At 48.7% G+C, this 279,452-nt stretch overlaps 10 protein-coding genes, 1 long non-coding RNA gene and 1 other non-coding gene across 18 annotated transcripts; 5 read left to right on the top strand and 7 right to left on the bottom strand.

Moving 5' to 3' along the window:
• The first annotated feature begins 65,931 nt into the window (after positions 1-65,931).
• On the top strand, positions 65,932-79,106 carry LIG3 (DNA ligase 3). The gene is made up of 20 exons (XM_027726004.2): positions 65,932-65,989; positions 66,308-66,858; positions 67,325-67,453; positions 67,950-68,147; positions 68,585-68,736; positions 69,665-69,831; positions 70,477-70,554; positions 70,665-70,833; positions 71,470-71,625; positions 72,071-72,202; positions 72,943-73,022; positions 73,461-73,548; positions 74,083-74,160; positions 74,407-74,530; positions 74,874-75,016; positions 75,789-75,863; positions 76,413-76,559; positions 77,502-77,676; positions 78,370-78,461; positions 78,574-79,106. The coding sequence occupies exons 2-20, from the start codon at positions 66,327-66,329 to the stop codon at positions 78,808-78,810; spliced, it is 2,952 nt and encodes a 983-aa protein (XP_027581805.2). The 5' UTR covers positions 65,932-65,989; positions 66,308-66,326; the 3' UTR covers positions 78,811-79,106.
• Positions 79,107-79,753: 647 nt separating this feature from the next.
• On the bottom strand, positions 79,754-108,777 carry RFFL (ring finger and FYVE like domain containing E3 ubiquitin protein ligase). Of its 3 annotated transcripts, XM_027726008.2 has the most exons (9): positions 108,595-108,777; positions 104,713-104,790; positions 97,101-97,193; positions 90,142-90,329; positions 86,196-86,600; positions 84,548-84,634; positions 83,989-84,196; positions 82,798-82,821; positions 79,754-82,262 (listed from the first exon to the last, which is right to left on the bottom strand). In XM_027726008.2, the coding sequence occupies exons 3-9, from the start codon at positions 97,174-97,176 to the stop codon at positions 82,081-82,083; spliced, it is 1,170 nt and encodes a 389-aa protein (XP_027581809.1). In that variant the 5' UTR covers positions 97,177-97,193; positions 104,713-104,790; positions 108,595-108,777; the 3' UTR covers positions 79,754-82,080. The 3 variants fall into 3 exon arrangements, with proteins under 3 accessions (XP_027581809.1, XP_039245279.1, XP_027581810.1); XM_039389345.1 differs by lacking the exons at positions 104,713-104,790; positions 108,595-108,777 and adding an exon at positions 98,061-98,081; XM_027726009.2 differs by lacking the exon at positions 97,101-97,193 and having other exon boundaries at positions 81,729-82,262.
• A 2,830-nt stretch (positions 108,778-111,607) lies between these two features.
• On the bottom strand, positions 111,608-118,220 carry RAD51D (RAD51 paralog D). The gene is made up of 11 exons (XM_027726006.2): positions 117,856-118,220; positions 116,860-116,968; positions 116,224-116,285; positions 115,952-116,070; positions 115,623-115,704; positions 115,411-115,545; positions 114,890-114,985; positions 114,620-114,710; positions 113,818-113,888; positions 112,805-112,972; positions 111,608-112,145 (listed from the first exon to the last, which is right to left on the bottom strand). Exons 1-11 carry the CDS (start codon positions 118,012-118,014, stop codon positions 112,062-112,064), a joined length of 1,176 nt encoding a protein of 391 aa, XP_027581807.2. The 5' UTR covers positions 118,015-118,220; the 3' UTR covers positions 111,608-112,061.
• A 922-nt stretch (positions 118,221-119,142) lies between these two features.
• On the top strand, positions 119,143-130,223 carry UNC45B (unc-45 myosin chaperone B). Of its 2 annotated transcripts, XM_027726005.2 has the most exons (20): positions 119,143-119,381; positions 119,514-119,685; positions 120,406-120,442; positions 120,749-120,924; positions 121,474-121,563; positions 122,046-122,213; positions 122,434-122,602; positions 122,884-123,054; positions 123,853-124,024; positions 124,300-124,600; positions 124,975-125,069; positions 125,747-125,888; positions 126,337-126,477; positions 126,671-126,798; positions 127,260-127,326; positions 127,678-127,791; positions 127,910-128,025; positions 128,376-128,493; positions 128,595-128,750; positions 129,410-130,223. In XM_027726005.2, the coding sequence occupies exons 2-20, from the start codon at positions 119,524-119,526 to the stop codon at positions 129,674-129,676; spliced, it is 2,790 nt and encodes a 929-aa protein (XP_027581806.2). In that variant the 5' UTR covers positions 119,143-119,381; positions 119,514-119,523; the 3' UTR covers positions 129,677-130,223. The 2 variants fall into 2 exon arrangements, with proteins under 2 accessions (XP_027581806.2, XP_039245277.1); XM_039389343.1 differs by having other exon boundaries at positions 119,143-119,685.
• A 1,855-nt stretch (positions 130,224-132,078) lies between these two features.
• LOC113990507 lies at positions 132,079-132,176 on the top strand. The gene has a single exon (XR_003541641.1). It is a non-coding gene; the product is annotated as a Z30 small nucleolar RNA (small nucleolar RNA).
• Positions 132,177-134,079: 1,903 nt separating this feature from the next.
• On the bottom strand, positions 134,080-137,660 carry PEX12 (peroxisomal biogenesis factor 12). Its single transcript, XM_027725999.2, has 3 exons — positions 137,461-137,660; positions 136,550-137,094; positions 134,080-135,904 (listed from the first exon to the last, which is right to left on the bottom strand). The coding sequence occupies exons 1-3, from the start codon at positions 137,584-137,586 to the stop codon at positions 135,505-135,507; spliced, it is 1,071 nt and encodes a 356-aa protein (XP_027581800.1). The 5' UTR covers positions 137,587-137,660; the 3' UTR covers positions 134,080-135,504.
• An 80-nt stretch (positions 137,661-137,740) lies between these two features.
• On the top strand, positions 137,741-216,928 carry AP2B1 (adaptor related protein complex 2 subunit beta 1). Of its 3 annotated transcripts, none has more exons than XM_027725890.2 (22): positions 137,742-137,803; positions 142,222-142,279; positions 144,313-144,418; positions 146,379-146,514; positions 148,125-148,370; positions 160,934-161,124; positions 163,189-163,410; positions 164,462-164,582; positions 166,631-166,726; positions 171,240-171,355; positions 172,451-172,616; positions 173,106-173,204; positions 176,125-176,384; positions 180,433-180,625; positions 190,375-190,416; positions 192,169-192,315; positions 193,583-193,728; positions 196,159-196,288; positions 204,711-204,795; positions 205,546-205,632; positions 213,475-213,629; positions 214,659-216,928. In XM_027725890.2, the coding sequence occupies exons 2-22, from the start codon at positions 142,243-142,245 to the stop codon at positions 214,731-214,733; spliced, it is 2,856 nt and encodes a 951-aa protein (XP_027581691.1). In that variant the 5' UTR covers positions 137,742-137,803; positions 142,222-142,242; the 3' UTR covers positions 214,734-216,928. The 3 variants fall into 3 exon arrangements, with proteins under 3 accessions (XP_027581693.1, XP_027581691.1, XP_027581692.1); XM_027725891.2 differs by lacking the exon at positions 137,742-137,803 and adding an exon at positions 141,796-141,904 and having other exon boundaries at positions 214,659-214,905; XM_027725892.2 differs by lacking the exon at positions 190,375-190,416 and having other exon boundaries at positions 137,741-137,803; positions 214,659-214,905.
• A 3,221-nt stretch (positions 216,929-220,149) lies between these two features.
• On the top strand, positions 220,150-228,625 carry RASL10B (RAS like family 10 member B). Its single transcript, XM_027725993.2, has 4 exons — positions 220,150-220,193; positions 222,230-222,562; positions 225,057-225,181; positions 225,625-228,625. Exons 2-4 carry the CDS (start codon positions 222,347-222,349, stop codon positions 225,893-225,895), a joined length of 612 nt encoding a protein of 203 aa, XP_027581794.1. The 5' UTR covers positions 220,150-220,193; positions 222,230-222,346; the 3' UTR covers positions 225,896-228,625.
• On the bottom strand, positions 223,493-225,087 carry LOC120324824. Its single transcript, XR_005566472.1, has 2 exons — positions 224,820-225,087; positions 223,493-223,679 (listed from the first exon to the last, which is right to left on the bottom strand). It is a non-coding gene; the product is annotated as an uncharacterized LOC120324824 (long non-coding RNA).
• On the bottom strand, positions 228,221-233,838 carry GAS2L2 (growth arrest specific 2 like 2). Its single transcript, XM_039389304.1, has 7 exons — positions 233,775-233,838; positions 233,300-233,669; positions 232,410-232,648; positions 232,176-232,283; positions 231,520-231,616; positions 230,879-231,152; positions 228,221-230,723 (listed from the first exon to the last, which is right to left on the bottom strand). The coding sequence occupies exons 2-7, from the start codon at positions 233,655-233,657 to the stop codon at positions 229,511-229,513; spliced, it is 2,289 nt and encodes a 762-aa protein (XP_039245238.1). The 5' UTR covers positions 233,658-233,669; positions 233,775-233,838; the 3' UTR covers positions 228,221-229,510.
• Positions 233,839-235,745: 1,907 nt separating this feature from the next.
• MMP28 (matrix metallopeptidase 28) lies at positions 235,746-251,772 on the bottom strand. Its single transcript, XM_027725895.2, has 8 exons — positions 251,668-251,772; positions 243,924-244,003; positions 243,088-243,251; positions 240,722-240,943; positions 240,121-240,366; positions 239,641-239,790; positions 238,973-239,140; positions 235,746-237,840 (listed from the first exon to the last, which is right to left on the bottom strand). The coding sequence occupies exons 1-8, from the start codon at positions 251,770-251,772 to the stop codon at positions 237,446-237,448; spliced, it is 1,530 nt and encodes a 509-aa protein (XP_027581696.2). The 3' UTR covers positions 235,746-237,445.
• A 5,358-nt stretch (positions 251,773-257,130) lies between these two features.
• TAF15 (TATA-box binding protein associated factor 15) lies at positions 257,131-278,007 on the bottom strand. Of its 2 annotated transcripts, XM_027725899.2 has the most exons (16): positions 277,924-277,996; positions 274,002-274,038; positions 272,946-272,994; positions 272,671-272,761; positions 272,475-272,592; positions 269,535-269,818; positions 268,611-268,725; positions 262,539-262,573; positions 261,915-261,947; positions 261,226-261,335; positions 260,571-260,700; positions 259,242-259,331; positions 258,168-258,252; positions 257,992-258,077; positions 257,788-257,890; positions 257,131-257,489 (listed from the first exon to the last, which is right to left on the bottom strand). In XM_027725899.2, the coding sequence occupies exons 1-16, from the start codon at positions 277,931-277,933 to the stop codon at positions 257,450-257,452; spliced, it is 1,416 nt and encodes a 471-aa protein (XP_027581700.1). In that variant the 5' UTR covers positions 277,934-277,996; the 3' UTR covers positions 257,131-257,449. The 2 variants fall into 2 exon arrangements, with proteins under 2 accessions (XP_027581700.1, XP_027581701.1); XM_027725900.2 differs by lacking the exon at positions 262,539-262,573 and having other exon boundaries at positions 272,475-272,761; positions 277,924-278,007.
• Positions 278,008-279,452: the final 1,445 nt, after the last annotated feature.

Genomic DNA, 279,452 nt, shown 5'->3' with positions numbered 1-279,452 from the left:
CCTCCCCACTTCCCACACAACCACAGGCAAATCACAGCATCTCACTGAACTCCAGTTACCCAGCTGTGAAATGAGGTAAGAAGAGCTTTGTTCCTCCAGGACTTTGTTTGACAAAGCCTGTGGGGCGCAGACTCTTGCTCTTCCCTTGTACATACCCACAGCTTTATTTTATAAATAACCACCAAATGCACTGCACGATTCCACGATCCCAAAGACTTAAGAGAGGTACCCAGAAAGACAACAGAGCAAGTGTGTTGCTCTCCTGCCTTGCCCAGAGCCTTTGGATGCAGACTCAACTTCCAGGCTTCCCAACACTGCAAGCAACTGCCCCGGCAGCCACAAAGCTCAGGAGCCCCAGGCAGGCTGCAGCTAAATTTAGATCCTCCCTTCTGTGCTTCAGCTGGAATTTCAGATTGATTTTGTTTCTCCAGCACAGTCAGAGCTGCTCAGAGGGATCCCTTGTTTCCCTGGTTAGTTATTACCCTCCTGCAGGGAGAAAGGGCCCTGTTTGCGCTGGGAACACCTGACAAGCTGCTCTGAGCAAAACAGTGAATGCCAAGTCCCTCCATCAGAGCTACAAGGCCAAACCCCCCCCGTGTGCCAGCGACCGTGAGGAACCCCGTGAACCCACCACTGTGCTGAGCCTCTGCAGAGCAGGGGAAGGGCCTGGGAGAGCAGAAATCCTGACCCAGCACCGGGAGAGCTCCTCAGGTGTGTCCAGGTGCTTTGTGCCAAGTCCAGCTGTCCCTCTTCCCAGGTCACACAAGCCATTCAGAACCCACACACACGTGTAACCCCATCCACTGCTCCAGGTTTGCCTGCAGCAGCATTTCCTGCAGGACTCAGAATTATCAATCCGAAGACTCGTCCCTTGCCAGATCAAAGAAAGCTCAATGAAACTGAAACATCTTTGCCCTGAGGCCACTTGATGCTTGCTGTAACTGCATCACTCCATTAAGGATGATACAATTTAAGTGTGAATGTCTGGTTTGCATTAAGATTGATAGCAGTTAGTTAGCCATATTCCTTGGATATTAACAGCAGAGCTTTATCCTGGTGATTTCTTATTGCTCCTAACAAGATGAAGGACTCCACTCTCAGCAAGCAGGAAAACAAGTTTGGCTATTATCAGCAATTAAATAGTCAAAAAGAAGATAACTCTGCATCAGTGTTAAGCAGCCTGACACCCATTAGATGCATTGCTTTTCAGGATCCCATGCACACTTTACCCAGGTTTCAACCTAAGCTGTGAAACGTTACAAAGACAATTAAAACACCATAAGCAATCATGTGTGAATATTCCTGAGTGCAGCTACTAATAAGAAACAATGACAGATCAGCAAAGGAGGAAATCATAGTTTAATCTAACCTTTAGTGGGTGTTTATTAACTGATTACCCCAATCTAGAACAAGTCATTTGTTACAGACTGGTCTATATCCCAGCTTTTGCCATGTTGCATCCAAGGCTCAGTGGAGACAGCATTCAACAGGTTTATAGGAAGTGAAAATGAGATACACAGACAGACTGAACACCCCTGATCCTGCTGGAACATCCTGTGTCGACTAAATGATCTGGACAGAGGCCACTGGCACTTACAGAGTGGGACAGCAAACCAAGGAGGTGGTGTAAAAATGTGGGTAATATAAGAGCACAGAAGAAGGGGAAAAAATTCATCCAGCCCCATGATTGCTACAGAACAGTCAGAAACATTTACAAAAGCATTCCCTGGAGGAAGAAGAGTGGCTGTCTCTGAGAAAAGACTAAGGAAGCCAAGGTCTTAAGCCTGGCTGCTCAGGCTGAGAAGGCAGAGTAGGGCAGGAACTAGTGGGTGGGATCTGGGCACGTTCACTGCGAGAAACAGTGGAAAATGTTACCTGGTCAAGGTGACCATCAGCACGAGCTGTTCCCTGCAGCCATTAAATCAAGGCTGGACACCCTTGTGAAAGAGAGAGACCAGCTCAGCAGCCCCCCAGGTCTCCCCATGCTGTGACACTGCCAGCTGGACAGGGAAGCCTCCCCCTGCCCACCGAACTCCCGGCTGGAAGACCTGCAAGCCCACTTTAAACAGGAGCAGTCAAACACCTCTGACCCTGCTCTTTCCACTCCTGAGACAACCAGGATGGCCTTTTTCCTCAAAACTATAATCCCAATCTCCTACTCAATGACGCAGTTGATCAGCTTCAGTTTATCTGCAACAAAGCCACAGCAGCTCTGGGTCCTGCTCTCTACCTGTGGCCATGAGCACAGGCCTGGGAGAGGATGGATGGCTGTGCTTAACTGCACATTAGAGCGGGAAAGGGTCTAATCTTACATCCAAACACCACAGGGACAGGGGAGGAATTTAACTGAAGAGAAAGAGCAGGGTTCACCCACCTTTCACCCTCCTCTAATACGCTCTGCCTTCCCAGACAACTACTTCTGTTCTCTCAGGGCTAAGTCAACATCTTGCTCAGTTATTTTTAATCCTCAGCCGCCCGGGTGGACAACTGTATTTGTGGATAGTTCCCCAGGCAGGCTGAAACACACTCAATTACTGAATCCTTAGGTCTCAGGCTCCGCTGCTGCTTCTCCAGAGGTAACCCTGTCACTGCTGCCTCGGGCCTGACACACATTTCTTCTCACCAGAGCTCACTTCATTAACCAGGCAGTACCTACCTCTCCCTTCATTGCTTCCCTCTGTGCCTCCCTGGGTTTAAGGTTTTATCAGAGCAGATTGCCCACAGCTGACATGGTGCTGCCTCAAAACGGGCACTAATTGCACGGCCATCTGGAATTAAGCTCTTGGTCTCAGACCTGTCCAACAGTGTCTCTGCACAAGGCAAAGTCAGTTCCTTTGTGTCATTGCCTTGACACTGGCCTGCAGTCTGAGATGGGGGCTCAGCCCTGTCCTCTGTCGATGGAAAAAACGTAGAAGGGAGACAAATCTCATTTGCATGAGTAACTACCCAGCATGCCAGGCCAAATATTGTCATTGTTTTCATTAGAAGATTAATTTGTGCTTGGAAAGAAAAGATTAAAGTGAGTTGTCTTTACTGCACAGATGGAGGAGGAAGAAAATTGCTTTTGCTGTGTCTTTAGCAGTGGATTCACCCTCCCCACATCCCAGTGCTATACCACTAACTCATGGTACTTGGACACAAACAGGACACCCTGGGATAACAAACAGTCCCAGATGGCTTGTGTCTGCAATATAGCTCATGTCACACCTCGATGGATTGTCTTCCACTCAGATTTGTATCCCAAAAGGAAAATGGTTAAAAGGTAATATTCTGGGGTATTTTTTCATTTAAAGAAAAAGAAAAATAGGTGATTTATATTAGGGAGGAAAGTCTGGAAGGGCAGCAGTCTACTTCTGCAGTTGTTCAGCCAGGGTCCTGGTCAAGCACTGGTGTTGGTTGAGGCATTGTGGCAGCTCTAGAGACATCAGCCCTGTAGTAGGGCAGGTACCCAGGCCACTCCCAGGCCCATCAGCACGAGGGAGTCACTCTGGGGTTCATGTACCCTCCCTTTGTCCTGTCAAGCACGTGAGCTGTGCACATAGTTAACAAAGTCCCTGTCCCCATCACCCACTAAAGAAAGTTAAAATACAGACACATGGAGGAACAGAATGAGCTTCCTTGTGCTTCTCTCTAATCATCAGCGAGGGCAACCCAGGGATGTTTTCCCTTCATCTCCACTCTTTTGTCAGTGCAGAGTCCCAGCAGCCACCTGCTACCAACAAGGATGCTCCAAACCACAAGCTGATCTCATCCACCATTACAAAAGTTAAGCCTCTGCTTCTTTTCCTAGTGAGAAAAAATAAGTGATCTGTGGACAAGATCCAAGAGACATTCCCACCACTCAGCCCAGAAGGTGGAGAGGTTTGCATCAATCTTTTTGAAAGGGGGGAGTTCATCATAAATCCCAGCTCATGACAGGAGCTACAAGAAGCCTCATCCCAAGGCCAGCGCTGCGTGTGATCCTGTGACCCTGGGCCTTAATGTGCATATTAACACATCCCACATGTCTTGGTAAAAGGCTTCTAAGCAGCAAAGGACATTTGAAACTGCTGTACAGCAAGAAACAGGCATTTGCTAGTATGTGACTTGCAATGCATTCTAATAATCACACAATTACAGCTGCAATCCACTCACCCTGCCAGAGAGAAGAGAGGAAATTAAGAGAACTCTCTCTGATGATCCTCACAGATACCATAAAGTGACACCACTTAAGCCAGCATAGAATGTGGGGTATTCAGGAATAGCTGTTTGTGTTCACCAACAACCAACAAATCACCCAGTGAAGGCATGGACAGAACTCCAGGGATGAGACCATCTCCAATGGCCCTGTGCTGCCAGGGGATCACTCCCTGAACTGAGTCCTCAACTGAGACATCTCTTAGGAAAACAGAAAGAAAATCAGAGGCCCATATGAGCTTCCAGGAAATAGATTTATTGCCAGTTGCTTTTCTCAGTCTTATGTTTTCCCTCGTGCTGCAGTGCCAGTGTATCAGAGAGGAATGTAACCCTTTGCTTTACTGCACAAGGATGCTTTGTCCTTTTCCCAGTGACCACGTCAAGCACAGGGAAATGCAAAGCCCAAACCAACCTGCTGGGCAGCCTCAACCCAAGGCCAGTTTGGGATGTTCAAGAGTCAGAAGAAGTTTTCCATGAAGGGAGTAACATCAGTGTGGGGAAAGGCAGGATCCAGTGGCAGGACACAGGGAGAAGCAACATACTTTTGAAAGTACAGCAAGTCACACACTGTATTGGCTGAGCAGACAGACAGACAGACAGACAGACATCTGCACTGCAGTGGGAAATGGAAAAGATGGATGTTAACACATACACCATTTGGACACTGAGGGGACATCCTGTCTCATCAGGAGGTTTTTAAAAGCTAAAACCTGCTTTGCCTGAGTACAAACTCTAGACAGAGTGCCACTATTGCACAGACTCCTCTGGTGCCAAAGGACCACAGCCATTTCTCAGACACTCCTGAAGGTGTTAGATGTGTCCCAGATACACCAGATGTTAGCTCAGACCACAGCAAGAAGACTGGGACTGATGTGAACGTGATTGAAATCGCATGGGAAGTCAGCCTGGAAAGGAGAGGGAGAGAAAGCTGCAGAGCTGATGAACTTTGAGTAGCCTGTGTTGCTAAGGAGACACATTACAGCATCCTTTAGCTGGAATTTCCTAAGTGATGAAGGGCTCCGTGCCCAGGAACGTCACTTCACTCCAGCTCAGCCCAAAGGGAATGAAGCCACCATTAACCAAGGTCAGGGCATCGCCTGGCAGGCAGGAGCAGATGATGTCCCAGCCAACCGGACCCAATGGAGCAGGTCCAGCAGGCACCAAACCCAGCCACTGCCATGAGTTGGTTACAGGCCCTCTGCCAGACAACTTCAGGGCAGGACTCAGTGGTATTACACCTTTCTCTCTGCTGAAGGCCACGAGTTCGCCCCTCAGCACCTCGGTTATCACACCTGGAGACAGGACAGAGATGGTGGAAGGAGAAGCCTCGTGAAAAAGGCAGCTTTGGGCAGATGGTGGGGTGGGTTTTTGTGACATTTCTCCTGGCACAGCAAACTGTGAGTCTGTAAGGCTTCTTCCACCTACTTAGTGGCTCTACATGGCTGGTTATTAATGCTGCTGCCAGATGGGCTTCTCACAGGATTTGCTTATCTGCTGCAGTGAATGCTTTGGGAACGGCTGACAGCTTCCAGGATTGCTACTGGAGACTTCCAGGAGGAAAATGAAAGGTAGAAGTAGGCTAAGCTGTCTCTCTGTCTATACAGCACCTTCAGTTCTCTGCCATCACAAGCAAGAGGCCATGGATTGATGGACAACACCCCTGCAATGTCCATGGAGCCCCACAGGACACCCCTCCCAGGGGCACATCACACAGTGACCAAAGCCTGGCTCAGCCTCTCAAGCTGCAGCCAGTGAGCTCTTGGCTGGGAGGAGAAGCACTGGGGGCAGTGCTCCTGCAGGGAAGAAGTCAACCTGGAGGAAATGTAGCTGAGCTGTCTCCTGCCTGTCCCTCGGGGTGCAGTGGGGTCTGGGCTCTCCCAGCTGAACCACCGCTGGCTGGGGCTGCAGGTTTGCAAGAGTGCCCAGCAGCCATGGGGGGGGGGGCTGGACCCTGGTGGAGCTCCACAAACACAACAAACAGGGAGCTGTTGGCTGCCAAAATCACACTTAGGACTTCCAGTAGGAAAACAGACTTCTGTCAGCCTTCCCTGAGCTTTGCTGGGATCGATGCTACAGATCCCACTCCCAGCTCACACTGAGATGATGCTGCAATGCACCCAGCACAAAGGCTTTGCCAGTCAAAAGGCACAGGGACTTCATCCAACCAGTTCTGTCCCTCTCCCATGTGCCTCATAATCACTGACTTGCACAAGCAAAGAAACTCAGCAAATCCTTGGGCCACAGGTGGCTGCAAAGTGCTCTGGAAATCTCCAGCTGCCGGGGTGGGGAGTTCCCCCATAAATGTCTTTTTAAATATTGTTTTAATGAGGGAAAGAACACTCAGCATTCACAAACACCAGCATTTTTGTGCTATTGGTTCCTATTTCATCTATTATTTACAGAAAAAGATCTATTCAGGGAAAAAAAATAAGCCTTCTCTTTTGAACTCTTTCCAGGACTGACTCAGCAACTTAATTTTTATGCTGGCTACTTTCTTGCTTCTCTTCTCTTTATTGCTAATATTTTTAATTTTCCACTTAAAATCCTTATTTGCATGATAGGTCTGTCCAGCCTTAAGGAGATTTTTCTTGTCTTTGACTTTTATCTCATTTTCTCTTCACTTTTTTTTTTTTTTAATTAAAACCCAGCTTTGAATTAGTTCACTGAAACATTCCCTTCCCCACCTTCCTCTCCCCCCAGAGAGCTCCTCCCACTCTAATCCTGCCGGTCCCTTCTGCGATCTCAGCACATTGCCATCACAAGAGCAAGGGAAAAGCTGATGCAGATCACCCCTGAATGTCAACTACTGACTGACTCCCAGGCAGATCCCAGCAGGACACTGGTGTCCTACACTAGTTGCTCCCAGACAAGCCCAGCTTTAGCTCTGAACCTGCCCCAGGCCCGTCCCAGGGGAGTGGTAGTTGTGCAGTTCAGCAAATCCCTTCAACATGCAACAAAACGAGCACTTTGTGCTTTAAAGGCATTTTCAGCTCTGCAGGATCAGACAGGATCAGTCCTTCTTTACAGAGGGAACAACTTAAACAGAGGACTGAGCCTTTTTGTTTCCACTCCCCACTCTGCTCTGGCACAGCCCTTGTCAGGAGGATGCTCACTTGGCATTTGCTACGATCCTAATGAGACCCAGTTTCACACCTCCTCTGACAGGGCCCCCAGCGTTGCTGCAGAGACTGTTTGCTGAAGGGACAGTGCAAATGCCTCACGAAAACACGTGCAAGCCAAGACGCCAGAAGCTACAAATCAAACTGGCACAAATCTGGGTAATGCTGATTTCAAGTGAGTTGCTCCCCGTTCACATTCACATTAGGATGAGTCAGCTCACAATATGACTTTTTAAATTGCCCAGGTAGTTACAGAAAGATGTGGAGAGCATCGACGTTGCTGATTGCTTTCCTTGCTAATTGTGGCCCCACTGGGTCGTGGGGATGGAGGGAACGAAGGGTTACTTGGCTCATTTGCCAGCTGAAGCATCAGTGGTGTTCCTTCACCCGTTCCCACTCTTGAAATAGCTACTGTTGAGCAGTAATACCAATATTTTTCAGCTCCATTTAATGCCAGCAGGATCATGCCTGCATTGAGGTCACAGAAATGACTGCAGTGCATTGGAGAGGGAGATCCATGTTGGCTCCTATTGTCTGTCAGGCATACCTGTATGATCCCAGCTGCTGCAGCAGAGAAAGCCACACAGACTAAAATTGATCTTGCTTTTCCAAAAGAGCTCTGTAATCCTACTGCTGCCACAGGGAGGCTATTACCACCAGAACACAGCAACAGGAAAACACACAAGGACAAGGAGCAGCTGGCTCAGCCCGGACATCTGGGTACCTATCTCTGACAGGGGCCAAAAAGAGATATCTGGGGAAAGTACAAGAATGAACAGCAAACATACCATTTTTCTTCAAACAATCTCTCAGATTCCAGTTTTTGTGTCTCAGAGTTAGACAGTGCTTCCATGTATTTAGTATCTCTAAGCAGATTTCTCTCCCATTAATCAGTCTGGCATTCCCTGATATTGTATAAACCACCCTGCAGTGAGGAGTTCCTCAGCTGAACTACCAGCACCAACCACTGCCAGCACCAACCTCCTTTTGTTGCTTCTGATCCTGCCACCTACAAGGGGAAGCTTCCCCTGGTGCTTTCTAGTTCTTGTGCTGGAAGGGCACATCCAATGCCTGCACACCCTCCACAGGCTCCTCATGACTCCACAGACCTTCCTCACACACACCTGCCATCAGTGCCCTCTCAGGTGGAGTCAGAGGCACCTACTCACCCCTTGCACAGAATTCTGAACCCCCCTCTGAATTTCTCTCTGTTTTCCTAGATCTTTTTTGAAATGGGAAGACCAGAACTGCACAGTGCAGGTGGACTGCCAAAAGGAGCTGACTTGGCAGGAGTTCCCACATCCCTGCTTTACACTGTGATAATTTCCAGGGCAGTGCTACAGCTCCTGACACGCCTTTGCTGAGACAAGAAGGGATCAAAGGGGAAGATGAACTTGGTATCTGCCAGTTGCTGCTATTCAGGAAGAGGGGCTGGACAAGCTCTTCCTAAACAAAGGCCAAAAAAATCAGTGTTCCAGACACAAAACAGCTCCCCACAATCCTGGGCCCATCCCCAGCCTCCATTATTTTGGGGCAGGAGAAAAGGAGAGAGACAGAAAAGGATTAGCCATGCTTCACTGACTAACTGGTGTGATCCAATTAGTGGCCTGTTCTAGGAACAAGGACACAGCTAAGAAGAGCTGAAGCTGTTGGGCACAGCTAAGAAGAGTTGAATCCTGTCGTTGCTCTCCTTTCATAATAGATGCCAAGCCTGGACTCCTCAGCACAGCTGCCCATCACTTAACTCCCCACTGGGCACAACCGAGCGTAAAATCCTGGCTGGAGGAACGGGAAGCACGATCGTTCACCGAGGCCACAACGAGGAAGAAACAGATGGACAAGCCAAACCTTTCCCTCCATCCCCTTTGCACAGGAGGAGGTTGCACAGATCCTGACAGGCAGCCAGGCAGTGCCAGCATGGAGCAGGCACTTTGTTACCCACCTCCTGCCCAGCCCATGGCCATCAGCTCCCCTGGGGTGCTTTGGGGGGAGCTGGTGTTTGGCCAAACACGGGAGGCTCTGTGAGAGGAATCAGCCACGTGGCGTTATCAGCTGGCACCCGCAGCCTTATCGAGTCTCTTTGGAAAGCTCCTCGGCTCAGGGCAGCCTCCACCTTTTTAATTTCTAAAAGGCTGATGCTAAGTAATTGTTTGATATCTCCACAGCATTTGCTCCCCTTTATCTCGGGATCCCTGCTGCAATTCATTGACAGAACTGTCTTTTCTCTTTCTCTATTCCACCGTGTATGTACTAGAAAATGCTTTCATTGTGGGCAGAGATACTTGCTGCTAATTGATGCTTATTATTCCTTTTAAGCCTGTAATTGCTTTTTCTTGTCTAAATTTACTTCTTTCTCCTCCCCCAACTCTTCCTCCAATTGCTTTGGTTTTCTCCTCTAATCAGCCCAAATCCCGGTGTTCGAAAGATTATCTGAACGTGTGCCAAAGGTTTTGCTGTTGCTTTGACATGCTGGCTTTTCACATCTGTGCAGTTTACTTCAGCTTCTTGAATATTTACAGGCAAATTGGGTGGCCTGCAACTGGTAATCTCTCAACTGCCTTAATGAGGGAAGATTTTAGGTGTCAGCTTCCACACAGACTTTTGATTACAAGGCTACAAAGGGTCCTTGGAATTATCTCTTACATAACATAGGATTTCTTAGTCAATTCTTTCAGTGGATAATGAAACAAATGGAACAAGTAGAACAAAATGCAATTTGGTTTTGTGACTGAAAGAGAACCTGTTCCTTCTGATTATGTCTTTTATTTTTCCCCAGACCTTTACTGATTAGCCCAAAGGAGTTTCCAGCCCATTGCTCCCTGGAGGACCATATTCCCCTTCACTGAGACCTTCCCAGAGCCTTCCTCTGGATTCTCACCATCACATCCACCTTCACCTGCAACAGGACCACAGTCTGTGGTCTTCCCCACAGGGAAGAAATCAAGTCAGAGAGCCTACACACCATGTCCTTTTCCATCTCAGACTTTGTGTTGTCCTGGCAGCTGATCCGAGGCACCTGAGAAACAAATGTCAACCCCTGCCAGCTGGAATTCACCTCCACCAGGGAATGCCTGTGCCATTGGCTTCACTCCCCACCAGGCAGCAAGGGCTCACTCCTACCTGGGACACACGGCCCTGCCATCACAAGGGTAACACTGACTTCCAGCTGCCTTGCTGAAAACTTGGGATCTTCTCACTTCTCAGCTGCCTCCTGCCCCGAGATGTCCTGAAATGCTGAGTGGCCTCGGGAAGCAGTGGCTGTAACACCAGCCTTAGTACTGACCACTTGTGCCATTTTTAGGAAGCACCTCTGCCTTTGTTTTCTTTTTGCTTTCTCTCGCTCTTCTGTTCAGCTGGGAGTGCTTCAGCCATGGCTATCCTCATTTATTTCTTTGAAGGTTTCCAAAGCCTATGGAGGTCTCCAGCTTTGTTCCTTAGTGTAGTTGTCATGCTGTATCTACCTGATATTTAGGGCTGACCTCAGTGGTTGTTTGAGCCACACAAGCCGTTCTTCCCAGGCTCCTCAGTTCCCCACAGCCAGCACAACAGCTGTCCAGGTTGCCTGGACTGGGCACGAAGCAGAGTTTTCCCTGCAGTGAGTCTCTGCTCCTCATCTGGGCTTGCCTCCAGAAGCTGAAATAGGAAGAGGGGATGCAGAAGGGCCAGAAGGAACGGTGGAGATGGTGATGAGCACAGGAAACCTTCCCACTGGGTTTACAGGAATGAGTAAGCTCTAAACATCCCTCCTCAGGAAGCAGGGACACGGCTGAACTCAGCCCCACTCAGCAGCACTCCCAGCTGCAGCAGAGGACTGGCTTTGCTCTCAGAGTGGCTTCTGGGAGCGCTGTGAAGACTTCCATCCTGAAAACATCATCCATCCTCCTGCTTATGTCTGCAGTCTGAGGGCCAGCACAGCACAGCCCACCCAGGGCTCCATGGGGGAGAACCAGGGGTAGCCACGGGCTCGTGAAGTAGCTGGTGAGCAGCTGACTGAGCCATGAGCAAAGACACCACATAAATATCCCCTGCAGCTCAAGGTACCAAGCCAGGACACGGAGGAACAAGAACAATTACTGCCATACAGGAACATTTACTGTTGGGAGTTTGCTGCATTTCATTTTAAACAAGTTTCTTTTGCAGCTCTAGTGACCCGAGGAGCCAGAAATATGAACATTAACAAAAGAAACAAATAAATAACGTATTCCAATTACAGCTTTAATAAGAAGCAATGTGCTAGAACTCCATGCGGATGCAACAGTAATTTCTAATTAAAAACATGCAATTAATTATTAACCTAAAAAAAATCCTAGTATTATTCCAGCGTGTTCAAATCAGAGTGTGCTCTCGGAGTGAATTCAGGATTATGATTTTTAATGCTTGGGGTGTTCTTCTGTTTGCTTGTTTCTAATCTTATCAGGGGAAAAGGTAATTTTCAGGCAGCAGAACTGCACAGCTGATAGGAGGCCATTAGGAGCTGCTCTGAGCTCCACCCTCACTCTGCTTTAAAGGACTACACCTCAGTTTCTTGAGTGAAATCTTCCTTAATCCCTCTCAGACACCTTTGAGAGCTGCAGCCAACAGGTCAAAGTCCTGCTGGTGGAGGAAGCCCCTCTAGAGCCTATAACACCACAGACTGAGTCCATGAGCAGGGCATGGAAAGGGAGATAGCTCAGGGCACTGTGGGTTTGCTGTGCATCTCCAGGAGGTTCTTTGCTTCAGGAATTAGTCAGGAAATTTGTGGTCACTCACCACCGGAGTGAACTGGGCCCACAACCAACATGATTCATGCCAAGTGAGAACTTGCTACCTAACAGCTGCCTTTTCATGGAACACAGCAGTGCCAACACATTTAAACCAGCCCAAATCCAGTAAGACACAAACACCAGAGGTAAGGAAGAGGATTGATCATGTAATTGGCAAATAAATCTCTGATTCAGACCCTTCCATGGAGCCCAACAGTAATTAAGATATTTGCCCTTGAAGCACGGATCTGAGAGCAGAGACTCTAATAGCTTCCTCTGACTGCTATAAAATGTGGGCAAAAAACATTAAAAACTAGTGGCTCTGGGCTGCTGGAATAGAAGCACCCTCAGGAGAGGCCTGAGGCACTGAAAGTTTGGAGTCAGACATCAAGAGCTTCCCATTTTATAGCAGGGGGGCAGATTCAGCCTTCGTGGAAGTGAGCAATTTCAAACTAACAGACAGCATAGCCTGATGGATCAAAGATTGGATTGAGGCTTAGGAAACCAAAGCTGATTTTTCAGCTCTCCCAAGTAATCTGGCTTCTCTCTGTGCTTTTGCTTCAAGCTCAATGGAACAATAGTCTCCCTCCCTATGCACAAAGCAGAGCACCTGGCAGCTTGGTCCTACCATAACACAGAGGATATTAATAGAGGAGCTGCTCTTCTGTATTTAGTTCCCTATTTTGGATGGAGATGAAAATGAGCTGAACTGTGAATCCAGCTAACAATGGCCAAAAGCTGCCCGGGTGGAACGCAGAGTGATGACAATCCTCAAAATGCCTGGAGAGATCTACTGCCAGCTTTTCTGCAAGACAAAGGACAGCTTAAGGGAAAAAAGAGGAGCCTGAACAGGAAGGATGGATGTAAAAGCTGGAGAAATAGCTGAGGGACTCTTTCCTCCCCTATGTGACCTGCTGGAGACAAGCACAGGGGCCTTTTAACAACACACAAACAGCAGCTGCTTGTCTGGGCAAGGTTAGTTGGCAGAATAATCCTTGGAAGCTCCCAAGAAGCCTGTCAGCACCACAGTGAGGAAAGCAGAGAGGAAGGAGATGGGTACTCGACGTCCCTCAAAACCACTGACTGTAATTCCGTTCCTCCTGCACCTCCATCTCTGGGGCCAAGTGGTCACACAGCCTGGAGAACTCTTGGAAATGCCTTATGCTGGCTGAGCATGTCTGGGCTTGTGAAGGCATTTCCCAGCATTTCCCAAGCCTCTGAGCTTTTTTTCCATGCCACATGGAGTCCCAACCTGGAGAAAGACTTGGAGAGTTGTACCTTTTTCACTTTCTCCAATGCAGACCTTCACCATTCCTTGGATTTCACCATCTTCTGCACAGGTTTATCAGCTTTTCAACTCTCTACTGTCTGTGTAGTTCGTGATGTGTTTTGCACTTCTATGGGATGGAACATTGTTATGGACTTGGGTTAAGTTGTTACAGACTTAGGAAGGCAAGTTTGAGTCCTGCTCCCAGTAATGGCTCTTGTTTACCTATCAGCTTGGGAATTTTGCTCTGAGTCATCCTATGCAGGACACAAAATATTTTTCCATACTCAGTGGAAAAATATACACTTCTAGAAGTAGAATCACACAAGAAAGCTGCCCTTTTGAGTATTTAAGAATGCATAGAAACTTCCCAGTTTCCACAAGACAAGCCAATAACCAGCAGAGCAGCCCAGAACTTTGCAGCATCCCTAGTGCAGATTCTCTCTCCACCCCAGCCCTTTTCATTATGACCCATTTTCTTGCCTTTTTTTCCTTCTCTTGTTTCGAGAGTCAAAGCATTTTGACACCCTGCCCTTTGTGAACGTGGCGTGTCAGAAGATCTACAAGGATGGCAAATCACGTTTTCTTCTGTCTAATCTCTGCAGGCAGCTGGGCCGCTGCCATCTCTAATTGGGTGCCTCTGGGACAGTGTCACTGTCACAGCAGGGCTGGGCACCCCTGTGCTGCAGCAGGACTCGTAGGCACATGCAGCCTATGATAGAGGAGCTGACCTGGACCTCAGTGTATTTATACCTAAAAATAGGGAGAGATCAACCTGCAGTTGAATTTAGGAGAGGGAAAAAAAAAAATTAAAAAAATATCACTTTTCTTTGAAACCAGCTAGCAAAAAAAGTCAGACTCTTGTCAAAGCTGATGCACAGAGAGCACAGGGGAGCAAAGGCAGATTTACACCAGGACACAGCTGGTGATGGAGTCTGCACCACAGTAATCTGTGTTTACAGCAGGGCTACCTTTGGCTTGGAAAAGGCACTTAAATAGCAACTGGTTTGTTTTGCTTGTTTGCTTTAAACCTGTATATAATCAACTTCACGTCTGCTGCCTGCCATTCTCATTTGGTAAATGAGACACATCCAGATGTTTCAGCTTGTAAAAAGGGAACACATAAAACAAACCACACACCAGCTTCAATAAATACTTCTCTTAGATGTTTCTACTCATTTTTTTGTTTGTTATTTTAAGATGTTTTTCTTATTTCCAAAACAAGGCTTCCTCCTCCCTATCTTCTCTTGCCACGTGTGGCAACTACTCAAAAAACATGAGGGGGGGAAAAAAAGCAGTTTTGTTTAACACAAAACAAACAAGCGTTTGCATTTGGCAGTTCCCTTTGTAGGAACTGTCTGTGTGGGATTTCAGAGGGAAGGGGGGATTTGCGAGGTAGGCAGGAGCTCAAAGCAGCACTAACGCGTTCTGACACTCTCGCTTCTGCTTCCCATATGACAGCCTTGTTCTACACTGAGATTTAAAACACTCAGGCCTCCCCCCTGCGTGAAGGGACACAACCATCCCCAGCTCCCGGGCTTTTCAAGGAGACCTGAGGTCGTGGGGAGAGGCAGCTCAGCACAACCGGGTCATTCGGGACCTCACCTGGGCCCGGGGCACATCCACACGTGCTGGGAGGGTGGTGCCAGCCAGGAGAGCTGAGCTGTGCTGGGAGTCCCCCTGCCTGGGGCATGAACAAGGAGAAAAGGATGGGAAGAAAGTCAGGAAGGGCAGATTTCCACCTGCCTTTTGCCCCTGTTATCTACTTGCTCTTCTTGGCTTTGCTCCTGAGTGAGACTGAAGGGCTTTGAAGGAAGCAGAAAGTGGCCACAGCCCACAGGCATTAGAGCACCAGTAACACCTAAGTCCAGGATAAGTTCTTTATAATAACCCATATCACATAGCAAGGTTTCTTACTGCCAAGTGCACAAATACACGAAATAAAACCTCTCTTCATACCTGCAGGCTTCACCATCCAAACAATCCCTCTTTTTCCGAGTACAGTGTTCTTAAGACAGTTTAAACCCTTGTTATTTGTTATGCACCATTATAATCCCCTTCTATCTCTGCATTATTGGCAGGGATTTGGAGTCTGAACACGCAGCACAGACTTCGATGCCTTGCTGAGACATCTTGCTGCTTATTATGGAAAGAGAGCAGAGGGGCTGGGCCCAGCCCTGCTTGAGAGGAGCTCAGTCTGGAGCCCAGGAGAGGACGTGGGAGAGCTGGGATCAGTGGTCCAAAGGAGCCAACCCTTCCCATGGCACCACGGTGTCACTGTTCCAGTGTGGGCCCAGCTCTTCAAAAAAACCCTGCTTGGTTATTTCTGAAGATGAGGAATGATTCCCAAGGAAAGGAAGAGAAGTCTCAGGGAGACAACTGCTGTTCTTTACAAAAATGAAATAAAATAACTTAGCTAAAGCCAAGAAAAATGGAGCAGTTTGAAAAAAACAGAATCAGAGTGTGAAATTCTAAAAATGTAGAGACAGATGTGGAAGGACAGGAATTCTTCAACAAGGATATTTTCACAGTGTAATCTGTGAGGCTCCTAAACATGAGAGCCTTTTCCTTCTCCTCATTCATCCAACACTGGAGCAAAAACCACCGAAGAGCTGCCCCACTTTTGGGGCAAAAGAGAAGCAGATGGGCCAGTTTCTCAGTGTAGTGATGAATGCAGGGAAAGGGAAGGAGGGGAGGGATCTGGTCTGTGCTCAGCAGGCCACAGCCCAAAGCACTGATAACTTTAAAGGCCCCTGAGATGGCCACTAAACCAAAAATTAAGGCGTGAGCTCTCAGGCGAGAGAAATTGTAGCCCTACTTCAGCCTCTTCCAGCTGCTGGGCAAGTCTGGGGATAAAAGTGGGACTCATCCCATGGGGAATGCTACTGCAGGAATCACCCTTAAAGCTGCAGAGGAACCTGGCTGTGCCTCAGCACCGACCCCCAGGGACACTGCGACAGAGAGGGGCTGCTGGCCAGGGCTCTCAGCTGCCTCACTTTTGTTCTGCAGAGAAAGGAGCAGGAACTGAGGGAAGGTTTTCAAAGGCCAAATGCTTGGAGCCCAAGCTCCTTCCCTGCCCACACAACTATTAATTTATTTCCATTTATTGAAGAGGGCAGAGCCCCAGCTGCAGAGCGTGACCAGGGAAGACGTGCAGCCCAGGGGAGCTGTGGCCATCACAGCCTTCTGCAGGGAAACCACAGAGAGAACCCTCAGGGGAAGAAGGATAGGAATAGAGGAGGGGTTGGGGGTTTCTCCAAAGGGCTTCTTTGGGCTCTCCCACTTTGTGTGCTCAGGAACAGGCCCCAGATTACTTTGGGCAAGATGTTTCTTTGTGATGGTCAGTGAACTGTATGTCCCTACAGGCTCTGACTGCAGAGATGATCAAAGAGAAAGGGCTGCAGGTTCCCTGGCCTCTCACTGCAGGTTCCCTGGCCCCTGTCACTGCAGGCTCCCTGTCTCCTGTCACTGAAGGCTCTCTGGCCCCTGTCACTGCAGGCTCCCAGTCCCCTGTCACTGCAGGCTCTGTGGCCCCTGTCACTGCAGGCTCCCTGTCTCCTGTCACTGCAGGTTCCATGTCCCCTGTCACTGCAGGTTCCCAGTCCCCTGTCACTGCAGGTTCCCTGGCTCCTGTCACTGCAGGTTCCCTGGCTCCTGTCACTGCAGGTTCTGTGGCCCCTGTCACTGCAGGTTCCCAGTCCCCTGTCACTGCAGGTTCCCTGTCCCCTGTCACTGCAGGTTCCCAGTCCCCTGTCACTGCAGGTTCCCTGGCTCCTGTCTCTGCAGGTTCCCAGTCCCCTGTCTCTGCAGGTTCCCAGTCCCCTGTCACTGCAGGTTCCCAGTCCCCTGTCTCTGCAGGTTCCATGTCCCCTGTCACTGCAGGTTCCATGTCTCCTGTCACTGCAGGTTCCATGTCTCCTGTCACTGCAGGTTCCCAGTCCCCTGTCTCTGCAGGTTCCATGTCCCCTGTCTCTGCAGGTTCCCAGTCCCCTGTCACTGCAGGTTCCATGTCTCCTGTCACTGCAGGTTCCCAGTCCCCTGTCACTGCAGCACTGCCTGGGCTGTAATGAAGCAGTAAATGGTCATCCAGCTCCCCTCAGCCAGCAGTCACCAGGGTTTGGCTGCCAGCATTTAGAGACACTCAGGTTTCAGAGGGTCTCATCAGGCAAAAGAGACTGGCAATGGACGTGCAGTGAGGTCATCCATTCACCCCCCATCCATCTCATTCCATCCCGAAGGAATTAGCAACATAATCACTGTCAAAATGGGTGTTACAGCCTGAAGATGGGTGCCAAACTAGCAGAGTCCTGACAAGATGTAGATCTCAACGAGGAATTTGCACCATGAATGGAACCATGCAGGAATCTGTGCTCAGGAGCAAGGCTGGAGCTCTCACAGCACTGCAGTGTCCATGCCACCCTGCTGAGCCTGAAGCTCAGAAGGAAGGAAGGGGAGACAAATGCAAAAGGCATCTTTGTGGATTCCTGTCCATCCTGATTTGATCTGGAAACGTATCAAAGCCATTAAGGGACAAACAGCAGCCCTGACTCTACCTGTGCAACCAGATAAGTACCTGCCAGAGCTAAGAAAACAATACATTGCTTCATTTTATTGGCTGCTTTTATTCTTTTAATGAAAGCAAATTTCCAGCACACGCAAGCCCAAAGTTTCCTTTGCAAACAAATGAAATGCTGGGCTCTCTGAGCCTTCAGAGACTTGTGTGTACAATTAGACTCACACTGTTGACAAAGATGTTGGAGGAGTAGTTTCCCAAAGAAGCTGCACATGCTGCAGTTGATTTTGTATGCATGAGCTCTACTCAGATTATCTCAATGCTTTGTCAGAAAGGAAGAACTCTACCAACATGCCACTGATCAGTCCTTGTTACCCCAGCACTGTGATATGAGTGGATCTGACTTTGTAATCTCAGCACTGTTAATACTGATTAAAACCAAATTATTACATATTTGGATCAACCCTGGCAGCAGAGTCTCCCTTGTCCTTCAGCATTAGCAAGCGAAGCTCTGAAGCAGCTGATGCCCAGAAAAGCAGATGATGTCCCTGGAGAATGGGAAGCAAAGCAGCCCCCTGAGAAGGGAGTCAGGACTGCCCCTGAAGTCTGTGCTGTGCCTGGACTTGTGCAGAGCCTGTTGCTCGCTCCTCTCCCGGGCTGCCTCACCCTTTGGATGCATCATGTTCCCGTAACGCCCCAGCATCAGGCACAGCAGATTACAGTAATTAAAATCCTGCCACACTCCTTGCTGGAGCAGGGAGCAAGGCCCAGGGACTCTGTCACACACAATTCAGTCTGGAGAGAAGTGATTGCTGTCTACAAAACTAATACAACAAGATGAAAGGTGCTCTGTACGGGCTGGGGATTATCTCCTACTACCCAAATCCAGCACAATTTCTTCAAATCCCCAGATCTTCTCTTCTTAGCATATCCTGGGCTATTTACATTATGTGTGGGAAAAGGAAACGTCCTTGGGAAAGCCAAATAAACCCCAAACTCTACTGTAATTCCAGGACGAGGTTAAAGACACAATAAGGAGTTTTATAGTAGCATCAGAGTGCCCTGGCCCTGATCACTGCCCTGTTGGGGTAGGTGCTATAAAAATGAGGAGTAAGACATCCCTTGCCTCGATGGCACAGCTGTCTCTTAGGTCTCTAATCCCTCTGTGATGAGACACGATGCAGCTCCACAGGAAACTTTAAAGTCCTGCAGAGGGACCAGCCAGAGGAGCACAAGCAAGGCCCAAATAGCTCCTATAAAGTACTATAAAAATACTGAACTGTTTCAATAAATTGTTTTGTTGAACTGGTTTAAGACATTTCAAGTTTACAAAGGGTAAAACTGCTGGGAAGTGATTTACTTATTGTTTTTCCAGCACAAAAGAGAAAGAGCCCAGTGAAACCTCCAGTCAAGTAGATTCCCACAGAAAAGGGTCTTATTTGCAAAGCTATCATTTTTCTCCATTGTGAAATTCAACATTTCTTGAGAAGTCACTACCACCAGTCAACTCTTCACCACTGAGATAAGACACAGAGTTAACTGAAAGGTAAGAACTGTGTTCCCAAAATAGTTCCCCGTTCTTTCACTGAAATTTTTGATTTTAAAAGATTTTACACATCTCAAAGGTGGAAACAGCTCTAATAAGTTTCCCCCTACTCTGTTTTGTTAAGTAGATAATTCTTCAGACCAGTGACTCTTACAGTCTGTGTACGGATGTCAACACAACAGAATCCCAATTTCTGACAGTGAATTAACGTGCTGGAAGTAACTAAGAAAAGTCTTGTTTTTTAAAACTCTGAATTAAGGTTGGATGGTGCTAGAGATGTTTGGACTCCATCAGGAACAAACTCTGCATCTTATTCCTCAAAAAAAAAAAAAAAGAATTCCTCGTTTCCAGTGGTGCTGGCAGGTTTCCCAGCAGGCAGCACTCGGAGCCAGTCACACCATCAGAAGCCAGAAGGAAGTGGAGCTCGAGAACAAGGAAAAGGGCAGGGAAATGTAGAGGTCTGAGGAGCTGCACCATTATTAACTCCCGTTGTTCCCACTGTAGACAGAACAGCCTTTGACATCTGATCTCTGGGCACCTCACCTGGTTCACTTGACAAATGGCTCTCTCCGATTCTTAGAAGGGAGGAAAAATAATAACCCCCCCCTACCTGCCCTTGGGTCATGCTACCCATCCAGCTTAGAGAAATCATTTATCATTGATCTGATAGCTTAAGCATATCTGCATAATAAGTTGCACACACCCAGAGAAGCTCTCTATATTTCACAAATCCTTAGCAATGCATTTTTTAATAGAAAACATCAATCCCAAGTAGCCCGAAGGAACGATCCCTCTTTAATCATCCACCACACTGAGGACTAATTTTAGACAAAGGCTCAACGCTCCAAGTCACCTCCACCAGGCAATAATACAGATGATTCCTAAATTCACAGGGAAAGGTTCAATCGCCCTTTCAAAGTTGGATTGCAGATCCCGCGTTAATTACTACGGGAAATTACATCGCCAGTAATACTCAGCAAGGCTTTTACAATAAATGCTGTCTGATCTATTCCTGCTCAGCCTTGAACTCTTTGTGGAATATTTGTAAATGTAATGGGTACTTCATTTTCACCACTGCTCCTGAATAATTCATTCGGTGGAAGATCCTTGCATGGTTCCGTGAATTGAGAGACTCGGGGTATTTTGTTCTCTATAGTTAATGGATTAAAACAGTTTTTTGCAGCTATGAAACCAGGTAATTTATCACCACAAAACAAAGCATGGTTCATACATCACTGGCTCAACCCAGAAACACATCTGTGAGTATGGATATCAGAATGGAATTACCAACGATTTTTAAATCATCCTACGTTGTCCGAAAAGCCAACAGAGTTGCAAAATGAAATGCTGAAAAACTGCCTTGCGTCAGTCAAAACATTTGATTTCCTTTTTTTCAAACATTTAATTCAGACTCAACCCTTCTTTTCCCACGAAACGGCACATTTTGAAACATCACTTTGAAAAGAGAAGGAGTAATAAATCAAAACTCCTTTCCATTCAGAAAATGTCATCACTGGGAGTTCCAGCACTTTCAGGATATTCTTCCCTAGCTCCCTTCCAAGTAGAATTGTCAAAATTGGTAAGATTTCTTCAGCAATTTCTGTGTCATCAAAACAACACTTTTCAAGACAAAACTGTCGTGACAAAAAAAAAAAAAACTCCAAACCAAAACTCAACAAACCTGAACATCTCTGATCCAATTGTCTTTGACAAAAAGAGATGTCTCAAAGATGCAAAACCTCTCTTTGGGTGAGTCCCAGAACATCGCTCTGACACATCCAGGTTGAACATGTAAGTTCCTCTTAGGTAACCACACAAGAGAAATGAAACAATCCAAACCTCAGGGGCCAGAGACACCTTCAAATATGATCCGAGCCAAGCAGGGACTTCCTGGAGTGCAATTCTTGTATCAGCTCCACTGTTTTAACTGAGGAAAATTCCTGGTTTTAACTGAGGAGGTTCCCCAGCCGTAAAATGTGGGGACAAGAACACGGGCACTTTGTCAGCGCCCACCCCTGGAGGTGAGCACTGACCTCTGGGTTCTGCACCGATGCAGGATTTGCCAGGAAAGCTCCTCCCGTGGGTTTTGATGCAATTTGCACTTCAATCCCTCTTCTCCTGCCTGCAGTTTCACCTCCACCAGGCACTGACTCTCCGTTCTCAGCCAACAGCCATGTTGGCCCTATCAGAGGAAGTTAATTCATCAGAGGAAAATTCAGGGTGTCACACATTCCTGGAGCTTGTAAAAGCTGTTTACAAAGCTCTGTTTTGGGGCACCACCTCCATTTTCTCAGTGTCAGCAACAAATCTGCTCAATTCACGTGTCAAAAGGACTCCTCGTGCCCCTCTGCCAAGTGAAAATGCCCATGAATGCACTTGAGGAGATCAAATAATTTTCTCTTTGGCTCAGTCATCATCACCAGCCAGAATAAGATTCCCAGGGCCACAAGCTGATCGGTTTGGACTCGTGCACAACCCCTTTGCTGTGGAAAGATTGCACGGAGGGAGCTCAAGGCATAGACACAAAGCCAAGCAGAGGAAAGTTCATAATTCCACGGATTCTCAAGGCAGAGAGGATGGCTGGGCTCTCCAGAGCCGATCCTGCAGGGTTAACAGTGGTGAAAACACTGGAAAATGCCTCGATTTTTTCTCCTCCAGCGAAGCAAATGTGACTCAGCTGGTTGTTGTTTGCTCTCAGGGAAGAGAGGGTTGTTCTCCACAGTCACCCTGCTGACCTTCATCTCTCCAACAGCATCAGCTGGGTTTGGGTTTTTAAGCTCTGTTGTGTGGGGGGCAGGACAGGTCCCGATGGGGATGTGAAATGGCACATCACAACACCCTGTCAAGGCAAAAGGTGCTGCAGAGAACAAATTTTCCATGTTGAGCAGAAGAGGTCACCGGTACTGCAGGTGCCTGTGATGGAGAAGGACGGCTGCCTGTTTTCCAAAATCCACAGGGCTGGGATTACTCTTTTAACCGAATTCCAAGTCCTTATCTTTGCCAGAAAAAAAAAAAAAAAAGGTCTTTTTGTGTTCCACATGGATTTGCAGCATTCAGGGGCAGAGAGGGCCTAATCTAGTGTCAAACCTCATTGCTTTGTATCACAGACACCACATTGTTCTTGCAAAGCCCTGCAAAAACCCTCCCTGAACTGTGCAGCACATCCTTAGCCCACAGCAGCCAGCCTGAGCAACCTTGGTGGGAGCAGCTCTCTGCCTAACAGAGGAAAATGTCCTTGTAAATCCCAAACCCCGTGGAAAAGTCACCAGGATAATGCCTGCCCAGCAGAAGTAAGAAACTTGCCAAGACTGATCTCTCAAGAAAATAGAGCATTCTGTTCCAATTTAATCTAAAAAACCCACAAGCCATTTTCAGCCTGAAGCAAGAAGAACAGGGGGAAATGCCCCTTCCAACCCTGGGGGCAGCAGGGCTACCAGGGAATCCCCTTGGAAGCCCAGGCTGAGTCGATGCCCTGCAAAGCAGAGCTGTTCAAGGCACAGGAGCACAGAAAAGGACTGGATTTTTCTGATCAAGCTCAGTCATGCTCTGCTCTTTGAGGGCAGCTCAGTTCAGTGTGTGACAGAACCATGATTTATTTACACAGTTTTGAAATTCTGGGGCCTAAACTGACTGAATGCAGAGAACAGGTTGCAAGAAACAAGCAGACGAGCAGCAGGGCATCCTTCCTCTGCCAGCCTCATGGGATGGCTCCAATTCCTGATTCTTCTACCTGGAGGACAGACATGTCAGCCCTGTCCCTGGAGCTCCCACCTGTTGGCAGTTCTGGCTGAACATCCATATCTGCTTTCCTCGTGAGCAAGACATTGAAAATCTCTGAATAGGAATGCCAAGAATTCACTTTGGAAGCATGTGGTTCCTCGTTTCTGATAATTATCCAAAAAAGCAAAGACATAAATAAAAATATGGTAAATGTGTTGTTTCCTTATCGCAACGTGAAGTAAAAATTATAAGTGTCTCACTCAAATCAAAATGAAAGCATTTGTTTTGACACATTCCAGTTTAAAATGATGCTGGAAGAGACATGTTTCCATTCAATGTTTTGATTTTGACAAAAATGTTTAAAAAAAAAAAAAAAGTTTTCCTATAGTTTTTTCTGCCAGCTCCCAGAGGGATCAGTCAAAGCTTCCTGAAGCTCAGAGTCATTAGCAAGCTGTCACAGAACTGAGACCCTAAAATGCATTTGACACATCAGATCACAGTTCTATCAGACCTGGCAAGCATGCCAGTGCTGTATCTTCCCATCTAACTCTTGGATCAGACTCCCTTAGGATTCACTTTCTTCTCTGATAGAGCAAGAGAAAGGAAATTAGCCTAGTTCATCCCCTGGGAATGAAACCATCCCCCAGCCAAAACCCTGGGTTCAACTGCTGTGCAGAAAGAGGAGCTCATGGAGCACCTCCTGACATTGCCACTGTCCAAAAAGCACAGTCACACAGAGACATTCAATCCTTCAAGGGGAGGGGAGAGCAGCAGCACCCAAGATCTCAAAAAAGGAGCAGTGGAAAGCACACCATGTTGTCACTGTAAACATGAGGCTTCTAAAGAGACAAGCCCTTGGGGGTCCAGTGGGCACACACCTGAGGGGCCTCTGCCTGGCAATGTCAGAGCCTGAAGATCCCGTGTAAAAACTGCAAAATGCTGGTCTTGGCAGAGCAAAGGGTTGGAATTGACCCATCTGGCAGCTGACCTTGCTTTTCCTACAGAGCTGAGCTATTTTGGCCGTTTAGCTCGCAAACCTCTCTGGCTGCTCTCTCTTTGAGCATCAAGATAATGGCTTTCTGGGAAAAAGATTGTTCCTGCTCCAGTAAGCAAACCCAGGGCCTCCACAGCGTGACCCCCCAGTCCGTTTCCCTGTTGCAGCTGAAGCAGACACGTGTTCCAGCAGCCCTGACGCCCGCCCGTGTCCAGGTGGCCGTGGAGCTGTCGGAGCAGGCAGATGTCCCCCGGCAGACACCGGCAGTGCCAGGGCACGGCTGCTTTGCCTCTTTCTGACAGGCAATCCCACCACTGCTCCGTGTGGATTTCTTGCTGGGAAGGGGCACAACTCCTATGGCACGACATTTGAAGTGCTCAGGAGCACTGGGTATCCAGCTGGATCCCAAGTGCAATCTCTTGTTGTTATCACTGTGATCCTCCCAAAAAAGAGATCGGGTTCTCCTCATAAGGGGAGTGTCAGAAGGGGCACAGTGCCCTGTACCTGGGACATCAGGCTGAGAGCTCAGAGCTGCAGCTCCTCACACTGAGCCTGCCCTCAGCAAACTGGAGAAGTCTTGGCTTTTTAGGGTGTAGGCTTCTGCATCCTCTCTGGGAACATCCCACATTCTTGCACCCCACACTCAACTGACTGAAGTTACATTAATACATAAAAGTATCTCATCCCAGATCTGGCTAAAGCTCTCTCTTTTCATGCAAGGACATTTACTGTTTCCTTTCCTCCTGCAGAAACTTGCTCTCTAGGAAGAAAGATCTGGAGTAAACCATAAATGAGGAATTGCCATTCATCAGCTTATCCAGGAATGCTAAAACATCCACTCGGATCACCCAGGCCCTCTGGATGATCATTAGCTATCAGGGTGTTTCAGTCAAGTCTGCAAGATGCTTTATATCAGTCAGGAGAGACTTTCTAATCAACTGACACAGTTTAAAGCATTTTGGATGGGGAAGCACGTACGTAGGAACGTGAGCCTGAGCACAGATGTATAAAATTGTAGGTGATCAAAGGTAGTGCATCCAAGGCAGGATTAAAAGACGTTTAATACAGCTTTTCCCAATAAGCCTAAGAGATGAAAGAACTGCCACAAGGCCTTGCTGGAGGCTTAGAAATTGCTCTGTGAAATCAGCTGCAATTGGTAATTAAATGGAAACCTTGGGGGTGTTCTGAAGACTTTTCTCATAGCCTGGCATAAAGGAACTCATCTTTAAATTACGTAGACTTTTACCTTCCGTGGAGGTGAAGGTAAAACACCATCCTGCTGTTCCTACACGTCCTGCCTCAGAGCTGCTGAGGTGGCTCCTCAAACCTCTCTGTGACAGGATCAGGGCACACAGTCCAACAGGCTGAGCCTCTCAGGACATTCCTGTTTTCCCAGTGCCTGCCCTCACCTGATCCAGCTGTAAACCAGGGAACACCATCCCCGCTGAGCCTGCAGGCGTGGCCAGGTCTGTCCTGCCTCCTGCAACACAGAACACTGGCTGGGCTACAACGTCTCCCAGCAGGGCCCAGAGGACATTCTCCTTCTTGGAAGTGCACACAGCTCCTCCACAACTGCTTCCAGCCTAGGTCATTGCTCTGCTACAGGGAGAGCCCCAGGCAGGCAGGAGATCCTTTGGTTGACTTGGATGCGGGGGAAGAAAAGGAAGATCCTGGTCCTGGTAAAAGACAGGAGAATGACTGTGGGTTTTTTAGCTGATTATGATGGATTGGAAATTCTGAGCGTGCACAGGAAGATTGGGAAGGGAAAGCAGACCACAGCAGAAAGCACAGCCTTGTGGGTAGAGCATCCAAATGGGCCTCAGGAGATTTTGGTCAGACTCTCTGCCACCGCTTTCCTCAGTACAGCTGAGGCAGAGCCTTTCACATGACCCATTTCCCTTCTCTATGCAAAAAAAAAGGAGTCGGTCCTTTTTTGATCTACTTGTAAGAATCTGTAACTCACTGTTTGCTTGAAGAGTTCCTGGGGTAACAAGGGCCATAAACAAAGCGAACCTGCTACCCTGGATTGCAGTTCAACAGTGTTTTAAAACGCCCGTTTGATGCAAAGTGCTTTGTTTCTTGTTGTAGCCTTTCATTTTGAGATGGCACGACACTCTCATTCTGAGCAGAGTACTCTTTCAGGCAAAGCTGAATCTGCTGAAAGTACATGGGGTATCCTTTCTTCAGCAGAACAAGCAGCAGGTGAGGACAACTCAACTCCAGACAGCTCAGCAGCTGCTGAAAAACAAACTAAGATAAAAAAATGTTTGAAAAAGAATTAAAAGCAGGTTCAATATTTTTTTTTAAAGAAAAAGGTGCTAAATCTTTGCTGAATACAAGGCAGGTAGCCAGAAATAGCTGCCACAGACAGAGATCGACAGCTGATATAAATAGTGGTGACTCATGGTGCATGGGGATCCAGTTCAGGGGAACAAATCCCTATCAGTTGCTCAGACAAAGCCTCCTACAGCAAATGCCTCTGAAGGTGCAGGCCTAAATACTTCTAGGGATTTGGGAATGCAGAGGTTGGGATAATGCCTATCAGGCAGAAAACCCTTCACGCCAGTTCCCTGCCCAGGAACCATCCACTGCTGTGAATGGCTTTGGTTTGTGGCCCGGGAGAGAAGGATTTCTGCAGAGCATGAGGATACTCTCTCAGACAGATGTCAGAAAAAATCTCCACCCGTCAACTGTGCTGCTGCTGAAACCTGTCTGCCAAGAGTCCCCCCTCGAGGGCTTTACACTCACACTTTCTTTTAGGTGAATGTGCCCCACAAAGGCCTACAGGGGGGGTGTGTGCTTTCATTTCCCAAGGACTGTGTGCTTTCCCAGCAGAGCACCGGGCCTTTCCACCCTTGGTTTGGAGAAGGTGCCTGCCTTACCCGGCCAGCAATGGCACACAACCACCATGCCACTGGCATGCAGCCACCACAAGGATTTTGCCAGCTCTCCTTGGCTCTGCAGACTCATGTAGACTGAAGTTCTCCAGCATGTCTTACAGAGCCACCAGTGTTCAAGTGCCAAACGTGCCCAGAGGACACGGCCACTCAGACCCAGGCCCGTGGGAAAAGCCAAACCAGCCAGAGAGGAAGGAGCCAGGAGGGAGAGATGGACTTTTTCATCATGAGCAGAAGTCTGTTCATGGCTGGAAGGCATGCTGGGATGCCAGGTGAAATGTTGACTCTCTGGTACTTGTAAATCCTTTAAATCCTTTTCCTTTCATGGTCCTGGTAACCAGCCCTTGAGCTGAAACCAGCTCTTTGCATCCAGCATTTCCAGCCTCTGAAATTGCTTCCTGCCCTGTGCTGCTGTGGAAGTCAATCCCAGAGGCAGAGCAAACCTGAGAAATAAAGAAGTATGACCCAGAACGGGCAGGCCAGCAGCTGGATGTTGTACAGAACTGGCAGTCTCTCCAACACACAGATGCTTTTCTTTCAACTGCTTTAATTTTTTTGCCCCTCCATATAATTCTCTAATAATCACCCTATTAACAGTGTTCCATTTGCCACACAACTTGGGATATTAATCCTATTAGTTGGTACTAATCCTCTGCAAAACAAAATGGAAATATTCACTCTCTCATTTTCTCGGGGTAAAAGAAAAGGAGAGAAAGAGGTGGGGAGAAGAGAAGACAAAGATCCTTTCAGAGGTTTGCTGTTTTGTAAGTTAATTGAATGGAACTGGGTCTCCTGTGGTCTCCATATAGAATTCCATTATCACGTAATGGGGTGTCACATACAGCCTGTTGATAAGAGACAGTCTGTCAGATTAAGCATTAACTATCATATTTGGAAACCATGCGGTTTTCTACCCATTGGGCCATCAAAACACAAAATCCCATTTCCCCTTCCTTCCCCCCACACCTTCCTCCTTTACTACACACTAATTAAAGAGAGGGAGGGGTAGACTGGTCTGTGCTGCCGAGCCCAAGATAAACTTTGCTGAGTAGGGAGAAAGAAATGAAGTGAGCATCCCAGAGAACAGAGGTCTTTCCTATAGGCTTTCATTTTTCCGCCCACCCCCTCTTGTGCAGTATTTTTTCATATTTCTGTGAAGAATTACTGGCAGTTTCCATCCTCCCCTGCTCCACAAGGTGAGACTGGCACCTACTGGAATGTTCCTGGAAAGGCTGAGACTGAGAACAAAAAAATAAACCTTTCCTCAGCTCTAGTTTCATCTCCAGTTTGGCATTATTTTTCCCCTTCATCAGGCAACCAAGCAGCTCAGCAGACACAGGGACAGCACACACTGGATTTGACACGACTCCATTTTTATAAAGGTGCTCAAGTTTTAAGCTGTTTTGTGGTAACTGGGGGCAACCATCACTAGTCCCTTCATATGGAGGGAACCACAGGCCCAGGCCCTGACAGAGCTCCCACAGTTACTCTGGGTCTGTGAGGCTCTTCTCTCTTCTCATGTGTCTCAATACCTGATGGACCCAAGAGCAAACATCCCTCCAGGTACATCAATCTTCATTAGTGTCATCTCCTCTTCCCCCACAGGCTCCAGGCTGGGACTGAGGATTTCCTTACGTGACCTGTTCATCCTCTGAGATTTAGATTCGGACCTCAAAATGCTGTTCTTCCATGTTTATCCCCTAGCCCTAGTCTTATTCTTTGATGTCCCACTCCAAAGTCCCACTGGCCAATCTCATTTGAGTGGCAGCTTGGCTTCCTTCTGCTTGTCTCCCTATTCCCATCTCTCCTTGCCAGGACAATTTCCCAGCCCTGTTCCCACTCCAGACCTCCAAGACAGCTTGTACAGACCTCCAGCAAAGCCCACCCACGCACTGCTGGTCTCCAAGCTACTGTGAGCCCTGGACAACACATCCTGAATCCATCACCATCTAGTCACCCAAGAGAGCTGCTCTTTCCCAGAGGTTCCCTCCTAGTTTTGCTCCATATCACACTGTGTATTTTATCATTAACTTTGGTACCTGGGGCAACAAACCTCCCAGTTCAGAGACTGTCACACCAAAAGTCACAAAATAGGCACCACAGGTTAAGCAAAGGCACATAGAACAGGGGAGCAGAAGGGCTGCATGCCAGAGCATGGTGTGAAAAGATCAAGGGAGACTCGGAGAAGAAAAGCTGGAGAACAGAGCAAATCCCACAGATTTCTAGCTGAACAAAGTGCAGCTGGAGGCTGAGAACATCTCCTGGGCTGGAGCTGCCTCTATTATAGGACTGAAGCTCTTATTAAGAGAAAGTCCTCTCTCTTTACACTCTGCTAACCTGAGCACCATGACTCACTGCTAGGAATAAAGCCATCCCAACCCAGGGCACCAGACACCTCCTGATTAGCAAGTCTAATCCTCCCTCTCCAAGCCTCTCCATCAGGGAGCTCTGGGCGCTTTTGTTTGAGAAGCAGCAGCTTGTCAGCACCAACAGCCAGGCCTGCCAGACCCAGCTGACCCCATTCCCAGCTGGGGAGGTTTCCAGCAGTTCTCTAACCTCGGGAGCAGCACGGCCCTGCCTCGAGAAACACCGAGTTCAGCTCGTCCTAATTGCTACAGGCTGCACAAACAAACAAACAGAGCTGTTGTTTGCACAACAGCTCTCCAGAGAGGCCTCACAGTTCAGCGTGCTCGAGGTGGGCTGAGATGTTCCTCTCCACCTCCCAGACTGATCCGCTCTCAGCGGGAAGGAACGAGAGGCACTCGGTGAGGAGCCGCTCAGCGGGCTGCCCTCGCTGTGCGTGTCTGGGGCCTGCACGGGGAAATAGAGATTCCTCCTTCCCACAGAGCTTCAGGATGTCCTGCTGCTTTCAGGAACGTATTGAATAATGACCAGGAATCAGAGAGAAGAAGGAGCTCCTTGCTTGAAAGGGCTGTTAGAGCTTCTGTGAAATTCCTCCGGGTTTGCACGGGGGTAAAACAGAGGCGATTCCCCGCTCAGCTGGACTGACTGATGGCACCACAGTCAGTGATGGGAACGGGGACAAGAGAGGAATTGGGTCCAGGGGAGTACGTAAGGGTTCGGCCACCAGCCAGCTCATTGCCTGGCAGCAACTCATAGCCTGGTTCTGAAATCAATACAGGCTGAGAGCACTGAGCAGCCAGACCAAGCCAGGCCTGTAATTTACTGTAATTCTGAGCTGCTAGATTACTTTCTTCAGGTTTTCCAAGAGGAACAGTTAGTCACAGTGGTGAGTTACTCCCCTTTGTAGGCTCTGTTTTCCATTTTTTCCCTTCCTGATTTTCACCCCAACTTCCTTTCCCTAGTGCTATTCCAGCCTCCCATCACAACCTCTGCTACTCAGTGCCGTCAGTCTGGGGGAAAAGAGAAAGCTCTGCTGGGTTTTACACTGTCACTCTCCAGCTTCATGGATGTCATTCCTTAACCCCTTTCCAGCAGCCACATGGATATCTGAGGAGGAGACAGCTCTACTGATGCTTCCAGAACAATTACATGCCAACCACCACTAGGTTTCTTGCGAGATCCGACAGCCTCTGGATTCAAAGAGGCTGAACAGAGGGGAGTATTCAGTGTCTTGGATTATCTCCTCACCTCTGTTTGCCAGCACACAATTAGGAGACTCTCCAATGGACAGCACATACAAATAAAAGCTGCTCTGGAGGGGCCCAAGACAGACTTGATGGGACAGTGGCATTCTCTTTCATGGTCCACATCTGGGATTTATTGCTCCAAATGCCAACATCTGCCACAGGTCTTCTCTTTTCCAAAACATGATGTTTTATTCTCCTGAGAATAGAAGACTTTTCAACCAGCTACCAGTCTGAGTTGTGACTCTCATTGCTCTGAAGATACCACTTTGTGTAGCTGGTTCTTTCAGGAAGGAGAATCACTCCCAGAATAGCTCCAGGTTTGCACTGCCAGAAAACTGTGGCTGGGAACGGCCTGGGGAAGAGAGATTTCGACCTCTTTTATCTTGACTGGGTCAAGGGAACACTGGCTCCAGTGATGGATGGCTGACTGTAATTCCTGCCCACTCATTTAATCAGTGTGAACAGGCAGAAGCACGAGCATGCTCACAGAGAAAGCAGCAGCAGTGCAGGAAATCCCAGCGGCTCCGCAGAGCAGGGAGGTGTGAAGGGGAGCCGCTGGCAGGGGAACGAGACGCTGGGGTAGAGCCCTGATACAGGGTGCCACAAGGAAGGAGCCTGGGGCTTTTCCTTGGATGAGCCATGAAACAAAATCCCCTCTGCTAGCTGTGCTACTGCAATTCCAGAGGCTGAAGCCACGCTGCAGTGAAAGAGCAGCCCCCAGAGCTGCATAAACCACAGCATGTGCTGCATCCCGCCTGCCTGCCGTGAGCAGCCGTAAATACATGGGGGCATCCAGGCATGGAAGGGAGAGGAGGGGCCCAGCCAGACCCAAAGCTACTTTTGCAGCCTCGCAACATGAAAGCCAAATAAATCTGCTCTTAAGGGAGCCTCCCATCCATCAACAGCTAGATATGCACAGAGTTCAAGGCCGGAATAGACCACATGGTCTGATCTCCTGCCTAAAGGAGGGTGGCCAGTAAAACGTTGCTGTTTCCTGACCCAAATAACATGCCATGAAAACAAGGGCACCCAAACTCCTCAGCTCAGCAGCAGTCCTTTTTCTGCAGCACCACGTAGCCCTTAGAGCATTTTCAAACAAAAATGTGTGGTGTAGGGGGTTCTCCACGTGCTCCCTGCAGCTGGCACCAACCTCAGGCCCCCAGCTCGACGGCCAGTGGGTCACACAAGTTCCCTCTGCTCACAGAGGAGCAGAGTGTTGTGTAGCCAACAAGGTGAGGACAGGAGAGGCCAAAATGGCACTACAGCATTTCTGGGCCCCTGCACAGCCAGCAACGAGGCAGCTCCGTGGCTGCTGAAGCAGGGAAGCAGCACGACTGAACACATCCAGGCTGTGCTGTCAACGAACAACCTGCTCCGAAAGCAGAGGGACGCAATGCGAACCACGTCCAGCCCGGAATGTCTATTGTTGGTGTAGCAGGACTACCCTCTAGTGGGAGAACAGCTTGGAGAAAGCCTCTAAAATCATTGCATACACACACACAAATGCAGGATTTTAGATCTGAAAAAAAAAAAAAAATGCAGTGAGAGTGAACGTAAAAATGGGTTTGAAAACAGAGGGAAACAGAATATCATGGGGAATAAAGTCATAAAGTCTGATTACCACTTGCAGCACTATTTTTCAGTTTTCCAAAAAAGCCATCTAAAAACAGTCAAGCCCGCTATTTCAAGTATTTCCGTGCAAGGAGAGCGCTGGGCTGGAAACCAGACAGGAGTCTGCTCATATTCCTGAAGCCAGGCCAAGATTGTTTAAATACCCAAAGGTCGCAGAAAAGCCCTAAGCTGTGTCTTAATCCTGCTTACTGCTTGAAAGCTTCTGGGTGTGGAAGTAGTCTCTGTACTCGTGGCAGAAGCCCAACACATTTCCCGAGGACATCAGAGCTGGTGAAGTCGTTTTGCTTTGGCTCATGGATGAAAGATTTTGCTGTTAGAGGAGGGGGGAACTGGGCAAGGAGTGATGGGTTGGACATAAAGGATACAGAAGATGCTGTACACTGGATACAGATGGGATCAATATGCTCTCCCCAGTGACCTGCTCTAATATCACACTGACACAGCCCTGACAGGTGCAGCATTAGAACCTCAATACAGTGGAATTATGTAGATCCTTTGGGGCCCTTCCCATGCAAAAGCCTATCTGACTTGAATGTTTTATATATATATATATACATGTATATATCCCTTCATCCACTATTGAAATGCACCTACCTCTAGGGAGACCTTTGAGGTGTCAAGGCTCCAACCCATCTGATTTGAGCAAAGATAAATACAGTAGGGGAGTCTGAGCTAGTTTGTTTTCAGATTAAAGATCTAAGCATTGTTTCCTGCAAAGCAGCAATTGTAAAGGAGTGAGAGGATTTAAAGAAACACGGTCCACTTTTACAGCCAGGGATAGGAAGGAAACTAAAAACATCCACACCAGACTCAAGGTGATCATTCCTACAGAGATGGAGCCCACTTAAATCCTGGTACTCACACAATCAGAGCGAAGCAGGAGCGAGAGTTGGGCATGGGAATGTTCACAGATCAGTTCAGGAATGGTGGGAGAGGGGACAGGCAGAGGAATGTGGTGGGTTAAGCCCAGCATCCCTCCTGGGAGATGGCACAGCAATCCCTCTGCATAATGTGTCATCTCAACCCACAGGTTTCCTACTTTCCTCAAGCTCCAGTTACTCCCAGGGAATTTGGCTAAGGACTCCAAGTGCTGATTCCTGGTTATAAGTATCAAACACCCCTTTGGTCAGCTCAAAGAGCCTCCTCCCAGAGAAGGGATGTCCCCTCAGCAGAGCTCATCTCCACCTTCCTGGGCCAGACTCAGGGCTGCTCCAGTTCCACAGGGACTTCCCAGCCAAGCACTGACCCAGCAAGGCACAGCAGGAAAAGTGGAGTAGCATAAAAAAAGATGCCATCCCCAGACACTGATTCCACCCTGGATCCTGCTTGTTTCACTGGGCAGCCTCCTGGAAAAGATATTTACTCACCATACAGAAGGGAGGAGCCTGGCCCAAGGTGACTGGGCTGCAGAACTGGCCCAGAGCCCAGACCTCTCCCAGAGGTTTTCCGAGAGGCAGAGGGAGGGAGAGAGGGAGGGAGGGAGGCTTTGGCTCTTTGGAGGGTTTCTCTGCCTTCCAGAGCAGAAGGCTGTGAATTCCCCATTTCCCACACTGCACGCTCAGTTAAAGTGACAGATGACTGTTTGTGTGCACGAGCCTCTGTCACTGCAGAAATGATAGGGGAGGGGATTTCTTGGAGAGAAAGGATAGGGGAAAAAAAAATAAAGAGGAGAGAAATTTGAAGTAAATGAGGAAAAAAAGAGGAAGAGATTCTCTCGACACAGAATGTGCCACTGCAGAACCAGGGACATGCCTAGGGAAATGTTTAAAAAGTTTTTAAAAAAACAGCAAAGCTAAAAAAGAAAAAGGATCCTATTAAGATTAATGCTTTCTGGCTTTCCATCTCCCTCCAGCATGGTTCTTCCATTTCCATAAACCCATTATCCTCACTGCTGTTTCACTTAATTGGAAAATGTCTACTGCAACTTAGCATGTTCCAAGACAAACCTTGGATGTATATATAACAGGCACTTAAAAGCTTTCAAATATTTCAAATTTGCTCAAAACAATTATGTCAACAAAAAACCCGTGGGACTTTTTTTTTTTTTTTTTTTTTTTTTTAGAAAACAAAACCCATGCAAAATAAAAACCCAAACCCCACAGTAGTCATAAAGCATGTGTTCACAGGGCTAGAAACACCATTACATTTATCCTGATTAGCATTCACTACGCTTTTATGTGCACACACAGTTATTGCCAGGGTAGGGAAGAGGGGAGAGGAGGAAATGACAGTAAATGATTTGGCTGGTGAAGGTCAGGGAACTGAAACAAGGATATTTGTTTCACTGCAGTGGCACCACGACAGCATGTGCCAAGTGCCCTTTGAGATGCATTCTCCTGGGAAATCCCTGAGCTGTGCTTGGGGAGGGCAGGAAGAAACCAGGAGCATTTGGGCTCCAAGGTGGAGCTAACTTTGAGAAATTGGGATTTTCTGGTGGTTCCTGACAGTTCCACAACTGTTAAGAAGCAGAGAAGCTCCTTTGCTTCCACTCTTCCTGCTGTCTTCCTTCCCTCTGTCCCCACCAGCCTCTCCCAGAGTGGCTGCTTTGGGAGGACCAAGGCATCAAGACAAGTTATGTGGATTGAGATGCTCGCTGTGGGAGCTTGCAGACTAGGACCTGGAATTTGCCACTAGCACTTGTGGGAAGCACAGCAAGAATCAGATAAAGTTTTCTCCCCTGGTAAGTGGTCTCAGCACTTGTGTGCACATGTGCATGTTACAAGTTCGCAGGCTCCTTTAGGAAATAATGGCTAATTTTTCCATTTTCACATATCCCAGCTGGTCTCATCTTGGTCGTGTTATCTTGATAAGACTAAACTTGAATTCCAGAGTACTCACGTCCTGGTAAGTGCCAGCTCTGGCCCTGAGGAGCTGTGTTAGGGAACAAATCTCTTAAATATTTGCTCTGCTCTCCTTTCCAGCACATCTCAGCTCTGTCCACACACATTATTCTCCTGCTGAACCTGCCCACTGTGTAATGACATCACACCTCTTGAAAGACGAGATTTCCTCTCACTATCCCTGCATCTGGCTCAGCCCAGCAATGCCTGGGAAGAGAATGCCTGAAACGTGTCCCATCTGCAAGAAATGCAGGAAATCGCCTTGGCAGTGCCCCTGAATGCATGAAGAGACCTGTCAGTGATGTTCCTGGCCCTGCACCTTCATCCTGCCTGTTATGTAGAGAGCTAAATATGCCAGGACTTCTATCAAGGGTATCACAGCGTCTTCCTCTCCAACCTTCTCCTTCCTCACCCACACCACAAACTCCTCAAATCTGCCTTTGCCTTCCTGGGGGAGTCCTGAGAGCAGCTGATCCCCAGCACAGGCTGAGGGCAGAGGCAAACCTTTATCTGGCAGCAGCACACAGGCAGCAGGAACCAGGCTGTGCCCTGCAGGATGGAATTGCCTGTGCCAGGGCTGGGCTCTGTGTCCTCAGTGAGACATTCAGTGGGCTGGAGGGCTGCTCCTCTTCCAGCACTGGTTAACAGGCACCAATCCTACCGGGAGAAAGTGCCTGTGTTGTGAGCTGAGCCTTGCTATCCATTGGGAATCTGAGAGCTCCTAAAGGCTTCCTGCAAGAAGAGTCATCAGGCCCAAAGAATGAAACAGCAGCAACAGTGATGGAGGTGGTGGTGGCTGGTGGTGGAAGCCTGGCATCCAAAGCAGCACCTAGACTGGGAAGATGGCTCCTGTTGGGTTTGTGAGAAAAACAACCACATCCCTAGGGCTTCTTCCATGGCAATTGAGTGAGAGGTCTGAGGTGGGGAGGTGGCACCCACAGCTGGGGTGTCCAGGGTAAACTGAGCATCCCCTGCTGTAAGGGAACAGAGAATGAGAAGGATCTCAGAGGTAACTGTTGCCTTGGACATTTCCAAGGCAGCAGAGCAGCTGAAGTCCAGCTTTATGTGGCACACCTGGCAGTGAGACCTTAAAAAACCAGTCTGTGCTGAAGTCAAAGTGTGAGGGGACATGCAGCCCCAGAGCAGGCCGTGGAGCATTAGCAAGATGTGAGCACTGAAGGGGGAGAGCCAGAGAGGAGGTAAAATGAGGATTCCTGCTGACCAGGCAAGAGAAAGCCAACTCTGAGAGCTCCTCACAAACCAACAAATTATGACACAGTGAGAGAGATATTTAGCTTGTTTTCCTGACAAGTACAATTTGACTCCAATGGTCTCACACCAGTTCTGTCTCTGTTGCTTCCTCCATAAAGACATTAAATCAAATGCAGAAGGTGCTTTTCGAAATAACAATATGATGCTGCTGTCCATGCTGCTGTCTGCCTTAGATGCAAGTGGTGCTGAAAGCCCTGATAACTTACCTGCAAAGGGAACAAGGCTCCTGAAAGACAGGAATAATTCCCTTCTGCTGTGGAATAAGAACAGAAGAGGCTGTGGAAATACCAAAACATTTTGCAAAAGCGACCACGGGCTGCAACCTGCAAATGAAGGATGTGTCCTTAGAGGACACAGGCTGAGTTGTACACTCTCAGCTTCCATTCAGCCACAACTGTATGATCTTTTATCTCCAGCTTTATTCTCAGCTAACACTAAGGTCTGACATGGCTGGTAGAAAGAACTGCTCAGTGCCCAGTTAAGAAAACACTCCTCCAACTTCTGCAGAGGCTGCAGAGCCCCACTGCATGTGGGAAACCCACAGTTAGTGAGCAGTCTGCTGTTCTGTGCCCATGGGAAGCACACAAGAGGTTGTGGAAGGTACACACCAAGTGCAGTATGAACACAGACTGAAGTATCATCACATTTTTCCCACTCTCAAGCATCAGATTCCGGCCACAGCCTCCCCCAGACAACCAGGACACAGGAAAAAATCACTCTTGGTTTATAGATAATGCACACAGGGAAGAAGAGGTTAAGTTCTCTCAGTGACTACCCAAAAGCCAGGCAGGGAGATGCAAAGAACAGCAAACCAGGAGAAAACCAACAGAAATATCTCCCCACAATTCACTGTTTCCTTCCCCCTATACTGAAGTCCTGCTTAACCAAGAGACAAATTTATTGTGCAGTACAGATGTCCAGACAGTGCAATTTATTGTTTCAAGACAGAGGCCAGGGATGACAGGTCACACTGCCAAGCAAAGGGGTATGACATGGTCATGCTGGGAGCATGAGGAATGAGCAGGAAGGAACTGAAATTTTGGAACCCAACCAGCAAAAGCAGCAGCTTAACCGACATCTGATTTTGTAGCATAAATGTTTTGCAGGGCTTTGGACTACATAAGCAACTAATTTCCTCATTTAGCTATCTCTTAGTCATATCTTCATTTCTGCTGGTTTCAAAATCACTGTTGGCCCATCAAACTGGCTTTCGAAGAGCTCCTCTTCCAGATGCAAACATAACTGATAGTTTTAAGGCCAGCACTGAGGTAGAGATCATGTCATGTCTCCAGAACAAACAGGGAGTTTTACAGACCTCTACAAGCACAGGAAATCAGGGGCTGATCTGCCTTGCTGCTGCACACTGTAGCATGCCTGGGGCATGTGGGTGACCAAAGGCTCTTGTGTTATCTCAGCACTTCTCTAAACCTGCTGGCCCATCACACTGACAGAACACACCACTGTCTGTTGCCTTAGGGCTCTTCTTCCCTTCCTGACCCTTCCCTGCATCCAAAAACAATTTCCCAACACGATTTTGTCCTTCCCTAGCAGAGGAAGAAAAAAAGGCTGCTTTGCTTTCTCCTCTGGTGGAAGCTGCACCCGAGGAGGCAGCCCCGTGATTAGGGGAATGAACTGGTAACAGCATTTGGGCATTTCTTAGTAATGAGGGCAGGGAGAGGGAAGGGGGAAGTAATCAAAGGACATGTAGCAGATGGGCCATTTCAGAGGCATTTTTCTCCCTTAGCACCTGTGAAGGGCATTGCCTTTCAGCAGGGACACTTTTTGTAATGAAGTTAAACCCACGGAGCCCAGTGGGACAATTTGTATGTGCTCACAGACAGGAGTATAATAATGGCCAGTCTTCGCGAGCAAAGATTTTTGGGAAAGGTCATTAACCCTTCCAGCCTGCGCAGTGGATTTTTTAGGTGAGACACAGCGTGCGCTGAACTGAGCCCACCCTTTAGTCCTGAGGTTCATCTGCCGGGGCCGAGGCAGGAGGAGGCAGGGAAAAGCCTTGTCCTCAGAGGAACTATCTGGCACTAACGGGATTCTGCCCTGGCTAAGCCCATGGAAGAGGACCCTCTACCTATTCCCATCTCAAGCAGAGGTTAATTCAGTCTCCACAAGTTTGTCAATGCTTTCTCAGTTACAGGATAACAATAAGGAGGACAGGGAACAGATGGAAAAGCTTGAGGCAGCTGCACTGACACAGAGTCACACTGTGTGTCAGGCTGAGAAGCCAAAACCTGTACACAGCCCTAACACCACGACATGAACTGCTGCACTCACTCAAATCTTACTGTTCCCTCAGACCCTGGAGGGGTGAAGCACACCCCCTGGACAGAAAAGAGGCTCAGAAGTGCCAAACACAGACCAGAGTGAAGTCCTTTCTGGGTCTCCAGGAAGCCCAGACACTCTGATAAAGCCATGGCTCCAGTCACTGGTAGGGAATTGCCTGCCCTGTGAAGGAGCTGCTTGAGGGAAGTTGCTTCAGATGGGGAGAAAGGATGTCAGGACAGCACTGGATGCCTCTGGATATGGAGAGGTTTTGCACAAAGACATTTACAAAAGGATTGAAAGGTAAGTTTTGGATGTGAGATGCTGGGCTGGGAGAGAGGTGTGTTTACCACTGAATTAGTGCCTCTCTGGGTAACCCAGACACCTCAGCCAGGGGTCACCCTATGAACCAGACCCTGCTAAAATATCAGGAGTATCTACATCAGTGCTGGGCACCACAGTCCTATGTCTGTCTGCTGCAGAGATGAGGAAACTTTGTGGGCAGCTTCAGTACAGCTCCCAGGACTGAGGCAAGAACTGCAACAAGCACTGCAATTTAGATTATTTTTCCCAGCCAACTTGCAAGTTTTTATACCCCAAGTTTGCAGCTTTTGAACTGAGAGCATGGTCAGCCCTGAAAAGGGAACAGCTCTGATTTCAGCTCCTGTTGCTGAGAGCAGAACACAATGAGGTGGCAGCCCTGCCATCCGTGCAGGGGCTGTATTTACCCAGCTGTCACCTGCAGGCAGGACAGGTCACCAGGGGACCCTGGGTGGAACATGCAGAGCTGTCCCGTTACCTTTAAAGCTGGCACAGCGAGGATGGAGCTGCAAACACTCCCCTCCCTCCAATCTGCTGGAAAACCACCTCGCAGAAAACAGGTGCTCTAAAGTAAAACAGCAAATCCCAGCTATCAATGTACTGTTTGTATGGATTAGGCAGCAGGAATGGGGGGTAAAACCTGCCTGAGGCATTTGGCTTTGTGGGGCAGCAAAAAAACCCACCCCACTGTGCCTGCACTGAGAGGAGAAGGACCTGCAGCCCCAGGGCTGCCAGCAACACAACAGATCACCTGGGGATTGTCTCATAGCTCAGCTTGGTTTGCATTTATACAGGGATAAAGTAGCAGGAGTTCCTCGAGCAGGAAATGGTGATTCAGCTGTACCTTTATTTAAAAGGGAATTTAAGGTGAGACTTAGGAAAAGGTTGGTGTTTGCTTTATTTATTTGTATCCCCTTTCTGGTCCTGTTTGCTTTCTAGTCAAGAACTCTGCTTCTTCAGTGTGCATTCAATATTAAATTGCCTCTTAATGTACTAACAGCCAGGCTTCTCTTGAAGAATATGCTCCAGCACAGAGAATTCACAGCATTTGTCAAGGAGAAAAGGATTAAGTGAATAGGGACTCCAGCCAAGTTTCCTTGATTTTATTTTTTTCCAGGTACTGGTAGATTAAAAAAATGACAAAATTTCCTGGATCATTTATTTGTTTATTTTTCCTATAGCTATGTAATCACTTTTTGTTGACAAAAACATTGTAAGCTCTCATCTCAGCCACCTCCATCAGAAGCAGGACTTATCCAAGGTCACGGAGTCACTGGCAGGGCAGGGAATCAGACTCCATCTCCCAGATTTTATTCTTATAAAACTGGCAACAGCCACATTCCTTTTGTCAGGAATATCCTGAACTCACTACCTCAGAGCTGATTTGGGAAAAAGGCTGTAATACCACCTTGATGTTCAGAAAGGCCTTTGGCCCTGGAATTTGGTTAGCAGCACATTCCCAAGGAAGGCATCTCCCCAGGGAGGGCTGGACACTGGAGCAGAGTGCTGAGGGGAACAAAGACATTTCTCATCCTGGAGGAAATGAAGAACCTCCTCAGGAATTCTGATAGGGAAGAGAACTATCTTCTCCATCCACAGGGTGAGTGAGAAAGGTTCCCTGGAGGGCTGGAGCCCACCTCCAAGATGCAGAAGTCTACAGAGGGAGGAGGACTGGTATTCTGAAGACCAAATTCCTGTTTAAAGCACACTGCCCCTCTTTTTTATCTAGTGACTGCTGCCCTCTCTGACAGGGCTCAGTTTGGAAATCCTAAAGCTGCCTACAGAGGAAAATGTCACTGGAAAAGTCCGGATATATTTATCCTCCCCCACGTCACGAGGCTGCCCCTGAAGCAGGATAACAGCTAATCCAAGCTATGGAACCCCCCTTCCCACTGCTCAAACAACAGTGTGGCAAAAGCCCTCCCATTGCTATTCTCAGAGTACAGAAAGCTTTAATCCTGTTTAAAAAGCCTTCAAGGTAGCCTTCCCACCCAGCCTTTCCAGCAGCAAGACAAATCCCAAGTGCTTTTAACTCCATTGCTCTGTAAACATGTGAGCACTAAACAGTCCTCAGAAGCACATTTCTGAGTGAGCCTTAGGGAACCTGGGCAAAGCAAATAAAGTGGTGGAAAGCCTTTCTAGAGGTTTCATAGGCTCTAATTTCCTCACCCATGGGTCACAAGTACAGCAGCTGTCACTTCAGGCTCTCAGCAATTCACACATCCCGATCCAGCTCTTGCTGTTCAGTGTTTGAGAAACACTCAAAGCCATCTCCTCCAATTGTCTCCAGAGTAAATAAAGTTCAAGGCAGTATGACAAGAAAATTAGAGGCTGTGAAGTCTTGAGAAGCAGTTGTAAGGTAAACTGTCTTGCCCAGTGCAAGGTACACACAGCCCCTTGCAAGTCCTTGCTCCCTGACTTGTCTTTTTGCTCTGGGGAGGTCCAGGATAGTCCAGGAAGTCACCCAGCAGCACCAGGAATGTGGATACTGCGACTCTGGCAGGTGGGGGCTCAAAGGACAGAGCACTTGAGTGTCCATTCATGGGATTTCTGCAACCCAGAGAGAAGGAAAGCAGAAGTGGCTCAAAGATGAGTGCTGGAATGAAGGACTGGAGAGCTACTAAACTGGTGGGATGTGCCTCTGGAAGAAAGACTGTTTGCACAGGAGGGACTCAGACGAGTGGAGGAGCAGTGCAAGTGCAGAAATGGAGAAGGAGCATTAGCACAGAGAAAAGGTCTTGTTACACAGCAGGAGTGAAACGGGAGGAGGACTAGAGAGCTGAGGAGGTTCTAGGAAGGGATAAAGGAAAACTTACAGCAGGAGGGCAAATATAGGGCAACTATGAAGGAAATGAACTACACAGAGAAGGGCCAGTGGTGCATTTGGACAGGGACCTCAGGCCTCCCACATCCCATGATAAACAGAGGAAGGGCTGGGACAAAAACATGAACAAGCCTGTGACAGATGTGACCTCAATATGAGAAAAGTTCCATCAATCCATCAGGTTTGATCACAGAGACTAAATGCTGTATGTTCAGGACCGAAGTAAGAGGCAAAGGGGGAATATGGCAAAGGGATGGCAGGTAAAGAGGGAAGAGAGGACAGAGGGTGAAGACAGGAGACTTTAGTTTGACTCAATGTCATCTTGAGGAAAGAGCTAAGAAAGTTCTCTGGGTGGTGGGAGGCTGCTGGTCGATTTTGAACCCAAAGGAGAAACTAGCAGGTATTCCTGAGTAAGAGTGCCAGATTTCTATGGCCTTGGGCTGGGGCCAGGGAGTGAAATCTGCTTTTCAGGAGATCTAACCACGAGGATGCTCAGGACCTCCACGAGGATGTTCATCGGAGCAGAAGGTTTAACAAATGGAACTGGAGATTTGCAATCGTTCCAGGTACTGCACAGAGCCCCAGTTCCTTCACTCCCTTCCCAGCCAGGCTGCTCAGAAGCTGGAAAGCTGCACTGGCACAGCACAAAGCCTGGCTGAACACACCTCCCCAGCAAATGGCCAAGAGGTCGAACTCGTTGTGACCTTGGCAAAAGAGATCTGCCTTTAATCATGATCGTGGATGAGCTGCTGGGCTCCTTCCCTAATGCAGAGGCACAGCAGAAAAAATTGCAGCCTAAAAGTTGAGCTTTTAAAGAAAAAGCTTTCTCTGCTATATACATCATTACCCAACAATACAGAGTAGCTACTTAGAGTATCTCTCCCTTCATTAAAAGACCTGATTTTAAAAGCCAGCAGCTTTACCCACCGTGTAATGTATCAAGTGCAAGCTGAATTGACACTTATGCAAGTCAAAGCAAATGTTTTTAAGATGTGACAGCAGAGCCATTACCAGCTTCATATATTTCATTCTACTTTTGTGCACACAACCAAGCATATTATTGGCTTTTTATTTCCCTCCTTGTTTGCTTCAGGATTCTGATTAAAGCAAGGAAATATTTCATGAACTGCCAGGTTATGCTTAGACCATTAGGTCCATCTATGAGAAATATTTATTGTTTCAGGAAATGGGAGAAAAGGAGAGCTGGAGCACTGGTGATACATCTCATCCGCTTTGAAAACAGAGCAAAAGCTTTTCGGATCCTTTGTGGCCAAAGAGATGGGATGAAGTTGGCTCGGTATCAAAAGCTGGAGTGGCCAGATGATACAGAGCCCTGAGCTGGTCTAAAGCTCCTGGATCTGCTCAGCTTTGTACTGAAAATGTTAATGATGATAACAGAATTTATGCTTGGTTAATGTCTTGTAATAAAATCCCACAAGTCTCTGCAACAGTTCTTTTTTCACTCTTCCCTCTCCTGATGCTGTTTGAGGTCACTGTAGGTGGCCTTCAGACTGAAGTACTAAGTCTCCTTTGGCAGGAGCCAGCAGGGTTTTGCTGCCAGCACTCCTGAGAAAATGCTGCTGTACCTGACCTGAGGTGGAAGGAAGACAAGCACAGTCTGAGAGCCACAACCATGTGCAGTTCACAGCACAAACATGAGCAGATTTGGGTGCCAGGGCTTGGCCTGGTGGAGCTCCAGGGTGCAAATGTCCAGCACCAAGTGACAGGATTTACCACAGCCCCTCCAGCACAGCCCATCAGCCCCTGCTGGTACCACCCACACCTTGTGCAGAGCTGAGGCTCCCAGGAGGACTCACCTGAGGGCCAAGGACTTGGCACTGCCAGACCAATGTGCTCCATCTCCAAGAGCACAGTCACAGGGAGCCACAGGGAGTCACAGGGAGTCACACAGGATCAGCAGACCAGTCCCAAGGAGTCCCAGTGTGCAAAGGTGTCCAGAATGACACAAGGCAGAGGGAGAGGCCGGGCAGTGCCAAAGGCTCCTGTCAGCACAGTCGCTGCTGTGCCACCTCACTGTCTGGGCTGTGCCTCTGCTTTAGCTGTACCCAGGTCCAGGGTAACAGTGACATTGTCACCTGAAAGGCCCATCCTGCAGACAACTCAGCTGAGCACAGGCGGGCACACACACGTTCTCTCATTACCTGACATGAAATGAAGCAGAGGAGTGAGGCACATTGTTTCTAGACTTGCTTGGAATAACAAGACACTCCAGCATAATCAGGGTACTTTTCCAACCATGCTGGAATGAGAACCTGCACAGTTTCACTGCTGGATGCAGCCTAAAACCTGAATAACCACAAGTAATATAACCTGCTCAAGGGCAGACAAAACCAAACCCTTCCTATGGGAACACGTTGTCTTCCCTTTTCAACCTGCAGGGCACAGGGCACAGCAGGAGCTGGTCTGCAATGGAGCTCCTGAAGATTTTGATGTTCAAGCTCCTCCAGAGGTGAGGGGAGAGTCACAGCAGAGGTTACAGCACACGGGGTCCCATCTGCATCTCCAGGGCAGGTACAGAGCTGAATGAGTAATGGGCAGGGGTGAGAAGAAGAGCTGATTTATATAAGAGGCTTCTAAATCAGTTCACTGAGATGGCTGACCTGCTGACAGTGACTTAATCAGCACAAAACATCGTCTTGATTTGTCACCAGGGAACGGCAAAATATTCTCGGAAGAGCTTCATCTTTTATCTTAAGAACTATTTACATCAAGGAGGTTAAGACAGAGCTCTAACCACACCTGCAGCATAACCTTTGGAGCACAATCAGGTTTGCTGTTCTTAAGAAACACTGTCTGGGAACAGTCTTTCCTGTCTTGACTTGCATCTGCCTATCCACAAAAGAAAAAGCTCTGTGTTGCATCATTTTTATTCATGAAGATAAATCCGTTGTGTATTTTTCTAATGATCTCTTAAGCCTGCACTGTTTTATAGCAGTAAAAGTTAGAGATGCAGTAAGCCATGTATTTAGGGCTGGTAACTTAATGGGAAGGGCATTAACTACCATTTCAGATTTTTAGTTATGTTCCCCTCCCCATCCTTTGTAATTACCTTGTTACTAAACAGCAGCATCAGCAATTTTACTGATGTGCTTTTAGCACAGGCCACTACCAGAGGACAAGTGTGCTGGAGCATGTTACAGACTCCAGAGTAAATTTTATCTCCTACTCTTTTTAAAAAAGGATGAGAACATTACCACCTCTCCTCCACCCTTAAAAATCTGCATGCATCAGCAAGGCCTGCTTCACAGGCAGCTGCAGATAGTCATCTTTTAAAACATAAGAGATCACTTTGGGCCCCCAAGTCAGACCCCATGTTATGCCAAGAGATAACATCCTCTAATAAGCCTGGCTTTCTTATTTCTCTTGTACCCTTTTGTGGGATGGAGGAAACTCTGCAACCCCATTATGATCAAGTCTAATTCATGATGGAAGTCCTTTTGAATAGGCAGACAGAAGGAAAGAAAAGTTTACCAAAGGTATCATTGTGCTCCTTCACTTATTTCTGATGAGGGTGGTACTGACCTGTGAGCCTTGGCATGGCCCATGTTCACTCATCCTGCTCCCTGTTCCTCAAAGGATGGACCCCTGGCTCTGGGGGACCCTCCCCTTGGCCAGGCCCCTTGCCAAAGCAGACCCTGTGCCCACAAACAGCCAGCTGGCATCAGCACCTGCCAGACTCCTGCCTTGCTAATCCACCTTCTCAGTCTTATGAGGCTGTCTTACAAACCAAATAATTCCACATTTGGCAGCGTTCAATAAGCATCTGCCTTCAATTCTGAATTTTCTGTACATCCCCACAGCTCCTGGGGAGAATGAACACCATTCTGTACCAGCTTTTTTTATGGCTTGCAATGAATTTGGGGAGTTTTATCCACGACTCCAATGTGCACGTTGTCCTGTACACATGCCCCAGGGGAGAAGACAAAAAAAAAGGGGTCTAGCAAACAGGGTCTTTATCACCATGCACACATGGCAGGCAATTTTTAAAAGACATTCTTAGCAAAAGAAAAAAAACAAATGAAAAAAAAAAACCATGTTGTGCATGTAAAAGAAGGAAATCCCTAATTGGAAACACAATTGTCTTGTAAGAAGGGCTCCAAAATCAACAGCCACTCCAATTTATATGGTGTTTTATCAAGCCAAATAGCCCCCAGGAGCTTTGCAAGATGAGACTCTAATAAGGCTTATAAAACGAGCCCTCTATAATAGAGGCTAAGGCAGGGAAGGGGGAGGAAAAGGCCTTTTAGCATGTGAATTGTAACAGAAATGGAAGTGTCAAATCTTCAGCTCATGGGGGTGGAGGAAGCTGAGGGAATCTGCAGTAGTTTCAAGTGCAGAGGTTCATTGGGAGCAGGTAGGGCAGCTGGGATTCAGCCACCCTGGCTGGGCAGCCAGTTCTGTGGGACCAGGCACCACATTCTCCTGTCTGGTCTGAGCCACACGTGCAGGACACACTCTCAGTCATAGAGCACAGCTTTGGTGGATGAGCTCTAAGATGCCCCCCAGACAAGAGGGAAGATCTCCTGTCTCACCAACACCTCACTTCCCCGTGGTTTCTAAAAGGGAGCTGTGCCTTGATCCTGGCCATTGAGACATTTCACAGAAGAATGCAATTTTAAGGCTTTTTTATTTCATCTTTTCCCCTCCACCCACAGAAGGTGAGAGAGACTGAAGGAAGAACAGAAGGGATATATTTTTTCCAGCCTTTATGGTGTGTCTGCAAGGCAATGAGATACTGCAGCAACGAGTGTGTGACAAGAAGCATGAACGTGACTCTAAAACGTGCCTGTAACATCACCTGCAGGAGCACATCCTTTGAGCACCGTCTCTCCATCATCACTGTCCTTCCCAAGTGATAATACACAAGTCAAGGAAAGCAAAACCAGCTGCATACAGGTCACACTTCACTGCACAGCTCTGCAAACCACACTGAGAAACCCTCAGAGGAAAGAGCACAACTAGTTTCAAGTCTATTTTGAGTTGAACACTGGGGTTGTAAATACCTTGTTTCTGGCAGTTCTACAGTGGTTAGAAAATATATAAAGTAGTCATGGAAAACCCAAGACAGAAATTTGTTGCAGACAGAAATGGCCTCTTCCTCCTGCAACAAAGAAGTGCTTTAATTTGGTTTCCAATTTCTGGTTGATGGTATTTTGTGAGCAACTCTGTAGTGGCAGCTCTGTGCTTCGTGGAGGTGATTCAAGAAGGATGTGTCCTGCCCTGCTGGGAAGGTACAAGGCTGCACATAGCCTGGCTTTTAACCACCACTCACACGTCTACCAGTCAGCTGACAGATTAAATAAGGCTGTCACCAGTTTCAATGTCTTTAAGATCATCTTGCTGAAGTCTGGAGGGGGGAAAAACTGTTTTAACATTTTCTTAGAGTTATAAATAACAGTACAAGAAAATCACAGTGGTTCTAAGACTACAGGCATGCCCATCCATAGGGAAATATGTGTAATTTAGCATTCACCTGTCGGGGTCTTGAGTGCATCAAAGACCTTGCAATCTTCCCCAAACATGCCTTTAGGACTCCCCCACAGCTCCAAACCTTGGCAGAGACTGTGGCCAGCCTACAGAGGCAGCTTGTGGCCCTGCAGGCTTCTGCAGCACAGCCCTGCTCTCCTTTCTCCAAGCCACTTCATTTTAGCCACAGAAAAGGGATGAGCTCTCCAGGCAATGGCAAAACCCCACTCCTGGCACAGCACTGAACTGGCACCACCTCCCAGGCTGCAGGACTGGGAATTCTGCCTGTACTGGGACAAGCTGGTGCCTGGCCATGCACCTTCCTGCTCCTGACCTGCTGGCTTAACTTCCCAGCTTGACCTCAGACCTGCCTTGGCACTGAAGACTTGGACAGTGATTTCAGGGCTGGGACTGGCCCTGGCTGTTGTCACTGGAGCTGCTCTGCTTTCCTTGCTGGGGGGTTGTTACAGACAGGGTTACTCTGGCACTGCACCACTTGTCAGCAAAGCTTAGCTGTGCTTCCCTGCTGTCACCCTCAGCTCCCTGCTCATCCTCCCTTGCTGCTCCCTGACAGGATCCCGCAGTTATGCCTGGAGTCAGCAACCTCAGTGCTACAGAGGAACAGGAGCAGCCAGACAGGCCAGTAACTGGCCTAAACAGGAGAGCAGCCTCCTCTGGAAAACACAGCTCAGGTAGGACTGATGCACCACAAAGCTCATGTCTCACACAGTCCCCTGCTCAAGACTTTATAAACGATGCACAGTTGGATTGTGGAACACAAACTCCCTGAAACTTAATAAAAGGACTGGCTTAATCACTGGGATTGATGAGTACAGGAGGACATTCCAAACAAATTACACCTCAGAGCCAGATAAGTCCTGTCTGCAGGAGGCTGGATGAAAGACAAGGAGCTCAGTGTTCTTCTCACACCCAAATTGAAGAGGTCACCAGTGGAAAACAATGGGTTTAGGAATTAAGCACACTTCCCAACCAGATTCTTCAGAACTGAAGGCTTATAAATTGAAAGGGAGGTTTGTCTAATGCTGTTTTAAACCTTCCAGTACTTGGCAGAAATTTATCCAAACATGGGAGTGGGGGTGCTGGTACTATGCCTTGTGAAAGCCACCAAAAGGGCCACAAATGCAGGTGACTCACACCCAGCTCGGTTTTCCCTCACATCTCTAGATGCCTGTGCTAAAGTCTTTGTGTCCAAATGCCCCAGGACTGTCCCAGCACAGGCACGTGCTCAGTGTTGTCCTGAGGGCAGCAGTAGGGTCGGCCCCAGCCCAGCACTCAGACCCCAAACAGATGTAGTTTTGCCCTGGAACAGGCACTGCTGCTACAGGAGAACAGACTGTGAGGGAAACAGGGCAAAATCAGCACCCTGTAACACACAGATGGAAACCTCAGAGGCAGCAGACACGTGGGCTGAGAACAGGGAGTGCACACTGGGCACTGGGCAAACTGGAGCCAGGACTTTTGGAAGTAACGTGTCAAACTGTGGGTGGTACAGAAAGAAGGGAAAAAAGTTAGAGGCAAACCTATGAAAAGCTGAGGTTCTTAAATGCAGACACCCCATCAATAAATACAGACTGTGCATGCAGTGACCTACAGAGGTAAAGCATCCTTACTGCTCCCCAAGATCTGCCAACCAAAATCCCAGCCTCTCAGGCTTATGGATGGAGCCTGATCCATCCACATCCCAGACTGGATCTTGATCTTTGGATTAAGGTTGTGCTGGATTCTCTGTTACTGTGTCTGTGACAGGTCTCTTCAGTGATCACCACCTCCCTGGCTTGCTGGAGACCAGAGCTGCTGTTTGGGTTGCATGTCCCTCACAGGATCCACCTTTCCCACTCACAGAGCCTCCTCAGAGGTTGCACAAACCTTCTGTGGCGTCCTCAGAAGACAGTGAGGGATCAGCACTTTCACACCACATCAGTTCCACCCACCCTGCACTCAGCACCCACCACCCTCACGCAGCACAAGCACCACGGGAGCCTGTCAGGAGGGATTAGTTCCACGTGTCTCCCCCAGCACCAGCACAAATTAACAGGGAGCATGGAAAGCCCAGAATTCCCAAGAACAATTTGTTGCAATCCAGGGTAAGAACATCTAGTCTGGAGCCAGACTCCAACCCAGCTCTGAGTACCAGCTACAAGGGAGGCAGTTCAAATTAGAGCAACACAATTTCAATATCCTCACAGAGGTAAATGCACTCAGTTGCCTCAAGGCCTCGATAAACATTAATTATTAACTTAATGTCTGGCTCCCCTGAGGTATCCATTATCCTGTGTATTAATGGCCCTTCCAATAAGGCAGGGGGCAAACAGCTTACAGATTACCTGATATACTAGTGAAAGTTTGCAATTTGATTTGGTTGGATTAGAAAGTGCTTGGCAGTTAACCGATCACAGAATCTGGAAAAACAGCAGAGCACAATGAAAGATGTTTTCTTTCCTCACAGCTTTATCTGCTCAGAAAAGAAGAGGAGCCAGGCACGGCAGAGCTGGATGTTCTTTTGGATGCTTCTCTTTCCTGTCTCCCATCCAAAGTGTAATTAAGGAAAGCCTCAGGCAGAAAACTCGGTTGTAGCAAGAGGCAACATTAACGCTGCCATTTTCTAAATGCCTCTTCACAAAAGTTAAGTCAGCCTTGTTCCTAAGGCCCAGGCCTTCATATTTTCATTGCCATGAGATTTTGACACCCATATGGGATAGGCCTGAGGGGTCAGATTGACAAAAGGATTTCAGAGAGCAAACTCCAATTCAATGCAATCCAACACTGGGATGCTCAGAGCTGTCTGTCTAATCCCTTAAACACCTCCAGACCCACAGACACGGACTGAGGTGAGGGCGACAGGCTGAGCATGCAGACATGAACCATTTGCACTCCCTTCCTGCATAAGCTGCTGCTCAGCTTATTTTCTGACTCCCAGAAAGCTGTTTTTATAACCCTCTGAAACACCTCATTTAACTGAAGGAGTATTTGTTCATTAGCGTTCCTTGCAGCAGGAAGCACATGTCAGCGTGGGAGTTCGATCCCCCAGGATATGACAAGAGGATTCATTCCACAACACAGGGACTCTGGAGATGCTGCTGCCCCAGGTTTGCAGCTCAGCTCTCCCCCAGATTCCACGGGCTGCCACCTCCACCCTGGACAAAGCATCACAGTAAATTCACAGGCAGAACAACCACATCCACGGGCTGCTCAAGATTAAACTGGCCAACACTAAAAGCCAAGATTTCCCCCTGCAAAGCTCAGGCAAACCTGGGCAGATTATCATCTCTAAATACCAGAATACCACATGCTTATAATAGCCACACACACACAAGCAGCAATCACGTTTCCCATCTGCTGTGCACTTTACTGGGCTCCTTGTGCTTGGAGAGAAATCTGTATTCTCTGATCCTATCTGAATGTCAGGGAGCGATTTACAGGGAGAACAAGTAACAGTCCTTCTTGATAGATTTTTGGTTATGTTGCAGTCTGCTGTTTAGTCAGGTAACATCTGTTCTTCAAGCAGAGAAACACGATACTGATCTTTCATGTAAATTTATGGAAGAAGTTATGATGTTATCCTATATCCTAATAAGGATTCAGACTCAGGTTTTAAAAGGAGAACCTTGTTTGTGCTGGAGTTTTGTGCCTGATATTTTATCATAATTTAAAATCAAACTAGTCAGACACTAAATTATTTCCTGCTGAGAAATGTGCAAAAGCTCCCTTTATTCCTATATCCTCTTTACCCCTGGCATCTTGTATTTATAGAGTGTAGATGGAGAACTTAACATCCATGTTTTCTCCATTTAAAATCTCTCCTTTGATCTAGTTATCCATCCAGGAGATTGCTTTGATCCTTGCAGTTTTGCTAATTCCAAATACGCAATTATGCTTATCTAGTCCTGGAGGATCTGGATGTTTCGAGCTGTCCCTCACACACTGCTGGTTTACCAACACACCCCAGCTTTCATCAAAAGGAACTTGTTCTTGCCCAGAGCACTACAGGCTACAGACTCATTTGCCAGCCTCAAAAACCCAGGAGAGCCTCCTCCTCCTTGCCTGGTCACATCACAGGATGACAGGGGAGCAGGAGAGAGAACTGGCTGACCCACTGCCTGGGACAGAAGGGAATCTCCTGTGCTGAACAGCGAGGGCAGAGAGCAAGTGGAAGAGTCCAGACAGGAATGGTCCCACCGAGGAACAGAGCTCAGGGCTCTCATGCAGCTCCACAGGCCCGGAGCCTGTTGGGTCTCCTGGCCATGCCACCTTTCCCTCTCCCTCCCCCCTGTTCTCAGTCACTCGTAGTCCATCGGCGTGTGATGCCAGGGACCAGGGGGGGTGTGAGAAACTCGACAGCATGGCCCGTGAGGGGACTGAAGTTAGTAGGGAAGGCAGAAGAAATGGTATGGGGAGCAGTTCTCCAAAAAGACAACCATCTTCCCCCTCCCACTAACCAAAAAGAGATTGAGCTGAGACTGATTCCAGGCCTGTTTGTTGCTTGTTTTAAAAATCTGCTCCTTTATATATCATTGAATGAAGACTAGTGTTATCCAAACCTGCCTGATCTCTCCCCAGGGGAGCAGGGAAGGAGCAGAAGAGGAGAATGCCATTATTTCATTATGGGATCTGAAGTAGTAGGGGATTTCCCTTCAGCTTCCAGAGGATTGAAACAAATTGAGATGCATCACTCTAATGCTTCACTTCTCAGTATTTTGACACCACATTTCTGCTCAGCACCTGAAACTGCTCTGATGGTGACCACAGCCACGCCCTCCTCTCTACTACCAACTTCTTGTTTGCTGTTTCCCACTTTTATATTCAGAAAGAAATTAAAATCTTCTCTAACACATTAAAGAGTGATAGGGAAAAAATACCAGAGGAAGGAGAAGATAAGAAAACCTGAAGAAGCAGCAAGTGGCCACAACTGCAGTACAGCATTTAAATTATTATCTTCTTACACCAGCCCAGACAAGCCTGCTGGAGGTGCAAATTTCTCCCACCAAAAGATAAGTGCAGGTTCCCTTCCCTCCCTATATAAAAGTTGGCATTTCTGTTCTTGCAAACTGAAGGCTAAAGTGGTAGTTTCCATGCAAAAGCCTTCTACCAACAGCATCAGGGAGAAAAATTACCTTTTACGTCTTAGCACCACCCTGGCACTACCAGCAGCTTTTCAAGAAGCAGATTACACATGGAAGGTAGGAGTCAAGCTGCTAAATCACCCTCTTCAATCCAGCAAAGCACATTTTTCATGTTTGGCTTCAAACAGGGCTGACAACACCAGAGCAGCCCCAACAACACGTTGTCTTTAATAAATCAGCTGAGAGATTAAAGAGGGCTTTGTTTCGCCAGCCTGCCCTAATGAGAACTACATCTCAGGAGCTCTCAGGAGCTCAGACAGGTCCGTGACTGAGGCTCAGTGTCAGCCCTCACAGAGAGAGTCCTGATGCCACAGTGGGCTGCAAAACAGAGGCCTGGAGCTGGGGACAGACCCCTGGTATGACTGAGTGCACAGTCCTGCCACGCTGCTCCAGTGGAAACCCTGCCAGGAAAGCTGTAGTAATGGAAAAGGAAAGTAGGCGGCAGGTGGTGGAGCTTTTCTGAAGTTGGCTTTCCTTGCCACACTGCAAAGTTCTCGTGCAGGCAGAGTTTGCTTCCCACAGAACTTCAGTGGCCACCATCAGCTGAAGTTTCAAGCAGGGTCCCTGAGATCTCTCAGCAGAGTTGTGTTTGGCAGACTCACTGCTTCAAAGCTGCAGCCTTCTGAAACAGCCTTTCCAAGCTGAATTACTCACCTGATATTTGATAAATCTCAGTGAACTCCCTTTCTTTGTAAGGGAGAACCTCTAAAATCCGTTCTTCTTTGTATTACAGAAATTCCCATTGAGTCCTTCCCTGGAAAAGCTTAACACTGTGTTTATGCTGCAAGAGGGCAGCACAAAGAGGGCAGCCTCCTGCCCTGACAGACTTTAGACTATCAGTCCTAGACATAGATGCACCTATTGCATGTTTCTCAGCTTTAGATTTTGCCTGAAAAAGACACATTAATCATGAGATTGTAAACTCAGCATGGGAAGGACGGTGTGAGTTGAAAGTACCAAAATCATTAAGCACATAGAAAAGATTTTTTTTTTTTGTAAAGTTTGAAGAAACAGATCTGGTAACAAAGTTACACTTTCTGTGACTGACTGCCAATGAGTTTCAAAAATATGTGTTACTGTAACACCTGGCCTCACTAGGTGAGTGCAGCTATACCCCAGATTGTTTGCTATGAAGTAGGTTCATCTTACCCTGAAGAAAGACATCTCAGTAGGTGATTCTGCAGACATGGAACAGAAATCTATTCAAAACTGTGGATTACAGTACCTCACTTTTCTGTCCTTGAAACATTTGTCTGCACAGGTGGTGCACCTTTGGTGGCATGGGGTGAAAACAGAGGGGAAATGGAAGTGTACAGAGGTCATGCATCTTGGAAAGGAAAGAGGAAGGAAAAGAAAGAAAGGGGGAAAAGGTACCATGAGAATACAAATGGTTCCAATTCATTCCTTTGCATAGAATATAAGCATCAGACAGGTAATATATGTGGTCTCAACCAAATGCAAGCACCTAACAGGCTCCATCTGCCCAAGCAAACAATCCAAGCATATTTGGGATGAGGGATATAGGACTGGCAGGTATTTATCACCTAACTATCAGGAGATTTGATCATCAGATAAGTGAGAAGATTGCTAAAAAGCACCTGCCTCGCAGCACTAGGAATTTAGAAGCTCATCCTCTGGAAGCTGCCCAGATTCTTAACCTGCTGCATTTGATTTTCATGCCTGTTTTACCACTCTTTGAGAGACAGACAGCTCCCAGTCACTTGACATTTGCACAGGGAAGCCCGAGCAAACAGCCAAAGCCGGGGAAGGGCGTCTCTGCTGCGTGTGCTAACAAAGGAATGGACAAACATGCCAAGCCAGAAGCCCTGGAAGCACGTTGGGCAAGGCTGGAGCTCGTCCTGGATCCAGAGAGAGAGGCTGGAACAGTTTCCAGTGAGGCTCATTACCATGGTGAGCAGCTGCTCAGGCACAGGTTGGTTAAGACACCGCCGGTGCTCGAGGGGTGGCTCTGGAGGAAAAGGTAACAGAGGGAAAACTGGAAACTTGGCCTTCCACAGCACCTCAGTCCCTTCTGAAGGGGTGACATGATCTACACGGCGGCCACACACACAGTTACCCTCCTTCCAAACCAGCAGCTTGATTAGACAGAGCTGGAGAGCACGGGGTTTGTATCACAGAGCAGAGACCTCTCACAGCTCTGTTAAAAATGCAGTCTGACCTCTGTTCTGAAGCCCTTTAGGGGAATCTTTGTCCCAGAGCTTGGGAAAAAGGTAGAGCCATAAATTAAAATTGCATTAGTAATTCCTTCGGTGGTCTGCAGAGCAGGGAGGAGAGCAGAGGGGAATTTTTGTTGCACTTGTAAAAAGTTATACCCCAAAATTACATGCAGAGTTTCAGCATGGAAACACAGATCCACTAAAAAAAATATTGTTCAAGCACTGTATTGCTCAGTAGAGAGGAAATGGCATTACTGAAAGACCTGCTACATTAATTGCCATTTCTAGCACTCTTGGAATCCTCTTTCTTTGTGATATCTACATAAAAGCATAAACCCCTCATTCTTTCTGAAATAATTCTTTCTATGCAGTTTCATATACATGAAATGCACAAAATTTGGACACTTTTACTTGTAGCTGCACTATTTCCAGGTGATTTCTTGTTAGTGCTTAGAGAGCTCTGATCTACTTTTAGCTAAAAATCAAGTTATATTCCACACATTGGTTTTATACTGGAAGGGTAGTCTGAAATTAATCCACAGACATACTATTCTACTGCTTTTGCACTGTATTTCCTGTTTTAATGCTAGATTTTTTTGATGGAAGGTGGCAATCATTTAAACATTAAGAACAGTCATCTTGGGGACACAGTTGTCAGATTTAAGGATCAGAAATTATATAGGCAGCTGTAAAAAGATAGGAAGTGAATAGATCAATATTATGAGGTCCAGTAATTCTGCAAAGTACTAAAGTGAAGTGGGGGAACTGTTTGCAAGAACAACTTGATGATTTAAGTTATGCAGCAACTCCAGGGGCAGGTGAGGAAGCAGGTAGCAACCTCTGTAGGATTTTCTGAAGGGGTTAAGGACATCTTGATGAAAAAGGTTTTGCCCTGAAGCAAGGGCAGGCTAAGGAGGACTTGCAGTACTATCCCATTCCGGGCTGGAAAACAAAAACCCTTGACAGAACTTGGCAGCCACTTCATGTGCAGGAGGGTCACCAGGGGAGCATTTGTAGGGAAGAGATCCCTGACATTACACAACCCTGCCGGCTCCCTCCAGATCTCTGTGTACATGCAGGAAGGGAGCAAACCATCACTGAATTAATCTCCCATTTCCATCACACAGTTAACATGTTTATGGGCAAAGCCCTGAGTGTGCAGTAACATCCTGCCTGATGGTACCAGTCCTAGGAGAATCTGGCACGGTTTGGAAGCATTTGGTCTGGTTGGTGCTCACTCTGCACGCAGAGCAGGAAGGAGCATCCCATCCCATCAACTACAACACCGGTTCCCCACAGGGATGTGGATATTTGAAAGCAAGCCCAGGATGCAGCAACCCTGCCAGTTTGCAGATCTACTCAGAATTCAAATTAATCCAGGAGGAGGTACACAGCTCACAGGGAAATGTAGCGAGGCAGAGGAGACCAAAGCTCAGCTCAAAAAGCTGCACGTGGGGTAGGACAAAGCTGAGTGTCCTGTTCCACTCTGGATTCCAACCAGACACATGAGAGTGTCATTTGTTGTGTGGGAAGAGTGATCCAAACCATGTCATCATTCATCCCATCCGACTCTAAGCTCGCAGTACAGCTGAGTTAAATTCTTAATCTAAGATGACTTTATGCATCTCACTTGGATTTCAAAATTGAGCCATTGACCCATTCCAGATGGGTCCAAAGGGCAGTTACTTGGTTTAGTGGTTTTTCTAGGACACAGACTTTTACGGCTGCAGCATGAAAGTTTACAACCTCTAATATTTCAGTGGTTCCCTGAACATGACAGAGCAATTCCCCCTCACTATGCAAGTCCAAACCAACAATCCAGATTTCTCTTCCAGTCCCACTTGAGGATAAACTCAGCTAGACACACCCTTTTACCTGCCTTTGGAAGGCAACTTTCTATCAGCAAAAAAAAGCTAGTAAGATTATTTAATGAATGAAAAAAAACAATTGCTTTTGGTTCACTTTCTTGGTCCTATTATTTCCCAAACCTTTTCAAACAACTCTCTGTTGACATACTATAGCAGGGTCTATTAAACCACAGATGCTGTTATGACTCCAAACAAAGTTTCAACTCAGAGCATTTCTAAAGGAGAAGGAAATGTCCCAGCCTGGTTCATCTCTAATGGAGAGTACACTGGGAGGTAGAGATCACTCCAAGCAACACACTCCTAGAGAGAGAGAAGTCCAAAGGCAGGATCATTCCCCTCATGTGTTTAGACACACTGCCTTTCAGTGCTCAAGAGCCTTAGGGACATGTGAAATTCCAGCTGGAAGGCTCTGATTTCAAAGGTTTGGCAGTGACTTGCTGTGCTTCTCAGCAGTGCTGTTGGCCCCAGTCAGATTTAAGGTAGCATTAGCAATTCAAAGCATCTCAAGGCAAGGACATAATCCTTACAGGGAGGGGAAAGCTTCCTTTCCTATATTTCCTAGCAGCAAAAGGGTATCCTCAATTAGCAAAACCAACACAAAGTGTGGGAAGTTCCCATAAGAGAGAAGTTACCCTGCTCGTTTCAGACCTCAGCTAAGAGTTTCCAACACCAGGTAACCTCAGCTCCTGCACTTCCTACAGAGTGAACACAGCAACTCCACCTGAGCTGGCTGACAGCAATAACTCTCCTCACACTTTGCATAATGAGGTCCCATCTATAGCCCCAGAAGTTGTTTAACCCTCAACAGTGACTTATTCCAGGCTATCAGCCAAGGGAATGCCTAAGTAGGATGTATGCAGCTATGATCTTCACAGCCTGGTATTCATCTTGTCTCAGAAATTGTTTAGGGCAGAGAGGTTAAGAAGAATAGAGTGCAGGCTTAAAAAAGATTTGTTTCTAAGAGACACTTCACTAGATTCATTCAATTTAGTGAAGAAACTAAGGTTAGGAGAATGCCTTTTAGGAACTGTTGTCTCATGGCAATTTAATACATAGGTTTTCAAAAGAAGACAGCAGTTAAGAAAAGTTGCAGTTCAGCCAGATAAGAAGCTCTCTCATTAGTATGGATTAGATCTAAACACCTTAGAATAGCTGTCAGCCTCTTTACAAGGCACATCCTATAACCCTTCCTTTCAGACTCTACAAGCCAAGCTACCCAGAGCTTTTAAGGGGTCCTGTCATATCACAGACTTACCAACTAGTCTAAAAATATCCCTGAAGGAGAAAAAGATTCTGATCCAGATAAGGCAATTAGACCTGGTCTAAAGAAAATTCACCGACCAGACAGGCATTGTTCTGCAGCAGTGCTATTCAGCATCTCCTGTCACAGGGGGTAGGAGTCTCCAGAAAACAGGGAGTAAAGCTCCCAGCTCTGAGCCTGCCCACAGCCACACACCTCCCTCTCCAGGCAAAGAACGGGCAGAGCTGCTGCTTGTGGTGTTTATAAGAGCAGGAGGCAGCTCAGTTGGGTTTCACCTGCAGCAGGGGGGTGTTTCCAGCACTGCAGGCATCTGCTCAGGCACTCACCGTGACCTGGGGTGTGACTGCACACAGAGTGGCCTTCCCCCAACAGCAGGGGCTAACCGAGACAGAAAAGCTTTTTTTAAGGGTTGTTTAAAATGTATTTGCTTCAATGTGCTGGTGTTTTCACTCACTCGTGTGCATTTCAATGGAATAATGAAGGGGGGGGTGGGAACTGGGAGGCAGGAAGGAATGGGAAGAGAAGACAGGGACAGGCCAAGGCTGGGACCTCAACTGAGGACTGAGGGACCTCAACTGCCTGGAGAACGGGTCCAGCAGGAACCTCATGTGTTCAGCAAAGCCCCTCTGCCTGGGACAGCTGCACTGCAGGCACAAGGGCAGGCTGGGCCCTGGGAAGGACCTGGTGGTGCTCACAGCAGCAAAGTGAAAGTGTAGTTATTTGGCTGGAGCCAACTGGCAGCTCCTCAGCTCACCTGCAGTCATTTGCAAACCCCCTCAGAAAGAAAAAGGAGCCGCATTTCCCTGCAAGGGAAGGGATAGGATATCCCAGGCAGCAATAACCCGGCATCCCCCAAGGTGCTCTGAGGACTCACAGCCCCAAACAGCCCCAAAAGCAGCATTTGCAGATAGGTCAGAGGTTTTGCATTTGCTTTGGCTTTGTTTTTATCCCATTTCCCAAGCCCCCGGGGTGCTGCAAGTGAGACAGAGGCGTTGTGACAACCCATCCACCCTCCAGAGAGGGGAAGGCAGCACTTTGCAATCATTAGGACTCACACAGGAACCCAAACCCCTGCTTCCAGCACTGGCATCCAGGGGCAGGGTCTTTGGAGCAGAAGCAGCAGCAAATAGCCCATCCCTGGAGAGTTATTCCCTGCATAAATAGCTGCATAAACAGCTCTGCAGTGGCAGTCACAGTCTGGCTCTGAAGACTTTTATGTCCCCAGCTTCTAATGAGGACCAGTTTAATTTTTTTTTAAACCTCCTGTCTCCCTAATAAAAGTCATCTCCAGTGTGGAATTGGCTCTGAGAATTGCAGTTCCCTGATCATAAGTGCTTTCAAGTGCTGTGGCATGGTGATCAACGTGAAGGTTGGATTAAGGTTTAGACTGCAGCTTTTGGGAATCATACAAGTCACTAATTACACATAGAGCCCTCAGCACAGCAATGTGTAACACTGCTCACTATTTTAGGGAAGATCCAAAGAGAAATTACACAGTTTAGCACTAAAGTAAGAAAGTTCTTCTAACATTAAAAAGCAGAATTTCCCTCCAAGCAGAGGTTTGTCTGTGCCTCCTGAGCAAGTGACATCTGAGGCTCTGTCAAAGCCCAGAGACAACAACTCCTGCACATGCTGAAGAGCAGAGGCCAAGAGCTGAGGTCTCCAGAAGTCACCTTGTAACTGAATTTCCATTTGCCTTCCAAAACGTGGTCTTGGCTGTGGAAAGCCTCAGAAGTGCTGCTACTTCATTTAGCCAAAGAGATCCCACTGCCTCCTGGGGCAGGACAAAAGGGAGCGACCGTGATTATTGCTCCTGAGGTATCAGGGGGAGATCAGATCTGCAGTCAGGCAGATCCCAGCCCCACTGCAGGCAGCAGGGCACATCTCTGTTGGATTGGTTTAGGAGGTTCTGTCATTTCCCTGGCTTTGCTTTGAATGTCTGACACCCAGACCAGCTGTCAAGTGCAGATTGAACAGATGTGGCTGGAAAGAACATGGGAAGGTGCACAGCAGCCTGGGACTGCTCTGTGCTAGAGCAGAGAACCCCAGACACAGGCAGGAGTTACAAACTGCCTCAGCCCTGCCTGCTCTCCATTTGCACCCAACTGCCACTCAGTGTAACGGAGGAACAGAGAGGAGAAATTGGGAATTTGAAGCCTGCAAGATTCCTGGCCGTTAAGACAATAAGCAGTGCTTTTAACCCAACCAACAGGGACGATGAAAGGTAGGCACCAATTAATTGTACCATCTTTTTCCTGGTGATGAGTGTTACTTTGCAGAACTAGCCAGAAGTGTTACAATTAAAAGTTGTTTGCATTCAAAAATAGCTTTTTTATCAGAAGCTGTAAAGACTTTCCAAAATAAAAAAAAAAATACAGAGGTGTTTAAATTTTTATAACCTCTCTTGAAAACGTTTGGGGTTGTCTGAAATTAATTTTAGGTGCCTCAAAGAATGATATCACAACAATTTTTTGGCTTTAGCAACAGGTCAATTAAAAAAAATAATTCAGCCATGGTTTCAGTTTCATTCTAAAGAATTCAAAGCTAAAATTTTCAATTAAAATTTTGAAAAAAATCTCCTTCCGGCACGCAGAAATGACAAATGAATTTGGGAAATGCTTTGAAACAATTCCTCCAAAAAGAAAAAAAAAGTCTGTCAGGTTTTTGTTTCGGATTTCCTTTGTTTTCCAAAATTAGGTGTCATCTTTCAATCAGCACCACCACAGAGGGTGAGATCTGTGTTCACTGTACTTGCATGTGTAATGATGCCGGTATAATTCGCAGCAGATGTACATTTGGGGAGAAATTATTTTCCTCAGAATCTATTTGTGTGGGAGGATGAAGTGTGGTTATAATGAAGGTGCTGTGGGAGCTGAATGACTTTGCATCTCAAGTACAGGTGCACTTGGGTGTAACTTAAACATAGTTTGCCATCTCTCTAAATGGAGCATTTATAGCCAATTACACTTGTCATTCACCTTGCAAATACCTCTATCTAATTTAACAGCATATGCAGCAGGCAGAAAAATAAAGGATATTCTATTAGGTGACAGCAGAACAGAGGTGTAGGTATCTGCATGGGTATATATTGCACATTTGGCAGATTTCTCATCCGAAATAGAACTCAGATATGGCCTCCAATGCCCTTATTCTCCCTGCATCACAAGCCTCCTGTCAAATGCAATTTCCTCCAGGAAGACATGTATCTAACTGAGACTTTCCAAAACCTGTCCAAGTGATTTGGACACTCACTTCTCATTAGTATTAACAGCAAATGGGCAGGAGCCTCTCCTAAATGCCTTTGGAAATCTCTGACATGTTTTTTTTTGTGGTTTTTGGTTTGGGTTTTTTTTGTGGCTGTTAAACGACTGTTTGAGCAACCTACACTAGAAATGACAAATTTGCTTCCCTGTCCTCAGATATTCATAATGTCCATGTACCAAATATCAAGATTTTCCCTCAAAACGACGGCTGAGACGCAGTAAAAGGGAGGGGAGAGACAGACTTTTGCTGTGCTTGGATTAAAGGACAAAGTTCACATTCCAAAACCGTCTCCTCCGCAGAGGGCTGTACAGACCAATTTTAGGATGATACCACAGTCACTGTCATCTTTGTGTCACTGCCCTAGGCAGGGATGTCACTGCAATGGGAACAGGGCTGCAGAGGAGTTCCAGGGCTGCAGTGTCACTGAGTCACTGCCCGGACAATGCCAGCACGGAGGGCAGGGAAGGGGACCCTCGCTGGGAACACCTGGCTGGGCACCCTCGGAGGGGAACAGCTCTTCTGACAGCCAAATATTCAGTGTCACACCTTGGATCACACCCAGCCCCACTCGCTGGTCCAGGAAACACCCGTCCTGTCCCTAAGAGGAAAAGGTGAACTGAAGACCAGCAAATTCTGACACACCAACCTGAGAGCCAGAAAGAGGCTTGGAAGAGATTTCGTTCCTGTTCTACCCAGCTCCCACTTTTCACACCCTCAGAAGGCAGAAGAAAGCCTTGCAAGCCACTTCTCCAACCAAAGCACCACGAATTCCTTCAGACTGAACCACGGAGCTGGGAGTAGCTTTTCTTTTCAAAGCCTTCCATAACAAACATTTCTGTTTGTGTTAAACAAGCAGAAATGCAAATAAGTGAGTAATATTGAGCTTTATAAATCCATTACATGGCTTCTTGATCTGTTATTTAACTGACATCCTTTCCCTTTTTTTAAAATGTATTTCACATGTATATGTCTGTTTTCTTTTCCATTTCTCTTATCACTTGTATTTTAATAAACCACATGTCCAGATTCAGTATCTTCTTTAGCAGCCGGAGAAGGAGATATATTTGTTCAGTGGAGTTATTAAAATTCTAAATATCTCACTCCTTTTATTTGATTTTAGTGAGATTCCAGACATTTTCTCAATACCAAGAAGATTGGATTCACTGGAATAAAACTCTGACAGAAGTCTCGCACCAAAACTTTAATTTTAGCTCAAACCCCGTTAATTTAAGACTTCCCCGGAAGATGTGGGCAAGATGAACCTTTTTTAATGAACTGTTTTCAACCCTAGTTTAAGATGAAACTAAAATTGTGGTTTTTTTGCTTCTTAACACTCAGGGGAAAAAAACCCACATAGACAAAACCTGAGATGATTATTTTGCTTTCGCATATATTTTACCTCCTGACAGAACTCTTGGTGGCCACTTGGCTTAAGCAAGGACAGACTTAAACCTTTAAATCTGACATTTTGGGCATTATCTTCCCAGTATTAGTGGAATAAACTACTTAAAACATAGTTCTGCTTTCGTGGGGGCCTCTCAACTAGTCTGTCATTGCTGATTTTTACACAGAGAGCACATTATGTTAAGAGGCTCAGCTCAGCAATTCCAATATGAGCTACCAAGAGAGACACCAGCAGTGATTTCTCCCCGATCCTTTGAGAAACAGCAGTGATTTGTCTCCTGGTTTTCTCTCAGCTTTCTGTGAACTCAGCCTCCTGTAGTTTTGTGGATATATTCACTGGATATATTGCTCCACTCACAGCTGTTTAAAGGTACATCTTGGCCAACGTGGGAGTTGGAGGAGTTTATTCAAATAAGACTGTAAAACCCAAGGTAATTTTAATTCCTCCCCTTGCACACAAACCTTCCCACTCAGAGTAAGAACAGTAGATGCACATTGCAGAAAGTGCTCACAGGGAAAACTTCAGAGCAGTGACCAAAATCACGGCCTGTCAGTCCCATGCCAGTCAAAACTTTCCCATCACTTCCTAATGTCATCTCAGAGCTGTTAGCCACAAAAAAGTTCAGAAGATCAAACTGAAAGAGGGTTGATTTACATTAGACATTGGGAATAAATTCTTCCCTGTGAGGGTAGTGAGGCCCTGGCACAAGTCGCCCAGAGAAGCTGTGGCTGCTCCATCCCTGGAAGTGTCCAAGGACGGGGCTTGGAGCAACCTGGGCTAGTGGAAGGTGTCCCTGCCAATGGCAGGGGGTGGAATGAGATGGTCTTTAAGGTCCCTTTCAGCCCAAACCATTCTGTGACTCTATAAAGAAGCCCTGTTTCAGCTTTCCACCCATTCCCTCGGGGCCACAGTGGAAAAACAGCAAAATGAATGCTGCAGGCTGCAGAGTCTTCAGCCACATTGCCAAAGAGAGCTGGAATTGAGAGTGCCCCGGCTTTGCTGCTGTTATTCCCACTGTTATTCCCAGGCTTTTCCAAAGCAACCCAACAGCAGTTGTGTGTGCCTCTCACAGAAGACATTACTCTGAAACACAGACTTTCTCGTGGCAGCGTTCTGCCACCTGCCTGTGCACTCTGCATTTCATCCCGGCCAGGTCATCAATCTCCAGCCTCAGCACAGCTCTCCAGAGGGGCAGCCTCCTACTTACCTGTCCAGGCTGCCATCCAAACAACCTCCGGGCTGAAAAGAGCCAGAAGCAATTCATCTCACCCCCACCGAAGCCTCTGAAATGCCCTCTGCACGTTCCTCCACTGATTGTAGACCCAGCCCCGTTTAGATCATCTCGCTGACTTTTACACAGTAAAAATTAGGGAAGTGAATCCCACCCCTGCCAGGGGGCTCAGCTGCCTTATTTAGACCCAATAACACTGTGCTGCAGTGAGTGTCAGCCCTGGAGTCTGTCTTTCCACCTCTTTTACACAATTAATGACAGACCTCACTGTGATGCCAGCAAGCTCTCACTGAACACTGCACCCACCACATCTTTACCTGGGTTTTATTGGGTTTTTTCCCTCTAAGATCTCAGTGTTCATACAAACTGTTGCACCCACCACTGCTGGTTCTGCAAATAATTTCTCGATGGAGCACCTTTCTCAAAGGGATTTGAATGACTAAAAATCGAACCACATTGAACTCGCACACATACCTTTAGCCTGAGTCTGCCAGTTGCAGGGTCTTGGAGCTGAATGCACACAGCCTTTTGGCTCAGCCAACAATCTGGAACAATCTGGTGCTGGTCTGGGTGTCTTCCACAGAAATAGCAGTCAGAAAGTCCTCCGTGAAGTCCCTGAATCTTTCTGGAATTCCTCTTCTGTGACTCAGAGCCCCCATCGGATTTGGTTGGGGGTGCTTATTTCTTTCTTTTGTTTTGGGGTTTCCACCACTTCTGGACCATGAGGAACAGGAAGGTGTGTTTCCGTCCCGAGATCATGGATTGAAGGCACTGTCCAAAAGTATTGCAATATAAAGTACTGAAAATTAATGCAGACAGTCTGCTCCATAGCCAGATCCCACTGATCTGTTTATGTTTATGTCAGACTTCATCCCAGTTTTGTTTATGTTTATGTTTATGTCAGACTTCATCCCAGTTTTGTGACCACAGAGTTGTCACACTCATCCACAGCTCCAAACAGTGCGGTTTGTGTAGCTGGAGTTTGGTGTGCTGAGAAGAAGAGGAAGACTGCCTGTAGCTTGCTCTGCAACTAGCTGAAGGCCAGCAAAAAGGCAAATATGTGGCTGGTGAAGCAAATTCCATATCTTATGTCTCATACTCTGCCTTTGAGATACAGCAAAGCAGGTCAGAGACAGCCTGGCCGTGTCAACCTACACAGCATCCTTTCCCTGGACGAAGGCAGGAATCCTGTGGTGGTGTGTTCCATCCATTCCAGCTGCCTCAGCAGCCTCCTGGCACAGCACAACAGCACTTTTATCAGAGAAACAGGGCCGGCTGCCACCACCAGAGAGCCAACAGCTGGACTGCAGGTGTGTGCCTGCTGTACTGGGATGGAGGGCTGTTCTCAGGGGGCTGGGGTGATACAGCAGCACTTCAGGGCAAGGCTCTGGGAGGGACAATTTTGGGAAGTCAAGTGGTAGAGCAGCACCTCGGGGACGTGCAGGGACAGTGTGCACTGATGGAGGGCCCGGGTTGAGGGCCAGGTGACATGGTAGCACCTCAAACCTGCACCAACATGGCCCAGCACTCCTGAAGGGTCAGTTCCATGAGGCTGGGGATTGGGAAGTGCCTCAAACCTGCACCAGCATGGTGAACCGCTCTTGGAGGGCAACGTAGTGCAGGCACGGACAGGACATTCCCTCAGGCCTGCCCCAACTGGATGTAGTGCGCTTGGAGTTTGGGAGGCCGGGATTAGGGCATCGCCTCAGGGCAGAACACGCAGGGCACAGTGGTTATGTGTCACCATTCGTGTGGTGGGAACCCGTCATCGCCCAGACAGGGACAGGCAGGGTACAGCGTTCCTGTGGATCCATCCGTGTGCTGGGGAACCGCCGCCACCTCGGGACAGGCAGCCGCCATCGCCTCAGGACGGGATGTGCTGAGCACAGCGCTCCCGTGGGACCATCCGTGTGGTGGGGAACCGCCATCGCCTCAGGGCACGGACCCTCAGGGGAGGGACCCTCCACCACTTCAGGGCACAGTCCCGGAGTCGCCTTCGGGCACGGACCCTTCATCCCCTCAGGTCTCGGACTCTGTATCCCCGCAAGGCACAGACTCTTCCTCCCTCCCCTCAGGGCACGGACTCTGTATCCCCTCAGGGTGGGGACTCTCCCGGCGCCGCCTCAGCCCCGCGCGCGGCAGGAACGCGCTCGCGCCGCGTGCCCGGAGCGTGGCGGGGGGCGTGGCCCCCCGTGAGGCCCCGCGCGCACGTTGGGTGCGGAAGGGGCGGGGCCCGGCGCGGCGCGCGCGCGCCCGTTCCTCTACGGAAGCCGGGCGGGCGCTTCGTGTCCCGGCGGCCGCCCCGCGCTGAGGCGCTGGGCTGGGGCTGGGGGAGGTCGGAGGGGGTCCCGGGGGTCACCGGACGGAACGGGGAGGGCGGGATGGCGGCGCCGTGAGGAGCTCGGTGAGCGGAGATGGACGGGAGGGCGGCCTGGGGCGTGCGGCGGCGGGAGGCCGCGGTTGGGCAGCGCGGGAAAGCGGCGGGGGCGGGGCGGGCGTGTGAGGGGAGAAGGGGCTGAGGGGGGGCTCTGGGGGTCGCGGTGTGGGCTGTGGGGGTCGCGGTGTGGGCTGTGGGGGTTCGGGGTGTGAGGAGGGCTCGGCGGGGCTGTGAGGCCGCTGTGCGGCGGGTCCCGGGCGGGGAGGGGGGAGGGTTGGGGGGCTGAGGGGCTCCCGGCGGGCACAAGGCAGGGGGTGCTCAGTCAGTGTCTCCGCTCTCCCGCAGCACTCCCTGCACGGACTGGATGCCCACGGGCTGCAGGGCTCTGTCACACGCCGCCCGGGCCCTCAGCAGGGGCGCAGGGCTGTTCTCCCCCCTTGCACGGGTCTGCTTGCCCAGAGCCTTCTCCTGCTGCGTGGGACTCGGCGCCGGGCACTGGTGCCAGCTGCTGTCACAGCCCGTGTCCCTGCAGGGCGGCGGGGCCGGGGCTTTCCCCTTCTCCCTGTTTCTGAGCCCTTGGCCGCGTCCAGCCTGCACGGCTGCGGAGGACATGGCCGAGCAGAGGTACTGCGTGGACTATGCCAAGCGCGGCACGGCCGGCTGCAAGAAGTGCAAGGAGAAGATCGTGAAGGGGGTGTGCCGCATCGGGAAGATTGTCCCCAACCCTTTCACGGAGTCTGGCGGGGACATGAAGGAGTGGTACCATGTCAAGTGCATGTTTGAGAAGCTGGACAAGGCCCGGGCCACCACCAAGAAAATCGAAGACATCACAGAGTTGGAGGGATGGGAGGAGCTGCAGGATGAGGATAAAGAATTAATCAACAAGCACATCTCAGGTGAGACACAAGGCAGCATCTGGGTCACTTTTCTATCTACTTCCAAGTTATGCCACCCAGCTGTGCCTTTACCATGAAATCCTCAGGGATGTACTTGGATGGGTAGTGCTGCTCCAACCTCTGTCTCAGCCCTGTAGGAAAGGGAAGAAATAGTCACTTCTACGGAGGCACCTCTTGATTCATTTGTCACAACTGATTGTGCAGAAGTTCTAAGTGGTTTAATTCATGGGCAGATAAATCCCAGGAGAAAGCATCAGTTATTTTCCACTTTCAGCTTTTTCCATGATCTTTAGTAAATTACATATTCTTTTTTTAACTTTTGTTATGTGAAAAATGTCCATTTATTTTTTTTTCTTCTCCAATTCCCAGTTCTTCTAAGACTTTGTTATCAGTATATCATAGGTAATATGTTGAGGGATGTGTGAGATTATTTCTGACTGCCTGTTTGAACCTTGCTGGTTTGCAGAAGCCAATTCCAAGGCTGGAAGTACCCCGAAGAAAAAGGTGATAGTCCAGGCTAAACTCACTGCCACGGGACAGCTGACTACAAAAGATCTTGTCAATCCATCACCAAAGAAGTTCTCTGGCTTCACAGGTAAGACTTAAACTGATTCTGGAAAATCAGTTTCTTCTAATAACAGTTGTAACTTGGCTCAGATCAGTAGTTTTTTATCTATAGATTTTTTAGAGAGAGAAAATGGGATGGGGACATTTTCCCCCCATTTTAGAAATGATTTTATGAAAACATCTTGCCATGAAGAGCAAAGGCTTATAAAGTAGAGGTAAAACTGAGGCGTCTGCCAGCTGGAACTCCTTTTCACCATGGTTTAATCATACTTGTCTGGTAGAATTAAGGCCCAGAAAATTTCTGTTTAATGTAAAAAAATAAAAGTAATTAATTTTTTTATTATTATTATTTTTATTCTAATAAAATGTAAAGTCACAAATTTTGGGATAGCACACGCCATTAGTCAGTTCTGAAGCTTTTCCAGCATGCTGGGATTGTTCTCAGCTTGCCAAGCAGAGGTATCTTCAAAATTTGCACTGTATTGCACTTGTTAAAAAAGCAGCTTGTTCTGTGTTTGATGCAGCCAAGCCAAAGAATTCAGAAGCTGTCCCTGCAAACTCTTCCCCCAAGTCCAGCCTGTCTGCAGCCAAGTGTGATCCCAAGCACAAGGACTGTTTGCTGCGGGAGTTCCGGAAGCTCTGTGCCATGGTGGCTGAAAAGCCCAGCTACAATGTGAAAACACAGATCATCCAGGACTTCCTGAGGAAGGGATCTGGAGGAGGTATGGTTCCTGCTTGGAATTCTCAGTGTGTGAAAGCCCTGTCAGTCAACCTCAAAAGTTTTATTTCAAAAAGGAAAGGTGAAATAAAATCGGGTCGCTGTGCAGTCCCAGCTGTGTGCTGTGGTGCTTTCTGAGCTGTGGAGATAATGTTTGCAAACTGTTTAAATGACAAATTCAGACAAGAATGTCTCGCTCTGCTGTTGTAGGGAACGTTCTCAGGTGCCAAATGCAGTGCTGAGATCACATTTGGAGAAAAATCGTGGGTGCTTCCCCTAAAAAATCTCCTTTCACGTGAAGCAGAGCAGAATGGTGCAAAGAGGAAGGCCCAGCTGTGGGTTTCATCCCCAGGGTCATGCAAATGGGCACAGCCAACCAGAGCCTGCATGTGTAAATAAATTATCACACTTCTAATGGTCTGTGCTTTTTATTTTCCCCAGATGGTTTTCATGGTGATGTATATTTGACCATTAAGCTGCTGTTACCAGGTGTCATTAAAATAGTTTACAACTTGAATGATAAGCAGATTGTGAAGCTGTTTAGTAGGATTTTTAACTGCAACCAAGACGAAATGGTCCGGGACCTGGAACAGGTGAGTACAGACAGCAGTTCTCTGCATTTCTGCTCTTCAGTCTTTGGTTATGGAAATTCTGTAATGCTTTGGGTTTTTTACTCCTATTTGAAAGTGTTAGCTTGACTGTTAAGAATGGGAGCTGGTGGTTTATTTTGTTTTTTCTTGGCTTTAGCAGTTTTCACAGCATTTCCTGCCATCTGGAACCTTTAGAAAATAATTTTTGAGTAGAAAGAAAGATACAAATTCACCTGTATTAAATCCAACTTTAGAAAGCAAGACTAAAATATCTAGGCAAGTTGGGCTGCATCTGTTTGTCTAAACTGCTTTGTCTGGCACGTTCCTGTAAGGGATTCATATTACTCTTTTTGTAACACCACGTATCAAAAACTGGGATTCAGTTAACAGATGTGTCACCCTGAGGTGCAGTTGGTGGATACAGTTGAGCTGCACTGGTACAGTTGCAAGTGCTCAGGTGTGCACTGGATCCTTGGGCACAGGAGTTGGTGACTGACTGTGCTTGCTCTGATTCAGTGCCAGATGGAGAAAATGGGTGAATTAGGTGACGAAGGTAATTCTTTCATCTCTGTTTATTGCCTTGGTACATACTGCCTTCTGGTACATACAGTCACCTTCTGGTGACATCACTAGCCTGTTTCAGATCCTTGGATTTACAGGTGGATTCACCCTGAGGCAATAAGGGGTCTGTGATGCTGCAGTGAAAAACAGAGCCATGAGATGATGTTGGTATTTTAATTTGCTGGTTTTAGCAAGCGAAACAGCTGAGCAGCTTTGTTCCGTGTCGTGACAGCTTCTTTGAATGTTTGATTCCAAATGCTTCATGCAATCCCACCATCATTCCTGTCCTTTATCCTGATTACTGGAATCATGCTGAATCCCCAGTGGCATCCCCACTCTGATCCACACCCTCGTTTTGTTTTGGAGACAGGGAGATGTTTCCGAGACCGTCCGCATCTTCTTCGAACAGAGCAAGACGTGTCCTCCAGCAGCCAAAAGCCTCCTGACCATCCAGGAGGTCGATGAATTCCTGATCCAGCTCTCAAAGCTCACTAAGGAGGACGACCAGCAAAGTGTGCTGCACCAGATCAGTCGCAGGTAAGGGAAGCAATCGGCCTCTGGAGGTTTTTTCCTGCCACTAGGAGTGGTTACCTAGGGATCACAAGCTGGAATAGCTGAGAGGTTAATCATGAGCCACAGAAACTGAACTTAATTAACATCCACAAGCTGCTGTTAGTGGTGTGATTAAGACACCCTGACAGCTGACCAGCAGTAGAGAATGTGTGTGGCTCCTGTTCGTGCCAGAGAACTTCATCCTTGCCTGTCAGTACCAAACAAGTGACTTGCAGAACTACCTTAATGGGGTTTAGCTGTTAATTAAGTTGCTTTTTTTTTAGGTATGTTGGGAAGTGCAGTTAAGACGTGTTAAAGATTCTTGATCTGAGGCTGAGTGTGTTACTATCCCTTAGACTCGATGCATTAATTAAATACATTTGGGATGGTACGTCAACGCCGAGGCAGAATTAATATTGGCATTCCAACATAAAGATGCTAAAAAGCCTTTTGGATGTTCTCTTGTGTCTCTGGGGTGTCGTTTGTAATGTGTGTCCTCACTTGAGTTTAAACCCTCTGTAAGGGGAGGACCTTTTCTTTTAAAGAGCCCTGGCTCAGTTTCTTCTTTTCAGCTGGAAAGTGGTTCAGTTAAACGTCCACCATTGCTGAATCCTCTCTTTTGTTCTTCAGGTGTACAGGCAACGACCTGAAATGCATCATCCGGCTGATTAAGCATGACTTGAAGATGAACGCTGGAGCAAAGCACGTGTAAGTCTGACGTTCACTGTGAGATAAAACCAGAGATGCTCGTTTGGCCAGCAGGGAGCAGCAGAGCCGATGCTGACCCGCGTTCCCTTCCTCTCCCCGCTCTGTCCCAGGCTGGACGCGCTGGATCCCAACGCCTACGAGGCGTTCAAGGCCTCGCGGAACCTGCAGGACGTGGTGGAGCGGGTGCTGCACAACCAGCAGGAGGCCGAGAAGGCGCCGGGGCTGAAGCGAACGCTGAGCGTGCAGGCCTCGCTCATGACCCCCGTGCAGCCCATGCTGGTACGTTGGCTCCCCCCAGCCCAGCGAGAGATGGAGCTCTGGAGTGCTGGCAGAGACCCTCCCCTGGAGGGATCAGCAGCCAGAGAGGAGGCTGTGGGCAATGTGAGCTCACAGTGCTGGTTTTTGTTTAATGCCATTTCACAGAGCGTCTCCGAAAGGCCAATATTCACTGTACTCAGCCCTTGCACCTTCAGTGCCACTGCCAGGCTAAAATCGTGACTTGCTTTTAAAAGTGACTTTTATGTTTTGTTTGCTGCCCTTCCAGAAGTTGATCCTTTCTCCAGAAATACTGTTAGCTTTCCACTGGATTAGAGATTCAAATAAGTCTGGCTTTTTGTTTGAACGAATTAGAGTCAAATATTTACTTCTGGGCTGAGTGCACTCCTGCAAAAAGCACAGTGCTTACACCTTTAAGCTTTTGGAGGAGATAAGCACTGAAAAGCTGTAATTATCTGGGCATATGCAGACAATTCTAAGTAAATAAGTAATTAAGAAAAGGAAAACTTGGACTAGCTATCAGAGACCCTGGACAAAAACATTTACAAGGAAATCGGTAGTTCCTTCATGAACTTGGGGAAAAGTGTCTTTATTTTCCAGTGTATCACCTGAGACTGTGTCTTCTCTCTCCCCCTGAAGGCTGAAGCCTGCAAGTCCATCGAGTATGCCATGAAGAAGTGCCCCAATGGCATGTACGCCGAGATCAAATACGATGGGGAGAGGGTGCAGGTCCACAAAAATGGGGATCACTTCAGCTACTTCAGCAGGAGCCTCAAACCTGTCCTCCCACACAAAGTAAGCACCTGTGCCCTGGCTGTGCCAGCTCCTCCACTGGATTCCACAATGACTTCTTTCTATGGCAAAGGAGGATTCCTTCTCTTGTAAACTTATTTCTGATTTATGTAGGTATTTGGAATCTGGGAAAGCAACACTTGGTAGAATTGTAATCACTTAGTTCTGGTGCACATTAAGGGCTTGAAACTCAAGTTAAGCTATCTGCCATAGAATCCTCTTTATGAATTGCATTTTGGGAGCCTTGATGCCAGTTGGGTGACTTGATTCTATTTATTCAAGCCTCATCTTTTTATTTGTAGGCTGTGCTGTGTGTACCATAGTAAACCTAGTGCAGATATGCCCACATGTGCCTCAGATACTTCAGGAGAAAACACCTTCATTGGAGTGAGTCCCTCTCTTCAGCCAATAGACTTATTTTTCTTTTCTTTATTTTTTTTTTCCCAAGGTAGCCCATTTTAAGGACTTCATCCCCCAGGCTTTCCCTGGTGGGCAAAGTATGATCCTGGATTCAGAAGTTCTTCTGATTGATAACAAAACTGGCAAGCCACTTCCTTTTGGAACTCTTGGCGTGCACAAGGTAAAAGAAATTAAATAAAACCCCCCTTGTTGTGGTTGGAGGCTGTTATTCTGCTGACTTAAATGCACCAGCAGGTTATCACAGGGTACTTTCAGAGCTCTGGTGCTTGCTGGAGCATCTGGAGAATAAATAAGATCACTACTAATGAAAAGCTACTGCCCTAATACAATTGATTTTATATTAACATGATCACTGGCAGGACAGTAAGAAAACTTCAGCTCAAGATAAATATTTAAAAAATCATTGGAAAATCTTGCAATTCTGTGGTTACTCAAGCCAGGATAAGCAGAGTGGGAGACCACAATGATGCAGAGTATGAATGCTATGTAGAGCTTGTGTCTGGACTAAATGGGGGTGAGAAAGAGGACAGTAAAGTGAAAATTAAGCTCTAGGGGCTTAGGTTAGAAGTAGCCATTAATCTGATGTCTCTAGAAATTTGCTGGGGTTTGTTGCAGCAGCAGTGACAGATGTTGCATTGCCCCAGGTCATTAATATTTGTGGTATTATTTCCCTGTCACCAGAAAATTAACATGTTTTATCTTCTTAGTTTGTGCTTTGACACATTCAGTCTAAATCTTAATTCTCAGAATGCTTCTGCCTATTAGAAGAGGCCTAAGCTTATCCTGACTAAAATGTTATGGAGCTAAAAATGCATCCTTTTGTTTCTGTTACTTTTCTGAAACTCTGTGTTGCTGCTTTGCTGTGACTGCGGATTTCTTTCAACGGATCTTGTCTTCCAGAAAGCTGCTTTCCAAGATGCCAACGTTTGCCTGTTTGTGTTTGACTGCATCTACTTCAACAACATCAGCCTGATGGACAGGTGTGTCTCTGGCAGGTGTGAGAGTGGCCTGACTGGTTTCCCAGCATGAAACCACCAGTTCACTTTGGCTGTCACACTGGCCACTCAGCCTGTAAAATCGCTCCTGCGTGGGAGGGCCCTTGCTGTGCCAGAGAGTTTCACTGTGGAGCTCCATCTTGCTCTGCACTTCCAGAATGTTGGAGTCAGCTGCATTTCAGATAAATTGGGTGTGGCCCAGCACCAGCTCATCTTATGTCCTTTGAAATTAAACACACCATTAAACACAGAGTTTCTATTTTATAACTTCCTGGACGAAAGTAAGAATTAGTTGTCCTCTCTGGAACTCTGTAGGATAAATCATTTAATTACTTAAATAGCTTTTTTTTTTCCAATGTTCACGTGACTGGTACTTCACATTAAAGTTGCTGCTTATCCTTAATTATCCATTCCCTGGTTTAGGCCTCTGTGTGAACGTCGCAAGTTCCTCCACGACAACATGGTGGAAATCCCCAACCGGATCCTGTTCTCGGAGATGAAGCACGTCACGGTGAGCTCAGTGTTCACTGCCCAGGGCTGCACTCTGGGCACTGCACTGCTCCTCTGCCACACAGCCTTGGTTAGGATTGTGTCTGCAAATTCACCCTGTCGGAATGGTTCCGCTTCTGCTCTGTGGGCAAGACTTGTTGAGCTACTGATTTAGGTAGCACCTCGGGTTTGGTGGAGAGCGTTTGGATGTTCTGGGCAGAGAAAGCATTTGGGGAGGAAGAAGGTTCAGAGGTCCCAAGGCAGGTGGATAGAAAAGGAAGCAGGTGCTGCTGCCTGAGAAAATCTGATCGTGTACATATGGGACATACTTGGGTCACAGTGGGGCAGCCTCATCTCTGAGGGGTACTTTTAACAAGCCAACCCTGCTCTTGGAGAAGTCACTGGCTGTGCAGCAGGATCCTCCTTGGAAAACTGTTATGAAGTTACCTGTTCCTCTCTCTGCAGTTGCTTTGAGTTTAGTGCACCACTGCTGTAAACAGAAAGCCTGGAGCCCCTTTGGCAGTCCTGAGCTCACCATGATTCCTCTCCTTTTCAGAAAGCTTCAGATCTGGCCGATATGATCACCCGAGTGATCCGTGAGGGGCTGGAAGGACTGGTGTTGAAAGATATAAAGGCAAGTTCACATTTACTCTTCACTGGTGTATGCTGGGAATTGGGGAATAACAACAGAATCTGTGGGTGAAACACACAAGGCTGAGCCTTCTTGGAACATCTCTGGGTTTTGTGGGTGCTGACATCCAGTCCAGGTTGTTCCTCACATATTGAGCACTGCTGGGCTGGATAAAGGCAAGGGCTGTTCGAGGAGCTGCTGCCCACCAGGGGAGCTCTCTGAGGGGGGTTCTTGCCTTGCTTTGCACAGGGAAATTATGAACCAGGCAAACGACACTGGCTGAAGGTGAAGAAGGACTATCTCAATGAGGGGGCCATGGCTGACACAGCTGACCTGGTGGTGCTGGGAGCTTTCTATGGACAAGGCAGTAAAGGCAAGTCTAGAGTTGGCTTTCACTGGAGATCTGTCAGTTCAGGAAACTCCCAGGCTTTTTCCTGTTCCTACCAGAAGGAGATTGGCCGTAACAGTGATTGTGTGCTGCAGCCCATGAGGTGCTGGGCTGAGTTTACTGTGGGGTAGTTGGCACAGCAGGGCTGGAGGGGTTGGGCTGGGCTCTTGCAGGGGCTCTGTACGTGGGAGCCGATGCCCTGGGGCCATCACAAGCCCAGCTCCCTTTGACTCCCAAAGATGGAAAAGGAGTTTGGCTTGTTACTTTGCATTTTGAAAAGCTGTGGCTCCTCCTGTAGATGTGACCCACCCTACTCTTCCCCGTGCAGGTGGGATGATGTCCATCTTCCTCATGGGCTGCTACGATCCCAAGAGTGAGAAGTGGTGCACTGTGACCAAGTGCTCCGGTGGCCATGACGATGCCACCTTGGCACGTCTGCAGACGGAGCTGGACATGGTGAAGATCAGCAAGGTGAGAGGGGCTCTGGGGTGGAGGGGAGCAAAGGGATGCTCAGCAAAGGGCTGAGCTGATGTCGAGGTGCTGGTTAAATGCTGGTTTAAGCATCCTGCCAGGAAGGAGTAAGAGTTAAAGCAGATAAACCGCTCTGACACAAGTGAGGTGTCAGTACAGCCAACTCCTGATGAGGCACTGCCTGGGATTTGTACTCAGACACTGAGTGGGAAGCCAGGCACCATCTGTTTCCTGCCTGGACAGAGTTTTATTGGGAAGGGTACCAATTTTTTTGGGCATATTGCAATTGGCAGAGACAGTCACTAGATGGGGCTGCAGGAGAGAAGAGCTCAAATCAGACTTACTGCTCCATAACCTGATGTGTTGGAGTTCAGACATTTCTGACTGGCTTATTTATGTGAGGAATCTCACTTTTCAAGACTCGACAGATAAACAGAGAATTTTAATATTTACTTGACATCCTGAAGGCCATTTGCATCAGGCCTATAGAATCTTAAAAAAATGGGTAGTTTTACATGAATCACAATTGGAGCAACAGTGTTATTGTTTCACATACAAATGACAGGAGTTGAGAGCTGTAATATTCCAGGTAATATTTGGGATTTTCTAGATGAGAGAGACTGCTGCAGATCAGGCTAAAGCAAGTTTCATCCATGCAAAGGCAATCTAATACCTATCTGCTGATTTACTTCTAGGTTATGTTTCAGCAACTTTTGTAGTAGTAGGTTCATATATAAGTGCTATTATTTTGGGTTTGTGCTTTAATTAACAGGATCCGAGTAAAATTCCACGGTGGCTAAAAATAAACAAAATCTACTACCCAGACTTCATTGTCCCAGATCCAAAGGTAAGTGTTGTCATAGTCATTTAACTCCATTTCCCAGCCCTGACATAACAATCTGTTTCATGTCCTTTAAGTGTGCAAGTTGTCTCTTTTAAAAATTAGTCTTCATACTTGGAATGGGAAATAAAGCACAACTTTTTATTTCTCAGTCTTGCAGGTGCTTTTGAGGCTAAAAGCTTCATGAGGAAATCACACCTGCAGCACTTTTGGGAAACATTCTTGTGCATTAAATGCTTTCCAGAAGTGAACTTACTTTAAATGTGAGACATTAAAAGTCTGACTTGAACAGCTGAAGCGCAGCTGTAACCCAAAAGTTGCTGTTGTTTTAGGAAATGGGTCAGTCTGCTTTATGCTTGAAAGAAAAGGTGTTATTTAGAAATTGGCATGATATGTTAGTGAAGGATCTTTGACTTAGTGGAAAAAGTAGGTTTTTCTAATTACAGTCCTGAAGGTGGTCAGTTTGTCTATCTGGAACAGGGAGGGGAGTTATTGATCAGTTGTTTCATGAGAGAACACAGGAATGTGACGTGACTTCCTCCCTGGTGTGTTCAGAAAGCCCCAGTGTGGGAGATCACGGGGGCTGAGTTCTCCAAGGCCGAGGCCCACACTGCCGACGGGATCTCCATCCGCTTCCCGCGCTGCACCCGCATCCGGGACGACAAGGACTGGCAAACGGCCACCAACCTGCAGCAGCTCAAGGTGAGCTGACACAGCACTCCTGCACCTGCTGGGCTGGGAGCTGGGACAGCAATGCATGGCTAAAATGCAGCTTTGGGTAGCAGGGGGTGAGGTGAAGGCACCTCCCGCCTGGGACTCGGGATGGCACCTTCCCTTTCCTCAGGCCGCTCGCTGGGATGTGAATGTCCCTCTGTCTCCTGAGCTGTTGTGTTGTGCCCTGTCAGGAAAGCCTGTGCTGGCAGCTGGTTGTATGAGCTCCTGTAACACCCCGTGGTGAGGAATTGCCTTCCTCAAGGAGATGGCATTCATTCTTTTTAGGGTCATTCACTTTCCCAATTGGGAGATCATTTGGGAATAGGATGTGGATAACCTGGCCCAGTCCTGGGGCAAGTGGAGCCAGCCAGGATCCCTGGGCTGCACCCACCCACTCCTCCTCCTCTGCTGATGGAACTGTCCTGGTGCCAGTCCCACAGTGAGCTGGGGATGAGCTCTGAGCTCAGGTACTTCCTGCAGTCTGGGCTGTCCTCACACAGCCTGTGGGGTGCTGGCAGCAGCTGCCAGTGCTTGTTGTGGAAACCAGGAGTGATCCAGCCCCCCTGCTGTCCTGCAGCCTGTGCAGGTAGAGGAGAGAGAGGCACAGTGCCCTCTGCAGATGGGCTGTTCCAGGGAGAGCAGCAGGCACTGTTCATCCCTCAGGCTCTGATGAATTAGTGTGTCTTGCTCTGCAGCAGAGCATGGGGATGTGGCTTTTGATTCCTCCCTGTGTGGTTTCCCTTAATGCCAAGCAGAGGGGTGGAATGCAGAGAGCTTGGACAGAGCTGACAGGAAAATGGCTACAAAGAGGTGCAGGAGAAAAATCACCCGAACAAACACTCAGGGGGGAACAAACAAGAGGAGCCCCTTTAATTGCAGTTACAGCTCCTGTCTGGTGTCAGACACTCACACTCTGTTTCTGGGGGGCAGGAGCTGTACCAGCTCTCCAAGGAGAAGGCTGATTTCAGCGTTGGTGCCGGGGAGGAGGATGAGTCCACAGCAGGCAGCAGTGGAGAGAATGAGGGGAATTCCAGGTCTTCCACACCTCACAGCAGTATTAAAACCCCCCCAAACAAGTCACCTGCGAAAGCCCAGAAGCCAGAAGGTAAGATGGTGCTTCCCAGGAGAGGAGGCCTGGGGGGTGTGCTCCGGGTTTGGGGCAGGCTGGGTCAGGATCTTTGCCTTCTGTCAGAGGCTTGAAGATCCCACAGCACCTTCCACGTGCATGTCAGGGAGAATGGGCAAAGCTGTTTAGACCCTTAGTTTGGCCTGTGCTATTCCCAGCATGGATTGAGTAGCCACAGCTCTGAGGTGTGCTGGGATTGGGAAAAGGTGGATGGAAGCAGCACTGATGATGCCGTTTTTAGGTTGGTGTTCCCTGCTCCTGTTCCTGCACGTCACATGCCCTTTGGTTAGATGTTTTTGGCCATGAACCAGTGTTTAATTTTATTTGGATGGAATTCATGCATATAATGAGACACCTGCATGGAGGTGATTTCCAGGTAAATTGAGTTTGTGTTTGTCACTGGGGAACAACGTGAAGCAAATTGCTGAGCAGTTTCAGAAAGGACAGTGTGGTGACAGCACGCAGGGCAAGTGGCAGCAGCATCCTGGAAAGGAGGCCAGGAGGTTCCCCTCTAGAAAAATGTGTCTTGCTCGTTACATTCTAATCCATGGATTTCCCAGAAAGAGGGAAGGCAACTTTTTCCTTTTACTCTCTTCACTCTCTCCCCCCATGTTAATACACAACCAGTATCTGGACAGAGCACAGAAATGAGACAAGTTTGTTTGTTTTTAGAGAGCAAAGCAATCCTTGCATCCCCTCAGAAATCCGAGGAGAAACGAGGGGAGAAGAGAAAAGCATCGGAGATGGAGGACAACGGAAAAAAGGTACAGTCGGGTGGACAGCAACCACTGTGGGGTGGGAGGAGGCTGAGGCAGTGGAGTTGTCTGTTCACTTTTGCCTTCCATCTGGAAATCCATCCCCCCTTCTCTCCCTCAGCACCCACTGCTGGACATTTTCACGGGAGTGAGGCTGTACCTGCCGCCCTCCGTGCGGGACTTCGACAAACTGCGGCGCTACTTCATCGCCTACGACGGGGACCTGGTGCCAGAGCGTGACACGGCCTCGGCCACCCACGTCATCGGGGACATTGAGGACAACCCTGGTGCTCAGCGTGTGTCTCCCAGGTGGATCTGGGAATGCATCCGGAAGAGGAGGCTGGTGGCGCCGTGCTAGCGGGGCAGGGACAGTCCTGGCACAGGAGCAGCCCGGAACTAGGTAGGTGGAAGGAAAGGTGCAGTTGTGGACAGACATAAAATGCCAGCAGAGGTGCTCACAAAGATCCACAGCAACCCTATGGAATAAATTAAAACAACTCTCTGATGAAATGTCACTGCTGAATCCCATTTTCCTGCCCATACTGGAGACCACTGCACTCACCTGGGTGCTGGTTTGGTCTCCTTGGGTTTTTAAAGTTTGGGTATTTTTATAGATAAAGAAATAAAACTGAAGCAGTTTCTCCTTTGCTCTCAGGACTTATTTTCCAAAGGTTATTCTCTGCCTGGACAGGAAAACAGACCACCCACTGCGAGACACTGTTGGCTGCAGTACCAGGATAATTTTGCTGTGTGGGTACAATTTACACAAAGGTCACGTGTCCTCCTCCTGGTTTTGCCTTTTCTCTCCTGTCCCTGACACTCCACTCAGGGCTGCAACAGGAGCATTTACACCTTGGTGTAGGTTTCATGTTAAAACCAGGACACCAAATAAGCTTCTCTTAGAGCAGCTACTGTGGCATTATCCCAGTATCCTCCTGGAGGGTTTGTTTTCCAGAATATGTTGCTCCTGCTATTCACGTTTCAACAAGTAAAAGCTGAGGAAGGAACTCCAGCACCTCGATCTTTTAGGATAACTGAGACCTCCTGGGAAGCTGTTCAAAACTATTGCAAGTGCTTGAATATTAATGAAATAAGGAAGGGGGGGGGTTGGAAATAGTTATTCCTTTTAACTGCTTTGCAAATGGCAAATGCAGTTGTTGTCAGGTAACTTTTTTCCTTCAACCTCCTCTATACTTTGTACCCTCCACCAACAATATTTAAGCAGTTTCTGGCTGAGGTTCAGCAGTAGCTGCAGGATCTCTGCTTTCTCCCCACCTGTTGTAACAGAGTCAGAAACAAGGTTAACTAAATCACATTTCAACTTTATTATAAAATTATAAACCAAACTTCCGTACCAAAACTAGTAAGTTTAACCATCATAGTACCAAGGGGGTTTAACAGAGAATAACATGCCCTTTCAAGTAGAATATTAACTTTTAAAGTCTTTAAACAATGTACAGTGTACATAGAGCACATAAATATTTCCATTTACTTTATTAGTTCAGAACATTATATTCCTTTGCATCATTAATCAGTTTCCCCCAGATTTTGATTCTCCTTGAAAAACAAGTCACACATATCCATAAGTAGAGAACCCATTTTTACAAGGAGTCCTCCCTTCAGAAAGCAGTTCTGGAGTCACTGGGTGTATCTTCTCATCCCTAAAATTTCAGGCATTGATCTGCAACTTGATTTATGTGCTGTAGAAAGTAAGCCTACCCTCTACAAGGAAAAGCACATCTGTCCATAGGGGAATAATCTTCCTGCTAAATTCCCCCAGCCCTGAGTTTATTGAAAAATATGACAACATGAATTTTCACAGTGAATTTACTAAATTCAGCACTTTGTGTATTCCTGTACCTCCTGGAGGTCCCTGTGCCCCCCCCAAGAGTAAACACAGTCACTGCTTACCTTTCTTTTTAACATGATGCACGGAATTGTACCAGTTCCTTCTCGTCCTGGAACCTGTTAAACCTTAAGCTAAAGATTAAAGAACAACCTCACCAGGCAAAGAGGTAAAACTCAGTGTTTAGTTCAGTAAACTGCAGCTGCTGCTGCCTTTTGGTGGAGTTCTGAGACCCCCTCAGCACTGCAGGGGTTCTGCTGCCTCCTGAGCCACAGATTCCTCACCTCAGGTGCTTTCCTGGCTCCGGCAGAGCACAGACCCTCCACTCCCTGCAGCTGAACTACTACTCATGCAACAGTCCCTGGTAAAAATACACAGTTTCGTTTGCTGTTGACACTGTTATCACTTACTGCACGAGGAGCTTTGGTGCTATTCCTGCAACTGCCCTTCCAGTGCTCCAGGAGCTGAGAGGGGACACTGGGATTTGTGCTGGTCCCTGCTGGCAGCCAGGCAGGGGCTGGGTTTGAACATGGAGTGATCACCTCTCCCCAGAGCCAGACAGCAAAACCCTGCAGCAGGAGGTTCCCAGATTCACAGGTGCCTTGGAATGAGAGCACAATCCCACGGTGATGCAAACTTAAGGCATGAAGATTCTGGAGCCTGGCTGTGCTGCAGCCAAACACACTGAGGGGAAAATACACCAGTTACAATCATCTCTGGCAAGTTCTTCCACCTGCACACGCTGCCCAGGAGAGCTGTGAGGGATCAGACCAGGGGCCCTCCTCCCCACCCTCACCAGCAGAAAGTACAAAATAAATGGCTTTTAATAAACAGCCTGAGGGGAACAGAACTGTAAAACAGCCCAGGAGGAGGGGGGGAAGCTGCTCTGCAGTGGTGATTGCTCATGGCTTTCTTCCATGATTCCCTTCTGAAAAGAAAAAGTCACCTGTACTTAAATAATGATTGTGTAGCACTGGAGTCCTCACTGCTCTCCAGCTGAGTGGTTCCCTCACTAAACCCTCGGGAAGACTCAAAGCCTTGGATTTGTAGCTCCTTCAGTAAGTGAAGGCAGTTCAGTTTGTGCTGGGAAGTCTGTGGAGTCAAAGGAGTCAACAACAATCAAACCAGACACCTCCCTCCCCGTGGCACAAACAAAAACCACCGCACAGGGCCAGGCTGGATGCTCACAGAGCCTCCCTCCCAACAGTTCTCAATAATACAAAGGCAACCTTCACATAAAATGATACGTTTTTCCACAATTGCACTAGGCTGGAATTAGGGAAAGCAGAGGCAGTCTGCCTGTCCTGCAAGCATAACATGGTTTTACATTAAATTAAAAATAAAAGTAAAATTAACAAGCACAGTGACATTTTAATCTTTGAAAACCAAGTTGTTGCTGGGTGTAGCCTGAGCAGCAAAACAAAGGACACTTTTTGAGACCCCAGTTCACTTTTATTATTCAGAGGAAAATACAAAGCCTCTGGAGCTGATCTTTGTGGTGGAAAGCTGAGCATCCATCTGTCCTCAGCAGAGAGGATCGAGTCATCCTGGGATGTGGGTGGTTCATGGTTGCTGGCACTGAGCTCCAGGGAGTGCAGGCACTGTGGTGTAAAGCACGATGGTGGGAAGAGCAGAGTCGGGCGTGGCTTGAGCAGGACAGTTTTCCCCAAGGCTTCCTCCTTCCCTCCCTTCCAGCGGGGTCTGTTTGTAACTATCTGTAGGATGTGGACCGTTCCTCTCCCGGCAGAGGAGGCTTCAGGGCATGGCCAGCCCTGCCCCCGGTTATGTCCTGAAGACGTGCACGGCCCTGATGACGTACTGCCGGCAGATGGGGCACTCGCTCATCCGCTTCCCGCACTTGGTGCACGTCACCATGTGCCCGCATTCCAGCAGGACACAGTCAATGGGAGCATCCATGCAGATCCTGCACAGGTTGTCCTCGGCGCTGGGCTGCCCAGCACCACCTGAGGGGACAGGAGACCACGGGTTGGTGACACAAAGGGAGGTGTGCTGGGTTTGTGTGAGCCCAGTGGGCTCCACTGAAGGGTTCCCTAATGGACTCCTGCACGTGGAAGGGCTGCAGAAGAACCCCCCTTGTGTCTGTATCTGCTCCATCAGAAGTTTTGGCTTTTCCACAGTAATTTGTGTGTGATGAAAACAAACAGCACTGAGATTCTCAGCAATGAGGCCAGTGAAGCAACACGGGTCTCTCTTCCCAAGTAACCGACAGGAGAAGAGGAAATGGCCTCAAGTTGTGCCAGGGGAGGTTTAGATTGGATATTGGGAAAAATTTCTGTCCCAAAAGGGTTGTCAAGCACTGGAAGAGGCTGCTCAGGGCAGTGGTGGAAGAAATAACCCTGGGGGGATTTAAAAGCCACGTGGATGTGGCACTTGGGGCCATGGTCAGTGGTGGCCTTGGCAGTGCTGGGGAAACAGTTGGACTTGATCTCGGAGGGTTCTTCCCTCCTACACAAATCCAGGATTAAGGATATCACTTACCAGTTTGATCGTCCGTGTCAGAAACTGCAACAGAAGAAGAGAAAGTGATTTGGTGAGAACCAGCTGGGACAGAAACGTTACCAGGCAGGGGCTGAAAGCCCTGAGGGAGTTGCTAAACCAAAACTGCTTTCTGCTGATCCCCACGAGAGGCTCAGGCTGGGCTCTAAACACGACAGGTTTAACAGCTGGCAAAAAACTTTCTCCTATCCTGAGCTTACACAACACTTAAGGCTTCCCAGAGATAAGCAGCACTCCAAAGGCATGTCTCAAGACATGTTTAAGACAGCCCTGGAATGTGTGCAGAGTTTGGCTCCCTAGTGCTGCACCTGCAGCAGCCCCTGGTGCCAGTTTCTTTGGTGTTACACAAGCACCAGGATTGCTGGGACACACACAGAGGCAACTGTGATTAAGAGAGAAGGATAAATTCTATCAAAAGCACAAGATACAAGAATATAAACCGAAAGCAGGTGTCTTAAATCTTGTATCATTTATAGAGGACAATGCTTAAAGAGATGTGTTAAAGGAAACAACAGTAGTGTGGACAGCACAAACCTATGAAATCAGTGTTAAAATAAGTTTCTCTTGTAAATAATGTACAAGTCTGTGGTTTTTAAGTAATGAAGTGCAAACTGGCACCTGAAAGTCAAGCCAGGTACATTCTCTGTGCCCCTCTATCCCCTCACCTCTCCCTGAGCAGGCCCAGCGTGTGCAGCAGGAACGCTCTTGACATAAGACAGAGTCGAACCCCAGCTGTGCAGCCTGTCCTGAGCTCATGCTCTGAATTTCCCAGCTGCTTTCTGGTGGTGGTTTCCTGCCTGGGCAGGGCATTTCCCTGATCACTTCCCCAGTTACCATGAGTCCAGAGGGAAGAGCTCAGCCCAGGCACACGGCAGCTGCTCTGCGGGTGAGGCAGTGCCCCGTGGGATCTGCCACAGCCACACACCATCTGAGGTGAAGGGTGCACAGCTCTCATGTTGCTGCCACAGGGCAGCAACTGTCCAAAGCTACCAGGAGGCTCTCCTCAAATAACTACGAGTAGTGGTGAGCAGAGTTCAGCTACTTTCACTCTGATGTGTGTAAATCTCCCTCCTCACTTGCATGAAACAGAAATATTAAGTTCTATTTCCTTCTACAACTGTTACAAAAAAGGGAAAACCTGGAAAACAGGCACACATTGGCTAAGTTTCTCACCTAGATGCCGAGGGTCTTTCTCTCTGTAGAGACGGGTCACCCTCTCCATCAGCTCCCACTTTTCACAGCAGCCTTTGTAGGTGACGAAGTTGCGGGCGAGGATTTCCTTCAGCTGCCGCACGGAGAGCGCGTTGATGTCCCCGACGCTCCTCAGGTCGGAGAGAGAAGCCTTCCTCCCCAGCACCAGGTTATCTTCAGAGTCAGTAGACTGGAAGGGAACAAAGGTGCAATGATTCTTGTCCTCAACACCTGAACCCACGATTTGAATCAACGTTCAATATCTGCATGAGCAGGAATTCGTGTTTGGATGAATATAACTGGTTACTCTGAATTCCTCCGTCAGAAACACAAGACTTAAGACAGAAATAATTTCTATTATCGGTGTCCAAGTGACACCAGTTCCTTCTCTACGTGCAGGACAAGGTGCTGCCACAGGAGGGGGTTGGTTGGGTCTGCCAGTGGTCAGTCTCAGTTACTGTTCAGCCACTCATCTCTGTGGTAGCAAATACAGCCTAGGAAACCCGGTATTCCTTGTCATCCAGTTCCAGGACACACAAACCTGTGTCTCCTCCTCCGCTGGTGCTTCCTCTGCTGCATCCTCAACTGCTGTCACACCGACTGGGCTCGGAGGCACGTGACCATTTGCCTACAAGAGGAGATAAAGGTTTCACCAACGGTGTGTCTGTGGGTGTCCGGAGGGAAATCAGCTCCAGCGCAGTGTCCCTGCAGTCCCTGGCCACTGGAAGGACAAGTGCAGCACAAGGTACAAGCCAGGCACGCTCACAGAGTATTCCCAGTGCAGCACTCACACAAACAAAACTTTCTGAAACTGAAGTGCAGCTTCTGAACCTTTAAAGCCTCAGTACAGAACCTGTGCAGTAAAAAATCCCACATGATGCTCTTGTGAGGCTGGATCAGGAGGAGACCAAATTTATACATGTGTATATATATATATATATGTGTATATATGCAATCCTTCCCTGAGTGTCAGAGCTCTCAGTGCAAGGCTCTGTACAACCCTCTAACACAGCTCAGAGTCTCCAGATCTTCACAGTAACCAGACAAACCCCTCCTCAAGTGGGTTCTGGAGTGGGCAAACAGGAGACTCTGAGTGAAGGACCAGCAGCAACAGAGCTGGAGGAGAAGAGCTGAGCAGCTGCTCTGGGCTCTCCATAAAATGAGCAGTGTAATTGTATCTGACTCAGCCTCAGCAGCCACCCTTCCCCTCTGGTTTCCTACTGACAAAGAGACTGTAATGTTACCATCCTACTTATCCAGGTGGGGACTTGTTAATATTTACAGAGCACAAGAGGAACAGTAACCATCAAAGAGCCCGAGCTGCAGCAGGATGTCATGCAAGTAGAGACAAGAAGCTGAAATGTATCACGGGGCAGTCAGGGAAAACAGAGCTGGTAAAAACTGGAATGGCAATATCCAGAAAACCAGGGAATTAAAATGCCTTTTAATGATTTGTAAAAAAACGTTCTCCCAGGAAAACTCCTCCTTTGAACTAGACTTATCTGCTGAGGAAGCAGAAGGTACACACATTTTCAGGGAACTAAATACACCTATTAACTTTGTAATAGGACAAGGAGCAGATGTCAAACACTGAGTAAACTTCCCACAGCAGAAAGCAGAAAGACAAACAAAGCAAGGTCAATAAAAAATAATTAAGCTCAAATGCCCCTGACGAGGTTTGTCAGAACTGCAGGTTCATCATAAACCAAAGACTTGGTGACAGACTCAGGGTTTGTTTGGTTTGTTTTCTATTGATCTGAGTGCAGGAGACACCAAAAACCTCACCCGCTTCCTATCATCTTTCTCATCAGCTCCAGCTCCCAAAGTGCTTTAGACTGTGCCTGCTGTGTGGCACAGGAATTAAAGAACAATATCAACCATTTCATTACACCTGCATACGGTTGTCAGGAGTTCTCAGCCCCAAAGGACCAGCCACAGGAGCATCTTTGTGGCAATGCAAGTGTGGACCAGAGAAAACCCATCCCAAACCAGTGCTGTTGCTCTGAGAGTGAATGCTTGACATACTCAGCACTGCCCACCAAATTAAAATCCACTAATGAACGGCACATCAAAATTAGTGACAGCAAGTCACAGCTTTACACAGCAAAACCACAGGCAACATCTTAGGAGTTAATCCAAAACCAGAGATGAACGAGTTTGCAAAGGATGGTTCTGGCCAGAGACTGTACCTGTTGGTGCTCCTGAGCTACTGAACTTGAGATGGGCTCTGTAGACACCGAAGACTCCTCGAGTGAGGTAGAAGAAGACAGGCTGGCTGGGGGGTGACTCACAAAGTCTTGCTGTCCAGAGGCTCTGGTGTTAAATGTGTTTGTTCTTATCTGATCCTCCTGGCTAATTACAGGCTGCTGGCCAAGGATCAGAAACACCAGGTCCTCCTTTTCACGACAAAACTCTGTGGAGATCTCGTGGAGGGCCAAGTAGTCTCGCAGGTCCTTCACCTTCATCTTTATCAGCTCTTCCCGCTGGAAGGCCGTGGCTCGGAAGCGCTGGCAGAGGTGGCAGAGCAGGGGCCCCCCCTCAGGCTGGTTGGAGCAGGACGTGCAAAAATTCTTCTTACAGTCCAAGCAGATGTGCTGGTAAAGAGAGGGGAAAGGAATCAAACCCATCCTGTGCCAGCGGGACACGGTGACCTCCCGTCCGGGAGCCAAAGGGAGCAGCAGCCTCTGTGAAAGCACAACCAAATCCTTGGGATTTAGGGAAAAGTGCCAAGTCTGTTCCCCGTGTTCCTAAATGAGGAAAAGGACCGATCCCTGAGCAGATCTCTGCCTTCCTCACGGTTCCTGGAGAAGCCCCACTCACATCCCATTTCCCCAGAATGGAGCGTTACATTCCCAGTCAGTTCCCTCACATGGCAGGAGTTTTCCACACCTGCTCACTCACTTTGAGCCAGAGGAAATCAGGACATCTCTCTAAGGGAATCTCTGTCTTGCACGTGGATTCCAGCTATTTGTGCATATTGCTCTGTTGCATTTAGAAAGCTCCAGCATTGGAGGGAACTACTTAAAAACATTTCTCTCTTTCATAAATGTAATACTTGCTATAAATGACCTCCCTCCCCAACCCCTTTTTTCCCCCTCCAATTTGCTGCAATCACTAAATGAATCTTTCTTTCCCCATAAGAGGGAAAGGGAACAGCAAAGCTTACAGTGTCTAACAGACATCAAAGAACTCAGCGTTTATTTAAACAACAAAAATAGCTTATTTTGAAAATAATACACCCACTGTGTGCCAGTTAGTGCTAGACAGAAAGTGTTGGAAGTTTTGGAAATATTAGGCCCCAGACATTTAAAAACTTTACAGATTAAATTCTGTTCTTTAATGTTTATATTTGATACTGTTCTGATCTTGTCACTCAGGGCTCGATTTTCAGAAGTTCCAAGCACTCACAGTCCGTGTTGACTTCTGCAGAAACTTGACTGTTCAACACTTTGGAAAGGCAAATTCTACATTTTCCAATAGGAATAGCAGCAGAACAGCCACATTACGTGCCTTTTAAAAAGCCCTGAGGGAAGAAAGAAGTGGTTTCAGTGCTGGTTAAAGAAGGTGATTCAGAGTCTCAGAGAAGCCAAGCACTCCTATGAAATCCTGACATCCTGCTCCTTCCTTTGTGCAAGGAAAAGAGCACACGTGGAGTTGGAGAAGCAACAAATACAAACTCAAGGACAAAAAAAAAATTGTTTTATAATAGGTTCTAGTGATTAAAGAACATCTCTAACTACACAGTTCAAAGAGAGCAGATGTTTCTCATGTTTTACAGGGTGTAAATACCCTACTTGCTTACAAAAGCTCCTTCTGATCCCCTGGCAGCCCCCTGGCTCCCCACACACCCTTACAATTAACACCAACAGGCCTCTCATTTAGACCCTGGAATACACTTACAGTGACAGTTAATGGAAAGAATCCCCATTTCCTGCCCAAGCACTTTAAGACATGAAAATTTCTACCACAGAGAGAATCTCTGGTCATGCAAACTTGAAACCTCATCTCAAGAAGCCTGTTTGGGGGCCTGCCAAGGAAAAGTGACTTTCATCAATCACAAAGCAAGGCAGGAAGGGCAATTCCCACAAAACATCCAGTTTGGAGAAGCTTTCCTTAGCTTGGTCATCATAAAAGCCATTGATATGTAATTTATTCTGACCCTGTGATTGCAGGAGCAATCCTGTTTCTCCAGAAGTTTTCAGGGCAGAGACAGGATCTGTTTGTGTGTCTAGGGCATGGGAACAAACACTTCACAAAGGCAGAGAAGTGGAAAGTAACCTCATTGACAACTTGCCCTCTCTCAACTGCCCATCTGGGGGGCAGAAATCAGTTCTGGCAGAAATCAGAACTGAGATGAAAAAAACCTAAACAAAACCAAAAAAAACCCCAACAATAAAACCCCCACAAAATACCCCAAAAACCCCAAACAACCCCATTTTTTCTGGCAGGGGGAAGCCTCCCCATGCCTTGCAGATTGCCAAACCTGCTCCAAAGGGAACCTCTGCATTGCCAAGGACCTTCCAGCCAGAAAAGCCCTGCTGGAGCACTCCCATCTTTAGGTGTCACGTAAGCAAGCCCAGCACAAGGGCTGTGTTACCCAAAGTGTTCCTTGCAGGCCATCAACAGTAGTGACAGCCTGCCTTGGTTATCAAATGATACATTGGAGAAGTCAAAATAAAGCCAGGCGTGTCTCTGGCTTATCAGTTCAGCACTAGGCTTCATCTGCAGACAGAAACACTCCCCAGCCTGTATCTGAGCACCAAGTGTTCAAACAGGCACGTGTGGGGCACAGCTCAGCTTCAAGCAGCTTTTACAGGTTTGATATATTTGCTGAACTCTGACTACAAGGGCAGTTACTGGAGGCTCTTCAGAATGATTAAAGTGTTGTTATAAATTAAAGCCTGCTCCTAAAAGGTCAGGCCATGTCCAGGATGGAAGCTGCTCCTGGGTGTTTGCTCTGACAGCCCATCTCCCAGAGACACCAGGATGGGGCTCTGGTTCCCTTGGCTCTTCTCCGTGTGCAGGAGAACACCAAGTGCCAACATTCAAGCTTTCACTGCTACAATGCAGAACAGCAGGCACTGGATCCAGGATAACTCTTCCCACAAGTATTTGTGAGGACACATCACATCGATGAGGGCAATGCTGAACACAACACTACAGAGTCCTGTGCAGGGACAGCACCATTCCAGCTGCCCCAGCACCAGGAAAAGTCTAAGCATACCTATAATACCCCAAATGTGTCACCATGTATGTCCAACCCCCCCAGTATATTACCAAAGTTTGAATTTCCAGTGATTTCTGGAGCAACAACACTTCTCAGTGCAAAAATGCATCAACATCCCTGTTCCATGAGAGGAAAGCAACAGCCCTGCCAAGTCTTCCCATTTCCCACATGTATCCTCGTGCATGAATAAAAAGGTGCAAGGAAAACCAGGTTATGAACTTTCCCATCTAACCTAAGAGGGCTTTGGCCAAAATTCAGTATTAGTTGTGCATTCTCACATTCTTAAGTTCAGTAACATGCTGCAGGATCCACAGAATGTGGATGTAGAACAACTTTCCTCCCTAAAACATTTTCAAGCAGCATTACAGGACCCACCATGCCCAAACAATGCAAATCCAGGCAGGATTTGCTGTCGAACTAAAAGTCTCGTGGCAGCAATTATTTGGGCATCTATATACTCACAAATGGAGTTCACAAACAAGATAATATAAATTTGGGGTTGGATTTGGGTTGGTTTTTTTTTTTCTTTTGCTTCAGCAATTCTACACACACCCACAATAAACTTCCCTGGCTTTTTAGCTGGAGCAGATGAAAGCAAAAACATTACTAAACTTCTTGCTAGAACGTAGGTATTTCTTTTTTAAAGGACATTAGTGTTTTTAAACAGCAATAAATCACGTTTAAGCTAATGCTCCTTTAAGTGATTATCAGCATCTTGCCTTTCTTCTTTCAGGCCCGGCAAAGCCAAGCCTACAGAAGGTTAAGCATTTCCAGTCGCATTAAGGATGCCTAACTGTGAAAGAATAACTGAAGACCCAGAAGTGTTTTCCCACATGGAATGTCCTCAAAGCAGAGGCCTCTAACGAGCGGTTGGTTCAGGGAAGCAGCTGAACACTGCCAGCACTCACCTTGCTGGCCGAGCTGTCGAAGTGCAGCCCGCAGGCTTTGCAGCTCTGCTCGGGAGCCGTGGGAGAGGGGAAGGAGCTGTAGCCGGGGTTGGAATAGGCCTGGGCTCGGGCTGGCGGCGGCTGCGGCTGCATCTCCTCGGCTGAGCCGTCCAGACAGAACCAGTTACAGCAGCTCGCCCACATAGTAACTGCGAGGGGAAAAACAGGTTAGGAGTGACAGGGGACACGGGCTGAACTGCAGTTACACTGCCCACCATCGTTCATTGCTAACAGGGTCTTAGTTAATGATGATCCTTCCTCTGCAAAACCCACACGCCCAGTCCAGCACGATGTGCCTTCGGTGGGAAGGCACAAATACAGTCCAGGACAGTTATTACTAGAATTTCATGTGAAGATAAGATAAATTTTACGTTCCACTTGGCTGTAGGAGATTCTGATTTGCTGTAACAGGCTGTCTCTGTTTCACATAAACTGCAATACCTGGGATTTGTGCATCAGGAAAAGAACATAGAAGCTGGAATTATGTGGCATAGAGCAGTAAAATAAAATCATGGATGGTTATTCTTCAGCTTCATCCTAAATCCCTCTACAGATTTACAGCTACAATATCTAAAAAGATAAAATAAAAGCAAGGGCAATGGAGCCACTGATCTCACATAGTGCTGTTCTTAGCTGAATTTACAGCATCACGAGGCTAAATCATCACACAGCGAGTCAATACCAGTAATGTAAGAAAAATCAAATACTGGCTTCCAGTAACTTCCTTGGGAAAACAACTGTATCTGAGACACACAATCAGTTGTTTATTTTTTTTCAAGTCAAATTATATATACACACATACACACATATATAAACACACATGTACACTTACCTAAAATCCTAACAGTCCAGCCAAAAGGCTCAGTTTTGAAGTCTCCCAGGACCACCTATGCAGCAGTATTTCAAAAATACACTGCTATAAACTTGCTTTTGGGAGTTTACAAAGAAATCTGAATTCATCTGGGCATTCAGTTTCTGGAGCACACACCATGTGTCATCGCTTATGGGTAGGCAGAATACAAATTGCCTCCTCTGCATTTCTGCTCTCACACAGGAGTTCCTGGACTATGCTTCTTCTGAGTCTTAAAAATCAGGTCCATCACTGACAGCTGCTCAGTTTTATAAACTTCTGGAAATCAAACATCTTTAAGCTACACAGCCAATGCACTCCTTTCCCCTCTGTCAGTATTGCCACTGTGAAACTCCAGATTCCCAAGGGAACAGGGCTGGTATGAATCCTAAAGGTTATTTGCTATAATATACCAACACACTGTTCTGTTCTTTTTCTTTTTTTTTTTTTTTAAGCAGTGTTAAATCTTTTGGGCTGATGCAGTCGAATTGGGAAGCTTTTGCAGTCTGGTGCTGTTCCAGTATCTGCAGCTTTAGTGGCATCTTTAATCCTTTCAAACATCTCGCTGAATTTGGCTGGTCAGAGTTCCTGCTGTCCCAGACACAGCCTTTCAAATCCCACAGTGGGAGCTCAGCCCGGAGCCCTCCCTGCAGGATCAGCACATTGCAACGTTTCAGTGGAAATCTCCCCGTTCACGACAGGATACATTCCTGGTGTGACTGATGTGCACATCCTGCACTGCAAACTGCACTCAGACTGGCAACCAGATCTCAATAAATAGTGTAAAGTGCACTTAGGCTGGCAACCAGATCCCAATAAACACATGGAGGGAATAACCTATCACTCATGTGTATCAGCTCTGCACTGCAATCAAACACGTACTTTAGATGGCATAGATAAAAGCAACAATTACCCTTTTTCTCTCTGCACATTAATTTTCAAGCTCTCAGTGCCACTGAGGAGTTAACACAGCCTTTATACTGCAAAAATACGGAAATTCTAGTTTAAATTATGCTCTTCGGAGGTTTAATTTGTTCCTGGGAATTGCAAATCTAAACAACATTAGAGCTGCACAGCCAAACAAACCTTCACAACCTCCACAGCAGTGGAAAACTGTGTCCAAAGCTAAGCTCCCTTCCTGTTTCAAGGACCCCTGCAAGCTGAAGGCCACCCACGATAACAGAATACACAAATGCTACTGCCTGCCCCCAAAAACTGTTTTCCTAAAAGAAGACAGCCTACTAATTCACTCTGGAACATTGCAACATGTCAAACATTGGGAAGAAAAACACAAGGCAGCGAACAAACTGGGATAAAGCAAGACAGAGCTCAGCATTCAGCTGGGGTTGTAGCTCTGTGACTGCCAGCAAAGTAAAAGGCTGATAAAAAGGCTCAGACACTGCTATAGAAGAACCTTAATCCTGCTCAACTTCAGGAGCATGGAAGGGAAATGTCCACAAACAACTAATAACCAGGACTGTCCTCTGATCTGGAACATTTTTCCAAAGGTATCTCCTTTCTTGAAGGAGGGCACATCTCTGTTCAACAACAAGAAATACAGGTAAGACTCAGCAGCTGCTCCAAAAGGGATTTTTCCTTTGTTCTGTACAAGATCAGCTTCAGACCTGAGGAAACAAGCCCTGCCACTGGGAGAGCACTTGGCAAGCAGAATTTCACAATGAAATTTCAGGATGGCAGTTTCCTTGGTAACTCCACAGCCAAATTACTCCCCGATTTATTTTCTTACCCATTCAGAGGTACCTGGTGAGCACCATCCAGGAACTGCTCATTTCCCTGGGTAGTTGTTACAGATGTGGCAGAGTGTGAGGGCCAGAACTGGAAAGCCCTGCCCTGTGCAGAGCCTGACTGTGCTCTGCAGATCAACACCTCTTCTGCACCCAAGGACTCCACAGCTACACTGAGGTGACACAGAAATGCCCAGTGGAAAGGGCTGGGTAAATACTTCCAGTAACCTGACTAATATCAACGTGACAGCTTGGAAATGTTAATGACATCATGGATTTCAGGAATCCTCAAGGAATACCTTGAATAAAAGATGTTGACTTACTGGCAGGGCTGACACGACAGGCACTACTGATCCCAGCATTATTCCTGGACAAGATGCTCAGATGGGCTAATGGGAGCCACAGAAACAACTGTTCCACCCACGGACCCCAGCGTGGGTTTGGCAAACTGGAAGTCACCCAACAGTGACTTCTGGCAGCCAAAACCTACCTGCCCTAAATCCTAACTGCCTCTTGCACTTGGAGCATCTGCCAGAGCAAAGGGAGAAGGAGTTTCATCAAGGGTGGAGACACAAGATCAAAGAGTCTATCCCGGACTTGCAAACACATCCACCCACATGGCAATCATCACCTTGGGAAGGGGGACTGTTTTATCTCCTTTCTTGAGCTGCTCTAAGAGAGGCCAGGAGAAATCTAATAAATATTGGCAGGGAGTTGCTTGCCATGTTCTGTGAGCAAAGCAGTGCCAGCACTCCCTCGTGCTCTGCTGGACTGCTTTTTAAATTTTATTTATTTATTTTTCCAGTATGAAGCTGTGGATGCCATTACTCTCTGCATTGAATTTAAAGAGAAGGATGACATTCATTTCATCACCTGTTCATTAACACATTCTATACAACACCATGAGTTCTGTATAAATTTGCAAGCATGATTTAATTCTGGAGGCAAAGTTTTCCTCCCATACACAGCTGAAGACAGGGTTCCTAATGCAGGCCTGGATTCTTATGCTTTCCATCTTCATTAAAAAAAGTGTTTGAACTCGGGTTCTCACTATATGTGCAGTGTTACTGCCATAACCTTGCTAGCTGGAGTATCAGAGACCACTGCCTACACACAGCAGTTATTACACATGTTATTTGGATTTTATCAAAGGGTAGGCTGTGGCTGCAGAGGGAAACTGTGGTTTATGTTTGAATATAGAAATTCCCTTAATTTTCCTAAGGGTACAAACAACAAGGGAGTAGAACAAGCAAAAGGAACATCTTGGAATCAGTGAGCTTTCAGCTCTGTATAATAAAGCTCTGGAGGACCGGGTCTGGCTTCTTTTCCTGACCACTCAGGAATTCAGCAGCTGGAATGCAGTAGCACCAATGAGACACTTAAGGGATCAAAAGGAACTGAGCTCCCAGAAGCAGCTGATTTTACTCCCACATGAGGAGAAGCCACAGGAACAAGTACTTCTGCTCCTGAGAGGCCTTTAACCGCTGGAACAGCAGGGCTGATGACCCTTGAGGCTCCTGCACATGGAGCAGGGTGCCAAAAAGGGAGGGAGATGCAAGATAGCAGCTTCCAGTGGTGTTTGCTCATCAGCCCCAAGAGCTGCCTCACACCTCCTAATTTAGAGAAGACTCTGCTCACCACAATGAGCTGCTTTTCCATCAACTCCCTGAGCCATCAAGCTCCTCTTTCCACCTCATTCATCAGCAGACCATCCTCCTTGCTACCTCCTTACTGCCTTCAGAACCTGCTGTGATCAACTATAGATGTCCCACAACAACACCTGTCCAGCCTGGCATCCACTGTGTGGCCCCACAACAGCAAAGCCACGTTCATTGGTAAGACACCACTTTCAAGGCAACACACCCAGACTGGGATTACACTGTTCCCAGAAAAAGGCAGTGTGGCTTTAAAATATTATAAAATTATTATTAAAATATATATGTATCCATAATGCACTTTTAAAAGTACTATTTTCATTATTAATCCATGCAAAATCAATCAGATCCCATTTTCATGAACGCTGTTCTGAAATGGTTGAAGTATTTCATGAGTTAACCACCTCATTAGTGGCATTGGACAGTTGCTCTTGTTACAATTTACTACTTTTTTTTCCAGTAAACCTGCACTGATAAGAAATCCCTTGCTAAAATTAGTTTCACTAATAACCTAGTTTGGTCAAAAATTAGTTTTTACTTGATAACAGAGCTATAGAATAATCTGCTCAAAAGCCATTTATGCATGAAGCATTATTTTTATCAGCCTGTGTCCCAGGCACAGAGACCTGAATTATGATAAATGGGAGCAACCATATGTTGGGACAGCTGGAAAAGTCAGCAAATGAGCCATTCACAGGAAGGACAAGGGAAGGAGCTGCCAGTCTGAGCACAACATGGTGTCTCAAGCACTACAGAGCATGAGAAAAGGAAGAGATGGGACCAGCCCTGGCTGTCTGTCCCAAAGTATGTGCATGTCACTTGCTGGATATAACAACTGGATTGAGCACATGAGATTTTTATGTAGGGATGGAATAAAATGTGTATATGAGTAAAGGCAGTAGTTCACCTGTGCCCAAGGTGACAGCATGCACACCTTGAAAAAAATGAGCAATTAAACATCAGCACTGCATCACAGCTAGAAACAGGGGTATGCAGGGGGCAGAGACACAGAGATTCGGGGCTGGAAGGAGGAGACATTTTTCCATTTTGTTCTGTGCCTTCCAAATGTCTGCAGACATTTCCCATCTCTAACCACCCAAGCATACAACAGCAATAATCCTTACAAAGACAAATGCACGATTGCTCACCAGTCTGATCAGCAACTTTGATGTGAGTCTAAAGCCTTCTGGGTGAGAACGTGCCCAGCTGTGCAGGCAGAGTGTCCAGCTCAGTCCACGCTGAGCACAGTCACCACGGGGTGTCCAGGGTTCCTGTGGCTCCTTGCTGAGGATTCTGTGCATCCAGGAGTGCCTGTGCTGCCGGGCTGCCCTGGAACAGCCCCCACACACCTCCACCAGCTGCTTCCGACGGCCAGACACCGGCACTCCATGTCCATGTGCCGGCTACACCTTCCCTGCTGGATGCACAGAGTGCCAGGCTGGAAGTGCAGCCTGTGCCCTCCAGTAATAATCCATCCTCAGACCCCCTTCAACACCTCAGAGACGCCTCCAACAGACTCTGGGGGTCAGGGATCTCGGCAGACCCAGCAGGTCCCAAGGCGTGGAGCCAGGAGCCGGCTCCAGGAGCGTGGCACACAGCTGGGCTGGGTGGCTGTGCCCTCACTGGGTGCACTGCGGCTCCGGAGCACGGGAATCTGGCTGTGCACCAGCATTTTAATGAAGGAAGTGACATCCATTTACCACGGAGCAGAAAGTAAACAGGGCAGCCCACTGGGGCAGGGAGCAGAGGGAGCAGGGAAGAGCTGGAGCGGGGCCACAGCAGCTCGGGCACAGCCACACACGGCTCGGTGAAACGCCTGGAATTACTGCTGAGCTGAGGGAAGCACCAATAAAACTTCCCAGTTACGTGGCACAGAGCAAACCATCGCGCACACAGAGACCCTTTCATGCTGCTATAGCCTGGTTTACGTTGAGTAAACCATCTGCAAGGTAAGCCCTTGGAAAATTTGCTTAGGTGAGAGGAAAAATAAGAGTTCTTAAGGGTTCTAAGGACATTCTGCAGCTGTATCAGTGTTTATCAACATGCTCTGAGTAATTTGCAAGCTCCCTCCCAGCAACACTCGATGCTCTGTTTGGTAGAAGATTTCCAGGCAGATCTCCAGCGAAAGCACCTGAAATCCCACCAGCACAAAGCAGCTCAGCTTCAAGCACCTCTCTGAAACTAGAGAGCTGCACTTCCCCCCTGACGATGGAGAGAATGGTTCTGTAAAGCTGTGTGATTCACAGAGCAGTTCCCAGGAAGCCGATTCCAAAACAGACACTCTCTCACTTGACTCCCAGCCTTGCACCTGAACTGCAAACTCACCACTCACCTGCTTTCCCTCTTCCCCACAGCACAGGTAACACCAAGTTTTCCCCATTTTAACGTGAGAAGCTTGGAAATCCTGTATTGTAAGGAGCTGGGTACCTGGGGTGAGTATTATTTCAATATAAACTGTTTATTTGGACCCGAAGTTGCGTTTTATATATTGAAAAATATTTAGATAAAAAGCTCTTCTTGCTCTTAAATGTAATTAGGTCTGGAGACATCTGCCAAAATGGAAATTCAACAGCCTCCTGCCTTTGCAAGTGACATTCTTCCAGCAAGTTAACACAAAACAACTTGATTAATGAAATCATGTGACTGGTTTTAGAAAATTATTTATCTTACCCAGTCTGTCTCGATTCCTTAGTCCCATGCCTCTTTCCAAGGAATGTGCTGTGACCTCAGATAGACTTATCTCCATTCCACTCTCCTGCTATGCTGAAAAACAATTCAAATTCAAAAAGCCCCTGTGCTCTTTCCCACTAGTTTGATATTCATCAGCAAGACTAAATTAGTAAGCTGTGATATACAGCATGAGCCAAGCCAGGAAGAGAAGAAAGGAAACTCTGGAGAAGTAAAATTCCAGAGTACTCAGTTTTATTGCCATTCCCACCCTTCCAGCATCTTGTGTGGGTATATCTGTCTTTGTCCCACACTCAAAACTGGCAGTGAAAGTGGAAGCTGTCCAGGAAAACTTTAGCAAGGAGCAGTCCAGGAATCCTAGACTATCACCTACCAACTCAACCAGTCCTTTTTATTACAGAGGAAAAGGGCCATAATGGATTTGTTTCTCTATTCATTCACATCATCACAGGTCTTCTCAGATTTAGTTGCAGCGGGTCACTGCTAAAACTGTAATTGCAATAATTGCAATATGTAGCAATAAATTGCTCAAGGAAAACCTGGACATTTAAATAACTGTGTAGCTTCCTTAACCAGTTTTAATCCAGGAAAGCTGTCATTCCATACTCTCCAGACTTCATCTCAAAACCCACCCAGACCACTATTCCATGACATTCATGTGACAATAGCTGGGGGAGGTTTGTTGGGTCCATGCCCACCTGGAAGCCAGGAAGGGGCTCCAAAGGGACAGCAGAAGCTTTTCAGGGAGTCTCCTCCTCCTCTCAATGTTACAAATACCTCACTCTCTCAGCAAATTTTACAATGCCCAGAATAGAAAGTTGCTGAAAATAATTTTCTGCTGTGCTGCAGAAGACTGAGTGACTTCAGCATTTGGGTATTGCAAACAAAGAGGAGCAGATCCACAGTTTACCCAGGGACATCCTGGGAACAGCTCTGACTCACCTCAGCTTCCACCACTGTCAGATGGTTCTAATGATACTCTTCTCCTAAATGGGGGAATGCAGGGAGCTGGAGAAATTATGTCAATTTGTGTTTTCATCACATCACTACAGTTCCCACTTGAGATGAAAGGAGATCGAGCTATTGCTGTTGAAATCCTTGGCCCCAGAGGCCTCTGCATATGGAGGCAGTTGGAGGGAGAAGAAAGAGGTGCATTATCCCAGACACAGCTCCTCAAGCTTAAAACAAGCCTGACCCCCAACCAGCAGAGAGGTGGGGACACAGAAAACTGCAGTGATGTGCACAGAAACCCTTGTCCCACCTGGTGCACCAGGATTCTGAGAAGTGGAATCCTCTACAGCAGCTGTTCCTAAAATGGAGACAGTTTACAAGCACAGCCTTAAGTCTTCCACTGTTACTCATCCAAGAGCTGAGACTGGGTTGGAGGTGGGACAGGATCAGCCAGAATTGCATGAACTGTCCCTGAAATTAGGATTACAGTTGGCACTAATGGTCTAAAGACTCCGGGCTGTCGCTGTGTCTCCAACACCCAGAACTGAGTGTTTGCTGATAAACTTCAACACCAGTTGGAAATCCCATAAATTACTTGTCATGCCAAGCTTCAGGTTTATTTTTAAAGAGTAAGCTTCTAAATCTTCCCCCTCCCAAAACTAAAATATAGTTTCAAAATTGCTCACTCGCAAAACCTACTCTTCTCCCCCCCTTTATTCCAGAAGCTGTCAGTAAAAAATCAACCTAAACCCCATGGAATTTATACAAGTGGAAAAGTGCACATGCAGTAAGACTGCATATAGCACAGCTCTGTGCAGACTGGCAGGCAACCTCTAACCTATTTAACTGGAGCCTGAAAAAAGATAATTTTTATTTGGCTGGACTGAAACAGATCTGGATGTATGTAACTGAGGCACATCATAACAAGTACAAACACTGCAGACTCATTTCACAGCTATGCCTACTCCAAATTAACCTGAATTCAAATCCAAACTAGGTGCTGAAATAGAATAAAATGCAACTGCAGACACGTACAAAGACCAGCACACGCGTCACATCCGAAACAGTGTGGGAAGCTCTGCTCTCCCAGACTGCAGAAAATACTTCTGAATTAGTCAGGAGTTAAAAAAAGGTCCAGGATATTGAATATAAACCTGAAGACTCGTTTTGTTACTGAGACAACAAAAGATATCACAGAAAAGAAAGTGAGTTTATTTATGGTCCAGTCACCTCATCTGTGGCCGAGTTTAAACGCCCCACCCTCTTGGGAAGGAAGTTAGTACAGGTGGAACTTTGAGAGGCACTTTGAAGCTGCACTCTTAAAGCATTTCTGTAAATATTATCTTTGTGCCAATCTCCACTTAGCACTGGAGCATTTGAAATCAGAACTGCTTCCGAGCAGCCCTGGGGAAGAGCTGGAACACTGAGGGAAAGTTCAAGCCTTACCATCCCTGTCTGCCAGCAGGACCAGCACGAGCTCCTTACAGCATTCCCGGGGCAGATGTTGTGGAAATGTCCATTTCCAGCCATCCACAGTGTTTGTTTCTAGGGCTGAAGGATTGTAATCAGTTCCTTTACCACCACCCCTGTTTGACTGCCGTGCTTCTCTCCTTCCAGCCTCAACCTCTGCAGAATATTAAGGACTAGGAAACCCAAAATAAAGCAGCCTGAAATCCAGGCTTTAGTCAAACCTAAGCATGAACAGGCCCAACATCCATCTGGTCCTGTGTTTTTGGTTACTGAGTAGAGGGGTCAGATCCCCAGGAGAGTCTGCAAGAGCAGGTACAGGAGCTCACCTACATTATCAGCACCAACCACTCAAGTAAATGTACATTTGTCTCTTGGAATTAAAGCCATTATCCCCCAAAAAAGGTAGTTCTCCTTTACTGCCATGTCTCTATACATATATTATGGCAGAACATTCAAACTCCTTGTCAAGCCTTTTCAGCACCTGTGTGCAGTGCCAGCAGAGGCCGGACGGGCATCCTTTGATGGCACCGCTCACCTAATCCTGCTAAATCCATGGGATCAAACAGAAAGCCCTGAACATGGAATCACTGCTGGATCCAACCTGTATAAAATATATTTTCACAATAGACTGGGAGGACAGGAGGTAATGAAAGCTTCAGACAGGTCGGGGACCTGCACCTCCTGGATTCCCTACCTTTGTCCCGGAGAGGAAATTTCCCATATATGGCCCAGGCCCACAGGCAGCTCGGGGGCACATTTCAGTGCAGGGCTTTTGGCAAGCCCAGGCATTCAGACACCATGAGTCAGTGCTCCACAAACCACTGGGTCTTACAAACCAATAAATCTACTGTGGTTTGTTGGTTTTTTTCCTCGACCTTTGCAGCGCACAGACATCATCATCACGTTTTCATTTAGCTTCTCCGTAACTGGGAGGAGCGTTTCTTTCCATTCTGGGTTTGTTTGCTTTGTAAAATGGCAGACAAGGTTTTCACATTAGACTAAACCCTGCTGTTGGGGCAGGAAGAATAAAGCCAGGCCACCTGTCACGGAGGTTGGGAACAGATACTGAGCTGCCTTGTGCTTTCACACAGCCCTTTAACAACAAAGAACTCCAATTTTTTAAATAAAACCTCAAAACATCTTCGCCTCTGTCCTCAGAGCCCAAACAAACAACGGCTTATCTGGCATTTCAGCACGACAAAAAGTTCCCCATGACACAATCTTTTCCACCACTGACCTGATAACATCAACATGAACTTTCTTCTATTTTGAGCTCTACTTGTCTCAGTTCAATAGTTCAGCAGAAACTGCCCCGTTCTTGATTACACAAACAAAATCAGATACCAGATATTCCTATTTTTAAATAAAAAAACACCTGAATTTTAAGAAATCTCATTGGGTAATTATTTTCAGATTAGTAATGGGATAAATAATATGAGACAATGGAGGGTGAGGACTTTTGGTTTCAGTTTCTATCTGTGAGCATCTGGGCCCCTTCAGTTCTCTGTGCTTCAGTTTTCCGTAAGTAGAATGCAGATAAAGCCCCACCAGGGAATGGAATCAAGTTAATATTTCATTTCTTTAAAGCAGGACTGTGTTTGTAATGGAATTAAGTACTGTCAGAGAACTACCACAGCTCACAGAAGTGAGGAACTTCTGGGAAGAAATGCTGAGAGTGAACGACCTCCTTGCACTTCTGTAGAGCATCCTAACAAGTTTACATTAGAAGAAAACACATAATGTATAAAAGAAGGATGAGACAAGATGATTTTGAGGCCAAATTCACATTTCACACAAGTGCAAGAGACATGCAAGTCCAGTTTGGTTTTTGGTGGTTTGTTTTTTGTTGCTGTTGTTGGATTTGCTCAAACTTTGAACTTTCCCAGTTCACAGTGAAAAATATGCTTAACATGCAGAACAAAATATTGCTTAAAAAGCTTGGGTTTACTTAAAAAAAAAAAAGTGTTACTGAAAAACGTGGCCTTGTAAAAAAAAACAAAACCCACAAAACGAATAAACAAAAAAGACAAACGTTCTTGGGACTTGAGACAAGAGAAGGTCTGAGGAAGGCAGCGTGTTATCAAACTGCTGGTTAGGGAAACATCTAGGATTTTAGATTTCAAATCTGTTGTGGACTGTAAAAATTCCCTTTTACTCACAAGTTCAGAAAGTTCAATAAATATTTATAAACTGTTTCCTCCATAATCAAGGACTAAAGCTGATCAGGCAAGTATACAATAGACAGTAATAGTTGATACCCTTTTCTTCACGTTTGCTTTTATTAGGGGAATTTTTAGGAAATTCTACCACATAACACAGATTTAATTTCAAGCCTGCATCTGTTATTCCTGCCAGAGCAATGAAAGCTTTGGCTGGTGTTATTAAGGGCCACATCCAGAAGTAAAACAGCAAGCTCAGGCCTCCAGAACAATGTCTTACCAAGTAACTTTGGCTTTGGGCAGAGCAGCACTGACAGAGAGACAAGGCCTCTTTCCAAGAACAATCATCTTACTTCCCTCAGACAAAGTGAAGCCTTTCATGAACCAGGCTGGGGTTTGGCCTACATTCCCTTGGATGAAAAGGCTTCATTATATGCAGTTGCACACATTGTCTGAAAACGTGGTGATACAAACGGCCTTTAACGCAGCGAGAGGGGGACAAACCAGAACGGTGAAACTGTGTGAGAGGTGCAGTGTGTCACCTCCAAAATACACACACTGTAAACCTTGAAAGAGGTTTTCACCCACAGACTTCAGAGATGGGATCAGCACCATTCAGGACCATCAGACACAGCCATTTGCAGACCGAAGATGTCCCTGAAGGCAGGCACAGGCGCATAAAAAAACACTGCAAGTATTTCGTATTTAAGGGTGTTATTTTACCATACACAAGTAGTCATTTACTGGTGCTTTGAATTCCAACTGCACTCTCTGTGCACACCTTGTAGGCACTGCAAGTCACCCCTGAAGCCCAGCAGAGAGCTGAACAACATATTTCAATTCTTTTCAGGAATTCCTTCCTTCACTCGCAATGACATTCCTGACTTCAGTACTTCCATGGCAAAAACCTGTCTGTGATTGTCTTCAAGTCAGAGAAGCAGGTAATATGAAGTATAAAAAACCAGCAGGAATAGAGAGAAACAGTTTGTCAAAAAGGAGGCTGAGGTGCTGGGCTTTATTTTTATTAAATACCTGCTTCAGTTCCCTCTTGTTTCTCTTCTGCATAAGACACAGGATCTTATTCCTCCTACCCCAGGGCCCTTTGCACAGCGACAGCGAGGTCTGACTAAGCTGCCAAGGATCCCCTGCAACAACTGATAAGCCTTTCCATCCCAGGAACAGAAGGGATGAATTATGCAAGGTATCAGCCTCTGACTGGCAGAAACCTGTGCCCTGAGCTCCCAGAGCATGAATCACTCCCTGCATAAACACCGGCTTCGATTTCTACTTTTTTGATTATACAGTCAAAGGGGACCTTGAAACCCACACTTTATTTGGAATCCGAAAAATAAACTGTTTCCAAACTACTCTGCAATGCTTGTGCAAGGGCCTCAAGACAGGCAGGGATTTGGGCAGCTGTGCCACCAGCCACAGAAGCTGCATTTTAGAACTCGCCCTTCTCTGGAACAATTGGAACTTTCTCCAGGCCCAAGTCTGCACACAGAGCTCAGTGTTTCCCTGCAAGCACACAACAGCTTCATTATTGTTTAACTACCAAAAACCAGCTCCAACAATCTATCAAGCTTGACATTTTATCCCTCTCTGCTGCTAGCCCACAGTCCTGGGCATATATAGGATTCAATAAGAAAAGTTATTTTGTTAATCTAAACAGAGAAACATTTCCCTTCTTTTAACCGTTAATTCACCATTTTTAAAACCTGTTCCTCCTCCAGATTAACAGATCCAAGTGTTTACAAAGAAATCCATTCCACCAGATGAACCAAAGCTACTTTTCAAGATATGTATAAAACAAATTCAAAGGCAATCCCATGGAGCAGGAATTCCTCAGTGCCTCAGAGCAGCAGTACCACCTGTGGTTCCAGCCCAGCCACGATTATTTTAACACCAAACTAGAGCAGGACATTAACTTGCTGCTCATCACCCTCCGTGCCCAGGAATGGCACTGCTGGGCAGTTTCCCAAATAACCATGGCCTAGGGAACACCAACACATCCATGGAAAGAAACTTATCAGCACATGATGCAACCTGGTGGAGAGTGTCCTCAAACACAGCACTGGGGAAACTCCTCACCTGAGTGACTCCACCAGCCCCAGGCTCGGGGTGAAGGACACGAGGGAGCCACGCACAGATGCCAACAGTCCTTTCTCTCTGAGCAAGGCATTCTGACATCAGCAAAAAGTGGTGTCACATCCAGTTTCAGTCTGGACTTCCACGGGTTTCTGGCTCACTTGGGGAAAAGCCAAAGCAATAAAAGCTCGTGCACACACCGAGTGGTGTGGGGACTCAGCGGTGCCACTTGTGACACTGCAATTTGAAATCATCCATGTGCAAATACACAATGTGATGCCCAAAGGAACTATCCTTTTTGCAACAGAGGTTACTATGACACAAGCTACTCCCAAAGGAGAGTATTTTAAATTTGCCTGTTTAAAATCTCACTTAACATCAGCCTAAACGAAAAGATTCAAAGCATGTGCTGCTTAAGTGTATTCCTATAAGCACATCCCACAGCCTTCTGAATTTAAATAAAAATGTGGCAGCATTAAAAAAAGCTGATGTTACATTAATATTTTAGTCTCCACTGAAATAAAATGTGGGAATTCCTATTCCAAGACTGTTTGGCAGAGGAGCCAGAGGGCATTAAGAGAAAAAAGCCTGATAAATATTTTGGAGTAAAGTGAAAACCTCAAGAGCAATTAATGGGAAGAATTTGTAAATTTTACAGACACTGAGAAGAATAAACAGCACCTCAGAAAACAACAGTTCTTTTTAAAGAAATTCCCTTACGGGAACATAAATTTAACAAGCCAAAAGGCCTTTCAGAGGTTAGAACGAGCCCCCTCAGTTCTGGGGAAACTGGCTGAGAAAGAAGGGGAAAACCAATATACAAAATGTGAACTCTTGATCTGACAGTCACACTCTTGGTTTCTTAAGGAAAGTGATAACTTTTCAACCTTGCTGAAGACTGAATAATTGGCTTTGGAGGCACATACCATCAGGGGGTTAGAAGCCTTGGCATGCAGAGGAGTCCTGGTCCTGACATCAGCTCAGCAGTGTTGGGATTCTCCCACCTGTGAAACAGAGATGACACTTATTCCCCTGTGAAGCATTTCCATTTCCATCAGAGCCAGCTGATGGAAGTTCACACTGCTAATTTCTGGCTTCTGGTAATGACAGTTAAAGGGGAGGAAAACAGGCTTGATATGGGGAGCCACAGGCAGGTGCTATTGAGGCTAATGACTGGAATTAGGGGAGCAGGAGCCAGGCCGGGGTGAGGCCGTGGAAGTGCAGAGCACAAAGCACAGGCAAGGAACAGCAGCACAGCCCTCACTGGCTGCACCACTGCCCCCAGAGTTCAACCCAGACTCAAGCAACCAGCCCAGCCCAGCCTGACAGCAACACCCAGGTAATTTAAAGCCAGGCTATGCTTGTAGTCAGAGCTCAGACCAGAGAGCAGTACTGAGTTCCCTCAGTTTGACTGCCAGGCACCCACAGGTCCTCTTTTCCCTGCTCAGCAGCAGGTCACACACAGTTGTGTCCAAAAAAGGGACGTGAACACACACTTATCTGCATCTCATTATCCTCCTGCCTGCAACATGTTTATTAAGCACCAAGTACTTGGCTCAAGGTACTTCCTGATTTTCTTATCTTTGGATCAAGCTCTGTATCCCTCAGGACTGGTCAGGGGGTTTAGAGAAGAGTTGGAGGTGGGTGATCTTTAAGGTCCCTTCCAGCTCAATCCATTCAGAGATTCTATAACTTACATACCTGTGAAAACACATTCTTTCTCTCAGGGCCAGGAAAGCAGCCTAACAGTAATGAAGCACAATTTTTTCCTGCATGTATCACATGAAACCAACACACCCCAGGTGAGGAGAGCATTTTACCTGGCTAGACTTGAGGACACAAAGCTGCAGTCCTGGGTCAGACACAGCCTGCCCAGCTCCACTGCCCCCTCAACAAGCCAGAGCCAGGTACAGATACAGGAACACCAGAGCAGACCCTGGAAATCTGCTTCCACTCTTCCACCAGGCTCAAAGTCCAAAGCACAGGTTTAATGACCCTTTATAGACAGAACTAGGAGGTCAGCTCAAATCATGCCCCAGCCTGACTGAAGAGTTTACAATCTCAGCTGTTATTAACAACAAGCCATGGTAGGAAGTTGCACAACAGCAAGTGAAAATTACACGATTCAACAAACAAACAAGCAAACAAAACAACACAAACCCACACTGAAGTCAACCACAATAAAGAGAAAACTGAAGACCTGAAGAAAAGAAGGCAGATTTCAGTCAGAAACACAACTAGTGAGCACCAACCCCCCCTAAAAAATCATCTATATTATTCCTTGCAGAGTATTGCATTCAGGTCTCATTTTAGGAGCCCAATCACATGTACCTGCCAATGAGAAAGACTGAAAGCCAGCCTACATTTCCTACTCTACAATTAAACACAATACTTAAATGATGGCTTTAAAACTAACCCAATTCAGCAAAACCTTGAGCAATTAAGCATTAAGCCATGAACACCACTGTCAAAAGCAATCAGCTTTTCATTAAAAGTTCAGTTGCTACAGCTGAGTGGATCTGCAGATACAGGTGGACACGGGTAACTCTGCTCCAGGATTCCCAGCACCAGAGAGAACTGCCCAGAATGGGAAACACAACAGCCCAAGGTGATTGTGTGGTTTCATTAAACCTAACTGTGCCACCAAAAGCAATTATGATTACAAAGAATGACTACAAGACCCCCCCCTCCCCATCACTGTGGACACATGTGTTAAGGACATTCAGTATTGGATGAGTGGAGATAGGGAAATCCAAGGATCTGGAATTTGTAACAGACATTTAAAGCTCACAGCTTTCTGCTCCACTCCTCAGCTCTGGAAAAACAAGCTCACAGTGAAAAGACAAAGGGTTAAAACTCTTTGTTTATGTAATCATATATATGCCTAAATGATCATTTATCTTAAAATGTGAGCTTCGGAGTTTTGAAACGCAACCCACTACAGTGTGAACACAATGAAATGCCAACTTGTAATGCACCTGTCATTCCACATCCTGATGGCATGGAGAGCTAGCAAAGCCTTTTTGTAGATCCATTAAGTGCTCTACCAATTCCATAACCAGGTTAGAAAGAACAGAAAACTACCACGAGTCCCTCCACTGCTGTGAAACAGTTCTCCAGACCCAAGACCACGTCCTGTGCTCCCCACGGAGGACTCGCTGCGTGTCAGAGAACAGGAAGTGAGCTCAAACGAAACAGAAATAAACTCCTCCTGCCTCACCCAACTAAACATTACCCTGGGGACAGCTTAATCAAAGAGCCATAAAACTAACCCACTGCTATCTGCCCTCAGTGTTATACTTGGCTCTACAGTACCTAAGTACACCTGGCTGTGCTTGCAGTGTCTGAAAACACGAGAAACTCTGGAGTGCAGCTGGTTATTTATCACACTGTCCATCCTCAGCCTTTTTGTCAAGTCCCTGGTGTGAGGAGGCTCAGACAGGACCATGTGCGTGTTCTCACTGCAGAGCTGACCTTTATTAACCTGCACTCACTGAAACACTGGTAAGAAACCGATGGGAGGATGAGTCAATACTTTCCCCACAGGAAACACCTTGACCTGCTTACAGGAACAAACTGCTCTGAAGGACGCTCGAGTACTTTTATTTTCTGAACTCCTTTTGCTCTCTGTGGCAAAGGAAGGGCTTGCTCGGCTTTCACTTTGCTGTACCACCCCCAGCTTTGAGCAAAAAGTGAGCAGAGAAGAAAATAACTTGGGTCCTTGACACCAAATTACACCTTAGACATGCTAAGATGCAAAGAGACAACAATTTACACAAAGAGCTTTACAGAAGGCTGGTGCTTAACCAGAATTCCTCAGCTCTCATAACGATTTGAGCAGAACAACCTACTAAACACCTCTTGGTGTGCCCTTGGGAGCACAACTCAGAAAGGGGATGAGTTGCTCAATGCCACTTTTTAAACAAGAAAAAAGAGGCTGCACCAGAGTCCCACTCGCCTTCATTAGGGAAACCCTGGAAGCGCTCCCTGTGAGGGAGCCCCTTTACCCCATCTCCCCAAAACTAAACCCAGGTGCTACAACCTTTCCCCAAAACTAAACCCACGTGCTGCAGCCTCTCCCTGCCCCACTCACCTGTCCAGGCTTGAGCATCCTCATTCCCCCTGCCCCATGTCCCCCCAGCTTGCCAACAGCCCAATCCAGAGCCATTCCCTCACCCCACAGCCCCTGGATAACCCCCAGGAGCAACTCCACTGCCTCATGGCCCTTTGCCCTGTGCACCCTCCCTACCCTGACAGCCCCCCCCGCCCCACAGCCCCAAACCCTGACAATCCTCCACTGCCCCACAGACCCAAACCCTGGCAGCTCCCCCAACCTTCACACACATATTCCCCCCCCAAACCCTGGCAGCCCCTCCAAACTTTCACACACATATTCCCCCCCCCAAACCCCGGCAGCTCCCCCAACCTTCATACATATAATCCCCCCCAAACCCTGGCAGCTCCCCCAACCTTCACACACATATTTCCCCCCCCAAACCCTGGCAGCTCCCCCAGACCTTCATACATATAATCCCCCCCAAACCCTGGCAGCCCCCTCAAACCCTCACACACCTACACACACGCTGGCAGCCCCCTCACTGCCCCACTACCCCCCACACCCCCAAACCTTGGCAGCCTCCCCAAACCCCAACCCCCAGATCATGGCAGTCATCTCAAAGCCTCACACAAACACACACAAACACAAACACAAACACACACACACACACACACCAAACCTGACAGCCCCTCACCGCCCCACATACCCCCCACCCCCCCCCCAAACACCGGCAGCGCCCCAACCGCCTCACCTGCCTCCCGCAGAGCCGCGTCCCGGGCGGGCGGCAGGCCGGGGCCGGGGCCGGGCCGGGGCAGGCCGGGCCTGGGGCAGACAGTTCCGATCCCAATCCCGATCCCGATCCCGGTGCCGGTCCCTGCGCTCGGCGGCGGCGGCGCTATGGCAACTGCCCGCGGGGCCGGGCGGGCGGAGCGGCCGCCATGGGCCGGGCGGGGCAGCACCGCCCCTGGCGGCCCAGAGGACTCGGCGGCGCCCCCCGCCGGCCGGGAGGGCAGCGCGCGGCGCGGCGGCTCCGGGGGCCGCGTGTTCGAGACCCGGGCGGGACACGTGGGAAAAGGAGGGGACACTGCGGGGGTCTCCTGTGTTTCGGGGGTGTCCCTGCGGCGCGCACGGGGCTTGACCGCGTTGCACGGGAAGTGGATGTATACCGACATCACAGAATCAATCGGGTTGGAAAAGACCATCAAGTCCAACCTATGATCCAACACCACCTTGTCAACCAGAACATGGCACTGAGTGCCACGTCTGTCCTTAAACACAAAGGTGACTCCACCACCTCCCTGGGCAGCCCATCCCAATGTCTTATTATGCTTCCTGAGAAGAAATTCCTCCTAATGTCCAACCTGAACCTCTCCTGTTGCAGGCTGAGACCATGTCCTCTCATCCTGAGGATACACCCATACAGAGACAGCCAGATAGACAGAGACGTGTACACAGACACAAATATGCACACAGTACCTATAAACACACACTTATATGCGTGTTTTATACATATCAAAGGCAAATAAGCCCTTAGTGCCAAAAGGCACCCCTGCTTCTTGGGGTGAGAGGAGCCCTGTCTGCCCTGGATGGGTTTCATTGCCCTGCTCCAAGCCTTTCCAGTGCTTCTCCAGCTGTTTTAAGCAAGGGGAAGAGGCAGGAAGTGGGGACAGCCCGAGCTCTGCCTTACAGAGCTGCAGAAGTGCCTGTCTGAGCATGGAGGAGAAAGGCTGAATTAGGATATTGAGGTCAGGAACTCTTTTTGGCCTGATTTTACTATGCAAATTTAGGGCAAATGAGCTTGAGTAAGAAGTCAGGTTTTTCCAGATCAGGTAATAGATTGCCATAACCTGAGCCCTTCTGGTGTCCCCACACCAAGCAATAACCAGCACCCACAGCAGCAACGCAGCCAGAAATTCAGGACATCCCTGTGACCTCGGCAGCACAGGGAGAGGAGGAGCTGCCACACGAAACTCAGCCAGGCCTCATCTCTCACCGTCCTCCCCCACCTATCCAGCTGTTTCCCAAGAGGGCATAAAACTCCCACAGCTGCAATTAGCTGATTGCTGAGAAGAGAAAATCCCCCCTGGTCATGACTATGCCTATGAAAGCTGGGATGGGAAGCTTTGGAGGAGCCCAGACTTCACATCCTCACCTTTCCAGACAGGCTGGCCATGTCCCTGTTGAATCACCACCCCGTGACTCCCCAGTGACTGAGTGCAAGAGCAGACTTTCTTCTGCCATGTCTCAGGGGTCACAGGAAAGATGCACACTGGGCACATGGCTGGTCTCATGCTGAGCCTGGTGAGGGTTCAAAGTAGGTTGTTCCTTTTCTCACCCCCCTGCTAGTTAGGGGAAAGAAACATCCAGAAAGCCCTCTTCATTCAAATACAACCCAAGAGGTTTCTATTTGGCTCTTCTCTGCTTCACACTCCCCACCCTGGGAGCTTTGCTTCCCCTAAATAACCACAGACAGAGAGATAAAATAGTAGCACAGAGTTTTGGTTGAAATTTGCATGCACCAGCTCTTTATTCACAGCTCCAAGAGATTTATTCACAGCTCCAAGAGATGCACCAAGCTAAATTTCTGCTTGTAAGGACCAGCCACATCAGCACAGGAAAACCATCCTCCAGCCAGGCTGCAATCCCTGGGGCCAAACCTCCCCTCCTGGGCTTGGAAAGCCCAGAAACACAAATAAATACACGACTTTAAAAAGTTTTCAGTAAAAATTATGTATTTAATGGCTCAGCTCCTGTTGCTTTGGCACGTTCCCCTGCTCAGCAGGACCTGCTGGGATCATGGCCTTTCCCACGGCCATGCACACGGAGCTGCAGTGGCTGGGTGGCCACGATGGAGGAGGTGGGACCTGCCCCCTAAACCACAGCCCTGGGAGCACCAAGAGCTGAGTTTCACAGAAAACACAACTCTGACAGATGTTTCAAACAAAAATCCACGCTGAGACCTGGTGCTGCCTCTTGGGAAACCAAAATGTGTGTTCACATATCCCTTTCAACTGCCCCTTCCCCACAGCAGCTATTTGCTCAGGAATACAGGGCTGTACACTGTTAATGTCCACTCTGGAAACACAAATTCTGGCTAAATCAAACTCCTCTTTGCCCAGTACAGCCCTAGAAGGCTCCAGGAGCTGTGCTGCTGTGTTATTAGTTTAATGAGCATGCCTTGAATTAGTTCCAGCCCCCAAATTCAGCATCAGCAGCCTTGAAGTACAACCATGGCTCAGCTCACCTGCCAGGGAGGTCTCTTATTATGCAGAGGATGAGGGTGTCTGAGACATCTGGGATCACATCTCAGCCTCCTGTCTCCTCCCCAGCACCACATAACTGCCCAGGAGGTCACCCAGAGCAGGCAAGAGCAGCTGGAAAACGCTGGAGAGGAAGGAGAGATTATTTCAAACATCACCACATGCAACTGAAGAGATCCTTGAGCATCAGGCAGGGCCAGCTGGTGTCAGCCAGGACTCATCAGCCCCAGCTGATCCAGACCAGAACTTCTATCAGTTATCAGCAAGTCTTTATGCAGCACAGCATTGCCTCAAAAACACCAGCAGCTCCCCACAAGGCCTGGTGTTACTCTGGGGAGAAGGTCAGAGCAAGCACTTGATTATGTCCCTGCTCATCAGCAGCCTCTCCCATCTCAGTCTGTCCCACTCCAGCCTGTCCCAACCCAGTCCTGCTGAGGACTAACCCTCAATATTTTAATTAAGTTCCCAGCAGTCACCTTTAATTGAATTCCAGCTCTAAACAACCACAGTGTGCAACAGCTTTTTCCTTTTATTTCTGAACCAAGACCACTGTGAGCTGCCCAAGGACGATCAGAGCTCCAGGTCCAGAGGGCAGCGAGTCATGGGGGGAACAAAACCACCACAGGGAGTCATGGGTTTGTGCAGGGACAAGCCAGCTGGTCCCCAGCCAACACCTGAGGACAGGGCTGGCTCTGCAGGGTGAAGACAAGCCTGCAGCAGAGGACAGGAGCTGGCTGTTGTGCTGCCCACACGGCCCAGCCACTGCAGGCAGCGCCTGCTGAGCACGGAGATCTCTGGGGAACCCCACGCTCAGTTTCTCCCCCCAGGCTGAAGAACAAGAGGTTCTTCATGTTGGTCCAGGGCTGCAGGACCCTCAGAGTGGGTCTGTAAAACCTTCAGTGTGCTTGCCTGCTTTTGTGCAGCTCTCTTGGACCTTGACGTTTGCTTTTCCATCACATCAGAGCCCCTGTGTGGGTGTCACAGGGCTCGGCTCTGGCATATCACCATTCCCAATGTCCAGCTCCACCTGTAACCCTGTTGGCTGCAAGGAGAAACAGAAAGAAGCTTAACCTCACACTGCTGGGACTCTAGATCACTCCACCACCTGCCCCAGAGCCAGAAATCCTCAGTTATATCCCCCTGAGGATTTCTTTCTGCTGGTGCCCCCGTTTTAACTTGGTCTGATGAACCCAGAGATACAAATAGACAATGCAATTTAGCAAAGAAAGAACATATTGCTCTGAGGCATCCCCAGACACACCATTATTTAGCACATCCAGGATGGATTTCACTGCCCAGCACACCACCACATCCAAACCCATTTGGATCAGGCAGCAGAGGAGGCTTGGAGCTGGGAGACTTAGGCAATGCTGCCTGTGCAAAGGCAGGAGTCAAGCCAAAGTCCCCTCTGCAGGTATAGGAGCCATCTCCATGGGACCCACACACCACCAGGAGAGCGAGACAAGCATGAGGAACACAGTGACCTGCACTGGAAGTGGTGCCACTCATTTAACCTGCCTACAAATACAAGCTCAGGCTGTTGGGACGCTCCTCTCTTCCACAGTGTACAGGCAGGCTGCAGGAGCTCCTCTCCCACCACCATGGCTCACCCAGTGAGGCTGGATCCTGCCTGACCCTCTGCTCCAAAGTCAGGGCCGAGTCCCATAGCTGCTCCTCCGTTCCCAGCCCAGGGAGCCTCACCTGGCGGGGTGACTTTGCCAGGGCAGCCACACGCCGTGTCGTGCCTTTGTCCCAGGAGGCTTCTTTGCTCTCCAGCAGCACCCGAGTGCTGGGCACGAAGCTCCAGGAGCGGCCAAGGGCTGGCTTCAGTGGGCCAGTGCTGCTGTCCCTTGTCACCTGGTTGGTCACCTGCAGCACAAACAGGCTTATCAGTGCCCGGGAAAAGCAGTGCCACTCGGTGCAATGAAACACTGGAGATCACGGCCAGTCTGAGCCTTCCTTCTTGGCACAGCTGTGCCATCCCCTCTAAACACAGCCCAGACAAGTGGCCCAGACAGGTACTCGGGTAGGAGCTCGCTTGGATCTGCAAGCTGCATCACTCCTGGTGCTGAAGCCACCCAGAGGGTTTAACTTGGAGCCTCCAAGTGTCCTTCCAGGCACCTCCTTGTCGCTTTATCAGAACGAAGGGCAGGACTTTCTTGGTGCCTTCCAGTGCCAGGCTCAGCAGACCACCACTCTCTGTTGTGGCCTTCCCAGTTCAGACACATAAATTATGGTCCCAGTAACCTGTCTGGCTGCATTGGCAAATGCAATTGCTTGGCCAAGAGCTGGGGAAACTGGAGCAGGGCCCCTTCCAGTCCCCAGCTCCCTTAGGATGATGCAATGCCCTGCAGCTCCTCCAAGGTAATTAAGAGGTTACCCAGGAGGCTGGCCAGCCCCTTAAATGAACAGTGTTATATCAAAAATAAACACAAACAACCTTTCAATCTCCCTGCCTTGCTCAAAGCAGAGAATGCCATGTTGGCTGAGCACAGCAATAGCAGGAGCCAGCAAACCAGCCCTGGTCTTGCTCCACAGTCACTGAAATAAGACATCTGTGGGCTGCAGAGACACAGGGAGCAGAGCACTGTGGGGTACAAACCTCTTGCTCCTGCTTAGCTGGGAGTGGGCTGCCCTCTCCCAGGGGCTCCAAAGCCTCTCCATGGCTCAGGGCACACACCAACACACGAAGGACAAAGCGCAGCAACACTCACCACAACAGCAAGGCTGAACTCCCTGGCCAGTGTCTTCAGCTCCCTGGACAGCTGCATCATGATGGCCAGACCTGGAGGAGGACAAAGCACTTGGGTGTTTGGGGATTGACCTACAAAGTGGGACCCACATCTAGATTTGCATGAGCACTGGATTTAGTGCCAGTGCTGGTGTTCATGGACATCTTCACCAGACCAATCCCCCTCCTTTTCTGTCTTAGAAGCCCCAAGGCCAAAAAAACCCTACGAAAGCACCAGGAGCTCAGACAAAGCTGGCCAGGTTGATTTAGCAGGTACAGGACCCATCTCTCCAGCTCACAGTTTCATTTCCTACACTTGTGGCTGTGAGGGGACTCCCTGTGGTAGCATTAGTTGCCATCCAGGTGCGCAAGTCCCTCTGGAAGGTGTTTAAGGGGCCTCCTTGGCATCCTCACTTCTGATTTAAAGTCCCTTCTGGCAGAAGGAGCCTCTGGGGAGCTCTGCAAACTGTGCCAGCAACTGTGATGTATCTGTGACACTGCAAGTAGAGGTTTTAACATACAGACAAACAGTTCAGTGCCTCCCCTGTCCCCTGGACAGGTTTCAAACCACTGCCATGATCCACGGCCACAACCAGTTTGAGTGTTTGCTGACAACACTGCCAACTGACTCCCCCTTTATCCAGTCCCAAAGATGGGAGCGGTCACATCCCCATCCAACCTGTCCCAGCCCCACCTCCAGGCACAGCACACCTGGGAGGAAGATGCTCTTCAGGACAAGCAGAGAGCTCTGCAGCCTCCTGGCACACCCTAAGGACACAGCTCACCCTCTGACTGCCTGCCACCCAGCAGTGGGTAAATCACAGCCGACACCGAGTCGATCACCACGATCTTGAGAGGCCCCGTGGAGCTCATGACCTGAAAAGAGGGACCATGTGCAATGTGGAGTTGCAAATCCAGCAGCCTGGGAGGTTGTGAGCTGCACAGAGGCTCAAATGCACCCAGGACGAGGTGATCTGGAGCCACTTGCCAGGCACACCCTGCAGCCCTCCCTGCAGCTCTGGGGAGGGGAGAGGGGCCCAGACCCCCCCTCGTACCTGCTGGGAGAGGCGATCCCGCAGCTCCTGCAAGGCACTCAGCATTTCATAGACATCGAACACACGGGCCACCTGGATCCGCTGCAGAGCCTCCAGCTGTGGCACAGAGTGGCATCACCCACAGCCTCACCCCCTCCAGGACCTGCCATATTCCCTCTGCCCCAGCTGCCACCAGCTCTTTACATTCACACCACGACACAGAGCACTTATTCATTTGCCTCCACCCCACGAACACCATTGTCCCTATTCCACTGATGGAAGAAGTAACCTGGATTGAGCTCAGGGAGCAAAAGTATGTGCAACTACAGCAAGTCCTCCCCTTCTCCCAAGGTAAACAACAAAGAGCAGTGTCTGTCCTGAGCACGGCACCCACTGGGCCATGGGAGGAAGAGTCTGGACCCAAAAAAGTCCATGAGGACAAAGGCAGAGCTGGGCAGACAAACCGCCCCTGGGGGTTGTCTGCAGGCAAGAGCAAAGGCAGTTTTAGTGCAAACAGAGGGACCAGCTCCAGGGGAACTTGCCTGCTCTTCCTCATCCTCTGTCTGTGCTTGCAGCATCTGGTAGAGACGGGAGGCAATGAAACCCCCCGTGGAGTCGAGAAACAGGACGTGCTGCTTGAGGCTGAGAGACACACTGGCTGCAATGCCCAGACACACCTGGAGGGACAGGGACATGTCAGCCAGGCATCATCTTCACCCCACCTGTCCTCTCCCCGCTCCTCCATCCCACTCACCTGCGTCTTCCCACTGCCCGGTGCTCCCATGAGCTCCGTCACTTCCCCCGTGTACAGCCCAGAGTCCAGCAGCTGGTCCAGGCTACGGGTTGAACACAAGGGGGGATTATCAACACCCCTTCAGCCAGAATGGCAGGGGCATCAGGAAGCAGCAGTGCCCAGACACTTGTCCCTAGAGTCCCCTTCCCAAACGCAGACAAGTCCCTGGGCATGGCATGGACACCACCAACCCTGCTCAGGGCATCACCACACTGAAACTCAAAGTCTGTGCTGGCAACCAGGGCCTTGTGCAGCAAGTCCAGCCCTGGGCAGATGGGTGATGTACCCACCTTGGGTTCCCAGTGGGCAGGATGGCCGTGGAGCTCTTGAGCTCCTCGTACAGGTCTGCTCCGTTGGCAGGGAAGGCAGAGAACTGGGCCAGGAGCACACGTCTCACTGCAACCAGCGCCTGGGGGACAGAGAGGTGTCTGGAAACAGGACTGAGCAAGTTCAGGGCCAGCACCTGCTGCAGAAGATTCCCCCAGACAAGGCCATCCAAGCCATGAGGGGATCAGCTCTGAGATCCCTGATTAATGTACCAGGACTTAGGAGTCCTCTTTACCTTGTAAGACAGGGAACACTTCTGGGCAACATCCTCCAGGTCCGACGACACAAAGTCCACCACTGCAAACAACATGAGGGACAAGAGTTTGGAAGCCAAACCTGGTCAGACCACGAACACTGGAAGTGTCTGTGTCCTCTGCCAAGACTGCAAGTGGAGGAGCAGGATATCCCACATTTGAGTTTTTTCTCTGAGATGGCCCCGTCACCCATCACAAAACAGTTTCTTGCAAAACAGATCAGGGAGAGCAGCTGGTAAAAATTCTCCCTGTTTTGCTCAAGAGGTGCCCAGCACCACCTTTTGCTTCCCCTCTAAGGGCAGGAGGTGCCCAGGGTGCAGCGTGGGAGGAACTTGGGCTTTTGTCAGAGGGAAAACTGCACAAATCCTCCCAAAATACCTTTGAAAAGCCATAATAGATCAGCCTTCAAAAAGCTTTTGCAGAGATCTCTACTTTGTCCTTACACTCTCCTGAATCATTATATCCACCCAGGGGGACCCAGAAGACATTCAGCAAGGAGGACACGGAGGGATATTCCACCAACAGCACCCTTCCAGGACGTGAGATGATGTGGGCACACCAAATGTGCAGTTTGGTGTGCCCTCTCCCAACCCGAGGCCCCGATGCCACCCCATTACCTGTCCTGATGCCATTCGCCCTGAGCAGCTGGATCATCTCTTCGGTGAGACCAGGGCAGAGCCCAGCCCGCAGGACCACCATGTCCACAGCCACGGGGGCAGGAGAGACCTGCGGAGGAGAGTGGATTTCATGGAATCATTAAGGTTGGAAAAGACATCTAAGATTATCAAGTCCAACACTGAGCCATGTGCTGCCCTGGACGGTGCCTGCCTCTGGAGCTGGGGAGAAGCCGCCCAGGCTGTGTCTGGGACGGGTGGTTACGGTGGGTGTTTAGGGTCCTTTTAGGGTCAAGCATCCCCAAATCTCGCACGGGAGCATCGCCGCGGCTGAGCCAGCGGCTCCTGCTCGGGGAGGGCACAGCGGGCGGGGGGAGCCCCATCCCCGGACAGGGGTATCCTCCCCATCGCCATCCCCATCCCTCTCCAGCAGAGCCCCTCGATGAGTGTCCCACCCTCCCGCCCCGCGCACCCCGAATCCCCGCAGGGGGTATCCCTGCCCTGCCCTGCCCGCTCCCTTCCTGCTTCCTGCCGCCGGCGGAAGGGCCGGGACGGTTCCTGTGCCCGCTCCCACCTCTCCCAACCCGCTCGGGGTTCCCTCACCCGGCTCCTCCGCCTGGGTCAGCGGAGCCCGGGGTCCTACAGTCAAATCATTCCGGGATTCTGTGATTTTCCGAGGGCTGGGTCTGGCCAGGCTCACCAGCCAGTGATGCAGGGTGGAAAATGAAGGAGCACGGAGGGCGGGGGGTCTTCACAGCCCTGCGGGTGTGGGGAGCCGTGTGCCCTTCCCTGGCTGCCCGGGGCTTGAATTTCACCTGGAAAAGCCTTTTTTTTTCTTTTTTTTTTTTTTTTTTAAATTATTATTATTTTTTCTTTCCCATCCGAGGCCTGAAGAGGGCTCCCGGCACTCACTGCTGAGCCTGCCCTGCTCACCCTGCACTCTCAGCTCTGCCCTGAGCATGAGCGGCATCAAACATTTAATTTTGTTACTCAGTTTACCTGCAGTACCTGCTGTGCTGCTGCTTCTGACAATGAATTATTATTCTGGCTGACGTGAGAAAGGCTGTGCTGTATCCCAGGAGTACTGAAATGAAGCCAGACGAGCCATCCCTGGTACCTAAAGCCACATGGGAATGAGTTTCTGGTGTGTTGATCCATGTGAATCCTAGAAAAGCCACTGGACTGAGTCTATCCAAGGCAGGAATGGCCTCTTGCACCTTCCACAGCTGCTGTCCTTGTGCCTTGGAAATACCCCTGCAGTGGTGAAGGTGTGTGAGCTGCCCTTGATGCAGTGCCTGCAGCTGCAGTGCAGGTGATGTGCTGTGAAGGAATTTCCAAATTCCTTTGGAATCACCTCCTGCCTGGATTCCAGGGGCCAAGCAGTGTCGCTGGTGCCAGGTGAATAAAATAGGAGACCTGGCAGGGCAGTCCTGTGCCAATTCTTGCTGTGTAAGATCCACAAACCACAACACAGATCACGGAATTAAAGACAATGATATTTTTCCTCTTGGCAGTGTCTCTGTGATGAGCCCATGCTCTCCCCATCCTTCTGCCAGTTCCCCCATTTGATTTACAGTTGGGATGCTGGTGAGGACACTCGGGAAGGCAAGGCCTGTGTTTTGGGAGAGATAAGTCCCAAAGCAGAATTCCTGATTGAGTATGACCCCTGGGAAACAGGGTGTGTTGAAAGGCTCAGCTCTTTTGGAGCTCAGTGCTGCTCTGGCTACTGGTGTCACTGAAATTGAGCCCTGAGCCACTCATCACAGCAGTGGGCCAGTAAGTTCCAGTACAGTGTGTGTTCCAGTCTGTGACAATGGGCTGCTGAAAAAGGGGAGGTGGCAGTGGGTGAGATTTCCAGTGGGATGGGCTCCCAAAGGAGCAGGCAGGGCTAGGTGTCAGTCAGCTTTCCATCCCGGGAATTCTGGAAGGTGCTGGGTGCTGCTGCAGCTGCTGGCGTGGGGCCGCTTGTCCCCGAGGCTCAGCTGTCTCATGCTTCCCTAAATAGAAAGGGAAAAGGGTCTGAGCACTCTGACGGGGGTCAGCCATCCCAGGCGGGGGCTTTTTTGGCATGAAACCCCCCTGTTCCTGCCCCCCACACCCTGTGCAGCTCTGCAGGCAGAGGGAAGCTGGGATTTGCCCTGGCAGGTGGGAGAGGATCCCCTCTTGCTGCAGAGGTGCTGCCCACGTGCAGGCAAGTGCCCCCCCGAGCTGGCCCTGGCTCCCAGCCCTCCACAGGCATATATAGCACAGGGGGACAAGGAGGGGACAGGCTGTGGTGACAGGTGATGCTGACAGACAGCAGGAGCTGCCAGCTCCTGCCCAAACTTGGAGTGGGAAGCAAGCTCTTTCCTGAGCCCCACGGACTCTCCGTAGTGCTGGCAGACTTCTCCAATTCTTTTTTCTGTTGTTGCTTTTCTTTCCTGTTTTAATTGACTCCTAAGGACTTACAGCAGTGGGAAAAGCTTCTGAGAAGTCACAGCCTGGAGGAGCAATTTAGGTCTTAATTTTCAGAACTCTTCAGTCTGGTAAGCTGCTTTTATTAATGTGTGTTAATTATATGTCAGTCTCGTGGTGAAACTCAGCTTGGGGCAGTAGGCAGGCGACCTCGGGTGACACAGGCAGTTGAAAATGGGACCCAAATTGATGTTCTTCCTTAGAGCTCTCCAGATGGAGGATCCCATCCAGCTGAAGGAGGAGGGCAATAAATATTTTCAGGCCAATGATTACGAGAAAGCCCTTCAAAGCTACACTCAAGCCTTAAAGCTCAACAAGGACAAGGCGCTGCAGGCAGTGCTGTACAGGAACAGGGCAGCCTGCTTCCTCAAAAAGGTGAGAAAAGCTCCCAGTTCTCCTGGGCAGTGCTCAAGGGGAGAAGAGCAGGGAGGCTCACCAGTTGTGGACTGTGTGGTTTGTCTATTTACTGAATAGGGTGTTTGCAAACTGGTCTGAAATTACACGTTCTGGGCTTGTGCTAAAGCTGTAAAGCCTCCTCAGCATGCAGGTTCAGCTCAGAGATGGTCCCACTAATCACTTTGAAGCAAAGGCTTTTGGCATCCAGGCTGCTCCACACTTACCAAAGAGCTCTGTAAGCCATAGCTTGGGATTGCTTTTGCAGTCTGTCCCAGTATAAGAAAAGCAGATGAAGATATTTAGTAAAACAAAAAGTTATTGCTATCTGTACCAAAATTGTCTCAGCTTGTAGTGGCCTGTTGTGGGAACTGAGCAGATTGCTTGCATGTTCCTGAATTTTCACTAATCCAGAAGTGACACCAACACAGACCAAGGCTGTTGTGAGCGTTCCCTCTTCCTTCACTGCCCACTGTCCTGCTGCATCCTCAGCCAAGTGTGTTGTTTCACCTGCACCACACACCCCTTCCCTTCCATCAGTGATGCAAAGGTACCTCAGCTCCCCTTTCCTTCCCTAGGCTGCTGCTGGCTTCACTGGGATGTCCTGTTAGGAACTGGGAACAGAGGGGCCAGTGTCCATCAGGAATGGGGACATGCCCTGCTATTCCATGCCTAACAACTCTCTCCTTTCTGGTTTAACAGGAGGAATATGCCAAGGCAGCCTCGGATGCATCTAGAGGTGAGGAGGGGGCTGTTTTGAGAAAGGAGAGCTGCATTGCTGGGTACATGTGCTCAGCCTGCTCTCACATCTACTTTTGGGACACTGTGGCCTTGTCCTTTGATGTCCAGTAACACCCAGGTGCTGAGGCCACAAGGGAATTACTGGAGGTTCAAAAGACAACGTACCAATTCGGTGGGACAGTGCAGTCGGTGCTAATCAGGCACCAATTCACGTACGGTGTTAATAACAAAGCAAACCCCAGTTTACACAGGCCATTCCCAAGCAGCAAACTCTGATGCCTGCTGTTTTGGATCACTTTCCCAGCTATTGACATCAATGCTTCGGATATCAAAGCCTTGTACCGGCGCAGCCAAGCTCTGGAAAAACTGGGGAAATTGGACCAGGCGTTCAAAGATGCTCAGAAATGTGCCACCATCGAACCCCGCAACAAGAACTTCCAGGAGACCCTGAGGCGGCTGGGGGCCAACATCCAGGAGAAGGTAAATGCTGGAGGAGCAGTCTGCATTCACAGGCCAGGTGTGAGAAGTCCTTGCTCTGGGTTATACCAAGGGATGGTTGGTCATACTGGAAACTTGTAATGATGCAGGGGGGATAAATAGGCTCCATTAACTGGAAGTTCATACTTGATGTGTATAAATCTGAGGACTGGTTTGAATTAAAAAGTGTGGCAGCTCCCTCCAGAGGCTGGCCTGCTCCTGAGTGTCTTAAAAGGGTCCTGGCAGGGATTTGGGCCAGCTTTGGACTGGGTTTGGCAGTTGCCACATTGACAAAGTTACCTTTACAGGGCTGCTGTGAAGAAGCCCTTGCATCAGTAGGTACTGTGAAATAATGATTTAGGGCTGTCCTGTCCATGCCTATGAGTCTGAGGTGGGTAATGGGTGCTGATAGCTGAGAAGCGATACCTGTTTCGTTATTCAGCTTAAATTGTCTATGGTTTGAGGGTCTGGGGTGTTCTCGAAGCAAAAAAAGGAATATTGCTCCTCAATTTTCTCCCTGTGATGCTCCCTGCCCTCTCTCCCTTGGCACAGCTGCGCATTCAGTTCTCCACGGACTCGAGGGTGCAGAAGATGTTTGAAATCCTGCTGGATGAGAACAGCGAGAAAGAAAAGCGAGAAAAGGTGAGAACTGCTCTGCACTTGGTAAAATGGCTGTTTAATGTCAGAGGCTGCACCAAGGAGCAGAACAGAGTTCCTTTCCCCACCTGCCCTGGATGGAGGATGAGGGAAGGAGCTGGGAAATGAACTGCACTCAGAGGGACAGCTGAGAGGGGAAACGTCCCAGTGAGGCATCATCCCTATGCCAAGAGAAGGCGGCCAAACCTCCCAAAATATCAAAGGTGGGATCACACTGGACTTCTGCTCAGGTCCATCTCTGCCACCCTCTAAATGTTCCACTCCAAGCAGTGATCCACTCTTCTTGGGCAGAGTGAAGGGATCCCAAATGCACCTGGATAAACTGTCTGGGGGATCTGAGCTGGTCTGCTGCATCTGTCAGGAGATGGGCAATCCACAGCTCCCACCAGGACCTCCCAGAGCTGCCTGGAGATGTTCTGGAGGCCTGGGTGTGCCACTGACCCCTGGCTCTTCTGTCTCCCACCCAGGCTGCAAACAACCTCATAGTCCTGGGGCGGGAGGAAGCAGGTGCCGAGAGGATTTTCCAGAATAACGGGGTCAACTTGCTGCTGCAGCTGATAGAAACCAAAAATCCTGAGCTGATCCTGGCAGCTGTGAGGACACTTTCGGGAATGTGCACGGGACATAAGGCTCGGGTAAGAACAGGAAGCTTGGGACCTTCACTGCTGTTGCCTTGCACCTGGGGGAGTGGGAAATTGCAGTATGTTTGTGAGAAGTGGGAAAAAAATTAAAACTCTGCCTTGTACTGACTCAGGAATCACTGAGGAGAATAGATTCTTTGTCCCAGCTGAGCCTGACCTTTCTGAAGCACACAGGAAGGAAAGGCCTTTGCTAACACTGTCCTGCTCTCTCCAGGCCACTGCCATTCTCCATTACCTGGGCATCGACAGCATTTGTATGTGGATGTCAGTAGACAACGAGGAAATCTCCCTGGCTGTCTGCAACCTCCTGCAGACCATCACTGACTGCCTGCTGGACCAGGGCAAAGAGGAGCACCACGGCAAGGAGGAGGCTGTTGTGTTAGGTAACAGCGCATGGGGATCCCTCCATCCGGCTGGAGGAGAAGTGGGCTGAGCAGAAGAGCTCTGCTCCTGGGATGCCCACCCTATTCCTTGTTCTTTTGTGAAGTGGGGCCTTCACCCTTCAGCTGTCCAGGATGACAGCCTGCACACAGCTCTTATCCTCATGCATAACTTACATACCTCTGTCAGAGCCACACGATGGCTTTGAGTGGTTTTCACTGGGTTCAGCTGCTTTCAGAGAGAATTTCTTGTAACCGGCTGCTACTGTTTTGCTTCTCTGTAGACACTAAGAAAGATTTGAAGATGATCACAATGTGTTTGCTGGATATGCTGGTCAGTAAGAGAGTGTCTGGGCAAGGGCGAGACAGAGCTCTCAACCTCCTCAACAGGAACATACCGAGGAAGGACCTGAAAGACCATGACAACAGCAGGACCATCTTTGTCATCGACAATGGTGAGCCCTTCCCCGCCATCCTGTTCTGGTTTGGGAGATGTGGAGCTGTGTGTTCTTGCCTGCACCCCTGTAGAACTGATCCTCTCTAGAAAATAAATCCTGGAGCAAAGTTAGATTTATTAGCAGGAAACAGTATTAAGAAAAAAAGAACTCTGTGTATGAGAACAAGAATTTTTGAGTTTTTAAAGAGTTGACTAACATCTCTGGTTAGTTTTTTCCAATGTATTTGCTAATGTTAGGAGGATTTGGCTTGGATAAATTGTCTAGTTTAGACAGGATGAGATGAGCACCTGTTGAGCTTGGTGGATCCACAAGCTGACAGTTCTAAAACTGGGCAAGGGTGAAGGATTTGTGTGTAGTGTGTTTTTATACTCATTCCAATGCATGTTACCATTCTGATGGAAGTTATTTAATTACAGTTCAGCAAAAGGAGGGTTAAGACATCCAGAATCACTTGAAAGTTGCTGAGTTTTCCTCAGTCAAAGCCTCCAGCCTTGGAGGTCAGTAGCCTCCTGACAAAAATAACAGATCCAGCCAGAGACCTAATGCAGTTCTGCTTATCTCACTCTGAGAGCTGGAAGAAAGCCTGATGCTGCAAACCTGTAATCTCACCAGCAGAAGCTCCTCCCCAGTGAATACCTAAATGTCTTGTCTGTTTAAGACTTATGTGATTAGGCTGCAAAATAATTGAGAACCATCCAAGCTGGATATTTCACGGCGAGAAACCAACAAATGGCATCTTGAGTTTTGCACAGACCCTCTCCCCTGTAACGAGCTGTATCACTCCATTGCTTCCAGGCTTAAAAAAGATACTGAAAGTGGTGGGCCAGATTCCTGAGATGCCTGACTGCCTGCCCCTGACAGAGAACACCCAGCTGACTGCCTCTGTCCTCCTGAATAAGCTGTACGATGACCTGCGCTGCGACCCGGAGCGTGACAACTACCGGATCATCTGCGAGGAGTACATCAAGTGAGTTGGGAATGGCTTCCTGGGAGCCTTGAGGATGAGATGAGGCACTTGAAGTCCACTTACATTTCAAACTGAGGCTCTGGGAGATAATGATTTGCTTGAGATCCTGCTGGATCACAGCCTTTGCAGGAATCTGGGCTCAGCTCTGTCCCAGATACCAATGTATTTCAGCAGAGGAACTCACTTCCCAGTCTGGGGAAGGGCATTCCCTGCCCAAGGGAATGAGAACTGTAAGTAACTCCTGTCCCACGTGCTACTCCCTCTATCCCATGCAGGAGCAAAATCGACCCACAAGACATGGATAAAACACTTCATGCTGTCCAGATTGTGTCTGGAGTTCTGCAAGGGCCCTTTGACTTGGGCAACAAGCTGCTTGGCATGAAGGGAGTGATGGAAATGATGGTGGCCCTGTGTGGGTCCGAGAGGGAGATTGACCAGCTGGTGGCTGTGGAAGCTCTCATCCATGCCTCCACCAAGCTGAGCCGGGCCACCTTCATCATCTCCAACGGGGTGAACCTCCTGAAGGAGATCTACAAGAAGACCAAGAATGAGAAGATCAAAATCCGAGCCCTGGTGGTAAGGATGCAGCCCCTGCCCTTATCACCTGCTTAACCCCAGACCTGGGAGAGTGGGGAGGTCCCGGGAATGGGTTGGGTTCACTCACCCCATATGGGTAATGGTTTACCATGTTTCCCCCTACAAGAAGAGAGCACATGGATTGCTGGTAATTTTGAAGGCAAAACTGGTTAATCTTCCATGAAAGACATCCAATAGGAGCACAAAACATCCCTTTGCTGTGCCGCAAACTGAACGATCTACGGTGTGTTAGGATGCTTCCTCTTTGCTAGAACTGACTTCACACTTCAGGTGTGGGTTTAGGCTGTTTTGGGCAGCAATACGAGAGGGTTAATGAGCCTTTCTCACTGGTAAAATATTTTCATCCTCCTCAGGGTCTCTGCAAGCTGGGCTCAGCAGGAGGCACAGATTATGGCCTGCGGCAGTTTGCTGAGGGGTCCACTGAGAAGTTGGCCAGGCAGTGCCGAAAGTGAGTGACTTCATTTCTTTCTTCAGTTGTCCTGTGCTTTGCAAAACACTGTATGTTCCTTTTCCCCATGAGATCCTGCCCACACATTGCCTTCATTTCCTGTTGCTGCCTGACAGCTGACAGTGCCCCCAGAGCCACTGCACTGGGACCTGGGGCTCTTCTGTGCCTGAAGCAACCATATGTTCCTCCTGCCTCAACACCCAGATGAGGCTTCTCCCTTGCTCACTGCCCATGGGAGACACCAGGCATGGTGCCTCCCTCTTTGCCAGAGTGGGACAGCCTGATCAAGTGCTACCTTGCATATGCACAAGTCCCTTCTGAAGGGGAATTTACCAGGTGGACTAACCAAGGAGGTGGGATGAAGTTAGGAAGTGACTGAATGGGTGGTCATTCCTGCAGGCAGTGGATAGCAGGGCATCCCTTGTTTTGTGGGATGGTAAATGCAAAGCAATGCCAAGTAGCTGTTCTAGTCTGCCTTTCCCTGCATCCCTAAAGCTGGGCCATGGGAGGAAGGTCATGTCTCAAAGGGAAGCATCCACAGTCTTAGGAGCTGCAGCTGAACCTGAGGACATGTTCGGACCTGAAACAGTCTCAATATCTGTTTTTCCTCCCTCTTTTTCCAAATAAATCAGTCCTGGCTCCTGAGATGAAAATGCGGGTGTTTTTCTCTTTTCCAGATGGTTGTGCAACACCACCATTGATGCCCGCACCAGGAAATGGGCTGTGGAAGGGATGTCATATCTCACCCTCGATGCAGATGTGAAAGATGACTTTGTTGAAGATGAGCCAGCCCTGAAAGCTATGTTTGATTTAGCCAAGGTCTGTCTCCTTTCCTTGTTCCCTCACTTCTCTGGTAGCATCAAGTTCTCCCAGCTCTCCAGCCTTACACTGTCTCCCCAGTCAGGAGGGGCTGTGACCCCCAATCCCCCACCTCTAGTTTAACAAGAATTTCAGTTTTGCCTGTGCCCTGGAGACACCTCAAGGCTGTTACCATCCTGCTCTTCTCCCAAGGCTCAGGATGATTGCTCCTATCTTTACTGTCAGCAACTGCATGAAAACCAAAGCCCCAAGGTGTTGACAGCACCGATGATGTGAAACAGCCTGTTTGACCACAAAACCTTTGGGTTTTCCTTGCCACGGGCTATAAAGTGGTGGATAAGGCTAAGAACACTTCAGCTAGTGCAAACCACCATGATGGCAGTCCAAAGGGACCCCTTTCCCTGCTGTGTCCTCCTCACCTCACATAAGCTTTTATTTGTCTGTGCAGACAAGCGACAAGACCATCTTGTACTCTGTGGCTTCTGCCCTGGTGAACTGTACCAACAGCTATGACACCAAGGAGCTGGTCCCAGAGCTGGTGCAACTGGCAAAATTCTCCAAGCAGCACGTGCCTGAGGAGCATCCAAAGGTGGGTTGTGTACTGCTGGGGAGCTGGGAGGAGCTGCTCGGATCTGATGACTTTCTTTGGTGCATCCATTGTCACAGGGCTCAGGTCTCCTGTCCCTGAGGCTGAAATTGCTTTGCTCTGCAACCAGGCTTAGCTCTAGTTGGCAGAACAGCAGCTGCTAAGAGCTGATCCTTTTCCAATGTTCCCCCCTCAGGACAAGAAGGATTTTGTGGTGAAGCGGGTGAAGCGGCTGCTGAAGGCCGGGGTTGTCTCTGCCTTGGCCTGCATGGTGAAGGCAGACAGTGCCATCCTGACGGACCAGAGCAAGGAGCTCATCGCCAGGTGCCTCCATCGCTGTCCTGGGAGCACTGGCCAGCCCGTGTGCCATGGAGAGGGACATCTGGGCTGGCTCCTTGTTTGTGGGGTGGGATGTTCTGCCTGGGGGGTTAGAAAGGAAAGGGAGGTGGAAAAAGATGTAAACCGACACTTTTGTTAAGCAATGTCATAAAAATCTCTGTTCTGACCTTGAAGCAGGTTTACAGGGCTGCCTTTCTAGGATGCACTTTGATTTTTTAGTCCTCTCTACTGGTTTTGACTGGAATAGAGTTCATCTTACGGGCCTGGAAACTTCTTACTGTGCCATTTGTTGCTTCCCCCTAGAGTGCCACAGGCACTGGCTTAAACACCTGGAATTTGCCTGGTGGCTCTGGCAGTCCTGCAAAACCTCAGCCCCCTTCCATGAGGGTTATTGGCTGTTGCTGTCCCACGTGGCTGTTCCACTAAGTGTTGCTGTGCTCCTACAGGGTGTTTCTTGCCTTATGTGAAGACCCCAAGGACCGTGGGACCATTGTCGCTCAAGGAGGTGGAAAGGTGATTACTTTTCTGTGAAGTTAATGTCTGTTGGGAGCCTGTAACGTGCCTCCAGTGAGGGACAGTGACAGAAAAGCACGAGCTGCCCCGGTAGCCCCTGGGGCCACACTGACACTCCAGCCCCATCTCTGCAAGGCTGCAAAGAAGTGATGTTCTTGAACAACTGTGAGTGAGCTACAGGCTCTGGTGTGGTGCCTATTTAAAAACTAAAGCAAGACGTCACTGTGAGCTGCAGTCTAGACCCATTTCTTCAACAGACACATATTTAGGATAATTTAAATTTATTTTAGTATATTAAGGCAATCTTGTAAGTCTCCTCAGAGCACTGAATGCTTTCCTGTGTGTCACCAGGCTCTGATACCTCTGGCTTTGGAAGGCACAGATGTTGGCAAGATAAAGGCTTCTCACGCTCTGGCAAAAATTGCTGCTATCTCCAATCCAGACATTGCATTCCCAGGGGAGAGGGTAAGCTTAAAAATAATAATAATAATAATAATAATAATAAAACCAAAAGTATTAATAATTCCTTTGGCAAATAAAAATCCAAGAGCTGGAAAAGCAGTGACATGCCTTCTCTTCTTAGGTTTATGAGGTGGTGAGGCCCCTTGTCACCCTGCTGAACACAGAGAGAGATGGCCTCCAGAACTATGAGGCTCTGCTAGGTCTCACTAACTTTTCAGGAAGAAGTGATAAACTTAGGTGAGTTTAACTGCTTTTTAACTTTCCTTCTTCTTCAGGAGTGAATCTAAATCACATTTCAGCACTTTCCTTGTTGGACTGTGAAGACTGGTAAGTTTGAGCTACCTTTGGCAGAGCTACAAAGCCTCAGATCTAAAAGATTAATAAAATAGGAAAAGGAGAGTGGCACATTTTCCTCTAGAAACAGGAAAGACATGAACCAAATCTGGATTAGACAGGGAATGAACCACATCATGAGCTCCACTGCTGGGGACACTGATTTGTTTCAAGGCCTTCCCTGACGTTAATACTTGATAAGTTGGTTATTGCTTGACCCATAATGTGTTTCATTTGACTGCTCCTCAACACAGGTTGAAGATAGTCAAAGAGAAGGCCCTGCCAGATATTGAAAACTACATGTTTGAGAACCACGACCAGCTTCGACAGGCAGCCACGGAGTGCATGTGCAACCTGGTGGTCAACAAAGAGGTAACTCCCTGGGCACCTCACACCTGACTGTGTGCACCAGCCCCCGTGAAGAGACGTTCCTAAATGAGTTATCTCTGGGTATCATGGGGGCTTTTTTTTAGGTTCAAGAGAGGTTTGTGGCTGATGGAAACGACCGGCTGAAGCTGGTGGTGTTACTGTGTGGGGAGGACGATGAGAAAGTCCAGGTTGCGGCGGCAGGAGCCCTGGCCATGCTTACGGCAGCACAAAAGAAACTCTGCTCTAAGATGACTCAAGTGGTAAGAGCATAACTCTGATCATTGGCAGTGTAGATGCACCCTGGAAGGGGCCTGGCTCAGACATGAAAATGCCTCTCAACAGAAAAATTCGGTCTACTAGTTTGATAGTGAGGAGCTCGGTGAAGCTGAGACCTGGTTGTGCATGCTCCTTGTCCATTTTGATAAATAACCTGAAATGGTTTCACTCAGAAATGAGAAGAGCTTGATCGATAACCTGCTGAGCTTTACAGATCCCAAAGCATCTCTCTTCCCTACACAAATCCCTGAGAACCCAGACCCTGCAGCTGTGAAGAGCTGTGGTTGGGAACTCTGAACCCTGTTGTGCTGCACACATGATGATGTTGGACACTGGGGCTTATTAGAATAAAAATGATTAATCAAGGCAAGAGAGAGGCTCAGAAAGGTCAGGGTGGGGGAGTGTGTGATCTGCTCCTGGTCATCTCAGCTGTGCCAATATTCTGGTCAGATTCTTTGCACAGAGATTATGCAGCAGCCTGAACATGAAACCTTTGGAGTCAGGTTTCCTTAGTTAAAGAATGAAATAACCACAACTGACATGAGCGTTGCTCTTCCTTCTGCTGAGCAGTGCCTTGCCAAACTGACATTTTTGGTTGAGATGTTCTGCAGATCAATACTCATGACCTCTCTTTCCCTTGAAGACCACCCAGTGGCTCGAAATCCTGCAGAGGCTCTGCTTGCACGACAACATGGAGATCCAGCACCGAGGGTTGGTCATTGCTTTCAACTTAATCAGTGCTGACAAAGAGCTGGCGAAGAAGCTGGTGGAGTCAGAGCTCCTGGAGATCTTGACCTACGTCGGGAAGCAAGAGGATCACCCCAAGAAGCAGCACATCATTAACGTGGCACGTGATTGCCTCACGAGGTGCATGGATTATGGGCTGATCAAACCTTTCTCTCGGGCATGAGGAGGTGAAAAGCAACAAAAAGGGCTGAACGTGGGGGGAAAAAGTGCTGTGGAGAAATATGGAAAAGTGAGAGCCACGAGGAGAGTCTAGTGCCATTGTCAAGGTGCGGAATAGTTTGAGGACAGCTTTGGAGGATCAGAAGCTCTACGAGAAAAAGGAGGGCATTTGCCTGGGAAATTTGGAAAGTGTCCATCTGAGTAATTCCCAGATGGTATAAAGCCTTTCTCTGCCCCCATTCAGCTGATAATGATAAAAGCTTCAAGGCCCAGCTGTAAAAGAGTCAGTTGTGTTGGAAATGTTCCAGGAGCCTGTTGGAAGGAAACTCAAATGAGCTGAAGTCTGTTCTGAGTCCACCTCCAGCCCCTGGTACTTCTGGAATTCCCAGCAATGGTGGAACAGAGAGGGTTAAGTGTCTTCTACTCTGCAGTCAGAAAATAGGTTGGGTTTTAGCTGTGTGCTTCCTTGTTCATTTATGGTAAGTTGTGTGCCAAAGTGTGAGGATGGTGGATGAACTATTAATAAATTCACTACTTTGTTCCATGTGGAATTCCTGTTCTGCTTTTATTAAGCAAAAGGAGAATCTAAGGCAACTGGGTAACTGGAGTAATCTGTAGCACAGGCTGAATTTCCACCCTTTGAGTGCTGCTCAAATGAAGATGCAGAGTCATCACGAAAGGCTGTACAAGGAGGTGACACCAAGGGGTTAAGCTGAGGTTCACACCAGAGCACAGTGTTTGGCTCAACAGGGAATGCTGAAAATATCTCATTTGTGAAAAAAGCAGAATGAGAAACAAACACACCAGTTGGTCATCACATTAAACTTCATTATATAAATATTTTCATTCAAGCACAGATTCTTAATGGATTCTGTGGGCAACACAAAAAAAACAGAGACCCTTGCTTTAGTCCCTGGGGGGAAGTCCCTAAGTTTATAGTAAATATAATCTTACTCGGCAATAATTTAAATGTGAATTCAAGGGCAGTAAAATATCTCTGATAATACGAAATATTGGTGACGCCCACAACAGGCATAGCACGATGAAATGTTGAGGTTTGGAGGTTATGAGAGGAACCATGGGGATAGTCTTTCCTTGCGTGTTAAGGAAAAGAAATAAATGGAAAGTGTCTCTAGCTTCCTGAATTTAGAAAAGCCTAACATTTGTTAAGCTAACAGGTTTGATGACATGAAGGCAAATTTATTTGGAGCGTTATTCCTGTGTACAGTATCTTCTCCATGCTGTAACCATATTCAGTTTACAATGACAGCGGGAGGATATCAGACTCTTCTTCCAAACCACATACTGTGGTGGAAAATAGGGTTTGTTTTTAATGAGCCTGCAATTTTTGGATACCCAGTTTTAGGGATGTTGAATCTGCCTTTCCAAAGCACTTCACATTAACTCTGTACAGTTTTATCTAACCAACATCTCTGACACCAAGACAAAAACCCGACATTGGTATCAAAGGGCGAAGTTTTCATTCTCCCACTGAAGCTTCTCTGTGGAGCAACTGGGTTCTACTAATCCTAATACTAATCCTGTTCCTGAAACTGAGTGGGGAAACTACTTATGTAAAAGCCATTTATTGGCATTTTTTTAGCTAAACCACAGACATAACAGCCACTTTAAACTGACAGAGCCCGCCCGCTCCCTCAGGACCCCTCAGACCGCTCTGGGCGGGAAACGCTCGCACCGCCCCCGGCTCTTGTAACGCGCCTTCCTATTGGCTCCCGCCAGGCCCCACCGGCAGAGCCGCGCGCTGCCATTGGCTGTTGGCCACTGGGGGTGGGACAAAGGCGGGTGGCTCCGGCCTGGCATGGCCGGGCCTGGGGGAGCCGAGAGCGGCGTGAGGGGACACGGGACAACGGGGCCGGGAACGGGGATTCGGGGCCGGGAGTGGGGATTCGGGGCTGGGAGCGGGGATTCGGGGCCGGGGGCAGCTCAGGGCTTGGTGTTGCGGGGCGCGGGGTCCGGGAGGCTGAGCCTGAGGATATCTGGGGAGGGCTCGGGGGATGCGGGGCTGGGTTAGGGCGGACGCGGGCAGAAGAACTGGGAGCTGAAGAGCTGCAGGAGCCTGGGGGAAAAATACAGGGAAGGAGATGGGAGAGTGCAAACGTGTGGCACGAGGGATCAAAACATGCCTCTGGACCCCTGGAGAGCGACACTGATTGCAGCGGCATTCATGGGTATGACACGGTTTTTTCCTCATTGTAGAGCCTGGTACTGACTCTCCTGACCCTGGAATGCCCACTCGTCACCGGCCTTCCCCAGCTTGGCTCTAGCAGGGATGTCCCTCCCTTCCTGAGCTCCCCTGCTACACGTGCTCCTCCTCCTAGGAAGGAGGAAACCACCTACTGCTAACTTGGGATCAGGCTCCTTACGGAATGGAAATAGACTTGCCCAAAGCAATGATGAGCGAAGTATAGTCTGAACTGGTATTGCCGAGGCTCCGTGTCTCTGCTCTGACCAGGGCATGATCACCTAATCTTCTCTCTGAGCTTCTTTAGGCTAAGCTCGTCTGGAGGAAACAGCTTTGCTGCTTCTTGAAACTTTTTGATGCCCTCTCCCCCCCAGAAAAAAAAAAAAGAATTTTTAGCAAAATTAAGAATTTTTAGCAAAATTTTTAGTGGTAGAAAAAGAAAACCTCGATTTGAAAAATGAGTGGTGCAAATACTTGTTTGGGTTTGTGTGTGTCTTGCTGCAATGCTGGGTTTAGGACTGAGCTTGCAGTGAGGGGGGTTTCTTGTTTTGTCTCGTATATATGACATGGCTCATGAAATTCCAGATACTCTGCCCCTATATCTTCTCTGTAGGGTGGAGTCTGAGCTGCCTGTCCTGTAGATGCTCATTAGCAGTTTGTCCAGCTGTATTCTCATCTAGCGATTGCCAGCACGGAGCCAGGAGTATTTTTGGAATACTCTTGATGAAGTGCAGCCCCTTTGGGGCTGGAGGAGAGGCTGGGCTAATTAAGCAAGGAGAATGAAGGAGAGCTATTCTCTAACCGAATTTTTTGTTCTTTTCCAGGTCCTGTTGACACCTTTATATTCATTTCTCTCTTTCTGTGGAGAAGGAAGCATCTATGGGGAATATATACCTAGAAGTATGTTATGGTGGTTTTTCCCTTAACAGGAAAAGCTACATGGTTTCTCTTAAGGAAATAAGTTGCTAATACATTCCTTTTTGAACACCGTGTAGATGAGCTGTGAATGTGCCTCAGGTTCACTAATTATTTGTTAACAGACTTGCAAAGTCAAGTTCTGGCAGTGAAGTACTGGGCAGCTCCAGTGCTGTTGTTAATGTTGGTGAAATTGTATTAAGCACAAACTAAGCATTCTGAAGGCATATATATGATACATCACTGTATGTAAGACACAAATTAGTATGTGAGTCCAAAGGTTGGCTTAATAAAGTTGGTGTTACCAGAAAAAAAAACTCCTCTTGTCTATCTTTAGCCCATCATGGCTTTAAGAACACTATCACAGTTAAAAAGCAGATAAATGGGAATTTTTCTATAACCCTGACGGGTCTTGTAGTTTTGTTTTAGAACATTAAACCTGATAAATGTGTATGTATTTGGCTACTAAGGACAGGTTTTGACAAAGTCAAATGCAAGCTGGCATCCTGCAGCCATCTACAGGAACACATAAAATCCACCGGCTGACTGCTGAGTCTTGTCACCACTGTGGGCTCGATGCCTGTTACTCAATTAAGGAGTAAAATTTAATTTAAAGAGCAATTTAATGTTCAAAAGAGTAATCACAGCTGCTCAGAACTGTGAGGCTTAGGCGTGGGTGTTCTGTGGAGGTCTTGGAGCTGCTGTGGAGTTGGCCAGATCCAGGTTTGGCAGGGACAGGGTGTTGTGCAGTGGGGAGTGGAAGGCAGCCAGGGCCTGGCAGGCAGTGGGCATTCTGGGGAGAAGAAGAGATTAATCCTGGGAGAAGGGGGTCTAGAGGCCCTGGAGCAGTGTGGGATCAGGCAACCCTGTTGTGCTGTTTGGCCTTTAATGAATCCTTCTGGATTAGAGGGAGGATGGTGCAGAACCTGCCCAAGAGCTCTGCAGTGCTGGCGGGTGAGTCAGCATTGGTCAGTCTTCTGTCCCAGGTCTGCCCAGCTTCTCCCTGAGCAGCAGATGGATAATTTGGAAAGCATAGGAAGGACAAAAGGAAAATAAACCACTTGTGAAACTGAATCATTAGTCAAAGGCTTCAGCCCTTATTTAAATGAGCAGTTGCACTGGAGCCACCAGGACATTAATACCCAGGCCAAGGCCAACCCTCTGAAGAGTGATTTAAAATCTCAGATAATCTCACACCCTGATGGGACTGCTCTTCCAGTAAGATGTGTGTGCTCTTACTGGCTCTCTGAAGGGAGAGAGGTGTCTTCATGGATCCTGTAACTACTGGAGAAAGGAGAAATGAGACAGTTTTTATTGTTATTCCATAGTGGCACAGGTAGAAGGGTCTGGAAGTTGTACAGAGATAAAAAGACAAGTGTCGGGGACAAATCTCATTTGTTACAATAGGTGTTTTCCAGAGCATCTTTGGGAGGATGCAAATTACTGTATTTTCCCCCATTATTCAGTAACCTTGCTATCTTAGTTACAGGTGAGGGAGGATATTGGAGATTTTTATCTTCTGAAGCAGAGCTAAAGCGGGGGGAAAATGAGATGCCTGGTTCAGTGGATTAAATGTCTGAAGATATCTCTTAATCTGGAAAGGACTTGTACTTTGTGCAGCAAACTTTGCTCTTGTGTTCTGTAAGCACTGTCACTGTGATGTCCGGAGCACTGCTGCTCCCTAGAGTCAGGAAAAAACCTTGCAGCTGTCAAGCAGGAACCAGCCATGGCACACAGGTTTTCTTGCCTCTTGTGTTCAGTGAAAGGATGTTTTGTATTGATAAGAATATGCTACATGGCTGGGACTGCAATATTTGCAATGTCATACTTAGAGATTCTCGGCTTACAAAATGCTAATCTTACATCCATTATCATCACATGAAAAGATGAAAGCAGCTTTAGTCTGGTCTCTCTTATGTAAATAGAGCCCCCAGAGGAGCAAACTCTATTGGAACCAGAAAATAATTAAGTTAGGTTCTCAATCAAGAAAGAATTTTGCTTTATAAAAGCAGATAATAACGAATGCAAAGACTTATTTAACAAAAAGCAACTCTCACCATTTGGCAGCTTCTGTTTTAATCTGGTTTGTCATTTTCCTCCCTTGTGCAGAAAATGTAATGTTCCTTGTTTGTACACATGACCTTTTGTTCCTTTAACGAGTCAGAAGTCTTAATTTAGAACTACTGATGGCAATTAGGGGTGTGATGTTCTCAATTCAGGGGTGAGTAGCCTGAAAATGCAGGAGGCTGAAGGGCAGCATGACCAGAGCAGAGGTTTAAGCTCATCTCCACCTCTGACAAGCCCCAGTGCCAGAGCTCGGCCTGGGAAGCTGCTAAGGGAAGAAAAACTCTCCTAGAGAATTTCCCTACCTCTTTAATTTGCTGGCTCGTGCCCTCGGGCAGGACTTTTACCAGTGCTGGTCTCTGATCCTCACATCTGCATTCTTCTTATCCAAATCAATGTTCCTTCCCTTTCAGCTGGTCTTTGAAGGCATTTCTGTACTGTCTGACAGACTGGGGCTGCCTGATCCCTCTGGAACTGCCACAGGATGTTGGAACAGCTTATCAACAAAGGGGAGAGCCTTGCCAGAAGGCACAGAGGCAGCAAAACTGATGGACCACCAAATTCAAAGGAGCTGCAGAGCTCACTGAGGAGCTGCAGCGGCCGGAATTCCTGGGATGTAAGAAGGGGTGATGGAGGCTCCCAGCATCCTTTCAGCTCTCAGGGGAGTACAGTTTGACAAGGTGCTGCAGCTCTGTGGCATAGCCTGTGACAGGGCAGCGCTGGTGAGCCTTCACATGGCTGTAGATGCAGCGGTAGCAGAACACGAAGCCGGACGTGGACAGGGCCGTGGCGTTCACGCGGATCTTGCGGCACAGGGGGCACACGGTCTTCAGTTTGGGCAGCAGAGCTGAGCTGGGCTCGTGGTCCAGGTGCACAGGAGGTGGAGGAGTTGGGAGAGCTGTCAGAGACTTGATGGTCTCCTGGTTCTCTGAGGAGTACCACCAGTCCAGGAACTGGAGGAAGAACACGCTGACGGACAGCCCGGTGGAGAGGGAGAAGGCGATGCCACCCAGAGCTTTTCTCAGTGCCAGCTGCACTCGTGATGTAAAGCTGTGGCAGAGAGAAGAGTATGGAGAGATGGTCACCACTGCACATTTATCCATCTAGAAACCGTGGAAAAAAGTACTTGGGAAGTCACTGCTTCCTACAGCTCCTTAATGCTGAGGAAGCTGATCAGCGTGTCCCATGTTTGTAGTGAGGCATGTGTTACGATGTTTCTCTCAGATTCTTTGTATTTTAAGAAAGATCCAAATCTTCTTTCGCTCAGAAGTCTAAATTAAGAGAGTTTGGATTGAGGGGACTTGGACCACTCATGGCTGACCATTTTACAGAATATTAAGTGTGGTCATGACTAGCTGCTGCTCAGGAAAATCAAAGAGCTAAGCTTCAGTCCTTTTAGCAACATTGCTGCAGTCTAATTTCCTTGTTGGAAAAGTGCAGGTGAAGACTGGACAGGGTAAAGGCTGGAATGCCCCAAAAGACCCCCCAAACCCTGCAATGTCATTACCACAAGATGTTAAGCTAATCCCTGCTACTCGTTTCCTTACTTTCACTAACAATACTCCCTTTTGGAGCACATTTTGCCATTCTTCGTATTGAAGAATTTCTGGAGAACAAGGGAGTTTTGCTTTGCAGCATCACCTCAAAATTAACACAGCCAAGGAACCCCCTGAAGAGCAGCGGGTTCTGACATACCTGTGTGTCTGACTTGAGGTGGCTCCAGACAATTTCTTCTCCAGGGCCTGGATGTCCTCCGCAGTCAGCCTGACCAGGCGGACCCCAGCCAGCCTCAGCAAGGGGGAATGATGCTGAGCTTTCCCGAGGATGTAGCACAGCTGCTGGATAAGAAACCAGCCCTCCCAGGTCAAGTTTACAAAGGGGTAGGCAGCTAGAAAGGCTCTGTAGAAGCGCTTCCAGGATGACGATGGAGGGTGGATGGAGTACTCATCCTCCTCCCTCAGGCTGGACACCAGTTTCTCCAGCTTTCCTTTCAGATAAGGAACAAGAACCAGCAGGAGCAGAGATTTCCAGTGCTGCCTCTTTGGCAGGCCAGCCGTGGCCAGGGCCTGCCGTGTGCCCTCTCCCATCGGGATCCTCTTCAAGCTATAGAAGTTCTCGGAGAAGGAGGCGCTGCACCTGGCCAGGTAGTGCTGCTGGAGCAGCAGATCCAGAAGGACGTAGATCTCATCAAACCAGTGCCACACGGAGCCGTACCGGGCAGGGTTGGACTCAGCAAGCACCTGTTGTGAAAGGGGACATAGAAGGAATCACAGAATGGTTTGGGTTGGAAGGGTTCAAAGACCATCCTGTTCCACCCCATGCCATGGGCAGGGACACCTTCCACTAGCCCAGGGTGCTCCAAGCCCCGTCCAACCTGGCCTTGGACACTTCCAGGGATAGGGCAGCCACAGCTTCTCTGGGCAACTTGTGGCGGGGCCTCACCACCCTCACCGGGAAGTTGCTGAAAGTGGAGTATTGTGCTAAATTATAACTTACTACAGCTCTACACGACGCCTCCGGTTCGGGAGAGTCACAACTGCCCCACTGCCAGTGAGAGGAGCCCGGCCCCGCTCCTGTGCCCTCCCCCGCGGCCCGGCCCGCCTCACCTTGACCAGGTGCTGCAGGGCGGGTTTCACGGCGGCCATCAGGCTGTCCTGGGCCACCGCTTCGAACACAGACGGCCTGTCCCCGCCGGCCGGGGCGGCCGTGAGGTGAGCGCCCACCTCCGCCATCGCACCACCGCGCCCGCCCCGCCGCCGGGGGGAGCCGCCGCGCCGCGCCCCACACGGGCACCGCTCCGCCCCGCCCACCCGGAAGCGCGAGCGGTCTGCGCTCCGCCCGCTCTATGGTGGGGGGGCGCGGCCGCTCTGGGCGTGGGAGGGTTTGGTCTCGCTGCTCGCGAGTCCGCCCGGCCCCGCCGCTTCCGGTTCCGCCACCGCCCCCGCAGCGGTGAGTCCGGTCCGTGAGTGGGGCCGGGAACTGGGATGGACTGGGACGGACTGGAAGGGGGCCGGGAGGGGCACTGGGAGGGGCACTGAGAGGGGGACTGGGGTAACGGTGAGGAGGGGCACTGGGGGGGGGCGCTGGGAGGGGATCCTGGGAGGAGGCGAAGAGCACTGGTAGGATACTGGGATAGGATGGGGAGGAGCACTGGTGGAGTATTGGGGGGATGCTGGGAGGGGATACTGGGAGAGGGGACGGGGAGAGGGCTGGGAGGGGCACTGGGAGGAGCAGCAGGGTCGCTGGGAGGGGATACTGGGGGAAGTGAGGGGCACTGGTGAGGCCCCAGTGGGGTGCTGGGAGGGGCACTGGGAGGAAGTGAGGGCACTGGTGGGGTGGTGGGAGGGCGGACTGGGATAGGGTGGGGAGGGGCACTGGTGGAGTCTTGGGAGGGTCTGGAGGAGATACTGGGAGGAGGTGAGAGACACTGATGAGGTACTGGGAGGGGAGACTGGGACAGGGTGGGGAGGGGCACTGGGGGACGCTGGCAGGTGATACTGGGTGGAGGTGAGGGGCACTGGTGGAGTATTGGGAGGAGCTGGGAGGGGGGACTGGAACAGGACGTGGAGGTTGCTGGTGAGGCACTGGGAGGGGCACTGTTGATGTACTGGGAGAGGATGGGGGGGTCACTGGGAGGAATGGGCAGGTGGGTGCAGAGCTACTGGGAGGAGACACAGGGCTGGGGGTGGTGGGTGGGCAGGTGCTGGGGGATGGTGGGACTGGGGAAGGGAAGTCGGGTGGGAATGAACACAGCAAGCTACTGGGACACTGGTGAGGCCAGGCAGGGAGGAGGGCTGGAGTGCTGAGAGGGACTGGGCAGGCACTGCTGGGGCTGGGAATGCTGGGGAGGGAAGCTGGGATTGGTGGGGAATGCTCCTGCGACTGTGGAATTCTGGGGAGATCCATGGAACGCTGCCGAGAGGGAAGGGCTGGTGGACGGGGGCTTAGGGGGGGTACTGGGGTACCAGAGGGGAGTGTGGAGGGGGTGCTGTGAGTCCTGCTGGAGGTGTGGGGGTGGCAGCAGAACTGGGAGGGGGGTTCCAAGGAGTTGGGAGGTGACAGGAGGCAGAGGGCATTTGAGAGTGGAGGGGGGAGCACCACGAATTCCCTGCCCCAGCACAAGCTGCAGGTTTCTGGAACCTCGGCACTGCTCTGCCTCTGCCATCCATGTTCCATTGTCCTGTTTATTTTCCTGGTGTTCCAGTGGCTCTGGGCCACTCTTGGGCTGTCATGTGGCTCCTTGAGAGGCTTTTCAGGGGAGATGGGTGGCACCACTTAACACTGGAGTTAAACCAGGGATCATTGTAGAGATTTGGGGGTGCAATAGTGGATTGTTTCAATGCCAGGGAGCTTGGATCTATCCCAAAGCCTTAAACCTGCCTCCTCCCTGTGTGGAATGAGTGGTGGGGAGCTGATCAGGCTGTTGTTGGAGCCACATGTGGGGTAAAGCAGGTGTTGGTCAGACACAGGATCCAGTTTTCTGTGTAGTTTTGGGCTGAGGAGGTTTATCTTACTGGCTGTGATGGTTCCTTAGTCCTTTCACTTAATCATGGCTTTGGTTCAATCTGCATTTAAATGTCAATAAGTAGCATTAAGAACTGCTGGACCTTTCTGGAGCAATTCCTGTATTAATTGTCTTCTTGTTTGCTGGGGTTGGATCAGGAGCCTTTTGCTGTCAGCTTTGAACACCTCTTACCTGTTTCCACCTTAGCAAGGGCTGGACACAAACAATAGTAAGGAGGGGGTAACCTGCTGTGGATTTTCTTCTAAAAATACAAGGTTGTTCATGATGCTGTCATAATTTATCTTGGCTCCCTGCAGTTTAGATTTGTGTCCAGGAAGCTGGTATTTTCTGGAGGGATACAAACAGCAGTGTTTTAAATATCTGGGCTGTTTTGCTTTCATTTGCTGCAAACCATGCTGAGGTTGTTAGTGATGAGATAATGCTCAGTGCTGCTGGCAAGCTGTCTGTGAGCAATGTGCAAAGCAAGCCCTGACATACATGGAGCAAAAATGTGTGTGCTCAGGAGAAAAAGGCTTTATCCTGTGGTGCACTTGGAATAGGGTGGTTTGGTTGTTGACCTAAGTCAGTTCTCATTTACAGCCTGTCAAAGCAGGTTGTAAAGACATGGGCTGTGCTTGGCCCTGTCTGAGTGTTTCTAGGATTCTTCATGTTCCCAAGTATGTGATCTGAAGGGAGGAAAAACAGCAAAATGTCCTGCTTTAGGGATTTAATGATCATCCCTGAAATTCAGCGAGGTCCCTCCCTCTGTGTGTGGGGCTTTATGCAACTGGGATGATGGTTATGGTGGTTTGGGTTTTTTCCTCCTCGATTTGCTCTCTAATCTGCTGCTCTGGCCCCAGTTAAAGCTGTATTAGAGTAGCTCAGCTGGGAGAGATGACCCTGGCAGACAAATCCACATATAATGCAAACAAAGAACATTGAGGCCACGTTCAATGCCTTTTGCATGGCACTGTGCCAAGTGCTCTCATAGAGAAAAACATTTAAGTCATCTTTTAAGCTGGGCTCAAACCCAAAGGACTGTGCCACAGTAACATTGCAGCTGTACACAGGGTCTGGTTTTAATTACAAAACAGGCCCCACAGCAGCCTCTGCTGTCAGGGGGGGCTGTGATATTTTTGCTGGAAAAAATTGCAGTGCTGGGGCTCGTGTGGCTTTCCCAACCCAGCCTCTGTTTTGGAAGGAGGTTAAACCTCCTCTGCAGGAGGAACGTGCTTCCAGAGCTGCCTCCAGACATAGTTTGCTCTCCAGCTTGGAGCAGGAAGGGAGACAAATCAAACCCAAACGCAGTAATTCTGCCTAATTAGGATGTGGCAGTAACCACAGGGCAAGCAGGAGCTCCAGGGAACTGGGAAGAGCAACAGGTTGTTCCTCATCCCGTTGTTTGGCAGTTGAGCAAGGTGATCCCAGCAATGCCATGTGGGGCACAGAGAAGGAGGTGGGAATTGGGGAATTACCCCCGAGCTGCTGCTGGGAATTCAACTGCCAAGGTGTTAAACTGCTCCGGGTGGATGGGGGCAAAGGAATGGTCACGGTGTTGGGGTTGGTTAAGGGATGAGGAAGGAAAGTGTTAAGGAACACCCAGCTGGTTGCACTGCTGGGCAGAGTCTTGGAGTTCAGAGCTGTGCTGGTCCTTTTGTTGCTGAGCCAGCAAGACCTGCAGGGTTTAGAGGCAAGACAGGCAGCATTTAGGGAACAGATGACTTAGTGCTTTGCTAGCAGCGTTTAAGGTCATGGAAGGATGTGTAAGAAAAGGAGAATTGGGGAAAAAAATAGAAAAAGGAGGTAAGAGAGGGAAAAAAGCCTTTTTTGAGTTGGTTTTAGGGTCAAATTTCCTAGTGCTGATACAGACTGTTTCATCAAGAGCAGTCAAACTGCCCACTCCTCTGCTTGTTTTTCAGCCAGTACTTGAAAATTCTTTGAGTCATGTTTGTCACAGAGCTGGCATTTATCGGAATAAAATGATGGATATCCACATACATCTGGGCAATCTCTGTATTCCAAGGCATTAATAATTTAGTGGAGCAAGAGAAGTGCTGGCGAGACCATTCTGCTGGCTCTGCTGAGCACTTTGCTGGCCCAACAGCATTTTTTGGTCCTGCCCACAAAACAAGCAGTGCAGCACTGAAATAATAAGCTGGTGTGTGTCTCAGAGGTGGGGTGTTGGATCTTGACAGAGAAAGATTTCGATTTCAAGCTTGAGAGAACTGAAAAGTAATGGCTGTTCTTTAAAAAAAAACAAACAAAAAACAACAAAGAAAACAAACCCACAACTGCTTTGCATCTTCTGGGAACAAAAGGAGGGAAAGAAACGAAAGGCCTGGGGGTGGGTGTTGCAAGTGGGGTTAATTGTGCCTTCCATGAAGATGCAGCACAGGGAAATATCGTTAGGGGGAGATGACAGTTTCCTTTGTCTGAAACGTGGAGTTCTCCCTGCCAGGCGAGATACTAAATGTGCTTTTTCTTGGAAAATGGAATAGCATACCCGGGAAAGGCAGAGCTGCAGAACACACCAGGATCTGCTGATTGTAAGGAGTTAAAAAACCCCTTTTCCCTTCTGAGACTGGGAATTTGGAAAGCTTTCCCAGCCCATCCGCCACAGGCTGTTGTATTTTCACCAGCACTGTTCATCTGAGCCCTTTAAATCCCTGGGTTTTGCCAGGAAATTCCAGCAGCAGGTGCAGGATGAAGATTGGGAAACTTGTGCCTGTGGATGTAAAGCGTTTGCTTCTTCCCTCGCCCTCACCAACCATCCTCCCTGCGAGTTCCTGCCTCCCAAACTGGGTGTTGCCATCTCACAGCTCTGGGAGCTGACTTGTTCTTTTTTTATTATTGTCATTCTCAGGTGTTTTAAGGACCTGGAACCATGACGGACTCCAAATACTTCACGACCAATAAAAAAGGTTGGTGTTCAGCTGGTGCAGTGGATTGGAGGTGGTGGGTGGCTATTTTTACACAGGTTTTTTTAACTGCATGCAGAAGGACTTGTGCTTTTCTGGTAGCTCTGTCCCTGTTTCTCTTCTTAATCATCCAGGGAGAAACTTCCAAAGTAGGTCACATGGTGACAAAAGACAAAACTGGTGTGTTGTACAGTTTTATGAGGCACAAAACGACCCAAATTGCTGCTTTTTTAAGGATCAGAGAGCAAAATATTGGGGTTTGAGTGCAGATCTGGTCAGAGACAAAGTTTTAGCTATGGGTTAACAACTTCCAGACTGAGGATGGTTGTTCTTTTGGGCATCACAGGATTAAATTGATTGAGAGGCATTTAATATTTTGGGTATAAGGGTACTCTACATCAAGTGAAGATAACGGGTTTTCCTACTGCCATTCCCTCCAAAGCTGCACTGCTCTGTTTGACTTTCCTGTGACTTTACTGCAGGTGTGGTGGTCACCTCACCTCAGGACAAACTTCTGCCCTCAAAAATGGGAAGCCTGGAAAACATCTTTGAGGACACTTCATCCATTCAGATGCTCCGGAGCTGGGCTTGTTCTGCTGAGACTGTCCCAGACAAATTTTATTTTCTGACCTGTTCTTAAACAAAACATTGTCTCTGAGTGCAGTTTGAGCCTGATGTCGCTCATCCTTCTCCAGTAGATGTGGAGAATTGTTTGCATTAACCTCTGCTTTTTAAAATGTCTGGGTGCTTCTGGGGAAGAATGCTTGCCAGGGAAAAACCTACACTGTTGATCTATTTATGTTTCATTATGCTTCAGAATGAGCTCATAAATAAAGCTAATGCAGTCGACATCTTTCTAAGGCACAGCTGTCTGTAAATTCAGTCCTAAAGGCAGGTTTTTCTGGGGTAGCTGCAGGAAGTCAGCCTGCATAGTCTGGGCTCTGGTGAGCTCTGCTGCTGGCTCAGCTCTGCTCCAGGGCATGAGCTCTGGGTGAGTAATGCCAGTGTCTCTCCCTCAGGCAGGAGGGATGACAAGTGGTCCCTCCACTGCATCCTGCAGAACAGCCACTGCTCTTCCCTTCTGAAGTGCCTGGTAGCCCTTTGTGTCAGGCTCTTCAGCAATTACTGCTGCTGCTCTGGCAGAGTGGCATTGGTGTGTAGGAATTGAAAGTTGGGGCTGGAATGTATTTTTTCAGAAATATTTTGATATTTGTAATGTGTCCTCAGCCTGTGGCTTCCACTGGGAATACAGTTGGCTGTCCTTCCTGGGGAAAGCTGTCTGTCAGCTGGGAGCATTATCCTTCTCATAGCACTTGCTCTGTCTGGAACAGGCCTGATAAACAGTCTTTTGCACATGTTGCTTTATTTTATAAACTTGTTTTGCCAATTTGGTGACCCAGCCTGAACTGACTTTCCATGCAGTAATCTCAGGAAGAATTAGTGTTGTGGAAGAGGCTGCTTTGGCAACCTTGGAATCCAGACAAGCCGTGTTACATGCAGCTTTTGTTAGGAGTAGCTCTGTCTTTCTAGCTTGAAAAGAATTTATTCCACTGGACTAAATAGATGCTTTCCTGTTTCAACCACAGCATGTGGGCTCCACTCCAGTTTTCCCAGGAAGCAGGCAATGATGAGCAAAAAAAGTTAAAAAGTCTGGGCAAAATTCCTAGCTTAGTTTTTTTTTTTTCTTGCAGGCACGAATCTGGCATCTCCAAATATCTTTTCATCCTGGTTACATAATAGTTGCCTCTGAGAAACATGCCCCAGGGATGTGATTTGGTGTTCTGGAAGTGGGAGAGCTGCAACATGCACGTTCTTGTTAACAGCTTTTCCCTCAGCAAGGTGTAACCCCTATCATTCCCTGGAGTGTTGCAGCTTTGCTTCTTATGTTGTCCATAAGGTCTGACAGGTTCCTCGTGCTGCTGCACCAGTTTTATGGGGAAAACAGGCTGGGAAAGTAAAAATTCACTCTTGAACTATCCCTGTAGCGAGACCCTTTTCTTCTCCCAAGAGGCTCAATTTGTTTTGTCTTCTGCCAGGAGAGATTTTTGAACTGAAGGCTGAACTCAATAATGAAAAGAAAGAGAAGAGGAAAGAAGCTGTAAAGAAGGTTATTGCAGCCATGACTGTGGGGAAGGATGTCAGGTAAAAGCAACTTGTATCTCTTGGCAGCTCTGGTTGTCCTGGGACTCAGTCAGGTATAGTGATACACATGTCCATGGAACAGCTCTGAGTTTGGCATCTTGGTGAGGCTGGATGTGTCCTTGCCTGTGCTGTGCCTGTCACAGATTTCTCCAGCTCCTTCCTGTTACTGAGAGCAAAACAAACAACTGTTCTCCCTGCTGGTTTAGCCCAGTGCCAATAGCCCTTTTTGTTTAAACCCATCCAGAATTCAACCAATTTGTATGTTGACTTTAGGTGATGTTTTCTCCCTGCTTGCTATCCTGGGTTTCACTGTTACAAAGGTAATTCCACTTGTTTTTCTCAGCCTTACTTGCCGTGGCACAGATTTGAGCTACGTTTTAAAACGAGCGATTTTTATATTGAACCTGTGTCTCAAAGGGCACCAGCATTTACCCTCTGCAGCACTATCCCCAGCACACTTTTCTGTCTTTGAGACAACCAAAAAAACCTGCTTGAGTGAATGCTTTCTCCCTCCAGCTTCTCCTGTTACTGGAGCCTACCAGAAAGTCCCAGCAGTCCTGGATTCGTGGCAGCAGCGTGGTCTGTTGCCACGGAAATCAGGATAAGGTTGCAAATATAGCATCGTGATTTCATCGTAGAATGAAGGAACATGTAAACTGGAAGGAAAAAAACCTGATCTTTTTTTTGCCGACAGCACTTACCCTTCACCTTTAGATCCCTACAGCTTTACCTGGGAGCTGCAGAGATCCTTGTGTAACATCTTTGTGTTCTTCTGCAGTGCTGTTTACAGATTGCTGCTTGACATTTGAGTGAAACCCAGCTTGTCAGTGTTTAAGCTCCTAGAATTCACTAGTCTGAAATCTGGCAGGTTCTTTGTAAGTGTCCTGCGTGACCAAAACATTTTTAAGCAACATTTTTTTCCTCTTGTGGGTTCACCCCCAGGCCTGGCACGGTAGAATTTCCTTGTTTGGTGAACTCCCCATTTAAAACACATTTAGGAAATGGCATTAGTTTTCACCTCTTCCAGAACTGACCTATGTTAGAGCCCTAGAAGAGATTAAATGATTATAATAAAAACCATTGCAAACTGTTTTGGGAAGGAAGGTGACCTTTTGTTGGACAGCAGGGTGCTTAAAGTGGAACTCCAGTTTTTCTGGCTTCCTTGATATTGTTAGTATCCCTTTTGCCTACTGTGAATTCTTGCTTTTTCTCTTGTGTATGGGAGTGTTGATGTGCTGGAGGACTGGAAGGCTGTGCAGAGGGATCTGGACAGGTTGGATGGATGGGCTGAGGCCATCCCATGGAACACTCCAGGCTTGGGGCAGAGCAGCTGGAAAGCTGGAAAAGTACCTGGACCTGCTGGTTGACAGTGGCTGAGCATGAGCCCAAGGTGTGCCCAGGTAGCCAAGAAGGCCAATGGCACTTGGCCTGTAACAAAAATGGTGTGGCCAGGCAGGACCAGGATCATTCCCTGTGCTGGGCACTGGTGAGGCACCTCAAATTCTGTGTCCAGTCTCATGACAAGAAAGACATTGAGGGGCTGGAGCGTGTCCAGGGATGAGCAACGGGGCTGGGGAAGGGTCTGGAGCACCAGGAGCAGCTGAGGAAGCTGAGGGGCTCAGCCTGGAGAAAAGGAGGGTCAGGGGAGACCTTCTTGCTCTCTTCAGCTCCCTGACAGGAGGTTGTGGTGAGATGGGGTCAGTGTATTCTCCCAGATAGGACAAGAGGAAACAGCTCAAGTTGTGCCAGGAAGGTTTATATTGCATTTTGATAACCTTCCCTGGGCAGTGGTGAGTCACCATCCCTGGAAGAGATTTAAAAATCATGTAGTTCTGGCACCTGGGGACAGGGTTTAGTGGTGGGTTTGGCAGTGCTGGGTTAACAGCTGAACTTAAAGGTCTTTTCTAACCTAAGCAATTGTGTGATTGTATTTTTGCTTATTCCTGTGTTGTCTATCCAGCTCACTCTTTCCTGATGTTGTGAACTGCATGCAGACTGACAACCTGGAGCTGAAGAAGCTGGTCTACCTGTACCTGATGAACTATGCCAAAAGTCAGCCAGACATGGCCATCATGGCTGTCAACAGCTTTGTGAAGGTAACCTGCTCCCAGGGCTCACCAGAAAATGGCCCAGCACAGTGGCTGCCAGCACATCTCCTTTGCCCATTAGCCTCTGGGAGCTGTTTATCTCTGCTTTTGGTCTCAGCCTCTGGGCTGGGCTCGTGCTGAGTCCCAGTAGTTCTGGCTCCTTTCCCTCACTTGCTGCTGTTACTGCAGAGATGACTCCAGGGAAAGCTGCTTTTATTGTTTTCCCAGCTTCTGGTGTTGGCTAACAGATTTTATCTGTTTCATCTCCCAGCCCTTGTAGTATCTCTGATGTGTAGATATCTGCTTCCTGTTTGAATGTTCCAGCTGTGTGGAAAACCTTTATCTGTGGTGAAACCAAAAGACAGTTCAGTGCAAAAATAACAGCCTGATTGCTGTGTTGCCTTTAGTTCTGTCATCAAGTTGCCACTACTTATCAAGAAAATGTTATTTCACGTTGTGCAAGATGAAACCCAGTGGTTAGAAGAAGTTTGAAACTCCTTGTAGAGTATTATAAAATCTGAGATACTGGGGAATGGCATTGAGTTCCAGTTTTGTGTCATGGTTCTTGAGGCAGAAAGAGGTGAGAGCAGGCTGAGAGCAGGTCAGTTCTCCTCAGAGAAGGGCGTCCCTGTCTTCCTGTCTAGACAGAATATTGGTGTCTGTTTTTGTGTAATTCTGTTAGAATGGGCTCAAACAAAATTATATTTTCCATCTTCATGCTTAATGATATTTTCCATCTTCATGCTTTTCCCTGCAAGGAAATGTCTGGTGTCCCTTTTGGCAAGTTGAGGGACAAGTCTTTGTAAAGAGCAAGTGTTGACACTGGTCTGCACTAACTCAGCACTTCACACCCAGTTCACACTTCAAGGTGTGGAATGCACTGGTAAGAGGTGTCACTTCTCCTATAATGCTTTAAAAGTGTTTTATCAGCTGTAGGAAATTTAAACAGCGAAAGGTAAATGGACCTTATGCTTTTGTAGGCCATTCTGCAACCATCCTTTTATAGGCTGATTTTAGGGGAGCTCAGAGATGTGGATGGTTTGGATGTATGGAAAATTCTGTAGTCTTGAAGTATGAAGTGCTGTGTTCCTGTCTGCTTTTGCTTTTTCCTCTTCAGAAAAGCACCTCTAGACCAGCCTTTGCTTAGTGCTTCATATGTTACAAACTTAAGGGACGCACAGGCCTTGATGGCTGTTGCATTGTGTTTAGTTGTTGACTTTTCCCATTGTATCTCTTGCTTCTTTAAGCCAGTAAGGCTGGAAGTCAGTGTATTTTTTTGTCTGAGGGTTGCCTGTGATTTTGGATGGTGAGAGCTGCCTCTCTGGCTTAGCTGTAGCTGCTGGATCATGTTGAAAGAAGCTTTTCCTGGGAGAACAAAGGGACACCAAGATCACAATTTTACGAGCTATCACAGCCTGAAAACATCTCGAGATAGCATAAAATGTTTCTGTGAACCAGCCAGTGCCACCTTTTAACCCCGATCTGAAATAATTGCCTGGTTTTTAGCGTGTCATCAGAGAGAACGCTTCTTGAGCAAGAACAGCCTGACTCTGGCTGCAGGGAAGGCATCAGTGGGTGGTGGTGCAGATTTGTTTACTGGGTATTCTGTCCCCTTGCAGGACTGTGAGGACCCAAACCCTCTGATCCGTGCCCTGGCCGTGCGCACCATGGGGTGCATCAGGGTGGATAAAATCACGGAGTACCTGTGCGAGCCCCTCCGCAAGTGTCTGAAGGATGAGGACCCCTATGTCAGGAAGACTGCAGCTGTCTGTGTGGCAAAGCTGCACGACATCAACGCCCAGATGGTGGAGGACCAAGGATTTCTGGATTCTCTGCGTGACCTGATTGCAGACTCCAATCCCATGGTAACGTATTTCCAGCGCTCTGCTCGAGTGTCTAATGGGCAGATGATCAGAAATGTGAAGGGTCTTTAATTGCAACTGCTGCACTGTGATGAATGGGTTGGTTAGAGAGCAGTTGTTGCCTCAGAAAACAGTGTGATAAACAAAGTCTCGAGTTTCTATAAGTTTCAAATAATAGTTTATTATATGGTAAAAGCAAGCAGCCGGCTGGGTGACAGAAATGGGCCCAGTTTCCCAAATCTGCACACACCTACTACAGGGTACATTTAGTATTTATCTTAGCTACTTCATGCATATTGATTATATCATATACATATACATTCTACAGGTTTTTGCTAAGTATTTAATATATGGGTTTTCTTACAGCTAAAGCTAAAAGGGTTATCTCTACAACCAGTCATAATTCATGCATTCTTGGACGAACAGGCGCCTAAAGATTTAAAGTTCTACTATATTTTATTCTTAGGATAGTAAGGAGGTTTTAGGCCTCTTGACCTTGTAAGGGTCTGTTTTATTTCTTTATGGGGGTGTAATTAAGTTTTACAATCCGTTTGTTTTATTTTGATATAATCACCCATTTGTTTCACGAATCACGATTATTTATATATCACAACAGGAAATACCTTCTGTTGTTAGATCTGTTTGGGCTTTTGCCTGTTTTGCCTGTCTTGAGTGCTGCAGCAAAAGTGTAACTTCCTGGTCAGGTGAGTCAGAACAGCAAGAAATATTTGATGCTGCTTCCTCAGTGACAGCTTGTAGTAACTGCTTTCCTGCAGGCTTTGGCTCTTCTTGGAATAAGAGGTTGGATGAATTCATTCACTAATGCAGATAAATCCACTGGCTTGTAATGAGTGGAGAAAATCAATGCTAATGTTTTTAATGAAGTTAAATGAGTCGTCAGAGCAGAGGTGGAGATCATGACCAAGAATTTCACAGGAGTAAATTACCTACTAAATCAGCATTTAATCATGGTTGATGAAGGGTCCATTTCCAAGCCAGGCATGTTCTGCTATTATTTTGTAACTAAAAGGTGGTGGCCAATGGATTGAACTGTCCCACTGCATAATCCTGTCATTCAATATTGTTTGCTGTTACCTACTGGAATCCAGTGAGCATATCCATATGTATCATCCTAACTGCAGCTCAGTGTAACTCAGGCTTTAAGGATGTGACCACTACTTTTTTAGCTCTTTTAGAGCACAGATCTGATTTGACTCTGCTTAAAGACATAATTGCACATTATTAGGGCTTGTCTGACAGCTCTTTCCATGGTGCATGTAAAGCAAATTGCTTTTGTAGCTGTCTTGGGCAGGTTAGATAAACCAAGTGCAGGTGGTGAGGTGCCATCCTCTTTTGGAGTGAAGGCTGCTGATTGCTCTTTGTAAGACTTTCTAGAGACAACAAAAGTAGAGATGTCTGACTTTCACAGGCACCAGTCTGAGCAGAGATGTCTGTCAGGAGACACACCTATTGCCTCTGATATCCAGCTCTTTTACAAGCTGTTCTTTTTATCTGCCTCCCTGATTTTTTTTCTCGTGCCAGGTTTCTGTATGAATATTGATGACTCCTTGAAGATGCTCTCTCTGTCGAGGCAACTTTGAGTCACACAGAGGAACACCTGCTGGGTTAATTCCATGTGGGAGAGTGTGTGCCTTGCAGCCTCTGAAAGAACTTCCTTGGGTTGCTTTAGTTCCACTTAAATGCTGGCCCTGGCATTCACCAGCTCACAGGTAGCAATGGAATGTGCTCTGGACAGGGATAGAACTTCCTCTTCTCCTAGCCTGGGTTCCAGCTCTGATTTTCTTCTGGTCACAGCCACATGGATGTGGTACTTCAGAATTAATAAGGGGTTTTTTTTCCCTTTCTGCTCGTTGATCTCAGTGGAACTCACAGGTTTGGTGAATGGACCCTTGGCTGACAGGAGAGCACCGATATGCTTTTAACTTAAATACTGACTTAATGAAGAAAAGAGGAAAAACACCAAAGGGCAGTGCATGCTCCATTTGCTAAATAAACCTCCAAAAGTAGCACTGGGAGTCCCAATAAACCATCAGCACAACTAATGAGCTCCTTGGTGGTAACGAGGGTGGGCTGAGGCAGCAGAACCTTTGCAGCTGCTGGAGCTGTGCAGGATCCCAGTACCTGCCTCGTGTTGCACTCACCTTGCTCTTCCCAAAACTGAGGATTCACAGCAGGACAAAGCAGTTTGGAGGAGTGATAGTGATGGAGAGGCCTGTGGTGTGTGGCTTTGAGAGGATCATGTAGCTGGTGTTCTGTGTACTGGTTTCCCAGGTTTCACTGTGGATGGAGCATTGTGTTTTTGATTCCTGAGGGTGCATGGGGAGAGATTTTTATCAAAGGTTTGAGGCTCTTATAGCTGCTGATTTAATACAATATTTAATCTGGTTACAAAGTAGAAAAAGACATTCCTTCTAGTTAAGTTTATTCCTTTGGTCCCCTTTGAAATTCATGCCTTTGTGGCATACTGATTTTGTCAAAAGTACAGGAACTATCCAGCTCCAATTAAGGTTCATCTTCCCAGTCAAACCATCCATCTCATTGCTGCTTTCTCCATGTGAAACTCCAGTGGGGTTCCAGATGACCAGGGGTTGTGTTTGCCAGATAAATTATATTTTTGTGTGAGTTGATATTTGTTAAGCTGTTTTTCCTTGATCAGATGGAATGCAGCCCTGCCTGGGAGCTCTTTTAAAGTAAAATCTGTGTATCAGTATTGGCTATCAAAAGAAAGATTGCTGGAAAAATGGTACTGAGGGATCAATCCTTATGGCGTATTCCTCTATAGATGGTGCATCTCAATCATTGGAACCTGTTATCTAAGCTCATTCATATTTATATTATAAATGTTTCTCCTCTTTCGATGGCTTGTGGAAATGGGCAGCATTAGACACTTAATGAACCAGAATTTTTTAGATGGGAAATCCACACTTGTTCTCTCTTCTGAGAAATGAGGATGTTGAGCAGGAGCTAAAAAGGGCTGCAGTTGAAAAATAGTCTCCAAGAAGGGTTTTATTATGGTTTTGTAATTGGTTGCCTCTAGGACATGAGCAAGCACTAAGCATTCTAGCTGGGTGCTTGGTAAAGTAACATCTCCATCTGTGGCTTGCTAATTGCCTTATAATTATGCAGAGATCAGGGTGCATATTTCTGTTGGCTCAGATCACCTTCGTCCTAACGATGTCTGACTAAGTTGGGAGGTGACCTTGTCAGAAACATTTTGTTGTTTTGAGGGTTTTTTTCTATATTTTTTGAGTACTGGCATGACTGTGTTAATAAGGTAACAGACTGGGGATGTTCAGGGCACTGAAGTCCTGTGGAGGTGCTGCAGGTCCACAGGCAAGGTGTTTGCCCCTTTTATCTGGGCTTTTTGTTGTCAGGATGTGGCCTTAGTTCACATTCAGTGATCTTCTGAGCAGCTGCAGTGTTGCACCCTTCCAGGTGAGCTGGCTGTAGTTGAGATTAAAGGCCTGACACCTCAGTCTGGTAGTTCACTAGCTATTTCTGAAAAAAATCTCTGTATGGCTTTGCAGCTTCTGCTGGGTGAATTAATTTAAACCTCTAATTGCATATATAGTGATGTGGGTATGTATGGCAAGGTACCAGCTGGGCTGATGACTTGTGACATGTCAGCAGTTCCTGGACATGTATTGCCTTGTGCAGGCACTGGGCCAATAACCCCTGCAAGGGCACAGTTCAGTTGCACTGCAGAAGTTTGATTGTGGCAGGAGTCTCTAATCTCGTTTTACAGATGGGTCTGAAGTGCTCGTGGCTGCCCTTTGTCACCTGGGATCCTGCCAAAGAGGATCCTTCCCTAGAGAGAGCCCTCACTCCTTCCCAGGGCTGTCTTAAGGCAAACCCTTCTCTTTTGCTCTTCATTTCCTTGCAAGAAAAGCAAAAGCAGGTCTGGAGGAATGTAATGCTGGGGCCTGGCTGCTTTGGGCTGCTGGACCTGCTCAGTCCTCAGTGCCTTTCTCACTGGTGACTTGGGCATAGTGCCACTCAGAAGCCACTGAATGGCTTCCACAATCCACGTACTCCAACCAAAATGCAATTCCAAAATGACATCCCAGGGTTTTTGTGTACTCCAGGTCGCTGCAGAACACTGTTCACACCCAGCAGCAGCAGTAGATAATAGATGGGTGAGAGAGGTAGGTTTGTTACACACCTACTGATGACCAGAGACTCTCTGAAGTCTTGGAAAACCCTTTTTTTTTTTCTTTTTCCTGATTCTGTCTTGTTCTGGCATTTTTGAACAAGACCCGGTGACTGTTTGTGGTTGGAAGTGCTGAGCCCAGGTGAGGGAGAGCAGACCACGAGATGGCAGCAGCTTAAAGCAGAACCAAAGCTGAACGCCCTTAGACACCTCATTTTGTAACTAGTTCCCTCCTGGCTTTTATCCCAGCACTTGGTTTTCTTCAAGAATGTAAATATTAGCAGACAAACATAAGAAGAAATCCATCTTAAACCTTACTGGTCTTCTAATATTTGCATGGAACAACCTTTCTGTCCAAATATTTTCAATCCTTGACCTTCCAAGGTAACTCTTAACCCATGGAATAGTTTTCTTATATCAGTCTGTCTGTTATCCACATGGCTTAAGTTGATGTCACCTTCTCCCTTTTATTTTCTAGGTGCTGTTCAGTGTTTAACTCCTTCCTGTAGCATTTCTTCTTCCTCACATTCTGCTTTGTCACTGTGATGTGCTGGATCAGGGCTTTTTCAGGTGTGGCTGTTCTGCTCCTGTGTTCTTGTTGGCTGTACAGACGTAGCACTTCTGTGCTGTCCAACAGAATGTCTTGTTTTACACCATCTACACATCACAGTTTATTGGGAGAAACATTGTTGTGAATCAACGTGGAGTAAACTGAGATCACATAAGTAAATGCACCAAGTGTGTGGAGATCATTAAACTCTGTTGTGCCTGGGATGATTTTTGCCTTTAGCATTAACCACTCTAGGAAGGGAAATCTATTGAGATCTGACATCTAGGGGGTGGTGAGGTGCACCGAGGTCCCTCTAGCAGTTTTGAGTTCCTACAGCTCACAGATGAGACTAAAAACCTGTTGATAGAGATCCCAGTGCTCTCTTGTCCCTCCTGCTCTGCCTGCAAGTGATGGGGGTTCCCTCTCTGCCAGAACTTCACAGTGGGGGGGGGGGGCTTTCTGGATGACCCTGTGGAGGAAGAAGGTCTTCCTTTTGTTCCTTTTCCTCCCAGCTGGCAAGCTGTATGTCTTTGTGAGGTGATGTCCTGAGGAATAAGCCAGTTTAGAAACAGAAGCAGGTTTTGTCTCCTGGGCTGTCCTCCTCTGAGTACTCTGCAGGAATTTTAATCCCTCTCTGTGTAATAAGTCTGGGGAAACTGGTGATCCTCTGAGTCCCAAAAGGGGTCTGTGGGAGGCAGTCAGGGATGTGGGAATTCTCTCATACAACAGGGAATGGAACACCACCTTCTCCACGGGCACAGGAGAGCACTTGTCCCTCATGGAGACTCTCACAGCCGTGTGTTTTCCCTGTGCAGCTGATGCTTTATGAAGTGGGAGGAGTGAACCACCACTGCTGGGTGAGTTCATGATTCCTGCTAATGAAGGTTGAAAGGACTGGAAAATTCACATCCCAGTATGGAGCTGAATATTGCTGTGACTGTGGGCTCTCTCATCAGCCTGGGGCTGCTCCAGGGTACTCTGTCTGTCCCTCTGGATAAAAAATGTCCCTCCACTTTGCAGCGTGGGTGTTGCAGATGCAGGCTGGATCTTGGAGTCCCCCAACCATGTCTCTATTGGCCTTGTGTGTGGTTTGGGGTTTTTAATCTGTTTGTGCTGCAAGTGGAGAAAATATTTCCTTCTGGGAGACACTTGATGGCATTTGTAGGCGGAATTTCTTTTACCCACTGATGGATATGTTGCAGTGAATGAGCCCATTGCTTAGGGCTGTTGAAAAGTGGTGGCAACACTTTGGAGCTCTTTAATGGATGTTTCTGCTGTTTACACGAGGCTGCCCAGGAGGGAGAGCAACACTTTTTGCAGAGTAAGCAGCCAGCCAGCAGCAGCAAATTGGGAAGGAAATAGGGAGAGGTTATGGAGGAGCCACTGTATAAACAGTGGCTACATTAATGTGTGTGGTGGGTGCTTGAGAGTGGGAGACTGCCAGGGGAGAGCAGGAACTTGAACTGGGGGAGAAGGGAGAGCTGATGTCTGTAGTTGGTGGCACAACTTCTGGTTACCCACTCTGACCCTGCTTGCTGTGCTGATGAAACCCAGTTTTGGCTCCGGAATGAGCTCCTGCAACAGCTTCTCCAGAGGAAGGCTGGAATCTGACTTACCAAGTAGCTCTTTTTTTCTCCAGGTTGTCATCCTGAACAGGTCTGAGGGAATTTCCAGCCTGTATATGGGATTTGATTCTTTCTTTGCTTTTGGTAGGCTTGTGGATGAGGGATTTGGATCTTGAGCATCTTCCATCGAAGCTCTGCTTTTCCCTGTGTTTTCAGCTCTAGCAGAGATGCAACGAGTTTATATGATAATACATGAATTTCCATGGCTCCACAGAGTCTGTCTTCCCAGACCCCTCATTTATAAAGCTTAATTGACAAATCCATCCATCAGAGACCTGTCTCCTTCCAATTACAGCCACCAGTATATGCCTAATTTCCAAAGCATTTGTCTTGCCAAATACATCCCTCCAGGATCTCTCACATCAATCAGGGTGCTGGGAATTTTGTTGACATGTGTCTACATGTTACATTTTCAATCGGAACAGGCATTTCTGGCTATTGACAAGCACCATTCGTCAGAAAACGCTGTGGCTGTGATGTTTTGTAACTCTGCACCCCCCTTTTCAGGGCTCTGTGAGGGTTTTTTAGCTGGTGCTTTTCTCCTCGGTTGCAGCTTGGATTGTTTGCCACTGGATGGTGCCAGCGAGAACCTCTGCAAGGGAAATTGCAAAGGGCCTTACATAAAAAAAAACAAACAAACAAACAAAAAAAAGGGCAAAAGAAGCCTTCCTGGTGTATGATAGGTGCCTGATCCAGGCTGGGATCACACCATGGTGTTTCCTGGAAGAGGAGTAGGGAGTTGCAGACCCTCTGTGTCTTCCTATAGACTTAAGTTTCCAGTATTGGGGGCTCAGCTGTGCCAAGGAGAAACCCTTCGAGATGGAGCCATCCCTGAACAGCTTCTTGCCCACCTACCACAAGAGTTTCAGCAGCTGGGGGAAGCATGTTTTCCTATCTTACAGCTAACACATCCTGATTTTACAGGGATGTGAGAGCAGAAGTGGTGTTCTAGTCTGCCACAAAGTGCCATTTTTCTGCAGGGAAGTGCAAAAACCAGTCAGGGCAAGCACGCCGTGGGAAGGATAACACTTGACTTCCCTTTGGTTGCCACCTCCATAAAAATTCATCCCACTTGCAAAGAGCAAGCCAGGAGGTCTTCCCCACCCAGGCAGTTTTTAGGATGTGATCAGAAACTGAGGATTTGTTAGGCTCCATACATATTACATGAATTACCAGTGTGAGGTTCCTAAAGGCTCCCTGACTTGCCTGATTGAGCCATTTTATAGTCATAGAATCCCCAAATGGTTTGGGTTGGAAGGGACCTTAAAGTTCATCCAGTCCCAGCCATTGTCATGAGCAGGGTCACCTCCCACTATCCCAGGTTGCTCCAAGCCCCATCCAGCCTGGCCTGGGACACTTCCAGGAACGGGGCAGCCCAGCTTCTCTGGGCAGCCTGTGCCAGGACCTCACCACTCTCACAGGGAAGAATTTCCTCTGTAAATTTAATTATAAAATACTTTTAAAAAGTAATTTTAATTGCTCATGGGCCGTTTCTAGGGAAGCAAAGTAAAGGAGGCTTGTAGATAAAAGACATAATATGAACAGAAGTAGGAGTCATATAATCTGGAAAGAGCCTGTCTGTGTTAGTACTCGTTAGGGAGCTTTTGGGCACACAGCATGGTCTGTGTGGCCTGGTAAAATACCCACCCTGAATATCCCATCTGGGAGCCTGTGCTTTATGACATGCGAGCTCAGAGTGCTCTTCAAAATGTCAGCACCTCTCCATTCCCAAAAGCATCATGTGGTGCCTGGCTCCCTGGAGGATGGGAGCCTCCAGCTGTGTGGGGAATGCTGCCTTTCCTCAGCATCTCTTCAGAGCCCCTTAATTTTTCCTCCTCTTCTTCGTTTTCCTCGTCGTTTTAATGGCATGGTGAGCCAGAGGTTCCTGTTTTAAGCAGCAGAACATTGTATTTCATTAACTCCATTACACACTTGGTTTAATTTCCAATTAGCCTGGGATGGGAGGAAAATAATCTGATTGCTCCAACCAGTTGGCGTTCTGGATGTGCCGAGCTTCCCTCTGCCCCCCCCACCCCCTGCAAAGCTTTTCCTGTGTGGGTTGACAGGCAGACACTCAGGTTTTCACCCACCCCCTTTCCTCCTTGTTAATGTATTTTATACCATTTGCTCTGAGCTGAAGGTTTGAGCTGCCAGAAGGAATAACTGGCAAATCAGTGTTCCTACCTCTGCAGCTTTCCGTGAGGTCGGATCTGGTCTCTCCGGCTGCGGAGGGAGTTCTGTCTGTAGGTGGATTTAAAAACGTTGGGTTCTTGTGAAAGCTGTAATGTAGTTCTAAGTGCAGGCTTGGGGGGTTTTTTGGGGGGCTTTTTTTGGTTTTTTTGTTGTTGTTTTTATTTTAATAAGAGTCTGTGAGATTTAGCTATCCTCATCCCAATGACGCTTCTCCAAGAGTCTAAATTTATTGGGAAATTCCAGCCAAAAGCAGGTTTATTGTCATCGGGCTCATCTGTGCTCCAAAGGGATGTTGCTGTGGCTGCATTTGAATAACGTTGAAATGTAGCCAGGGTGAACTGATTTACATCAGCAAGCCAGGGACTTGTTATTATTAATAATTATGATTAATTCTTCCATCTCCTTTGCATTTTTATTTTTCAGGTGATTTTTAGGTGGGTCCTCACTGGTTAGTAGCTCTTGGCTTAAAGGTGGTATCCTTAATTGTGAGTCAAGTGAGGCATTTTGCTGTGGAGTTAACTTAGAAGTTTAAGCTCTTAAAAGCTTTTCCTATTCATTAGCTGTTTGGGCTCACATATCTGTGGCTACTGGGGCGACCACAGGTTTTTCATTATTTTTGGTAAATGTTAGTTTCTTGTCCTTTTAGTTTCCTCCTTCTAATCTATGGATTAATTATACAACTCCTGGTTGGTTTCTCATCAAAATCAACTTGGTGCATGTTTTGAAAAGCAGAGAATACTTAGTTTTCTAAAAAAAACTTGGCTTTTTTTTTCGTCAGCCTGCGAAACTTGTCCAGTTCCATGGAGCACTTTGTCCTGTACCACGTGTAAAGCTTTAGCTTTACTTTTTTATGTTCCCCCAGCAAGTCCATCATTGCTGTTTATTTTCAAGGGAAAATAACCAACTTGCATAAGTTACCACTTTGTCCCTTGCTCTTGCTGTTCAGCGCAGTTGGACTTCACCATCTCCTGTTGCTGTGTTAAGGAAGAAGCATCAGCTGAGTTGAAGGCTTAAAACTCAGCTTTGATGTTGTAGATTTTCTTTGGCCAAAACATCTTTCTAAATATTTCTAGTGACACTTCCATGACTGCCAAAGTATGTAGTAGATTATTAGGTGATATAACAGTGGAATTGGTGTGAGTGGTTCTTGATGGACTCCTTTCCATACCTGAGTGGGAGCTGTTAGAGGGCAGTGCTTTCAGTCTTTGTTGACCTGCCCTCTCCCTTGGCGAGAGCTGTTGGCAGCGTGGTTGTTGTGGGCTGGAATGGAACCATGCAGTGCCAGCTTGTGTTGCTCTGTGTTCCTGCCTCCCAACGAAGCCCAGTGGCAGTGCCAGGGAAGAGGTGAGCGTGTGTGCTTGAACCAGTGTTTGTGTTGGACGGGGTCCTGAAATATGTTTTCATTTCAGCTGTGCTGTGGCTGTGTAAAAAGCCTTGGAGATGCTAATTATTTTTGTTGGCATACCATAACCTATCAATATGTTCGGTGCAAATCGCCAGGGAGTCCTTTTTTTTTTTTAATCAATGTTGCTTAAAGTTTGAAGACATTCCCCAACCCTTCTCTTATCCCGTTTTGCTTCATTTATCTTCTTGTCACTGAGTTGACAGCAGCTCTGTTTTGCTGAGGTAGGAGGTGAGGACCAGCTCTAATTGTGGACTATGGATTGCAGATCCCAACTCCTCTGACAGAGCTGAGCTGCCACCAGATGTTGCACAGCCCCTTCCAGTCCTTCTTTTATAACCCCCAAGGACATGACAGCCTGTGCTCCAAAGTGCTTCTTCCATCTGACACTCTCTCTCACGGATGCTTTTAATGGAAATCTGAGTGGATTGCCATGTGGTGCCCATCCTCAGCTTTGATTTGGACACTTGCAGTTATGCTGACATGTTAATTCCTAAAAAAAAAAAAAAGCCCAGAAGGATCCTAAGGGCAAGACCTCATTGACAGCCGGGTGTCCAGGTTGGAGCTGCTGTGCACCAGGCCCATGGGAACAGCATTTCTGTGCATCCTTTGCCCCTGGAAAACACAGGGATAGCCTGCATGGACTCTGCAGGGAAAGCAACATAAACACAGCTGCCTTGACTTGTACTTGCCCCAGGGTCTAGGATATCCTAGAAGTGTTCAAAAACATCTGGATATGGCACTTTGGGGACATGGTTTAGTGGTGGACTTGGCAGTGCTGGGTTAACAGTTGAATTCAATGATCTTGGAGGTCTTCTCCAACATTAACAGTTCTATGATTCTGTATTAATTACTAATTTAGCAGTTACTGCAACAAAAGTAGTGCCTGGCAGTGTGAGTGCATTTGCCAGAGCTCAACCTTGTTCCTTAGTATGACTGACAGGTCCCTTGCTGTAATGCTTTGCCTCTGAAAATTTTTTTTATTACTTCAAAATTATTTTCCATAGTAGTTTCATTTTATAAGTACTTTTTCTTAAGGATTTTGAACTTTTTCAGTTGTTTTTATGATTTGTCTTCACTTGTGAACTTCCAAAATGCAGTGAAATTAATACAGTCTTTTCCTTCACTTTTATGCTGTGTCACATTAACCATTCAGGAATTAGGCAAATTAAATAATAAGAAGAATAAGCAGCATATCTTAATAAATTACTAATTAAAACAGAACAAGAAGACAGCAGTTCTGATTACTAATGATTTGGGTGACAGAAGGCTCATTCAGCTAATGAAATTCATAAAATCTTGGATCAAAATCCTATCTCTGACCTCTAGGTGTGAAATGCAAAACAATCATCATTACTGTGCTTGTGCAATGACTTTGGAATATATTGGTTTAATGACAAGCAGTGATGGGAACAAGGCAGAGAAACTTCTGGTCGTGCTGTTCTTGTTTTCATTGTACTGCATCAAAAGCATCTTTAGTCATCCAAACAGTCAGATGATTTTAGATAAGATGTTTCTTTGCCTTAATCCCATAGAAAATAATGCTATAAATCTTCATTTGAGCAGGTATTTACTGTGAGTTGGGCTGGACATGATGTACATTGTAAAATGTCCTGAAAATGCCTTTTTATAGGGTACTTCAGTTTTGTGTGTCAAACTCAGCATAAATCCCTCTCCTAGTTAGTTAAACAAATAAGACTTCAGTCTCATCTGCAAATTGTCTATTTTTGTCTCTATATTCTGCAACTCTTCTATTTTAGAAATCTTCACATGGAGCCTGTTAGAATAACTGTTGAATTTGAATATGGAACTAAGAATCAGAAATTTGTGCTGCACTCCCACTTCTCGTTCTTGCCCAGCTGGACCCTGAACCTCCTCTGTGATCCTTTAATCTGTGCTTAGAAAAGAAAAGACCTTATATAGTCCTAAATGTAGCAGGAATATTTTCAGGGATGAGTTGTGCTGGGGTCCTTGCTTTAACGTGACTCTGTAAAGCAAATGGACGCTATGGAGACTGCTTGGAATTGAAATGTGTCATTAAAAATTTAGCATTTTAGGGAAATGGTGTGTTTGTTTTCAAACTGGGTGACCTGACAGCGCTGCTGCAGAGCTGGAGGCTGCCAAGCACCTGACAGCTCATTTCTGGACATCCTTAAGCCACGTGCCATGGGGCTGCCAAGGGGAAATTAGGCAAGAGGCAGAACATTCCTGAATAAGTAGGGCACTTGGAGATTTTGAGACCTTGGCTATATCAGCTGAGCATCTCCTGGAACTGGAAGGGAGATGATGCCTGCTTGAAGCAAACCAGTGTGGGGAGATCTGGAGCTGAAGGAAGGCAAGATGTTCTTGTTCCCTGTGGATGCCACCTCTAGCTCCTTCCAGAGCGAAGTCTCTTGTGAAGTCCCAGGTCCCTGTTCCTCCCAGTCAAGCTTTGGGCTCTCCAGGTTGGTTGTGAGGTCCCGGAAGGGTGGGATAACTGATGTAGTGGCTGCTGCTGAGCAGCTGATAACACACCTGCTATCAGCTGATAGATCTCCATGTTTGGTTCTGTGTGGAACCCATGCCCATCCCAAGTCAAGCCCCCGATGTCCTGCTAACAAGGAACTCATCTTGTCTCTTCCTCAGGTGGTGGCAAACGCTGTGGCTGCCCTGTCAGAAATCAGTGAATCTCATCCCAACAGCAACCTGCTGGATTTGAACCCTCAGAACATCAACAAGCTGCTGACAGCTTTAAATGAGTGCACAGAGTGGGGGCAGATCTTCATCCTGGACTGTCTGTCCAACTACAACCCCAAGGATGACCGGGAGGCTCAGAGGTAGGGTGGTTATTCAGGAGCAGGGCACTTGTGGGAGGTGTTGCAGCACTGAACTAACAGGGGTTCTGAGGTCTGTGGCAGCACAAATAAGACTTGATAAAAGAGGTTTAAAAGGGAGGCTGCTTTTGGTAGTTTGGGCTGATGCTGGAAACCTGCCCCTTCCCTCAGCAGAACCACTTTCTCTGTTTATCTGTAGTGTTCCTTTTAACTTTTTTCTGTTTAAAAGGCTGGTTCTTGTGGGAACTGGCACTGCTAAGAAGGGATCAGCCCAAGACCAAACCTGTAACAGTGGAAGCACTGTTTGGAGGATTTTCTGATTTAAAGCAGAACTTTCATATCTGGTTTTGGTGCTTTGAGAGGCAAAAAGCCTTTATAGGTTTGCAGCTTCCCAAAGTACTAAAGGTCTGAGACTGGAATACTTTTTTCCAAGTGAAAACTGGATTGTGATATGAGAGAAGTGAAAGTAAAGGTAAGAAATTATTTTTTCTTATCACTGCAAATTCACCCTTGTGCTTTTACTTTTAGCTGCAGTGACTAAACCTGAATACAAGGACCTCAGGTTTTAGGTAGTGGAATTTTAATTTGTGCACTTCAAGCCGCCTCCTCATCCGTCTTCAGAATCACAAAAAGTCAGATTGTGTTCCCAAGAGAACAAGGAACCAGCAAGAGAAATAACTTGGAACAGGGGGATTCTCAGACAATGTATTTTGTGAGGATGATGTGGGGGGGTGGAGGAGGAGGAAGGCTCCCAAGCCCACATGCAAAATCCTGGACAGGCCCTTTCGAATTCGATGGGTTTCTTCACTGACTGGTTTTTTGAGGTACAATAGGTAATCCACTGTTTCTGAAAAGCCTACCAGGAGTCTTGCTGATTTTTTTTTTTTCCCACCTCCTTTCCCCTTGTGTTTTGTTTCTGTGCCAGAAACAGCTCCTAATGAGTGCTAGAAACCTGCAGAGATCTCCAGGGTGTGAGGCTGGTATTATCCCAGCTCTGTCAGAGGCACCACTAGTCTGAACAGCTGTGAACACGTCCCACTTCCTCACCTGTAATTCCTCTGAAGAGTGGTTTATCAAACTGCAAGGGCAGGAACTACTTTTACTGCTTTGTGTGGAGTTTCTCTCAGAGTTTGCCTTATTTCAGACAGGAGACTGACAGCACTGGGTTTTATATAATGTTCTTTCCAGGAAGGCTGGTGTCAGTGCCCTGTGCCTGGAGAAAGTGAGGCTCAGAGAGATGAAGCAGCTTTGACATGCAGGTGACCTTGGGCAGAGGCAGCTGGAGGCTGCCCCAGCTCTGACTTGGACTCCTCTGCTCTTCACTGAGCTTCCCTTCCTGCATGGCTGAAAGCAAATCTTTGAGGGAAAGGAGCTTCAGGAGGCACAGATGGGAATAAGATTGTTCTGGGTTCGCAATATGCAGGAGGGAGTGGGAAGAAACTTGACAGATGCTGTAAGAAAGACCATATGAACCCAAACTTCCTTTCTGCTTGGGATGGATTGTTTAGGATGCTGTTGATTACAGGACCCATTATGGTGAATCTGAGACTTGGGAAGGTATTTAGGTCCTTCTTTCCCTGAGTCTTTAGAGAATCAGAAGTCTTTTTTTTGTAGGTAGAAATGGTTGAAATGGCAGCAAACTCCCCAGGCAAGCCAGAAGCGTGTATCACCTCTGAATTACTATATGGAGGCTACAGTGTTTTTCCAATAGCTGTTTTGTTAAAGTTATGTTTGTAAGTGACAGACAAGATCACAGAAATAGAGAACACCACCAGGCAAAGGCAGGAAGCACTAATAACTGAGGATGTTTTGGCACTGTAATGCTGAGAGCTGGAATTTTTCCTGAGCTGAGTGTGGCAGGAGAGAAACTTGAAGCTGTGAGAGAGGTCCTTGTTTGCTTCCTGCTGCGTTCGAGAAAGCAGGACTTCGCCTGTTCTCCATGACAAAACCAAATCAAAGCAGCACATGAGAAGGTGTCTTGAGCCATGTGCAATCTCCTAAAATCAGATCCGAAACATCTGACACCCTGAAACACATGTGAACCCTTTTCTCCTCCTCTGTCCCCAGTATCTGTGAGCGGGTGACCCCCCGGCTGTCTCACGCCAACTCGGCCGTGGTGCTGTCAGCGGTGAAGGTCCTGATGAAGTTCCTGGAGCTTCTTCCCAAGGACTCTGACTATTACAACATGCTACTGAAGAAACTTGCCCCTCCACTGGTGACCCTGCTGTCTGGAGAGCCCGAAGTTCAGTATGTTGCCCTGAGGAACATCAACTTGATTGTGCAGAAAAGGTAAAGGCTCGGGGGTGTTATTCCGGCGTTGTCAAATGGCATCGGGTTACCTCAGACACTTCCACATGCACAGAGTCTCTTTTAATCCAGGATCAGATCCCTTGAGAGACAGATTAGACAGTCTTGTGACTCTGGTAGCCTGAATTAATTTTCCTGACAGCATGCTTGTGATACCAGTTTCATACAGCATTTCTTCACCTGCCTCTCTTCACTGCCTTTTTATGAGCACTCAGAACTGCCCTCTATAAATCAGATGGCAAATAGGAATGAGGGTGTAAGTGTGCAGTTCACAGTGACCTGCAGGAACTCAGTGTGTCTGTGCTGTTCTGTTCAGCACAGAACCACCAGGCTGGTGACATCCTTGGTGTCCAGTGAGTTAGTTTTTTTCATTTATTTACTCCTGCGTGCATGTGTCAATGCTGTTGTTCCTTGCTGGAAAGGTGGGATAGCTTGGATAGCACTTTGTGATTGTGTTCAGGGCAAAGTTACTGTGCAATGGCATCTTGCAAGTGAAAGTAGAAATTAATTTTTAGGTGAATTTGTAGGTTTTTTTTAAATTTGGAAACAGTCATCCACTACCTGCCTGTTGGCTCAGCATCTGAAGTGGAGGAAGTAGAGATGTAGCCATAGAAAGACTTGAATTCCGCATTTTGTATTTAAACTATCTTTTTATCCAGCCTTCTTTCTCTAAATGGTTGATTGCTTGCATGTTCTGGACACAAAATCACTGAATCATAGAAGGGTTTGGGTTTGAAGGAAACCTCAGAGATCATTTAGTTCCAAACCCCCTTGCAGGTTTTAACCTCCCTGTGGGTAGGGACACTTTCCACTAGACCAGGTTCCTCAGAGCCCTGTCCAGCCTGGTCTTGAACACCTCCAGGGATGGGGAGTCCACAACCTCTCTGGGCAGCCTGGGCAAAATGACACCATTCTGTTTCTCAACGAATACTTGGGTAGATTTCTAAAGAAAGGATGCATTTGGTTACCAGAAAAGAGCCCATTTGGGTTTTTAAACAATCTTGAGTGTGACAGAACGTTATGTTCCCTCCAGGCCTGAAATCCTGAAGCAGGAAATCAAGGTGTTCTTTGTGAAGTACAACGACCCCATCTATGTCAAACTGGAGAAACTGGACATCATGATCCGCCTGGCTTCTCAAGCAAACATTGCCCAGGTCAGCTGAGGGACTTCTCATGTGTTCTGGGAGGGGGAAACCCTCTCCTGGGCTATACCTGAGGATGTATGCAGGTACTACTACCGTTGTCTTGGTTTTTAAGCATCACTGTTCCTGGTACAGTGCTCTTTGCAGCTATTTAACGGGAGGTGTTGGAGTTTCCTCCATAATTTAAATGTTAATGGCATGGTGTGTCTTGCATCGTGACCGTTAGGTAGATCTTGTTTCACAGATTACAATTCCAGGAGGAGAGCTGACGGTTCCTGTCAAATGAGTCACTGCTGGTGCTGAGGTTGGAATGAGAGGCTTGTTTCAAGTGAGGGGGGTGTGCCTGCAACAGAGGCATTCAGAAAGGCCAAACATTATTGAAGTGTGAATTTCAAGTTAGTAAAATTGTTAAATGCTTGCACAGGCTAAAAAACCCTTTCTTCTGCTTAACTTGCTTCCAGAGTGGAAATAGCATGAAGCTACACTGAATTGAGGCTGCTTTACAGTGTAGATTCTTGTTGTATTTGATTTCTTTGGAGGAAGTGTTCTCAAGTGCATTCCTGGCCACAAGGCCTAACACTAATGCAGAATGATTAATGCCTCTGGTTACTGCTATTATTGTCCTCTCATAATTGTCACAGAGCAATTTCATGTAATGTGACATTTTTAAGCAGCTCTCTTCAGCTCTCTCATGATGTTTTTTGGAACAGAGCAAGGTAATTCATGCCCCTTTTGCGCTGGGGACACGGAAAACATTTTAAAAATCAGTTTCCCTGAGAATATATTCAGAATTTTCTCTTTACTCTTGGTAGGCTCGTCCCAATTTTAATGCATAATGTTGCAATAATGGGCTGTTTGCGGGAAAGGCAGTGGTGTCTGGAGGGCAGAGTCTGGGATCTGCAGACTAATGAATGAATCTCTTCCTGGTTCTGAAAAGAAATAAAACAACACAACTACATCAGGAATATGTGCTGGAACGAGAGCTGAGCAGAGCAGCTTCTGCCCACACCCTCCCTGTGCAGCTTGGGGAGACTCTCCATCTCCGTGCCCATGCTGGACCAAGGCAGCAGGATAGCTCTGGCCAAGGCACTTGGGCAGTGGTTGGAAAGCATCAGCTGCTAAACCCGGGTGCTCCCAGTGCTGTGCAACATAGATCATCCAGGGAAATAATAAAACTTCAAAACACAGATGTCCCGTCTCCTCCTTGCAGATTTATTTGTCTGCAGTCTGGCCCTTCACGGCCTCTTTATCTTGTCATTGTTCTGAGCAATGTGCCTCCATGAGAGGTTTTTGAAAGATCTGTCTGGCTTTGTGCTGCTCACCTCTCCCTCACCATCTATTTGTGACATCACGATTAAATCCCTGATGTCATGTTTGGCATGAGAAACTGAAATAAATTGAGCTTTTGAGGGAATATAAATGACATATGGTCTTTTATTAAAATTGTTTTTTCTAAGCTAAGTGATTTGTTTAAGACAAAGTAGTTTTTTAGTTTAAGATCTGTAGGTTCCCAGCAGGTCCTGGTTTAAGCCCTTCTTCAGTTTCCATTAGCAAAAACATTGAGACAAAATAATAAATTTTATTTTTAAGAGGGGAAGTATCTTTGCACTGTTATTAATCTCAGTGTAGATGTTCCAGGGTGTCCTCAGATCTCCTCTGCACCTTCTGTTTGCATTCAGTAGGGATCCAAACATTCATCTCGGCACAGAAAAGGAGAGATCAAAACCAGTTGTTGCCAAGAGCTTTGCATATAGTGAACGTGCTTTCAGTGTAAGAAGGAACAGCAACGTTTATGTTTGGCAGGGCTGATTTTCCCCCAGCTTTTGTTCAGGGGATTTTGAAAATAACCCAGGACAGAGCCACGTTTTGGCTTTGTCCAGGCTAAACCAAGTGTGGTCCAGACCGGCGGGTTTCGGAGGTGGAGGTTGGTTGCGGAGTTTGACTGTGTGAGCTCTGGATACGTGTGGTAGCTGTGGAAGAACATCCCTGCTGGTGTTCTGGTGTTCAGTGGGATGTTCTCTGAGTGACCCAGGGACTCAGCTGGTGTCCTGCCTCCTCAGGTCCTGGCAGAGCTCAAGGAATACGCGACCGAGGTGGACGTTGACTTCGTGCGCAAGGCCGTGCGAGCCATCGGGCGCTGTGCCATCAAGGTCGAGGCAAGTATCTGAATCCTGAGCTTTTCTGTGATCCTCTGCCTTCAGAAACAGTGATGGGCTTTACCCATCACCTCGTTACACCAAGCTTCTTCACTTCACTCTTGGCCATCAAGTGGCCTAAATACGTCATGGATGTGGGCAGAGCAGCAGCTGATCCAGAGGGCTTACGAGCTGTGAGTGCATCACAGGAGGGTGGGCTGCTCCTCTCAGATCTCAGCTTGCAGGCACAGCAAGGCAGATAATTCAGTCCTGGTGGAATATTTTACTGCACTGGCTTCAGTGGAAAAAATGACCATTTGTCCATGAGGACGTTCTTTAATAGCTGTGGACTGACCTTTTGAAGGCGGAAGGAGAAAAGATTGTGCAGAGAAACTCTATTATGAAGCATTTTGTGTCATTCATCCCCCCCTATTTCAGCTGAACAGAACACACAGGCATAGAATTACAGAGAATTGGGACATTAAGTGCAATTTATTCAAACACAGAATGACTCTATTTGCTTACTTAGGTCCATATAACTTGTGGTTTCACTCGGAGTGTGCTCTCTTTGGCCTCGATGCTTATGCAGATAAGTTCCCAGGAACCTCTGCAGTTCTCCAAAACAAGTCTGAAATGTCCTCTGCCAGTGGAACATCCACCGAAATGCTCATAATAAAATATTTTTTTAGTGCTCTCTCCCGTTCATTTCCCTGTAAGTGAACCTGAAGCACCTGACAGGAGCTCAGAAATCCTGTGAAGAGAGGGAAGACTCATGCTTTGGTGTTGGTACTTTTCAGTAAACTGATGACTGAGTGCAAAATGTCACATAAGTGGTCTAATTTCAGCTGAGCTCATTTAGCTTTTGCTAAAGTGTGTTCCCCTGAGCTTTGCCTGACAGCAGATTTAAATAATAACCCCTATCGTGCCTGGCTTAGTGTGGTGTCAGTGCACAGGTTTCTCTTGTTCCAGCTAAACTACTGTAAGTCTGTGTACAGAGGACACAGAGAGAATCAACTGCCTGTGCAGCCTTTTCTTCCTTCCTTCAGCTCTTAAAGGCTTGTCCCTGCCATGGGCTTTCTTTGAAGCCCCATCGAGCAGGTGACTGCTGTTTCTGTGTCATGTCTGCAGTTCAAAATACCAAAGTGTTCCTTCCGTGCTGCGTCCAGGCAGGAGGTTGTCTGGATGGAGCCACAGCAGTGACAGTAGAAAATCCCCCTGAGCATGGGAAAGGGCTACAGAGAAGTTAAAAGAAGCTGGTGACAGCTCTTTTCGTAGCTGTGCTGTGCTGGGGGGTGGGAGTTTGCTTTAGTTCTCAGCAGGGACTTCCTCCCTAGGATTTGGCCGTGTGTCTGTCCTAGTTTCACATGGGGAGGGTGGTGTATTCCTGAAGTATCAAGGTGTTTTTAGAGGTCTTTACCCTTTCCCTGTCCCTGATAACACAACAGGCATGCAAAGGACTAATAGTAACGTCCAGCACATTCACAGTGACCCTCAAACTGGAATTGTGTCTCTCCATAAGTAGTGTTAACCTTGATTTTTAGCACTGCTCCATGAAGACGCTGCTGCTGAAGATGAGGTCTGCTTCCTGCTCTGACAAGAGCCAGATTTAAAGAGGGCAAATATAGAACAACTCATTACAGTGTCCTCATCTCCAGGTTAATCCCTGTCCCCAGTGCATCTGTGTTTACTAGAGGCTGTTTTCTCTGTGAGTTATGACTAATAGAAGAGCATCCTCAGCCATCAGTGTCCAAGTTCCCAAGGCTTAGAAATCTGCTTCTTGACACAGGACACAGCCGGTGGGAGCTGTTGATGAATGAGCATTCACAGAACATTTCAGCTCTGCCTTCAAGGATCCTACCTTTTGTCTAACTGTCTCTCCTAGGAGGGGAAGACAGTAAATAATTTTGTCTGCCCTGAGGTGCTCTGTAGAGGAAATGTGGTGTTGCCCTTGCTGGCAGTGCTCATTTTGGGTGTGGAACTAATACCCATGTTGAGTAGTAAGGCTGATGGACTTTGCCCAGGCTTGAGCAATCATTTTGGTTTGGGGAGTGCCAGAATATCATCATTTTGCGTGGATAGGGCTGGACTGTTGATAGCTGGGCTCAGAGTTAGCTTGGGTGTGTCTGCAGCAAACCATGTGGTGTAGCTGCACTTGGATCCCTTGTGCATCAGTTTGCTCCTCTCACAGCACTAGATGAAGTCATCATGCCATGCTTAGATTGTGAGGAAAACAAGCACTGCTCCCGTGGGAAAAGGAAATGAAGTGGATGCAGTAAGAAGAGGGATTCCTCTGGAGCAAAGGAGAAGCAGAAGGAGCCACATTACAGGGAGATTTGTCTTGTTTCCAGGAGATTCTGCCAGCAGCCTGGTTCTTAGAAATCATTGAGGCTTGTGGCTGAATGTTGATGTGTGATGTGCTACTCTGGTAATCTTGTGGGCTTTCATTTGATTTCTGCAGAAAAACAAAGCAATTTTGACTTTGGTTTGTTGTCCTTCCTCACTCCAACTTGAAAGCTGTTCTAGTTGGGGCACTCTTTCATCAGTTTGCAGAGCACTGCAGTCCCCAAGGATGTCCACCTTCAAAAAGCAATGTGTTTACAAGGGATGGAGTGAGCTGAGATCTATTTTATTAGAGGGACTGCTCTTCTGGGCATGTACCCACGTGACTGCTCACTTTCCAAGGGACTGTTGGGCTGAAAATCATTGCTGCATATTTCAAAGTGGATGTTGTGTTCTTCCTGGAAAAAATCATGCTTCAGAGTGTAAAGAAAAGAAAACTAAGCCTTAATTTGCTTTTCCTTGAATTCTGCAGCTCTTGAAGCTTTGCTGGTTGTAGGCTCTGACAGGACTGCACTGCTTATTGCCAACAGTGACTGGTGCTGCAGGGTCTGTAGAGTGGAGTTGGCTTAGGAGAGATTTACCCCCTTAAGGTCACTTGTTAAAACATCTGATGAAAGGTATTGGGATGAAGAGATTAAATTGCAAGCTCTGAAGCATCGATCTTGCAAGAAGTTTGAGCAGGGCTCCCACTGAGAGCAAAGTCAAACTCTGTGGAGCCAGGTCCATGGTCAGTCTCCATGAAGTGGAAGAGTCTTCCAGGTCACAGACCTCAAATCTCTTCTGGAGCAGAAGAGGTCAGAGCAGGGCACTCTGCCATTTCACTGCCTCCACAGTGGCATAGTACCTGTAAAGCTGTGCTAAGGAGGGAGAGGCATCATAAAAAAAATATTATACCAATCATACAGTTTTATGTGATGCTTCTCTTTAATCTGACACCGATTGTGTTGAGTATATTTTCTGTTTGGTGTGAATTTCAGGGAAGAGTCAGATGACTTACTGCCAGTTTGCAAAGATGAGTGAATGCTGGTTTAGAGTGTCTCCTCCCTTGGCTGATCCCCAGGCCAGCATGGTCCCTGTTTGTGCTGGCAGGCCATGTGTAAGATACCTCACCTAGAGTCAGGAGGGCAGGAAATCACCACGAGGTTTTAGTCTCTGATCCAAATTCAGCTCTAGAAGTCTTGAGGTTTGTCCTTGAGATTTCTGCCCATTCTCAAAAAACTGATTGCTGTGACTGAAATGCCATTTCATTCCTCCTCCTCCTGCCCAGGCTTCAAGTGCTCTGTAAGTCAGAGGGACTGTTAACTCACTGAAATTGAAAAATCCACCTACGTTGCTATTGTTTGTGCCCTACGGTGTTTGTCTCAATCCCAAATGCTTTATGGATGTTCTGCCTCGGCAGTGTCGGGAGCTGGCTGCTTCTCACATTAATCACCAGCTGTGTAATGAGGCTTCACACGTGCTCTGCTAATAGCCAAATCACTGTCCTTATTGGAGACTCTTTAGTGCTGAAGTTGGTTGCTCCTGTGATGTCCTGCCTCACTGTGCTGTTTGGGAATAGACCTCCCTGAATTATTTGCCTCTAATTCCAGTTCTGCTTCCTGGAGTGTGACAGTGTCCAGTCCTTGTTATCTTTTTTTGAACTAATTAACATGAAAGCTGCATTAGCAACAGCTGAATTTCTATTTTTAGCTGTATCTTCACATGTTGTTAGTGACCTCACCCCAAAAGTGCTGAACCTCTTGCAGCTGTGAGGTGCTTTTTGCTGCTGTTCCTGCAGAGTGATTGCCAGCATGGTTTTCTCCTGCCTTACAGCTTCCCCAGCCAGGAGTCTCTGTCCAAACTCTCCCAGCTCTGATTGCCCAGTTTGGGAAATTCAATCTCACTTGGTGGCCCGTTTAGCTGCTCACCAGCAAGAGGGTGATAAAAAGAGCAGTGTAGGTCTCCTGTGTGGTGACCCAGCTATCTACTGGCACAGTTGCTTCAGACTTAATCTTTGCAGGAGCTGGAGTCAGCTGGTATCTCCACAAGCATTTATCAACCTGTGGTTTTTTTCCTGGATACAGTTGGTAGCTGCTGTCCTCTTGTTTTCCCGCTCTGGGCGTTTTCTCATACACAAGCCTCGTTCCTCAGTGTGTGCCGTGGGCTCAGGAGTGTTTCTGGAGCTGTTTTAATGGGATTTTTTTGCTCTCTCCAGCAATCTGCAGAGCGCTGTGTGAGCACACTGCTGGACCTCATCCAGACCAAGGTCAACTACGTGGTGCAGGAGGCCATCGTTGTCATCAGAGACATCTTCCGCAAGTACCCCAACAAGTACGTGGAACTGCTGTAAGGTTTTTTGGAAGCCCTTGTCTGCTCTCAACAGAATAGAGCAATGTAAAACTCAGCATGGCTTACCAGGGCTCTGAAGCAAAGGTGGGAGCAGTGTCCATTCTGATTCCACTCCTAGTTTGGTAGGATTCAGATGTTTGCTGTAGGTGAGCTATCGGCCTGACTCATTATTAGTTGGAATTGAAAGCTTTTCCTTCCCCACCACTCCATATGGATGCTGAATAGAAGCCTTACTCAAAAGCCAGTAAAGCTCTTGCAGAGAATGCCAGAAGGAAAATTTGGCCAAGTTTACAGCATCAAGCTTTTCTGGTTTTGCTCATATCTCCTCTAGAAGTCTTACATACAGAGCTATGAAAGGTTCATGGCTCTCCTGGTCTGAGATCCCAGTCAGGTTGTGCCAAACAAAACGCTGCTGTCTTTCCCCATCGAGTGTTCTCTCTGGTTTGGGCAGAACTCAGCTTTTTTGTTGTTGTTTTGCTGTTTCTGCAGTAAGGTTTTGTCTCCTCAGCTACAGAACAGCAGGAGTGTTTTTCAGCAGAGACTTGATGATCACCTAAAAAGTAATATGGGACATTGCAGGCCTCTCTGGCAATTTCTGCTGTCAGTTACAAGACAGATTGTCTGCTTGTGACAGGGAAGCCCACGCTCGGGAACAGGGGAAGCTAAATTAGTGCGGGGTATTGTCTGTTTTACAGTAAAGCCTTTGGGGAAGTGTAATATCCAGTTCAGAGTTACCAGTCTGAAGACTCCAGTGAGGCTGCAGGATCTGATTCAGATGCATGGGCTGAACTGTTGGATCAAACGTTCCCATTAGCAAACAAAGTGAGGCAGCTTTGTCTTGAATTCCACGTCTGGGTGGTCTTGCTGATGAACTAAACTGCAAAGACCCTGTGAGATCTTAGTGCTCAGGCTTGGAAAAAGAAAAAGCTGGGGAATATCTTCTGTAGTTAAGTGAAAATGCTGCATGGAAATAAAAGATTTTTTTAGGGCAGGATTCCCTGGAGAATGATGTGGGCAGGAACTGAGTAAGACAAGTCCAGTTCATCCCAGTAATCCACCTGTACTCTGACAAATCAGGTATGAAAGCATCATTGCCACTCTGTGTGAGAACCTGGATTCCCTGGATGAACCAGATGCCAGAGCTGCCATGATCTGGATAGTGGGTGAATATGCAGAGAGAATTGACAATGCTGATGAACTGTTGGAGAGTTTTCTGGAGGGCTTCCACGATGAAAGTACTCAGGTAAAATTGCATTGTGCATCTTAATCTGTAATGTTCCATGCAGTGCATTAAAGGGATGGACAGTAAATATTATTCAATGAAAGCTTCAATATTTGGCTAAAGAAACCCTCTAGGAGCCTGTAGATTTGCTCCATTGTCCCTGTCTCCAAAACTTCTCTTCTTGGAAGGATAAGACAGAACTGGAGGGGTTTCTAGATGTTTCATACTTCCTGGGGGAGTAACCCTGCTAGGGACCAGAACACAGAGAGGAATAGTGATGAGATACATCACAGTACGACACAAACCTCAGTGTGGTGCTCAGGGACTTGTCTGTGAAAGTGTTTTGCAACAGGCAAGAGTGTGAGTCTCACTGTACTGGGTTTCACTGGCAAAGAATAGTGTAATGCTGTTATGAAACTCAAGTTTTGTATCAGGAAAAGATGTTGAGACTTGCGAGGTGTTGCTAAAGCATGGATGAATTTTCTGTTCTCTGTTGTGCCCCTTTCTCAGGTGCAGCTCACCCTCCTGACTGCTATAGTGAAGCTGTTCTTAAAAAAGCCTTCTGAGACACAGGAGCTGGTTCAGCAGGTCCTCAGCCTGGCCACCCAGGTAAGCCAAGATATCCAGTGATCCAGAGCCCTCCAGACACTGTGCATCCTGCCATGTGGTGTCTCCCATCTGCCAGGCCAGTCAGCTTTGCAGTAGATGGGATTCAAAGGTATTCCCTTGCCTCCCAAAGAGACTCCATTTAAGAGCTGCTCTGTGCCTCTTGCCATCTGGAGTCTTCCCTCTCCTTCTTAGCTCTTGCTTTATCCAAATTCCTCCCCTGTTCCCCCACTAAAGGGACAGGGTGGAGTTACCAAGAAACCAGAATGCTTTCTCCTTGAAGGTGCCTTGCAGTTAAAACATCTGGAGCTGTGACAGAGGGAAAGAGCCTGGCAGGGACTTTGTTCTGTGAACAGCAAAGTTTAGGCAGTGCTATGAAAAGGAAAGAACTGGAGTTTGGGGTTTTTCCTTTGTACTTGGATGCTGTCAACCAATGTGGCAGCTTTGCTGGAGGCTGTAGCAGTGGGTTAAGATCACGGATTCATTATGCATGAGGCACTGAGTTACGAGCTCAGATCACTGCAGGCGAGACTGGGATTGAGCTGGCAGACACAAGTGCTGTAGTTCTGGAGGACAGAAGTGGAGATGTCCTGGTGGCAGGGGTGGCTAAGACCTCAGCCAATCTTCCTACACTCCCTGGCTGTAATGACTGGGGTAAACAGCCCAAAAAAAGCAGCTCCTCTCCAGACCTGCTGTGCCAAGTGATAAAAATAGTCTCCCGGCTGAATGGGCTGCAATTCCGAGCAGAAAACCTGGAGTCAATCATCAGCTGACTTTTTTGATCCTCTGTGCTGCAAGAAATCATGGCTGTGAACTTATTAGTACTTAAAACTTTTATTCATCCTTTTGAGGAGTTGCATTGGTCGGCAGCAAGAAACACATGGCCTGCTTTTCTTGCTTCAAAACCTGCTTTTAGGCAGGATCTCAGCTGCTCTGCAGAGAGGAGTGGGCCAAGGGCTTGCTGTATCATTTGCCTGAGCCAACAGAAGAAAGGTACTAAGTGTTAAAACCCACTGTGCTGAGTCACAAAACACTTAATGGCACCCTAGGAGTATAATAGGCATCTGTTTTTTCTCTGTTTGTCACAAATGTTGATTCAGTCTGGCTTCTTGTATTTTGTATGAATAATAAGTCAATGTAGGATAACTGGCTGTAAAACACCAAAAAGCCTTACATTTCGAGGTCTGATTTCTAGGTGGAGATACTGGTTTTCACTCGAGTGGGTGAGTAATTACACGTGTATTTCTTTCCCCAGCTTAGGTATTGTTGCACTTTGAGCGTCTGGGGGTAAGTCTGCACAGCACACTGCAGGCGTGATTGTAGCAGGAGCCAGTTTAATCCAGCCAACAGTGGCCAAAACAGTAGTGAAGCAGCTGGGGATGGCAGGGACATGGATGTGTAGCAGGGATCAGGTCCCTGGCAAGCCCATAACCCATAACAGACCGCTACATCCCCGTTGCTGTTGTGGGTCTGGCACGAGTGGGGAGCTGAGCTCATTGGTATGCAGACCCTGGAGAGCAGAGAATTGGGAAAAGCTGGGAAAGGGAAGATCTGAGCCTCTTGTTTCAGTAGGTTTACTAAACTTTCAAATCTGTTTATTTGGCTGTGGAAGGAAACAACCAGTCTTGAATCTGTTTGTGCCTGCAAGTAGATGGAAACCTGTGGTCTTTCACTTCTGCCTTGCAGAAACCCTCCTGATCTTGAGCTGCTGGTGCAGGCAGGATGTGGAGAGTCTTGTAGGGATTGTCAAGGGCAAAGGGATTGTTAAGGATTGTAGGGATTGTTAAGGGTGTAAAGAGTCAACCATCAAACAAAGCCAGCACTGCAGAGACAATGTCTGAGGCTACAGGTAGATTTATCTGGGTTCTTACAAGCGAAATGAGCTTAGCTCAGTCTCATTCCAAATAGAGGTTTTACTGTGTGCCTGAGGATGTTGAGACAGACAGCAGAGAGGCAGGTTCTGACAGGTCAGCAGCAGCATGAATGAGATCACAGGAGAGGAAAAGAAACAGCAAGAGGAAGGCTGATGAGGTGTATGATATATTGCCAGAATTTTAGGGGGAAAAAACCCTCAGAAACATTTATCCTGTTATTCTGCTGATGGGTGGGTTAGAAATCCCAGGTCTTGCTTCCATGAACAGTTCAAACATGTTGCACTGCAACATAAAACCACATCACCTCCCTCTCCCTTGAACATTAGCTGCAAACCATCCCCACTCACTTTGCTGCTCCGGGCAGAGATGCTCAAAGAGGAGAGAAATAATTAGCACTTCATGCAGAGGCAAAAGTATCTGCAGTAAAACAAGGGGATTATTGGCAGCTGGAGAACTGATGAAGTATCCTAAGTGTGTATCATTAGCATCTTTCCATACTTCATTAGATAACTAAAAGGCAGGATAAATAAGATCTCTTTTGGTATAAAGAATATGGCTTATTAAGATGTAGCTCTGCAGCATCTTTTTGTCCAGCAGTGCCCTTGGGTAAGTCATACATTTCCAGGAACCTTGGATCATTATTCAGTATTGTATCTCTGCTCTTAGTATGTGAAAGAGTGATTTTCGCTCACATTCTTTTCTTCTGTCTACACCCCTTGGAGTTCTCCTGATACTTACTGTTATATCAAGTGGCAGGAGAGTTTAGAAAGCAGTTGAGAGCTCTGTGGTTTGGGGCAATTGTGGGATATAAATCCCGGGTTTTTTGCTCCTTGACCAGCTGAGCAGGAAGCCAGGCATCAGTACTCTGGCTCTCCATTTTTATTTTAGGATGTTCATCACAACAGTTTGTAACACACTTTGAAACTGCTGACTGTCGCTGCTGGATGGGTGGGGGTTTTTTAATCCAGCAGAATCGCTGCTAGAAAAAATAATCGATTACAGGCCTTAGTTCACTTCAGACCCGTGAGTGATGTATTGCTTTGTCTCAGGATTCTGACAACCCAGACCTGCGGGATCGCGGCTACATCTACTGGCGCCTTCTTTCCACGGATCCCGTGACCGCCAAGGAAGTGGTTCTCTCGGAAAAGCCGCTGATTTCCGAGGAGACCGACCTGATCGAGCCCACCCTGCTCGATGAGCTCATCTGCCACATCGGGTCCCTGGCGTCGGTGTACCACAAACCCCCCAACGCCTTCGTGGAGGGGAGCCACGGCATCCACCGCAAGCACCTGCCGATTCACCATGGCAGGTAAGCTCGGGCAGCCACCAGGATAATGGGCAGGGTCGGCTGTTTCTTTCTAGCAAACGGTCCAAAAGATGCCAAAAGATCTTTTAGAACACTCTAATGGGATTTTATTGATAAGGGCTTGCAGGTCATTCAAGGGGCCGTTCCGCTGTCGAAGGTAATCCTGGGTATGTCGTTTCTGAGTTTCTGGGTCAGAAGACACAGGAAGTATGGAAGTTCTTGTGTGAGGAGGAGCTGTGATGTTTTTTAAGAAGACATTGGCTGTAAGTGCTCTTGACATGAGAGGCTGAGTTAAAAAGCAGAAGGTTTGGGTAAGGGTGGAATCACCTTTGGTGCAAGGGCTTCCTTCAGGGGGAGGAGGAGTAGAGTAAGAACAGGCATCTTTCAGAAGATGATTTTGTAAGAGCTTTTGCTTCAGCAACAGCACAGCTTTAGGAGCCTGTCTCCTGGAATACAGTATCAGTTTCTTAGAACAGGCAAGTAAAGGGATCCTTCACTGTTGGAATATGAAATGGGGAAGGATTGGTAAAAACTACCTTTCTCACTCGGTGCCTATGAGACAGGGGGAGTGCAAAAACCATCAAAGCCCCATCACTGAAAACTGTTAGAGCTTAAAAGAAGATGGGTAGACTGATGTCTGTCTAACCCTTGGGAGGTGGGGGGAAATGCTTTGGCATATTGCCTGGAGCTTTAATGCTTCCCTGTGATCAGAGTCCTGGAAGCAGGTTGGATCTGCAGGCAGTGCAGCAGCTCCAGGCTGCAGAGGGGTTGCTATTGAGCCTGTTCCCATGGTCCCTCATTCAGGTGAGCAGTGCTATTTGCACTAATGGTATTAATTACACAACTGAGTGTGCTTTGCAGCAGGAGGCAGAGTATCCAGGCTTACCTCTTAATAATATTCCCAAAGTGACATTTGGAGTGCTATTTTTTGCTGTTGCACTGATAAATCAGTGTGCGATGCTGCTGCTTTTCTATTTTCTAACACCACTTCTCTGCTATTCTTAGCAACTAAAGCTATTTCGGTGGTGACTGGCTTTGGGAAGCCGAGTTGTTTTCTCCCTGCCTATGAAATCAAGTCTGGCTGCACTGACCCAGAATCAGCAAGCACAAGTCTACCAGTTGGACAAGAAAAGCAGTGGCCGCTTTCCTGCCTCTCCTAGTCAAAGATTTGTCTCAAAATGAGCTGGGGTAGCTTTGGTCTTTGGTGTTACCAACCTTCCTGTACACTGTTGTTTCAGGTCACGACAGAAGATAACATTTAGGGGATTTAGCTCAAGGAATTCAGCTTTTTGAAGGAGCAGTTTTTTACTAGCTTCTTGCATGTACTGTGTATGTGCTTGACTCTTGTAACTCATGCTCTGTCTGCTGACCTTAAATCTGTTCTGACTAGAGCAGAACCATTGCTTCAACATAAACCCTCCAGGCCTCAATCAGCAGTGTTGAGCTGGGGGAAGGTCTGAAGGGTGCTTCTGCTGATCATATTGATGCAGTGCTGGAGCCCATTTGGTAAATTAAAAAATGAGTGGAGTTAATGGCACACTGGGCTTCTCCAACAGGAGCTCACCTCCAACCCCATTATTGGGGTTTTCTGCATCAGTGTAAGGCAAGTTAAGGGTGTCCAGTGGAAGATAACCATCTCACCTAATTGTTTGGAGTTATCTTCTTAACACCTGCACTCCAATAATGACCATTCTGGTGGCTGAAGTGTCTGCTAGAGATTGAGGTTTTCCTTCAGGTTGCACCGTGAGATAGAGGTGAAAGCATGGAAGTGTGGACGTGTCCACAGTGAATGTGGTTTGAGAGTCAAGACAACGTTTTCTTGAGTGGATTGGCAGAGGTGACTAGATGAATGGTGCTTCCCTGGGTATAAACCTTGGAGTAGTTAGTTATGGCTGGCAGAATTCACTACGTTGCTTTTTGATTCATTGAATTTCCATTCCAAGCAAGGACAGGTTTCTTTCAGCTCTCTCAGCTGATGGGAAGACCCATTGAACAGCTCACAGATGGTGAAATGTTCCTGCCTCTTCAGTGAGCCCAAGTGTCACAGAGTTGCAGATGTATCCTGAAGATGGGGGGAGAAATCTGATTGCTTGGCAGTGTTTCCTCATGTGGTGGCTCCCACCACCCCTGCTCAGCCATAATTCAGCTGAGAAACTTGGGAAGATGTTTACAGGGCTCCTGGGAGGAGTCTGGTTAGACTTGGGCAGGAATCTCTATTCCCCTGTTTCACAGGTGGCTGCAGGAAATTTTTGTACATCCCTTGTAAAACCCAACATCTGGGACCTGCTAGAGGCTGAATTCATAGGGCTAAATCTCCAGTTCACATGGGCAAACCCAACTGTTACCCACTGGCCAAGACTGTGAGGGGGAAAGCTTATATCAAGACTTTCTGCCTTCTATAACCCACATATTCTTTATTAATTTTTTTCTTTCATATAAAATTCAAAGTTTTTTTATATACAAATCTCTTTAAAGAGACCCATTCTTCCCAAACGGGGTTTTGTTTTTTAATACAAACTGACTTGGCTTTGTCCTTTCCTAATTTCTTGTTGGGTTCTGGGGCAACAGCAGTTACACAAGACCTTGAGGGATTTCTCTGTCTCCATCAGGAGAAGGATGAGTAAGTGTTGAAGAGGTGTAGTGTTAAAGGGATTTACAGACTGGGAACGAACCAAGTGGCTTGTAATGTGCCTCTGCTTGGAGCTGCCGTTCCTCCCCTTCCCAGGGTGGGGGTGGGAGTGGATCACAGTAGCCACTTGCTCTTCAAAAATGGTTCAGTGAGCAGTTCAGCACACTCAGCAGTCTCCCTGCTAAAGGCAGAAGCAGAAAGGACAGCTAATATTAGTATTATTTGGGGTCTAAAGCTTTTAATGCAAAGAAGCTTTCAGTGCTTTCTGCTGCTGCTGCTGCCTGGTAACTAATTCATTCTGCAGTCCTTATGCTCCATCTTTTCCTCTTGGCACTGAAGTTGGGAGCAGCTTAGACTCTGTCACTGAGTCTTTCCCCTCAGCAGCTGAATGAGGGAATTCTGGCTACTTGGAATGAGGAGCTGCAAATCCTTACAGAAGAGCCCCAGTGTTAAACACCTTGTCAGGACACTAATTCCCACAGCATTTGTGGGCAGTTACCTGTTGGCTGCAGCTGCAAGGACATGAGCTGGAAATCATTTTATCACTTACTGCTGGCAACAGGGTACAGAAGGGATTTCAATTATCTAAGATGAGCATCTCTGAATTTAAAGAATAAATACACTGTAGTGAGATCTTCAGGAGCTACAGTCAGTTACTTCCCCCCTCCTCCTTTCTTGTTATAAAATCCAGTGACAAGTGAATGTAAACGGTAGCCAGACTGCATATGATGAGAAATTTTGGAAGCTGTATAATGAGCATTTCTAGACTAGCAATTAACATGCCTGCTAACTCAGAGGAAAGGAAATTATTGATAGAAGAGAGGAATCAATTTTAGGTGGAGGTTTTCAATTAGGAAAGAGTTGTGGGGCTTGTTGCTGGTCAGTAGAAGGTGATTAATCGAGATGTATGGGGAGTGGTGGAGTTTGCACTGGTTAGAGTGAGGGCTCAAGGGTTTTTTCAATGTCAGGTTGATAACATATTCTGAGGAAATCTGAATTATTTATTTTTCCCCATGTTTATATGTGGCTCTCAGGCCCAGTGGGCTGAAAATCATCTCTATAGATTTATTCTGAGCTGGGAAATACTTATTTTCAGTGCTGTAGTCCATGTAATACTCATGGCTTACTGTTTTGGATGGGTCTGTGATTCTTAAGGTGGGCAAATTCCACACCTTGGAAGATTCCCTTTGCTGGACTGAAGACCATGCACGATGCTTGGGAAGTCTTGGTGCCCAAAGCATGAGGTGAAGAACCACGTGCCATAACACGTTGCCAGCTGTATCAGGGGGCAGAGCACTGCTGGGATAATCTTTGGACTGGCTTCTGCTTGTCTTGCTGTGTTTCCCCATGCTGAGAATCCGAAGCTGGAGACCACAGGTGACTGATGTCTCTCTCCTCTGCTTCTTGTCCCACCTCCTGCAGCACCGACGCTGGTGACAGCCCCGTGGGCACCACGGCCACCACGAACCTGGAGCAGCCACAGGTCATTCCATCCCAGGGAGACCTCCTGGGAGACCTCCTCAACCTGGACCTGGGGCCCCCTGTGAATGTTCCCCAAGTGTCCTCCATGCAGATGGGTGCCGTGGACCTCCTGGGAGGAGGGCTGGACAGCTTGGTAAGCAGCATCCTCGTTAGCTGGTGTGGAATAATTGGAGCTATGCTTATCTCTGCAAAGCCTTGATTATTTGTGCTTTTAATGCTTGGATCACTGAGCTCCCAGTGCTGAGTCCTGAAACTCCAAAAGGATTTCACCAGTGCTGTTGTACCAACTCCCAGCAGGTTTTTCCTGCTATAAAATGGATGTTGCTTCATGCTGTAGAATCCCCATGGTCAGTGGATATATTTGTTCTGTGCTTTTTCTGTGTAAAAGAAAACCAAAAAGTTGTTTTAAGCATGTAAAGTGTTTCGCTGCTTTGTATTTGATTCAGGCTGCCTTTCAAGAAGGCATTTTACTCCACCCACTTCCCAGCCTTCCTGAATTTCGGTGCAAAGCTCTCAGGCTGTAACCCTGTGTCATCTCATTTTTACATGTCATGGCTTAATATGGGTGACATTTTAATTGCAGTGAGGTCAAGAGGGAAACACTCTGTGTAGTCCTCACCATGCCACAGCAGCTCATGAGGTGCCTGCCCTGGTACTACCAGGGTCAGGCTCCAGTGGGAGTGATCACACCTTTTTGTGCCCTGGGGAAGTGAGCTGGGCATGAGCTGCAATGAGAAAATCACTTGGCAAGGAGACAGCAGCAGTGGAGAGGTCAGTGCTGTAGTCTTATAGCCAGGTATTAAGAGGTGGTGAATGTAATAATGAGCCTGGGAGCTGTTCCCATGGAGGGGAGCACAGCACACAGGCCCCCAACTCCCTGGTGACTTCCCTGCAGGGGAAGAAGCACTCCTGGGTATATTTGCACTGTGTAACCTGGGTAAGACTGCCCCAGGGAACACAGCTGGGTGTTTTTTCAGACCTGCAGTGGATTTGTCTTGCTTGAGGTTTGGCTTGTAGTTCTCTGACTGGTTTAGGTGGTTTCAGTTCTGAGTCAAGCTCTGAATAACAGAGGTAGGAGGCAGCTGGATGAACCGCAATGCAACAAATCCTTATTTGTCAAATACCTATTTTTTTAAGCTGCCATAATCTTATTAAAGCAGACATTGAACTCATTTCCAGCTCTCCATGAGCTAATGAACTGGAAACAATCTAACCCTTAATGGCACTGACATTCACAGAGGTCAGATGTGCTTTAGCCTCTGTGCTGACCAGCGGTTTGTTTGGTCACTGGGGTGGCTGCTCTTACACTGGGGGAGTATCTCAGAGGGGATCAGGGAAATGGTCAGGCTGGAGATGCTGGGAAAGCAGACAGTGAGCCCAGAGCCCTGTGCAGCCTTTCCCTGCATTGCAAGACATGCCACTAAGAACCTGGGATTGGTAATTGTGTAAAGGCTTTGCAGGAGACGGTGCTGTCTGTGGTGACAGAGAATGGTTAGCACTTAAATTCCTCTGTCTGTGCTGCTCTCCAGGCCTCTTATAGTAACCCTTTGTTTCTCATTAGTGTCAGGCAAATAAATGGACACAGTAAAATTAAAACTTGGTTTTGGGAGAAGAGCTGTCTCGCAGGTGGCATTAATGGGCTTAATTTAGTGACCTGCTTTGACAGTAGAGCTGTTAGTTGATATGGTCGTAGGCTTTTACTTAATATTTTCCTCAAGCCTTAAGTAAATCCGTGGAGCTGTGGAGTGTGATCTGACAAAATGATCATGTCTGGATGGGGAGTAGCTGTGCCTCGGGCTGCACAGCCCAGCACTGTCTCAGCTGAATTACTGATGGGGTGAGCACTAAGCCAAATGTCTGAATGATGGAGGGGTTTTTGATGTTGGGTGATTTCTGTTGAAGTGCTGTTGCATCAAATGAATCAAAGCTCTGCCTTTTCCTTCCCTCGTGCAGATGTTGCAGATGACACCAAGTTGGGCAGGAGTGTTGGTCTGCCTGAGGATAGGAAGGCTCTGCAGAGGGATCTGGACAGGCTGGATCTAAAGGCTGAGACCCAGTGGTGTGAGGTTCAACAAGGCCAAATACCAGGTCCTGCACTTGGAGCAGCCCCATGGAATGCTCCAGGTGTGGGGCAGAGTGGCTGGAAAGGTGCTCAGTGAAAAAGGACCTGGGAGTGATGGTGACAGTGGCTGACCATGAGCCAGGTGGCCAAGAAGGCCAGTGGCACCTGTGTCAGCAATAGTGTGACCAGCCAGGGTCAGGGCAGTGACTGTCCCCCTGCACTGGGCACTGATGAGGCCACACCTCAAATCATGGGATTAGTTTTGGGCCCCTCACAACAAGAAAGACATTGAGGGGCTGGAGCGTGTCCAGAGAAGGCAACAGAGTGGAGGAAGGGGTTGGTCTGATGAGGAGCAGCTGAGGGAGCTGGGGGTGCTCAGCCTGGAGGAGGCTCAGGGGGAACCTTCTCACTCTCTACAACTCCCTGACAGGAGGGTGTAGGTGGGAGTTGGTCTCTTCTCCCACAAAGCAGGTGACAGGATAAGAGGAGACAGCCTCAAGATGTGCCAGAGGAGGTTTAAATTGCATATTAGGAAGAATGTCTTCACTGAAAGGACTGTCCAGCCCTGGCACAGCTGCCCAGGGCAGTGGTGGAGTCACCACCCCTGGAGGGATTTAACAGATGTGGCACTTGATTTAGTGGTGGCCTTGGCATTGATGGGGTAACAGTCTAGAACTCTTCTCCAACCTAAATGTGTCTATGATAATAAACCTAATTAGTGAATGAATGTGATCTGTATCTTTGTTCATTGTTGTGGGCATGTGTTTAACAAGCATCAAGCTGGCTTAACCCTAACCTGGTATTAGCCAAATTGCTGGGCAGTGTCTCTGGGCTGCATGACTCACCAAGAGGGTTGGGATTTGAGTCTTAGGATAATATTAAACCACATTTGTGCAGTGCCATCCCCTCTTCTACCCCCTTTTCTTTAGAGGGGCTGTCCGACTTCAGAGGGATGCTCTTGCAGTAAAAGTCCCAGCAGGACTAACCCAGAAAGACCAACAGCATCTTTAACTTCCATGGCAAATGTCATTCTGCATTTCAGTTTCTTAAACTGGAGGGGGTTATTTTTTCTTCCAGGCAGTTAAATGAGACTCTGTGGTGTAAAACTGGATAAACACCAAATTTATATTGTTCATTTGAATTTTCCTCAGCATTGCTAGGTATTTATCCCCGTGACTAGTGAGACTCCAGCTGCTTGAGAGGTTAATTTATTTATTGAGTAAATCTTATTTTATCTCCATAGTGAGTTCTGTAATTGGTATTAAATATAACATGCATGCACAGATGCTGAGCATGTGTTAACAGTTACAAAAAAAAAAAAAGATAGAAAAAGGGCTGTTAGTACAAAAACAAGATATGGTTTGCTTATAACCAGAGCAGACTTGCTGTAGGACCTATGGAGAGCTGTTTTCTAGTAAAGAAAGCCAGTCTGGGTTGTGCCCCTGTTTGCCACCGTGGGCAGATCTAGTTCTTCTCTGCTCAGTTTTCTTTTCCATAAAATGGTGACTAAGCCCACTTTTACAGAACTATTTGAGATCTCCAGCTCAGCAGTGTAAAGCAGTCATACCAGCCACTCACGTGGGAGAAACAAAACTTCCTGGGACAGCAGATTGCTGGATGCAGAGCTTTGTGCAGTTTGATGCCTTATCCCCTCAAAGGCAGCTCTGAAGTGGCTGAACTTCATGCAGGTTACAGGCACCCTCCCAGCTCCTGTTTGCTGTTGATGTGGTGCTTTGCAGGATGTCTGTCTGTGCTGACGTGAGCTGGGGTCATTTTGCCTTTAAACCTTTTTTTTGCGTGTTCATTTGCTCTGAAAATCCACTGAGCATGTGAGGGAGAGCTCTGTGCTGCCCAGCACATCCTGCAGCTCCCTGTGAGCCTGTGCATTTAATGGGAGCAGGGCACCATGGCCAGGAGCCAGGGAGGCTGGCTTGAAACCCAGGGGCAGAGCAGTAAATCTGTGGGAATAGGCAGGCTTGGATAGCCTGTTATGTAAGGGTTTTATTTAATGCTCGAGCCACTCATCTACAAGAATATTATTGATTCAAGACTGGCAGCTGGTCAGATTGATTTATGTCCTTGGTTGAAAAGCTGTTTGATAAACACTGGTTATCTGCAATTTTCTATAATACTTGGACTGGTTTGGGCTGTTCCAGGTGGAGCTGTGCCCCTCTGTGTAATCAGGTTAGATATAGGGGGGTCTGACCCCAAGGTTCCCTTCCCTACACTTCAGGGCTGTGTCCCACCCCTGTGCTTGGCTCGGCAGTGGAATGGAGGGTGCAGCAGCTCACCCTCTCCCCCAGGGTGTCCTGAGCTCCAGGCACCTGGCAGCCTGGGAAGAAACCCCTGCTTCAGCAGCCCTGAGTGCCTGCCTCATCCAAAAGGGGCTACTGGTGTCACTCCCTCCCTGTCTGGCTGCTTTCAAGTGGAAAGTTCGAAGTCTGGCCTCAGGGGACCAGAGGCTGATTTGTTGAGGTTGATTAGGGACTTAACAATGTTTTATAAAGAAACCCTTCTGCTGGTGTTTCATATAGTCAGAGTAGTTGTGGAAGCCTAAAAGCAACCTGGGAGCCAGATTCCTCTCCTGGCTCTGCAAGTGACTTGCTGTGTATAATCTTAGGGAAGTTACTTCCCTTACCTTTTCCTGGAACTACAGTGTGAGAGTGTCAGTGCTAGGTCAGCCCCAGCATCCATTTATGCAGGGGATGTGATGCTCTCCCAGAGTGCTGCTCCAGCCTCTGATAAGGAGCTGAGTGACTCCTTTCATCTGGGCTGTTCTGGTTTGATGAGCTTCAAAGGGCATCTGTTAAGATTTCTGACAAAGGACACGTGTCCATTGCTGGAGCTGGGCTGATATGGAGAAGGAGCTCTTTTGGTGGGTCACTCATTCATGTCTGATTGAAGGCTGTTGTAGCAGTCATAGGACTTCTAGAGCTTTGTCAGCTGCTTTTTTGCACTTTGGAAACTGAAAATGGTTAGAACTCAGTTTTGTTTGCTGATGGAAGTCGTTCAGCCCGGTGTAGAGCATTAGCAGTAAGTGCAGTGAAAGGGGTGACCCTGGTATTGGCAGCAGGACTCTTTCCCCAGCACCTTTGACACAGCTGTCCCTGGTTTGGAGAGCAACCCTTCTGCCCTGCAAGCCTGGCTTGGTGGTGTGAAAACAGACACATAAAATAGGCAGCAAACAGGCACTGAAAATGCCTCAGTGTGAGCCACAGCAGTGTCTGCAATGAGATCCCTGCAGCCCACCAGGAGATGCAGCCTGGTCTGTCCTGCAGCTCGGGTGTCTCTAACAGGATTAGCCCGGCTCAGTGGCATCTCAGTCAGCCCCAGCTCCTGATTCCTCTTAAGTAAATGCCTTGTGTTCCTTGCTGCTGTGTTACTGAGTGCTGGCTCTTATCCAGCTCCTTGAGCTGTGGTGCTTGACTCTTGGTTTGGGGTATGAGGGAGGGAGGAGGCAGCAATTGTCCCATGTTAACCCATGAACTATGGTTCATGAAATGCACAGCTGCCCTGAAAGCCCTGGCTATGCTGTGGACACAAGGCAAAGCAGTTGCTGGGCAGTGGTTGTTGCAGCTTCTGTCCCTGGCTCCACCCTCCCTGTTATTTTTTGGTGCTCCAAAAGCCTCACGTCATTTTGCAGAAGTGATTGTAACCCCTCTGGATCACATGAACACTTTCAGCAGAGTCACTTCATTACAAGCTGCTGTTAAGATGCAAATAAACCCTCCTAAATGCAGTAACTCCAGCACTGCTGCACTTCATAAGTCAGCATAACTGCTTCCACGGAGCTGGAATTACAGGGCAAAGGCTCTGCCACTGCAGAGCAGCTGCAGCGCTGTCCATGCCAACTCACACCAAGTAAAGGTGCTGCTGCACTTTGGGAAGAGGTGCTGGTACTGCTTTTATTGAAACAGGCTTGAGCCCAGCCTCTTCTTTAAACCCATGTGGCTGCTTTTGTGCTGTTGTGGCAGGATGGGTTTGGAGAGAGCGAAGAGAATTCTTGTTTGAACAACTTGGTGCTTTTGGGAGCAAAGACTCTCTGTTCATCCCCTGCTCCTCTCCTGGAGGTGGCAGCTCTTCCTCCTGGGTAGAGGCTTTGCCCTCTTAGCAAGAGGCAAGCCTGCCAACTTTGGGCTCAGGATCACGGCTTTGCAGTGCTGTGAGTTCCCCTGGATTGTCAAATGCCAGCCCTTGTCCACCAGTGAGCATTTCAGCCTGAGTGGGGCTAACAACTGTATTCACATTGTCCTCTCCTCCATGGGGCTCTTGCCTGATCTCCTGTAAGGCCAGTCCAGGTTGTCCTTCTGGCAGTGTCTGTCCACCCATAAGATGAATGGAAATGGTTAACTAGAGCTGCCAGCCCTGGGGAATTGCTTCAGCAGCACTTCACGCCTGACTAATATCTGCTTCTTTCCTTCTGCACTCTGCCTGTCACTCCAGATGGGAGAGGACACTCCGTGGGTAATTGGTTCCTGTTCCCTCTGTCTTCCTCCTTCCCTCTTACTCACACACTTCGCTCTCACTGTCTCTTCCATCATTCTGAGTTTGGAATAAAGTTAGGTCTTGGGCATCTCACAGGAGGATGGAGTAAACCAGTCCTCAGTGGGGAAAGAACTGGTGCCATGGGAGGGTGACAGGCAAGAAAAATGGAGAGAGGTACTTGTGTGCTGCTGCAACGGGCAGTGCACCCCAGATCTGATGGGGAACTGATTAGTTCTTTATTAACTTGTGTTGCAGTAGATGTGCTGTCACTTCTCTTTTCACTGTTAGGTAGAGCCAGCTCTGCCTGCAGGGACCTGGAGGAGCTGGCAGCTCCTCGGCGCTCGCTCTGCGGCTCCGTAGCACATCTGCAGTGCTGGGCCCGAGGACGGGAGCCAGGAGAGACACAGGCTGTGCTGTGCAGAGCCCTCTGACCAGCAAAGAGGGGCTTCAGGAGGTCAGAGCTTCCTGCCATTGGAAAGAGACCTTTTCTCCCACAAAGCAGAGATGTCGGGTGCAATCTGGAAACGTAAAGGGGCTCGTGGTAAATCCTCTGAGCCAGTGAGGAGGTTTTTTTCTACTCCTTGTAGGGAGTGAGAGCTGGAGTCTCCACTCAAGCAATTCTACTTTTTCCCCAAGGCCTGACATTTAGGGAAAATGGAAGACTTGTAGATAGCTTGAGGAACCCTAATATGTCATTTCTGCTCTCCCTCACAGTGAGTGCCTGCAGATACCAGTGTACGAGCTGCTTCGAGGTTGGGTTCCCACCCTGCAGCTTCTTGTGACGAGTATAATAGGAAATGGTAGAATGGCTTAACATCTGGCTTGATTATGCAGAATTATTCAGTCATTTCCATAATACCCTTTGTAAAATGCTTGCTGCTTGATAAACCAGTCTTTCTCCTGCTTCAGACAACAGTACCAGAAGTCCTCCATGCATACAATAATATCTGGAAATGAACTGGATTCTTTCTCTTCCCCCGGACTTCGCTGCCTGTCAGTGTAAAGCATGAAGTTCATCTGCATGCAAGACTATGAATAGGGATGAGGTGTAATAGTTGCATTTATTACTCCTCAGTGAGCCAGTAACAAGATGTAAATGATCTGATATATTAATCTAAATCATGGCTTGGCTTAGCAGTCAATAGAACAAAACTCGGCTCTGCCAGACTGTTTCAGTGGGGGAGACTTGACAGTGTAATAAGCCTTGTTTTATAAGCTCAATATTAATTGGATTTGCATCCTCTGGCTGGCTTCCTTTGCTCTCTGACTGATCCTTCTTTTGACTTCAGAATCACTCACTTTTATCTATTATCTCTTAAGTAAGCTAAGGAAAACTGGACAGCAAGAACCTGGGTTGCTGTATGAAGAGGTGGCTGTCGCAAAAGATGAGGAACCTGCTGTTAACTTATGCCATGACCTCAAGTAGGGATAAACTGAGTCCCACACAGGAAAAAAAAAAGCTCTTAAGGCTTCTTAACAAAAAGCAAATTCTGTGTCATTTGTGCTTCTCTAACACCTACTTATGGTGGCTGATGTTGCATCAGCTGGCTCCTGTGGGGACTGGGGAAGGAGAGGTGCCAGGGGATTGAAGAGGGATCCAGGGTAGCACAGGGATTTGTCAAATTTTACATGTTTTATGGAGGCTGGTTATCATCTGGTAAGTCACTGTCTTACGGCTTTGCTGCTGTTCTCAGGGCAATTTTATCCTTTTTATCTGTGCTCTGATGGAGAGAGGTGTGAAGCTTTATGGTATCTCTTGACCAGCATAAAATACCTTTGCTGTGAGATCTCCCAGGGAACAGGCTGGTGGCAGAGCAAAGTTAATTTCCAAGTTTTTTGTGCAGAGGGAAAAGGTTGGAGCCTTTTTGACTGTAAGCATAGACACTCCTGGCAGCTTCTGCTTTAGCTATATGGTGCATTTATTCAGTATTCTGAGACATCAGCGTTTATTTGAACAACATATCTAAGAGCCTTTGTTGACCCAGTTTGTCACATGCTTTTTATAAAAGCAAACTACCTCCCCAACCCTAATCAAATGGAAGAGGAAAACCATCTCAAGGTGAGCTGTGATGATCTGGTCTGACAGTCCAGTTTTCCTAATGGGACTGGCTCCTACCTCACCCTTGCACTTGCATCATCCTCTGTGCTTATTGTTAGGTCATGTTCCTTGTCTGAATGTGTCCCAAAAAAACCCCTGTACTAGGCAAAAAATTATCATGGTCTTCAGAAGAAAAGCCTGGGACACAGATAAGCCCGGAGATGTCTCTGCAGTGAATAACCACTGCAGATGTGTGGTTGTTCCCTCCTGGCTATCAGTCATCTGTTGAGTGCTTTTTAAATATTCACAGGAGTGATGTTGTACTCACAAACAGCGCTTGTAGCCAGCTTTGGAGCCTGTCCTGATCACTGAAATCTCTCGAGCGTGTAGAATGATGTTTGAAAAATGAGCTTTGCCACTGAGAAGGTGGTATGGGATGCTTTTGTGAAGGGAGTTCATGATAGAAGAGCTTCTAGGTGGGCTGCAGGAGGGTTTGGCAGAAGGGTCCCAGAGAGGATTTAGTGTTTATGGAGGGTTGCACGGGTGTACACAGTCGCTGTTTCATCACTTCAGACTGTAGCTGTGTAGCTTGGCAGAGACTGTTATTGAAATAACCTGCTGCACCGAGAGGTCTCTTTACTGTTGGAGTGCCCATTAGATCATGAAACTGTTTTTTTTCTGTCTGTGGGAGGGTTGCACTTTCAAAGGGAAGACAAAGCCCAGCTATCTGAGCTGTTGCAATAGCCAGCACATACCCCGTTCTCTTTCTTCCCTGTTACTGAAAAGAGCTGCATGTCAGAGGAACACAGCCAAGATGCTTTGTGTTTGCCCGTAGTTCCTAGCTGTTCCCTAGAAAACTAAAGCTTTCAGGAAGTCAGCTTCCTGTCAGTTTTATTTTTATGCCGTTTCACAGTTACCCCACTGGGTTTTGTGGAGCTGCTGGGGCCTGCTGGCAGGCAGCGAGGTGGGCTGGAGGGAAAGCACTGATGCATGAAACGTGAAGAAATAGCGCCGAGCTCCTGGCGCAGACGACGGGCGCGAGGAGGGCTGGATTTTTGCTCTTATTAACCTGCAGAACACTCCTGTCCGCAGCGTGGGGTGCCTCTCCAAGTAGCTCTGCTCACACAACAGCAAAAAGCCCCTCTGTTCCCTGTGCTTTCCCAGCACTGCATTTCCGTCTGTCCTGTGTGGCGAGCGAGCCGTGCTCGGAGCAGCGCGGGCGACTCCGCTCCGGCCATCTGACACTTGGCTTAAATGATCTCGGTCTTTCTCTCCTCTCTCTCCTTCTCTCTTTCAGCTTGGCAGTGACCTTGGCGGGGGCATTGGAGGAAGCCCGGCAGTAAGTGCCATTCCATTTTTTTCCCCAGTTTAAAAGAGCTGCTCAAAGCTCAGGGTTTTTTTTTAAATGTAACCTCGCCCGTTACGTGCTGGAAGATGCTTTTAAATGCCTGAAGATGTTGGAAAATGGGCAAATGCAACTGAAATCTGAAACACACAGGTCCCCACCTATGATGCTTTGAGTCCAGCTGTCACCTGGGCTTTCCAAAGAGCAGCCAGGGCCAGAGCTGTTCACTCTATCTGCTTAGCTCTTCTTTCTCAGAGCTTTTAGTTGGAGCAGCAGTGTTAACACTGGCGGTACCTCATCCTTGTGCAACTGCTTTGGCAGCTGGAAGGCCAAGGATGCTTATCTCTACTCACAAAGCCTGGTCTGTTGTAACCCTAACCCACTGTCACCACAGGCTTGCCTGAACTCAGTACTTTTCTCCTCCCAAAACCCACAGAAGTTTTTTTGCCTGGACATCAGGGATCAGGTGCTCTGAGCTCTCCTACTACGTGTGGTCAGTGCTGCCACCTCCACTGTGCCTGTACTTTGTGAGTGTCCTGGTGCCTACAGCGCTTGCCAGGACATGGGAGAGTTTCAACCTGCTTCCAAAGCACCCTTGGCTTCAAACACATACCAGCTTTTTCCAAGAAAGCATGGGAAATGAGTGCAAGATGACTTGGAGATGCAGTGGGCAGGAGTAGCCAAAGTAGTGTCCTCTACTAGAAAGCTCCAGTCCCTCTGCCCAGGACCGTGTACCCAGTAATTCAGTGAGGAAAGCACACTCGGTTCTGGAGGGAGGGCTTTTCAGAGACCCTTGTTATGGCTGCAGTCATTCTCTCCTTCCTTCCCTGTGAATCTGACACTCCTTTCTGGCTTCAGCACGAGGGCAGAGGAGAGCTGGTGGTGCAGTACACCTGTAGCCCCCAGGCAGTCCATCCACACCAGGGCATGGGAGATACTTCCCTGTGGTGATCGTACCTACAAAGCCAGGTCTTTGCCTTCCTGGGCCAACAAAAACCCACCAAGCAGTTCTGTCTTAGCAATTCTGCCTGTTTCTGGGCTGCTGACTGGAGAATCCTGTTCTCAAGCACATAATTCTTCCTGCTCACAGTAAAGAACTTGGAAGTCAAACTTGAGTGTGACTGTCCCATCTAGAGCTGGGCACCTGAAGGTTAATATTCCTGGTTTGGTGCCCTCATTTAAGTCCTGAGAGGGAAGGATTGCCCTTCTTGCAGGAAGGTTGTCCTCTGGCAGACAGAGACAACTAGTTCTGCTTCATGTGATGAACCTTTTGGACCACAGTGCTGAGAATGCAGAGCTCTGGCTTTGGGTGGGAGTACACAATACGGTCATGACTCCCTTGCTATCTCTGGATATGCAAAATCTTGCAGATTCCTGAAGACTGACGTAGTTGGGGGAAGATTTGAAGCATTTTTTCCTTTTCCCTGGGTTTACGTAGGGTAGATCCACAAAGCATATTGTCTTATGAGAAGGAGAGATGGAGAAGAAAGATTCCTCTAGAGTGGGAATAGATAACTGGAGCTATAAAAAATGATGTGAAAGCTTGGTTGAGGTGACAGCCGAGTGTAGGGATTAGTTGCCAAGAGCTTTGGAATTCAAATGCATAATTTAGCACTATTGATAAATCAGCGGGGAAGCTGCAAATGGCTTTAAAATATTTAGGATATTGCCCGAGTTCATGCTTTATTTAATAAGTAGCGTTCAAGGGTGATGTTAATCAGCGCCTGTTCTTTCTGACTCCTCCAGGTGGGACAGACCTACATTCCCTCCTCCGTGCCAGCCACCTTTGCCCCTTCGCCCACCCCTGCAGTGGTCAGCAGTGGACTCAACGACCTCTTCGAGCTCTCCTCTGGCATAGGCATGGCTCCCGGAGGATACGTGGCTCCAAAGTCTGTACGTAAGGAAAAACAATCCTCCTCAGTATATTGCCTTACCCTGGGCTACAAGGAGTCTGAGATTGCCCACCTGCCCCCTTTATTTGTGAGTCTCTGGTGCTTTTGGCACCTTAGTTCAGCTCCATCCCATTAGGGCTGCCCTGGGTTTATCCCAGGTGGAATAACAATATATTGGAGACCATGTTAGTTAGTAGTTACAGACTCCTGGTGTTTTAGCAGTTCCCTCATTTTGCCTGTAACAAGATTACTCTCAAGACTGGCTTATATAAGATCCGAGACTTTTTGCCGGAACAGCTTTCCTGCAGACCTGCTTCTTAGCGAGTTTCCTCAGGAAACTGAGGGCAGGATACAATGTGCAACAACTTACTTTCGTAGCAGATTTGTTTATTTGGAGGAATCCAACGTGACAGTGAAGATAAACCCATGTGATTGGGATGAACATGCTGCAGTGTAATGCAGATAAACGCTCTGTGAGTGGCAGAGACCGCAGATGCATTGGCTTAGTCAGGAGGGGTCGGGAGATACAGAACATGGTTCTGGAAACAGGCTGTGGAGCAGCCACAGGGAGCTCTGGGTTAGCCTTTCCTGCCTGAAAGGGAATAAACAAGAATTAGCACTCTTATTAAATAGTCCATGGATGGATAAACTTAAGTCATCCTGTGAAATCGAGGAATGTGAAATGGAGTGTGCAGAGCACACTCAAAGCTCTTGGCCCTTGCAATTATTACACCATATGTAAGACCAGCTACAAAAGAACAGAGTCACTTTGAGCTAAGCACTACCTCATCTTGCACCACTCAAATTTGGGTCTGGGTTTTTCCCACAAAGGTGTTTTGGGAATCCAGAACCCGAACAGCTAATAGATTTTATTTGGTTCAAACTTTAGTATTGTCCTGCCTCTAATAGCCCAACAAACCCTTGGAGAAGCCTGTCCATCAGCAGACTGGGTAAGTCTCACATTAGTGTGATGGACACAAGTTCTTGTGCACACTAATGCTATAGTATAATTGATTTCTTATGTGAGTGCTGTGAACAAATATGGATTAGGAGCAGCAAGCTTAGTCCTCAGTGGTGAGCTCAATCCTTTCAACATCCCATGTCCCATCTTCCCTGTAGTGTTTCTTTAGCCTTTGTGGGCTTAATGTGCCGATGTAGCTGAATTTCTGAACTCAGGGCTTCTGGTGTTTTTGGGGTTTTTTTTTGAAAACTACTAATTTATCTTCAGGCCAGGCTGCTCATGCTGAGTGACATCTCTTGTGTTCAAGGTTTGGTTGCCTGCAGTGAAGGCTAAAGGACTGGAGATCTCAGGCACATTCAGCCACAGGCAGGGACACATCTACATGGAGATGAACTTCACCAATAAGGCTTTGCAGCACATGACTGACTTTGCCATTCAGTTCAATAAGAACAGGTAAGAAACCAAAATCAATACAGTGTGTTCAAAAGACTGCATGCTCCTGTGAGAGGAGGTTGTGTCTACACTGCTAGATCTAGGCAGGGCTTTTACACAGGTGTGTAATGCAGTCGTGGAAGTAGCTTGGATGATACAGCCTGAACTCTCCATCACACCACAGTTGTGTTGAAAGGGCTGAAAATACAGACTGATAAATCTGAGGGGAAACAGGCAGCAGACGGTCCCATCGCTCTCCCGGCTCTGAAACAGCATCTGCCCCATTTAATCTCTGTGGTTTTAAAGCAGCCTCCTGAGTTGTTAGGCAGGTTAGTGGTTTTATAGCCAGTGAGTGCCCTGAGGAAAACCAAGAGCATAAGCAGGCAAGATCTGAGCTGCACAAGTATCAACCCGTAATGCCTCTGCCTCCTGACCTAATTGCTGTGCTGCCCCTCAGCCTGTCTGGAAGTACAGGGCTCATTAATAAAGCTGTTTGTCAGTGAAGAAGTTGCAAGTTAAGAGCCTGTGGCACATGTTTTCCCTGTAATTGGCAGCAGAACAGTTTTGTCAGAAGGAGCAGCCACTTGAACGTTTAGAGCATACAGATTGTTGTCAGAAACCCATCTCGGCCAAAGGACATGACATGGCAACACAGTCACAAAGTCTTCCCACAAATACCCTTTCCAGTAAGAGCTTATCCTGTGGTTTTATGTTATCTTGAGCAAGGGCCAGGCTAGTTCTTATCAAGACTGTAAAGGGTATCTTGGGACTGAAATGTCCTCCCTATTTTTTAATATCGCTTCACTGCAAAAGGGTTCTCTACTAAAAATCCACTGAAACCATCTCTTTAATCACTGTTAGCCTTGCAAATTTAGCATTTCTTGGGACGAATAAGATTTACTTAGAAAAGACATTATGCTAAGTAAGTCTTAGTAAATGTTCTCCCTGGACTGTGATATTTTCTGGAGAGTTTTGCTAAGCTGCTATATGCAAATGTTTCTTGCAAATTAGCCTAGAAAAAAAGGCATTTTGTTTGTGATTTCCCCCCATACATCAAGCTATGTTGTAGCCACACCTACATGGCTTCAAGGATGTAAGAAGTTTAAATACTGTACAGTAAATCAACAGTTTTTCCTCTTTCAGCACAAGCTCCATATACAATCTACTACTATTTACTCTTTTACAAATGCTGTTCTCCTGTCACTGCTTTCCACTGTGGCTGGTGCATTGGAAAGAGCTGCTGAGGGCTGGTTCTTTCATTTTAAATATTAAGGTTTGTGATTGGGAAGTTTTTATTGCTTTTTCCCCCCCTCTCCTGCTGCTACTAATTGCATTCACTGCAGTCTTGGGACAAAGCATTTAAAAAAAAATAAAAGAAAGCTAAAGCTCTAGAGTTCTGTAACATCACAACCCCTTAGTAACAAACTGCAACTTTGGTTTCCCTCTGAGTCTTAGAGAAAATACGAGGGTTTGTGTCCTCCAGGGTGAAATGGCTGCAGAAGGCAAATCATGTGGCGAAGCCCTTGCTGAGAATATTCTTATTTCAGCTCCCTAGAGCTGAAAAAACTAAGGAGAACCAAGAATGGGGCATTTACTGCTTTCTGAAGAAGTGAAAAATCCAATAAATGTGGCTGACTCTGTGCGGAGGCAGTATCAGGTTTTTAGTGAATAAAGTAAAAATACACACCTGTACATCCTATAAATGCTCTGTGACCTCTGAGCTCATGTGGATTCTGCTAAAGAGAAAGGCATTTATGTGTGGACACCAAGCCATGTGCTTTTGGAGAGCAGTGGGTACATAGTACAGGAGTGCTGATTTCCCTCTTGGTCACACTAAGCAGAGGTGCCTGTGGAATTAAGTGTCTTCTGGACTGAATGGTCAAGTGAGCATTGCTTTGGTGGGGTACATCCCAGTGAAGGAGCCTCCAGCCACGTGGCTGAGCCAGGTGCTGTCAGTTGTGACTGGCTGCTCTGGTTCATTTGTTCTACAGTGCTGTTACCAACCCACATGTTCCTCCCTGGCTATTTATTTAATCTGTGTAGGCTTCAGTTCCTTCTTCCATAGCTCCCAGTGAAACAACAGCCATTAAGTGTGTGATATACTCTACCTGCAGTGCTCTGCAGCTCTGTAAGAGAGAGCCAGGAGGCCTGACTGAGTCCAGGTGCTGATCCTTGCTGGGCAGGCTGGTGCTCAGCACACAGACCTGCAGGTAATGGGAGAGTTCCCAGGTGCTGGTCCCTGGGCAGGATGGTGTGTGTTGTCAGCAAGACCAGCCTAATGAGTTTCCCATACCTTGTCCTACTTCAAGTGTCTGCTTGTTTGAACTCTGTTCCTTCCCTGGAGTAACAGCAGGAGTAATGGAAAGGGGAGCCAGGTTGTGCTTGGCAGAAGGGGAATAGTGTTGGGCAATGCAGTGCTGCTCTCATCACCTCTGTTTTTCTCTTGCCCAGCTTCGGTGTCATCCCAAGCACCCCACTGGCCATTCACACACCTCTGATGCCAAACCAAAGTATTGATGTCTCCCTGCCCCTCAACACTCTGGGACCAGTCATGAAAATGGAGCCTCTGAACAACCTCCAGGTAAGGATTGTCTCTTTCTGGGCAGGGTGGAGATGAGCTGGTGCTCAGCCCAGTTTGTTTGGCCCAACATAGCGTGGTAAGACTCTAGTCACAAAATACCACGTGGATTTGGTCCATGAGTCTGCCCAAAACTTAGTCCAGGTCCTTTCTCTAGTCTCTCTCAGAAGGACTGAAACAGAGACTTAGTGAATTTTGTGAATTTTCAAGCACCTCAAGCTTGAAAAACTTGCACCTGTGTAGATTAAAATCTTTGTACCAGTAACACTGTTCCCCAAACTGGGCACGAGGTTTGGTTGGACTTATGAACTGGAACTGGTCTGAGCAGAGAAAGTGCCTGTGGTGGAGCAGGCAGCGAGAGCTGTCAATGAGAATTGAGGCAATTAAAGGAATTGCAGGAAAGATGGCAACTGCTGAGTGATTAATATTTCTCTAGTGCTCTTAAGTACCAGGGTGCTTTATAAAGGCATTGGCACATCTCTGCCCCAGATAGCTTAATCCAAGGCAAATGATGTGTTCCAGGAAAGGCAGAGGAGAAATGACGTAAGCAGCTGATGTTTCATTAATGAGGGTGTTGGTGCACGGCGGGGACAGCATTCCCCAGAGGAGGCTCTTTATCAGATTGGGCTGTCAATCTGATAAAGACAGGACAGATCCAGGGAGATGTTCCCCTCTGCTTTGGACCAGACTGTCTCCATCAGTCCTGGCGTGCCTCAGGGGCAGTGGGCTGGAAGTCATCAGGCAGACAGCTCTCCCTGGAAGGAGGCTCTTCCCCTCTGCTGCCATGTGCAGCCACTCTGTGGAGCAGAGTTCAGCAACTCCTGCCTCTGCTCTGGGCAAGCTGGGTCCTCCAGGATGATATTCCCAGTATCCCCAAAGATGCAGTTAACTTGGCACTGTAGCACCTCTCACTCACCTCAAGTCTCCAGGAGATGGAACTGGGTTGGGTTCCTGTAGCGTAGCAGCCCATAAAGGGGAATATTTTGAAGCAGCTCATTCTCTTTTTAGATTAAGAGAATGCAATGGAAGTTACTATTTATTCTGCCTGAGCAACTGTTTTTTCCCTTCTTTTGACTTCCATTCTGGGGCTTATGACTTATTGATGAGTCTTTGGGCAAACAGCTTGAAATAGCTCCTCTGGCACTCAAACGAGCAGTCCTACACCGAGCGCAGTCATGCGATGGGGGAGCACACAGACAGTGAATGAATTACATGGTGTGTCTTCCACAGAGGGCCCTTCCAGCCTCGGGAAAAACTGGGCTCCCTCTGTGTCCAGGTCATGAGGATGAGGTTCCATTGCTGCATTTGGGTCGGCTGTGGTAAAATCTGCCTCCTGCTCCGAAGGAAATTTGGAAGTCTCTAGGAGGTGACAGTCCCGATCAGCCTCCATAACACCAGGGACTATCTCAACAAGGCAGCCTCAAGTTGCTGCTTCCTTTGATCAGCAAGGAAGTGAAGTATTTGGGTTATTAAATCTCTGAAGAAATGGGAATGCAGTTTGTTTCTTGTAGCATCTTCTGCTAGAACAAAGCAAAGAGAAAACATGGGAGGAAACCTCCAGCCACCTTCTATTGAGACAGTGGAGCATTCATTAGTGCCAGACTCAGTTGCTAATTTGCTAAAGCTCTCATTGCCACAGAATTTGGCTGCCCTTTTACAATTGGGGAAGCTGCCATATGGAGTAATAGTATATTTCTCTGCAAAGAGTTGAATCACAATAGCAGATGCCAAGTTAAAAAGAGCACTCCCCTTACTTTTTTGACAGCAGTGGGTTTGATGGAGATCTGTCACTGCCCTGACAGCCAAGGCTCTGGTTTTGTTTTGTGAGTTCATGTAGAAAGGGTTGAAACATTCAGAAATCGTTTTGGTGACCTACTTAGGGAACAATTTATAGCATAATATAGGAGTAGAGAATACAAATGTTCCTGTATTCATTGAAGAACCAAAACACTCATCAAGTTGAATTTGCTTAATGCGTTTTTTCTGAGCTGGGGAACATTGGAGCAGATGCAGGGCTGATTTGAACCTGAGGACCTTATGTTCATCTCCTATTCTGGTGGGGGTTTTTTTGTTTTAGTAACAAGAAAAATAAGTCCTGAGGTAACCAAACTGATAGCTTTCAAGTTTTTGTCATGTTAATTAGAAACTTCAAAGACTAGTTCTACGTTCTTTAGGCAACTGTTTCAGAAGTAATGAATTCAGGTCTTGTTCAGGTTATTTTTATTACCATTTCTAATCTTTCACCTGATACAGCTCATTTAATCTTAACATTTGTAATCATGGAAAGAAACTAAAATATTTGACAAGGTAACAAAAAAGCCACTTTTGCAAGAAGATGAGGAAGACTGAAATATTTTCAGAGGCTCACTTAGGTAAAATGTAACTGAGTCTTCTGTTTGCCAGTGACCTTGCATCTTGTGAAGCTCAATGCCAAGTTTCTCCCTCACATCCTAAATTAGAGATGATAATTTTCTTGACCCGTTGACTCAGATTTAACCCCCAGTCAAACAGAGATTTATTCAAAGGGTAAAGACAGAGTTAGACTGGACCCAGCACTGTAGGGCTGAACAAACTCCAATCCCTGCTCACTGGTTCATCTCTTTCACTTCTCAGAGATTAAAAATCTGCTGTCAGGTGCCTTTGGAGTGTGCTTGTTGCCGAAGAAAATCTGATTTAGTTGTTTGTGTGCTGCTAACTTCTGCTGGGGGACACTCTTGCAGTGCCTTGTCAGCATTTTGGAGGCAACCTGGCACTTGTGGGTGCTGTGTTCCCCTGCCCAGAGCTGCCTCTGCAGAACATGGCATTTGTAAATGCTAACAAAGCTCTTGCCCAGAGATTCTTGAGAGGCTACATTGACCTTCATGAGTGTTTGCCAGCCATGGAGATGACTCTGGTAGTTGTACAGGCTTGCCTGGGTCCTGTAACTGCCTTTTCACAATCAAAGCAGTGATACCCCTCTGGTGACATGTGGGCTGTTGGGGTCACACCTGATGGAAGAGTTGGGCTGAGTGAGGTATGTTTGCCACCACGTGTTTGAGACTCCCAGCTCTCAAAGAGGAAATTGTGTTTTTTGAAATAGGGATTTGCACCGGTGAGGAATATTAACTCTTTTCAGATGTTTTGAGTCAAATTTGGAATTAGAAAATGACTGGGTTGAGAGCCTTTCTGTGCTAAAGTAAACCACTGTCCCTAACAAACAGCCTTTTAAGGGCTATGAAATGCTGTGAAATTGGAATACCCATCCAGGGGCACAAGAGTTGCTCCCCTAACCCTGGAAATGGGTGAAGTGGAGCCAACCTGCTGCAAGAGCTCAGGCCTGGCCTGTCATAGCACAGGTATGGTAATCCCTTCTGTGAGATGACAATCCCTTGCAGGAGACAATACAATTGAAAACAAGCTGCAGGGGCTCCTGGAGCAGTAGCAGGGCTGCCTGAGGCTGGAGCCACCCCTTGGGACCCACATTCAGAATTCCCCATCAGTGTGTCCCATTCCCCAGCATTACCTGCTGTTTGTTGCACCTACTGAGCCATGCAACTGAAAGCAGCATAGCTTCAGTTTTCCAAAATGCCTGTGAGATGATCTGATGAGTATGGAGAGGGAAGAATCCACCAGCTGCATTTCCCTCTGGAAAGTGGCACTTTGAAACACAAACCTCTCCCTTGCTGCTGAGCAGTGTGAGGTGCAGAACGCTTCGATTTCTTGCAGTGAGTTTGGCAAAGGGTTTTTCTAAAGACAGAGGAAGGTGCAGCTTCTTCATTGAGGAAAATACCGACCTTGCTCATGCACTAGATCGTGCTTATCCTTCCACACCCAGCTCTACGGTAACTCATCGCCTGTGCTCCTCCTCGCAGTGCAGAACCACTGGAGCTCTCATTCATCAGAGCTGTTAATGTATCTCAGGGCACAAACAGAGCACTCAGTACTTGGAAACAGATTTCACACATTCAGCTCTCCATGAAAACAAGGCTGAGAATCGGTGTGAGCAGCAAGTCCAGCCAGCAGATGTTCACCCTCCAGAGCCTGCTTGATAAACGCCACCGTATCTGCCCGGGTGTGAGCTGTGTCGAAATCACTGACCAACCACCACACATCAGCCTGGGGTGGCTAGAGGGGGAAGGTGCTTCGCTGGGTTTGTTGCCTAGGTTATTTTTTAACAGTCTGTACTCGTGAGAGTCTTACTTCAGCAAAGAATCCTCCTGGGAACTCCCTGAATTAGGGACTAGGATCACAGCTTGGCGTCTGCGGCCAGTTCCTAACTCGGCTGGGAAAGCTGCTGGTTTGCTGGTTAAGGGCCCGTCTGCCACATGGTACAGCATATTTGATAAAATGTGCATTTTGAACTCCAAGTACAGCAAGGCACACGACAGTGTAACCCTCCCAGTAACTGTGTGTTCCCTGACCATTGACGTAACCCAGCCTTGCTGCCTGTGCCCCGCTCCAGGCTCCTGCCTGGAGGCAGAGCATCGGCCTGGCAGCGGCTGCAAACACCCCTAGGATCCCAAGAACCCTCCCTGTCACACCAAATGAAGTGAAGGAGCAGCATTCCCTGGGGGCATGTGACAGGCAGAGCAGCAGACTGTCACAGAACAAACCGTGACCTTGTGCTGGCAGAGGTAAAAAAGGCTCTGCAGTGGAGAGTTGTTCTCGCCTTGACAGTTTGGCTGTTACCAGACTCTAAAGCAAAACCCAACTTAAGTAAATCCTTAATTTAGTGTAGGTGCTAATGGGATTCCAAGTGGGTATGTTGTGTACTTGCTGCTGATGGAAAGCATCTGTGTTGCTTTCAGACTTGACTTTGAAAGTCAGTTCTTATGCTCAAGTCTGGGATTTAAAGCATCAGAAACCTACACTATTGAGGAAAATAGCTTAACTTTGTTCTTGTGAGGTACCTCTTCCCCAAAATACCATATGTTGGCTCTCAGAGAGTTGCACTTCAAGGAAGGTCACCAGAAGGGTGCTCGTGCTACGAGGTGAGCAAATATGTTCCAGGGGTTATTTCTAGAGGTGCTGATTCCTCTAGTCAGATCACGAACTAGACATAAGTGATTTGAAACCCTATGCCAGTTTTTAGTGGGCTCACACCTTTTCATCAGTGAAGCATCACACAAAAATCTGTCACCTTTTGACTTCTATCCCTCAGAGCTTTGTAGGCTGCTTGACTAAATTCACAAGGTACTAATATTTTTTTTCCTCTTGAAAAGGTTGCTGATAGAAAGCCATTTTTATTAAAAATGCTTCTGTTTCAACTCTGAAATGTCTGAGGCTGAAGGTCTAGCTAGAGATTTAATAGTTCATGTCCAGGTCGGCAGGTTAAAGCTGCAGAGCCATGAGGAAATTTAGTGTGGACTGGAGGATTTATGGAATGTAAGTAGAGGTTTCTTTCGAGCGTGCCAAACCTGGAGAGACTTCTCAGCTACTGGTATCACTTCAAATGTCATTGACTGTCTCAGGACAATGTTCCTACCTGAGGAGCACTGGATTTTTTTGGCAGGTTGCTGTTAGCTGCTCAGTTTCTTGCAGGCACTCCTGTGGATCTGCTTTGTGCCCGTGGTTGCTTTTGTAGCCTGTCAGATGGCATTGGATGCTCCTGATGTGGAGCAAAGCATGACCCTGGAAAGCTGCTGTTGACTGGTAGAGCTTCTTAGCTTTTCCTTGGTGCAAATTCCCCCATCCAGGTATCCGCAGGTGCCTTTTCATGGACCAGATTTTGTGGGCCACTGTCCTAACAGGGCATACCTGGCTTTTCAGGGGAAGTGGGGGGTGTTGAACAATGGAAGCTTATCTTGAAAAGCTCACCAGCCTTGTCCTGGTGCTGTAGGTTTAAGGACTTTTCCTGTTTGCAAAAGTTATTTGTAACAACTGGTTCCTGCATCATTACAGATGCTTGCAAGGTGACACGTGATGTCATTACTGGACCCAGTGATGCAGTTTGGGAGGAAGGCTGGCATGTGGCTTGATTTTTCTTTACTGGGAAGAAATTGCACTTCAGAGCATCTTAATTGGGTAGCTCTCCAGAGTATAGCCAAAGCAGCTTACTCAGTATGTTTCTGCAGAGTTGAGAAGCAGGTCAGCAGATACCTTTTTATAGCATCCTTATAACTGCAGGGACAGGGTTGGCATATTAATTTGGAGTGTGCCTCCCAAACCGTGACTGGAGAGAAGGCTCTGCTTTCCAGCCCCTCTTGTAAGAAACTGCTGTTGTATGGCAACAACAATTAGCTACAAAAGCTAAGTAATCTCTGTTGTTCTAAGGCAAGGCAATTAATCATTAAATCAGAGCTGGAAAAGATCTTGGGTCACGCAGTGTAGTCCCTGCTCTGCTTTGTTGTTTTTCTACAGTTCCTCTTATTGAGAGCATTGTCAAGGCTGATTTTAGATAGTCCAAGCACTGGAGCTTCTCTCTTCCTCAGAGGAATTTTGTGCTGCTTAATAATTCTCACTATCAGTTTTCCCAGACATTTAGCCTAAATTTTCCTTCTTCTGGCTCATCTCCATGATTTATATCCAAGCATAGCATCTGGAATGGCTACACTGCTGTCCTTTCCCCAGCTCTCCCCTCCCAGACTTGGAGGTGTGTGTTTTTGGCTACTCACCCAGTGTGTTCAGTCACATTTTGCAGAGGTGAATCACGTTAAATCCACCCACCAATCTGCTTTTACCCCCCTGGCTTTGGTGCCTCCAGCTCAAACACTGAACACTCCAACTCGTGAGCGTGACGCCAGCAATGGGAGCACGTAGCAGCTCCCTGTTGCAGAGCACCATTGCCAATTTTTTTTCTCAGTTGCACCATCATTTACGTGGTTTTAGTGGGCTTTAAACTAATCCCTTCTTAAGCTGCCTTGCACTGTGGGAATTAAATTTAAGTTGTTACCTTTACTGATGGCTGGAAGTAGAAACACCACAGACTGTCACATCTGCAGTTCTTTGCACTTTCTGCAAAGAACTTTCTGCAGTTCTTTGCACTTCTAGGACCTTCCCAGTTGCCAAAAGAGTTTGTTTGAGAGCTTGATCTCCTTTTACTTGTCCTCTGGCTTGCATGCATGTCTAATCAGTTGTCTTGTGTTTGAATTCTCTGGTTTATTCCCCTCCCTTGTTTATCCACAACTGGCTTTTACCAACATTTGGGGGTGTCTTTCTAAACTTGACACTGTGTGACAACAGATTTTCTCAGCAGGACACCAGTAAATTGTAATTAATGTCAATGGAGTTTGTCTTGGCATAAATCTTTGTAGCAGCCAATTTATCCCTTTGGCTCAGCATTTAGCATGGTCTGGTTTGTGTTTCAGCTGGGTGGCGAGTCAGAGAACTCCTTCTGGGGCTTTTCAAAGGAAGGAGGAGCTCAAATGTCTCCTGAAATTCCCCATACGGCCTCAATTCTGGGTCTTTCTTACAGACTTTAGGTTCCTTCGTTGGGAGCAATGGCAGGTGTGTGCTGAGCTGTGCTCCCCTGACAGGCTATCGCTGCACGGGCTGACGTGGGGAGAGCGTGAGAGGCATGGAAATAAAGCCCAGAGCTGCCTTTTTCTGTGCTACATTATGACAGTGCACTTCTCAGACCTCCAGTTTGCTCCTGCTTTTGTGCCCTCAGCTCTCAGGCTGGGGAGAACTGAAGGCAAGGTTGCTCTCTGTTAGCAGAGGTTAGTGGGTAACATGGCAAGTGTGTGTGATAAAGGCAAACCAGTGCATCTCCCTGGCTGGCAGAGTTTAATGACACTGAGAATTAAGTCTTTTGTGAAGTGATCTTTTGTTGCCTGCCCTAATTTCTCTGTGGCAGGGCTTTCTTCTTCCAGGAATCCTGTATAGCTTTCACTAAGGTATAGGCAGGAGGCTTGGGAGATGCTGCAAGGAAGATGTGGGCAACGGACCCACTTGGGACTCTCTAGAAAGTGTCTGGACTGAGACAGAGCTAATCAAAGAGGTGAAAAATAAGGAAATGAAGGTGCAGATAAAGAATACACGGGGGTTTGGAGCTGGGGAGTTACAAGAGTGAGATGGCAAAGAGGGGTGCTGAAGAAGCTGATGTGCAATATGACAGACACAGTAGCATCTGTGTGCAGCCCAGAGGTGGGGATGTACCTTGGAAGTGTAAGGAGTGAGGAGAGGGAGAGGCTGGACAAGAGCAGGAAAGAGCAAGGATGCTGCTGTGAGCCCATCAGTGCAATTGGCTCTGAAGCAGCAATGGTGAAAGGCTCACAGAAGATTGGGCAGCTTTTAGGGAAAATGGAGTGAGTGCAGAGGATTGGGACCAGTCCTTGTCTGAAACTACCCAAAAACTCAGTAACATCCCTCCAGGGAGTCTCACATTTGGAGATGGCCAATGCTCAGAGAGAGCACTCCAGGGTGATGAACCTGTGTGAAACTTTGTGATCCCTTTGGATTTCCAGCTGATGGAGACTCTTTAACCTCCCTGTTTCTTCTCTAACAGGTGGCTGTGAAAAACAACATCGATGTCTTTTACTTCAGCTGCCTAATTCCTCTCAACGTGCTCTTTGTAGAGGATGGCAAAATGGGTGAGTGCTTTTAGGTCTGTGGTCAGGCTCCTCCAAGACAGATTGTGCTGGCAGTGCCCAGCTGGGTGCAGTTGTCTCATGGCTGAGATCTGTATGTGCTTGGCAATGACCTTCGTGCCAGTGCATCTCTCAGCCTGAATTGATCTGCCTTTGGTAGCCTGCCCTTGTTGTCCTCCAGTTCCAAGAGCTGCCAGAACCTACATCTTCTGCTTTGATTCTCCCTGCCAGGCAAGGGACAGATCTGTTTTCTTTGAGGTGGATTTTTTGGGTATTGGTTTGGGTTGTTGTGGTTTTGGGTTTTGTTGTTTTGGGGGTTTTTTTGAGGGTTTGATTCACTCAAGTGGGTCTAGAATTTGCCCCCATGCCACTTTCACTGTAATTTTTGTATTCCTTTATTGAATTGTTGTTTGAATTGGCTGGGAAGTTGCTTGAAAAGCAGCTTTCACTAACATAATCCTAAATGTGTGGATCTTGCTCCTTCTTGTCAAATCTTGCCTGTTCTTGGCTTGTAAACAGCTCATATGTTAAAGACTGTCTCTGTTTTTTGGGGGGCCAAAATCCATCAAAGCTCTGGTGCTTTTACAGTGAGACTGAGGTTGTCGTAGGAGCAAATCCTGGGTCTGTCCACAGCAGGGCAAAAAGTGACCACAAGCCCTTTTGTGTGTCTGCCTTGAAACATTCTGTGGTGTGTTAATTAATGCCGTGGCCCTTTGAGGATCCCACAGTGCTGATCATCTTTCTCGTTTCTAGAGCGCCAGGTCTTCCTTGCAACATGGAAGGATATTCCAAACGAAAATGAGCTTCAGTTCCAGATTAAAGACTGTCACCTGAATGCTGGTGAGTAGCTTAATTCTCCCGTGCTGAGAGCACTTTTGATGTATGGCCGCTAAACATCACCTCATTAATATCACCTCGTTAAAATAACCTTATGGTTAATGAATAGATGACTTTTGAACAGAACAACCTTGGCTTATGAACAGAGCTGCCTGGGATCCCAGGGCTTGTTTCAGTGAAAAATTTCAGCTGGATCTCCATAAAAGCACATCTAAAATCCCAGGTCTTTGATTTTACTGATCTGTTTCTTCCTTTCATTCTGGGCCTTGTATTCTTGTTTTCTCTTTTATACTTTGCTTCCCTGCAAAGCTGCTCTTTAAATAGAGCTGAATACGGTGCTGGGGCTGTTAGGCAACCCTGTCTTGCTGCTGTGAGTTTTGGACAAGATGTTCCAGCCCTGACTTTAACCTACTGCATTATCCTGGGCCACTCACTTCACCTTTTGGCAGCTCCTTTCTTCTTTCTGTTGTGAAAGAGTAAACCTGCATAACACTATAAGGTGGTGTAATGTCTGTGGAGGACAGACCATGTGAGAAGAGCTTTGGTCTGCTGTTGTTAGCTGAGATATTGATGCATTTTGATGAAATTTGGTCCTGTTCAGTCTGTTTAGCTATCTAGTTACCTCTGTGAGCATCCTACTTGTACGTATGACCTTACTACTGCTGAAGGATGATGGAGTGTAAAAGAGTGGAATGGGGCCAGTGTAGCAGCTTTGCTCCTGTTCAAAAGGTTCTGGACAGGAGCCAAGTGATTCTACCAAAAGCTGCTGTGTTTCACAAATGAAAGAAGTGTCCCTATTGATTACCAACCCTGTAACCTTTTTGTTCTCTCATGCCTGCTATTACACAATGAACACCCTCGTGCTTCAATTGCAGACAGAAACCATGGGTCTCTTTGTACTCATGATTATTACTATTTTGGAATATAAAAGATGGAGCACGGAAGAGGAGGGAAAAAATAGCAGCTGTTGGACCTTATGACTTGATTTCACTGTGGGGTTTCAAATGAGAACAACCTCGGTGCCTCCCCCAGCCCTCCCTCTGCTCCCGGCCGAGCTTGGCATCGCCTCTCCCCCTGCACTGCAGAGCTGCTGCTGGTGGTGCCTTCTGCCCTGGCCATGTCCTGACTGCATCCAGGGCTCTTCATCGCCAATCAGAAATGCTAGAAGCTTCCCATGTTTGGTGTCAGAGTGCTGGCTAGCAGAGGATGTGGGTTGGGAGGGAGAGAGGAGGGTGCATGGCTGGGAAGAGGAGCCCTGGCAATCCTGCAGCCTGGCCTGGCCCCTTCCTCCCTCCGGAAGAAAATGCTATAAAATGTGGAGCGACAGAACGCTCCCCATTCCGGGAGGGTTTGCCAGTCCAGGCCTGCCTGAACTGGGGATACTCAGAGCAGAACATGTTCCCAGCTTGCAGGGAGAGGACGGGAACGCCGGGTGGTTTCTCTGCAGTGGGATCTGCAGGCACTGCCAGGCTCGGGCGGGAAGAGCCTTGGCCGCAGTGCCTCTCCCGAGAGCGATCCGTCACTCGGGATGCTCGGGGGTGTGTGGGATCTGCCAGCCTCTCTGGCTTGTGTGCGGCAGAAAGTGGGTCATGTCTCATAAACAGATTTCAAACCCTTCCATCCACTGAAGGTTCCGTTTCTGGATTTCCGCTGCCGACACCTCCTCCCTCTTGCAACTCCACCGGCCGTTCCCTTCCTTGACCGCCTGGGTTTCCTCATGGAGCAGGCCGGTGGCTTGCAGGAGGGATAACTAGGGAAATCTTGTGTGCTTGTCTTAGTCCCTTTGGATTTTATCTACCCTGACTCAGTCCGCTCACCTTGATGTCGTCTGAGCAATACCCTCCTCTAGTTTAGACCATCCTAAGAGCATCAAGCTTTGCCTGTACAAGGATCAGCCAGAGCCCAAAACCCGTGGGGTGCTGGGCTTCCAGCATCCTCAGGGATAGAGGCTTCTCACAGCATGGCAACTCTGGGTATGAAACATTTAGGAACTTGATCCCTGTGGAGGAAAGACCGGTTCATGTTCCAAAGACTCTCTAGGAGAGGTGTCTAACCAGCTCTTGATTTGGGCTCGGTTGTTCTGTTGCTCACTCATGACACACCACCACGTGCAGCTCATGTCACTGCACAGATTAGGGTTCACAATGGTCATGTGGCAGAGCTGCACAAAACTCACTCCAGATTTCAGCAGCTCCTCTCCAAACGTGAGGAGACGCTGGGTTTGTGCAGTCCTTCAGCACAGCGAGAAGCTCGTGAGCACCGCTGGCTCCACAGAGGTGTGAGTCGTTATCCCTCCTCGCATCTGCTCAGATCACTGATTCATGCCCAGGATCACTGATTCATGCCCAGGATCAGTAATTCATGCCCAGGATCAGTAATTCATGCCTAGCGTGGGCCCACCCACTCGGTGGCGAGTGCTCAGGGACGCACCGTGCCATTCATGCTTCGGTCTCACCGATTCCAACCTGGTGACGTGAATTCAGCTGTGAGCTAAAAATACCTCTGCTCCCAGCTGATGTGCCCTAAGGCAGCTCCACCAGCTACTTGGAGCTGTGGCTGCAGCAGGATTTGGATGGAGCAGAGGGTGCCAAGCTGGGCTGCTGGGCAGAGGCTGATCAGGAGTGTGGTCCCTGCACCCTCAGTACGTGGCTTTCCTTCTCCCAGCTGCAAACAGCCTTTAATTCCCTGAGTGTTCCCATCTGTGCTGCTTCTGCACCGTGTGAGAAGTGGAGCTTAAGTTCTGTGTGGATACACAGGAGCTAACCAGGGGATGCTGCTATTCTTCAGTGAAGAAACTGAAATTGTAATTTCTTTCTCTCTAAACCAAAGTGAGATAGGCTTGGAACAGGGATTTGTGAGGGGCTGGGACTTTATCTGTCAGAAAAGCAGCTTGTGCGTTTCTTGTACATCCAGGGCTGTCTGTCACCGTGCAACAGTCACCTTACAGCACCTCCTGTGCAAGCTGCAGACTTTTCCTCAGGTTATTGCTTTTCTTCCTTCAAACAAAAAGGAGATAAACACAGTCAGTCAGCGGAGGTGCTTCTGTGGGAGTCTGTGCCTCTGTAGGTAAAAGATCCATCCTGTGCCCACAAGGCAAGCCAAAGAGGATTGATTTGAGCTTTGATGGCTTGCAACAGGGACGGCACAAAAAAAAGCTCCTTTGCCTGGCAGCTCACCCCAAAACAGAGCACAGGACAGCCAGAAAATCTTGGCTGCTGCAGGAAGCCCACAGCACAGCAAGCTGAAGCCAAGGGGAAGGTCCAGGCTGTGGGATGAGGAGCAGGTATCCTTAAGTGGGCAGAGCAGACCACTCTAATCCATGTCTCCAGCATCTTCATTTCCAAAAAAAAAAAAAAGCAAATACTGGACCTTTGAAGGTATTCCCGCTGTTCCCAGTGACTCAGTGAGAGATGAGTGCTTAATTCTGGATTTGGGGGTTGGATTCCCAGGGGTGGGAGCTGGTGCTGGCCTGAGGCTGTTCCTGAGGGCTGTATGGCCACGGAGGAGCCAGTCTGGAGCTGTATCATGGGACCAAGGTGTTCTTAGGATGCATGGCATATCTGAAATTCATTAGAGCCGTTTCATGCATCTGCCTCTTAGGAAGAGGTTGGGATAGTTCCGTGGAGAAAACTTTATTCAGAAATAATGAAAACACAAGGTCATTGTTACAGCCCAGCATCCTCATCTCTTATGAATCCAGCACTAAATTAATTGATTTGGGGAGGGTTTTAATGAACTAGATTCAGGAATCTAGTGCATGAAAATAGATTCCTAGTCTGTTATAGCTCTAATACTCTGGGTGCTTTTGGTGCAACTTAGACCATCTGAGATTTCCTCTGTAATTGAGTGTGCACTAAAGCTCAGTTTGACTTGTTTACACTGTTTTTAAAATGTGCTAAGTTTGACTAAATTTTAAAGGATCACCACATTAGGATATGCAAATCAGATTAGCTAAATGTTTTTCTTTTTTTTTTTTTTTTTGTAATTCTGCTTACCCAAACCCACAAGAGTAAAAGAGGACAAGCTGGCTTGCACATGAAGACTGAGTGCCATTAAATGGGAGGCAATTAGTTGCTGTGCTGTTCAGCAGTTCTAGGAATTTTGGTTTTACTTGCTTATTACTTGTCCACAGTTTGGTGTGAAACAGCAGCTTTTGTGTTTGGAGTTGAACGTGGCTTTATTGGTATGCAGTGGTCACTTTGTTTTTCTCCCTTGAGTAATTTGCTAATGCCAGAACAAAGAGAAATTGGATTTTTTTGATGAAACAACCTGGGGGACGATCATACACAAGCTTCCGTGGTATGTTGTTTTCTTCTGTATGTGCAAATCTTGTACCTGATAGTTTTATAAATTACAGCACTAGTGCATATTACATGTCTTGAAAATTAATGAACTGTCATCATATTGCCCCAAGTGCCTCCCCACTGCATCAGAGTCTGCATTTTGTATTTGAATGCAGTTCTTGGCTGGATGCTCAGAACCATTGAGGTGATGCTGGAAATGGCATGGGGATGTTCTCAGCTACCACAGCATAAAATATAGCCATTAAATTTTCCTTTCTGATATCCAGGGCTTGTTGCAGAATGCCACCAAGTTCAGAAAAGGTGTATTGTTGATGTTGGCTGTGAATTATTGCATGTGCTTCGCAAAAACCCCCTGGTTGCCAGTTGGTCATCTTGGCTGTTTGAGTTCAGAAGTGAAGTTCTTAAGCTGATGGGTAGAATATTTAAGCATGTCCTTTGATTTACCCATAAGGAAAGTGCAGTTAAAAAGCATTGGATCACTTCAGTGCAAGGGAGGAGAGGTTGTCCAGCTGTTCTCCCCTGCGTGCCTGTGTTTCCTTGTGCATTATTTAATTGCTGATCTGAGGTAAAGAATTCTGTTTAGAAAGGAAAAGAAACAAACCCAAAAACCCAACCCCGAAAGATGAGCTGATGTTAGAAGTTTCCCTGGCCCTGGTGATGGGCAAATCTCCCTGTGTCCTTACATTTCACTTCAGGAAGGTTGTGAGAACAATCCCTGAGCCAAAAGAAAAAGCCCTGCAGGAAGTTGCTGCGCAAGGTCAAGTGTGGACTGTGCGTCTGCCAAAGGACTCATGTGCTCTGGTTTGCAGAGTCACCAGCCCCCAGGGTCACTCAGCCCTCCTCCTGCCTCGCTGGGGCTCTGGTGGGTGCTGTGCTCTGGCTGTGCAGAGCTGGGCTCAGCTCTCTGCTCCCAGCAATAACTGCCTGGGTTTATTAGGTTTTTTTTAAAGGCTGTGCTGTCACATGGCATTAGCGGTCCTGCCTTCAGCCAGGCACAGCCTGGCACTGTTGCTTAGCAACTCTGATGATCTCCAAAATCCAAATTCCTGATACTTCAGAGTGCAGGAGGGACGGGAGATGCTACCTGTGGGGAGAGGGGGTCAGCTCTGGCCAGTCCCCAAATCGGTGCTGAGAGAGGTTGGCAGGAGGAGTTGGACAAGCCAAGCATCAGCTCCAGCCTACTCACATTGGTGGGGGTGCCTGGCTGAGGCAGGGCATGTTTTGGTTGGGCTTTTTGCTCTCTTCAGAGGGTGACTGAGGTCAGACAGGGAAGCAGAAAACAGACTTTCCTAGGAATTGCCCTGCCTCACTTTCCCTCCTTGTATCCCCTTACAAACATGTTCCTCCTTGGAAACCTGCCCCTCAGCAGAGGCTGTGAATGTTTAAATTGCAAGAGGAGCCATCACACAAGGGGTTTGGCATAAGAGCTGCTGCTCTGCAGCCCCATCTCACCAACTGTGCTCCCAAAGCACAGCTCCCCTCCTCTGCCATCACACCGTGGGATGGGGTAGCAGCCTCACAGCTGCCAAAATTACAGCTGCTCACTTGCAGCTGTGCTTCCAATCCTGCACCCCCTGGTCTCCAGGGAATGCCTTTATTCCAACAGCATCCCCCAGTGGAGGGGAGACTGCTGTGGCCGATGTAATGATGGCAGGAGAAACACCTTGCCAGTAGTTCCACCTTCAGGATCCATGTCCAGGGGGGTGAGGTTTAACCACAGCCTGTTAAAAGTGGGCAAACAAAATCCCGTTTAATTTCAATGTCCCTCTCCGACAAGGATGTGCCCTCTGAGCAGGTGCCTGTGCTGGACACTGAGCCCTCACAAAGCCCTGGAGGCTGCTCTCACTCTGGGGGAATGAGGAGATGGGAATTTAAGCTTCCTCCTCGCTGGGTGATGTCTCTCCCAGCCACACTTTCTGTGAGGGGACTGCTCTGCATTGCCTGTTTCCTTAGTCTGGATGAGTTTGTTGTGTAGAGGAGGAGTATGGGTGGGAGGAGGAGACAGGGAATGAGGGGTTTTAAGCAAAAGATCTCATTAGTTACTTATATCTGCCAGTTTCCATAGTAACTGGGGAAGAGAGGAAACCTAAATCTGAGTGTGTCTGGGTAGCTGGATGCCTGAACCGTCCTCGACCCGTGTGTAGCTGCTCTGAAGCCTGGGGAGCAACGGGGCTCAGCGAAGGGTCCAGGCTGCCCATGGAGCCGCTCCACAGCTCTGGTTATCAGCCCTGCCCTGGGGAGAGACAGCGGATCCAAGTCTCTGCATCAGGGTATGGATTTGTGGGGCCCTTTCTTTCCTCCTTCCACCATTCCCTGGTGCATGAACAGGCTCTGCTGTCCCCCCTCTAATCCCCCCGTGTGCCAGCACAGACTTGTGTCCGTTCTCAAATCTGGCACAGGCAGATCTTGGTGTTTGTAGGGGCAGGGGTGGATTAGAGCTGCAGGGTTACTTTGCTGCTTCTCTGCTGCTGTCCTGCTCCCTGTGCTCCTTGAGATGGAAACTACATTTCCAGTCTCTGGGCGTTCAGTGCAAGCTGGTTTGAGGCTGTTTCTCTCCCTTGTTTTTTGTCAAAAGTGCCCAACCTGCTAGTAATGGCCCAGCAGGGAGTTAAATTTCTCCTGGCAGGGAGTTAAATTTCTCTTATTGGGCACCAGGAATAGGAATTTGCCAATGATGCTTATCAGATGTGGTGTCTTCCTCCCTGAGCCTTCCACCCAAAGTGTGGATGTACCCCTTTCCTGGCATCCAGAGTCTGAGCTTTGCTCTTCTCTGTGCTGAGAAGTTCCTTGGCATCCAGAGATTGCTGGTGTCAGCCTTTGTGTTCTGTGTATTTGCCTCTGTTCTGGTTTCCTCGAAAGGTCCCGTAGAAATAATGTGTGTCATGATGACATCCATACAGGTCTGCAGGTGAAATCACATATCAGCTGAGGTCAGGCTGTGTGATAAAACTGTATCACAGCCCTGTGACGTCTAGAGACATGTCTGTGGGTTTCTACCTTTCAAGAAATTGCTTGAAAATAAAAGAAAGTATTCTTACTGGCTTGTATGACATTGATTTGGCCAGAAGTGTCTGCGTGCAAGGGAAGCAAGAGGGAGCTGTCAGGGTTGGGACAGGACCTCAGGGAGTGATCTTTGTGCTTTTCCAACTTCTTGCTCTGACTTTTGGCTGCCTCCAGGTTAACCTGCCTGCAGCTGATTGGGGGTTATGGATAAAACAGAGTGCTCTTACCCTCTGAGCTGCCTTGAGAGTCTCGCCTTGATAAAGGCAGTAAGTCCTGAATGACCCAGAGCAGTAAGTGAAAGCCCTGTAGAATGGGCGAATACTTAGCAAAGGAGATCACAGCCTAAAAGAAAGAAGGTAGGTCCATGAAGCACATTGGAATTTTTATTCCTTGTGTCACGTTTGCTCCTGTCCCCAGGGAAGAAGTCAGAGTTTCATTGTGCACTTGCATCCTGGGAATGTTCCTCTGGGCTCTCCTGTCGCCGCAGATGATGAATCTGAATTAACAGATGTGTTTTTCTTCTTCCTTCTCTCTGAAGACACTGTCTCCAGCAAACTGCAGAACAACAATGTCTACACCATTGCCAAGAGGAACGTAGAGGGCCAGGACATGCTCTACCAGTCTCTGAAGCTCACCAATGGCATCTGGATCTTGGCTGAGCTTCGCATCCAGCCGGGGAACCCGAACTACACGGTGAGGCGTCGGACCGTGGAGGGCACGTGGTGCAGGCTGGGATCCTGCTAACTCACCTCACATGCAGAGCAGCTTCTCCCCGCTCTGCCTAACGTACTCATTTTGGGGGAGATCCTGTTAATTTGCCTGGGGGTTAGGAGTGCCCCCTGAACGGGGGAAGAAGTGAGGAACATCAGAATTACGCTGCTGTGTTACCAGTGAGCTGGGATAGTGCCCGCTCAGCAATGAGCAGTTACTTGCCAAGGTTACCTGGAGATAAAGCCAAGAGATATTAGCGAGAAAGCATAGCCAGGATGCCCTTCCCCCTCTCACTGATTTATGCCCTGCAGGGGGGACTGGCTGTCTGGATGTCTCGTGCTGGCATCAGCCTGGGGCTGGTGGGAAGGATGTTCCCTGTCCTGCCTCGTGCACCCCTGTAACTGTTCTCTTTGACTTTGCTCCCTTTCTGAGGGCCTGTGTGTCTGAGCGTCCTGGTATTAGAGGATTTATCTCCCGTTGGAAGCTGTGCCAGGAGCTTCAAGAAAAACCTCTGGTCACCCACAGGGTGAAAGCAAGAGTTGGAAGGTGATTTAAAGTGTTTGCACAAGGATTGATGGCACAAGCCTCGTCTCAGCCTGATCTTTGCTTTAGAGAGGGATGACAGCCAAGTTTGTGTCCGTCAGGGCTGAGCAGAAGATCGTTAGAATCCCTTGGGTTTAGTGCTGGGATTTACAGCATGAGGACAAGCAGGTCCCTTGTCTCAGTTTGGGGCCATGTCCCCTTCCTCCATGCCTGCTGGGGCACCTGCATTTGTTAGGGAATTTGGGAACCCCTCAGTGGGAGTTTGCATTCGTGTACCTCTGAAAAGGCAGTTTGGGGTTGGTGATGAAGAAAGCAGTACCAGGGGAAGTATTCTCTGTGACTGTCATCATCCACATCCGTGGGCTGTCCAACCCGTGCTGTAGGTCAGACATTTCCAGCTGCTTCGTGGACGCTGGAGGCTCCTGCCTCCCTTTGCACCCCCACTAACCTCTCCTCTCCTCTCCACAGCTCTCCCTGAAATGCCGAGCTCCCGAAGTGTCCCAGTACATCTACCAGGCCTACGATGCCATCTTGAAAAACTAACAGGAGATCAGCCTGTGCCTCACCCTGCGGAAGGAGGGGGGGAAAAAGGGGTCCCCAAATCCTCCTTCACTGCTAGCGCGGGGGAAAAGCACTCGTAAACTGGAAGCAGCTGTATTCATGTGTAGGATTTCAGTCAAAGGCACTGATTAAACAAGGTAGCAATTAGTATCCACGTGCTAACGATGATAGGGAACAAACCCCTTTGGTATTTTTAGCGTCCATGGAGTTTGTAACCACTGCTTCGACTACTCCCATGTCCCCCTCGCCCCCCACTCATCCGTTCTCTTGGGCTTCTCCATTTTGTGCCAATGTTCAGTGTTTTCTAAATGGCTTTAGGTGTAGTTTCGATTTTGTAAAATACCGCTCATTGGGGAAAAAAAACAAAAAAAAACAAACAAAAAAAAACCAAGCAAAAACCACACGTCCGCTCATTAAAACAAGGCAAAAGTGTCGAAAACATAACACTGCACTTTATTTTATATTTTTATACATTTTTTTTGAGTTTTTCTATTGTAATTGGCTCAAAGGGAAGGTGAATCCAAGGAAGCATTGGGAGCCCTGCAGGGAAGTTGGGCTCTAACAGGGTGAGCACGGCCTCGGGGAACCAGGAACAGAGCCATCAGTTCGGTCCCTAAAGAGGGGTTTTTATTACACTTGTGCTGGCAGACTCGGCACTGCTTTGATGGTGTGTTTTCACTCCAGCCATCTCCCTGGCTCATTAGCTGCTGATTTGAGGAGCGAGGCTGCTTTTGCGTGGGGAGGAGCTGCAGGCCTAGATCGGCGACAGGACAGCGGTGGATGAAATGAAGGAAATGAGCCCGTTCTTAGATCAAAAGGCTCATGCCAGAGCTCCAGGTGTGGTCTCTGCATCCTCACCCATCTGCAGCCCCTCTTTTCCTGTTCTTTCCGTGCCTGCTGTGGCTGAACTGCCTTCTCGGCCATGCCCCGAGCTGTGCCCCCTTCACCCGGCGCTGTGCTGGCCCCGGCAGTCCCCGAGGCTCCTGGTACATCCAGATGTGGCAGTGCCACTTCCCTGACGGGGCTGCGGGTGTCAGCTGTGCCCCTATGGAGAGGGGCCACTGCTGGCAGTGTCCCAGGATGCCAGGGGAGTGGAGAGGCTCTCCCTGTTCCCGTGCTGTCCCCTCAGAACCCAGGCAGTGGTGTGATGGGAGATGGTTTGGGCTTGGCGGTGTTTGCTCCTTGCCAACCTGGGGGCCTTCAGTTTCCAGCTGGGCTGACCTGAACAGACCATGGAGCATCTTTCCCCTTTGCAGCTCAGCTCTTTGTGCCCAGAGGCACACAGTGACAAGGGCCAGCCGAGTTCCTGCTCTCACCCCCTGTCCCGAGCAGCTCCATGCCCTGACCCCTCTTTTCTGACCTGTCCCTCGGGCCAGGACTGCTTCCCTTCCTGTCCATGGCTGTGGATTCTCCCCATTGCAACCACTAAGTGCTGCAACAGCAGCAGTGAAAGTAAAGCCTCTTGCATGTCCCTGCTCCATCCATAGCTTGTCCTGCTTAATCCAAGTCCCTATCCAGCCCTCCCCAGCATGCTTGGACACCATTTCCTCCCCTGCTAACAAAGCTCTTGCGTGTAGCAACCCCCATGTTGTCCTTTTAGATGCCACTTTCAAAGTCAATAAATGTTTTACGGTGGGAGATCGTTCATCAGGGCTTTGGCACTGTGTGCAGCCAAGAAACCAGTGCTGGGAAAAGGTCACAGTGCTCTGGGAGAGACTCCAGCAGGGCCCAGGAGCTGCAGGACCTGAGGAAAGTGGTGTCCCTTTGTAGGAATCCCTGTGCTCTGGCTGGGGATAAAGTGGGGCAGAGCTGGAGCCATCCAGCCCTTGAGCATGTGCTGGGAGGTGATTTGCTCCGAGCCCTGCGGGTGCACTGCAAAAGTCATTAGCAGAGCAATTAAGGAAACGCCGGTGGCCCTGAGCACGATGCTCTGTCAGGGCAGGGAGGAGAGTGTAGCTTCGACCTGGGGAGGGGATGCTGAGCACCCCCTTCTCTTGCCAAATTTCTTCCCAGCTTCCCGGGTGTGCAGGTGTCTATGCCACAGGGCAGAGCCTGGGCTCCTGGGTGACATTCCGCCCTCCTCTCCTGCCGCTGCGCTCGCTCCAGTGTTGGCCGCGTCGTTGTGTTGCTCTCCAGGCTTTACCTGCCGTCCGTGTCAATAAACTCATTTCCACGGTGCTGTGGCTGCGTGTGGCTCTGTGGGGCTGGGGAGAGGGGCTGCTCCCCCTGATGTCGGCTCTGCCCATGGGAGCAGCAGGGCTGCAAGGCTGGGTTTGGTGGGAAGGAGACTGTTTGCTCACCGGTAGCTTTTTGGCTTCTTTTTCCACCCCAAATTAGGGACTTGCAGGGTGAGGAGGCAGCAAGTATCCTCAGTCTCTGACTGCTGCTCTCTCCTCATCTCAAAGGGCAGTGAGGACAGGCTCAGATGAGGAGCAGAAGATGGATGTACCCATTTAGCCCTTTTGGGGCCCCAGGTGAACTGTGTGCAGTGTGACCTGTTTTCCCTGTGGTGAAACAATAAAACCCTGGGTCAGTGATGCATTTTGGATCACTTTGCACTGGTGCTGTCATTTTCCACAGGGCTTTGCCACTGCTGGTCCTGTCTCAAGCAGGATGGGTTGGGCTGCAAAATCTCTGTACAGGACCAGAGCCGAGCTCGGGTAACCCCAAGCTCAGTACTTGAAGTGGCCAGAAATACAACAGAACAAGCAGCAGGTTTGGGAGGTGTTGCTCTGGAGCAGAGCAACTCTTTCCCTCACCTCTGGCCAGCTTTGGCTTAGCAGCACTTGGAGATTTGGGCACTTCCACCCTCTGTGAAGGGCAGGTACTGTATCAACCCCTGTTGCTCTGCAGGGGGATGGTTTTGTGTTAGAAGCAGGTGTATGTGCCAAGTAACAGCAGTGCCAGGCTGGTTTGGGGTCACTGATCTTGCTGTTCTGTTCCTTTGTGCATCCCTGGTGTGCCTGGGGTGGGTTCATCATTCCTCACTGGGGGTCACCTCTTGCCATGGTGCTGGCAATGAGCCTGGAGCAGCGTTTGGCCCAACAGGATCAAAAGCTGCTGTGAGATGCTCGGGGTTCTGCCCTGCCAGCTGCTGTCCCCTCACATCCTGTGGCAAAGGGAAAGGTTTCTCTCTCCCTCCCTGTTCTGCCAGGGGCTCCCCGTGAAGAAATGGGTCTCTCCTGCTGCTCTGGATTTGCAGCCACACTCGTGCCCTGTAAACAGGGACACACCAGCCCCGGGCTGTGCTGAGCTTGTGAACTGGGATTGCTTCATTAGCATTGTCAGCCCCCAGTGCTGGGAGCTCAGAGGACACGGGGCTGGGAACTGCCACGGGGGTGGGTGGTCCCCGCAACCTTCCCTGTTCCTCAGGCCCACACCATGGGACAGGGACCTCCCAGGTTGCTCTCTGCTGCTCTGGCTGGAACTGGGGCCAGCCCCACTGTGCTGGGTGGGCTTCCCAAAATCCCTGCTACTCCTGCTGGTCCTGTGCACATCCTGCCTCAGTGCATGTGCTGAGGGCCAGCACCAGGTGACAACAGGTCCCTGAGCCCATGATGAGGTGTGGGAAGAGGTAGGGACTCGGGTGAGGATTTTGGAGACTGTGGCTGAGGCTGGGGCTGACTGCAGCCCCCCGAGCCATCAGCTCTGCCTGTCCCCTGCTGCCACCTGCATGCCAGGACACGAGAGCTCTCGGATGGATGATTTTAGGTTTGCATCAGACTCCTGTCACTGAGGCTGGGATAAGCCTCCAGCCAGTGGGGATGTGCCAGGATCCAGCCCCACTCCCCTCCCCCCTCCCTCGTATATTAAGTTTCACACATAAAACTGCAACCGAAGAGCATCTTAGAGGGAGCTGCTAAAAATAGCCCCGAGGCTGGAGCCTGAATTGTGCAGGAGAGTTCGTGTGCAGCCTGATCCCTTCCCTCTCCCGAAAACATTCCACAGCTCAAGACTGCTTTATGGTGATCCGGGGAAGGGGAGCAGCATCTAAGGCTGGTAATAACCCCAGGGACACATAACTATTCCCCTAGCTGCGAGCACCAGGCAGCTGTGCAGGGAAATAACCCCCAGATCTGCAAAAGCCTGGGTGTAATGTGGGACAAGGCAAAGGGGCTGTGACCCCCATTGCCTGACGCTGATCCCAGTCCCAGCTTTGGTGCAGGGTGGCACAAAGACAGTTGTGTATTTTGCCACCTGCCCTTGTGTGTGTCCCCCCAGCCGTGGGGCTGTGTCTGCCGTCCCCTTGTCCCCCGGGGAGGATATGGCATTGCATTTCCACTTGCACTCTCTCCTCACCCTGCACAGGAGCCCCCGGAGATGGTGTTTTTTCCAGCCAAAGGTGCTGACGAGGCTGGGGGGAGCTCGGCCAAGCCGTGGCCGGTGTCTGGGCTCAGCCAGACCCACAGAGGCTCCCCGGTGCCCACCGGTGTCACGGTGAGCTGGAGCAGGGTTTGGGGTCTGCTTCGAGGAGCAGAGAGGTGCAGGGAGCCCACCAGCGTGTCCCGGGGGCCTGGACCACACTCCCAGAGGTGTGACCAGCACCTTCCCTCTGTCCAGCACGCAGGTAAATGCTCTGTGCAGGGTGACCCAAAATGCAGACTCTGCAACAGAAATGTCCTTCTCTGGCACCATCCTGGGCTGAGAGTCCCCTCCGGTGCCAGCGGGCATAGAGAAACCCCCAGGGGCTGGCACAGCAAGAAGGTGAAGTGATGTGCCCAAGAGCACAGCGGGCAGTGGTGTCAGAGGAGGGAAAGACTCCCTGAGAGGGGTCCTACCCTCCTTCCCCGAAGGAGTCTAGCCGGGGGGGCTCGTACAGGGTGGGCATGAGAGCGCAGATGCCGCTGGGCTCCGGGAAGGGAAGGGGTGACGGCGCTGCACCCAGCACAATGCAGGGGGGACATGGGAGGGTCTTTTCCCATCGGCACCTCCCCAGAGCCCCGGGAGAAGCCGGTGTCCTTCCTGGGTTCCTGCGGCTCGCTCTGGGCATCCTTACCTCCTTTCCCGGGCGCTGCCTCCTTCCCTGCCTGGCCACTGCCTGTATCCCTCCCCGGGCATCCCCTGCAGCTCTGCCTGGGCTGAGCGTCTTTCCCTCCGCGGGCGCTGCCTGCATCACTCCCGGGCATCCCTGCCTGCATCCCTGCCTGAGCTCTGCCTCCCTCCCTCCCTCCCTCCATCGCTCCCCAGGCGCTGCCCGCCTCCCGCGCGGGCATCCCCGCCATCCCACCGGGCGCTGCCTCCATCCCTGCCCGGGTAGCGCCTGCCCCCGCGCCGTGCCCCGGACGGGCTCCCCGCTCCCCGCCGCCGCCCCCCGGTCTCTCCGCGCCGGGCGGGGGCCGGGCCGGGCCGGGGCTCTGCAGCGGGGCCGCCCGCCCCGCGCCGGGCTCGCCGCATGGCTCCTCCGCCCGCCGGGGCGCCGCCGGCCCGGGCCACCGCTGCAAGGTACGGGGGGTCCGCCGGGAACGGGGGGACGGGGGGGCAAAGTTACCGCTGGGCAGAGCCGTGGGGGGGACTGGGATGTTGGGGGGATGGGGGGTCCCCAGCGAAAGTTGAGCGGCGGCGCTCCCCGCTCCCCTCCGCCCCGCCGGCACGAGGGGCGCGGGTGTCCCTTCCCGGTGTTCCCCCCCACCCGGTACCCCCAGCCCCAGCCACCCACCGCGGCCGGGGGTGCTGCGCTGCCCGCCGCGGCCAGAGCATCCCCGGGAGGGTCGGGGCGGGATGCGGGATGTGCTGGGTGCGGGGTGCGGGATGCTGCCGCCGCCCCCTCCCCGTGGGGGTCCGGGCTTGCTCCTCCGAGTGCCCCCGGCGTCGCGGGGTGCCCAAGGTCGCACCGGAGGCCGGAGCCCCCTTCCGGGAGCCCCCTGTGAACCCCTGCCCGGCCCTGCAGCCCACTGAGCCCGGCCCGGTGCTGAGTGCCCGCGGCCCCCCAGCTGGTCCTGCTCCACCAGCCCACCGTGGGCTCCCCCGAGGGGTCCCCCCACTGCACCTCACATTCCCACAGTGGCTGCTCATGGGGCTGGGGGCCTCCAGGTCGGCCTCAGATGTTTTGGGGTGCAAACTGGGGCCGTGAGTGGTCCCCGTGTGCCAGCACAGAGGGGAACAGGGTTGTTGGGGTGGCACAGTAAGGCTCAGCCTGTGCCCCACTTACAGGGAGCCCTGCAGGCACTGGGTTTCCAGTTGTGTTGCTCCATCACCCTCCAGCCCCACAGAGGAGCTGGGGAAGCTGCTGCAAGGAGGAAGGGTTTGTGGGGACGGGGTTGTCCCTGCAGCAGAGATGCCCCCCGGGACTTGCAATGACAGTGCTGTCTGCTGGTGGAGAAAGGCCCTGGCAGGGTCGGGCATGGGGGCTCCTGCACCCCCTGTTTCCCTGCATTTGGCATGGAAACACTCCTGCTACCAGGGCTGGGGGCAGCCAGCACCCCAGGGGACAGCCCCAGCAGCAGAGGGTGACAGGGTCCCCAGTCCTGCTGTGAGGGGGGTGAGGATGGTGTGAGCCATGGCCCAGCTTGGGGGACTGCGGGAAGCACATCCACTCCAGCACCCCGCAGTGGGAACCTCTGTACCCAGGCTCTCCCTGGGGCAGATAATCCCCGTAGAATGGGCCGAACAGGATGTTTGAACCAGACACTTTCTGCTGCTGCCCTGTGCTTTGGGCATGGTTTTCAGGGAAAATGGACCAGAGCATCACAAATTGGTCAAAACATCCACACTTTGGGATGAAGCACAAGCTGCTTCCTAGTGATGACAGCAAGCAAAAGTGGGACTCATCCCCTCACCCTTGCTGTTCCCATCACAGCTCCTGGTCGGGAGCCCACTGCCAGCAGGTGTTTGGACTCCTCAGACTCAGCTCCCAAATTCCCATGTCCCCCCACACGTGTGGCCCTGCCAGCAGCTTGTGGGCTCACCCCGTCAGCTGGCTCGGAAATTAGACTCCGTCAAGTTAATTGCCCAACCGCTCAAAGCCTGAAATTAAACATTAAAGCTGTCGCTCGCAGGCACAGAGCAACCTCCCCCCGCCCCAGCAAAAGGCAATTCCAGCTGTCCAAGCGGAGGGAAGATGGATTCCCTGCCTTGGGGCAGCACTGGGAAGGAGCAGCCGGTGACAGTCCCCACCGTGCTACGGAACAAGTCCCCAGCACAGCCTGGGATCTGCTGCTGACAGGCTGAGCAAACCCTGAGCCACAGACACACCCTTTCCTGGAGGTCTCCTTGCTCTGGTGCTGAAAGTGAGGAATGTGCCTGTGAGAACCTTCCTGGAATGAAGTTCACTCAAATCCTGGCTCTCCTTGGCTGTGTGGGGTGGGAGGCTCCAAAGGAGACCCTGATGTCCCGCAGTGCTGGGATCATTGTCCAACCCTGGGGCTCCCCCGTGTAACCCTTTTCCACAGGCTCCTGCTTCAAAAAATATCCCCTGAAGTAACAACAGCGTGACACCGGGGTGTCTCTAGGATCTGACCAGCTTCTCCTTGGCCTTGCAGTGACGGGCTGTCCCAGAGGGGAAATGCATCCTGAATGGGGCTGAGGCCCCCTGCACGGGAATATGCAGCCTCGGCACCGCGGAGGCAGCACCAGGGCAGCGGCCGGCGCGCGGCGGAATGGTGGCAACGTTCAAGATCGCCGTGCTGGGAGCCCAGGGCGTGGGCAAGAGTGCCATAGTCCGGCAGTTCCTCTACAACGAGTTCAGCGAGGTCTGCGTGCCCACCACGGCCCGCCGCGTCTACCTGCCTGCCGTGGTCATGAACGGCCACGTCCACGACCTGCAGATCATGGACTTTCCCCCCATCACCGCCTTCCCTGTCAACACCCTGCAGGTAGGGGTGCTCCCGAGGGGACCTCCACCCTGGGGGGGTCTCTGGTGACCTCCCTGGGGTTTCGCTGTGTAACTCCACGGGGTCCTGGTTCCTCCTCTTTGGGGGATGCTTCTCCCTCCCTGTCAGGGTTTGGTTGCTAAAAGCGAGGGATTGTGTCCTCATGGATACTGGCTGAGCAAGTCCAGGATAAAGTGCCTTTTAAAGCTTGATGGCAGCAAATGCAAGAGACAGTGTTCCCACTCCAAGGAGCGTGGCTCTGGGATTGCCCACAGCCACATCCAGCTGAGTGGTGGATCCTGGAGCACTGGGATCCAGTTCTGTGGCTGTCAGAGAAAATGCCAGAGCATTAAGGTGGAAATCAGGGGTTCCTGGAGAGCCAGACCCCTGATGTACCCACTGCCTAAGCCAGGCAGAGCAGGGCTTATTGCCCCTCCTGGGAGTGGCCATCACCTCCCAGCATTGCCTGGGCTTGTTCTTGGAGTGCTGAATCCACCAGCTCCTCCTCAGCCCCCCCGCGCTCTCAGGTGCTTCCAAAGCATCCACAAAAGGCAGTGTGGGGCTGGAAAGTCTGACCAGTGCTGACCATTTCGGGGGGGGGGGAGGGGGTAACGGGGGAAAAAGAGGATTTTAAACTCATGCCATAGCCCCATCCCAGAGGCACAAGTTGTGTCACTGCTGTTGGAAAAGGAGCTGCAGGTGCCCAACCACGACCACAGCCACGCTGGAGGGCAATGCCATCAGTGGGGCCACCTCAGTTAATTACAGTGTTCCTGTGCCCAAGAGGGACGGGGTTACAGGGGCCTTGTATTGCTCCAAGAGTCCCTGTGCCGTTGGGCAGGAGGTGAAGTGAGTGCTCCAGGGGCGAGGAGCAGGTTTGAAAATTAATCAGTGAGTGCAGGGAACGAAAGGTCAGCGCGAGAGACAGCCCCAAACAGCAAAGGGTAATTTATTGACACGGCAGCCGACGGTAACACACTCGATTAACTCCCTGCCTTGCTGCACTCAAGTGGAGGCGGCCGGTGGGAGCAGATGGAGGTTTCCAGGGAGGAGAGGGTGCTCAGGCGGATGGCTCCCAGGGGAAAGAAGAGGACCACGGTGGAGGATACGGCTCTGCCTGCTGGGAAACATCGCTGGACTCTGCTCCGTGCCCAGGAAAAGCATCCCTGTATCCCTCCCAGTGATGTCCTGGGAGAGGAGCAGGAGCCAGAGGCTCTCTGACATCCTGCTCCGGCAGTGCAACCCTTCTACAGCTCAAGCATCCCGGGAAACCTGCACTGCATGAGGAAAACCATGCTGACATCACAGCGCCGCAGCAAGCTGCACCCCGGTGTGGTGAAATAGCTGCGATCTGTTCGTCTCCCAGGTGTATCAGGACTCGGTGTAACCCGAGACGCTGCTGCTCCACCCGCCTGTGTCTCTGAGACAGGATCTCCCCAGCACCTCCTCCCCTCGGTGGACAGAGAGGGGCTGTGTCATTCTGTTCACTCTGAGCTCCTTCCTGCGCAGTCGTCTGCGATGGAGACCAACCCGCACCCCAAACCCCTCTTTTTCCCAGTTCCCTTCAGTCCTAGGTCTTCTCATTTTGCTTCATTCCAATTATAAACTCAGAAAGGGCTGATTCATGGTTCTGAAGGGGTTTGCTCAGGGAGAAGTGATGCCTTTCCTCCTTGGAGCATCTATCTCCTTTCCAGAAGCGCTCAGGAGGATTTGCAGTGCTGTCTTCACAGGCTGCCATTCCTGGTCCCACTGCTGGGATGGGAAAGTGGCTGGAAGTGGGGCAGATTTTCACTTACAGCATGGGAAAAAATCCTGTTGTTCCCAGAAACCCCAAACTTTTACAACAGCATGTATTTCTTACAACTCCAAATTTTGGGTTTGGAGAGGCCACCCCTGCCTCCCTCTGCACTGGCTCCTGATCTTTTTCACACAGACCTGGTTCCTGAGCAGCCACTGCTCCTCTCCTGTCCCCGTGTCCCCTCCAAACAGACCTGCCATCACCCTCTCTCTCTGACCCACAGAGCTGCTGGTCCATCACCCTCAGATCCATGGGGATGGGGCTCAGCATTCTCCTCACCTGCCCTACCCAAAGAGCAGGGTGCATCACTAATTGACACACCTAATTAGGAGCTCTGCAGGATGAAGCTTTTACATCCAGGGCAGGGGGCTGCATTCAGCCCCACTCCCAGCTCACCACTGTGTGTTAGACACGCTGTAATCCTCGCTCAGGAGAGGAATTGGGGCTGACAAATCTTGTTACCTCTTCTCTGGATGAACAAGGAGGGATAAGGGATCTCTGGAGGGGGGGGATGGCTGAAGGGCTGTGGGTGCAGACGCAGCTGTGCAGGGCCGGTCACAGAACAGAGGTGAGATGGGTGCTGGGTGTCGGGGCTGGAGAGTGTTCAGCCCCCTTGCTGCCTGCTGGCAGCAGTGTGGGGCATCCCTTGGGCCCAGCAGCGGGGCTAAGCCAGGATTGATCCCTCTCTGCACCTTGCAGGAGTGGGCGGACGTGTGTTGCAGGGGGCTCCGGAGCGTCCATGCCTACATCCTGGTCTATGACATCTGTTGCTTTGACAGCTTCGAGTACATCAAAACCATCCGCCAGCAGATCCTGGAAACAAGGTAGGCACCACTTTGTGGGATGATGCATCCTGCCCTGCAGCTCTCAGCAGAGTGGTATGGCTGGTCCCAGTGCTCCCCTGCTCCTGGAGTTGGAGATGAGACATCAGACTGGGACAAAACCCCTTTGCAGGGCTGGAAGCCCAACAGCAACATCAAAACTGGGACTGAGGGCAGGAGAAGGAGCAGGACCCTGGGCAGGTATCCCCTGTGGGTGAGGGCAGCCATCCCTGGAAGAGAAGCTGTGGGTGGCACGGTGGGTGGCTGTCCATGGAGAGGGACAAGAGGATAGGACAAGGGCAGGCACATCCCACTCAGCAAGCCAAAACCAAGAGCCATTATGGGATGGGTTGAGCTCTGCTGGGCCAGTCAGTCATCACACTGTGCCAGTCATCACACTGTGCCCCCGTCCCCTTCTGTCCCCCCTCACCTCCCACCCTCCCCAGGGTCATCGGCACCTCGGAGACGCCCATCATCATCGTGGGCAACAAGCGGGACCTGCAGCGGGGCCGGGTGATCCCGCGCTGGAACGTCTCCAACCTGGTGAAGAAGACGTGGAAGTGCGGCTACATCGAGTGCTCGGCCAAGTACAACTGGCACATCCTGCTGCTCTTCAGCGAGCTCCTCAAGAGCGTGGGCTGCGCCCGCTGCAAGCACGTCCACACCACCATCCGCTTCCAGGGCGCCCTGCGCAGGAACCGCTGCACCATCATGTGAGCCCCCCCTGCCCCGGTGGACCCCCCTTCCTCGGGCACCGCGGCTCCCCAGCGAGCACTGGAGTCTCTGCTCTCCGTGGGGGTGATGCTGTGGTGGGAGCTGTGCTGGAGGCACCTCAGGGTTGGCTTCCCACTGGCGCTGGCTCCCTGCGGTGACATTTGGGGACAGCGCACCTTGGGCAGGGTGATGTGGTGGCCAGTGGCAGGTTGGAGCAGTTGGCTGCCTGGAGGTAGTGATGGGTGAGGGAGGTCCTTGACTAAGCCCCCAGGCCCTCTCTGAGCCTCAGCTTGAGGCCAAAGCCGTCCCGGGGGGGTGTACATGGCACCGGAGGGTGGAGGAGATGCTTCAGAGGGTGCCCAAATTTTGGCTGTCAGGTCCATCCTTGCCAGTTCCTTCTCTGGCAGCACAGGGGCAATGCTTGCTGCTGCCTGCCATCCCCTGCCCCTGGAAGGGAATGATCCAGCACCTCTATCCTGATGTGCTGGGGCTGGTTCCATCGCTGGGGCACAGGGAGACAGGAGTCCTGTTTTCCTCCCTGCAGAGCTGGGGTTTCTCCCCTTGGAGGACAGAGCAGCCTCCAGCAAGAGGCCAGGTTACACGGGATCTCTTTTGGCTCAGTTGGGTCAGATTTCCAGGTGGAATTTCCGGAGGAAAGCAAGAAAGGAGGAAAAAAATAATAATAAAGCCCCCATCCTGCCCCTTACATCCCCCAGGGTGCCGGGAGCTGCCTCCCCAGGGCTCTCAGTCCTCCTCTGCCCCAGCCCAGCCCAGGAAGGCTCCTCCTCCCGGCCAGCCCGTCGAACACCAAATAATCTCGGAACGCTCCTTACCGGGCAGGTCACCCCTCCGCTACCTCGCGTCCCGTGCTCAGCCAGCGGCCGGCTTTGCACGGCTTCCACCCAAGCCCCCGGTGTCTCCCGGGCGGGTGGGCAGCCCCCTGTGCCGCCGCACCCACCGGCGGTGCCGCGAGCTCCCACCCGCGCCGGGTTTTCCCGTGGTGATCCTGCCTCCATCCCGGTGAGACGCGGCCCTGGGAAGGCAGCCTCCGAAGCAATAGGGAGCTGGAGTTGCATTTGTGGTTGCATTCCTACTTGTTTGTTTTTCTTTTTTTTTCTCTCTGCGTATCCCTATCAGGGAAGTGAGCCTCTCTCATTTAATTTTTTTATTATTTTTTTTAGTCTTTCAGCACGTTTTTTTTCCCCAGACTTGCAGCTCGCCTGCGTCCTGTCCTGCAGGGCCAGGTGGCAAAGGGCAGCCCCTGTTAGGAAACGGTGGGTGGGGCAGTGAGAGCTGAGCAAGGGGCCGTGGTTTCTCCTTGGCTGCCCCCTGTGAGGCACGGGGAAATACCATCCTCACCTCCTGAGGCAGGATCTGTGGCTGGTCCATCCTCCAGCAAAACCACCCTGGTGTAACAGGGAGGTGCAGGTATTCAAGGTATTCAGTGCTGCTCCGGGCAGTAAAGCAGAAGGACACCAGCCCCTCTTCCCCCCACAGCCAGGTGTCCATCGCCCAGCAGCATCACCGTGCTCTTGGAAACACTTCCTATGAAAGGCAGGTCCAGCTGAGCTCCAACACTGTGCATTCCACCACCCCCCCCCTGCTCCAGGGCCGGGGGGGGGGGGTGTCACCCTACTCCCTCCCTGCTTGGGGAACCAAACCCCTTGATCGAAAAAAATAAGAAAAAAAAAAAAATAAAGAAGAAAATTAAGGGTTAAAAAAGAGACAAGGCAATGGGAGGACACGATTCCATCTCAGCCAGGAAGGGCAGTGGCACTTGTCACCATCCCTTGCCTTCATGGCAAACCCAGCTTCCCCATCCGACCTCATCCCGTCAGGATTTATGAACGTGTGCAAGTCCACTTGTAGACCTCTGGCTAGCTTTATCCCTCCAAATTGTCTGAGAAGGAAATTCCTTGGTAAATGCTAATAATAAAGCATTTATAAAGTGCTCCGACGTACACATATCAACGACTAAGCCAATACATTGTTTGTTACGACCCTGTAGCCTGCAGTTTATAGCACAATTAGTTACAGGTTTTTATAGCATCTCTTTAGTATTTTGAAAAAAAAACCACAAAAAAAAGGTTATAAATATAATTGTTATATTCTATTGTACTTTATAGACAGAGGAAGTTATATTAGTAATAATAACTCTCACTGCTTCGTCAGCATTTCCCAGCTCCCAAGAAAACGAGGGCTACAAAGAGCCGCTTTCCCAAAAGGCCAGGAGGGGGTAGGTGGTGGTATCCTGGGTGGTGGTACCCCGGGTGCAGGCAGGGACTCTGAGGCAGGACGTGTCCAGGCACGCAGGAATCGGAGCACTCAGCAGCACAGCAGCAGTGACAAGCACCTCGTGCCTCACCCCTACTCACACCTGTAGTACAAAGTGTTCCCACTTCCCCAACACCACCCTGGTCCTGCTGGAAACAACCTGCTCCTGGGCCTGGGAGAGGCTGGGATGTCTCCGCCGCTGTCGCCAGGACAGTGCTGTGTTTCTGCCCCCGTGCGTGTGGAGGTGATGCCTGGGTTTGGCTCAGCCCCACCAAGGATGCTTCCCTTTCCTCCTCCTCCTCCTGCCCCGGTGAGCATCCCAGTTGCCTGGACTTGGCTTTCCTTTCCCTCCTGGACTTCTTGTCGGAGATTCCCAAGGTGTCTACACCGCCTATAACTCCCTGCACCCCCTTCTTTGAAATCGAATTAAAAATCAGGTCTGTCCCCCCTTGTTCTGTACCCGCCTCAGGAGTATTTTTGCAAGCAGGTTTTGCCTCCCCGGAGCCCCAGGGCTCACCTTTGCTGTCTCTGCAGGGGTGTGGGGCTGGCTTTGTCCCCTCTTGGGAGATGGGGATCCGTGGCCCCTGTGGGGCTCCTGGAGGGACATTTGTTGTGCCCACAGGGAGCAGACTGGCAGCCGTGACTCCCCCATCAGGATCATCCTCTCTCCCTCTTTGTTTTCCACACAAAAACAAGTGTGGAAACAGAAGAGCTTTGGTCCATCTCTATTGCACAAACAGCATTGCTGGGTCCGTGGTGCAGGCTCAGGGTGTGGCCCCATGACCCTCAGGGACAACCACCCCCCCCCCGAGGTGACCACGACCCCTCTGGTTCTCCCACCTTCACCCACAAGGAAGCTCGTAGGGGTCAGGAAGGGGCCCTTCCAGTGACCCCCCAACCCAAGTGACTCAAACACTCATTAAGGCTCTTGGAGCCGTGAGACATGAGGCTCATTAGTCCCATGGTACAGACGGGGAAGTCTGAGGTTCGAGATGTTTTACACCTTTGGATGCCAGGGGTGGGGTGTCCCTGCTTTAGTGGGGGCTACACCCCTCTTCCCTGCAGAAAGCACCCCATGCTCTCAATTCGGGGCTGGATTTTTGCACCCAAAACAGCACAAAAGCGCCTGTTTATCCAAAGAATTACCAGTAAAAAAAAAAAAATCCACAGGGAAGGAGGGCGTGTAGCTCCGAAGAGCGAGGCGGGAGGACCCCCGGGCTGCCTGGGAGCAACCCCATCACACCGCCAATGCCAGCCTCGAGCACTGCAGCTCCAGCTTCAGCTGGACCCCTCACTCCTGTTTTTGGAGTGAGGGGTCCGTCCCCACCGGCACTCGGGGAGGGCTCAGACCCAGGACTCCTCATCATCCTCGGTCAGCCAGGCGCTGCAGTCGGCTGGGGAGGGCTTGGCCGGGGGGCGTGTGCTGCCGGGCGGGGGGGGTCTGGGCGGCCCCGGGGGGCGATGCTGGCCCCGGCGGGCAAGTGGGCGATGCCCCAGCGGGGTGGGGATGCGCGAGGGGCGCTTGCCGGGCCTGTGGTCCCGCCGGGGACGCACCTTGGGCCGCAGCTTCAGCTTGTAGATGGAGGGCACACGCTCAGGCTTCTTCAGACACCGCCGGGGCTTGGGGACGTTGTTGGCCCTCACTCCTTGTGGGGTCTGGGACCCCACTCCCAGCCCCTCTCCTTCCCCCCTGACTGGGAGGGTGGTGGGCTGTGAGGCAGCTCGTGGCGGTGTTTTGGGGACCTGTCTCCCCAGCCCCACAGGGCACAGGGGATGCTGCCTGCGGGAGAGCTCCTCCACCACCCTGTCATAGCCGGGGGGCTGTCTGCGCCCCCAGCACCCCCGAGGACTCTTGCTCCCATCACCAGGACCACAGGCTCCCCTCGGTTCATCCTCTGGCACCCCAGGTCCCTCGGCACCCCCAGCCCTTGGGTTCAGGACTGGGTGGCACTGCTGTGTCCCCTGGGGACCACCCCCAGCAGCACAGACTTTGCATCCCTCTGCAAAATAGGCCAGAGGGGTGGAGGGCCGGGAGGTGGCCGGGCTGGCTTTGATGGGGGTTTTAACGCTGCTGTTCTGTTTTGGGGGCTGGCTGGAGGAATTTCGGGGTGAGGGGGATTGGCCCCGGCTCAGGGCTCCCCGTTTCCCTTCCCGTGGGCTTTTCTGTCTCTGTGAGTCTCCCTGGGCACCTCGGTGTGAGGAGGGGGCACAGCCCTTGAAGGGGCTGGGGGCACGGGGTGTCACTGTGGTGGGTACCCCTGTTTCCTGTGGCCTGGCCGCCACCACAGGTGATTCTCCTCCTTGCTTGGTGCTTCTTGGACGTGCTGGTGTCACCTGTGGGCTGGGTGTTGTGGACCTGCCCCGTGCCGGTGCCAAGGGGGTTTTCCCTGGGGTGCTGCCATGTGGTGCCTTAGGGACCCCCACACCGTTTGGCAAGGTCAGCCGGGAAGGGGTGGGTGCCCGGCCCATCACCCCGTGGCCAGGGGAGCTGGGTCGAGCAGGAGCCCTGGATGGTGGTGGCTGCCTCCCTGGAGGGGCAGCCGGTGGCTCCCGCATCCTGCAAGGAGAGAGAGCGGAGAGGAGCAGGAGAGCTGCTGCATCCCCCCACCCAGCCTGGTGTGGGCACATTCAGAAGGGAAGGGGGAAACAAAATTCGAGGATGTGAGGAAAAACTACTCTGAAACCAAGCAGTTTGGGGCATGAACCACCTACCTGCCCGAAGGGACCCTCCGGGGCTGTGCTGGCTCCCGGCGAGGGCTGGCACCCTGTGGGTGACCCGAGCTCTGTGGTGAGGGGGTGGCAGGGGACTGAGGGCGAGGAGGGACACGGGACCCCCAGGTGACGGGGGGCAGGGGGCTCTGGGAGCGGCTGACCAGCAGCGTGGGCTGAGGACCACGGGGGGCGGCCGCCTTCGAGGCCGGGCACAGCCAGACCTCGTGCTGCACTTGCTGCTGCGGGCTCCTGGTTTTCCAGGCTTGTTTGTGAGCTGTGGGAGAAAACGGAGAGGGGTTCGGCATCCCTGTCCCCTGCACCCACCCTCGAGTGCAGCCCCCCAGCCATCGCTCAGCATCCAGCCCCCCGAGGATGCTGGCAGAAAGCTGAGCTCCTGGAGAAGGGGCTTTTGGGGTCTGGCTGCATCTGAAAGTCTTCCATGACCTCTAGTGGCCACCGAAGCCAAAGAGAGTCCCCGAAACCAGATATTCCCCGGCAGAACAAAGAGGCACGGCTGTACAAAAGCCTCCCGCTTTCAGGAGCCTCCTGCTCCTGAAAACGGCCACAGACACATCGAGACCCACAACAGACACTCCCCCCGCCCTCACCCAGCCACGGGGTTTGGGGACGCGGGGACTCACAGAGGGAGGTGCAGCGACACGGGTCGTGCTTGTCCAGGTAGTGCTCCAGCGTGTCCCAGCCGCCCCCGACCCGCACCATGACGTGCTCCCGCAGGATCTGCACGGGATGCCGTGTGTCGTGAAGCCCGGAGAGGTGCTTGGGATGGGACACCCCCCACTTTTTAATCAGCCTCAGGGTGACACACTCAGCCGGGCTTGGAGAGCAGTGGGCTTGCCCTAAGTGCCACCAGGTCTCCCAGGGGACAGCTTCATTCCCGGCTCAGCTCCTGCTGCCATTCCAACAGGTACCTTTCATCACCCCAAGGAGAAAGGGGACCATTTTGGAAAAACCCTCTCCATTGTCATGTGCTGAGTTCTTTGGCCAGGCTTAGGGATGAATCCAGGCAGGGACAGAGCTTCTCAGTGTTCCTATTGCTGGGTAAGACCTGGCTCTGGCTTGGTGAGGGAAAGCCTGTTTTGCCCTGTACACATGGATGGTTACAGCCATGCAAACACTGACAGCAGGGCTGAGCTTCCCTGCTGCCCTGCTTTGGGAATAATGGTCAAAACACTCACACTGGCCCCATTTGGGGGATGGATTATGGAAGAGGCATCAAGGCAGCAGAGAAGCATTCCTTGTGCCTGTGCCCCAAAAGCACGGGGAGCAGCAGACTCACCCGGACGAAGATGAGGGTGTCGGAGTCGCCCACGCGGTATTTCCCTTCGGATATCTTGATCATGGGGAACTGGACAGGGCAGGTACAGCGGCTCACCAGGTGCTGGACCTGCGGGCAGCAGGAATGGGTCCTGGAATGGCCATCCCCATCCATCTCCATCCCCATCCCCACCTCCATTCCCATCCCCATCCCCGTCCATCCCCATGCTCATCCCCATCCCATGCCCCTCCGCACCATCTGGTCGAGGTTGTTGAGGTCCCGTGGTTTCCTGGGGGGCCGGGGCAGGGGGGTGTCTGTGGGGGGCAGGTCCAGCTCCTGGCGAAGCTCCTCCTCGATCTCCTCCTCCATCTGCACCAGGGTCGGGGCCCGCATGCCGAAGCGGGAGGCGCGACGTGCCAGCTCCAGCAGGCACAGCACGAAGTTCTTCTCGTTCTTCCTCAGCACCAGGTCCTCCGTCTCAAACATCAGCACATCTGGGGCAGGGCAGGGCTGGGCTGAGCCAGGGCTGGCACGTGGGGATGGGGACAAAGGGGACGGGGGCACAGGTGGAGTCAAAACCCGCCCAAAGGGGTGCTATTCACTGGAGCCATCCAGCTGGGAATATGGTTGGGTTCAACAAGAGCTGGGATAAATTAAAGGATTTAAGATCTTCTTGGGCATCTACAGCTGTTTCATGGCATTGCAAAGCCACAAAACTCAAGTCTGGGTGCCTTGAGGGTGTGTCACTCTGTGCCATTCCCCTTCCTGGGCATCCACTGGTGGTAGGACAGGCTGACAGACCCTTTGTTGAGCCAGGATTTCTCCTGCTCTCCTTTACAGCTGGGATCATGCCATGCCTGGCAGGGACACACTGGGCCGTACACCCTTTCCTTTTCCACCCCTCCAGCGCATACTTGCACCCAAGCAAACACACTGGGTATGTGCCAGCACCTTGCACAGCTGCTGCCAAGCCTGGAGGAGCTTGTGCAAGAAATGCCAGCTCAGAGATGCATGCACAGGGTGCTGACCCGTGCCGGGGTGGCACTGATTTTGGGGGACACACGGGAAAACACCCGAGGTGATGTCAGGGGCACCTGGAGGGGGTTGCACACAGACACAAGGACAACAGGAGCCTGGCATCTTACCTTTGATATCCATCTCCTTCCTGCACCACTGGATGAAGTTGGAGATGTTGTCCCTGGCCTGGAAGGTGCCTGGCTGCGCTGTGAGGTTGCAGGTGACACCGGCAGCGGGCAGGCGGAGGTGACGGGCCACGTCGGGGTAGGTGCGGGCGAACTCCCCGGCCACCTGGGTGACGTTGTTGGCGTGGGAGCAGAGCACAGCCCCCGTTTCCAGCACCTCCACAAAGGTGCCCACCTCGATGTCCAGGTCATACAGCTCCTTCAGCCACTCCGCCAGGTCCTCCTTCATGGCGTACAGGTACTGCTGGCTGGTCGGGTAGGGACGGATGCTCCGCACCGCCGGGCCCGGAGTCCCCCACATTCTGCCATGGGACTGGGAGGAGGTTGAGGGAGAGGGATGATGGGGACATGGGTGATGGGGACATGGGGAGCTGCCCTGGCCGTGCCCCCAGCCCACCTCCCCAGTAGCCACACTCACCCGGTGCCACTTGCTCCCTGCCGGCCGGGACGGTGACGCCGCCGTCCTCCTGGTGTCCAGAGCCCTTCTGGGGTCTGAGGGCTGAAGGAAATCACCCTCCTGGGCAGTGGGTGTTTTGTTTCCTTCCCAAGTGCTGATCCCTTCTCCTTGGTGACAAGGGGCTGGCTGCAAACACTCCCTGTTAACCCTTCAGCACCTGCTCCTCCCCAGCTATGCCAGGGGTGGATTTTCCCCCCCCCCACCCCCGAGGGCCCTGGCTCCAGGACAGGAAGGAATTAGCAGCTCATCAGCTTCCCAAGTTGCTCACAAGCACATGAGAGGGATTTTCCCCCCTTCCCAACACCCCTCCACCCACCTCCCCTGCAGGTGGGGTGACCTGGTGGCCCTACAAGGTGCATCTTCAGGGCAACCTCAGGGTGAGGAGGGTTTATTTCCACACCCACCTTTGGGCTTTCTCTGCCCTGTGCTTCCTTGCAAACTTCTTCCCAAATTGCTCACAACAGCGAGGTCTTTGGTAAAAGCCAAGTTCCTCCAGGGACAGTGTGACTCCAGGAGTTGGGGCTTTAAGGAAATAACTACACACGAGTGGGCACCTCTGGGAATGTGGGATACTCCCTCCCTAACCCAGGGCTTGCAGAGTTGCAACAACACCCAGGTACATCTGCTAAAAGCAAATCTACCAGGGAAGTGCTCATGTCTCAGGACTGAAGCAGAGCCTCTCATGTGCTCAGGGGGCTCTGTCGTGGGCTCTGGGGGGCTTCTTGCTGTGTTGAGAGACCTGTCCTCTCCCTCGAGCCAGCTGCTGATGCTCACTGCAGCTCACTGTCCAGCCAGTGTCATTTTGGGGGAGGAAATGCAAGAATCCCAGCTATTCTGCCTGGGAATGTGTGGCAGGCTGGAGGAGTCCGCGCCTGGCATGCCCAGCCAGGGAGCTCAGCAGGAGAAAAGGACCCTTGTGAAGCTGGATTTCCAGCCAGGGCACCCAGTGGGGTTGACTGCACAGCTCAGGGTGTGAGTTCACCTCCCCCAGGTCCCCCCCACACCAGTGGGGTGCAGCTGATACAGCACAGTCACCCCATCCCTGCCAGAAATGCTGTGCTCAGCCCCAGCCCCGGCAGCATCACAGGACCCCAAGGCTCCCGATGGGACACAGCCATGGGAAACACAGAGCAGCAAGCCAGGGAGGAAAAGGAAAACTCAAAGAGGGGAGAGGATTTGAGGTTGTCCCATCCTCACCTTCCAGTTACACAGCAGATGGGATGCCTGCTTTCTCCTAAGGGAACAGGAAAGGGGATAATGAACTGCTGCTTCTTGGCAAAGCTGCAGGTGTAGAGTATCCCTGGGGTACAGCCTGGCCCAAAAATCCTCCTGTACATGGAGCAGGAGTGACACTGCTCTCCTACCCTGCTTGACACCCAGAGCAAATGCCTTGACAGAAAGACCTTGTCCAGTGCCAGTTTTCCCTACGAATCCTCCATCCCCCCATCAATCCCTCTATTAATCTCCCATCACCCCATAAATGCCCCCATTAATTTTCCCATCACACTGCAGATCCCACAGCCAGTGGCAGCCCAGGGAGCTGGTTGGGGTGTTCCCTGTCCCTTGGGAAGCAAGGATCCACCTTCACACACTTCAATAGGCTGGAGGGCCCCCATCAGCATGAATTCAGCCTGGGGAAAAAAACCTATTAACACATCACAAGGTGTGGAAAAATCCTCAGTAATTTAGGAGGAAGCAGGGAATAGAGTTTCCCTGTTTTCATCACCATCAGTGAGTTTACAGTGGGATCCATTTCCTCCCTTTGATCCAGCAAGCGCAAAAGCTGAGGCCAAATTCAGCAATACCCACTCCAACCCCAAACACCCACAGGCATCTTAAACACAGCCCTGTCAGGAAACCAGAGATTGGCTTTAAAAAAAAAAAACAAACCAAAACCAAACTGGGACATGAAAACAAGCAGAAATCCCAATGCCACGTATCCAGAGGTTCTTTTTATTTGCCAAGAGGTTTCCAAGCCCTTGGGACTCCCTGCCAGCCTTATTATCATTCAATTCCAAATGAAAATGCTGCGGTCCTGTTTCTTTGGCAACGCTGAAAGTCCCCTGAGATTTTAAGCGGATGAAGTGACCATGTTCGTGTCTGTGCACGAAGGGCTCACTCACAAGTTTTAAGAAGAACAGGAGGAGTGGTGGCTCTCCATCCTGCCAAACCCACATCCCAGCTGGCAGCTGGCTGCACCGAAAACCCTTGGGAAGTACCAGCCTTGGCACCCTGCCTGGGGCAAGCCTGGCTCCTGCCCTCTCTAGGGAAGGTTTAGGGTGAGCGAGGGCAAATGGAGGATGTTGTGCTGAAGAAAAGAGTCCTCAGAGTTGCTGGCATGGGGAAAGCACCCTGGCATGGCACCACAGCACAGCACCCTGACACAGCACTGGCACAGCAGGACCAGCCCAAAGCAGTGCTGGGGTCTGAGTCCTGGGAGAACCATCAGTGACACAGCAGCCCACCTGTGTACGACCCCAGCACGGTGAAAATCCCCGAATCTCTCAAATCAAAGGACATTTTAATAAAGTTGAGCCCTGTCTTGCTCAGCACCGATGGCATTTGCTGCCGCAGAATTCCAGCCCTGGGAAGCTGAGCTTGCCCACCTGCCATGGGACACGATGGCCCTTTGTGGACATGACAGGTGACTGCACAGGAGCCAGCGGCGTTTCCAGGTGGGGAGCCTGCTTCGGGAAAGGAATGAGGAATATGCAGCCGTGCTGTCCCTGTGAGCCTGCATGCACAGACATGTCTGTCCTGCTCACCCTCTCCTCTTCCCCTCCTCCCCCAGTAATTTGTCAACCCCTGTGTTCATCCAACTGTGGCACAGGGACTCAAAAACACACCAATCCTGCCTCTTGCAGAGACAAAGCAGAGCTGCCCGTGAGCTGCACAGTCACATGGTCATATCTCAGCTGTGCCTCCCCTCTCTCTCCACCCCAAAGAGGCTCCTGCACCAAACCCCTCTGGTTTCTCCCCCCAAATCCCACCGTGTTGGTGTCTCCAGCTGGTGCCTCACCAGAGCTCTGGGATGTGAGCACAGCCCAGCAAAGCATCCCTGACCCCCCATCCCTGAGGCTCTGAGCACATAGCAAGGGTAAAGCTTAACACGATCCAGAGTTTTGTCCAAATGTCTCTTTTCCTTTTGTTTTAAGCAGGAAACATTCTCAGTCTCATATTTAAAAGCATCCAAACCCCAAGCCAAGCAGTGGCGAGGCACTTCTCTCTCTGGTCGTGGGAAAACAACAGATATCAACAAATATCAACAAAGATATCAAAAAGTAGCAACAAACCCCAGTCCTGCTTTGGAAAAAAATGTGTAACGATATCCTGAATGTTAACAGAAATGGGTGTGATTGCAGTCTCCATGGCTTATGTATTTTTTGTGGTCTTTTAAAAAAAATACTGTCTCCCAAAGCCTCCAAGCCCACCTGGCTGTGGCAGACCTGTCCCACTGCATCCATGCTGTGCTGGGACACTGCTCCACCATGCCATGGCTCCAGTCATCCACAGGCAGCCGGTCTCCCTGCCAAACCATCCTCAGACAGGAACCCAGAGTCAAAGAAAGAGGGATCCAGGCAGCGGTGAGCGAGGTGGGGTTCAGCCCCCCGTTCCATCCCAGCAGGTTCTTCTCAGAAGAGGACCTGCTCGCTGTTTGCGTCCCAGCAGCCCATCCAGGGGAGCTGGGTGGCCCATTTGCCAGTGGCCACCACTTGCAGCTTTGCCCGGTCAAACTTCCAGAACTGGTCGTCCCGGAAGAAGTAGACGAAGCCGTCGCGGTGGGTGAGGGCCCCCGCCGTGCCGGGGGGCAGCCCCTGCCAGTCCCGCAGGCTGCGGGGGTAGTAGGGCTCCACAGCGAGGGTCTCCTCGCTCACCACGAAGTACTTGGGGCCCTTGAACAGCACCAGGCGCCGGAGCTGCTGGAAGAAGAGCGCGGTGTCCGGGTGCCGAGGGAGGCCGCGGGCGCTGCACTTTCGGGGAAAACCTGCCTCCAGGGTGGAGCCCGCGTAGCGCCAGCACCGGCCACCTGGGGAGAGACAGGGAGGGGGTCAGAGCCCACCCCAAAGGGGTCCGTGGTAGGACCAGCTCCAGGAGATGTGGAAAGACTCAGCCATGGAGACAGCCTTGTGTCTGTGATGTTCATCCCACTGGTGACCCAACCAGCACCACTGAGGGGCTGCCCCAAGGAACAGGCTGTGGGGAAACTGAGGCACAGCAGCTCAGGGGTTTGAAGGCACAGAAAGGGACTGCCAGGGACAGAGCAAGGCCCCCCCCATGCTGCTTCCTTGAAAACCTCCCCCTGTTCCTGCACAGTGAATGGGACAGACAGACCCGGACCTGACCTGGGCTGGGATGACACTGCAGCAGCAGGAATTGTGATGGGGACCGATGGCTCGGCCATCCTCACAGTGCCCCATCCCCACAGTGCCCTGTCCCCACAGTGTCCTGTCCCCACACCACAGGCAGACAAAAGCCCCTTTCTGCTCCCAAGCTGCAGCCTGACCCAGCCCTGGAGAGGGACGGAGGGAGCGGCGAGGGCTGTGGAGGCAGAGGGGCTTTGGCTCCCACCCAGCAGCAGCAACAAAGCCCCTTTTCTGAAGAACCAGCAACTGGTTTCCATTAAAAGCTGGGGCTGACCCTGGCAGCCAGGCTGCCTGGTTTGACCTTCTTCTCCCCATCCGGCTGTGGTGTACTGCCAGCCAGCTTATGGATGGCATTCCAGCTCCAGGGGCAGCTCAGCCCCTGGCATGACACAGGGATCCATGTGTGCCACAAAAACACCACACTCGGCTCCTCTCCACCACATGTCTTTGGGGAGTGTTTTCTCCCTGAGACCCCACAGGGTTTGATGCACCTGGTTTGGTTCTGACACACCGGTGAGCTCTGCTCTCCTGAACGGGCTGATGGGGAAACTGAGGCACAAGGGGGTGATGTGGCTGCCAGGGTGGTACATCCCTGGCCACACAGTTCATCTGTGGCAGGCACCAAGCCCAGGGTTTTGCACACCCAGGACACCACAGTGCCTCAACTCTGCACTGGGAGGGGACATGGGCAGGAGAAGGTGCTCCAGCCAGACCTGGACAACCAGCCCTGCAGGCAGGAGCAGCAGGAGCCACAACACGAGCTCCTGTTGTGGTGAGTGCCCAGGCCCCACTTACCTTTGAAGAAGTAGAACTTGCCGCTGAGCTGGGACCAGGCACAGGCGTCGATGCCAGCGGGGAGGCCAGGCCAGTGTCTCTCCAGGGGCTGTGGGTCACTGGCGTTGCCACTTGCCGACACCACCCAGTAGTGGCTGCCCTTGAAGATGTAGAGGTTGTGATCCGCGTCTGTGAGGCAGAGGGAGGGTGTCCCGGGTGAGAATCCTCATTCCACCGCCCCACCACTGCTCCCCAGTTCCCCTCTCCCCCTCACACAGCCCTGTGGTGCTTTGGGGATGTTTTGGATGTTCCCTTCTGCCTCTCCAGTCATCCCCTCAGCTTTCATGATTCACTGCCTTCGCTCCAGCCTGGAGAGGATAAAAGTTGATCACAGCTCCAGGCTCATCTTTCATGGCTGAGCTCCTGCAGTGATTAATTCTTGCCATGGCCCAAGTTTCAGGATGTTTCCCCTGCTCCTGACACACCCAGCCATCGCTGTGCCCTCCAGATGCACTCTGCTCCACGGCAGCAATGTGCATCAGTGATCCCACCAGTCCCAGGAGCACATGCAGGGCTGTGGATGAGTCAAACTCCCCCTTCCCACCACTGGAGCTTATCAGAGCAGAATCAGGCTGGGACAAGGGGAGGGGTGCACAATTTGGGTGAGGGTCACGCTGGCCAACACCCACCAGAGGTTATGGCATCAAAGTAGGAGTGGCAGTAGTAGGTGCTGAGGCTCCTCTGCTGCTGGTCCCTGCCATAAAGATCCGTGTTCCAGTCCTGGAAATGGGTGAAGACCTTTCCTGGGAGCTGGATGGCCGAGCCCTTGGAGGGCTTCCCTGGGACAGACCAAAAGGTGGTGAGTTGTGGAGAAGAGGCAGGGAATGGGCTTTGTCCAAAGCACAGAGCTGAGGAGCCATCCCAGGGCTCCAAACACTCCGTCCCACTCTCTGGTTCCTGTCCCCCTCTATGTGTTGGTGGCAAAGACCCCTTGGTACCCCAAAAAACACGCACCAGCATTTCCCTGCTTGCAGACAAGCAGGCAGCAAGTCCAACCTTCCCCGCCCTGGAGGAGCTGGTGCCCACCCCACACGTCCTCCCACATCTTCCCCCCCAGCCACACAGGGGTGGGGCCCACCCCGAGGGACGCTCAGGGAAGCCAGGCTCACCGTACAAGTTCTGGACGGCCAAGATGTCATCCCAGCTGAGGACAAAATCCTTGCTGAGCTTCTTGTAGTAGGGAGACATCAGGGCGCTCTTGACGGGGGAGTGCTCCAGCCCCAGCGTGTGCCCGACCTCGTGAGCCACCACGATGAAGAGGTTGCGCCCTTTGCCGCTGTGCAGGGACCAGCGCTCGGCGCTGTCAAAGTGGGCTTCCCCACGCCGGGGGAAGAAGGCGTGGGCCAGGGCACCTCCTGGGGACACGAGAGCCGTCAGGGACCACGGGGCAGGGGGCACATGCAGCTCTGGTTTGCCTAAATGGGCACCGGTTTTAGCTCTGGTTTGGAGGGTGCCGTCAAATGGGGAGGGCTCCTTAAAGGCCACCAGTAATAAGGAATATCCTATAAGGAATATCTCAGCCACCTCACTGGCACACCTCAGCTGCATAGTCGGGAGGGAGGACCTCAAATCAGACAGCAAACTGGTGCAAACTGGGCTAAGAGGCGCTGCTGGGGCAGAGCCCTGCCTCCCTCACCCCCAGCCCTCCTCCCTGCCGGGGAAGAGCCCACGTTGTAAAAGAGCAGCTTACGAGGGGGAAGCGACCAGCACCTGGCCCATCGAAGGCGTTGTTGAGTCCATCGTTGTGGTCCCCGTGGAAGAAGGTCAGGCGGATGTCAGCGGGGCCGTCCTGCACCTCCCAAAACACCAGGGAGGACACGTTGCTCCAGAGCTCGAAGGCGGCTCTCACGGCCAGGCGCACCTCGTGCTGCAGCAGGTACGGCGGCCAGTTCACCACCCGGTACGTCAGGTGCCTCTTGTACCACCTCCCACCTGCAGCGGGGGCAAGCTCAGCGTGACAATGGGCACTTGGACTTGTCCTCCCACCCAGGAGCGGAGGAAAGCTTCCCAATGCTGGGAAGTGCCACGGCTTTCCCAAAGCGAAGCTGAAAGTCAACTCAGTGCCACCAGCAACCCTGGCACTCTGCACCACCATGAAATCCCACCAGAGCCCACCCGGAGATTGCCAAGGCTGGAGCTGCAACCAAATCCCAGGAGAGGGGCCAAAACTTCTTTGAGGAGAGGAGAAGCTGGGGCACCCAGCACCCACCCTTGCCTCAGTAAACTCTCCAGAGCCAAATCCAGCATGGGGCCCTGCTGGAAGGTCTCCTGCCTGATGCCAGCTCCAGAAGATGCAGCCCAAGGGCTGGATTTCAGGGAGAGAAAGCAAAGCTACCTCTGGAAACAAGTTAGGCAAAGGAATGGGAAGGGGTCTTGGCAGCACCTTGGGGGCACAACAGATTACTGCCCAAGGCTTCCTTAAAAGCTTTCAGGTGAGGCAGAGCCCTGATGCCACCAGGACAATGAAGAAGGGGACAAGATTGTGTGACCCCCCCTAAGCTCCCAACTCTCCTCCTACCACACAGGAGTGCAAAGATGTGTGTTCCTGCAGCTGCTGAGCAGCATCACAGCCTCCTCCTCCTCCTCCAGCACCCCTTGGCAGCTGCGGGGACCCCAGGGCCCTGGGATTACATCTGGCAGGGTGCATCTGGCCAGGAGCAGGAAAAAAGCCATGGGGCCCTGGGGAGATGCAGGTGCCAGAGCCGGTGCCGAGGCGTGGGAGCAATGACAGACCTCCAGTGTCTACATCTGCTCCAGATGTGTGGGAAAACAGGGGGAACGGAGCCGGCAGCACGCCGGGGCTCGCTGCTCCGGGTCTGAGCCAAGAGCTTAGACCTGGCAGACATCTAACCCCAGCTCTGCCTCCTTCTCCCCCATTTCTGAGGAGCCCATGGCAGGGGAGACTCAGGGCCAGCCAGTCACACTCCTGGGGGCAGAATCAGTTCCCATTGCTTGACAGTGCGACGACAGCCCCCAACTCCAAAGGGACATGGATGCACTTCCACCAGGACATACCCTGCGTGGCAAAGGCTAAAACCTGCCTGGATGGCTGAAGCCCTAAAACAAAGCCCTGGCATCCCATCCTTCCCTCCACGGGAGCAAGGCATCTACTATCAGAGGAGGATGCACAGCACTAGCAGGCAAGGCTGGGTGAGCCAGATGTGGCCAGCTCTTGGGAAGAGGATGGTCTGACATTTGGCCCTTCCCTCTCTGCCTCACTGCCCGCCTGTCCTGGGCTTGGGATGGCTCCTGCAAGGGCCAGACTGCATGTCAGGGCTTTGGAAGGAAAGCCAGAGGCTGGAGGAGGATGAGGGAGCTCCCCTGGGGCTGTACACTGCCAGCCCTGCCAGATGCAGAGACAGCCTGACACGGCACAGAGCTCTTTCTTAATCTCGCCTTCATTTTTCCCATGTCCTAAGCACAGCTGGCCCCGGCCCTCTTGCTCTCTAGGAATCCAGTTACTCATCCACAAGCCCAGGAGGGAGCTCATGAGGGACAAGAGGCCCAATCCTGGACACACAGGAGCACAGAAGGATGCTTGGGGCAGAGCCAAACCCCTTAACATGGCTGAAATGACTCCCTGGGTCAAGCAGCCCAGTGCTGGCAGGTTTTGTGGTTACTGCTGGGTGATTAACACACGTCAGAATTCCCAAAGCTCAGCAAAACTTCACTGTTTGCCAGCTCCTGCCCTCCAGATCATGGCATCACAGTCATTATCCAGGGCCACAGTGACCTGATCGCTCCTTGGGAGATGTCCTGGCTCCCTCAACAGCAGTAAAAAGACCCCAGAGACCCAAATTTCCCCACGAGTGGGAGTTGCACCTCTAATCACCGCTGACATCAAGACACACAGAACAGCTGAAAATAAAGAGGTTTAAGAACAAAGCGGTGCAAAGCCCAAGTGGGCCCTGGGGTGGATGTGGTGCAGCCAGGGCCGCACCTCCCACCCACAGCAGCATCCCACAGAGTCCGGGATGGGAGAGCTGGACTTGCAGCATTCCAGCAGCCCAGAACCCAGGCACCACGGGGCCCCCCCGGGGTCGGTGCTCACCGTGCCCCCCGGGGTCGGTGCTCACCGTGCTGTGCCGTGCGCCGGCGGCGCCGGGCGGCCGATGGCCGGCGTGTCCCAACAGCTCTGCTCTCCCCGTCATCGGTGCCACACCGCGGCTGAGCCATCTGATGGAGCGTGGGGGCATCCAGCACCCCGCTGAGCGGGAGGTGGGTCACCCGCTGGAAATCCCTGGAAAGGGAAGGGAGATATCAGCACCCACATCCAGACCCCCCACGGGGGGTTTCAAGTGATGTTCGTGCCGGGGATTTGGCCTGAGCCAGGGTTTTCACCCAGCAAGCCTCACACCCCGCCACCAGGACTTCACCCAGGTGATAAAATGAGAACCACAGCCGACTTGTAAGTATCTCCTAGCAGTGCATAAGCAGACAGGGGAGCCTAAAAAAGTGCCTTTTCCAGTTTTTAACCCTATTTATTTGACTTTGTGTTTGACTTTGCACTTGACTTTGCGCGGTGTCAGGCCTGGGATGCTCCCAGAGCCGATGTTATCTCCTTAGGAGAAGTCCAAGCAGGGGCTGGCTGCTCACTCCCCCGACATCTCCCAGCCGTCCCCAACCTCGGCCTCCCCGCAGATATTATTGCAAGGGGAGCACCGGGCCATAAAAGGCAAATAAAGCAGCTCAGCAAGCGCCGGGTGCCAGCAGCCGCCATCCAGCTGCGGGAGCCGGGCACGGACCGGCCCTTCCAAAAAGGACCGGTTGTGCTTTACCATCGGACCGTGAGAGAGAGCCTCCAGCTGCAAAGAGACCCCTCTGGCTGCAAAAAGACCCTCTGAGTGCTGGCACCCTCCAGGCAGCTGGAGCTGCCGAGTTTTTCCCGCAGTTTTCAGTGACAGGCTCCCACCTCAGCGCCTCGGTGAACTCGGCGGGGCTGTGTGTGCCGGCCCCCGGCTCGCCGAAGTAGCCGTATTTCTCCAGGAACAGCTGCAAGAAGAGATGGGAGAAGTGCAGCTCAGAGCTTGTGGGTGGCTTGGGAAGGGGGGGAAAAAAGGAGATGCAGTGGCAAACAGTGCTGCAAACCCGGGGCTGTGTGAAATTCCCACTTAGTTTTTTCCTGAGATCTCTGCACCTCAAGCAGCTGCACCTCCTGTGCCCGTACAGGTTTATGTGTGTCTCCACCCCATCATTTTTGATGGCTCTTGGGGTTTTTGGCCATGACACGACGGAGGTGTAGGAGGAAACATTGCATCAAGAGATCAAAACACTCCGCTGCCGTGTCATCCACGGCCAGAGGCGACCAAACCCACAGCTCTGATCCCCTCGGCTCAACGCAGTGATTGAAATAAAGGCTAAAGCACTGTGGACACGAGGAGGGTGGGGTGAGATGGGGTCAGGCTGCAGCCTCCCCCCATCCCCGCGCAGGATGTGCTGCTGCAAAGTGGAGACACGTTGGGGGCAATCAGCTCTGCCAAACCATTCTTCTTCTTATCGGCCATTGACACGGATGGAGGTTGTCTCTCTGAACTTGCTCCAACACTTAAATTGTATGTTAAGGAAAATAAACGGCTTCCCTCGGCTCAGGCTGCTCCCCAGCTCTCGGAGAAGTTAATAGCCGGGGTCACAGGAATGCTCCACACCCGCCTGCCCCGCGGGGGATGTCTGCGGGAGACAAACAAGCTGCCCAGCATCCTGTTAGTGCAGCAGAGCCGGAGGAGTTACAGTAATGAATAATAAGAAGAATAAAAAGTGAAAGTGGTGGCTTCCTTTCCCCGCATCCCAAAGGAGAGGTGTGAGGAGCAGCAGGAATGCCACGGGCTGACCCGGACAGCACGGCTGGTGCCCTCCGGGAAAACGTGTTTTTAAAGCTGCTTCCCTCCCTGCTCATCTCAGGGCAGGGAAAAGGGGGTTGGGATGTCAACCTCAACCCAGTCTCCCTGTGGAGGAGGCAGCATCCCATCCTGGGCCTGTCACCTGGCAAGGAGTAGGAATGGCTTATGGACATGGCAGTCCTTAGGTGTGCCAGGGCCTCTTCTTCTCCTTCTCCTGCCCAAACCTTCTGCTTGCCACTAACAGTCATCTTCACATCACCCCCAAACACGTCACCCCTGCACCTGCCACCTCCCCACGGGCAGGGCAGGCACATCCCTGTGTGCTCCTGCAGACTTTATCTCCTCCAGGTGCCGAGCTTGATCTCCTCTCTTACACCCCTTCTACCTGGAGGATCCCCCTCTGGCTGCAGCACAGCAAGGACTGGCACAGCTTCCTGCTGGGACACGCTCCTCACCCAGCCCAGAGGAAGAATTTGGCCATTTTTCCCATCAAAGGCCATCTTTCCCTCTTGGCTGGAGGCACCAGCAGCTCCTTGCAGCAGCACCAGGCTGCAGCAGTGAGAGCCCAGTGTGGCCAGAGCCACCCAGACCCCCCACACCTGGTCAGGTGAGTCAGGATAAATCAGGCATGATCAAGGGCTGTGCTGGCAGGTGAGAGCATCGGCTTGTTCACTGGGAGAAGCCACAACACCTCTGCCCAAGGATGGACTGTACAGCCTGGACAGGCCATCCTCCAGCCCTAACTCCCCACTTAGCATGGGTACCAGGAGACAAAATACATTGGCAACTCAGGATGAGGACACAGAGAAGGAGGATATGGGGATGGAGGAACCTCCCTGTGGATGGGGTGGCTTGGAGCCCTAAGAGAGTAGTCTGGAGAGGAGAAGGTATCTCGCTCTCTTCCTCTGCCTTTGTGTTTTTATAAAGTTCTCCTCCAGAATTAGAAAATCCCCAGTTACATATATGGGTGCAGGGTGATGATCTCAGTGGTGACATCACCACAGACAAATGTGAGCTGAGAAGCACAAAGGCAGAAAATCCCGGGTCTCAAATCACAGCATGGCCTAAACTTTTTCTACCACACATTTGCTTTCACTCAGCATCTAAAACAAAACAACCTGAAGCTGTTTCCTTGCCTGTAACCCAACACAGTCCCATTCATAAAGCATGAAAATGGTTTCTCCCCACCATGATCTCATGAAGGCTTGAAACCCCATCTGGACAAGTCAGGGTGCCCAGCAAAAAAAGCAACTGGTGTCAAGCAGCTGCTCTTGAGCAGCACCAGGAGGCACTCAGGCCACTGGCTTTATCATTCCTGCCCGGATCTCCTTGGGCTTTGCAAATCCAACCAAAGCAGCAGTTTCCGTGTGGTTTCTGGTCTGTGTCACATGGAGGTTCTCACACACAGCCACCAACTCTCCAGCTGCAAAATCATCAGGAAAAATTTTATTAATTTTTCTAGACACACCTACTGTCAGTTAAGGGTGATGGTAGTCCTGGAAACACAAAGCTGCAGGAGAGGGATGTGCTGATCCTCCACTCTGTCAGGTATTTATCAGAGCACAGACCATACAAAGCCCCCTGGACCAGAGAGTTTTCAGGGTGCAGGGGAACCCAAGAGCCTCATGCCACAGTGTCCTGTGATTGAACCAGCACTCAAGACCCCCTCCAGCACTGCACAACCCCCCAGAGCCCAGCCAGGCTCTGGCAGGGCTGGGTGAAATCCAGTACCAGCCCATTAAACCTCCCCAGAGACAGCAAAGCAAAGCCTGGCCATGCTGGGAAAACCCCCTCCCTCCTGCCCTAGATGGGGAAATGCTCTTTTCCATACAATGGGAAAAGAAAAACAGCAGGAAACCAAGAGCTGAACATTAATATGAAATATGGCCAGCTCTCTCTCCACATGAGGGAGGGAGAGGAGAACAGATCTGGCTGCCTGGGAGCCAGTGCTGGGGAAGAAAAACCTTTGGAGCTGCAGCAGGGACAGCGGGAGGAGAGTCTTGGGGAGATGGATGGGCCGTTCCCATCTCAGGGCTCTGATGTGGAGCCTGTTACAACCCTGGAAATCATCTCTGCTGAGAGCTAAGCCAAGGAAACACCTTGCCCTTCGACCACAGGCATCCCAGGTGGAAGGCAGCCAACAGCAAATACAATTAGTCCTCCCTCCCTGGAAACCGGGATAACACGAGTGCGGAGACAGCAGGCTCCGGTCCTGCCTGCTCTCCCCTCCTGGGGGAACTTCTGGCTCCTTTCCACCAGCTAAGTACCAGAGAAGCCTCACACTGTTCCTCACACTGTTCCTCACACTGGGCTCCTGCTGAACATGGTCCCTCTGCTCTGCCTGGTACAAACCTCATCTCTCCCCTCCATCCCCCGGCAGCGGAGGGAAGCGATCCCATCCTGCTGAAGGGTGGGCAGGAGCTTCATGCTGTGGTTACAGAGGATGCCTGTCTCAAGCTGCACCTCAAAAGTCTTTTGTTTTCAGTCATGAAATGGCAGCACCCCACCAAGCCAGCCCAGGTGTGTCCTCAGCCCTCGTCCCAGCAGCCCCAGGCTCCATCCTGCATCATCTCACCACCAAGATGGGCACGGTGGCTCCCACTTTTCATCCTCAGTTTCCCCCTGTACAGACACGAGGAGAGCTGACCCCAGAGAATGTTTTGGCCTGGTCACAGAAGAAGCAGGGGCTCCTCCTGCCCACTGAGTCGCTGCTGCCTGGGAGCTGCCTCCAGAAGATGTCACAGCAATTAAAAACGCTCATTTGCTTCCACTCTCCCAAGCCACATCCCTGCAAACCTTCAGGCAGAGTCCTTGCGCCTCTTTTGTTTAAGTGTGTGTACAAGTATCTATATAAATATTATATCTACGGGCATAGAGAGACACATAAGAAGGGAGATTAGCGAGCACAGAGCTTGGTTGCCCTCCTGCCGAAAAGGCAGCAAAACCTCAGCTCATTCTGTGTGTTAGTGACAGAGGGTGATTAACGCCCCAAACCCCTCCGGCTGCTGGGATGCTCCCCTGCTGTGCCTAATTGGTCCTGAGGGAATCTCCTCTCCCACCTACCCCTCCTGAAAATCTACTTTAGCAACAAAATATCCACTTGCCACTGAAGAGGTGGGTCTTTTAAGTTCCTTTTATTTTCACACTCGACCTTGTGGAGCTGAGGGACAACAAGCCGGGACTGTATCAGGTCTGACTAAAACCACTCCTGGTTTCAGTAACCGGCTGGGTGGGGCTCGGAGCAAACTGGTCTAATGGAAGCTGTCCCTGTCCATGGCAGAGGGTTGGAATGAGATGAGCTTTAAAGTCCCTTCCAACCCCAAAACATTCTATGATTCTGTGATAATTCACTGGGAACCCCCAGCTTTGCCCCAGCACCCCACACCTGACGCCGATGGGCTGCACCACCCACCACAGCTCCAGCAGCACCAGAACCCCTGAGCGCGACCCAAAGCTTGGGGAAAACAGGGAAAAAACACTGGGCTTGGCCAAACCTTCCTCTGCGAATACCAGAGCGGCTGACAAACCAGTTTGGTCACGCAGAGACTGGTTGTGCTTTCATGTCTGAGGAGAGAAAGGAAACCAGACGCTCGGTGTTGCCCCTCCACCGGGGTGGGAACCGGGGGGGACGCGACGTCCCCGCTGCCGCCGCCGCGGCCCCTTGCCCGGCGGGCGATGTTCGCCGTAACAAGCGGGGATTGTTTTGGGGGAGAAGCAGGAAGAAAGCAGGGCTGTTGGCGCTGCGGTGACTCACGGGGCTGTAAATCACACCGGGGGATTGCCGGCTGACTCGGAGCCGCTCGCCACATCCGCGCTACCGGCGGCGGCTCAGACAGGAGAGCTCACGGGTGCTGCGTGTCCACGCAGAGCCCAGCGATGCCTCACAGGGGTGATGCCTCCCCCGCTCCTTCCATTGCCGTGCCGAGGCTGAACAGCAGGAATTTTGCACAGGAAGAAGAATTTCTTCCCCTTATTTCAGAGGGAAGATGTGGGGTGCCCCGGGGGCACGCAGGGGTCCCTGCTGACCTCCGAGCCCCACCATGTGCTGGGTGGTACCCAGAGACCCTCGCTCCATCCAGGTTGCGCTCAGCATCCAGCATCCCAACTGGATGCTCCTTAAAGGAGCTCAGCCGGACACTGGAGCATTTCTCGGCACAAACACAGCTCAGAGTCCTAAATGTAAGTCCTTGGGTGGCTGAGGGGGAAAACACACAGGCCATGACCAAGATAGGAAGGAGGAGTGCAGGATAGGGGGAAAAAATGAAAATCCTAAATGAGAATGTCCCAGTCCCAGTCTCGCTCACCATTCCCATTCACTTCCTTTCCTAATTTCCCCCCTATTTTTCTTCCCACTGCAACAGACCTGCAGCTTCTCACACAAATCTCTGCAGATTGTCCTTTGTCCTTGGCACCACCAGCACCTCGCTGTGCTCCTCACTCCCAACACAGGCTGAGATTTCCCATACCCTCTGTATTTTACACAGTTCCCCCGGGATCAGGGAATCTCGGGCATTACCACACCCCAACTGCTGCCTGAGCACAGCCCAGGCAGACAACTTGCTCTCTCACATCAGACCCTCTCCTATCTGGAGCCTGCAGATGATAAGATGATTTAACAGACAAATGTTTCAAATTAAATTTCCCAACTTTCCTTCTTTTTTTCTTTTACCCTTTTTTTTTTTTTTTTTTTTTTTTTGAGCTGCAGTTGATATGGATGCAGTGAAAACATGGGCTCAAGCCAGGAAAAGAACACAACTGGACATTTTCTCAGTCTTGTGCATCTAAGTTTACACAGCCCATTGTTGCTAACTTTGGCTATTTTAAAAGCAACAAAAAAAAAAAAAAAAGCTTTGGAAGGAAAGCCTGGCTCTGAAAGCCACAAGTTACTAGAACTATTTGATGTTATGTGAGAATTTCAGCTTCCTTCTGAAAGAAAATTAACTGCTCAGTTTATTTAGACAAGCTTTCTCACTCCATTTTCGTTGTGTGTGTTGTCCCAAAGTCCCTGGGCAGCACAGCCCATCCCACTGGGGAAACTGAGGCAGAGAGACAGGAAAGTCATTTGTCCAGCCCTCCTCACCTGGGATCTGCCACAGTCCTGGGATATGCTCTGAGGCTTTCAGGGAAAAGTTCTCAGAAGTCACCAGTGAGGAATGGAAAGGCAGTTTGGACCTTTTTAAACCTCTTGCCCTCAATCAGTTAGTTTTCTTTTACAGTGAATTTTAAATTATTGATTTTCTGAGCATAAAATCTTCGCAGATTTTTTTTCTCCAGGTGGCATGAGGGGCTGGGTTGAGGTTTGTGCACAATGGGACAAGCACACCTATAAATAACCTCTCTGAAACAACATCTCCCAGCATAAGAGACCTACACATCAAAACAAGCCTCCAAGCATTTATGTCCACTTTTACAGCATGTGAAAAATCACAATTAATTCATGAGGATTTGCTGACTGGGGTTTAAAATTAAACATCTGTGCAAATCTACACTGGATCGATGCCCAAACAAGGAAAAAGTCTCCAACACAAACCTTTGCTCACCAGCCAAATCTCATACCTTGTCCTCCCAAAACAAACAGGAAGGGATGGTGGCACAACATGACAATGATATGGGGACAAACAAAAGAAATCCAAACAGAGGTGATGGGGAAAGCCCTGGGGAGAGGCAGGGAGGGGAAGGACTGGCATTTGTCCCCTCCTGATATGCTGGGAGATGGAAAAGGTTTCCTCATGCAAGGGTTCTGTTGTTGTTGAGCTCTGTGGACGGGTGGGTTTGCAGAGACACATCAACTGTGGGGACACCTGAAGACAGGCTGAGAGAGCTGGGGTTGTTCAGCCTGCAGAAGAGAAGGCTGCAGGGACACCTGGAGCCCCTTCCAGTGCCTAAAAGGGCTTCAAGAGAGCTGGAGAAGGACCTGGGACAAGGGCCTGGAGTGATAGGACAAGGAAGGATGGCTTTAAACTGAAGGAGGGCAGAGTTAGATTAGATATTGGGAAGAAATTCTTCCCTCTGAGGATCATGAGGCCCTGGCACAGGTTGCCCAGAGAAGCTGTGGCTGCCCCATCCCTGGAAGTGTTCAAGGCCAGGTTGGAAGGGGCTTGGAGCAACCTGGTCCAGTGGAAGGTGTCCCTGCCCATGGTAAGGGGTGGAATGAAATGATTTTGAGAGTCCCTTCCAACCCAAACCATCCTGGGATTCTGTGACACACCTCCACACACAGCACATACAGGCACACACCTCGACATTCCAACACAACCCCGTGGCACAGGCCCATCTCCAGCTGGCACAGCCACACCCCGTGACACACACACACCACAGGTACCCACGGCACACCTGCGGATGCACAGGCACTCACAGGCACTCACCTATGGTGGGAATGCACCTGGGAGACGGGGGCACACCGGGGCCATGGGCACACAGGGGGGACACACACCTTGTGCAGGGGCACACCTATGCCACAGGCACAGCCAGGGCACGGGCACACCGGGGACAGGGGCACACCGGGGACATCCCTCAGCGCAGGGGCACACCAATGGCATGGGCACATGGTGGGGACACGCACAGACCCGGGGGGACACGGGCACACCTTTGGCACATGGGCACAGCCGGTGCACGGGCACACCCAGGACACGGGCACACAGGGACACACGGGCACACGGGGACACACGGGCACACAAGGGACACACGGACACATGGGCACACGGGGACAGGCGCACACCCAGGACACGGGCATCCCACGCCGGCCGGGAGCAGCCGGCGGGCAGCAGCGCCCGCTCCCATCCCGCTCCCATCCCGCCCCGCTCCCGGTGCCGGCCCTACCTCCGCCTGCCGCCGCTGCCCCGGGGCCGGTGCGGGCTGTGCCGGTGCGGGCTGTGCCGCCGCCAGCAGCCCCAGCGCCAGCGCGGCCCGCAGCGGTCCGGCCATCCCGGCTCCGCTCCCGCCGCTCCGCTCGGCCCCGGGAGCCACCGCCTCTCCCCGCCCCGGCCCCGGGGGCGGCCCCAGCCCCGGCCGAGGGCAGGGCTCCGCCGGCGGCACCGGGCGGAGGGGGCTGTCCCTGCTCGGGGAGTCCTCGCCGCCCCCCGTCCTGCTCCGGGGGGATGACCCCCCGTGCGTGCCCCGTGCCCCGTGCCCAGGGAGCATCCCGCTGCGGGTGTGTCTCTCCGGGCTGCTCAGGGTGCTGGGGCAGCGGCTCTGCCCAGTTTGAAGCTGGAGGAAAGACAAGGAGAAGGTAATTCCTGCTTTCCTTAAACCTGAGTTCATCCAGTCCACCCCACGCGGATGCAGAGCGCACGGGGGCTTGGAGGGCCCGGGGTCCCTCTGGGCCAGCACTTGCCATGAGCACAGAAGGCAGGATGGGCAATGCTGCCCCTCTTCAGGGGTCTGGCAAAACCCTCGGTGCTCTCTCAAGCTTTAGATAATAACCACACACTCAGGTTTGTGGTTTACACTTAAATTTCCCTCCCAGGTGTGGAACGTGGAAAAGGAACCCGTGGACAAGGATGGGCTGTTTGCCACCCAAGGCAACACGCTGTGCCTGTGTCAGTGTCACAGCTCTCCTGCAGCTCGGACACAGCTGATGATCTTGTGCCTTCCACTGACGGGTCAACAGCTCTGTTTACTCACAGCAGTATTTTGTTTTAACTGTTTTGTTTTAATTTGACTAAAGCAAAAGGATGTTTTGATTCTGCTTTGGTTCAGAGGAAAAAAAAATAGGATGTGACTTATATGTGCTTTTGTTTTCATGCCAGCTTCAACCCCACACCTATTTTAAAGCTCCCAGGCCTCTTCCTCCTCTTTTTAAACATGCCAAAACCTGAAGTTACAGGAGCATCTGTTGAGTGCAGCCTGAAGAGATCGGCAGGGATCCTGTGACACATTGTTTTTTAATTGGACAGGGTTGAGCGTGTAGGGGAGGGAGGCAGGATTTGAAGAAGAGAGAAAGGGACCTGCATAACATGACAAAATAGGGAAGACGCTGAGCTATGAGGAAAAAAATAAGGGAGAAATTAAGAAGGTGACATCTGGGCCAGTAAGTGCTGACTGAGGGGCTGTCAGAGAGCACGGTGGGCAGCTGGCAGAGCCTGTGCAATGGTGTGAGGGGAATACTCAGCCCTGGGAGGAGGGAGAGCCAAGGGATGGCCGCTCCTTACACAGGTCAGCCTCAGGCTTCCTTTCAAAACAAGAGCAGCTCCGTCTGCAAATGCATCCGTGTTTGCGTGGTATCTAGGAAGCAACTGATCCATCTGCTCTTCCACTTAAGAATATGGATGATGAGAAAGTGACTGGCTCGGCTCCAGCAGGAGCAGGAAACTCCCTCCTCTGCTCATTGTAATGTGGGGAAGCGTCTGGGAGGGCACCTGCAGCCCCTGGAGCAGCCAGCTTTCCGACCGGGCACTTCCCGGGGCTGCTGCCTTAGTCCTCAGGGGTTTTGGCATTCAGATGGAGAAGAGATCAGCCCAGCCTTGGAGATGCCAAATCATATTTCTCTGCAGATTTTTGGCTGGGAGTATAAAGATGTTTTTCCAGCTGCTGTAATCGGAGCGGTATCAGGAACAGAAAAACTATCTCGTGGAAAGGTGAACAGATTTCCAGCTCTCTCAGTGTTGAGAAAGAGCTCAGAAATGAGGCCAAGAAAAAAGAGTTTGAATCCTTGTAACTTCTACCCCAAAACTGAAACCTGACAGGGAAAAAGCTGACATAGTTCTACTAAAAAACATTCTCAAAAGAGCATGATAAATAGATCCATACAAGCTCTGTCTGCTTAAACATCCTCAGTTTCTTGGATTTCTAGACAAAATGCCATCTCCCTTGAATTTAACTCAAAAGGTCTCAATGCAATTATTGAGCTTGATTTCCAAACCCTTTCCTAAGACACCTACACAGCTTGAACTTGGAGATCCAGAGGGTTCCTAATTTAATAGCACTATTATATTCACCTGAAATCATCACGAAGCACTGAGTGCCATTACCACAGGCACGGAATCTGGGATGGGGGAGGCTGCTTTGTCGACATGGGCACAGCAAGAGCAGCTGAGCACTGCAAAGAGCTGAAGCCCCAGTGAGTCACGCTCAGAGGTGAGATCCAAGAGTTTATAAACCAACATAATGAAACAGCACTTAAGTGACGTGAGCTTTTCTCTGAGCAGCTTTGAATGTTTACCACAACTGATAAGCAAATAGCAACACCATTACTCCTCTGTGGCAGCTCCTACCCAAGATGGATGTGATGCACAAGAACCGACAGTTAAAAACCTTTAATGCTTTGCACTAAGACCTGGGTTGATTTGTTCTGTTTCACCCACTCCAGAACAGCCATTTTCAGGCATTTGCTGCTCCAGGATGGCTCACTGGGTGCTATGTCAGGCAATGTCCAAAATACTCATCCAGCTGCTGGAAGGTGGCCAGATCCAGGACCACTTTGGATCAGATCAGAGGGGCACACTCACAGCTTTCCCTCCCGACCCCAGCCTGCAAGAGGCAAATTCTTTACCGAGGCACAAGCAGCTTACGTTCCCCAAGCTTTGGCTGTCACAAGGGTGAAGCTTTTCTGCTCAGACACTGTTTTCTCAGGTACTTAATTCGTGCACAGTAAGTTCTCACAGGTCAAAGGACTTTCCCGTGTCCTCAGTGTGTTAGAAAGTCTGTCTCTCCCAGTATCCTGTCCCCAACAGAGCCAGGAACAGACACTTACCAGAAGGGTGTTACAGAGAAAATGCAAAGTCTGTGCAGACTTCCCTTGGCTTTACCTTTTGTGTGCAGAGTTCCTGGAAGTCAGTGAGGTCAAGAGGCTGCATCCAGCTGACGAGCCCTCCTACAAACACATCAATTTGCTGGATTTGTTTGAATCTCACCAGTTATTTGCTCAGAGGACAGCCAAAACCATGGACCCCTTTCAAGGATCAGGGTGGCACCCGAGTTCCAGCAAACCTTGGTATGAAAAGTGGACTTCTGAGCAGCTTGGGGTGCGTTCTGACAGCTGTGTTTTATTACAACAGCTTTACAAGCAATTGCTACAGCAGCATTAGCAGCATCATCTACTGGGACAGCACCACACGAGCTCTTCGTTACCCCGGAAATGGGAATTATCAGTTCTAGATTAGGCAAAGCAGCACAGATGGAATCCTGCCCTCAAACCCCCAAAGACTTGAGTTACTGGCTTCAGTCACTGCTCCCATATCTCTCTTTAGGACTGTGGTATTCGAGCAACTTAAAAGCTGCATTTCTTCTCAGGGTGAGGTGGGTTTGGCTGCAAAGAGCCAGCATGGAAACTATTTGGCTGCCTCTGAGATTGTTTAGCTATTATTGTGGCATTTCAGCTCTGTAATGATCACATGCCTCTTCTGCATTGGCATCCCTCTTTTCTCCACGAAGTCCTTGTTGAGCTTGGCAAGTGCTAGATGTGTTTTTATAAATAAACCACCAGCATTCCATACAGGACTGATTCCCAAAACGAAACCCTCGCTGCTTAGAAAATGTATTATTGGAGGACAGATCATAAATAGAGATGAAGGCAGCAGAGCAGAGCTGTTCTTAGCTATGCTGAGAACAACCCAAACTCCTTCTTTCTGCTGGGAGAGCCTCTCCTGGTTTTCCACCTCCTGATAAATCCACTGTCCTGTCCCTCCTTAGTTTGGAATTTTATTATATGAAGTCCTGCCAAATTCTCACAGGGCACCGTGAAGAGCTAAAATTAATTCAATCCTTAATATACTAATTTTTATATGCTTTTTACTTTCCTTTTAACCTCAATTAAAGCTTATCCTGGTGAACTTTAGGCAGTTGTGGAGAAAAACTGCAGCGCTAAAGGACTTGGCAGAAGCAGTCAGAGGGCAATGACACAGTTAAACCATCATCTGGGTTTATCTCTTTTACAGAACATCACTTCCCGGGCCTCCCTGAACCAGTTTAACTCTCTCTACACCAAAAGCAACTAAAACAACCCACACTGGCCCCAGCACAGCCGGGTTTTGCTCAGCTCAGCCATTCCCAACTCTCTGCTCAGCTCCGAGGGCTCTGGGTGCAGCCCCAGCAGGGACACTCCTGTTCCCTGCTGCTGATCCCTGCTTTCCTTCCACTCCATCCAGCTCCCTCCACTCCTGGATGTGCCAGTGCAGCGGTGGGCAAGAGCACCCTCTAGCCTCTTCATTCCAAATAATAACTCCAGCTTAAAAACCATCAACCTCCAACTTTTCTAGCCCAGCAAAACAACAGATACTGAATTTGTCAACAGTTTGCCTTTCTGAAGCCTCACATGCCATACGTTAAATTTTATACTGCCACTAATACACATATACCTCAAATTCCACTGTTTTAAGAGGAACAAGCTGCCCACAATCCATGACAGAGGCATTTCCTGACAGAGCAGATGCTTCCCAGGAGAAACCTGAAAAAGGCCCAGCAGAGTCACTACATTTACAGCCACGGGTAATGCTGATTTGAACTTGGTTACCATGACCATGAATGCACACCAAGCTGGGGAGCTGCCTTACAAACCTTAACAAAAGCCAGTTTTGTTCATTTCTCTGTGAGATATTTTGCAGCTCTGTGAGCCCAGTTGTAACTACAGACCCCAAGAACTTGTATTTATAGTGTTGCCCCTGGAATACTGGACAGCCAGACGTTCTTTCTCAAAGGCCTGTGATGCAAAGGCAGCACTGGGCATGAGCTGACTGGGGCAGTGCCAGCTTCCCAGATTCCCAGCACCTCACCTGTGCAGAGGAGGGATAATGAACTTCCATTGTTTCTTCATCCTTTGGCTTCGCAGTTGAATCCCAAATTCTCACAATTCATCTACTGAACCTCACCTGTACCTGATCTCAAATAAATCAGCTACACACAGCACTTGTTTGCATCACCCACATTTCAAAAGCAGCAACTAGAGGTACAGCAAGGTATAGCAAACCACCTTTTTCTTTCTTTTTTTAAGCAATCCCACCTTGTTTTTTGAGCTGTTCTGGCCCTTGGCAGCAGGAGAACACACTCACACTGAGCTCTGCCTTGCACCCAAGCAGGTGTGGGGTAGGATTGCAGGCAGCACAGAGTTCTGTCTTAGAGGGAACAGGAGAGGAGGGGACAAGTCTGCAAGTCTGGGATAGAGGGCATGGATAGCAAGGAGGCTCAGCACCAACTTAATTGCAGATTTTGTGAACGCAGAAAGCTCAGGCCAAAGCTGCAGTGCCATTCCAAACAATAAGGGCTTATTTACTGCTTAGGCCACATCACAGGAATGCTGGGAATACATAAGGAAAGACAAGCAACTGAAGTAATTGTGAAACAGTAGGATTTCACAAATAAAACAATCAGCATTTATTGTTGTATTACAAAACACTTCATATTTTGGCAATATTTTACAGTTTATCCTTTTCCTTCTTAGGGCCTGTTGAAAAGGTATGGGGGGAAAAAAAGAGGAGAATGTTGAAATTAAGATTAAATTTCAATGTCTTGCTTAAAAAAAAATCCTCCCAAACCACCCCAGTCCCTCCCACCAAAATAAAAATCTAGTTTCACTCAATTCCACTATCCAAAGAGGCCATGGGTGAAGCTGCAGGCAATTTCACTATCAAACGCATCAAGAAGACAAACAAAACATTCACAGTGGTCTTCAGTATGGTCTGTTGCGTTGATCATTTCTGAAATCATTTCTGGAAGGGAAAGAGAAAGTTATAAGCCAATGACAAGTTAAGCAAGTAACAAACAGTCCCTTCGGTCAAACATCTCTACGCTGACGTCTGTGCGTTGCTCTGTGTTTAGAGAGCCTCGTCCAAACACGCTCACAAAACACACTCAACTGACAAACTGGGTTATTTTCTCCGGAAGCTCCTATCATCTGTAGTTAATATTTTCATAGCAGAGTTGTGCCTGCACACATAAACAACCCTTTTCCCACAGTCCCTCTCTGAGTTCCACAGCCTGTTTGCTCCACAGCCCAGCACCTCTTACCTTCCTCCCATTTTGCCCCCGTAGCCACCTCCCCGATCGCCGCCTCGGCCCCCGCGCCCTCGGTAGCCTCTTTCTCCTCCATAGCCACCTCTGCCACGGAAATCTGGGGCAAAAGGCAGACAGACACATCAGTCAGGTTTTGCAGAAAGACGCAGGTGACACGAACGCTTTGAACACTTGAGAGATGTGGCTGTTTTTACACACCTCCTGGAGGACGTGAATCTTCTGGTCTGGGCTCACCACACTGGTTGCAGGAATTCCTGCGAGCGAAGTTCATGTTGCCACAGGACCTGGAACAGACAAGGATTCCCCAGACTGAGCTGTGAAGAAACTCCAGGAGCATACATGAAGCACCCCTGCCCGATTAAAATGACACTTACGGGTTAGGACAAACCCAATCACCATTTTTGGGTTCCCCACTTCTACCCTGGAAGCCCCCACCTCTTCCATATCCACCTCGTGAACCTGCAGACAAAATTATAATCAGAATAAAGGAGGGGAAGTGTCTATGACCTGCACATAACCCAAGTGACAGACTTTTCAGGTGGAAGGAGTGTTTAATGTAAATATATCCCCACTATTTATCATAAATTCTTTTTCAGCAGTAAAGGGAAACTTGATCTGCTTGAATTGCCAATGGGTAAATATAAACCCACTGTGTGCATTAATAAAGTTTCAGAAAGATTTAACAACATATAATGTTAATCACATATGGCCAGACTTAGTCACAGAACAAAAATTTAACAAAAAGCTGTCTGGATTAATGCCAGGATGCCTCTGACATGAGCACAGGGACAACAGTCTTGTTTTCTGCATTACAAAGATGAAGAACTTTTATACCAATTAAAGTTCTTGAAGAATCATTTTTAATCAGGCCTACCTGCCTGATTTAAAAACTAAAATTTGTTGACAGCCACCACCCAAAGCATGATTCTTGGAAAATGGGAATGAATATCCAGTGGACTATTGACAAAACTGTACATGCAGAGAATCAAGGACTCTCTTTAATTAAAGGAGTCAGACATCCAACAGCTGCTCTGAGTCAGTAGCAGTTGAATAATGTACCCTGCTTAATACCAGCTGGAAACATCAGAGTATCTCAAGGCTTTGCTGTAACAAGCAAATGCTCACTGGGAATTCACACCTATGTACGTGGCACTGGTACAGCCTCAGCATCACTGTTACACTCTCTCTTTAAAAGCAATGCTGAGACAAGATCTGGAGACTTTCCAGTTCTAAAGGAAAGCATAAATTCTGTGCTGTGCAAAAGAGATTACCGATTTCAGGTTACTTAACTTGGTTCAGTCCTTATTACTCCCTTTCCTGGCAGAATCCCAAAGGCTCATATATTTGATGAATCACTGCTTCAAAGTCAACTTCTCTTTCATAAGTCAATCACAGTTAAAAAGCATTTAACAATGCAAAAACAAGGATTCTACAGATTTTAGTCCCACCTCGGCGTCCTCCACCTCCACCTCCTCTCATGAATTCGGGCCTTCTAGTTGCAAAAGAAACTTTGATAACATTGCCATTGAATTCTTTTCCTGTGGAAGGAGAGAAAGGATCAGTACAGCTCCCAACAACAAAGCAGCAAGCCCAGGAGAGCAGAAGTGATTTGCACACAGAGACTGAATACAAAGCTCTTGAGACAGAGGGAGGCTGCAGTAAATCTCTTGGTTTTGAAAGCACTGGTCCAAAGGTGAGATGGTAAACATGAGGTACTTGTTAGGCTCTCCATAAACCCACAGATATTTTAGTTTAAATGAGATCTGAAGGTTGCAATTTAAACAGACATAAGGATGTTTAAAAGATTTCTGGCCATGTTCAAGAATAACTAGTTTGGATGTTCAAACTCTGTTTGTAATTCCAAGGCAGGCAACAAGGCTTTTGTATCATTCAACAACCAGCACAAAACTTAACTCCCAAGTGAGTGTATTTTAAAAGTTCACGTTTTTCAGTTTCAATTCTTCATAGACACAACATTTATCACAGAGCAAACAGGACTGCACATGTGCCTTATAGAGTCATATTTGCTTTACCCTCCTAAACAAAAGTGAATTTGCATTTTATATAGCAAAATATAACCATCAAACAGCGTGCCATGCCAGATTTTTTATGCAGTATCATTTCATACCAGATGTAGAGTATGTCCTTTTGTTTCTACCCACTATCACTAAAATTCTGTGCACACACAAGGTGACAGGAGCAGGCACTTTTCCCTCACCCCCTCAAGTTAACTACTACCAGAGTGTCACTGTTATTTCCTGCATCAAGTCTGAAGTGTTTCACATCAATGTATTTCTGGGATAAGCCTGTAATTTTAAAAACCCTTGTTCTTCACTGAGTATATACAAAGCACTCAGCACAAATTGCCATAAACATTCCCAAACTCTAAAAATATCAATACTAACACCACAGGGAATCCCTCCAGCTGCTAACACAGATTACAGCTCTGCTGGTCTGTACAAGAAGTGACATGAACACCACCTCTCACACTTTCTGCAGGGATGACTGAGGTACAGCAGCAAACCTCCCCAGTTTCATTACACATTTTTGGTCTAAACCACCAGCTGCTGTTTCACCAAATGAGAGAGAAATTCAGCACACAAAAGATCCCATGAAATACAGGTATTTCTTTAAGAAAAACACACAAAACCCACCAAAAAGACAAAATGAAAAGCCACATAAGTAGCAGCACGGGGTCCCCAATGAGGTTATTGATTTGCTTCTTCCACTGCCTGTTAGATTCATAAATAGCAAAAAGAACAGGTACTCTCACCCACCATCAAACCAGTCAATGGCTGCTTTAGCAGAAGGAGGGTCATCAAAAGATACTGTTGCTTCTCCCTTTGGTTTGCCAGTATCCTTGTCTGTGTAAAGATTTATCATAGGCTTGCCAGTCTTTTTGTTGGTCTGAAAAGAAAGGTTGTACACTTGGCATACACCAGGAGAAACACTGGTAAAGTCAGTTCAGAGCTAACACTAAGTATCTTTAGAAAGAAGATTCTCTTGGAGCTGGCCTGCAGAAACTGAGGGATATAACTGAGTGTTCTCCATGAAGTAATGATGGATGGGCTCAGTGTTAAAAAAAAATGAGGTCAAGTGCCCAAAATCCCAATTTAGAATTGCAGAAACAGAAGCAGCAGCCTCAGAACACAGAGGCACACACGTGAGGGTGTATGAGGGTGCTACAATGGATAGAGTGTCAGGGTTATAAAGACTAAAGAAGAGACACAAAGCAATCTAAATGTCACTAGGAAAAAGGTGCTAGTGCTGCCAGCCTACAAATGAGCTGTCAGCTGGGAACTCAGATAAAATATTATCTACAACTGCTGGGGAGTCAGAGCGAACTCTGCCTTGAATGATACCAGTACATTTCCAACACACCAGCTCCACAAGTTCTCTTCCTTCTGACCAATGACTTCTCATTTCACATACCTTTATAATACCAATTTGTTTGAAATAGTCTGCCACTTGATCTGTTGAAACATCCTCCCCGAGTCCTTGCACGAAGATGGTGTTGTTATCAGAGTTGTCAGACTCTGAATCTACGGAAAAATAAGCTACATTTACCATGTGTTCCTGTGGGAGCAACAGCAGCAACATTTAAAGCTCAGCTCTGTGCTGCCCAGTAGCAGACCCTTAAATCCCAAAGACATCTTGTGTGAAATAAAGGACGAGCAGGGAGCATAATTTTGAAGTTAGCACCACCAACTTCAAAGAGGCCCACGCAGCACCTTCAGATGCTGCAGTACATCAGAGAATACATTCGGGAGCTGACCAGCTGCCTGCCACACACTCAACTTCTCCACGCAGCTGGACATCCCAACCCATCAGAGCAGCGTGTGTTTTAAATAACACAAGCTTAGCAGAAGTGTGATGGCAGTGAAAGCAGCTGCTTGGCCCAGGCAGATCCAAAGTTCATCAGCAAATTCTTACTTGCTGCGTGAACATCCAAAAATTCCCATGCGCTTTAATAAAATACATTTCTTTCAAGGAAGACATGCTTTAGCTTCATTTCTTTTGAGCCACGGGAATTGCAGCCACATCCATCTTTCTGGACATACATTTTAAAAGCAGTGACCTAAGAGCTACAATCCACTCCCACTCACTGCTTGTTTTCTTACCAGCATCTGATCTCGGTCCATAATCCCTTTGACCTATGAAATGGATTTGAAAAAAAAAAAAAAAAGAAAGAAAAAAGACTATTTTTAGCAAAGCACTTTCAAGTGACTTTTTTAGAAACAAGAAAATATATAAAGAATGTATGCAATGCATCTAAGATCTAAGACATTAACCAGAGACTTAGAGAATATTTAGATTTAAACGTTCAACAGAAGGTGTCTGTAGGACGTTAACGTGTTCTTTAACTTGCAGCATGTGGCAGTTGCCACACTGATGCTGTGCTGGTGTTTGCTTGCAAATGCTGGTTGTCAGATCACCAAGCAGTTTCCCACTTTTTTTTTTTTCTACCTCTAGTACCATTCTAAGAAGCATTTGTAACAAAAATTAAAAAAAAAAGAAAAGAAAAAAAAAAATCCGGTGAACGTCACTGTCTCCACAAATTCTTTCATGCAATTTGACAAAAGTAGGAATCCAGTTTATTGCTACAAGTTTGGCTACTAAAACTCGTGAACACACCAGCCTCACCAAAACTCTATAATGCTTCTACTAGATAGTAACAAGATATTGGTGGCTTTTAGATTTATAAAGAATTTCCACTGAAACATTTTTGGATACTCGGCACTTACCACCGTAATTTTTGAAGCCACCACGGTCACCACCACTGCAGAGGAAAAATTGAAGAAATGATTTCTTCCTTAAGTCTCTACATGCTGAGCCCAAGGCTCAATCTACAGTTAACTGATGACAAGTTGAGAGTTACTGTCTGGCAGCTAAAGCACCATCTCTATGTTCTCCTCACTACCCGCTCACGTTCAAAGATTAAATTACATGAAAGTGAATAATCTCTCAGGGTGCTGCACTGGAGAAGAGAAGCCCTAAGGAGTATTTTAAACCAACCCATCCACATGTTGTTGGTTCAATACTTTCTCCCATCCCACAAGCCAAAATAACTGCTATTAAAAACTGGGGTTTAAACAAAAACGTTATTTTCGTGAAGGTTAATGGGCTTTAATTGTAGATGTAATTGCTACTTTGGGATAATTAGTACTTTAGTACTTTTCTAGAAGTATAAAAGAGCTAAACTTAATTAACCTCCATTTTTATGCATTTATATACAGGGGATAAATTAGCAGAATCAGCCATTCTCTGAGCAAGGGGCTGTGGGGACCTACTGTACTACAGCACTTGACATTACAGAGAAGGTGTGTGTATGTGAGCTTCAAAAGCAGAGGCCGTGAAGTTTTATTTCATTCATTCTGAAACCTGTGGCACAAAATGTAGACCAAGTTAAGAGATTACACACATCAATTTTCAAAGGTTAGAAGGGGATTTAAACAGGTTGTTATGCCTCCAATTATGTGCATGAAAATAAACCCTCGCTCTTTTCAATGGAAAGGTTCGTACTTGCAGGATTTTTCACCGCAGCATTTTTAATTGCATCCATGTTATGAACACAATACAATCAATACTCAAAGCCTTCAGGAAAAATACAACCACTGGATTTTTTAGAAGGTCAATAACTAGATGTCAGAAAGACTATATCATACTTTACAACTGCCTGCTTGTCATCCCTCACGAGGGGGGGCAGAGCTGCCACCTCAAAATTAGGCAGGGTGACCTAATCCTGAGAGCTTTCACACAAGATAAAGGCAGTGTGAGCTCAAATCCTGTTGCAGAGGGATATTCCAGCCTCTGGAGTTGTTGTGCCTCTTCACCAATGCACTTTATGACTAGAAGTCACTCCAGGTTTTAATTCTCTCTGCCCACACAGCACAGTCCAGACACACAAACATCCAGCAAAGGACAATGAAATAAAATTAGAGAGTAACTTCTTTGGCAGAGTCATGAATGGAAGGTGCTGATACTTAACATCTATGAGATAAAATCTGCCCAAAGTGAGGAACAAAGAAATAAGGTTCCAACAGGTTATTATTAAACCTGGATTAAGAGACATTCTTTGGAGGGTGACTGACGTTCTGTGACAGTACCCAGGTGTTTGTCACGACAGGTTACATTTTTACTGAGACTCTTCTTAAAATAAATTTTTGCTGCAGATTTTAATGCTGTTTTACAGAAAAAATCTGAATGCTAAATTGCAGTGTCATTTACTCATAAGTAATTCACTCTGCTCATTAAAGAGGTAACATGAATGAATTTTATATGCAACATCAATGCTGGTCTTGATTCAAGGCTGGCTGTTTTCAGTGATAAAAACACAATGGTGATCATAAAATTTACTGTAAATACCTTTCTGCCATCTCCAATTCACTTCAGCTAAAAAAAAGAACTTCATTATGACACAACAATTTTTAATAGGAATGCCTGTTCTTCTGGGATTTTAACTCAGAAATAACAAGAGCGAATAATATCAACCATGGAAACGTTATCAAAGTTTTCCAACCCCAGAGTACAGTCCCAATTCATCAGGACAGCAATATCCAGAACATGTTTTCTGATGTGAAATTATACAGCAGCAGAGACATAAATTTGAAAAACCCAACAATCTAAAAACGTATAGAAAATAATTTTGTGTCAACAAATGCAGGACCTTATAGGAAGTGAGGATTTTGTAAGATGCTGGGGTAAAAATGTGCACCATGATTCTGTGAAGTGAGAGCTGGATATATAAAATGTAAAGGAAGTCTTAGTCCAGTGCCCAATTCCTACCTCTGTGCTCCATTAATTCTGCACCCTGCACTAACAAGTGCAATCCATAATTTTTAATTAGTTTTAATTAATGTCTACAGAAATATGTTTTTGCCCAAGTATGTTTCAGCTTAGTCCCACATGGCCAACCCCACAAAAATCTGCATCACTTCACCAACAGGTACCTTTGATGATGGATTAATGTTTTCCTATATTTTTAAGTCACATTTTATGTGTGATTTATAAAGCTGCACTGTGTTACCTTCCAGAGATTGCTGGGCAAAGCTACCCAAGATCCCCTGGAATCAGGTAGATATCCTGCAGCAAGTGAATTCAAACACTGACACTGGTTGCAAGCAGCTGATGCCACAATCTCAGATCTACCCCTTCCTGAGACCCCAAATTCAATCTCAGCAGCTGAATTAGTTCCCATATTATTGTCCTAAAACATGTGGAAAATATAACTGCAGTGTTTCACAGCCCATTGCTTCACCAGGCCTGCAGACAGACAAAGAGATGGGTGACCAGATGGACTCTGGAGTTTTAACATTCTGTATCAGAAACATGAACAGGCAGCTGAAACTCAGCAGTGCCACCAACTAAGATAATAAATGAGAGACTGAACTGCAGGCAGCCAGAATATGATGAGGCACCACTCACAGAGACAAAAACCTGCTGCTGTGAAAGAAATGTCCAATGTTCTTTCCTCCTATACTCAGATTCATCATCACCTACTTGACTGTAAATGGAGTTCATCTGGATATTGCTTACTCCAGCTGGGAACAGCTCTTTAAATTAAAGGCACAGGTACATGGGGAGCTCAGCACAACAGATACAAGAAATGCAGTTTTAAAAAGTCATCAGATATTGGCAGAAGTAGCACTAAGAATTCAGGGACCAAATTTCAGCCTCCAACGTGTCTCACCAAGTGTGTTGGAGTTACACATAACAGTGTATTTTACAGACAAGAAAGGAATGTTTAGTGCACCAGTAGTCGCTGACAGATGGCTTTTTTTTTTTTCTGCCTATATTTGCCTCTGTTCATGTATTTCCAAAGTCTCTGTAAGCTCAAGCATACCTACTACAAGTCAAAATATTAATTGTGAGCACAAATCACACAGTAAAAAACATTTGCAAGGAGCTGCAGTTTCTTTATATCCCACTAGTTCCCATTCCTAATAGCTGATACAACAATCAAGCTGCATAGGTAGCTTTTTTTTTATAGCACACCAACATAAATCAGTACAAGAGTTAAAAAATAATCTATGCTGAGCAAAGTTAGGATTTCTATGACAAATCCTAACACAGTGATAAATCCTTTCCAAACTGCATCTGTGCAGTTCACCAACACAGTTTGCACGAGCAGAGAGTCAAAGGCAAAGCTTCTTTCACCTGCTTTGTATTGCTCCTGTATTTCCCACTTACAGGCTTAACCAGAACAATTCAGTCCCACAACCACAATAAACAATTCATTCCTTATTTTTCAGATGAGGACTAACAAAAAGGTGATTAATCCTACAAGGAGGCTTGGGTGAATTTCATTCTCAAAACCTGCCTCCTAACCAGAAGATGACACTCTTCTACTATGGGTTTGAAAAGGAGAAAATATTTTACTTCTTAGCCACAACACAAATTAGTGAGACCATCAATTTTTCGAGCTTCAAAGCAAAAGGGGTGGGAAAATTCTACTAAAATCCCAAAAGATGCAACTCAAGACCATTAAAAAAATTATTCCATCCCTGGAGGTGTTCAAGGTCAGGTTGGACAGGGCCTGGAGCAACCTGGTCTAGTGGAAGGTTCCCTGCCCGTGGCAGGGGAGTGGAAGGAGATGATTTTTAAAGTCCCTTCCAACTCAAACCGTCCTGGGATTCTGTGATTACAGCAGTGAAAGTATCTGTGTAGACAAGATTTTTAGATTATTTCCTGATGGCTACGGAATTTTCACAATTTAATGTTAAGCATTAAAGTGTGATCAAAGTAAACAACTGAAAATGATGGTTACTGGAGATTGACTTGATATTCTTACACATATTTTTTCCCAGAAAATAAAAAAAAAAAATATCTAAGAGAAACACCCCTCTCAAAAAAAAAACAACCCTGAACCCCACAATTTCAGAGGACTAAACATCATTTCATACCTTATTACAAGTTATTTTCCCCTTGACTATACAGCTTGTTATTTAATTTGACCCTTTAGACTTTTCTAATAAGCATGTCTGGTAAAATATGTATGTCAGCAGCAGAATCCTCTGTCATAATTATGCAAAAAGACTGAATAAACACCTATGACACTCTACTTCCAGCAAATTTCCACTGCAGATGCTATTAAAGACACCATCACTTAGCAGAAGCAGACAGAATTCCTAATAAATGCCTTCCCATTTTGCTATATTTTCCCCCACCTCTCCATTCACCTCCCCTCTTTTCCTTCTTTTGGCTTCCAAGTCCACTGAAGGACTATGATCTACATGGATGTGTGACCAAAAGTTTTCTTACATTTTGGAAAAACATGGGAAGAGGCTTTATTTTCACAGACATTATTTCATTTCTCTTAATCTTGCAAAGACCCGAGTGTGTTTCCAAGTGACAAAATCTACCAGTGTGTTTTTTGAAGCTCACATTCATTCCTCTTGTTGGAAAGGGCTCAGCTATAGATGGATTTTTTAAAAATCCAGCTTTTCTCACAGGAATATGGAAAACCCTCATCCACACAGAAAATCTAATTTAAGAAAAAGAAGTTCAGTTTTAACTGAAAATCAACTTAGAAATTATTTTATATAATAAGTTATATAATATATAAGTTTATATTATATAAGGTACTACATATTACAGATTTTTGTATTATATACATTTATGTTTATTTATGTTTATCACATATAGTTTTTATGTTTATTATATAAATTATGATAGAAAAATTAGGCATTAAGTTCATATTATATAAAACCCCAGCAAACATAAAATAACTATTGATATGCTCTTGTCATTGTGCTATCACACCTATTTAGGAGAGGCAGGGCCCACCTACATCACTAAAACCAAACCATGAAGTACAATTGGGGAGCAGCAGGCAAATTTCAAATATGGTTTAAAAATATATCGTTTTTAAAAGTACCCAAGTACTGGATTATTTTATTTAAATTAGATCAGTTCCAACATACAGCACTGTATAGTTATAGTGGATTTTATCTGGAGTTTAGCAATAACCCAGAGCCGTGCAGCCCTTTGAAGGGCTGACAAGCAACACCTCAAAGCTCACTTGAAGCTTCAACATTCTTGCCCTGCACCAGTGAACACTCTGCACCCTCAAACATTTCAGAGGCACTTAAAGGGGAGCCAGCTGGGAGAGTTTATTAATAAATTATATGTCCTATGGCCTAATTCAATAGGCTTTAAAGCAAAGGTCCCAGTCTCAGACCTTTCCATGAAATCATCTGCAAGCACAAAATTAAGTATGGGCATAAATTTTCTTGACAGGGCCTAAGGCAATTGATAAAGGGGTGACAGCATTGTTAGTATCTCAAATCTACCCAAAATAAACGTGTTTAGACTGACAGATAAATCAATAATAAAAAATGTGTTTTAATAATCCATAGAAGTATAAAATAGAAGTTCAGAACTGCAAAACCAGCAAAGAACGAGTAACGTTACTACTAAATTATTCCTATTATTGCAAAGTCAAAATACTTCCCTGCTAAAATGTGAGCTACCTTAGCTATGAATTTATCAAACTTTCTCGATCCCTGGCTGTTGGTTTTCTTGCCATGGAAAACAAGGGATGGGCTGGGGCAGTTTTTGTGTTGCAACTCATGCAAACAAAATGTGTCAGAACAATCAAATGCTTGGTCTCAATCTATCTGAACCTAAGAGCTCTTCCTATGCAAAATGCATTTCTGTGCAGTGCAGAAAGGTTTTAATTTTAGAAACCTTCCATTTTTGGAAATAAAAATCTGAATCACTTTAGGAACAGACATATAGTAAACAGAAATTAAAAGCAGCTAAAGCGTAAGAAACAAGGGTAAGGAAACTGCAGGCACTGGAAGGAGATCACTTACCTATATCCAGACATATGACCTCTTCCATCCATGTCATATCCCCCTCTACCTCCTCCCTGTGACCCGCCATATCCTCTATTATCTTCTCCATACCTACTCTTTTCACGTCGATCATCTGGAACAATGAGTAAAACAAAGCACGAGTAAATTGAGTGCAAACTGCGGTGCATGAAAACTCACACCCTTCAGTTCCCACCCCTCTCCATTAAATCTGAAAAAAGTATCAACTCCTAAATCTCTCTTACATCATCTGTGCCACAAAGTAACTGGAAAAAAAAAAAAAAACAAAACGAACTTTGCTCCCTTATCTCCCTTGATTTCCAGGGTCACAAGGTGTATTAGAATGTAAGCATTCTGTAATTACACTTCATTTTCCAAACATTAAACACATACTGTCTAAAATATACTTTTCATCTGACTTCCATACAGCCTTCCCAGTTTGCAAAAGACATCAGTGAAGACAGAACAAGGATAAATAGCGTGGGTTGTGCTGCTGGTGTGAAGTTACTGCAAAAAAAAAAGGCTTCATCTTAAAAGTTCTTCTATCTCAGAATTCACCTACACAGCATAAAGCTGGAATGTGAAGTGCAAAAGCTCTTCATGACTGATCAAGACATGTCACCCTCATGCAGGAAGAAGGTTCAAAATAGCTTGGGAAGAAAATTCCATCTAGAATTTGCAGAACACAGGGATTCTGCAAGGCTGCCTCTAACATAAGCAAATGCAACCATTTGGGGGCCCCAAAAGTGTTTCACCCCTGCATAATGCTTCGAAAGTCTTAACAAATAAAACATCCCCCGAGAGTATAAATAGAAGAGCTTTAACTATTCATCAAATAACTGCCTGTGGAAGGAAATCCAACTATTTCACAGTGTCTCTGCTCAGTTTTATTAGCCAATACTGAATTCAACCTGTGAATTTTACCTTGGCTGTTGTGGCTATAGCTTCCCTTCTGAGACTGGTAGGATTGCTGAGAGTGGCCATATGAGCTTTGGTGCTGGTTATAGCCTGACTTTTGGTCATATGAGCTCTGGTGGCCATAGCCCGACTGCTGGTCATACGAGCCCTGGTGGCCGTAGCCCGACTGCTGGTCATATGAGCTTGACTGCTGGTCGTAAGAGTCTTGGTTCTGTCCATAGCTTGACTGCTGGTCATAAGAGCTTTGGTGCTGACCATAGTTTGACTTTTGTTCATAAGAGCCTCTTCCACTTAAAACAAACAGAATTTGAATTAATAGCTAAATGTTCACAGAACAAGAGAGCAACGCAACGGTTGAAAATTCATGACATTGCTACAGTTTCCCGGTCACAGTCACCTCATCACTGGCATATGGATGTGAAAATGCTCTGTTTCATCTCTGTTGGGATGTATCTGGCTTCCTCAGTTTCCACTGTAAAGGTAACTTAAGAGCATCCCTCCTTTCACATATCCCAGTACAACACTTGCTTTCTCCCCTCTCCCAGTACCATAAATGGCTGATGGAGAGCCCGTGACCTGCTAAACACCAAATCCTTCTCTGTGGAACTGCAGGGCAGAGCCTCAGTGCTCAGCTCATGTTGTACTGTACAGCTGAGACTTGCTGCCTAAAAACCCCCAAATCCCCAATTTTGCTTTCAGTGAATTGCAACCTCTCTTCTTCTGGGCATTTTACCATTTGTCAAGAGCTTTTCTAACTCCTGTGATGGTCTCTAACACACTTGCAAGTTCTTCTCAGTTTAGTGCCATCTACACCCCACCAATCTTCATCAGGAACACGGACCAGTAGCACATCCAGGATATTTCCAACACAGTACAGCTCTACATTCCACAAGGGAGTCGTAAATCTTCTCTGACTAATAACTTCAGAGGAACCACAAGGGAATCTCACCTACACCACGCTTCCCTAGGCTACTTCAGCTTCCAGTGCAGAAACAGAAATATTCTGAAAATCCAGATTTATGGGAGAACAGTTCCATCTAGGTTACCCTTTCCCAGGAAGACATAATATGGATTTATGAGAAATAAATTGCATCCAGGGAACACTGGCTGTTACTCATTCCTTTGTTTTCCCTCAGGTACTTAGTTGTGCCTTAACTGTCTGATTTTTTCAGTAACTGAAAATAAATCTCTGAGCTCTGCCATCCTTTCTTCTCTTCCTCCTCCCTGCTTCCATCCTTTTTCAAAAGATGAGGCACTAGATATGTCCCGCTCCAGTCTTTGGGTAATATTACTTGCTAGTCAAAAATATCTCAGAAAAAAAAGCAAAAACAATTTCAGAGCCTATAGAAAGTTTCCACCAGCTTTTCAAAGCATTTTAAGATCCAGTCCATTGGGTCCAACCAATCTCAAAATATCCCACCTGTGTAAATACCATCTAATCTGCTCTCTCCCAGCCCTAACCTAGATCTCATCTTTAACCTTGCTAATCCCAGTGGTAAACAGCTTGTGAAGATTTTTATTAATGTCTTCACTTCAAAAAGGTCAGCTCTGCTTCAGCCTTTGCACCATCCCCAATGAAGGAAGCATCACTGACAGCATCCACCATTTGCTGCTTTCCCCCTTCACATGTGACAGCTACAATTTTGTGTCCACCCTCTTGTAAGCTGCTACCATTTAATTTCTCAGTTTCTCCTTATTTGTTACAACCACACATCAAAAAGTTTCCCTCCATTGTCTTTTCTTCATTTTCTCGATCACGAACAGCTTGTTGGAGAATCTACATGCTGCATTTTTTTTCCAGTGCACATCTACAGAGTTAAAAACCACATTATTACCTCTGCAGAGCTCTAATAAATGCTCAGAAAATAAAGCAAAGCAAAACTTAACCATATTCCTGCCTTTGTTAGGGGAAAAAAGACATCCTGAGTGACAGCACCTACTGCTGGCAGATTAAGACTTTGCTTTTTTTGTATTAAGATGTTTTGTAATAATAACTACAAAACCAGAAACCAAGTACAGGTTTGCTCAAGTCCAGATTGTTTTATCACCTTGTAAAAAAACTACAAAAATACTTGAACCTTGGACACAAGAATGAGGTTGAGAAGATGACAGCGTATTTTAATGAGGTCACATGATCCTCATAAAGCTCCAAGACGAGCAGTAACCTCAGGGTGTACACACAAAGCTTGTAAATTAGACAATGAAGGTATTCTAGCACTAAGTGGCCTTCTCAGTCATTATGGGAAGTTAGGTTGTGTTTTCCAACATACTCTCAAAGTTGTACCCTTAATCCTCCTGAAACTGAATCAAATACAACCAGCACTTAACAAGTCAAACACATCTGCAACAGCACAGTTCTGGATCAGAGTGCAGAGTTTGCAGGAGCACACTGAAGTTATTGATGAGGATGTAAAACTACAATGTTTTCAGAATTCTACTCAGCTGGCAAAACGAAAGTTAATTCTTACATTACATTTTTGAATCCTTTATTCTTCCTCCATCAAGAAAAGGTATTCTGAGCCAGATAAGTAGCCTGCAATCTGAGAACAGCTACGAGTTTCCTTGCTAACAGCTTATTTGAAGTTAATAAAAGAGCACTGGAAGTTTAAGCAGAAGAATGTGATTGGAAAGGTATTTGTTATGTCTTTTTCCTAATCAAAATACTCCTCAAAGTCTACTCTTCATTGCAACCACTATCCAAAGACTTTCCAAAGTGTATGTCCTCATACAGCTGGACTTCAAAACAACTGCATCCATCCTTATATAAAGAAATATTCTTCCTGTACCTCCTCATCTTTCAGGCATTAAAAATGTCTTAAGAATGTGGATTTTCAAATGTTTGCCTTTTTTAGACATGACATCAGGAAATTTGCTATAGCTCTAGTTAAGAATGTACAACTGCTAGATGTTATTTTAAATACACACTGGTAAACTCTGCTTCCTTACCCTCTAGATGACCCTTTCTGCTGGCCCTGGCTGCCATAAGACTGCTGGTTGTATGAGCTCTGATTCTGATTTTCGTAACTGGATTCATCATCGTATCCCTGGGAATCTTGTCCATAACCTGGAAATCGAGGAAGAAAATTTTTAGTCAATATTCACCTTTTAATTCCTGCCAATGAATGTAACAAGCTAGCCAAACCTGATTGATTTTGTCCATAGTTCCCATGATAGCTTCCATAGTTCTGTCCATAGGAGGAATTGTCTCCACTCTGCCCATAACCAGAATATCCCTGTAATTTCAAGAATGTACTCAAATAAGTGGAACTTCCACAGCAGGTAATTACAGTTTTCCTTGGCCAGACACAACTGCAAACATCAAGCACAGCTGGGAATGGAATTCTTCCTGGCCCAGGAACAATTATTTTCACCCAAGGAACATCTGCTTTGAAAGACATGATGTTTTTTTCAACATACCTGTCCTTGTCCATAATTCTGACTGCTCTGATTGCCATAGGACGAGTAGCTGTAAGAGAAAAATGCATTTAGGAAATGCTTACAGTGCCCTTCAGACAGATTGGAAAGTAAAGGTATTTTTGGTGTCATTTTAAGTTTCTCTTCATTCCAAAATAGGTGTTTAATCCGAGTACTGCAGTTGCAGGCACTTTAGAACCACATCAGTGAACTAATTGTTTCCACAATTAGTCCTTGACTGTCAGAAGCCAGAAGAGCTTATTTTAATTTCTGCTGCATTTCAAGCATAAATTTAAACTACATGAAAGCTGGGTTTACTGTAGTTTGACAGATTTTTCAGAATCCCAGAAAACTTTATATAAAACAAAGGGCTTTTACGTTTTTTCAGTACATTCTTACAGAGTCAATTTTATTTTAATTACGGTCTGTTTGGTATTTGTTCAACTATCCAAGAATAACAAACCACCATCAAAACCCACTCTAGTTTTATATTATACTTACTCATTATTCTGCCACTTCAAGCCTTCAGGAACTGACAGAAGAACCATGTGCTGAAACTCATCGTGCTCAGACACAAATCCAAACTCAGGCAGTGCTACATGCACAGAACCTTGTGATTTTCATTAGCACACTCAGCATTAGCTGTGATTTTCACACTTCCATAAAAACACTTGTTTCCCTGATTAAAATACGCCCCCAAATTGCAGCTTTGGGCCTTATAATAAACATAATAACCTTTGACTAAAATCTTAGTGAACAGCTTAAGGCAGTCACATGAAAAATATTTCCCTATATTCATATTTCAGAAGATCTATTACGAGATGGCATTCCAATTTACATCTGATTATTGTCCTCTCTTCAGGAATACAGACTGCTTTTTCTTGTTTTATAAGACATCTTGATAAAGGTTCAGCTGCAAGCTTTCTGCACCCATAACTCCAAAAGCATATCAACGCTCTATCATGCCTGAAGATTCAATCATCATATTGGGAATATTAAATGGTCTTTTATTTTGCTGGTGTATTTGCTAGCAGTAAAAAAACCCAACCCCACACATACCTCTGTTGGCCCCCAGACTGACTGTAACTTCCAGAATCTAGAAAAAGAAACAAGTCATATTGAGAATTTCCATTTAACGTTTTAGTCCTTTATTTAGTACAGGAGGAAAAAAGTCTGGGGAGAGGTACAAAGGCTCAATGCAACTACTTTCCCTGCAGAGTTAGACAGCTTCCTCTTTATTAAGAGAAAATGTTAAGACTGGGATGATAGGAGCACAGGGTGTGGGGGACAAGACACAGCTACAGCCACTTAGAACTGTCCTTTTTGAAAGACCTGAATTCCATTTTTAAGGCGTCTCTTCAAATATCTGGGACTGCACAACCCCTCTAATGGCTACGGAATATGGTGCCATCATCAACGGGCAGAATGCAGCAGCTTAATTAATCAAGCAAAGCTAAGTAGGTTAGTCTGCTGAACACCTTTTTAAGATGCCCTAAGAAAGCTCTGCCCAGCAAAAGGGCACAGGCACGGGCAGGATGGGGAGAAATCAGGGATGGGGGAGCCGTGACAATTCCCTTTGCTCACACTGCAAAAGGAAAAACGCTGCTGAGAGCCCAGCAGCACGTGACAGAGGCAGCCACACAGAACACACACACATGGCTCCATCAGAATTCCCACTGTCAGGAGCAGGCTCCAGCTCTCCAGAGGTACCTCACGGCCCCTGCTGTGGGACCTCTGCACTGCACGGGCTCTGTCGGTCTCGCTTTCTGTGCAGGAGCCCCAATTTGCTTGAAATTCCCATCTTCTTGTCAAAACACAAACACCTTCTCCCTGTCTCTACCAGCCTTCCCAGTACTGTCACTCTGGATAACAGTCCCGCAATTCTTCTGTTCCTTTCAAATCACTTAATGAATTTACATAAACACTGTGGGGCTGTGGTCTAATAAAAACTATCAGGAACTTCTCTGTTTTCATCCCTAATTTCAGTCTTTCCTCCACGTTCTCTCTCCAAGCTCTACACCCAGAACTGCCTAAAAAGCTGACACTGAGAATTAATTACAATGCAGGGTAAATGTCATAAATGACTATAATCATTTTCCAATCAAAGCACTCATCAAATTGCTGAATCTGCTCATTATCCCTCCCTCAGCAGGTAATAAATCCAAGCCTGCCAGTGCTTACACGTACACTTAAACAGGTCTGATGAGGGCATCACTGGAGGTGAGGATGTGAGGTGAGGGTACAAACTGAGCTATTCAGACACGAAGCAGCATTTTTAGTGGTAAAGTATCTCCTCAGAGCAACACAAAGTATCAAATTTCGTATTTTGTAACAGAAACATTTACCAAAAGCTGAGATGAAATAATGTTTCATTTCGCATGTCCTATAAAGCAGTTTTACTCAAATGTGAAACATTCTCCTCCTTTTGCACTGCCACACAAATATTTCATTGCTTTTTCATACTGAAAGGTAATTAAAACCCCAATGTAGATGTGCAATTCAAATTTATTGTTTTAATGACAGTCAGGTAAAATTTTTACAGTTTCAATTTAAACGAGCACAAAGATTACTGTTAAATAGGTAACCACATTTTGAAGCAGGCTTATGGTTTAATTCTAAAATTTATATGCCATTAATGCTGCTAATTAAAACAAAGAATATTAATGGTTGTATCAGAAAGAATTATTGAGTGAGGATGTAACTAGCTATAAACTGAGGGACTACATTTAATCTCCTGAGCTTCTCCCTAACAAACTTCTGCCAAACCAAAACACTTTGGGAAAAGTCTGAAAGCAACCAGATAAGGAGCCTGCAAAATATGAAAACACAGAATCAGAGGAATTTCCTTTATTTATACATTTTTCTACATCCTCTGTTGGACCTCTCACAGATTTCTGATCAATTTATTTTCGTGGGCTCAAGGGGGACAAGAGTCTGTAAATATTTTTTGAAATAAGCTTATTCTGGAAATTCCTGGATACGCGTTTTTACTGAATGTTTAAAAAGCTTGTGGACAAATTTCCTGTGGATGTAGCGGGGCATAGGAGACTAATCACCTTGCAAGGCTCAGGGGGTGTATTCCTCTTAGAAGAACATGCTGTGTACATTTGAAAACTAAGGTTCTTATATGATGTAATTTATATGAAGAAGCAGAATTGCTTTTCAATATTCTCACCAGAAAAAGAACCTCATGTTTGAACATCAGAGCTAAAAATAGAGGAGACAGGTGACTTGACTGGTCAGTAGCTGAGGTACGGAGAGAAAGTGGGTTTAGTTTACTGCCAAGCTTTACTCATTTAGTAGAAAAATCATTATTTGGACTCGTTTTAGTAGCTTTGGACACATTTACTTTCCACGGTAAACAACTGCTCCTTGCCGTAAAGGATTCCTTTAACACACTTTGCTCTGTTTGTGTTGTCTATCACTCACACATGCAACCTGAGACGACACAAAAACGGCTCGACCCTAACAAAACATGGCTCGCTCTACAAAGCATACACGGCCTTGGAATTCCTCCTCCCACTCTGGGATACACTGCTACCCAAGGCTTGCCAGGGGCAGCGCTGCTGGGGAGACCCAAACATCCAACCTCAAAGGGGATGAGGAAAGAGCACCAGAACATGCTCGCAGAGGCCCCAGGAGAAGCTGGGCTGTGTCAGGTCACCTGGGAGAGCAGATCCTGCCTCTGTGCTCAACTAAATCCTCTGCTGGAAAACAATCACAGCCAGAGCGTTTTTAAGCCCAGAGAAGGGGGATGTGAAGCCCCGACTTGGCTCTGCTGGCACCCCCCGGGTGTGAAGAGCAGACACAGGGACACAAAGGCTGGTCCCTGTGGTGGGAAGGGGAGAGCATGTCCCATGAAAGGGGGGCATGACCCAGTGGGGGTGGTGCCTCTATTCCATGGGGGTGCTGATCCAAAGGGGAGCACATAAACCAGGCTGTGGAGAGTGGCAGGACCCAAAATGGGGTTCACATCTCACACGGGATGAGGGGGGAACGCAACCCAAATCGGGGGCCCACACAATGGAACAGCCATGACCCAAAAAGGGGGCATTTATATATGGCAGGGTACACGACCCAAAGGGGGACAGAGTGGGGTGGGAACTGCAAGCTGGGGTTCACACGGGGGAAGGACCATGACCCACGAGGGGGAGGCCTTACATCGCACACCAGGGGGGTACACGAGCCAAAACGGCCTGCAGTGGGGGGCATGAACCAAAATGGGGTCTGCATCTCACACCGTGCGGAGCACGGCGGGAACACAACCCCAGGCAGGGGGGTCCACACCAGGGAATGATGACGAGCCCAAAGGGGGGCATTTAACATTTCACACCCAAACAGGGGAGCCTACACTGGGGGGCACGAACCAAAACGGGGTCGGCACCTCACACCTGAGGGGCTACAAAGCCCCAAGTGGGGGGCTTAAACTGAGGGGCACGAACCACAACGGGGTCCACACCTCACACCGGGGGGGTTGTGGCACAGGCCAAAACGGGGGGCTCACACTAGTAGAGGAGGGGGCCTAGACCGAAAAGGGGGGCTGCATCCCACGCAGCCCCCGAGCTGCGGACCCCAAGGGGACCCTGCCCCCTCGCCCCCCCCCCCAGTTGCGACACGGGGGACGCGCGCCTGGCCACGCCCCCCACGGTGAAGGGGGCGTGGCCTGCGCGGCTCACGCAGCGGGGGCTCCCCGGGGAGGGGGCGTGGCCTCTGCCGAAGGGGGCGTGCCCACGGGGCCACCGGCGGGGGGGCGTGGCTCCCCTCCCCCTCACCGAGCCTGGGGGGAAGGGGGGCGTGAGGCGAAAGCGACCGCGTCCGTCCCCCCCCATCACCCCCTCACATATAACATGGCCGCGGGCCTTTCCCACCTGCGCCACATGGCCGCTGGCTTTCCCGCCCTCCCACCGCGCCCGCAAGCGGACCCGCCGCGCCGTCGGTGCGAGGCTGAGGGCCCGGCGGGGGGGGGGCTGTCGGCACCTACCCGAAGCCATGGCGGCGGCGCTGAGGGGGCGGCGGGAGCGGAGGGAGCGCAAGGACCGACCCGCCCGCCGCGCCGGCCGCGCGCACACTGAGGCACCCGCAGCTCGCGCGGACTGCGGGGCCCGCCGGCCAATCGGCGCGCGCGGCGCCTACCATTCGCCGCGCGGCCGAGGGGGATGGGGAGGGACGGGGACGAGAAGGGCCGTGCCAAAGTACGGCGGGCGGGGGGGGGGGGTGGTTATGTGTGTGTGTGTTTGAGGGCTGTGCGCGCCCACCGGGAATCGCGGAAAAGGATTGAATTTGTTTAATTAATACATGGTCAGGGTGCTCACGGGGACGTAATGGGGCTGTACGCCCCGGCTTTTCGCCCCTCCCTGGCCTTCCCCCCCACCCCGCGGTTCCCTCGCAGCGCCCCGGTTGTGCTTCATCGTTTGTGGCAGATGCTGAATGGAGTTTAAAGAAAACATCCGAAATCTGGGGTCTAAAGGAAGGGAATAAATAGTTTGGCAGGGTTTCTGGCTATCTTAGAAAAAGGCAAATATCAGCTTGGAGAATGGTCTAAAGAAAGGGGTCATGAGCTTGGGAGCCTCTTCTATGGAACGTGAATGTTTGCTTCAGAGAGGAGGAGTGATGAACTGAGAAGACAGCAAAAGCGACGCTGATTGTTTAATCTTATTATTTTTACAAGTCGTATTTCTTGTTTCAGATCAAGCTGCCTTCTTGTGGGAGTTGGGAAGTTAGCAGTTGCACCTTTCTGTCTAGGGACAGCGTGCACATGCATCAGCTAGGGAACAGCGAGGTTTTACCCTGTTTTTTTTCCAAAGGCAGTGAGGAGCCCTCTCTGATTTCAGCTGAATGTTTTGAGCAGATTTGCAGAGAAGTTGAGCTGTTTCTTCCCCCCTGGGCGTAGCAGCAGGAGGTAAATCCCACTGCCACAGCCGAAAATAAGTTTCTGCAAAACAGGCAGTGACTGGAATGATTAATTAAAGAAAAAAAAAAAAAAAGGAGAGGGGGAGTTGAGCTCTCTGCCTGTCTTTTGGTTTCTACTTGAGAAACTTCATCTCCTCCAGCCACAACGTTTTGTCCTGTGCCATAAGCCTTCCTGTGACAACCTGGGACCTCACAAAGGCTGCCTGTGCAATGTTGGGATTAGAGCAGATCCCAAACAATGCTCCATAGCCAGGGGAGGTGGAGGGATCTTTTGCTCTAGGAGAACTTCTCAGTGTTTGTGCATTCCTCACAGACTGAAGGATTGTCATAAATGGAAACTGGAATTAGTTGAGAGTTACAAGCTCATGTGTCTGTCTGTCTGCTGATAGATCTGTGCTGTGCTCTCCTGTGGCTCCCAGTCAGAAACTTTGAAGCTGGGATATGGAAAAGACATCAGCCCTTCAACCCTCTGCTCTTCCCCCTCGGCTGGAAAACAGCAGAGTTCACAGAATCACAGAATCACTGGGGTTGGAAGGGACCTCTGGAGATCATCCAGTCCAAGCCCCCTGCCAAGGCAGGGTCACCCAGAGCAGGTGACAC

The sequence above is a fragment of the Pipra filicauda genome, unplaced genomic scaffold, assembly GCF_003945595.2.
Source record: "Pipra filicauda isolate LSUMZ 115617 unplaced genomic scaffold, ASM394559v2 scaffold71_size5581439_pilon, whole genome shotgun sequence".
In the NCBI taxonomy this organism is placed as follows: Eukaryota; Metazoa; Chordata; class Aves; order Passeriformes; family Pipridae; genus Pipra; species Pipra filicauda.
The sequence above is the reverse complement of the archived record's forward strand: the minus strand, read 5'-3'. Positions and strand labels throughout refer to the sequence as shown.

What these genes read in the sequence shown, in the direction of transcription:
- TAF15 (XM_027725899.2), bottom strand. An exon ending in AGCCATTGACTGGTTTGATG is followed by an intron (nt 259,332 to 260,570) that starts GTGGGTGAGAGT and finishes CTCCTTCCACAG; the next exon opens with GAAAAGAATTCAATGGCAAT. An exon ending in AGATTCACGTCCTCCAGGAG is followed by an intron (nt 257,891 to 257,991) that starts GTGTGTAAAAAC and finishes CTTTTGCCCCAG; the next exon opens with ATTTCCGTGGCAGAGGTGGC.
- PEX12 (XM_027725999.2), bottom strand. Translation starts at nt 137,586, where the DNA reads ATGGCGGAGGTGGGCGCTCACCTCACGGCCGCCCCGGCCGGCGGGGAC. An exon ending in CCCTGCAGCACCTGGTCAAG is followed by an intron (nt 137,095 to 137,460) that starts GTGAGGCGGGCC and finishes CTTTCACAACAG; the next exon opens with GTGCTTGCTGAGTCCAACCC. An exon ending in ACCTCAAGTCAGACACACAG is followed by an intron (nt 135,905 to 136,549) that starts GTATGTCAGAAC and finishes TCTCTGCCACAG; the next exon opens with CTTTACATCACGAGTGCAGC.
- RFFL (XM_027726008.2), bottom strand. Translation starts at nt 97,176, where the DNA reads ATGGAGATAAGTCTATCTGAGGTCACAGCACATTCCTTGGAAAGAGGC. An exon ending in TCGACAGCTCGGCCAGCAAG is followed by an intron (nt 86,601 to 90,141) that starts GTGAGTGCTGGC and finishes TCTCTTTACCAG; the next exon opens with CACATCTGCTTGGACTGTAA. An exon ending in CAGCGGAGGAGGAGACACAG is followed by an intron (nt 84,197 to 84,547) that starts GTTTGTGTGTCC and finishes GTTCCCTTCCAG; the next exon opens with TCTACTGACTCTGAAGATAA.
- RASL10B (XM_027725993.2), top strand. Translation starts at nt 222,347, where the DNA reads ATGGTGGCAACGTTCAAGATCGCCGTGCTGGGAGCCCAGGGCGTGGGC. An exon ending in TCCCTGTCAACACCCTGCAG is followed by an intron (nt 222,563 to 225,056) that starts GTAGGGGTGCTC and finishes TGCACCTTGCAG; the next exon opens with GAGTGGGCGGACGTGTGTTG. An exon ending in CAGCAGATCCTGGAAACAAG is followed by an intron (nt 225,182 to 225,624) that starts GTAGGCACCACT and finishes CACCCTCCCCAG; the next exon opens with GGTCATCGGCACCTCGGAGA.
- MMP28 (XM_027725895.2), bottom strand. Translation starts at nt 251,772, where the DNA reads ATGGCCGGACCGCTGCGGGCCGCGCTGGCGCTGGGGCTGCTGGCGGCG. An exon ending in GGCAGCGGCGGCAGGCGGAG is followed by an intron (nt 244,004 to 251,667) that starts GTAGGGCCGGCA and finishes CTCTTCTTGCAG; the next exon opens with CTGTTCCTGGAGAAATACGG. An exon ending in GAGTTCACCGAGGCGCTGAG is followed by an intron (nt 243,252 to 243,923) that starts GTGGGAGCCTGT and finishes TTCCCTTTCCAG; the next exon opens with GGATTTCCAGCGGGTGACCC.
- AP2B1 (XM_027725890.2), top strand. Translation starts at nt 142,243, where the DNA reads ATGACGGACTCCAAATACTTCACGACCAATAAAAAAG. An exon ending in TCCTCAGCCTGGCCACCCAG is followed by an intron (nt 173,205 to 176,124) that starts GTAAGCCAAGAT and finishes GCTTTGTCTCAG; the next exon opens with GATTCTGACAACCCAGACCT. An exon ending in AGACTGTCACCTGAATGCTG is followed by an intron (nt 205,633 to 213,474) that starts GTGAGTAGCTTA and finishes TTCTCTCTGAAG; the next exon opens with ACACTGTCTCCAGCAAACTG.
- UNC45B (XM_039389343.1), top strand. Translation starts at nt 119,485, where the DNA reads ATGGGACCCAAATTGATGTTCTTCCTTAGAGCTCTCCAGATGGAGGAT. An exon ending in CATCTTTGTCATCGACAATG is followed by an intron (nt 123,055 to 123,852) that starts GTGAGCCCTTCC and finishes CATTGCTTCCAG; the next exon opens with GCTTAAAAAAGATACTGAAA. An exon ending in ATCTGCGAGGAGTACATCAA is followed by an intron (nt 124,025 to 124,299) that starts GTGAGTTGGGAA and finishes TATCCCATGCAG; the next exon opens with GAGCAAAATCGACCCACAAG.
- RAD51D (XM_027726006.2), bottom strand. Translation starts at nt 118,014, where the DNA reads ATGGATCAACACACCAGAAACTCATTCCCATGTGGCTTTAGGTACCAG. An exon ending in GGCGAATGGCATCAGGACAG is followed by an intron (nt 116,286 to 116,859) that starts GTAATGGGGTGG and finishes TGTTGTTTGCAG; the next exon opens with TGGTGGACTTTGTGTCGTCG. An exon ending in TGGCAAAGTCACCCCGCCAG is followed by an intron (nt 112,146 to 112,804) that starts GTGAGGCTCCCT and finishes TTCTCCTTGCAG; the next exon opens with CCAACAGGGTTACAGGTGGA.
- LIG3 (XM_027726004.2), top strand. Translation starts at nt 66,327, where the DNA reads ATGCCCACGGGCTGCAGGGCTCTGTCACACGCCGCCCGGGCCCTCAGC. An exon ending in AACATCAGCCTGATGGACAG is followed by an intron (nt 73,023 to 73,460) that starts GTGTGTCTCTGG and finishes TCCCTGGTTTAG; the next exon opens with GCCTCTGTGTGAACGTCGCA. An exon ending in CCAACCTGCAGCAGCTCAAG is followed by an intron (nt 76,560 to 77,501) that starts GTGAGCTGACAC and finishes TCTGGGGGGCAG; the next exon opens with GAGCTGTACCAGCTCTCCAA.
- GAS2L2 (XM_039389304.1), bottom strand. Translation starts at nt 233,657, where the DNA reads ATGTGGGGGACTCCGGGCCCGGCGGTGCGGAGCATCCGTCCCTACCCG. An exon ending in ACACCCTCATCTTCGTCCGG is followed by an intron (nt 231,617 to 232,175) that starts GTGAGTCTGCTG and finishes CATCCCGTGCAG; the next exon opens with ATCCTGCGGGAGCACGTCAT. An exon ending in GTGTCGCTGCACCTCCCTCT is followed by an intron (nt 231,153 to 231,519) that starts GTGAGTCCCCGC and finishes TTTCTCCCACAG; the next exon opens with CTCACAAACAAGCCTGGAAA.